General features: G+C 48.0%; 2 protein-coding genes across 8 annotated transcripts in view; both read left to right on the top strand.

Annotated features, from left to right (window-relative positions):
- The window catches only part of LOC116955708 (high affinity cationic amino acid transporter 1-like), a 194,916-nt gene extending 188,646 nt beyond the window's left edge, over nt 1–6,270 (top strand). For all 4 annotated transcript variants that reach the window (XM_076053479.1, XM_076053481.1, XM_076053482.1 and 1 more), the window contains one exon: nt 1–6,270. This exon is cut by the window's left edge and continues 93 nt beyond it. In XM_076053479.1, coding sequence (XP_075909594.1) covers nt 1–53 — 53 coding nt within the window. In that variant the 3' untranslated portion in view covers nt 54–6,270.
- Nucleotides 6,271–36,691: 30,421 nt separating this feature from the next.
- LOC116955670 (glycine receptor subunit alpha-2-like) lies at nt 36,692–260,995 on the top strand. 4 transcript variants are annotated; one of them, XM_032976897.2, is made up of 11 exons: nt 36,692–37,760; nt 138,018–138,148; nt 172,517–172,584; nt 179,837–180,060; nt 190,059–190,141; nt 191,402–191,539; nt 194,601–194,815; nt 205,040–205,186; nt 220,735–221,009; nt 235,209–258,458; nt 258,531–260,995. In XM_032976897.2, exons 1-10 carry the CDS (start codon nt 37,690–37,692, stop codon nt 235,222–235,224), a joined length of 1,368 nt encoding a protein of 455 aa, XP_032832788.2. In that variant the 5' UTR covers nt 36,692–37,689; the 3' UTR covers nt 235,225–258,458; nt 258,531–260,995. The 4 variants fall into 4 exon arrangements, with proteins under 4 accessions (XP_032832788.2, XP_075909599.1, XP_032832791.2 ...); XM_076053484.1 differs by lacking the exon at nt 36,692–37,760 and adding an exon at nt 75,173–75,850 and having other exon boundaries at nt 220,861–221,009; XM_032976900.2 differs by lacking the exon at nt 36,692–37,760 and adding an exon at nt 75,176–75,850.
- The last annotated feature ends 9,947 nt before the right edge of the window (nt 260,996–270,942 follow it).

Raw genomic sequence — 270,942 nt, 5'->3', positions numbered from 1 at the left:
GGTCGATGCAGCCGCTCAACGCGGCCAAGGCCGAGGAGGACAGCTCGGGCTGACCCCGCCGCCAGCCCCCGCTGGCGGGTCGCTCGCTCGCTCGCTGGCTCGCTGGCTAGCTAGTTGGCTGCTTAGTTCGCCGGTTAGCGAGTTAGTTGGCTGGTCGGCGAGTTGGCTCGCCCGCCCCCCCCCCACCCCCCCCCGCCCCCGCCCCCCCCAACCGATGGCTCGCCCGTCGGTGCGTTCGAAATGACCAGAGAGGAGCGGGGGGGACGGGGGGACGGGGGACCTTTCACACGCTCGTGCCACTTCCGCCGGTCGCCGGCCTTACGAGCCCAGGGTTTTCCTAGCGCGCAAGTCTTTCGTTTTCGTTTAGCGTCGCGCGCTTTTGCGCGTCCGTTCCGTTTGTCTGACGCACGCGTTTTGAATGGTTCACTACGCTTCGTACCGCGGCGAACACGGCTTGTGCCCCTTTCACGACACCGTCGTCCCGTTACCGTGAGTTTTTTGTGTTTTTTTTGGGGGGGGGGGGGGCGGGGGGGGCCGGGGGGGGGCCGGGGGAGTTTGGATGGCCCAACCCACGTACACCCAACGCACGCATTGGGGGGACGCCTCAACTTAACCGGGCCTCGGCGACGTTGCAAGACGGTCGCCGAGTAAAAATTGTGTCCGCGCTTCCGTGCACATTTCGAGAGCTGTCCCGGCACCTGACGACGATGTTGAATCTCCCGTGCTAAAAAAAAATAACAACGGAAACCAAATTCTTGGTCTTTCTTTCGGTGAGTTCACGTCGGTAGAAAATTTAATTAAAATAAAAAAATGTAATGAAATGAAAAATAAATCGAAATTTTTTACATTTATTTTTTATCTTAATTATTTTTTTATTTTAATTCATTTTTAAAATTTTATTTTTTATTTTCTATCTACGTGACTTTACCGAGTGAACCAAGAATATGAATTCCTGCAGTCACGAAAGTTCTTAAGTCAAAACCAAGCGGGGAACAGTGCTGCACCACTCTCGCCAACGCAACATTTCCTTCCCGGGGCCAGTTTGACCCGACCCTCCATTCGACGTCCGTCTCTCTCGCTTCTCAATACTTCACATTCCCACTTGCCGCGCGTAGCCTGCCTGCCTGCCTACCTACACCTCCTCGCCGCCGCAATGAGGGGGGGAGGCGGCGAGGGGGGCGGAGGGGGGATAGCCCCGACCCTGACGATTACAAAGGGGATCTCACACACAAGACATCACACAGGAGGATGCTGGGTTCGATCCCGACCCCGTGACGCCTGTGGTATATTTAGAGTTTGCGTGTCTCTCTCCCCGTGGCCGCGCGTATTTTTCTCCGAGTCCTCTGGTTTTTTGTTTTTCTTCCTTCCCCCTCCACATTTAGAATCGACGTCACACGTTTACAGTATTTGGTGTTTCGCTGATACGCTTTTCCACGTGAATAAGCCACTTGTGGTCGAGCTGTCGCTTGTGGCCAGGCCGCTTCTGAAAAAAAGAGCTACATCGCTCGGTGGTAAAATAAAAACAAAAATTTGTTTAGTCGTTTTTGTAGTCTTCATCCTAGGATTATGGTGGTGGCGAAGCGGGGGGGGGGGGTGGTGGTGGGTGGGGACAGCAGTGGCGAAGGGGAAAAAACAAATACCTTGCACGAAGTTCAGGGTTAGTGTGCGACGTGTCGGAACAGAAACCGAATTAACGGTTGGCTCCGGCCGAACTGTTTGTTGACTCATCGGTGAATGAAAACGCAGCGACCGGTATTTCGTCCGTCCGTCCGTCCGCTTGCCCCGTCGTCTTTTTCGCCGCCGAGATAAAATCCGCGCGGATTTCTCCTCCTCCTCCTCCTCCGTTGGCACTCTGATCCTCCCCCTCCTCTCGAGTCGCACCGGCCTGGGGTTGCCCTCTGCCGCCCGTCTGCCCCCTAGCAGGCAGGCGGGCCTCTCCATGGCTCCTCCGGATTGCCTCTTTATTATCCCCGGCCTCGACAAAAACGCTCACACGCTCTCTCTCTCTCTGTCTCGTCACTTGGAGCGCAAGTAGTCGCGTTGTGCACGCAAGCGCACGCACGCACGCGGAGGCAGAATACGCACGTGCTTTTAGGCACCCAAAGGCAGAGATCCACCGTGTAGCCTCGGCAGACTGTTGGGGCAAGGTGGTGTTGTTAGCGAGCACCTGCTCTGCAGACGAGGTGGAGATGGTGACACGGGCATTCCAAGCGACACAAAAATGCGTGGCACCAAACTCGCACCCTACCCTCCAGTATCTCGACAATCGGCAGTGGGGGGAGAGGGGGGGAGGCGTACTTTATATCTGCTACAGACAATCCATGATGGGGGGGGGGGTTCTGGATTGGTTCGTAGACATTGCTGAACCTTTGTGATGGCATTGAACGCATTTTTTTTTAAATGTGACCTGCGCATGAGCCCAAAATGCGTTCCTTTCTCGAACAACCTTAATACAATCCTTACCCAGCGTCAGAATATATTATAACTTCGGTGAACGGTCCCCTTGCTGAATGCTTGCTTTTTTGTTTTACATCTACCAACTGCATACGATGTGTGTGCGTTTTGCTTTCGTTTTAATCACTCGAGTGCCAACTCATGCCGGACTTCGTGTGCGGTATGAATGTTACAAAAACGAATTAAGAAATAGACAGGGTCCTACCCAAGGTCGGATCAAGGCGCGGGGGGGGGGGGGGCTTTAGGTGCTTCAGCCCAGTAGCCCTCCGCCACCTGGAGGGCCTCCAGAGATTTAAGTGAAAAGTTGCTTCATTTTGTGAATTGCTGAATTTTATTTGTTGTTAGCCTTGTAAAAAATAAATTTTCTTTGGTTTTCCTCTTTTAAAGATTACTGGGGGGGGTGGGGGGGGGCGGTGTCCTCACAGCACCTGGAGCCCAGGGGCCTATGCAACCTTAATCCAGGCCCTGGGTCTACCACTGCCAGACTAGCCGACACGTTTGCGCTTTTAGGCTAAAAACCCAGGGGGAAAAAAAAAAATGTTGGCTTTCGGATTTTTCCCAAAAGTATGACGTCCCAAGGAATGACGTCGCTTAACCATGTCTCATCCCGATGACGTACATTCATGTACGTCATCGGAATGTGTGTACGTCATGGGAATGTGCACTACATCGGAATGGAATCGAAAGTAGAAGGCCATGCAGGGGAGGACGTGTGGCGCAGATTGGCGCCAGCTATCGTAGCATGCAGCGGTCGTGTTTTTGCGGTCCTCTGCGGTTGCGTAAACAATGTCTTTAAAAAAAAAAACCAACGGCGACACACTTCGCCTCTCCAAATAAAAGTACGGGGACAACCGCCCATATCCACCCAACCCTGCAACTTGCAGCGACGTCTCGGAAGGTGAAAGGGTTACACTGTTGCCCCGCCAGGTCTCGCGACAGTGCGAGCACGATGGGCGAACACTTTCATGATCACGTGACGTAGGTAGTCCGTAACCTCTCCCCCCCCCCCTGCCCCCCCGCCCCCCCACCAAATATCTTAAATTGTTCTTAAAACGTTGTCCTTAAAGCGTACAAAATCCAAATCTAATCTCGGGCCCTTTACGATTTAGAGAAGCCAAACAAATGGCGCATCGGTCACGCTGGTTATACTCGGCGCTTTCTGATCGTCTTATTTAAAAAAAGTACATCGCGCTCGGAACCGTAGCCACACCATCGGTGCCCTTTCAAATCTGGCGACGATTTCCAGGGTGGGTGACAACTCCCGGCGCCCTCTGGTCATGTTCGAAGCGACGAGGGTAAAAAGTAAAAAATGTGTGTTACCCCCTAGGGCGATCTCGCTCACTCACACACACACATCTGTCGCGCCTTACGAACCCGGCGAGTTTTCACCGCGTGAGTTGAGTGAATCGTTTCACGGTCGTCGCCACTTTTTGAAGTACCACTTCCGCTAGAGGGCGATAATTGAAAAAAAAACAATTTGCCCTCTTCACGAACGACTCGCACTTACAATTGAGCCATCTTAGGTAAGCAATTGTTTGAAGGAGAGATTTGTTGTTGTTTACATACCGCGGAAATGTGTGAGCCTGGATGCTTTAATTTATTTTCCAAATTCGGAAACTGCCTTCGGGACACGGACAATGTTCGTAAGTCGAATGATTGTGGCTGTCCGGCGGTAATGCAGCTATTTAAAGGCTCTGCGTAAACATATTTCATCTCATTGTCGGCAGTGTGTACGCAAGGTGATGATGGGTTTTTTGGTTGGCGGTGGTGCCTTGCTAATTTTTTTTTCTTCCAAACAGTTTGTCACATTTTATTTTATTTTTAACTTGCTTGGGGACGTTTGTGGCGGTTGATGATTAAATGTTTTTGTTTGTTTGTTAGGTTCGTGCGTCGAAGTAGAAAATTCTACCCGTGTTGTTTTGCCTCTCCAGCCTCGTGTTACTGGGGCCACAGAGGAAATACCTCCCCCCCCCCCCCCTGATCTTCAAAGATCGCCCACAGCCTTCCCCCCGCTACACACGTGGTTCTTAACCTTCCATACGTAAACAAAATGTATGTTAATAAATACATAGGCGTTTGATGAAACGAAATTGAGGTGTCACTCGCGTGTGTCCCCCCCCCCCCCCCCCCCGTGCTTAATGTGCGTTTCGACGATTTACCGTCTTGAAACGGAAAGAAAATGTGGCCATGTCTCGCACCGGACGAGGGAGGAAGAACCACTGCTGTACAACAACAACAACAATCCACAACCACACTCCGCCAGCCCGGTCCACGGGTGGCCAATCCGCGGACCGCGAAAGATACTCTGTGGTTTTTTTTCGGTAAAGTCACGTTGGTAAAAAAATAAATAAAGGAAAACGAAAACAACTAAATGTAGTTGTTTTCATTTATTTGACCTAAATTTGGTTATTTTAATTTATTTTATTTTTTTGATTTTTTTTACCTACGTGACTTTACCGAAAAAAACAAAGAGTACGAATCGTCGTGATTTTTTTGTTGTTTTATTTTTTACCTACGTGACTTTACCGAATAGAACCAAAGAGTATGGATCCTCGCAGTCACGAAAACTTCAAATCTAGAAGTAGGAATCCTTGCAGTCACGAAAGCTTCAAGTCCTAGGACGGCAAAAGATGTTTTTTTTTTTGCGGATATCTCGGGAGAAGAGCGGGGGAGGGGGGGGAAACACATCGTAGCGACTAAAAACTAAAAAAAAAATCCCTGACCGACAATTCGTCGTTTAAAAAAAAATCTTAATAGATTGCGCCAATAGATGGCTGATGGTGCTTGGTACGTCTGTCGCCTATTTGTTAGGGGGTTTTAATGCCATCCGTGTTTAACCGTTCGGTCCATGGCGTTCTGGCAGATGGCGGTGCCGCAGAATTGCGTCGCTTATCGTGGGATTGGCCACCGGCCCCCGGTTTGGGATGGAAACTTTGGCGAAAATTTCGTGGCGACAATTTTACAGGAAAGAGTCACGCGCGTTATAAATACAAACCACCTCGTTTCCATGACTTGGGGGTGGTGGTGGTGGTGGTTGTGGTGAATTGTTGGTGTCCACTTGGAAGGAGTTGAAAGGTCATCCAGGTCAACTCTGCACGTCGGCATTCGGTGTGGCAACAAAAGTTTAAGTAGTGCCTCCGCTAGTGCTGAGAGGGTAGTTTCCGGGGGGGGGGGGAGGGGGGGTGAGTAGCTTGGCAAGCAAACGATGTTTTTTTTATTGCGCTCAAGCTGAAATAAAATAATGAGTTTAAAAAAAAATGCCCATGAAGTAGATTTCGTAATTTTGATTTTATTAAACGAGTAAAATGGTGTAGTTTTTGACAGACGGTCTGTCTGTGCGTGGGGGAGGGTGGGGTGGTGGTGTGGGTGGTGTAGCCCCCGCCGTGGTACGCCCCCCCCCCACTGAGCCTACAACTCCGACGACCCGAGTTCGATGCCCGGCCGTGGCTAACGTCTGGCGCCCCCACCCGGACCAAGACGGCGCAGGGAGGAGAATACGGGGGGTGGGTGGGGGAGCTTGTTCCAAGTCGTGGTTTGGCTCATGGTTGTTATAATTGTTCTTAACAAAAATATTTTATTGGTGTCAATATTGAAAACCCATTTTTTTTGTTTAATTTGACAACAACAACAACAACCAATGCCTCTGTAATAAGCTCGACCCTTGCCACAACATGCCTTACGGATGGGGGCGAGACCACTTCTGAGCCCACCTTTCCATGGGTGATGATGTTTGTGATGTCAGCTGCTGGGCTGGCATAGCGGCCCTCTTATTTCAAATTTGTTTTTAAAAAATTGCCAATAAAGTACCCAAGTGCAGGTTCTGCCCCCCTCCCCCCCTTGCTCTGTGCGATAAATGTGGTAGACGTGGTATAAGTGATAGTGGTAGATGTGGTAGTAGTGGTAGTTAGTTGTAGATGTTGTAGTTAGTGGTAGTAGTGGTAGTAGATGTAGTAGTGGTAGTCGTGGTAGATGTTGGGAGTCGTGGTAGTCGTGGTATATGTGGTAGTCGTAGTAGTTAGTGGTCGTATTGGTAGTTAGTGATAGTAATGGTAGTCGTGGTAGTAGATGTAGTAGTGGTAGTCGTGGTAGATGTTGGTAGTAGTGGTAGTTGTAGATGTAGTAGTGGTAGTCGTGGTAGATGTGGTAGTCGTAGTAGTAGTTAGTGATAGTAATGGTAGTCGTGGTAATAGATGTAGTAGTGGTAGTGAGTGGTAGATGTTGTAGTGGTAGTTAGTGGTAGATGTTGGTAGTCGTGGTAGTTAGTGGTAGTCGTGGTAGATCTATAAGAGATAGTGTTAGTAGTGGTATTTAGTGGTAGTCGTGGTAGTTAGTGGTAGTAGATGTAGTAGTGGTAGTTAGTGGTAGATGTAGTGGTAGTTAGTGGTAGTAATGGTAGTGGTAGTAGTAGTTAGTTGTAGTAGATGTAGTGGTGGTAGTCGTGGTAGTAGTGGTAGTTGTAGTAGATGTAGTGGTAGTCGTGGTAGTAGTGGTAGTTAGTGGTAGTTAGTTGTAGTCTTGGTAGTCGTGGTAGTTGTAGTAGATGTAGTAGTGGTAGTTAGTGGTAGATGTTGGTAGTCGTGGTAGTAGTGGTAGTTAGTTGTAGTAGATGTAGTAGTGGTAGTCGTGGTAGATGTTGGTAGTAGTGGTAGTTAGTTGTAGTAGATGTAGTAGTGGTAGTTAGTGGTAGTTGTAGTAGTGGTAGTCGTGGAAGATGTAGTAGTGGTAGTTGTAGTAGATGTAGTAGTGGTAGATGTTGGTAGTCGTGGTAGTAGTGGTAGTTAGTTGTAGTAGTTGGAGTAGTGGTAGTCGTGGTAGATGTAGTAGTGGTAGTTGTAGATGTAGTAGTGATAGTGGTAGATGTTGATATGGTAGATGTTGGTAGTCGTGGTAGTAGTGGTAGTTAGTTGTAGTTAATGTAGTAGTCGAGGTAGATGTAGTAGTGGTAGTCGTGGTGGATGTTGGTAGTCGTGGTAGATGTTGGTAGTCGTGGTAGTTAGTTGTAGTAGATGTAGTAGTGGTAGTTAGTGGCAGATGTTGTAGTTGTAGTAGTGGTAGTCGTGGTAGATGTAGTGGTAGTTAGTTGTAGTAAATGTAGTCGTGGTAGTAGTAGTTAGTTGTAGTAGTGGTAGTCGTGGTAGATGTTGGTAGTCGTGGTAGTAGTGGTAGCTAGTGGTAGTAGTGGTAGTCGTGGTAGATGTAGTAGTGGTAGTTAGTTGTAGTAGATGTAGTAGTGGTAGTAGTAGTGGTAGTTGTAGTAGTTGTAGTGGTAGTAGTGGTAGTTAGTAGTAGTGGTAGTTGTAGTAGAAGTAGTAGTGGTAGTTGTAGTAGTGGTAGTTAGTTGTAGATGTGGTAGTGGTAGTCGTGGTAGATGTAGTAGTGGTAGTTGTAGTAGATGTAGTAGTGGTAGTTAGTAGTAGCGGTAGTCGTGGTAGTTAGTTGTAGTAGATGTAGTAGTGGTAGTAGTGGTAGTAAGTAGTAGTGGTAGTCGTGGTAGATGTTGTGGTAGTCGTGGTAGATGTTGTAGTAGTGGTAGATGTAGTAGTGGTAGTTGTAGTAGTGGTAGTTAGTTGTAGTAGATGTAGTAGTGGTAGATGTAGTAGTGGTAGTTGTAGTAGTGGTAGTTAGTAGTAGTGGTAGTCGTGGTAGATGTTGGTAGTTAGTGGTAGTAGTTGTAGTAGGTGTAGTAGTGGTAGTAGTGGTAGTCGTGGTAGATGTAGTAGTGGTAGTTAGTTGTAGTAGATGTAGTAGTGGTAGTTGGTAGTGGTAGTCGTGGTAGATGTAGTAGTGGTAGTTAGTTGTAGTAGATGTAGTAGTAGTAGTTAGTAGTAATAGATGTGGTAGTGGTAGTCGTGGTAGATGTTGGTAGTTAGTGGTAGTAGTTGTAGGTGTAGTAGTGGTAGTAGTGGTAGTTAGTAGTAGTGGTAGTCGTGCTAGATGTTGGTAGTTAGTGGTAGTAGTTGTAGTAGGTGTAGTAGTGGTAGTAGTGGTAGTTAGTAGTAGTGGTAGTCGTGGTAGATGTTGGTAGTCGTGGCACTTGTAGTTGATGTAGTAGTGGTAGTTAGTAGTAGTAGTAGATGTGGTAGTGGTAGTCGTGGTAGATGTTGGTAGTCGTGGCACTTGTAGTAGATGTAGTAGTGGTAGTTAGTAGTAGTGGTAGTCGTGGTAGATGTTGGTAGTCGTGGTAGATGTTGGTAGTCGTGGCACTTGTAGTTGATGTAGTAGTGGTAGTTAGTAGTAGTAGTAGATGTGGTAGTGGTAGTCGTGGTAGATGTTGGTAGTCGTGGCACTTGTAGTTGATGTAGTAGTGGTAGTTAGTAGTAGTAGTAGATGTGGTAGTGGTAGTCGTGGTAGATGTTGGTAGTCGTGGTAGATGTTGGTAGTCGTGGCACTTGTAGTAGATGTAGTAGTGGTAGTTAGTTGTAGTTGATGTAGTAGTGGTAGTTAGTAGTAGTAGTAGATGTGGTAGTGGTAGTCGTGGTAGATGTTGTAGTGGTAGTTAGTTGTAGTGGTAGTAGTAGTAGATGTGGTAGTGGTAGTCGTGGTAGATGTTGGTAGTCGTGGCACTTGTAGTAGATGTAGTAGTGGTAGTTAGTAGTAGTAGTAGATGTGGTAGTGGTAGTCGTGGTAGATGTTGGTAGTCGTGGCACTTGTAGTAGATGTAGTAGTGGTAGATGTTGTAGTGGTAGTTAGTTGTAGTTGATGTAGTAGTGGTAGTTAGTAGTAGTAGATGTGGTAGTCGTGGTAGATGTTGTAGTGGTAGTTAGTTGTAGTGGTAGTAGTAGTAGTAGATGTGGTAGTGGTGGTCGTGGTAGATGTTGGTAGTCGTGGCACTTGTAGTTGATGTAGTAGTGGTAGATGTTGTAGTGGTAGTTAGTTGTAGTAGATGTAGTAGTGGTAGTTAGTAGTAGTAGTAGTAGATGTGGTAGTGGTAGTCGTGGCACTTGTAGTTGATGTAGTAGTGGTAGTTAGTAGTAGTAGTAGATGTGGTAGTGGTAGTCGTGGTAGATGTTGGTAGTCGTGGCACTTGTAGTTGATGTAGTAGTGGTAGTTAGTAGTAGATGTGGTAGTGGTAGTCGTGGTAGATGTTGGTAGTCGTGGCACTTGTAGTAGATGTAGTAGTGGTAGTTAGTAGTAGTAGTAGATGTGGTAGTGGTAGTCGTGGTAGATGTTGGTAGTCGTGGTAGATGTTGGTAGTCGTGGCACTTGTAGTAGATGTAGTAGTGGTAGTTAGTTGTAGTTGATGTAGTAGTGGTAGTTAGTAGTAGTAGTAGTAGATGTGGTAGTGGTAGTCGTGGTAGATGTTGTAGTGGTAGTTAGTTGTAGTGGTAGTAGTAGTAGATGTAGTAGTGGTAGTCCTGGTAGATGTTGGTAGTCGTGGCACTTGTAGTAGATGTAGTAGTGGTAGTTAGTAGTAGTGGTAGTCGTGGTATATGTTGGTAGTCGTGTTAGATGTTGGTAGTCGTGGCACTTGTAGTTGATGTAGTAGTGGTAGTTAGTAGTAGTAGTAGATGTGGTAGTGGTAGTCGTGGTAGATGTTGGTAGTCGTGGTAGATGTTGGTAGTCGTGGCACTTGTAGTAGATGTAGTAGTGGTAGTTAGTTGTAGTTGATGTAGTGGTAGTTATTTGTAGTAGATGTGGTAGTGGTAGTCGTGGTAGATGTTGTAGTGGTAGTAGTAGTAGTAGTAGATGTGGTAGTGGTAGTCGTGGAAGATGTTGGTAGTCGTGGCACTTGTAGATGATGTAGTAGTGGTAGTTAGTAGTAGTAGTAGATGTGGTAGTGGTAGTCGTGGTAGATGTTGGTAGTCGTGGCACTTGTAGTTGATGTAGTAGTAGTTGATGTTGTAGTGGTCGTTAGTTGTAGTAGATGTCGTAGTGGTAGTTAGTAGTAGTAGTAGATGTGGTAGTGGTAGTCGTGGCACTTGTAGTTGATGTAGTAGTGGTAGTTAGTAGTAGTAGATGTGGTAGTGGTAGTCGTGGTAGATGTTGGTAGTCGTGGCACTTGTAGTTGATGTAGTAGTGGTAGTTAGTAGTAGTAGTAGATGTGGTAGTGGTAGTCGTGGTAGATGTTGGTAGTCGTGGTAGTAGTGGTAGTTAGTGGTAGTAGTGGTAGTCGTGGTAGATGTAGTAGTGGTAGTTAGTTGTAGTAGATGTAGTAGTGGTAGTAGTAGTGGTAGTTGTAGTAGTTGTAGTAGATGTAGTGGTAGTAGTGGTAGTTAGTAGTAGTGGTAGTTGTAGTAGAAGTAGTAGTGGTAGTTGTAGTAGTGGTAGTTAGTTGTAGATGTGGTAGTGGTAGTCGTGGTAGATGTAGTAGTGGTAGTTGTAGTAGATGTAGTAGTGGTAGTTAGTAGTAGCGGTAGTCGTGGTAGTTAGTTGTAGTAGATGTAGTAGTGGTAGTAGTGGTAGTAAGTAGTAGTGGTAGTCGTGGTAGATGTTGTGGTAGTCGTGGTAGATGTTGTAGTAGTGGTAGATGTAGTAGTGGTAGTTGTAGTAGTGGTAGTTAGTTGTAGTAGATGTAGTAGTGGTAGATGTAGTAGTGGTAGTTGTAGTAGTGGTAGTTAGTAGTAGTGGTAGTCGTGGTAGATGTTGGTAGTTAGTGGTAGTAGTTGTAGTAGGTGTAGTAGTGGTAGTAGTGGTAGTCGTGGTAGATGTAGTAGTGGTAGTTAGTTGTAGTAGATGTAGTAGTGGTAGTTGGTAGTGGTAGTCGTGGTAGATGTAGTAGTGGTAGTTAGTTGTAGTAGATGTAGTAGTAGTTAGTAGTAGTAGATGTGGTAGTGGTAGTCGTGGTAGATGTTGGTAGTTAGTGGTAGTAGTTGTAGGTGTAGTAGTGGTAGTAGTGGTAGTTAGTAGTAGTGGTAGTCGTGGTAGATGTTGGTAGTTAGTGGTAGTAGTTGTAGTAGGTGTAGTAGTGGTAGTAGTGGTAGTTAGTAGTAGTGGTAGTCGTGGTAGATGTTGGTAGTCGTGGCACTTGTAGTTGATGTAGTAGTGGTAGTTAGTAGTAGTAGTAGATGTGGTAGTGGTAGTCGTGGTAGATGTTGGTAGTCGTGGCACTTGTAGTAGATGTAGTAGTGGTAGTTAGTAGTAGTGGTAGTCGTGGTAGATGTTGGTAGTCGTGGTAGATGTTGGTAGTCGTGGCACTTGTAGTTGATGTAGTAGTGGTAGTTAGTAGTAGTAGTAGATGTGGTAGTGGTAGTCGTGGTAGATGTTGGTAGTCGTGGCACTTGTAGTTGATGTAGTAGTGGTAGTTAGTAGTAGTAGTAGATGTGGTAGTGGTAGTCGTGGTAGATGTTGGTAGTCGTGGTAGATGTTGGTAGTCGTGGCACTTGTAGTAGATGTAGTAGTGGTAGTTAGTTGTAGTTGATGTAGTAGTGGTAGTTAGTAGTAGTAGTAGATGTGGTAGTGGTAGTCGTGGTAGATGTTGTAGTGGTAGTTAGTTGTAGTGGTAGTAGTAGTAGATGTGGTAGTGGTAGTCGTGGTAGATGTTGGTAGTCGTGGCACTTGTAGTAGATGTAGTAGTGGTAGTTAGTAGTAGTAGTAGATGTGGTAGTGGTAGTCGTGGTAGATGTTGGTAGTCGTGGCACTTGTAGTAGATGTAGTAGTGGTAGATGTTGTAGTGGTAGTTAGTTGTAGTTGATGTAGTAGTGGTAGTTAGTAGTAGTAGATGTGGTAGTGGTAGTCGTGGTAGATGTTGTAGTGGTAGTTAGTTGTAGTGGTAGTAGTAGTAGTAGATGTGGTAGTGGTGGTCGTGGTAGATGTTGGTAGTCGTGGCACTTGTAGTTGATGTAGTAGTGGTAGATGTTGTAGTGGTAGTTAGTTGTAGTAGATGTAGTAGTGGTAGTTAGTAGTAGTAGTAGATGTGGTAGTGGTAGTCGTGGCACTTGTAGTTGATGTAGTAGTGGTAGTTAGTAGTAGTAGATGTGGTAGTGGTAGTCGTGGTAGATGTTGGTAGTCGTGGCACTTGTAGTTGATGTAGTAGTGGTAGTTAGTAGTAGATGTGGTAGTGGTAGTCGTGGTAGATGTTGGTAGTCGTGGCACTTGTAGTAGATGTAGTAGTGGTAGTTAGTAGTAGTAGTAGATGTGGTAGTGGTAGTCGTGGTAGATGTTGGTAGTCGTGGTAGATGTTGGTAGTCGTGGCACTTGTAGTAGATGTAGTAGTGGTAGTTAGTTGTAGTTGATGTAGTAGTGGTAGTTAGTAGTAGTAGTAGTAGATGTGGTAGTGGTAGTCGTGGTAGATGTTGTAGTGGTAGTTAGTTGTAGTGGTAGTAGTAGTAGTAGATGTAGTAGTGGTAGTCCTGGTAGATGTTGGTAGTCGTGGCACTTGTAGTAGATGTAGTAGTGGTAGTTAGTAGTAGTGGTAGTCGTGGTATATGTTGGTAGTCGTGTTAGATGTTGGTAGTCGTGGCACTTGTAGTTGATGTAGTAGTGGTAGTGAGTAGTAGTAGTAGATGTGGTAGTGGTAGTCGTGGTAGATGTTGGTAGTCGTGGTAGATGTTGGTAGTCGTGGCACTTGTAGTAGATGTAGTAGTGGTAGTTAGTTGTAGTTGATGTAGTGGTAGTTAGTTGTAGTAGATGTGGTAGTGGTAGTCGTGGTAGATGTTGTAGTGGTAGTTAGTTGTAGTGGTAGTAGTAGTAGTAGATGTGGTAGTGGTAGTCGTGGAAGATGTTGGTAGTCGTGGCACTTGTAGATGATGTAGTAGTGGTAGTTAGTAGTAGTAGTAGATGTGGTAGTGGTAGTCGTGGTAGATGTTGGTAGTCGTGGCACTTGTAGTTGATGTAGTAGTAGTTGATGTTGTAGTGGTCGTTAGTTGTAGTAGATGTCGTAGTGGTAGTTAGTAGTAGTAGTAGATGTGGTAGTGGTAGTCGTGGCACTTGTAGTTGATGTAGTAGTGGTAGTTAGTAGTAGTAGATGTGGTAGTGGTAGTCGTGGTAGATGTTGGTAGTCGTGGCACTTGTAGTTGATGTAGTAGTGGTAGTTAGTAGTAGTAGTAGATGTGGTAGTGGTAGTCGTGGTAGATGTTGGTAGTCGTGGCACTTGTAGTTGATGTAGTAGTGGTAGTTAGTAGTAGTGGTAGTCGTGGTAGATGTTGGTAGTCGTGGTAGATGTTGGTAGTCGTGGCACTTGTAGTTGATGTAGTAGTGGTAGTTAGTAGTAGTAGTAGATGTGGTAGTGGTAGTCGTGGTAGATGTTGGTAGTCGTGGTAGATGTTGGTAGTCGTGGCACTTGTAGTAGATGTAGTAGTGGTAGTTAGTTGTAGTTGATGTGGTAGTTAGTAGTAGTAGATGTGGTAGTGGTAGTCGTGGTAGATGTTGTAGTGGTAGTTAGTTTTAGTGGTAGTAGTAGTAGTAGATGTGGTAGTGGTAGTCGTGGTAGATGTTGGTAGTCGTGGCACTTGTAGTTGATGTAGTAGTGGTAGTTAGTAGTAGTAATAGATGTGGTAGTGGTAGTCGTGGTAGATGTTGGTAGTCGTGGCACTTGTAGTTGATGTAGTAGTGGTAGTTAGTAGTAGTAGTAGATGTGGTAGTGGTAGTCGTGGTAGATGTTGTAGTGGTAGTTAGTTGTAGTAGTAGTAGATGTGGTAGTGGCAGTCGTGGTAGATGTTGGTAGTCGTGGCACTTGTAGTTGATGTAGTAGTAGTTGATGTAGTGGTCGTTAGTTGTAGTAGATGTCGTAGTGGTAGTTAGTAGTAGTAGTAGTAGATGTGGTAGTGGTAGTCGTGGCACTTGTAGTTGATGTAGTAGTGGTAGTTAGTAGTAGTAGTAGATGTGGTAGTGGTAGTCGTGGTAGATGTTGGTAGTCGTGGCACTTGTAGTTGATGTAGTAGTGGTAGTTAGTAGTAGTAGTAGATGTGTTAGTGGTAGTCGTGGTAGATGTTGGTAGCCGTGGCACTTGTAGTTGATGTAGTAGTGGTAGTTAGTAGTAGTAGTAGATGTGGTAGTGGTAGTCGTGGTAGATGTTGGTAGTCGTGGCACTTGTAGTAGATGTAGTAGTGGTAGTTAGTTGTAGTTGATGTGGTAGTTAGTAGTAGTAGATGTGGTAGTGGTAGTCGTGGTAGATGTTGTAGTGGTAGTTAGTTGTAGTAGTAGTAGTAGATGTGGTAGTGGTAGTCGTGGTAGATGTTGGTAGTCGTGGCACTTGTAGTTGATGTAGTAGTGGTAGTAGTAGTAGATGTGGTAGTGGTAGTCGTGGTAGATGTTGGTAGTCGTGGCACTTGTAGTTGATGTAGTAGTGGTAGTTAGTAGTAGTAGTAAATGTGGTAGTGGTAGTCGTGGTAGATGTTGTAGTGGTAGTTAGTTGTAGTAGTAGTAGATGTGGTAGTGGTAGTCGTGGTAGATGTTGGTAGTCGTGGCACTTGTAGTTGATGTAGTAGTAGTTGATGTTGTAGTGGTCGTTAGTTGTAGTAGATGTCGTAGTGGTAGTTAGTAGTAGTAGTAGATGTGGTAGTGGTAGTCGTGGCACTTGTAGTTGATGTAGTAGTGGTAGTTAGTAGTAGTAGATGTAGTAGTGGTAGTCGTGGTAGATGTTGGTAGTCGTGGCACTTGTAGTAGATGTAGTAGTGGTAGTTAGTAGTAGTAGTAGATGTGGTAGTGGTAGTCGTGGTAGATGTTGGTAGCCGTGGCACTTGTAGTTGATGTAGTAGTGGTAGTTAGTAGTAGTAGTAGATGTGGTAGTGGTAGTCGTGGTAGATGTTGGTAGTCGTGGCACTTGTAGTAGATGTAGTAGTAGTAGATGTGGTAGTTAGTAGTAGATGTGGTAGTGGTAGTCGTGGCACTTGTAGTTGATGTAGTGGTAGTCGTGGTAGATGTAGTAGTAGTTGATGTAGTAGTAGTAGATGTAGTAGTGGTAGTTAGTGGTAGTTAGTAGTAGTGGTAGTTAGTAGTAGTAGATGTAGTAGTGGTAGTTAGTAGTAGTGGTAGTAGTGGTAGTAGTTGTAGTTGATGTAGTAGTGGTAGTTAGTGGTAGTTAGTAGTAGTGGTAGTTAGTAGTAGTAGATGTAGTAGTGGTAGTTAGTAGTAGTGGTAGTAGTGGTAGTAGTTGTAGTAGATGTAGTAGTGGTAGTTAGTAGTAGTTGATGTAGTAGTGGTAGTTAGTAGTAGTGGTAGATGTAGTTAGTGGTAGTAGTTGTAGTTGATGCATTACCCAAAACAAGTTGGGCGCACAAAGCGAAACTGCACGAGAGAACTGCCTGTTGAGAAGCGCACACAGTACATACAGTACACATACAGTACACACACAGTACACACACAGTACACACACAGTACACACATTACACACACAGTACACACAGTACACACACAGTACACACACACAGTACACACACAGTACACACACACAGTACACACACAGTACACACACACAGTACACACACAGTACACACACACAGTACACACACAGTACACACACAGTACACACACAGTACATACACACAGTACACACACAGTATACACAGTACATACACAGTACACACACACAGTACACACACACAGTACACACACAGTACACACACACAGTACACACACAGTACACACAGTACACACACACAGTACACACACACACACAGTACACACACACACAGTACACACACACACACAGTACACACACACACAGTACACACACACAGTACACACACACACAGTACACACACAGTACACACACAGTACACACGGTACACACACAGTACACACACAGTACACACACACAGTACACACACACAGTACACACAGTACACACACACAGTACACACACAGTACACACAGTACACACACACAGTACACACACAGTACACACACACACACAGTACACACAGTACTCACACACAGTACACACACACAGTACACACACACAGTAAACACAGTACACACACACACAGTACACACACACAGTACACACACAGTGCACACAGTACACACACACAGTACACACACAGTACACACAGTACACACACACACAGTACACACAGTACACACAGTAAACACACACAGTACACACTGTACACACACACAGTACACACAGTACACAGTACACACACAGTACACACACAGTACACACTACACACGTGCACACAGTACACACTACACACGTGCACACAGTACACACGCACACAGTACACACGCACACAGTACACACGCACACAGTACACACACGTACACAGTACACACACACAGTACATACACACACAGTACACACACACAGTACATACACACAGTACACACAGTACACACACAGTACACACACACAGTACACACACACAGTACACAGTACACACACAGTAGACACGTGCACACAGTACACACGCACACAGTACACACGCACACAGTACACACGCACACAGTACACACACAGACAGTACACACAGTACACACACACACACAGTACATACACACACAGTACACACACACACACACAGTACATACACACAGTACACACGTACACAGTACACATACACAGTACACACACAGTACACACACACAGTACACACACAGTACACACACAGTACACACAGTACACACACAGTACACACAGTACACACAGTAAACACACAGTACACACTGTACACACACACACAATACACAGTACACACAGTACACACACAGTACACACTACACACGTGCACACACAGTACACACAGTACACACACAGTACACACGTGCACACAGTACACACGCACACAGTACACACACAGACAGTACACACAGTACACACACACACACAGTACATACACACACAGTACACACACACACAGTACACACACAGACAGTACACACAGTACACACACACACAGTACATACACACAGTACACACACACACAGTACACACACACACACAGTACATACACACAGTACACACGTACACAGTACACATACACAGTACACACGCAGTACACACACACAGTACACACACAGTACACACACAGTACACACAGTACACACACAGTACACACAGTACACACAGTAAACACACAGTACACACTGTACACACACACACAGTACACACAGTACACAGTACACACACAGTACACACACAGTACACACTACACACGTGCACACACAGTACACACAGTACACACACACAGTACACACAGTACACACTACACACGTGCACACAGTACACACGCACACAGTACACACGCACACAGTACACACGCACACAGTACATACACACACAGTACACACACACAGTACACACACACAGTACACAGTACACACACACAGTACACAGTACACACACAGTACACACGTGCACACAGTACACACACACAGTACACACGCACACAGTACACACACACACAGTACACACAGTACACACAGTACATACACACAGTACACACACACACAGTACACACACACAGTACATACACACAGTACACACGTACACAGCACACATACACAGTACACACACAGAGTACACACACAGTACACAGTACACGCACAGCACACACGTACACAGTACACGTGCACACAGTACACACGCGCGCACAGTACACACACAGTACACACACAGTACACATACACACACAGTACACACACACAGTACACACACTGCACACAGTACACACACAGTACACACAGTAAACCCACTGCACACACAGTAAACCCACTGCACACAGTACATACAGTACACACATTGCAAACACACAATACACACACAGTACACACACATTGCAAACACACAAATCACACACAGTACACACACACTGCAAACACACAAATCACACACACAGTCACACACATACTGCACACACAGTACACACACATACTACACACAGTACACACATACTACACACACAGTCACACACACACTGCACCCAGTACACACACACTGCACACAGTACACACACATACTGCACACAGTACACACACATACTGCACACAGTACACACACTACACACACAGTACACACACACAGTAAACCCACTGCACACACAGTACACGTACTGCGCACACAGTCCACAAACAACGTTGTCCGACGTCCAATCGCATAGCCCCATGTCGAGTGACTTTTTGGTTTGTTTTAAACGCATAGCGGAGCGAATATTTTGGGGTAGATATAGGTTAGCCCCCCCCTCCCTCCCCCCATATACAGCGTGGCGAACCCGCACAAAACGAACCCGCACAAAGCGAACCCGCACAAAGCGAGGGAGGGACCCGGACAGAACCAGGCCCAGCAGGTGGCCTGGGCTCTTGTACCGCTGTGGACTGAAGGCGACGGGGTTTTGTCGATGAATGGTCACCAGAAGAGTTGTTACAAAAATCTGTATTGGATTTTTATTTGATTTTTTTCAATTTAAACAATTTGGTTCTCCCGTGAGCTGCAGTAACCCCCCACCACCCCCACCCACTGCAAGGTCATGTTTAGCACAACCAGAGCCCGGGCTAAGTGAACAAAGCCGAGCGATGGTTGGGTAGTAGTAGTGGTGGTGGTGGCTACGCTGCTGCTGATGCTGCACGTGGCTGCATCATTAATCCCAGCACTGTGGAGGCGGCAGCAGTAGCAGCTGCTGGGGGTTGGTGGATCACCCGCACGAATGTTGTGGTGAGATTCTCTTCCCGTGGGGCGTCCAGGAGAGGAACCCTCCGGAAAGTCGTACCCCCGTTTGCTCGCCAGGAGAGGGCGGTCAGAGGAAAATATGTACTGCAAACTGGCTCGCTGAGCATGTCCCCCTCCTCCTCCTCCTCGTGTGTGTGTGTGGGAGTTTCTCTGGGCGTGCTCCGGTTTCCTCCCGGTACGTAACCACCAATTGTCTGGAAAACATCTTCATACACAGGGGAATGCAGAGCTTGGCTGCTGCTGCTGCCTGTACGTGGTGCTCTCCCGAGGCGCCCCATCACCATCACCACCACTCTCTCGTTTGAGAGCGAGCGGGTGAATTACTAAGGTGGGTGGTAGATATTGGTAGTCGTGGCAGTAGTGGTAGTCGTGGTACATGTAGTAGTGGTAGTCGTGGTAGATGTTGGTAGTCGTGGCAGTAGTGGTAGTCGTGGTACATGTAGTAGTGGTAGTCGTGGTAGATGTTGGTAGTCGTGGTAGTAGTGGTAGTTGTAGATCTAGTAGTGGTAGTTAGTGGTAGATGTTGTAGTGGTAGTTAGTTGTAGTAGTTGTAGTAGTGGTAGTCGTGGTAGATGTAGTAGTGGTAGTTAGTTGTAGTAGTGGTTGTAGTGGTAGTAAGTTGTAGTGGTAGTTAGTGGTAGATGTTGTCGTGGTAGTTAGTTGTAGTAGTGGTAGTCGTGGTAGATGTAGTAGTGGTAGTTAGTTGTAGTAGATGTAGTAGTGGTAGATGTTGGTAGTAGTGGTAGTTAGTTGTAGTAGTGGTAGTCGTGGTATATGTTGGTAGTCATGGTAGTAGTGGTAGTTGTAGTAGATGTAATGGTAGCTAGTGGTAGATGTTGTAGTGGTAGTTAGTTGTAGTAGTGGTAGTCGTGGTAGATGTAGTAGTGGTAGTTAGTTGTAGTAGATGTAGTAGTGGTAGTTAGTGGTAGATGTTGTAGTGGTAGTTGTAGTAGTGGTAGTAGTGGTAGATGTAGTAGTGGTAGTTAGTTGTAGTAGATGTAGTAGTGGTAGTCGTGGTAGATGTTGGTAGTCGTGGTAGTAGTGGTAGTTAGTTGTAGTAAATGTAGTAGTGGTAGTCGTGGTAGATGTAGTGGTAGTCGTGGTAGATGTTGGTAGTCGTGGTAGTAGTGGTAGTTAGTTGTAGTAGTTGTAGTAGTGGTAGATGTAGTAGTGGTAGTTAGTTGTAGTAGATGTAGTAGTGGTAATTAGTTGTAGTAGATGTAGTAGTGGTAGTCGTGGTAGATGTTGGTAGTCGTGGTAGTAGTGGTAGTTAGTTGTAGTGGTAGTAGTGGTAGATGTAGTAGTGGTAGTTAGTTGTAGTAGATGTAGTAGTGGTAATTAGTTGTAGTAGATGTAGTAGTGGTAGTCGTGGTAGATGTTGGTAGTCGTGGTAGTAGCTTGTCTCCTCCTCGTGTGTGTGTGTGGGGGAGTTTCTCTGAGCGTGCTCCGGTTTCCTCCCGGTACGTAACCACCAATTGTCTGGAAAACATCTTCATACACAGGGGACTGCAGAGCTTGGCTGCTGCTGCTGCCTGTACGTGGTGCTCTCCCGAGGCGCCCCCTCCCCATCACCATCACCACTCTCTCGTTTGAGAGCGAGCGGGTGAATTACTAAGGTGGGTGGTGGTGCGTTACAAAGTAGATTTTTATTTATTTAAAAACAAGTGTCAATTATTGTTAGGAGCAAACAGCGTTGCACCAGCTCGGGCAGGGAGTGGGGGGCCTTAGAGGCCAACTTAAATGTTGAGCAGCGGGGGGGGGGGGAGGGCAAAGAGGAGCCGAGCGGCTTATGGTTGTGTTTTTATGGCTGTTGTGTAGCTGGTAGGGAGTTTGTTTTCTCTCTCCTCTCTCTCTCCCCTCTCGTGTCGCGTCTCAATTGATGTCCGGTGTGCGTTCGATTTCTCAACTCGGGGAAAAATAAAATTCTCTCGACATTCACGCAGTGTTGGTGGATTGTGGTGGGTCGGGGGTGGGTCGGTGGTAGGTCGGGGGTGGGTTGGTGGTGGGTCGGGGGTGGGTCAGGGGTGGGTCGGGGGTGGATTGTGGTGGGTCGGGGGTGGGTCGGTGGTGGGTCGGTGGTGGGTCGGGGGTGGGTCGGTGGTGGGTTGGTGGTGGCTTTGGGTTTTTACGCGACGCTCTTCGTCGGCTCGTGCAGCTAAGGGTCTGCGTGAGGTTCCCTCGGGATGCTCGGCGATGGAGGATGAGGAGGAGGGGAGACGTCTCTTATCGCCTGCCAAATCGTTACTTGCGAGGAAACGAATAAAATCGTACAGGGGGTTTCGACTTCAAACTTTCGTGACTGCAGGCATTGACATTCATTTGTTCTTTCGGTAAAGTCGCGTCGATATAATTAGTATTTTATTATCTATCTACCTGACTTTACCGAAAGAATTTGTACAGGGGGTGCTTAAAAATGCGAACACTTTTATATGGGACTGTCGTTTTTCACGTAGAAAGGAACGGACAATATACACTGTAACATGATGACGAATGTAATGTTTAATAGCTTCAATAAGTCAAGAGTCTCCAGGTGTTCGCCATCGTCAACGCAGGTTGCCTGGAATCCACTCCAGGTGGTCTCGTGAGCCACGGGAGGCACATTTCTCGTGGAATTTTTGCAAATTATCCGAAGTGTTAACATTTTTTTGAAGCACCATGTATAACTCGGGGGGCGGGGGGGCATCACAGTGGCACCCCTCCCCCCCAGCTCACAATGTCACAACGCGTTGAGTTTTCACAACGCGTGGTGCAGCGCGCGAGAGCCCTCCTGTCTGAACCATTGCGAGCCCACATACCTACGATTATAATACACACTAGCTTGTGTGTATAATAATCACACACTAGCTTGTGTGTATAATAATCACACACTAGCTTGTGTGTATAATAATCACACCAGCTTGTGTGTATAATAATCACACACTAGCTTGTGTGTATAATAATCACACACTAGCTTGTGTGTATAATAATCACACTAGCTTGTGTGTATAATAATCACACACTAACTTGTGTATAATAACCACACTAGCTTGTGTGTATAATAATCACACACAAGCTTGTGTGTATAATAATCACACACTAGCTTCTGTGTATAATAATCACACACTAGCTTGTGTGTATAATGATCACACACTAGCTTGTGTATAATAACCACACTAGCTTGTGTATATAATAATCACACACTAGCTTGTGTGTATTATAATCACACACTAGCTTGTGTGTATAATAATCACACACTAGCTTGTGTGTATAATGATCACACACTAGCTTGTGTGTATAATGATCACACACTAGCTTGTGTGTATAATAATCACACACTAGCTTGTGTGTATAATAATCACACACTAGCTTGTGTGTATAATAATCACACACTAGCTTGTGTGTATAATAATCACACACTAGCTTGTGTGTATAATAATCACGCAATAGCTTGTGTGTATAATAATCACACACTAGCTTGTGTGTATAATAATCACACACTAGCTTGTGTGTATAATAATCACACACTAGCTTGTGTGTATAATAATCACACACTAGCTTGTGTGTATAATAATCACACACTAGCTTGTGTGTATAATAATCACACACTAGCTTGTGTGTATAATAATCACACACTAGCTTGTGTGTATAATAATCACACACTAGATTGTGTGTATAATAATCACACACTAGCTTGTGTGTATAATAATCACCCACTAGCTTGAGTGTATAATAATCACACACTAGCTTGTGTGTATAATAATCACACACTAGCTTGTGTGTATAATAATCACACTAGCTTGTGTGTATAATAATCACACACTAGCTTGTGTGTATAATAATCGCACATGAGCTAGTGTGTATAATGATCACACACTAGCTTGTGTGTATAATAATCACACACTAGCTTGTGTGTATAATAATCACACACTAGCTTGTGTGTATAATAATCACACACTAGCTTGTGTGTATAATAATCACACACTAGCTTGTGTGTATAATAATCACACACTAGCTTGTGTGTATAATAATCACACACTAGCTTGTGTGTATAATAATCACGCAATAGCTTGTGTGTATAATAATCACACACTAGCTTGTGTGTATAATAATCACACACTAGCTTGTGTGTATAATAATCACACACTAGCTTGTGTGTATAATAATCACACACTAGCTTGTGTGTATAATAATCACACACTAGCTTGTGTGTATAATAATCACACACTAGCTTGTGTGTATAATAATCACACACTAGCTTGTGTGTATAATAATCACACACTAGCTTGTGTGTATAATAATCACACACTAGCTTGTGTGTATAATAATCACACACTAGCTTGTGTGTATAATAATCACACACTAGCTTGTGTGTATAATAATCACGCAATAGCTTGTGTGTATAATAATCACACACTAGCTTGTGTGTATAATAATCACACACTAGCTTGTGTGTATAATAATCACACACTAGCTTGTGTGTATAATAATCACACACTAGCTTGTGTGTATAATAATCACACACTAGCTTGTGTGTATAATAATCACACACTAGCTTGTGTGTATAATAATCACACACTAGCTTGTGTGTATAATAATCACACACTAGATTGTGTGTATAATAATCACACACTAGCTTGTGTGTATAATAATCACCCACTAGCTTGAGTGTATAATAATCACACACTAGCTTGTGTGTATAATAATCACACACTAGCTTGTGTGTATAATAATCACACTAGCTTGTGTGTATAATAATCACACACTAGCTTGTGTGTATAATAATCGCACATGAGCTAGTGTGTATAATGATCACACACTAGCTTGTGTGTATAATAATCACACACTAGCTTGTGTGTATAATAATCACACACTAGCTTGTGTGTATAATAATCACACACTAGCTTGTGTGTATAATAATCACACACTAGCTTGTGTGTATAATAATCACACACTAGCTTGTGTGTATAATAATCACACACTAGCTTGTGTGTATAATAATCACGCAATAGCTTGTGTGTATAATAATCACACACTAGCTTGTGTGTATAATAATCACACACTAGCTTGTGTGTATAATAATCACACACTAGCTTGTGTGTATAATAATCACACACTAGCTTGTGTGTATAATAATCACACACTAGCTTGTGTGTATAATAATCACACACTAGCTTGTGTGTATAATAATCACACACTAGATTGTGTGTATAATAATCACACACTAGCTTGTGTGTATAATAATCACCCACTAGCTTGAGTGTATAATAATCACACACTAGCTTGTGTGTATAATAATCACACACTAGCTTGTGTGTATAATAATCACACTAGCTTGTGTGTATAATAATCACACACTAGCTTGTGTGTATAATAATCGCACATGAGCTAGTGTGTATAATAATCACACACTAGCTTGTGTGTATAATAATCACACATGAGCTAGTGTGTATAATAATCACACACTAGCTTGTGTGTATAATAATACTCACACTAGCTTGAGTGTATAATAATCACACACTAGCTTGTGTGTATAATAATCACACACTAGCTTGAGTGTATAATAATCACACACTAGCTTGTGTGTATAATAATCACACACTAGCTTGTGTGTATAATAATACTCACACTAACTTGTGTGTATAATAATCACACACTAGCTTGTGTATAATAATCACACACTAGCTTGTTTGTATAATAATCACACACTAGCTTGTGTGTATAATAATCACACACTAGCTTGTTTGTATAATAATCACACACTATCTTGTGTGTTTAATTATCACACACTAGCTTGTGTGTATAATAATCACACACTAGCTTGTGTGTATAATAATCACACACTAGCTTGTTTGTATAATAATCACACACTAGCTTGTGTGTATAATAATCACACACTAGCTTGTGTGTATAATAATCACACACTAGCTTGCGTGTATAATAATCACACACTAGGTTGTGTGTATCATAATCACACACTACCACACTAGATTGTGTGTATCATAATCACACACTAGATTGTGTGTATAATGATCACACACTAGCTTGTGTATAATAATCACACACTAGCTTGTGTGTATAATAATCACACACTAGCTTGTGTGTATAATAATCACACACTAGCTTATGTGTATAATAATCACACACTAGGTTGTGTGTATAATAATCACACACTAGCCTGTGTGTATAATAATAACACACTAGCTTGTGTGTATAATAATCACACACTACCTTGTGTGTATAATAATCACACACTAGCTTGTGTGCATAATAATCACATACTAGCTTGTGTGTATAATAATCACACACTAGCTTGTGTGTATAATAATCACACACTAGCTTGTGTGTATGATAATCACACACTAGCTTGTGTGTATCATAATCACACACTAACTTGTGTGTATAATAATCACACACTAGCTTGTGTGTATAATAATCACACACTAGCTTGTGTGTATAATAATGACACACTATCTTGTGTGTATAATAATCACACACTAGCTTGTGTGTATAATAATCACACATTAGCTTGTGTGTATAATAATCACACACTAGCTTGTGTGTATAATAATCACACACTAGCTTGTGTGTATAATAATCACACACTAGCTTGTGTGTATAATAATCACACACTAGCTTGTGTGTATAATAATCACGCACTAGCTTGTGTGTATAATAATCACACACTAGCTTGTGTATATAATAATCACACACTAGCTTGTGTGTATAATAATAACTGAAATATTAAATAGAAAAATTGTTCAGCTCGTGATTATTAATGAGGGAGGAGTTGCCACATGTGGAGTGACGTCACCCAATAATTGTTATTGGGGAGGGGTGCGGCATGTGGATTGACGTCACCTGCTTATTAATGAGGTGGGGAGGGGCTCATGTGGAGTGACGTCACGCGCGGGACACAATCTTGGCTTATTATATTAGTAATGATTGATTATTATTAATTGTTATCGAACGACGTCAACTGTTGTAAGCGGAGTCTTTGGTTCTTTAGGTAACGTCAAGTAGAGAAAAATAATAAAAATAAAGTGAATAAAAAATATAATATAAAAAAAAACCACTAGTGTAGACTGTAGCCTGGTTCTTAATCGGAGTGAGTGTACTGGCAGTCTATAATGTAGACTGTAGCCTGGTTCTTAATCGGAGTGAGCGTACTGGCAGTCTATAATGTAGACTGTAGCCTGGTTCTTAATCGGAGCGAGTGTACTGGCAATCTCTAATGTAGACTGTAGCCTGGTTCTTAATTGAAGTGAGTGTACTGGCAGTCTATAATGTAGACTGTAGCCTTGTTCTTAATCAGAGTGAGTGTACTGGCAGTCTATAATGTAGACTGTAGCCTGGTTCTTAATCGGAGTGAGTGTACTGGCAGTCTATAATGTAGACTGTAGCCTGGTTCTTGAACATATTGAGTGTACTGGCAGTCTATAATGTAGACTGTAGCCTGGTTCTTAATCGGAGTGAGTGTACTGGCAATCTCTAATGTAGACTGTAGCCTGGTTCTTAATTGAAGTGAGTGTACTGGCAGTCTATAATGTAGACTGTAGCCTGGTTCTTGAACAGAGTGAGTGTACTGGCAGTCTATAATGTAGACTTTTGCTTGATTATTACGCTGAGTGAGTGTACTGGCAGTCTATAATGTAGACTGTAGCCTGGTTCTTAATCAGAGTGAGTGTACTGGCAGTCTATAATGTAGACTGTAGCCTGGTTCTTGAACAGAGTGTACTGGCAGTCTATAATGTAGACTGTAGCCTGGTTCTTAATCAGAGTGTACTGGCAGTCTATAATGTAGACTGTAGCCTGGTTCTTAATCAGAGTGAGTGTATTGACAGTCTACAGTTTAGACTGTAGCTTGGTTCTTAATCGGAGTGAGTGTACTGGCAGTCTATAATGTAGACTGTAGCCTGGTTCTTAATCGGAGTGAGTGTACAGGCAGTCTATAATGTAGACTGTAGCCTGGTTCTTGAACAGAGTGTACTGGCAGTCTATAATGTAGACTGTAGCCTGGTTCTTGAACAGAGTGTACTGGCAGTCTATAATGTAGACTGTAGCCTGGTTCCTGAACAGAGTGAGTGTACTGGCAGTCTATATTGTAGACTGTAGCCTGGTTCTTGAACGGAGTGAGTGTACTGGCAGTCTATAATGTAGACTGTAGCCTGGTTCTTGAACAGAGTGAGTGTACTGGCAGTCTATAATGTAGACTGTAGCCTGGTTCTTGAAGAGAGTGTACTTGCAGTCTATAATGTAGACTGTAGCCTGGTTCTTGAACATAGTGAGTGTACTGGCAGTCTATAATGCATACTGTAGCCTGGTTCCTGAACAGAGTTAGTGTACTGGCAGTCTATATTGTAGACTGTAGCCTGGTTCTTGAACGCAGTGAGTGTACTGGCAGTCTATAATGTAGACTGTAGCCTGGTTCTTGAACAGAGTGAGTGTACTGGCAGTCTATAATGTAGACTGTAGCCTGGTTCCTGAACAGAGTGAGTGTACTGACAGTCTATAATGTAGACTGTAGCCTGGTTCCTGAACAGAGTGAGTGTACTGGCAGTCTATAATGTAGACTATAGCCGGGTTCTTGAACAAAGTGTACTGGCAGTCTGTAATGTAGACTGTCGCCTGGTTCTTGAACAAAGTGTACTGGCAGCCTATAATGTAGACTGTAGCCTGGTTCTTGAACAGAGTGAGTGTACTGGCAGTCTATAATGTAGACTGTCGCCTGGTTCTTGAACAGAGTGTACTGGCAGTCTATAATGTAGACTGTAGCCTGGATCTTGAACAGAGTGAGCGTACTGACAGTCTATAATGTAGACTGTCGCCTGGTTCTTGAACAGAGTGTACTGGCAGTCTATAATGTAGACTGTAGCCTGGATCTTGAACAGAGTGAGTGTACTGACAGTCTATAATGTAGACTGTAGCCTAGTTCTTGAACAAAGTGTACTGGCAGTCTATAATGTAGACTGTAGCTTGGATCTTGAACAGAGTGAGTGTACTGACAGTCTATAATGTAGACTGTAGCCTGGTTCCTGAACAGAGTGTACTGGCAGTCTATAATGTAGACTGTAGCTTGGATCTTGAACAGAGTGAGTGTACTGACAGTCTATAATGTAGACTGTAGCCTGGTTCCTGAACAGAGTGTACTGGCAGTCTATAATGTAGACTGTAGCTTGGATCTTGAACAGAGTGAGTGTACTGACAGTCTATAATGTAGACTGTAGCCTGGTTCCTGAACAGAGTGTACTGACAGTCTATAATGTAGACTGTAGCCTGGTTCCTGAACAGAGTGTACTGGCAGTCTATAATGTAGACTGTAGCCTGGTTCTTGAACAGAGTGAGTGTACTGGCAGTCTATAATGTAGACTGTAGCCTGGTTCTTAATCAGAGTGAGTGTATTGACAGTCTACAGTTCAGACTGTAGCTTGGTTCTTAATCAGAGTGAGTGTATTGACAGTCTACAATTTAGACTGTAGCCTGGTTCCTGAACAGAGTGAGTGTACTGACAGTCTATAATGTAGACTGTAGCCTGGTTCTTGAATAGAGTGAGTGTACTGACAGTCTATAATGTAGACTGTAGCCTGGTTCCTGAACAGAGTGAGTGTACTGACAGTCTATAATGTAGACTGTAGCCTGGTTCCTGAACAGAGTGAGTGTACTGGCAGTCTATAATGTAGACTGTAGCCTGGTTCCTGAACAGAGTGTACTGACAGTCTATAATGTAGACTGTAGCCTCGTTCTTGAACAAAGTGTACAGGGAGTCTATAATGTAGACTGTAGCCTGGTTCTTGAACAGAGTGTACTGGCAGTCTATAATGTAGACTGTAGCCTGGTTCCTGAACAGAGTGAGTGTACTGGCAGTCTATAATGTAGACTGTAGCCTGGTTCCTGAACAGTGTACTGACAGTCTATAATGTAGACTGTCGCCTGGTTCTTGAACAGAGTGAGTGTACTGACAGTCTATAATGTAGACTGTAGCCTGGTTCCTGAACAGAGTGTACTGACAGTCTATAATGTAGACTGTAGCCTGGATCTTGAACAGAGTGAGTGTACTGGTAGTCTATAATGTAGACTGTAGCCTGGTTCCTGAACAGAGTGAGTGTACTGACAGTCTATAATGTAGACTGTAGCCTGGTTCCTGAACAGAGTGAGTGTACTGACAGTCTATAATGTAGACTGTAGCCTGGTTCCTGAACAGAGTGAGTGTACTGACAGTCTATAATGTAGACTGTAGCCTGGTTCTTGAACAGAGTGAGTGTACTGGCAGTCTATAATGTAGACTGTAGCCTGGATCTTGAACAGAGTGAGTGTACTGACAGTCTATAATGTAGACTGTAGCCTGGTTCCTGAACAGAGTGAGTGTACTGACAGTCTATAATGTAGACTGTAGCCTGGTTCCTGAACAGAGTGAGTGTACTGACAGTCTATAATGTAGACTGTAGCCTGGTTCCTGAACAGAGTGTACTGACAGTCTATAATGTAGACTGTAGCCTGGATCTTGAACAGAGTGAGTGTACTGACAGTCTATAATGTAGACTGTAGCCTGGATCTTGAACAGAGTGAGTGTACTGACAGTCTATAATGTAGACTGTAGCCTGGTTCCTGAACAGAGTGAATGTACTGACAGTCTACAATGTAGACTGTAGCCTGGTTCCTGAACAGAGTGAGTGTACTGACAGTCTATAATGTAGACTGTAGCCTGGTTCCTGAACAGAGTGTACTGACAGTCTATAATGTAGACTGTAGCCTGGATCTTGAACAGAGTGAGTGTACTGACAGTCTATAATGTAGACTGTAGCCTGGATCTTGAACAGAGTGAGTGTACTGACAGTCTATAATGTAGACTGTAGCCTGGATCTTGAACAGAGTGAGTGTACTGACAGTCTATAATGTAGACTGTAGCCTGGATCTTGAACAGAGTGAGTGTACTGACAGTCTATAATGTAGACTGTAGCCTGGATCTTGAACAGAGTGAGTGTACTGACAGTCTATAATGTAGACTGTAGCCTGGATCTTGAACAGAGTGAGTGTACTGACAGTCTATAATGTAGACTATAATGTAGACTGTAGACTGTGGCCTGGTTCCTGAACAGAGTGTACTGGCAGTCTATAATGTAGACTGTAGCCTGGTTCCTGAACAGAGTGAGTGTACTGGCAGTCTATATTGTAGACTGTAGCCTGGTTCTTGAACGGAGTGAGTGTACTGGCAGTCTATAATGTAGACTGTAGCCTGGTTCTTGAACAGAGTGAGTGTACTGGCAGTCTATAATGTAGACTGTAGCCTGGTTCTTGAAGAGAGTGTACTTGCAGTCTATAATGTAGACTGTAGCCTGGTTCTTGAACATAGTGAGTGTACTGGCAGTCTATAATGCATACTGTAGCCTGGTTCCTGAACAGAGTTAGTGTACTGGCAGTCTATATTGTAGACTGTAGCCTGGTTCTTGAACGCAGTGAGTGTACTGGCAGTCTATAATGTAGACTGTAGCCTGGTTCTTGAACAGAGTGAGTGTACTGGCAGTCTATAATGTAGACTGTAGCCTGGTTCCTGAACAGAGTGAGTGTACTGACAGTCTATAATGTAGACTGTAGCCTGGTTCCTGAACAGAGTGAGTGTACTGGCAGTCTATAATGTAGACTATAGCCGGGTTCTTGAACAAAGTGTACTGGCAGTCTGTAATGTAGACTGTCGCCTGGTTCTTGAACAAAGTGTACTGGCAGCCTATAATGTAGACTGTAGCCTGGTTCTTGAACAGAGTGAGTGTACTGGCAGTCTATAATGTAGACTGTCGCCTGGTTCTTGAACAGAGTGTACTGGCAGTCTATAATGTAGACTGTAGCCTGGATCTTGAACAGAGTGAGCGTACTGACAGTCTATAATGTAGACTGTCGCCTGGTTCTTGAACAGAGTGTACTGGCAGTCTATAATGTAGACTGTAGCCTGGATCTTGAACAGAGTGAGTGTACTGACAGTCTATAATGTAGACTGTAGCCTAGTTCTTGAACAAAGTGTACTGGCAGTCTATAATGTAGACTGTAGCTTGGATCTTGAACAGAGTGAGTGTACTGACAGTCTATAATGTAGACTGTAGCCTGGTTCCTGAACAGAGTGTACTGGCAGTCTATAATGTAGACTGTAGCTTGGATCTTGAACAGAGTGAGTGTACTGACAGTCTATAATGTAGACTGTAGCCTGGTTCCTGAACAGAGTGTACTGGCAGTCTATAATGTAGACTGTAGCTTGGATCTTGAACAGAGTGAGTGTACTGACAGTCTATAATGTAGACTGTAGCCTGGTTCCTGAACAGAGTGTACTGACAGTCTATAATGTAGACTGTAGCCTGGTTCCTGAACAGAGTGTACTGGCAGTCTATAATGTAGACTGTAGCCTGGTTCTTGAACAGAGTGAGTGTACTGGCAGTCTATAATGTAGACTGTAGCCTGGTTCTTAATCAGAGTGAGTGTATTGACAGTCTACAGTTCAGACTGTAGCTTGGTTCTTAATCAGAGTGAGTGTATTGACAGTCTACAATTTAGACTGTAGCCTGGTTCCTGAACAGAGTGAGTGTACTGACAGTCTATAATGTAGACTGTAGCCTGGTTCTTGAATAGAGTGAGTGTACTGACAGTCTATAATGTAGACTGTAGCCTGGTTCCTGAACAGAGTGAGTGTACTGACAGTCTATAATGTAGACTGTAGCCTGGTTCCTGAACAGAGTGAGTGTACTGGCAGTCTATAATGTAGACTGTAGCCTGGTTCCTGAACAGAGTGTACTGACAGTCTATAATGTAGACTGTAGCCTCGTTCTTGAACAAAGTGTACAGGGAGTCTATAATGTAGACTGTAGCCTGGTTCTTGAACAGAGTGTACTGGCAGTCTATAATGTAGACTGTAGCCTGGTTCCTGAACAGAGTGAGTGTACTGGCAGTCTATAATGTAGACTGTAGCCTGGTTCCTGAACAGTGTACTGACAGTCTATAATGTAGACTGTCGCCTGGTTCTTGAACAGAGTGAGTGTACTGACAGTCTATAATGTAGACTGTAGCCTGGTTCCTGAACAGAGTGTACTGACAGTCTATAATGTAGACTGTAGCCTGGATCTTGAACAGAGTGAGTGTACTGGTAGTCTATAATGTAGACTGTAGCCTGGTTCCTGAACAGAGTGAGTGTACTGACAGTCTATAATGTAGACTGTAGCCTGGTTCCTGAACAGAGTGAGTGTACTGACAGTCTATAATGTAGACTGTAGCCTGGTTCCTGAACAGAGTGAGTGTACTGACAGTCTATAATGTAGACTGTAGCCTGGTTCTTGAACAGAGTGAGTGTACTGGCAGTCTATAATGTAGACTGTAGCCTGGATCTTGAACAGAGTGAGTGTACTGACAGTCTATAATGTAGACTGTAGCCTGGTTCCTGAACAGAGTGAGTGTACTGACAGTCTATAATGTAGACTGTAGCCTGGTTCCTGAACAGAGTGAGTGTACTGACAGTCTATAATGTAGACTGTAGCCTGGTTCCTGAACAGAGTGTACTGACAGTCTATAATGTAGACTGTAGCCTGGATCTTGAACAGAGTGAGTGTACTGACAGTCTATAATGTAGACTGTAGCCTGGATCTTGAACAGAGTGAGTGTACTGACAGTCTATAATGTAGACTGTAGCCTGGTTCCTGAACAGAGTGAATGTACTGACAGTCTACAATGTAGACTGTAGCCTGGTTCCTGAACAGAGTGAGTGTACTGACAGTCTATAATGTAGACTGTAGCCTGGTTCCTGAACAGAGTGTACTGACAGTCTATAATGTAGACTGTAGCCTGGATCTTGAACAGAGTGAGTGTACTGACAGTCTATAATGTAGACTGTAGCCTGGATCTTGAACAGAGTGAGTGTACTGACAGTCTATAATGTAGACTGTAGCCTGGATCTTGAACAGAGTGAGTGTACTGACAGTCTATAATGTAGACTGTAGCCTGGATCTTGAACAGAGTGAGTGTACTGACAGTCTATAATGTAGACTGTAGCCTGGATCTTGAACAGAGTGAGTGTACTGACAGTCTATAATGTAGACTGTAGCCTGGATCTTGAACAGAGTGAGTGTACTGACAGTCTATAATGTAGACTATAATGTAGACTGTAGACTGTGGCCTGGTTCCTGAACAGAGTGTACTGACAGTCTATAATGTAGACTGTAGCCTGGTTCCTGAACAGAGTGTACTGACAGTCTATAATGTAGACTGTAGCCTGGTTCCTGAACAGAGTGTACTGACAGTCTATAATGTAGACTGTAGCCTGGATCTTGAACAGAGTGAGTGTACTGACAGTCTATAATGTAGACTGTAGCCTGGTTCTTGAACAGAGTGAGTGTACTGGCAGTCTATAATATAGACTGTAGCCTGGTTCCTGAACAGAGTGAGTGTACTGACAGTCTATAATGTAGACTGTAGCCTGGATCTTGAACAGAGTGAGTGTACTGACAGTCTATAATGTAGACTGTAGCCTGGATCTTGAACAGAGTGAGTGTACTGACAGTCTATAATGTAGACTGTCTATAATGTAGACTGTAGCCTGGATCTTGAACAGAGTGAGTGTACTGACAGTCTATAATGTAGACTGTAGCCTGGTTCCTGAACAGAGTGAGTGTACTGACAGTCTATAATGTAGACTGTAGCCTGGTTCCTGAACAGAGTGAGTGTACTGACAGTCTATAATGTAGACTGTAGCCTGGATCTTGAACAGAGTGAGTGTACTGACAGTCTATAATGTAGACTGTAGCCTGGTTCCTGAACAGAGTGTACTGGCAGTCTATAATGTAGACTGTAGCCTGGTTCCTGAACAGAGTGAATGTACTAACAGTCTATAATGTAGACTGTAGCCTGGATCTTGAACAGAGTGAGTGTACTGACAGTCTATAATGTAGACTGTAGCCTGGTTCCTGAACAGAGTGAGTGTACTGACAGTCTATAATGTAGACTGTAGCCTGGATCTTGAACAGAGTGAGTGTACTGACAGTCTATAATGTAGACTGTAGCCTGGTTCCTGAACAGAGTGAATGTACTAACAGTCTATAATGTAGACTGTAGCCTGGATCTTGAACAGAGTGAGTGTACTGACAGTCTATAATGTAGACACGTTGTAAGCGTGTCGCTGTTTTTGTGCGCCACGGAATCCAATGGGGCCGCAAACGGCCGCACAGCAATGAGCGCTGCGCCGCCTTGCGGTCACGCGGCGCTGTTGCTCTGCAACATCAACAGCAGCAGCCAACCACGGCGCCTTGTGCCAGGCTAGGTGCACCTTAAGGCCACGTGAAGCGTCGAACGCCCGCTGGCAGGAGGTCACGGGGTTGGATCCAGGTGCCATGTGTTGACGTCGCCACGGTGCCTTGTGCCAGGCTAGGTGCACTTTAGGGCCACGTGAAGCGTGGAACGCCCGCTGGCGGGAGGTCACGGGGTTAGACCCAAGTGCCACGGGTTGACGTCACCACGGTGCCTTGTGACAGGCTAGGTGCACTTTAAGGCCACGTGAAGCGTGGGACGTCCGCTGGCAGGAGGTCGCGGGGTTGGACGCAGGTGCCACGGGCCGACTGACTGAGATGACTGGCCGATGCACCACCTGAGCCCCCCCCCCGCTATGCCAACTGTGCACTGCCACACACACGAACGCGCACAACCCACTCAACGCTGAACCTTCAACAATGCGAGTTCAACTCCGACGAAGTTTGGAGGGCTGAACGGGCGAGTTCAAAAACAACTCGCAAACACACGCCTTGTGTAAGACCCAACGCAGAAGATCCCCCTGGGGTTTGATCTTTCACGAAGCTCACAGTCCACCCCCCCCCCCCCCCCTAAACAGCATCCACTGCACACACCAAAACAGTAGATGCGGATGCACTGATGCGCAGATGGACTGCTCCTGAAGCGGATTTGATCTGGGCTTGACCACCCTAATGTGGCACTGCAGTCCGTTGCTCTGCATCTCACATCGGCAGCCGTACGACAGGAAAAAGATTGCTCTGCCACGGCCTGTGAGTGGTGCCGAGCGTGAATTGTCGAGTGGTGAGTGGCGTCTGGTGATTGGCAACAGGTAAGCGCTCAGTGTGAATTGTGAGTGGTGCCTGATGACTGGGTCCAGGTGAGTGATGCCCTGGTGATTGGGTCCAGGTGAGTGATGCCCTGGTGATTGGGTCCAGGTGAGTGATGCCCTGGTGATTGGCAACAGGTAAGCGCTCATTGTGAATTGTGAGTGGTGCCTGATGATTGGGTCCAGGTGAGTGATTCCCTGGTGATTGGGTCCAGGTGAGTGATGCCCTGGTGATTGGCAACAGGTAAGTGCTCAGTGTGAATTGTGAGTGGTGCCTGATGATTGGGTCCAGGTGAGTGATGCCCTGGTGATTGGGTCCAGGTGAGTGATGCCCTGGTGATTGGGTCCAGGTGAGTGATGCCCTGGTGATTGGCAACACGTAAGCGCTCGTTGTGAATTGTGAGTGGTGCCTGATGATTGGGTCCAGGTGAGCGGCGTCTGGCGTTCGGTGCCAGGTGAGCGTGTGAATTGTGAGCGGTACCAGGTGAGCAGTGAATGGCACCAGGTGAGTGTTGCGTGACACCAGGTGAGTGTGGTCAGCGGTGCAGGTCAGCTCCAGTGGGGCAAGGGACGACTTGTGGGTGGGTAGTCGATGGTAAAGATTCACCACGTCCGCGGTACGGAGTGCCCTCTGACAGTGTAACCCCTTTAACAAAACAATATCAAACAGCAGGTGGGGCAGTCGGTCTTCTGTAGTCACTGGATCGGGCTACGGCGCCCTGCCCCCGGTCCTCGTTCCATTGGGGCAGGCGGTAACGCTGTCCGTCACAGCTCCCGTGTCTCTCACTCTCCATTTCACTTGGCTCTCTCTCTCTCTCCGCGGTTCTCCCAAAAAATGTTTTTTTCCCCCACGTCCATTTCACGGGCTCTCTCCGTTTCACAGACCCTTGTCTCCAATTCGCTTTCTTGATGTATTCCTTGCACCATCACTCTCTCTCTCCCTCCGTGTCTCCATTTCGCTGTCCCTGTCCCCCTGTCCTCCGGAGGTCTTTTGCATGGATTTATTGAGTCGTTCGACACATTACCCACATTTGCGTCCAATGTTCGTATCTCTCCGCGTCTCCCCGCGTGTCCACCAGTTCAATCGTCCACGCATCTTCTCATCTCTCCGTGTCTACCACGGAGTTTTTACCCCTTCCTGCTGTCCGTGGCTATCGGCAAATCGTAGCTCGCGTTGTGAAGTCGCTGCCATTGCATTGATCAAAGGCGGAGGTTGGCGTGTGACTCGCGTGCTGATGGGGCCCCGAGCTTCCGAGGATTTGCATCTGGCGCACGTGATTTTGCATCTGGCGCACGTGATTTTAAGCGCCGACGCGTAAACGGGAATCTTCTCGTCCACTCGGAAGAGGCCAGACATTGCGTGGACTGGTCTCTCTGCCACGGTGGCGAGGAGATGGTGCAAATGCCACGGCTCTTGACGCTTTGGTTCTTTCGGTAAAGTCACGTCGGTATAAAATGAAATAAATCACGACGTTTCGGGCGCAGCAATACTGGTGTCCGTCATCAGGTGTGGGAAAAAGCCACTGCTCTTCATTGGACAACAACTGATGAATTTTCTAGTCCATTACAGATTTAAACGTAGCACTATTCTACAAACTACCGATCACTACTTTATGCTGAGTTCATGGAAATGTGCAGCGTATCGCTGCTTAAACAATAAGATAATTTTCCGAATTTAATGATAGTCCGTATACAGGACTGCTTTATTATAATCTGCGAAACCAGTTTTGTTTTGCGCGTTGCTTATATTATCAAGTTATCCTTTCACAAACGTCCGAAATATTTTCCTCCGCATTTAATTAACCCGCACGGCTAATAGTGCTTGTTGACACTTGTTGTCAAAGACTGAAATAAATCGAATAAAAACACGTGAACCATCGCAGTGGCTGGCTGCTGCTGCTGCTGCTGAGCGGTGACTCCTCGTGCGGTCTCTGCAGCAGGTTAATTAATTTCCTTACCCAACTATGTAAAAATGTAACACGCAAATAAAAAACAAACTATATATGTGTGTGTGCGTGTGCGCGTGTGAAAATAGCCAGGCGTTCTAACTCTTGCGGAAGACGGCGACTCGCGCGTGTCCACTCGCAGTGGCCTGCGCATTAGGGATGCGAGCCGTGTCCACTCGCTGCTGCTACTGCTGCTGCTGCTGCCTCCTCCTCTGTCATAAATCTCTGCGTGCACGCCGCAACTGCAGCTCCGTGGCGTCCCTGGCTCCTCCCACTGCCTCTGCCTCTCTCCTCCGCTTCATTCCTTCGCTCCACTCCTCCGCTTCACACTCCCAACTACCGCCTCTTCAGCCCGTCACCTCTTCACGACACCTCGTTCTTTCACTCCGCGGCCGACAGCTCCGTCGCGAAGGAGGAGGAGGAGGAGGAGACGTGCGGTGCCGTTGCTTCATCCGCTTCGCAGCAGCAGCAGCAGCAGCAGCGGCGGAATCAGCTGCATTATCATCATCAGCAGCAGCAGTAGAATCATCATCAGCAGCCGCTGCTGCTGCTGCTGCATCATCGTCATCAGCAGCAGCAGCGCTCACGCCGAAGAGGAGCCTCGCGTGTGCCCGAGCGGCGTGGAGGAGGACGAGGAGGGAGGAGGCGATCGCCTCGGTCGCTGTAGCCACCGCGCCGCTACCCGTGGAGCCATGCGGCGCCTCTCGCTGCTGCTGCCGCTATCGCTGCTCGCCCTGCAGGGACAGCTCGGTGACTGCCAGCGGTGAGTGGCGGGGCCCTCGCGTGCCAGTCGCGACTGCGGCGGGGGGGGCTCTGTGAGTGTGGGGGGGGGGGCCCTGCGAGTGTGTGGGGGGGGAGGTCACCCAGCGCTGATGGGTACCCGGACGTGAGTGTGGGGGGTACCCCTTGGGCCACCCAGGAAATCGGAGGCGTTGCTTGGTCCGAGATGAGGGCGCGAGTGACCGTGGCTGTTGTTGTTGTTGTTGATTGTTGCTGCTGCTGCCAGTCTCGTGATGCGTAGTCGTCATCTGCTGCGGTAATCCGCGCCGTGGTGGCATTTTGTGCGCTCGATATTGATTTGAAGCTTTCGTGAGTGCAGGAATCCCGTGCTCTTTGGTTTCCGTCGCTGAAGTCACGTGGGTAGAAAAATAATAGATCACGACGTTTCGATCGCAACACACGCAACCGTCATCAGGTGGGACAACTACGGTGTACGAGGTTGGGTCGCGTGGGAGGGGAGCAACTGCCGGTGTGACATCGACAGCGAGGCGCTCCGAATCTGGTCTCGACCAGGAGGCTGTTAGCAGCGAGGGGACGCACCGCCATCCACTTCGGTCCGTGCGAGGGGGGGGGGGGGATAGAGCGTTGCCCCCTCTCGCAAGGCGCGGGGTCTTTTTCCAGGTGTGCTCCGGGTTTTTTTTTTTAAATCTCCCCCAATCCCACCCCCACGTGTGTCAGTAAAATAAAATGTAAAAAAATAAATCCATTCGTTAATTGTCTGAAAACATCTTTAAATTAACACCTAACAATCTAACAACAGAGGGCCTTCCCTGCAAAAAAAACCAACCAGTCCCTGCGACTTTGGCCTGGCTCGCCTTAACAAAGGAGGAAAATTCCCATCATTGTAACAATAACAACACGATCGAGCCGTCGCTCTCACGGGAACTGCAGGCGGGGTTGCATGTCGGTAAGGACACCGTCCCGACGCTCCCACTCGCACCGTGTACAAATGGTACGCAACGAGGTCGCCCCTTGGGGTTCGATCCCGGACCCTGACCAATGCCTGTTGTCGATTTGGTATGTCGCGTGTTACCTCGCTCATCGCTGTCTCTCTGTCTCTCTCTCTCTTCCCGTGGTGGTCTTGTGGATTGTTCACCGGGTCCGTCCTGGGTTTGTCATCCTCCACATTTATAAGCAACGTTCGCGCATAGATTATTTGGCTGTCGTGTGATGATATAAGCCACTTCGAAGAGCCCAGCTGTCATCACGTATGGCCGGGTCGCCTCTGATAAAAGAGCTCGTGGCTCGGTGAGCTTCACATTTGGAAAATGAAATCGTTTAAAAAAAAAACGTCACGTAAGGTTTGTTAAATTTGTACTCGCGGGCTTTCACGAGCAATTCGTTTCCTGTTGGGTTACGATTTATACTTTTTTTGTTAGATCGTCACGTAGGTATCACCCCCCACCATCCGACAGAGGCAACTCGATTTGTAACGTCATGGGGACAGTATGCCCTCATTTAACGTGGTTTTTCACGTTTCAAAGCTGGCAAAACGTTGATAAACGTTTTTTTTTTAATGACGTGTCGCTGCGGTGGCTAAGGGATGTGAACTACCTCGCCCGTATTCTTGGTTCTTTCGGTAAAGTCACGTAGAAGGGAAACAATAAAATAACACAAGTATAAAACGATAAAATTCTCACGACGTTTCGACTGCAACACAAGCAATCATCATCAGGTGTGAAAACCACGGCAAGAACATTTTTAAAAAGTGGCGGTTTTATTTTTTTAACGTTAGCACCACGGACAGCGATTTGGCAGTTTGTTCAGATGGACGAGTCCATCTATGTTCGGAAAACAGGAGGGGGTTTTAATCTCGACCCTGCCCCATGTATACTTGGAGTTTGCATTTCTCTCCCAGTGGTCGCGTGCTTTTTTCTCTCCGGGTCCTCCGGTTTTTCCCCTCCGCATTAAAAAAAAAAAAACACGCGTCCAAGAGTATTTGGCTGCTATAAATGTCCACATTGATAGGCCACTTCCTCGAGCTATCATTTGTGGCCAGGTCGCTTCTGAACAAAAGAGCGAAAACAGCTCTCAGTGGGCCTTAACCTGGTAAAATAATAATAATAATAAAAAGATAGACATAGATGGCATCACCGGGGTCTTAGCAAGAACTCTGCGCTCGCATGAACAACAACATTCAGGTGTGTTCTCAGGAGGGTCCGCATTTGGTGTCTCCAATCACGAACGTGGCTAACCGCCGCTCCGATGCAATGGATATTTCTCTCATGCGTTTCATCGCGCACGTCGCTGGAGACGGGGCAAAGTTAGAACCTTGCACAGGCGAAGGTCTCTGGAATTGCCCCCTTACTTGAACACCCTCCGCTCGACGGGCACGTCCCAAAGCGGCTGAGGTTTCCACGGAGGGATCGCGCTGCAAGTCAAGTTCTCACCCTTGCCATTGTGAGCCATCATGGGTGATCGCTAACGACACTTGCCCCCAGCAGTCGGTTAAGGCTCTACGTGGGGGGACCTTTGTCTTCGTGTGTGACTCAAGTGTTGGGATTTATGAACGTGGAATGTTTAGATCATGTTGTGTTTCGGAGCTTTAGGGGGCTGTTGCACCCAGCGGGGAGAAAAAAATATATATTTTTTCTTTCGTCCGAATTGCATGCATGATATGTGCTGATTAAATATTGATATATACATCAAATCAATTTGCACAAAGTGGCCCATACATGTAAATGAGGTCCGTTATTATTTGGCGGTTTAAGACCGAATCACCTATGAGCGGTGTGTGCACAGGCCGTTTTGCAGTCTTGAATGCGACGTCAAGGTCAAGGGGTTATCTCGGCCAATGCCGTTGATGCCGCCGCACCTCACGATCGCTTCCTTCTCACCGAACTCCGCAGTGACTTGCAAAGTCGATGCCTGACCTCCAGGGTCCCCTTCCCTACAGTCTGATCATAATCATCATCATCTGATTGTAGTACATCCCCTTCGATGGTCGCTGACATCTGTGTGCCACTCCAAGCGTCCATCTCGGTGGCCTCAGAAATCAGAACCTTTCATTTCGACTGGAGGAATCCGATGCGCTATGAAGCTTCACGGGTTTCTCCTTTGCCAGTGCCAAAATATGATGATGGGTTTTTCCACCTTTTTTTTTGGCAACAAAACAGCTGTGGTTAAGATGTTAAAACACCAAACTGAAACCTTTTTTTTACAAGGAATCGCGTCTGCATTAACCACAATGCTTGTGGTCAGAATGCGAACAAAAACAAACCATACTCTCATGATATATGCATTGTCTTTGAAACTGATTGGTACGCACCAGAGACAGCTTTCTTTTGAGCCTCGTCTCAGGCGGTGTTAGACCAGAATGACGCCAGAAGGCGATGAAGCTCTTTATTTCCCACAGATGTCCCGTCGGGGGTGAGTCAGCGAGTTGCAACACGCACACCAGTGAAAGGGAGAAACGCACTCGGGAGTGGGGGGGGGGATGTAGAGAAACAGAGACGTTGAGTCCCAACCGGTGTTGAGGATCGTAATAGCAGTGTCTGCCTTCCTCCATCCTGCACGCTTCCCTCATCCATTGCAACCTCATCCTGTTCCCAATTACATCTGCAACAACATTGTTATCCGACGTTCGTGCGTGTGGTTTTCTATCTTCCTCTGTCTCTCTCTCTCTCTTTCTCTCCCGGGTTCCGTATGTATTTAAAATACTGACTGGCGTACGTGAAGTACTCTCGGACCTCTCTAGATCCTTACTTTGTGGCAGTGTGGCGCTGTCTGGCACCAAGCCCTATCGACGAGCAGCTGCTATTAAGCTGCTTGATGACAGAGTGCCACTTGACCGACCATGGCTGGAGTAACAGGTGAGGAGGTAAAGTCTTGATTTGAAGCTTTCGTGACTGCAGGAATCCATACTCTTTGGTTCTTTCGGTAGAGTCACGTGGGTAGAACAATAATAGATCACGACGTTTTTGATCGCAACACGAGCAATCGTCATCAGGTGGGACAACCACAGCAAGAAAACACTGCTGAAGTAGGCGAGAGATCTGCCGGGTGATTGATGACGATTCATAATAAAGGTTTTTGGGTTAGATCGCGTTTATTTATAAATGTGTCGTAACCCTCCACCACCCGACACGGCCAATCAGCAAAAAAAGTGTCACGTTGACAAAAGACAAATAATTCACTACTTCAGCCCACCGGTGTGTTGAAGAGTTAATCCACATTTACAGTTTGAGTACTGTGACGTTTCGCTGGTAAATACTTCCAGCATCATCGGGCAATTCGCCAGAATGGTAAAGCCCTCGCTTGCTCCCGGTTTTATATAGAGCAGCAGGGTGACGTCATCACTTAACTCATCAGGTGCAGTGATTAGAGGCGGAGGGGGGGTAATGTAATTATATAATCGATTAGTAATCAGTCATTGGTTATGATTAGTAATGAGTTGTAGATTAGTAATTCTTTAAATCAAAATGTAATGTGTATTATTTAATAATACGCTTCCAGGCCGCACTAAGCCGGTAGCTGTCAGAGCGATTAAAGTTATTCTTGTTCCTCTCAATTTCAATGGATTCTCTAATTAGTCTTTGATGACGATGTTGGTGATGTTGGTTTATAGCTTCGCGTTGATGGTGATGATGTGTGACAGTGATTTATGATGATGGTATGGTATGGATGATGATGATAATGCTGAAGATCATTGATGATTACTAAATGTGATGCTGATGGTGATGGCAGAAATGATGACGGTGGTAATGATGATTATGATGGTGACGCATTGTGGTTGTAATATTAATGTTAGCGGGGACGCTGATGATGATGATGGTGGATGGTGATTCTGGTTCTGGATGATAATGACAGCGATAGAGAATGATTGGTGATATGGTGACAGTGATGATGATGATGGTGATGATGATGGTGGTGGGGAAGATGATCGCGATTGATGACGTTGGTGCTGGAGGTTATTGATGACAATTTGCGGATAAACTTGACGTGATTTGATGACGATAATTTGCTGTGATGGGGATGGCGGTGATGGTGGTGGCGGTGGCTGCGCATGATGATGACTGTTGGTGATTGACAGCACTGGCCATGAACTTGGTTGACGGGAATACATTGTGATGATTATGATCCATAGTAAACGTTTTTGGGTTAGATCGCGCTATTTATAAATGTGTCGTAACCCTCCACCACCCGACACGGCCAATCAGCAAAAAAAAATGCGTCACGTTGACAAAAGACAAAATAGTTCACTGCTTTAGCCCACCGGTGTGTTGAAGAGTGAATCCACATTAACAGTTTTTTGAGTACGACGTTTCGCTGGTAATTACATCCAGCATCATCGGGCAATTCGCCGGAATGATGATGATGTCGGCATAGAGGTCGATGGCGAGAGACAGCGAAGCAACAGGTGTGGAAAGAGAGACACAAAATAAGACAGCGTGAATCGGAGAGAGACGGAACACGGGTGAGAGATACAGAGACGCACGGAGAGACGAAGGGAAAGACAATAACGGAGAACGGGAACAATTCTGACGAGTGTACGGACATTGGGCCCGTTCTTAAATCGGTGCGAATCTCATCCAGCATTGCCAGAATGCGATTCTGAAAAGCCCTCGTCAGCCAAAAAAGGAAATGAATGTTCACGCTTCGTCAATGATTCCGGTTTCAGCGTGCACCTCCTTAACTCACTGCCTCCCGGGCGACGAGAGAGTGCGCGAAGCCTTTTGGGTTTATTCTTGGCGCTGAGCTCTCAACTCGTCCATCTCGGCTGTCTCGGCTATTATCCGCTCCCCCCCCCCCCCCCACACACACATTTGTATGTATGTATGTATGCATGTGCGGTTGAACTTCTTCCGCAACGTACGTTAGCCAACCGCGCTGATCGGAGGTGCGGGAGAAAGGACAGGAAAACAAGACTCAACAACAACAAGCCCTAAAGGAATGAGCTTTCATTCTAGATTTAAAAGGTGCATACCTCCCGGTGGCTACCTAATTTTGGGACGTTAGTACCCCGAGAAGGCGCCTGTTTGAATCCGGGCTCGAGATATCCATCGTTTACCTGCGCCTGCGACTTTCAAACAAGCAAAGTTTATCTTTCTAAAATCAGCTGATGCCTTCCCGAGGGTCACGTGGCTTCCGGTGTAGCCACGCCCACTCGGAGCCCCTCCTCCCCCCCCCCCCCCCCAAATTCCGCCCGCTGCGAAAACAGACGCTGCACAAACAACCCTCCCTCTCCGTCTCTCTTTCCCCCTCCTCGTCGTTGTCTTCAAGAAATGTTACGTAGCGCCTCATCCCGAGGCGCTTTACACGGAACCAACAACGGTACTACCTGCGGATGTAACGGTGGAGATGCGGCGGATGAAACAGATGAGAGGTTTGCAATGGGCAAGTCTGTGACGATGTGTGGATTCGATGAAAGTGGAATTCATGGCAGTAAATGATGGTGAATGGAATTGAATGAATGTGGAATGAGTGAAAGCCATGCACTGAGACGATGAAGAGGGAAACATCACGGTGGCGAATTTTGATTTAAAGCTTTCGTGACCGCAGGGATTCATATTCTTGGTTCTTTCGGTAAAGTCACCACGTAGAAGGGAAACAATCAAATAATAAAAATATGAAACAATAAAATTCTCACGACGTTTCGACTGCAACACACGCAATCATCATCAGGTGATCATCATCAGGTGATGATTGCTTGTGTTACAGTCGAAACGTCGTGATAATTTTATTGTTTTATATTTTTATTATTTTATTGTTTCCCTTCTACGCGGTGACTTTACCGAAAGAACCAAGAATATAACGGTGGTGGTTACGAGGCCGAATTTAAGCGGTGGTGGTGGGGTGAGCCGGGGTACAATAAGTGCGTTTTGAGTTGCGGAGCAGGAACTAATAAGCCCTTCCAGCATCCCCGATATCATGGCCCGGTCATTCCCTCTCGACCATCGCACCCATTCGTTCTGCCCGCTCCTCATCTTGGGCCGTGCCCTCCTCCCTCCTTGCCCGTCGTTGGAGGCTTCCGTCCTGACATCCCCTTCCTTTTCCCCGTTGCTTTCTCCCTTTCCATTAATGGACGTCGTTGACTCTGCTCTCCTTGCCGTGGCGTGGCGTGGCGTGGGACGCATGTAACGGGGTTTAACGCCTTGTTGTAGAAGCGAATGAATCGCTGCGTAAGCAATTGTGAACGATGCGGAGCGGAGCGGGGGGTGGGGGGTAGGATTATCCGACGCAAAGTACGTGAGTGGATATCGCGCGGTTCAGAGCTGAATGGGAAGGAATGGACATGGTCGTTGACATATTTCAGAGAGGGACACGGCTCATAGAGCGAGAGAGAGAGTGAGAGAGACGCCTTATATAAGCCCCCCCCTTGTTCGCTCGCCATGGGAGGCGTGCCATTATATTGAACAGCGTTGCGAGACGCGGGTGCATTTTGGACGCATCATGGATCCAAAATGTTGTTGTTTTCATTGAGGAGCGGAGAAATACAGATACGTACGTGCGTATGCTGAACTTCTTTTGCGCCGTACGTAGCCACTCGTGATAATTTGAGGGCCTGCGAGGCACGTGGAGAGTTCTCGCCTGCTCAACGGCCACACGTTAGGACGGATCATTTGCATTCAATACGTGCGTGGGTGGATGAAGTGTTATTATTCTGACAAATAGGACACCGATAATGTATGTATTGCCGTGATTAACCACTTGAGCTACAACTATCAACTGCTGAACTAGTTCCAGAAAAAGAGGTTTTTGGGTTAGATCGCGTAAATATATAAATGTGTCGTGAAACCCGCCACCACCCGACACAGCCAATTAGTAAAGGTTTGTCCCGTAAACAGAACGTGCCAATTCGTTACTCGTACAGCACACCGGTGTGTTGGAGAATAAACCCACAACAACATTTACAAACCCACAACATTTGTGGGTTTTTACTCTCCAACACACCGATGTGATGAACTCGTAACGGATTGGCACGTTTTGTTTGAGTGACAACACTTACCAATTGGCCGTGTGGGGTCGTGGTGGATTAAACGACACATTTATAATCACGTGATCTAACCCAAAAACCTCTTACGGATAATTTTGGTCACGAATGCCGACTACTACGTGTTCAACTGATGACATAGGATTGGTAGTTTTTGTTACGTAGACTTTACGATTGATAATTGTCGGTATGATAAAAAAAGAAGTAAAATTATAACCTTCCACCACCCGCTTTACATGATTTTCCATCGAAACCGGTTAGGTTCAAAAACGAAAAAAATATTGCGACCGTGTGGCTATTGTTGCATTGATTAACCGAATTAACGAAACGTTGCATGCTATAACGTGTGTCATCTGCGTAAATGTTATGAAAATACATTTCACACCGGTCAAAAGCCAAACGCTTCGCGTGGCAACATACAAAGTCGCCGGTGTGGAGGCGTGCCAACTCTGGTGAGGTGGTGTTGGGTGGGAATTAACGAAATCACTGCTCATAATAATATTATTATTTCTAAATGCGTCGTAACCCTCCACCGCCCGACACTGCAAAACAGTAAAAAAATGTGTCATGTTGACAAAAGGCTAAATGGTTCACTACTTTAGCCCACCGGTGTGTTGAAGAATTAATCATCATCATTTACAATTTTGAGTACGACGTTTCGCTGGTAATTACATCCAGCACCATTCTGGCACATTTCCCGATGATGCTGGATGTAATTCCCAGCGAAACGTCGTACTCAAAATTGTAAATGATGTTGTTGATTCGCTCTTCAACACACCGGTGGGCTAAAGTAGTGAACTATTTAGCCTTTTGTCAACGTGACACTTTTTTTTTACTGTTTTGCAGTGTCGGGTGGTGGAGGGTTACGACGCATTTACAAATAACGCGATCTAACCCAAAAACCTTCATTATGAATAATATTGGTCGCGAAAGCATGCTACGTGTGAAATCACTGCTGTCATCATCATTATTATCATCGTCGTCGTCGTAAACGCTCCAGTAGTATTGTGCAACTGTGGTCATCTAGAACAGCACCGTGACGACACATAATGACGCAATGCCCCGTCCACAAATACGAAGGAGACATCACAGCAGCGGTGCGCTGCTTTGCTGCTCCTGCTGATGCGGTGGTTTGACTTGACCACCTGAATGTGAATTTGTAGTTGTTGTTGTTGTTGTCTCTGCAATCTACATCAGTAGGCGTTCGGAAGAAGAAGAAGAAGTAGAAGAAGAAGATCGTCGTCATCATTGTCATCATCATTGTCATCGTCGTTATCATTGTCATTGTCGTTATCATCATCATCATCGTCGTCGTTATCATCATCGTCATTATCGTTGTCATGGTCATCATCGTCATTATCGTCATCTTCATCATCGTCATCGTGGTCATCGTCATCATTACCGTCATCATCATCATCGTCATGGTGGACATCGTCATCATCGTCATGGTGGCCGTCATCGTCATCGTGGTCATCGTCATCATTGTCGTCATTAACGTCATCAACGTCATCATCGTCGTCATGGTGGTCATCATCATCGTCATCGTGGTCATCGTCATCATTGTCGTCATCATTGTCGTCATCATCGTCATCAACGTCATCAACGTCATCAGCGTCATCGCCATTGTCTCTTCTCCGTCGCCACGCGCGGTGACCGCGTCACACTGGGTGGGCGTTGCGTCGAGTTTCCCGCGCTGTGGATTGGAGGCCGGAATGCACGGCAGGCGCCATTTCACAATCACTGCTGCCCGATTAATCGACTACTAATCCACGAATTGTATTTGTGATTCTTAAGCGAGTCTTTGCGTTAATAGACGAATCGTGCGAACGCGACGAACCGTATGGATTATCCGCTAACTGTATAGATCATCTGAATATGCTTTGTGGTGATATTGTTATCAGTAAGGGAGGCTCTCTCTGTTGCTGTTCTTAAATTAGGATGATTTTTTTGTTGTTGTTGTTACGAGATAACATTCACCGTGATGTTTTCATAATTTGCTTTTACTGCTTTTAAGTATTTTTTTATTTCTCGAGTGTTTTCGCTTCTTACAGGGTTTTATACTCGCCCGGTGCAATTAGTTAAAATCCATGATTAGTTCATTATTATATTTAATTACATTTGGATGTTCATGCAAAGAGCTTTGAGGCCCGAACCCTTTTGTAAAACGTGCCTCGCACAAACGCGAATGCAGGTTGTTTGATTAGCGTCAAGGCCGTAATTATAATAAATATTGGGGGGGGGGGGACACACATCCCCCCCAATATTCAAATATGCTCAAAATGTCCCCCCCCCCCCAATATATTGCTATAAAATAGATGTATGTTTATATGATTGTGGTTATGGTTGTCCCTAATCTCTGCCATGACATACAATGAAACAAAAAAGGTAAAGAAAATAAAAAAACAGAGCAATGTAATACAATACCACTATTAGACATTATTGTAACAACAATAAATCAAAAGTCCATCCCATGTGTTAGTGAAATTTTTTTTATATTTTAGGCAGGAAATGGCAGGTGGAAGGTCTAGGAGGAGGAGCAGCAGCAGCACGGGAGGAAAGTTGCGTGAGCTCTGGCAGAGCTTGGAATCGGGGGGGGGGGGGGGGGCAGGGGTGGGGGGGGGCAGCGGTGGGGGTAAGAAGGGCAACGGCTCAGAATGGTGAGAATCCAACAAAACAAAGAATGAAAACGAAATGTTGCAGCGTCACGCGGTGGTCTGGCGCTGCCGCTGCGTTGGCGACGGTGGAACGGTCGACGGATCGGGATTTTTTGCACGCTGACATCGCCGAAATCGCCGAAATCGCCCTCAATAAAAGTGCGCATTGGTGCACGCCACCAGCAGAACGGCGGCGGTACACGGGAGGTGGGGGGAGGTGGGGGGAGGTGGGGGGGGGAGGTGGGGGGGAGGTGGGGGAGCAACAAGGGATGGACATTTTGATGTAAAGCTTTCGTGACTGCGGGGATTCATATTCTTGGTTCTTTCGGTAAAGTCACCACCACGTAGAAGGGAAACAATAAAAAAATAAAAAATATAAAGCAATACAATTCTCACGACGTTTCGACTGCAGCACAAGCAATCATCGCCTGATGACCTGATGATTGCTTGGTGTTGCAGTCGAAACGTCGTGAGAATTTTATTGTTTTATATTTTTATTATTTTATTGTTTCCCTTCTACGTGGTGGTGACTTTACCGAAAGAACCAAGAATAAGGGATGGGCAAACAAGAAACGCGTCACGACCACAGAGGCTAACAAGCAGGTTTAACAACAATAACAACAAAAACAACAACAACAACAAAAACAACAACAACAACAAAAACAACAACAACAACAACGCCCTTAACATTCGTCCACAACACTGTGGTCTTAAAAGAAGAAAAATGAATCGCACACAATCGGCAACGTTTGAGGAAATGGGCCTTCTCCAGAGTACATTGACGAATGTGAGTTGTTGTTTCTTCTTCTTCCTCTTCTTCATTATCTTCCTCTTCATCTTCTTCTTCATCTTCATCTTCTTCTTCCTCTTCATCTTCTTCCTCTTCATCTTCTTCTTCATCTTCTTCCTCTTCATCTTCTTCCTCTTCATCTTCTTCCTCTTCATCTTCTTCCTCTTCATCTTCTTCCTCTTCATCTTCTTCCTCTTCATCTTCTTCACCTTCTTCTTCCTCTTAATCTTCTTCCTCTTGTTCATCTTCTTTCTCTTCATCTTCTTCCTCTTCAATCTTCTTCCTGTTCATCTTCTTCCTCTTCATCTTCTTCTTCTTCCTCTTCATCTTCTTCCTCTTCATCTTCTTCATCTTCTTCTTACTCTTCATCTTCTTCCTCTTCATATTCTTCATCTTCTTCCTTTTCATCTTCTTCCTCTTCATCTTCTTCATCTTTTTCTTACTCTTCATCTTTGTGTCCCTCTCCTTCTTCCCCTTCTTCTTACTCTTCTTCCTCATCTTCTTATTCTACCTCTTCCTCCTCAAGACCGTAGAGCCACAAGGAGTCGTGAGTGACGGCTAAACGGGTGGAACCCTTCTAGATTTGAAGCTTTCGTGACTGCAAGGATCCATACTCTTTGGTTCTATTCGCTAAAGTCACCACGTAGGTAAAAAAATAAAACAACCCTGCCGAGGCATTCGGCGTTCGAGGCATCGCTGTCGAGACGGGTTCTTGTTCCTTGTGTTCGTTGCTGTATTCACACTGTCTAACAACAACAACAAGATAATTCGTGTTCCTGGGTAGGAAGTGTTATTTCCCAATTGCTTATGCCTCCAAAGTGCAGAAAATGCATATTATTGCACACGCAGACTTTACTTTCGTGACCAGGACGGTGATAATCCTGATTTGAAGCTTTCGTGACTGCAGGAATCCATACGCTTTGGTTCTTTCACGTGGGTAGTTAGAGATTAAAATAAAATAAATCACGACGTTTCGATCTCAACACAAGCGGTCGTCATCAGGCACAAAAAAAAGGAACGTCGTGATTTGTTTCATTTGATTTGATTTGATTTCGACCCACGTGACTTTACCGAAAGAACCAAAGAGTATGGATCGCTGCAGTCACGAAAGCTTCAAATCAAAATAATTTGTGTCCCTGGGTAGTAAAGTGTTATTTCCTAATTGCTTATGCCTCACAGGTACAGAACGTGGATATTATTCCCCACAAACTTTGCCTTTTGTGACCATGACAGTGATATTTTGAAATGTTCTTATTTTCAACGAGAACACGTGGTGTGCATTTGTGTCCATTCCTTCACGTAAGGTCCTGGTCACAAAAGCAAAGTTTGTGTGTGGAATAATAATAATAATGATAGCCACTTTCTATACTTTTGAGGCATGAGCAATTAGGAAATAACATTTAGTACCCAGGGACAATAATCATGTTACAGAGTGGTTTAATCAACACCCGCTGGTCGCAGCAAAACGCCAGTATCGTACACATCGCTAAACGTGATGCACTTTCACTAACTCAGAACCAGAATATGTCGTTGTGCCGGAGGAATCCGATGAGCTGTGAAGCTCTTTTATCTCAGTGCAAAGTACGAGAAAGGTCAAGAAATCGACCCAAACGCAAACAAAAAAAACCAACACGAATCCATCACCACCCCCCGCCTCTACCAGGCAAAGCCCACCGAGGTATTCACTTCTATTTCAAGAAGCGACATAGGACACAAATGATAGCTACACGTTGAAGGCAGGCTGGGGTGGGGGGGGAGCACAGAAGCACAGTACAACGACGGCGAACGATTGCGATTGACAAGAGCTGCATTGTGTTGTAGCGCTGCGGTTGTCTTTTGTTGTGGCGCTTGCCACGCTGCCATTAAAATATGGCTCTAGGGCAGGGGTGGGCACATTTTTTGACTCGCGGGCCACAATGGGTTCTAAAATTTGACAGAGGGGCCGGGCCAGGAACGGATGGACGGAGCGTTCGTGTGAACTAAATATAAATGACGTGTTAAAAACCATTCCGTGAAAGGATTTGGCCTTTAACAGGTAGCAAAGCATTTATTTGCAAGGCAATTTAACAAATTGCATGAACGTGAACGATACAAAAACGTGTCGTAACTCCCGGTCAAACTGCGCCATCTAATTGGGAAATGGGGGCATTACAGGAGAAAGGTAACATTTAATTTAATAATAATATTTGGACAAGTTCGTTGGGACGGATTAAAAAGCCCAACGGGCAGTATACGGCCCGGGGGCCATACTTTGCCCATGTCTGCACTAGGGTTTGGTGTTATAATTTATTTATGTAGTTTATTGTGAAAAATTCGGTCACAGTCCCTATGATCACTGTTACATTGCATTTATGGCTTTTATTTTGGTGATTTCGAAAAGTTTTTTTTTTGGTTTGGCCATGTTTTTGTTTATTGTAGTACGGAGTTAGACTGACGGCCTAAATCTAAGTTGTCTTGTGGATGATGTTGTTGTTGTTTGACTTGCATCCCACTGGGATTTTTGCACACAGCTTTGGTACCGGTACGGGGCTATTTCAGGAATATTTTGATGTTTTTTTTGTGGATTTTCTATTTGCACAGTCACGTAATCACTTTAAGATGTTTTCTTGTTCATGTTTGTTGCGGTTGCACCCGATTCAAGAGCCGAATGGCTCTCGGGGCTACACCAAATAAATGGAACTATGAATTAAAAGCGGGGAGGGAAAGTGTCCGTCCCCAGCAGTGGGTAGACGAAATGGCTCTCGGCTTGTCTAAGCTGGCTTCAAGAGATGCCCCCCATTGCAACGGCTGAAGGATATTGGTCATTCTTGTCGTGCGGCAGCTGGTGTGTGGGGATGCAGAGCAAAACAGCTGCGGATTTCACAATTCAGATGGTCGAGCCAGATAAGTGGCAGCGGAAGTCTCATTCGTAATTTGTGGATGGGGGGGGGCCCATTGAGTCCGTTACGCGTCCTGGTATGACCGCAGTCGCCGCACACCGGACTGTTTTGAATGTTCCATTTGTGCATGAGGTATCCGCATCCACTGGTGGAACCAGTGGGGGGGAGCGGGGGGGGGGGGGGGGGGTGGCACGTGCCACCCCAATGATCTGATTGAAATCCCTAATTTCGATCGGATCATTGGGGGGTTTATTAGTAATAAATCGGCATTTTGCGACCCCCACTGCCACTGTGTAGCATATTATTACGTGCCAGGGACTCTATGAGATGATAGGACATTAGTCTGAGTCCATAATTGGCAACAGAATTGTGTGCAGTTGCGTCTACAGAGTCCACGACTTCCCTGAAGGCATCGACACCTTCAGCGAGCGCGATGGCGATCACACAACGCGGTTCCAATTCAACCCTCGATCGATGGCTGCTCCATCGCCGCACACGCGTCGAATAAAAATCAAGGGACAAGTCTTTACTTACTAACAAGTCCTTACTAACAACTCCTTACTTACTAGCAACTCCTTACTTACTAACAACTCCTTACTCACTAACAACTCCTTACTAGCTAACAACTCCTTACTAACAACTCCTTACTTACTAACAACTCCTTACTTACTACTTACTACATAGTAGCTGCTACTACACAGTAGCATATGTAGTAGCTGCTACTACACATGTAGCTACTACACATGTAGCAGCTACAACACATGTAGCAGCTACTACATGTGTAGTAGCTACATGTGTAGTAGCAGCTACTACATAGTAGCTGCTACTACACAGATGTAGTAGCTACATGTGTAGTAGCTACATGTGTGTAGTAGCAGCTACTACATAGTAGCTGCTACTACACACATGTAGCTACATGTGTAGTAGCAGCTACTACATAGTAGCTGCTACTACACAGATGTAGTAGCTACTACATATGTAGTAGCTGTAGTAGCTGCTACATGTGTAGTAGCTACGGGCCCCGCACTTTCAAGGGCCCGCGTTAAACGCTTTCAAGCTATCAATTCCGGTTCAGTGATTCTGCACTTGCTCTATCACTATAGTACTATACCGCCTTCGACTTTTACGAACGACTGGGTGTTTAAGGTTAGCGATTTGTCGTATTATCTGGCTGTGTAGCAAATGAAACAAGTACAATTACTTTACTATGCAAGTAAAAAAAATATGTGTGTTTTAATATTTACGTGTTTTTTAAATTGTATTTAGGGCCCCTTTATAACATCCGCTACAGGGCTTAAGGTGCTGAGTGGGGTGTAATATGAAAAAAACACAAAATATACGGCTCCTAGATTTGAAGCTTTAGTGACTGCAAGGATTCATACTCTTTGTTTTTTTTCGGTAAAGTCACGTAGGTAAAATAAAATAAATGAAAACAACTAAATTAAATCACGACGTTTCGGAGGCAACACAAGCTTCCGTCTTCAGGTGGAACAGTCACAGCAGAATAGCTGTCTGTATCAAGTGAAGAGCTCTGAAGATGGAAGCTTGTGTTGCCTCCGAAACGTCGTGATTTAATTTAGTTGTTTTCATTTATTTTATTTTACCTACGTGACTTTACCGGAAAAAAAAAACAAAGAGTATACGGCTCCTCTCGCGCTTGCCGCTTTCCCGATTCAAAATATTCTCGCGTTTGTGACTTTTCCTTTTTTTATTTTTTATTAAAGTAGCGTTAAAGATGAGCGTTGGGGTCAAATCAACCCACACACACATACGCACAATTTGTATCACGTATTACATTTGAATAAAATAATACTGCCCAACTTGGCTGTCCTGCGTTCACTATTTGCTCCTGTGCGTCGTGTCCTCATTACGGCATTTACGTATTTCGCTATCGGTCAAAATAAAATGTAAAGTTGAAGTCGGTGGGGGTTGGATTTGCTTAGATTGCCTTGTTGTGTTTGTCCTTTGCTGGTATCCGTGTTTGTGTTTGGGTGGGGGAGCAGGGGGTGGGGAATGTTACCACAACGCAGTAGGCATAGAACGTTGGGTCAACGTTGGGTGAACGTTGGGTCCACGTGGGATTAACGTTGGGTCAACGTCCGCCTCAACGGTTCCGACCACATGCAAAACGTTGGCCCTAATGTTGCCCCCAACGTTGGCCCCAATGTTGGCCCCAACGTTAATCCAACGTTGGGGACAATGTTGGGACCAACGTTGGGTCGCCGTTAATCCCAACGTTGGGTCAACGTTGGGGCCAACGTCGAGGCCAACGTTTGGCATGTTTACGAAGGAGACTGCGTGAATGGACCGTGGACACTCTTACACACGGGGTCCGTCGGAAACAATTTAATCCACGAAATGGAAGTGGCGACCTGGAGGGACCGTTGCGAGGAGCAGTGGAGAACATAATTATGAAAGTGAGGCTGCTCCGTGTACATAATTTATGCCCCGGTGGCGGTTCCCCGCAGGCCGTTACGGGGGCGCAGATGATGAGATTGTGCGGTAGCACAGAACTGTGCGTAATCGTATGGAGGCGAATGAGTGCAAGCTCGCATCACTTTCCACTAATTTCATTGCCCATCATATATTTGGGATTTTTAATGTTTTCTACCACGGGGGATTTGCGCTACGTTGGCAACCCCCCCACCCCCCCCCCCCCTTCCTCTCCGGTCGTTCCCCTACCACACGCTGGTGCGCATTGCATGCGACAGGCGTGTAATTGGGGAGCGGCGGGGCAGCGGTTAGCGCGTTGCGCTGCGAGGCCCGGCGCGGCCAAGTCTGATTCCTCACGGCCGAGAACAGTGGTGAATATTTGAACCGGTCCTGGTTCTCCCCCTAGGTCGACTCGTCCTTCAACGAGTGCCTGCTACTGGGTAGACAAAGGCGGCTGAGGATGGTTTCTTGCCAGAACCACCCCCTTCGGGTGCCGTTCCGGCCCACTTAGCTACTCACTAACAGCAACTTGACCCAAGACGCCTGTTCAAGGTTATGCGGGGTCTTTGTCTTTGCGGTCACGTGGGTAGCTACACTTCTCGTGTGCCATCCAGAAGTGATTCTTGCCTACGTTACAGGTCACGACCGATTCCTACAATTTGAACGTTTTAGCGAAAACCCGTCAGGTGAAAACACGCGTGAGTGATTCACGCACGCGTAAGACAACGTGCCTGCATTAAAACATCCCCCCCACCCCTCCCACCCCTCCCTCCCACCCACCCCCGCCCCCCCCCAGCAAACCAAAATTCGGCGATGAGCTGTCCTTCGTAAAGTCGAAAACACAAAAATGATGCATCATCGCCCTTGGCGTTAATGTTGTGTGCGCGGCGTCTGTGCCAAGCCACAGCCTCCGGGCTCGACACAACTCACAGACGCACGTGCCCCTCTCTGCAACCGCCTCCGTTTTCACATTTTCCCATTGATATATTTTCACTGCGGGGGGGGGGGGGGGAGAGGTGGGTGAAAACTTAAATTATCATATTCTTGGGTCTTTTGGTAAAGTCACGAAGATAGGTTTTTTTCTTCCCTTCTGCTGATGCGATCGAAACGTAGTTTTTTGTTGTTATTTGTTGTTGTTGTTGTTATATATATGTTTCGATTTAAAGCTTTCGTGACTGCAAGGATTCATCTTCTTTGGTTCTTTCGGTAAAGTCACCACGTAGAATGAGAATAAAATAATAAATTGATGAAATAAAATAACACAATAATATTCTCACGACGTTTCGGCCACAACACAAGCGGCCTTCATCAGGTGAAGGGGACGAGACTGTGTTGTGGCCGGAACGTCGTGAGAATATTATTGTGTTATTTTATTTTATCAATTTATTATTTTATTCTCATTCTACGTGACTTTACCGAAAGAACCAAAGAAGGTTATATATATATTTTTTAACCTATCAACGTGACTTTACCGAAAGACCCAATAATTTGAATTGACTGCAGTCGCGAAATGCTTTAAGTCAACCAAAAAATTACCGTCGTACGAGCGAAAAAGAACTGGCATCGGGGCCCCCAAAAGTTCTCAACTTAGCCGGGCAGCGGTGGTTGGCTACCCGCAGTTGCGGCCTCTAAATCCAGGCAGCGGCCGAGATGGTGTGGTTGGATTTCCACCGCCACGCATGGATCGATGTCCGCGTGAAAACTCCCCCTTGCCGTTGGGTGGGCTTCGAGCATGTGCCGTGACCCCCTGGGTTGCCAGGAGAGGGCAGTACAGCAGCAGTGCGGTGTGGTGCTGCCCCTGCCATCACGCGCTCCGTTTTCCTCCCTGCCACGTGTCAAATGTTCATCGAATGGCCGATAACGCTTTAATGTGTGTGTATATATACATATATGCCAGGGTGCTTCAAAAAAATGTTAACGCTTCCGAGAATTTGCTACGATACCACGAGAAATGCCCCTCCCGGGGTTGTGGAGACAGCCCAGATAAGATTCCAGGCAACGTGCGTTGACAACGACGGCGGGCAAGTGGGAGATTCTTTGACTTTTTGAAGCTATTAAACGTCACATTCGTGATCACGTCTACAATGGAATTGTCCGTTATTTTTGCCTTTAAAAAAACGATTGTCCCGCCTAAGTGTTAACATTTATTTGAAGCGCCCTGCACAGAGGACCGCAGAGCTTTGGGGACTTTAACACGGCAGTAGGAGGATATCGCGACCAATATTATTAAGAGGTTTTTGGGTTACATCGCGTAAATATAAACGTGTTGTTTAACCCGCCACCACCCGACACAGCCAATTAGTAAGGTTTGTCACGTAAACAGAACGTGCCAATTCGTTACCAGTACAACACACCGGTGTGTTGGAGAGTAAACCCACAACATTTACAAAACCACAACATTTGTGCGTTTGTGGGAAGGAACCGGAGCAGCCGGAAAAAAAATACCCACACGTGCGAGGGAGCAACGCTGCATCCCATACAGAAGGGAACCGGGTGGAGTCCACATTTTCCCGTTCGCGGATTCTCCTGGCGAGCTCCAGGGTTAAGCCACCACCTCGATGCCCACGGGGAAGGGAAGTGTTGCAACGTGTGTGTGTGCGCATGAGTCTGTGTGTGTGTGCGCATGAGTCTGTGTGTGTGTGTGCGCATGAGTCTGTGTGTGTGTGCATGCGTCCGTGTGTGTGAGGAGCTCACAAATCCTTGAAAGATCTGGACAAAGTCCCATCGGTGAGCTCTTCCCGCAGGCAAGGCTGCGTTGGCTGGGTCATGTAGCCCGCATGCCCAGTCACCGCATGCCGAAACAGCTTTTGTTCGGCCGGATCGAGGGTGATAAATGGGCGCGGCACGGGCTAGAGAAGAGATGGAGTGATGTGGTACAGGAGGACGTGGAGCTGAGTGTGCTTGCCGATGACCGGTACCAGTGGTGTCAAGATCGGCCTCTGTGGAGGAGGCTCGTGAAGGACGCTATTGGGCAGTTGGAGGCAGTCGCCCTCCAACAACAACGGAGGTTCGGAGGAGCGACGCTCACAACAACGAGCGGAGCGCCGGGTGGCTAAAGCACAGCAGGTTGGCACAGTAGAGGGCACAGGTGGTGCATCGGCCAGTCGTCTCAGCCATCTCAGTCAGTCGACCCGTGGCACCTGGGTCTGCCTCGTGACCTCCTGCCAGCGGGCGTTCGACACTTCACGTGGCCTCAACGTGCACATGGCCTGGCACAAGCGTCGTGGTGGCGTCACCGCCACTTAGTGGTGAATGGCGGTTGTTGTTGTTGTTGAGGAGCGGTGGTGCAGCGGTTAGCGCTACGCTGCGCTACGAACCCGGCCGACCCGAGTCCGATTCCCGCTCACGGCCACCACCGGTGACGAATATCTGAACGGGTCCCGGGCCTCGCCTAGGTCGACTCAGCCTCAAATGAGTACCTCGTTGCGGTGTGTAGTAAACATCGCCACTGGGGGAGACAAAGGCGGTCGGGCGTGCTGCTGGCCACCCACCCCCTCGTGTGCCGTTCCCGGCCTTCATAGGCGCTCGCTGACAGCACTTGCCCCCAACAGTCTGTTGGAGGCTACGCGGGGGATCTCTGTGTGTGTGTGAGGTTTACCGAGCTGCGTTCACGATAAGCGGGGGAGAGATACAAAAGGTGAAATCCAGAAGATTGATGGCCCTGGCACTGTGCAGAGATTGAGGCGCGCTTCGTTATACTTGAGGGGAACCCGCGGTGGAATTGAACTCTCGGGCCGGCAAAGCTTTCGACAGCGGTCAAAAATGCTGATCACGCCCGTTAGTTTGTTCAATGAATGAGTCAATAAAAGCCCAAACGCTTGCAATCGATTATACATTTTAAATAATGCTCAAATGTCGATCTCTAAACTGTACGTTGTTTGAAAGTCGTTAATAGTCGCCCACAATAGTTGCAGTTGCGACTGACCATCGCGCGCTACCGTGGCTAGGAGATGTTAACTACCTCGCCTGGTTTGCAGGAGGTCGTGGGTTCGATCCCGACCCTGACGATGCCTGCTGTATATTTAGAGTTTGCGTCTCTTTCTCTCTCTGTCTCATCATCACGGTGGCTATGAAATGTTAACTACCTCGCTTGGTATACAGGAGGTCGTGGGTTCGATCCAGACCCTGACGATGCCTGCTGTATATTTAGAGTTTGCGTCTCTCTCTCTGTCTCATCATCACGGTGGCTAGGAGATGTTAACTACCTCGCCTGGTATACAGGAGGTCGTGGGTTCGATCCAAACCCTGATGATGCCTACTGTATATTTAGAGTTTGCGTCTCTCTCTCTCTCTCATCATCACGGTGGCTATGAGATGTTAACTACCTCGCCTGGTATACAGGAAGTCGTGGGTGAGATCCCCACCCTGACGATGCCTGCTGCTGTATATTTGGACTTTGCGTGTCTCTCGCTTTGGCTGCTTATAAACTTTACCACGTGGTGAGCCGCTTTGTCGATCTATCATCTGTGATAGCCAGGTCGCTTCTGAAAAAGAGCTACATATCTTTTACCTGATGAAATAAAAAGTATACAGTTTAGTTTATGGTTTAGTTCATACCTTGGGCTAAATGTTGCAAAACATGGGCCATACTGTGCCTTGCACCTTGAAGAATGGCAATTGCCCGAAACGTCACCTATTACAGTGTATGCATGTATCCTTTCAATATCGTGTGGTGGTGTTATTTTCGAATGTGTTGTTATTGTTGTTATACTGTGGTAGTTTGAGCAGCAACTGCCTCCAGACCTCCGAAGCCAAAACGTTTTCCGCTCCCCCCTTTCTCGAAGTGGTGACCTCTGTCGGAAGTTTCGCTGCACGTAATGACCATGTCGAGTCACGGCCGACGGCAGTTATCGCATCATCATCATCATCATCAGCTTCTTCTTCTTCTTCCTCTTCTTCTTCTTCTTCCCCTTCCCCTTCCTCTTCTTCTTCTTCTGATTCTTCTTCTGATTCTTCTTCTTCTTCTTCCTCCTCTTCTTCTTCTTATATTTGTCGAGCGCCTTAGACTCGAGAGAGAGGCGTACCCTTTAAAGAAAGCGGTAGCGACCAAAAAAAAAACCCCACACACATCGAGATCGATTCGGATGTCACCTCCGATCCAGCGCGGGTCGGCCACGTTGGGGCGCTAAAGAAGTTCAACACACCGCGCGCACGTTACGAGCGTTGAGGAATTAGTGACCGTCACAAGAGGGCGCGTGCCCGTGTGGCGAATGAGCTGCGGGGGGTGGGACGGGAAGAAGCGGAGGGGCCGATGGTAGGGGGGGAATAGGAAGAGGCGAGGCTGTGAGAGAGGAACTAGTGTGTGTGTGTGATTGTGCAGTTTGGTGGAAACGAGGTCGCGCACCGGGTCACGTCGGCGCACGGCGCGGCTGATCCCGACGTTCCCGAGTTCCTCTGCTGGCCTAAAGGGATTGGGGGGTGGATGAGGACTGTGGGATTTCGTGGAAAGTGAAGTTTCCCTTTTTTTGGTAGGAATCCGCCTCTCCCGGGAAGTGTTCGCGACGGAGAGGCGAGCGCTCGTTTAAATGGGCCCAGGGTCACATGGTTACGCGGTTCGAAACAAGTGGCCGCCTCCTCCTTGGTTATCACTGCAGGTGTCCATAATGAAGTGGGGAGTTTTTGTTTTGTGGGGGGGGGGGGGGGGGTTAGATCGCGTAAATATAAATGTGTCGTGAAACCCGCCACCACCCGACATAGCCAATTAGTGAGGGTTGTCACGTCCGCAAAAACGTGCCATATTCGTTACGAGTTCAGCACACACCGGTTGTGTGTTGGGAGAGTAAACCGACTGCAACGTTTACAATTGTAGTGTAGCGTATAGTGTAGTGTATAATGTAGTGTATAGTGTAGTGTATAGTGTAGTATACTAGTTCAGCACACACCAGTCGTGTGTTGGAGAGTAAACCCACTGCAACATTTACAATTATAGTGTAGTGTATAGTGTAGTGTATAGTGTAGTGTGTAGTGTATAGTGTAGTGTATAGTAGTGTATAGTGTAGTGTATAGTGTAGTATACTAGTTCAGCACACAACGGGTGTGTGTTGGGGAGTAAACCCACTGCAACATTTACAATTATAGTGTAGTGTATAGTGTAGTCTATAGTGTAGTGTGTAGTGTATAGTGTAGTGTATAGTAGTGTATAGTGTAGTGTATAGTGTAGTATACTAGTTCAGCACACAACGGGTGTGTGTTGGAGAGTAAACCCACTGCAACATTTACAATTATAGTGTAGTGTATAGTGTAGTCTATAGTGTAGTGTGTAGTGTATAGTGTAGTGTATAGTAGTGTATAGTGTAGTGTATAGTGTAGTATCTTAGTTCAGCACACACCAGTCGTGTGTTGGAGAGTAAACCCACTGCAACATTTACAATTATAGTGTAGTGTATAGTGTAGTGTATAGTGTAGTGTGTAGTGTATAGTGTAGTGTATAGTAGTGTATAGTGTAGTGTATAGTGTAGTATACTAGTTCAGCACACAACGGGTGTGTGTTGGGGAGTAAACCCACTGCAACATTTACAATTATAGTGTAGTGTATAGTGTAGTCTATAGTGTAGTGTGTAGTGTATAGTGTAGTGTATAGTAGTGTATAGTGTAGTGTATAGTGTAGTATACTAGTTCAGCACACAACGGGTGTGTGTTGGAGAGTAAACCCACTGCAACATTTACAATTATAGTGTAGTGTATAGTGTAGTCTATAGTGTAGTGTGTAGTGTATAGTGTAGTGTATAGTAGTGTATAGTGTAGTGTATAGTAGTGTATAGTGTAGTGTATAGTGTAGTATCTTAGTTCAGCACACACCGGTCGTGTGTTGGAGAGTAAACCCACTGTAACATTTACAATTTGGGTACCGTGATGTTTCGCCGGGTGATTACAACAACAACAACAACAACGACAATAAACAGCTTCGTTAGGCGATTTGCCCAGAATCGGATAACATTTGGTGGCGAAAGTCTACTGCAGGTGGGTTAACAAAAAAAACAACCAAAAAAGCCCACACGTGTGGACTAAGCACCACTGTCCGCTTGATTCGCAGTGGACGTTCGAGATCACGTTGGCGTCAGTCGCTTCGTGGTCCAAATAAAAAAAAAATACAATAAAAATGTACCCGCAAATGACTCGGTTTTTTTATTGCACGCACAGCAGTAAATAATTTGCCCTCCCTCCACCCTCCCGCCCTCTGCTGCGACAACTTGCCAGGACCCTTCCTGAGTCTCAGTGACTTAGTGAGGCTCTCCTCGGTTAACAAGCGTAATAAGGGGCCATCCATTTAGTGCGTACGCATGGAGGGGGGAGTGGGGGTGGGTTAACCCAAATGCATACGCTTGCGTACTGACAATGTGCGTATAGGAAACGGGGGGGGGGGGGGTGTGGGGGGGGTGAAGCCTCGATAATAATTTGTCTACATTGGCCTTCAAATGAGTTCGTCCGGCGGTGGACTGTCCGTTTGCTTAAACACGTTAATATTATCGATCCTCGATCGATTCTGCGTGGATTAAATATCGGACGTTCTATAGGATTCTGGGGGCGGGGGGTCAAGCTTTGACAGATTCTTGCGTACCTTCTCAATGGATGGCCCATCATAATACTTTCATAGAGCTTCGGCACGAATGTCGGGTTTTTGTTGTTGTTTGTGACATCTGTCCCCATCACTGCAGTGACGAAAAGCGGCAGCTAGGCTCCCCCCCCCCCCCCCACTCACCTTGGGCTTGGTGTACGTGAATAGCCACGAGACCCACCCAGTCACCATTGGGCCAACGTTGGTCCGACGTTGGGCCATCGTTGGGCCAAACCGCATGCCCAACGTTGGGCCATCGAAATGGACAAACCACATGTCAACATTGAGCCATCGTTGGGCCAACGTTGGTCCAAACCACATGCCAACGTTTGGCCAACGTTGGGCTAAAACACATGCCAACGTTGGGTCAAACCACATGTCAACGTTGGGCCAATGTTGGGCCAACGTTGGGCCAAACCACATGCTAACATTGGGCCAACATTGGACCAACGTTGGGCTAAACCACATGTCAACGTTGGGCCAAAGTTGGGCCAAACTAAATGCCAACGTTGGGCCAACGTTGGGCCGAACCACTCGCCAACGTTGGGTCAACGTTGGCCAGTTTACTGGGTACACACTTCACACAGTAAGACAAAAAAAACAGAAAACATGCATTCACAATTTTTACGTGAAAATCGAAATTGGACCGCTTATAAATAACATGCCTGATGTTATTGGTCCATGTTATTGACAAACGTGTTCAGTTGTTTTTTCCCTAATGTATTTTGCTTCATGTATGTTTTGCCTTATGTTTTCGCCTCATGCACTGCACGATTAACGCTTCCCGTTAGATTCAGATGTAATGAAATTTCATATTTTTTACCCCAATGGTGAAATAAACAATATTTGTGTGAAATAAACAACTCTTAAACGTTAGAGTTTTTTTTTTATTTGAAGACGTTTCCACGATTGATATTTCACCGATGAAAAGCAAAAATAAGCGATGCGTGACGAAGTTTATTTTCTTGGGCTTAGATTGCGTAAATATAAATGTGTCATTATTTAGGAAGGTCTGTCATGTAAACAAAACGTGCCAATTAGTTGCAACTTCGGCACACACCGGTGCGTTGGAGAGTAAACCCACAGCAACTTTTTTTTTGGTATAATTCGAGTACCGTGGCATTCCGCTGGCGATCACAACCAGCTTCATCAGGCGATTTGTCAGAATTGTGAAGAAGTCTTCCCGCTTCCGGGGTTAAAGGCGACGTCATAACTGTGATCCAATCAGGTGCGAAGACCAGAGAGAGGGGGTGTGGTCGTATAAATTACAAAGGACGCAAGCCAATCATTTTCAGGGGAGGGCCACTTTCCCCGATGAGACATCATCGGTGCGAGGGCAGCCACGCCATTTGAAACCATTTGGAGGGGGGGGATGGGGAGGGGGGGTTTGGACAGCAGCACGATGATGATGGGTGGGTGGGGTGGTTTCACTGTTCGCGTATCGTCGGCCGCACGTCAGGGGGCCACGCTAAAGGCCCCCGGGGGCCGCGCTAAAGGCCCCCGGGGGCCGCACTAAAGGCCCCCGGGGGCCGCGCTAAAGGCCCCCGGGGGCCGCGTTAAAGGCCCCCGGGGGCCGCGCTAAAGGCCCCCAGAGGCCGCGCTAAAGGCCCCCAGGGGCCGCGCTAAAGGCCCCCAGGGGCCGCACTAAAGGCCCCCAGAGGCCGCGCTAAAGGCCCTCAGAGGCCGCACTAAAGGCCACCGGTGGCCACACTAAAGGCCCCCGGGGGCCACACTAAAGGCCCCCAGAGGCCGCGCTAAAGGCCCTCAGAGGCCGCACTAAAGGCCACCGGTGGCCACACTAAAGGCCCCCAGGGGCCGCACTAAAGGCCTGCAGGGGCCGCACTAAAGACCACCGGGGCCCTGCTAAAGGCCTCCGGGGGCCGCACTAAAGGCCCCTGGGGGCCGCACTAAAGGCCCCCAGAGGCCGCGCTAAAGGCCCCCGGGGGCCGCGCTAAAGGCCACCGGGGGCCGCCAGTGGCCCACGGGCCTTGCAAGGGAGAATGCTTCCGTAAGCGATGCGCAACTCCGCCGCCACGCATTGCATCGCGGTACGTGGGCGATGCTGGTTGGTGTCGCAGTTCCACGTTGAGCGAGGGGGGAGGGAGGGAAGATGGAGGGGAGGGAGAGAGGAGGGAGAGGGGAGTGAGGGAGGGAGGGGGGGGAGAGACGGAAGGGAGAGGGGATCGAGGGAGGGAGGGGAGGGAGGGAGGGGAGGAAGAGAGGGGGAGGAGAGAGGGAGGGAGAGGGGGAGGAGGGGGAGGGGGCGAAGGGAAAGGGAGGGAGAGGGAGGGAGAGGGGGAGGGAGGGAGGGATAGGGGGAGGGAGGGAGAGGGGGAGGAGGGGGCGAAGGGAAAGGGGGAGGGAGGGAGAGGGAGGGAGAGGGGGAGGGAGGGAAAGGGGGAGGGAGGGAGAGGGGGAGGAGGGGGCGAAGGGAAAGGGGGAGGGAGGGAGAGGGGGAGGGAGAGGGGGAGGGAGGGAGGGGGAGGGGTACCCCCGGCACTCTCCACCTCTCCGTGCACGAGCGGCGGGGTGGGGTGGGTGGGGTGGGTGGGGTGGGTGGGGTGGGTGGGGGGTGGTGGGTGGGGGGGGTGGGTGGGGGGTGGTGGGTGGGGGGGGTGGTGCTCGGGGACGACGTGGCGAGTGATATATTGAAAATCATTTTTAACCCCCGCGGTGAACAAAATGCGTTGAGGTATGTCCAGGTCGCGGGGAGGCTAGCTAAAACCTTCACCCCTGTGGGCAGCGGTGTCGCGGTGGTCAGCCCGCTGCGCTACGAACCCCGGAGGTCCGGGTTCGAGTCCCGATCGTGGCCAAACAACACCAGTTGGCAAATATCTGAATTCGTTCCCGGGGCTTCGCTTGGGTCGGCTCGGCCTCAAACGAATAACCCGGTAACAATATGCAAACGTCGCTACCCGGGGTGAGACAAAGGCGGCTGGTCCCTGATGCCTGGCCTCAACCCCTACCCGCACGTGTGCCGTACCGTGCCGGCCTTCATAGGGTGCTGCTACTCGCTAACAACTCTTGCCCCAAAAACAGCCTGTTAAAGGCTTACGCGGGCGATCTTTGTACGAATTCGCGTGCAGTGAATAGACGTGCAAGTTCGCACGCGCGTACGTGATTAAGGGGTTGGACGTGCAACGCATCTGCTGGGCAGCGGTGAACGAGGAGCATGGCGAATCGACGAAAAAAAACCACGAGCACCACGCGCGTGGCCTTAACAGGCGACTTTTCGGGGTCTAAGGCCCCCCCCTCCCCCCCCCCACACTTCTTCGTAAGCACAGAGTTGCGGCGGAAAGCGGTGAATGTAGTTGATGACCTTCAAGCGGACGAAGGCACGCGAGGCCGTTGTTGGCCACAAGCGGGGAGGAGTTGCCGCCGTGGTCGGGAACCGGAAAGTTTGAGAAGAGGCCAATTTTTGACGTAAAGCTTTCGTGACTGCAGCGATTCATATTCTTGGTGCTTTCGGTTAAAAGTCACGTTGAAGGGAAACAGTAAAATAATAATAAAAAAAATATATGAAACAATAAAATTCTCACGACGTTTCGATTTTTTCTTTGGTTCTTTCGGTAAAGTCACGTAGAATGAGAATAAAATAATAAATTGATAAAATAAAATAACACAATAATGTTCTCACGACGTTTCGGCCACAACACAAGCGGCCTTCATCAGGTGGAGGGGACGAGACTGTCTGGAGGACAGCGCTGGAGTGCTGTAACAGTCGAAACGTCGTGAGAATTTTTTTATTGTTGTATATATATTTTATTATTTTATTGTTTTCCTTCAACGTGACTTTACCGAAAGAACCAAAAATAAGAGGCAAATTACTTTCGAATTCGGTTAAACTCCAGCTCTCCCCCGTCCCCTCTCCCCGCCCGACCGAATATTTCAACGCGAATACGAGGCGGTGGTGGTCCCTTAATATATAAAAAAAAAACGGTTCACGAAGCAGTTAATTTAAAGAGCCATTCCGCATGTGGTCCCAGAGCCTAGAGGCATAGCCGACCCGCCTGCGATAGCCCTCTGGGCCGAGCGATCCCGACGAGGCGCTGGTGGTAGCAAGTACCCTCCGTGAAGCGGTTGACGGAGGCGTCGGCGGATTTTTTTTCAACGGTTTTTTTTAATTTAACTTCACTTGTGTTTGTCGTGGTCAAATCTTGCAATCAAAAGTTAGTCCGCTTCCCGTTGTCCAATCGGTTCCACAATTTTTGCACACGTGCTCAGATCCGGTGACGATGCATGCCCGTATGAAAAAGCGGCAGCAATTAATCAATCAATTGCCTCCTTTCAAGCGATTACAATTTTTTTGTATGGACGGCTTATGAATGATATATTTTTTGTGTAAGGTCAAAAACGCCGCGGTACCTAAACTGTGAAATCGGCTCGCACAAAAAGCAGGCGCCGCGTGTCTCAGGCGTCATTGACGCACTTCTCAAAGACCGTGAGTTAAACGAAGTTGTTAATAAAACCGTTGTTTATTTTTTTTTAAAAAGGAGTTTATTGTTGTTGTTTTCCGTTTGTCCGTTTGTTTTCGTCGCAAAAACGAACGGCGACCTCGTGGTGTTAAGTCCGCCTGCCGAATTCGTTTAGTTCGGGGGTCCAGGATCGTTGGGAAAGTCGCCGGGTTGAGTCACAAGCGAAGACCGACCGAGTTCAATGTTCCCAATGATGCCCTAGTGCCTTAAGCACCGCGAGGGCTATGGACGAGGTTCAATGCCAGTTGAACACGCAAGCAAGGAGGCTTTCGGCGACCAATGTTATCCACAATAGAGGGGTTTTTTTGTGGGGGGGGGGAGTGTTAGATCGCGTACATATAAAATGTGTCGTTAAACCCGCGGCCACCCGAAACGGCCGGTTGGTAAGGGATTGTCACGTAAACGAAGCATGCCAATTCGTTACTAGTTCAGCACAACGGTGTGTTGGAGAGTAACTTCCACAACTTTTACTATTAACGGGCAGGCTTGTTTTTTTTTTTACGAGTCAAACCTTACTAATTGGCCGTGTCGGCTGGTGGCGGGTTTCACGACACATTTGCATTCACGCGATGTAACCCAACAAAATAACCTCTTACGGAAGGTTCAATGTATTCCGACCTCACTCAAGTCTGCAATGCATGTGTAATGAGCGACTTCCGCGACACGCCGTGTAGAGGGCACTCTTTATTCCACGCACGGGCACAGCACAGGCCAATGGTATCGGCTTCCTCTCTAAGTACACACTTACAGTGAGGGAAAAAAAGTATTTGATCCCCTGCTGATTTTATACGTTTGCCCACTGACAAAGAAATTATTAGTCTATAATTTTAATGGTAGATTTATTTGAACAGTGAGAGACAGAATAACAACAACAAAATCCAGAAAAACGCATGTCAAAAATGTTATAAATTGATTTGCATTTTAATGAGGGAAATACGTATTTGACCCCCTCTCAATCAGAAAGATTTCTGGCTCCCAGGTGTCTTTTATACAGGTAACGAGCTGAGATTAGGAGCACACTCTATAAAGGGAGTGCTCCTAATCTCAGCTTGTTACCTGTATAAAAGACACCTGTCCACAGAAGCAATCAATCAATCAGATTCAAAACTCTCCACCATGGCCAAGACCAAAGAGCTCTCCAAGGATGTCAGAGACAAGATTGTAGACCTACACAAGGCTGGAATGGGCTACAAAACCATTGCCAAGCAGCTTGGTGAGAAGGTGACAACAGTTGGTGCGATTATTCACAAATGGAAGAAACACAAAAGAACTGTCAATCTCCCTCGGCCTTGGGCTCCATGCAAGATGTCACCTCGTGGAGTTGCAATGATCATGAGAACAGTGAAGAATCAGCCCAGAACTACAAGGGAGGATCTTATCAATGATCTCAAGGCAGCTGGGACCATAGTCACCAAGAAAACAATTGGTAACATACTACGCCGTGAAGGACTGAAATCCTGCAGTGCCCGCAAGGTCCCCCTGCTCAAGAAAGAACGTATATATGCCCGTCTGAAGTTTGCCAATGAACATCTGAATAATTCAGAGGACAACTGGGTGAAAGTGTTGTGGTCAGATGAGACCAAAATGGAGCTCTTTGGCATCAACTCAACTCGCTGTGTTTGGAGGAGGAGGAATGCTGCTTATGACCCCAAGAACACCATCCCCACCGTCAAACATGGAGGTGGAAACATTATGCTTTGGGGGTGTTTTTCTGCTAAGGGGACAGGACAACTTCACCGCATCAAAGAGACGATGGATGGGGCAATGTACCGTCAAATCTTGGGTGAGAACCTCCTTCCCTCAGCCAGGGCATTGGAAATAGGTCATGAATGGGTATTCCAGCATGAAAATGACCCAAAAAACACGGCCAAGGCAACAAAGGAGTGGCTCAAGAAGAAGCACATTAAGGTCCTGGAGTGGCCTAGCCAGTCTCCAGACCTTAATCCCATAGAAAATCTGTGGAGGGAGCTGAAGGTTCGAGTTGCCAAACGTCAGCCTCGAAACCTTAATGACTTGGAGAAGATCTGCAAAGAGGAGTGGGACAAAATCCCTCCTGAGATGTGTGCAAACCTGGTGGCCAACTACAAGAAACCTCTGACCTCTGTGATTGCCAACAAGGGTTTTGCCACCAAGTACTAAGTCATGTTTTGCAGAGGGGTCAAATACTTATTTCCCTCATTAAAATGCAAATCAATTTATAACATTTTTGCCCTGCGTTTTTTCTGGATTTTGTTGTTGTTATTCTGTCTCTCACTGTTTAAACAAACCTACCATTAAAATTATAGACTGATCATTTCTTTGTCAGTGGGCAAACGTACAAAATCAGCAGGGTATCAAATACTTTTTCCCCCCACTGTAGCTATTACGTTCGACAGACTACACACACGGTTGATCACACGGCAGGTTCCGCCCGTCCGCTCCCAGTCGCGCCGCTGGCTGGCGGCGTGCCGGGGAGGGCGGTGAAACTCCGCAGGAGATCCGCCACGAGGCCGCACGACGGAGAGAGATGACGGCGAGCAGCGACGCAGTCCAGACCCAAGACTCCCCCACCGACCCCCCCCCCCCGAGTCCTCCTCCGCTTGTTTTGCCCCAGGCGCAGCTAGGCTCCGCCTCCGCTTGTATTGCCATAGGCGTGGCTAGGCTCCGCCTCCGCTTGTATTGCCACAGGCGCAGCTAGGCTCCGCCTCCGCTTGTATTGCCATAGGCGTGGCTAGGCTCCGCCTCCGCTTGTATTGCCACAGGCGTGGCTAGGCTCCGCCTCCGCCTGTATTGCCACAGGCGTGGCTAGGCTCTGCCTCCGCTTGTATTGCCACAGGCGCGGCTAGGCTCCGCCTCCGCTTGTACTGCCACAGGCGTGGCTAGGCTCCGCCTCCGCTTGTATTGCCACAGGCGTGGCTAGGCTCCGCCTCCGCTTGTATTGCCACAGGCGTGGCTAGGCTCCGCCTCCGCCTGTATTGCCACAGGCGTGGCTAGGCTCTGCCTCCGCTTGTATTGCCACAGGCGTGGCTAGGCTCCGCCTCCGCCTGTATTGCCACAGGCGCGGCTAGGCTCCGCCTCCGCTTGTACTGCCACAGGCGTGGCTAGGCTCCGCCTCCGCTTGTATTGCCACAGGCGTGGCTAGGCTCCGCCTCCGCTTGTATTGCCACAGGCGTGGCTAGGCTCCGCCTCCGCTTGTATCGCCACAGGCGCGGCTAGGCTCCGCCTCCAGCCACGCCCTCTCGTGGAACTTTCTCGCCGGTTCTCGGAGTTTCTCGGCTGGCCCCATCCTTCACCTATGGTCCAGATACCTCTCCCTTTGGGGATTGGATAATGTTTATAGTGGTGCCTGTACCCGTGCAACCCTTTTCCAAGCAGTAGATGTCACTATCTCATTACACATGTAACTACGTTCCCGCTGTAGAGGTAACCAGGGGCGGAGCCAGGGGGGGGGGGGGGGTGACAGGGGTGACATTCTGCGTGTAAGTGTACGACACTCGGTCTGGTGGACTCCGTGCAACTGCATTGTCAGAGCGTGTCCGCCAACCGATGGTTGTCTAGCTCAACAGCCTGACTCTCTCTAAATCATTCTAGAAATTAACATTTGTTGAATGTCACCCCGGGCTGAAAATCCTGGCTCCGCCCCTGGAATTAACGGTACGTGGAGTAACTCGCACTGCCCAGGCATTGAGAACAGGAGCAAGGTGGTAATATCTGGCATTCGTAGCAATTAACACGTCGGTGCTGACCGTGTGTGTACATCAATGCAGTCGTGGAGTATATATATACGCACACGGTACAATGTACGCCCCAGCAGTGTTCAACTTTGAAACTAAAACCATTTTTTTTATTTTACCAGGTAAGGCCCCATTGAGCTACCGTATAGCTCTTTTTCAGAAGCGACTTGGCTAATCACAAATGATCGCTCAACGAAGTGGTTTATTATCATCACGTGGACATTTATAGCAGCAACTCTTAAACGCGTGATTCTAAATGTAGATGAAAAAAAAACCGGAGGATCCGGAGAAAAATCCACGTAACCACGGGGAGAGAGACACACAAACTCCAAATATACATGAGTCAGGGTTGGGATCGAACTCACAACCTCCTGCACACCAGGCGAGGTAGTTAACATCTCCTAGCCACCGTGATGATGATGAGAGAGAGAGACACACAAACTCCAAATATACAGGAGTCAGGTTTGGGATCGAACCCACAACCTCCTGTATACCAGGCGACGTAGTTAACATCTCCTAGCCACCGTGGCACCCAACGACGCGAACCGCGAACTTTACGTGACGTTCACGCAGTCGCCTTATTACTAATAATCAACAATAACGGTGGCAACTTATAGCCCGCCACCATTCGCTCTCGTCGAGACAGAGAGCGGGAGACGACTGAGAGGCGCCAGGTGGAGGAAACAACAGACGAAGGCGGTGAGCAGCAAGCCACGTGGAGGTCCGGCGCGACGAGCGATTGCCCAAGTTCTGGGGTCCTCTCTATATGTTGTCATCCTCGCGGCACTCGCGGCGTTTGGCTCGGCCATCGAACAAGTGCGGTGGTCGCCGTATCGCGCGCTTTCAGATGCGGTTGTGCGGCCGTCTGGAACGTCCCGCCCTTCCGATATTAGGAAGCCACTGGAGCTGTGTACTTTTAAATCATCATCAGCTAGATTGACGAATCGTGGTCCCGTATAAACTGCTCATTTGTGTTTAGTTTGCGGACCTTTCTCCGATTGGCGCCGTTGGCCACGTACGGTGCGCGATAAGTTCAACGTACATATACATACAATGTGTTATCGGCCGACGAATGAGTGCTTTGCATGTGGGAAGAAACCAAAGCACTCGGAGAAACCCACGCGTGGCGAGGGGGAAACGCTCGATTCCCATGCATGCGAACGGTGCGAAATAAGTTCAACGTACAGACGGAACAGGTGGAGTCCATATTGTTGTATAGTATTGTACTGCCTTTTTGGCGAGCCAGGGTACGGCTCCTCCTATACGACCACGGGAGTTTCGCGACATCTGTCCGGTGATCCACTAACCCTTGCTGCTGCCTCCACAGCGCTGGGTTACAGCTGAGCATAGACACCACCGTCCGCCTGGGTTTAAATGGTCTTAATTGATTGTTCACGCTTACAGTGGCTTTCAGACAGCATACATTATAAAAAAATTTCGTCTCCCCCCTCCTCTTTTCAGAATATAGATGAACTAGTCCTGGGTAAACTGCCAAATCGTTGCACGTGGCGCTAACGTTTTTTTTAATAAATAAATAAATGTGCCGTTTAAAAATAAATTTAAGCGAACCAACACACCTGAAGACGACCGTTTGAGTTATGGTCGAAACGTCGTGAGAATTTTTTATTGTTTTATATATATTTTATTATTTTGTTGTTTCTCTTCAACGTGACTTTACCGAAAAAACTAAGAATATGAATTACTGCAGTCACGAAAGCTTTAAATCAAAATGGCTGAAGCTGTTAACTTAATCACAAGTCTTGCATTCAAGTTCAATGTGACAAAGCGAAATGCAATTTAACGTGACTTCAAGTTTTCGTGACTGCAGGAAATCATATTCTTTGGGTCTTTCGGTAAAGTCACGTAGATAGGTTAAAAGAAAATAAACACAATTTAACATCCGGAGTATCACTCTGTGCTACCTTTCCGGTAAAGATCTAAAACTAAACTATTTTGTATTCTTAGCTCTTTCGGTAAGGTCACGTTGAAGGGAAACAATAAAATAATAAAAAATATATAAAACAATACAAATTATCACGACGTTTCGACCATAACGCAAACGGTCATCATCAGGTGATGACCGTTTTTCACACCTCATGATGACCGTTTGCGTTATGGCCGAAACGTCGTGAGAATTTTTATTGTTTTATATATATTTTATTATTTTATTGTTTCCCTTCAACGTGACTTTACCGAAAGAGCTAAGAATATGAATTACTGCAGTCGCGAAAGCTTTAAATCAAAATTTAAACTATTTTGTATTTTATTTTACAAGGTACGGCCTACTGAGCTAAGTAGCTTTTTTTCAGGAGCGACCTGGCCACAAATGATAGCTCAACAAAGTGGCTTATCTCGTGGACATTCACAGCAGTCAAATACTCTAAACGCCCGTCATGTTGATTCTAAATATGGAGGGGAAAAACCGGAGGACCTGGAGAAAAATTCACGAGATACGCAGACTCCAAATAGACAGCAGGCGTCAGGGTCGGGATCGAACCCACGACCTCCTGTACACCAGGCGAGGTAGTTAACATTTCCTAGCCACCGTGATAATGATGAGAGAGAGAGAGAGACACCGCAAACTCCAAATATACAGCAGGCGTCAGGGTCGGGATCGAACCCACGACCTCCTGTACACCAGGCGAGGTAGTTAACATTTCCTAGCGACCGTGATAATGATGAGAGAGAGAGAGAGACACCGCAAACTCCAAATATACAGCAGGCGTCATGGTCGGGATCAAACCCACGACCTCCTGTACACCAGGCGAGGTAGTTAACATCTCATAGCCACCGTGATGATGATGAGAGAGAGAGAGAGACACCGCAAACTCCAAATATACAGCAGCAGGCGTCAGGCTCGGGATCGAACCCACGTCCTCCCGTACACCTGGCGAGGTAGTTAACATCTCCAAGCCACCGTGATGATGATGAGAGAGAGAGACTCAAACTCCAAATATACAGCAGCAGGCGTCAGGCTCGGGATCGAACCCACGACCTCCTGTACACCTGGCGAGGTAGTTAACATCTCCTAGCCACCGTGATGATGATGAGAGAGAGAGACTCAAACTCCAAATATACAGCAGCAGGCGTCAGGCTCGGGATCGAACCCACGACCTCCTGCATACCAGAGGAAGTAGCTCACATATCGCCACCTTCCGTACTCTGTTTCACTGTGCTGGGCAGTTGTGCGTCGGCGAATGAAGATGCCTGCCCCGCGAGAATTCCCTACTACTACTACGCATCCATAACAGAGGCTTTTTGTTTGGGGTTATATCGCGTAAATATATAAATGTGTCGGTAAAACCCGCCACCACCCGACACAGCCAATTAGTAAGGGTTGTCACGTAAACAGAACGCGGCCAATTCGTCACTAGTACAGCACTAGTGTATCGTGCAGTGTATAGTGTATAACCATGTATAGTGTAGTGTATAGTAGTGTATATAGTAGTGTGTAGTGTATAGTGTAGTGTATCGTGTAGTGTATAGTGTATAGCCGTGTATAGTGTAGTGTATAGTAGTGTATATAGTAGTGTATAGTGTAGTGTATAGTGTAGTGTGTAGCAGTGTATATTGTAGTGTATAGTGTAGTGTACTAGTACAGCAACACCGGTGTGTTGGAGAGCCAGGCCACGAGATTTACAATCTGAGTACGACGTTTCGGGTTTTTACGGCACATCTATATACTTACGCGATCTAACCCCCCCCAAAAAAGCCCTCTGTTATGGATGATATCGGTCGCGAAAGCCTCTGACGTGTTAAACTTCCCCTACGCAGTCATGCAGCTCGGCCCTCTTGCGGCTTGGAGGGGAGCAGAGCGATCTGCGTGGTAGATTGTGGGGACAGGAGGCCTCTTATCCCGCAATGGATTGATGATGATGATGTTGATAATGATTTGGTTATCACTCGCCGCTCGTGTTAGACGCAGTGGCGGGTCCGGGGGATATTTGGGTGGGTGGGAGTTGGGGCTTGAGACCCAGAATATTGGAGCGGATATTTTCACCACAAGTATCTGTGGCGAATGCGGACACGATTTCTTGCAAAAGGTTTCAGTTTGGTGTTTTAGCATCTTAACACCACGTGTTTTATTGCCAGAAAAAAGGTAAAAAACCTATTTTATTTTGTGTTCATACAAAGTAATACGTTTTTTTTTCTATTTTATTTCTGGCATATTTTATTTAGGTGCCATATTTTTCTTATTTATTACCATATTTATTTAGTTTAGGATCATATTTGATTTAGGGCCATACAGTATATATATTTTTTTTCTAAAGCGTTGCAATTTCGGAATCGCCACACCGCAATCCACCCCCGCCCCCCTCCCCAACGCCTCCTTTGGAAATTTCTAGAACACTCCGTGGGCTTGTGGCTTAGACCGTGGCCCTGGGATCGAACTCACGTGTGGAGGTCGGGTTCGTAGTGAGTGCAACGAGGTGGGGGGGGGGGGGGTGCATTATCCGGCCACCACAGTGAGCAGTAACTCCATCCATCCATCTGGCGTCTCGACTATGACCCACACACAACACAGCAGTATTCGTGGCCATAGAATGTACGTGTTGTAGTCTACAGGACCCGTAAATATTTGACAACAAAAAAAAAAACACCCTGACTCTTTCAAGAGCGGATGCGCGTTCAAGAGCAAAGTTAATTTGGGGGAATCTGGACATCGATCTATTTATTTAAAAAAAAAACCACGAGCCAGGACAAACAAAAAATACAAAGATCCCCCGTATAGCCTGCACAGACTGTAGGAGCAAGTGCTGTTCGCGAGCACCTATGAAGGCCAGCATAGCACACGAAGGGGGTAGGTGGTTGTTGGACAGCTCCACGCCCGGACGCCTTTGTCTCCCTAGTGGCTCACTACACACACACACACTCTCTCTCTGACGGACTCGCAGTGGCCTGCGCATTAGGGATGCGAGCCGTGTCCACTCGCTGCTGCTGCTGCTGCCTCCTCTGTCGTAAATCTCTGCGTGCGCGCCGCAACTGCAGCTCCGTGGTGTCGCTGGCTCCTCCCACTGCCTCTGCCTCTCTCCTCCGCTTCATTCCTCCTCCGCTTCACACTCCAACTACCACCCCTTCAGTCCAACACCACCACCACCACCACATTCTTCTTCGCTCCACCTTGCTCTTCCCACACCCGGCGGCGAGGCGCCAGCTCCATCGCGAGGAGGAGGCGGCGGCGGCGGCGACCTTCCTCCCGCTCCTCCCGCCTTGCAGCAGCAGCAGTAGAATCAGCTGCATCATCATCATCAGCAGCAGCAGTAGTAGAATCAGCAGCAGCAGCTGCTGCATCATCATCAGCAGCAGCAGCGGCGGCGGCGCTCACGCCGAGGAGCGGCCCTCGGCAGCATCGGCGTCGCTACTCGCAGCGCTCCAGCGCCAACACCGCAGAGTCGCGCCGCGTCCAGCCGCAGCAGCAGCCTCCCACCCCGCGTCTCTGGCGTGAGCGCCCCGCGTGTGCCCGAGCGGCGTGGAGGAGGAGGACGAGGAGGGAGGAGGACGAGGAGGGAGGAGGAGGAGGCGATCGCCTCGGTCGCTGTAGCCACCGCGCCGCTACCCGTGGAGCCATGCGGCGCCTCTCGCTGCTGCTGCTGCCGCTATCGCTGCTCGCCCTGCAGGGACAGCTCGGTGCTTGCCAGCGGTGAGTGGCGGGGCCCTCGTGTGCCAGTCGCAGGAACAGCAGTAGTAGCAGTAGCAGCAGCAGTAGTAGCAGTAGCACCAGCAGCAGCAGCTGTAGCAGCAGCAGTAGCATCAGCAGTAGCTGCTGCAGCTGCTGCTGCTGCGTTTTGCTTGACGGGGCTCACCCCGTGCCCCAGATTTGCGCGTCGCGCGCTGCTCTGAAGATCCTCCTCGTGAGTCTCCGCGCACCTCCCCGACGTGGCCGCGTACGGTGCGAAAGAAGTCCCGCGGCGACGCTGGCGTATTGAGAGCGAGCGGCGGCTGTGAGTGTTGCGTTGTTTTGTTTTACATCGTAGGCGATTTTGCCGAGCCAGATGATTGCGTCCGGGGTCTTCTGCACAGATCGTGATGCGGTGGGTCTCTTACGGCTGTTCTCCATCTGAATGGCCTGCATAGATATTCGCGGCAAAGCCTCCTGGGTCTCCACGTGGGTCCTGTGACTTCTGTGTCCGAATCTAATACAGAACGCCGTCACGAGTCGTCGGGGGTCTCGGTGTGACTCTGTGGGACCTCTCTGTTGCATACCGAACGCGCGTCTCGCTCCATCGCACGGCTGATGTCGATGTACATCGGTGGCTCTGAACCTGGGGGTGCGAGATGCCCTTGGGGGGGGGGTGGGGTTGCGAGACGCGGCCAGATTTTTGTTTTGAAGGTTAAGCATCGAAGCACAAATTGCGCACGGGGCAAACAAGTCTACTGCTTTGTTTCCATCAAACCGATGTCTTTATTTAATGAACATCGGACACGTCTTGCTGTTGCGGCGATCGAGAACCAAAGGGGTTTGGCAAGGCTGCAGGAAAGGTTTAAAGAACCACCGATGCGTAGAGCATCGTTGTTGTTGTTGTCTTTAGTTGTTGTTGTTGTTGTCATCGATGTGGTTGAACCAGATAATTGCATCGGGAGTGATGCGCGCGTCACCCCCCCCCCCCCCCCACTCCTTCTGTGTGTTCGTGACGATGCCCCCCCCCCCTTCCTCCGCCCCCCCCCAAAAAAAAAACTTCCCCTTCTGTGCGTTCGTGCATCGAGCACCGAGTCCACGTTGCGCGCCTTCCCACGGCTCAGCTGTTCTCTCTCGTTCATCGGGTCGCGACCGACCGCATTTGCCGCACACCGCGGGCGGGATTCCGAGTTCGCGATTTGTGTATCGCAAATGGATCTATGCAATGACACGGCACTTAGGGATTGACCGTGCCAGAGTGCCAAAGTGACGCGTGGTGGTGGTGGTGGGTGGTGGGTTACAGATTTGCCGAACGCGGAATAACGCTCCGAGCTTGTACGGCCTTCGTCAAAAACGTTTTAACTCTTCGTCCTCTGTCCAATCCCACAACCTCTGTCGGGTCTTTTCCTCGATTTTGCTGCACAGGCCCACCGCTTGTGGCGTTGGCATTGCCAACATCCTGAGAGAGCAGTGCATCACGGGTGCTGCAGGGCATTTCAGGAGATGGTCCGTGTAGTTTGCTTCTCCCGACCAAACACATTGTTCGGTTGTGCAGGAGAAGCACCCACCCACCCCCCATCCCACGATTTAATGAGAGAGTCGCAGCCTGTCGAGACCCCACGTGGAGCCATTTGGGACTGGGAGCCATACGTGAGCTCCTCGCCTTGGGGGGGCGGAGGGGGGGGCAATGGCAGAGCCAAGATATTCAGGTAGAGGGGGGAAACCCCTCCAGCAATGGAAAATGATAGAGGAGTTGTTAGTAAGTAAGGAGTTGTTAGTAAGGAGTTGTTAGTAAGTAAGGAGTTGTTAGTAAGTAAGGAGTTGTTAGTAAGTAAGGAGTTGTTAGTAAGGAGTTGTTAGTAAGTAATGAGTTGTTAGTAAGTAAGGAGTTGTTAGTAAGGAGTTGTTAGTAAGGAGTTGTTAGTAAGGAGTTGCTAGTGAGTAAGGAGTTGTTTGTTAGTAAGGAGTTGCTAGTGAGTAAGTACTTGTTAGTAAGTAAGGAGTTGCTAGTGAGTAAGGAGGTGTTAGTGAGTAAGGAGTTGTTGGTAAGTAAGGAGTTGTTAGTGAGTAAGGAGTTGTTAGTAAGTAAGGAGTTGTTAGTAATAAGTAAGGACTTGTCCCTTGCTTTTTATCCGACGCGTGTGCGGCGATGGAGCAGCCATCGATCGAGGGTCGAATTCGAACCGCGTTGTGTGATCGCCATCGCGCTCGCTGAAGGTGTTGATGCCTTCAGGGAAGTCGTGGACTCTGTAGACGCAACTGCGCACAATTCTGTGAGTCACTTATAACCGCTTTGCCGTTACTTATTGCCAATTTTGGACTCAGACTAATGTCCTATCATCTCATAAAGTCCCTGGCACGTAATAATAATATGCTACACAGTGGCGGTCGCAAAATGCCGATTGATTACTAATAAACCCCAATGATCCGATCGAAATGAGAGATTTCGATCGGATCATTGGGGGGGGGGGCACGTGCCACCCCCCCCCCCCCCCACTGGGGGGGGGGGCGATTCCTCGCCGGGCTCCATTCAGCATCTTTAACTGATGCCGTTACATTTGTTTCCGTATGATTTTGTGTTCTTATTTTAGTTTACGGACGATTGTGGTTTTTTTTTGTACTGCATCTGTCTAACTTTAAAACTCCCTCTGTACATTTTTCACCAATGCCGGACTCCCAGCCTGGGACCAGACACCTCTGAATAAGAGACATCAATAGCTCATCGGGTCCTTCCAGCTGAAATCAAATGTCTGCGTTAGTCTCTATGCATCTGCGTAACGTCTATCGGTCTCTGGGTGAGTCTATGAATCTCGGTGAGAGCCGTATGGGTCTCTGTGTGAGTCCATGAATGTGTAAGCCTACGGATATCGGCGAGAGTCTATGGGTCTCTGTGTGAGTCCATGAATGTGTAAGCATATGAATATCGGTGAGAGTCTATGGGTCTCTGTGAGTCCATTAATGTGTAAGTCTATGAATCTCTATGAGAGTCTATGGGTCTCTGGGTGAGTCCATGAATGTGTAAGTCTATGAATCTCGGTGAGAGTCTATGGGTCTCTGTGTGAGTCCATGAATGTGTAAGCCTATGAATCTCGGTGAGAGTCTATGGGTTTCTGTTTGAGCCCATGAATGTGTAACCCTATGAATCTCGGTGAGAGTCTATCAGTCTTTGTGTGAGCCTATGAATCTCGGCGAGTACTGAGTACTGTTGCAGAGACAGATTGTAAATGTTGTGGCTTAGCTCTCCAACATACCGCTGTGCTGTACTAGTATACTACACTATACACTACTACACTATACACTACTATACAATACACTATACACTACTATACACTACACTATACACTACACTATACACTACTATACACTACACTATACACTACACTATACACTATACTATACACTCCACTATACACTACACAATAGACTATTATACACTACACTATACACGACACTACACTTTACACTACTATACATTACACTATACACTACTATACACTACACTATACACTACTATACACTACACTAAACACTACTATACACTACTATACACTATACTATACACTACTATACACTACACTATATACTACTATACACTACACTAAACACTACTATACACTACACTATACACTAGTGCTGTACTAGTGACGAATTGGCCACGTTCTGTTTACGTGACAACCCTAACTAGTTGGCTGTGTCGGGTAGTGGCGGGTTGGACGACACATTTATATATTAACGCGATCTAACCCAAAACATCCTCTATTATGGAGATGTAATAGCTCGTCAAGACTCTTCCGGCGTTAATGAAACGATCGTGCCCCTGTCCCGTTGCGTCTCAATGTCAGCAATAAGCGATTTCTGCCGAACTCAAGCAGTCCGTAGAATGTGCTGTTGTTTTTATATTCTTGGGTCTCTCGGTAAAGTCACGTAGGTAGGTTCATAGGAAATAACAAAAAACTTAAAAAAAAAACTACGACTTGGTCGTCTTCCTGAAGACATTAGCTTATGTCATCATTTGACCTCTTTTGCCAGTACCAAAATGTAATAATAGGGGTTTTTTCCTTTTTTTCTGGCAACAAAACTGAAACCTTTTTACAAGGATTCATGTTACTGCATTAACCACAATACCTGCAGTCAAAATGCAAACAAAAACATACTATGATGATGCATTGTCCTTGAAACTGATTGGTCCACACCAAGGGACGGCTTTCTTTTGAGCCTCGACCCAATTGGTGCCTTTTGGCGTCATCTGGTCGAGCACCAATTGGGTCGAGGCTCAAAAGAAAGCCGTCCCTTGGTGTGGACCAATCAGTTTCAAGGACAATGGGACATATATATTATCATAGTATGTTTTTTGTTTGCATTTTGACTGCAGGCATTGTAGTTAATGCAGTAAACATGAATCCTCGTAAAGAAAGGTTTCAGTTTTGTTGGCAGAAAAAAAAGGGGAAAAACCCCTATTCATATTCTTAGCTCTTTCGCTAAAGTCACGTTGAAGGGAAACAATAAAATAATAAAACAGAAATAATTATTAAAAAACAACCTATTATTACGTGAGCTTATGTTGCGATCGAAACGTCGTAGTTTTTGTTTGTTTGTTATTTTTTTTCTTTGAACCCATCTCCGTGACTTTACCGAAAGACCCAAAGAATATGAAAGCGTGCAGTCGCGAAAAGCTTGCAAGTCGAGATTTGTTGTTGTTGTTGTTGTTGTTGTTTTATTCTGCTTCAGGGCAACAGACAACGGGACCCGGAGCAAAAGCGAATGCAGCAACAATCGAACGGCCATTTGCAGTTTGGCAACATCGCAGGCAGTGAAAACTCGGGGAGCATTCGCGCCGAGACGTCTAAGGGGCCGTCCATAAATGACGTCACGCACCTGGGGGGGGGGGAGAGGAGGAGGAGGGGGGGGGTCAGACATTTGTGACGATGTGTGACGTAGAGGGGGATGGGGGGGGGTTTGAGGAATAATTGTAGACAGCTCTGTCGTCCCGACAGGTTTGTTCCTTTCACCTGAAGAAGGCCACTCGTGTTGTGGCCGAAACGTTGTGAGAATTTTATTGTTTTATTTTATTATTTTATTCTCATTCTATGTGACTTTACCGAAAGAACCAAAGAAGATGAATACTTGCAACACGTTCTAGTTAGTTAGATAGACTTTTTAATAAATGTTTTCTCTTACAGCATCAGAGTGCAGCGGCACGTTAAATACGCACTACTACAATGACAATATTCTTAGCTCTTTCGGTAAAGTCACGTTGAAGGGAAACAATAAAATAATACAAATTCTCACGACGTTTCGACCATAACACAAACGGTCATCTTCAATAAATTAATGCAAACCGACACACCTGATGACGACCGTTTGTGTTATGGTCGAAACGTCGTGAGAATTTTTATTGTTTTATATATATTTTATTATTTTATTGTTTCCCTTCAACGTGACTTTACCGAAAGAGCTAAGAATATGAATTACTGCAGTCACGAAAGCTTTAAATCAAAATTTTTACAATGACAATAGTTTAAAGCGATTTGAAGCATGTTTTATATATATATATTTTTTGGGGATGGGGTGGGTGGGCAGAGCTTTGTGACGTCATATTTGAGGGAAAAGTGTGGGGGGGGGGGTCAAAAATCGTCCAAAATCGCGTGACGTCATTTATGGACGGCCCCTTACGGCGCCGAGTCGACGCGAGATTCATCCAGAGGGCCGTAGCGTTCCGAGGGGGCCCTTATTCTCTTGACCTGGCGCTCGCATCGACGGGGACGTTGCCACGTCACAGGACAATCGTGACGTCCACAGTTTCCGACGGAGGCCTTGTCTTCCGCGGCCGCGTTTCTTCCACCGTCGCAACAACAACCACAACAACAAACAAAAATAAAATGAATTGCTATCCTGCACGGCCGTGTACGACAATGCATCACGACAAAATTAACTCCGGCCTGCCCAGCTCAACGATATACGATGTTGCGATGTTGGATGGTTGGTGGCAAGTCGGTGTGGAATCCACGAGGCTTAACAGAGGCTCGGCTCGCAGTAGGCATATGTGTACACCCGTGTGGATCACTGTCACTCGGCCAGACATGCGTACCGTGCGCGTGCGTCCTCCTATCCAGGGAGCGAGTTAGCGGGGGACACGCAAATCACAGAATGTTCCAAGTACGTGCCACCTATTTTACAATGAGCTGCGTCCAAAATCGATGAGGCTGAGAAGGCGAATTGATAAATCCATATGTCACATTTTATAATTAGAATCGTTAGAATAATTATAATTCCCAAGATTCATCAAATCGTGTTGGCCACAAATTCCGCCTATCGCCTCGTATTCATTCTTGGTTCTCCTGCGCTAACGCAACTGCGCTTGAGCGAGATAGCAGGAGACCGTCAGAGCATTATCGCTCGTCCGCGTGAACGGTCCGCTTGAACGGTCCACGTGTGAACCGTGCGCGTGTGAAACGCGCGTGTGAATCGTGCGTGTGAACCTTCCGTGTGAATCGTCCGTGTGAACTATCTGTGTGAACCGTCCGCATGAACCACACGTGTGAACCGTGCGCGTGAACCGTCCGTGTGAACCGTGCGTGTGAATCGTGCGCGTGAATCGTGCGTGTGAATCGTGCGTGTGAATCGTGCGTGTGAACCGTGCGTGTGAACCGTGCGCGTGAACCGTGCGCGTGAACCGTGCGTGTGAACCGTCCATGTGAACCGTGCGTGTGAACCGTGCGTGTGAACCTTCCGTGTGAATCGTCCGTGTGAACTATCTGTGTGAACCGTCCGCGTCAACCGTGCGTGCGAACCGTCCGCATGAACCACACGTGTGAACCGTGCGTGTGAACCGTGCGCGTGAACCGTCCGCGTGTGAAACGCGCGTGTGAATCGTGCGTGTGAACCTTCCGTGTGAATCGTCCGTGTGAACCTTCCGTGTGAACCTTCCGTGTGAACCGTCCGCGTGAACCGTGCGTGTGAACCTTCCGTGTGAATCGTCCGTGTGAACCTTCCGTGTGAACCTTCCGTGTGAACCGTCCGCGTGAACCGTGCGTGTGAACCGTGCGCGTGAACCGTCCGTTCAAGCGAGGGCACGCGACAGGGTCCCTGGGAAACAGCGGGAGGGCCGTTCACCTCCCCCTCCCCTCGTCTCCCCGCCCCCCCCCCCCCCCCCCCCCCCCGTGGCGCAGTCTCGGTCTCGTGAAATATTTTGTACGGCTTAAACAATTTTGAACGGATGTCAGCGGCAACGTGAAAGCTAATTTATTTCGACGCTCCTGGCCCACGGTGGGAATCTAATGTTTGAATGAATCGCTTGTCGTATAATCGATCGCTCTCCTCCCCGCAAAAAAGCGACGTGTCTCTGTTGCCTCTCTACCTGCCCGGCTGTAGCAAAATTAAAAATTCACAAACAGCCGCAAACGCAATAACGGGGCTCAGAGTACGGATACAGATGAGCGCGTGCTGCGGTGGATGTGTTTGTGCTCCTCTGTTGGGTTTATTTAACAAAAATGTTGGACTAACAGCGCAGCTGGATATTCCTCTAAGCACTGGCGGTGGTTTTGGTCACAGGTAGTGTGGGTCGCAGAGAGGACAGTAGCACTTGGCAAAAAAAAAAATATATATAAAAAAAATGTGGATCTGCATTGAAAAATAAGGAATTATAAACGGCTAAACTAAACTATTTCATACTCTTTGGTTCTTTCGGTAAAGTCACGTAGATGGAAAAATAAAACAAAAATCACGACCTTTCCATCGCAACACAAGCAGTCGTCTTCAGGTGCCGGTGGTGTGGATAGAATCAACATGTGTTTCGAATATTTCGCTGCTATAAATGTCCACATCATGACCAGCCACTTCGTTGAGCTGTCCTTTGTGACAGCCAGGCTTCTTTTGAAAAAGGGCTATATAACTCATTTGGCCTCACCCGGTGAAATTAAAATTGGTAAAATTTAAAGCAATCGCCTTCAGGTGTTTGTGTTGCGATCGAAACGTCGTGATTAAAATTGTTTTTTCTATCTACGTGACTTTACCGAAGGACCCAAAGGGTATGAATTCCTGCATTCAAGATGTAAACTATTTTAATTTTACCAGGTGAGGCCCACTGAGTTATGTCGCTCTTATTTTTAGAAGATGCTTGGCTATTGAAAATGACAGCTCAACGAAGTGGCTTATCACGATGTGGACATTTATAGCAGCGAAATATTCTAAACACATGTTGATTGTAAAAGTGTGGGAAATCCACACCACCATAGGGACAGAGAGAGAGAGAGACAAGAAAACTCAAAATATACAGCAGGCACCGTAAGGTTCAGGATCGAAACCCACGACTTCCTGTGTACCAGGCGAGGTGGTTAACATCTCCTAGCCACCGATAATTAGAATACTGCAGTGTTGCATGTGCACCCTGCGTGCATACGACAGCCGAACAATTACAAAGACCCTGCAGAGCGACAAGACATGTGTGTGGTTTTTTTTGTTCTTCAGAAGAACGATCGTTTTAAAAAAAATTCACTGACAGACCAAGGTGGATAACGTAAAATGCGTTAGGGTTATCAGCAGGGAGCACAACAAGAGCATTGATGAGAATCATTAGAGCAAGGCAAAGATAGATTTGTTGTACGTGTAATTAAAAACACGTGAGACTGCCTATGAACGCGTTTTTACTCGGAAAATTATAGACACTGTACAAGAAGCCAGGGCAAACAGCGAATTAAATTACTTAAGCAATTTGAACGATTGGATGCAACTGGGGAGGAGCATCCGATGCAAAGCTCTTGATTAAATGATCGTGGACGGAGATGAACGCAAAGGAAGGCCGTGTTCACCGAAACCGTTTGAGAAAAGGACACGGCACACATAAGGGACTTCGAGCATCTGTGAAAATCATTCGAGAATGTGTGGCGGCTTAGTCAAGCTGGTCTCGGATCCAAATGGCCTGTGGAGCTGCGTTTGTATCTTTTTCCTCCATTCTCCGCGCGAGAAAAGGTTTCAAACTGCAGTGACATCACAATTATTTGACGTTATTCTCCGGCACGGTAAAGCCCTTTGGAGGCCTTTTCCTGGTGATGGGTAGTTTTTATTTGATTCATTCGGGCCTACTGAAAATGATGAAGTTGTCTCAACCCTTCCCTTTTTTTCTCTTCCGTCAGTTGTCACACGGCAGCCGGCGATGATGATTCTGGGTGAACTCATTCCACGTGCATTCTCTGGTCATGCCGATCGAATTTCTCTCCGTTAACCCTTCCCCGTTCCGAGACGCGCACTGCAGGCTGTCCCGTTCACCTCCCAATCTCGGAATACGCGAGCGGTTCAACGTTTATTATTGTTTAGGCAGCCATAGCAGCGCCCGCTGTTTTTAAAGACGTTTTTACGCACGACGCGACCGCCGCACTCCACGATAGCCTGCGCCAACACTGTGCCACGCGCCCACCCGCACGGCCTTGCGGGGAGCCTCGGTGCCGGTGAAGTTACTTTGGTGTTTCTTCCCGTTCTGTTCCGATCACGTACACTTACGTCACTGGAGCAGAATCCGCATAAAAACGGATGACGTACACGTAATGATGATGTACACACATCATGGGGCCTCCTTTGCCATTTTGACTGCAAGTATTGTGGTTAATGTGGACGTGATTCTTTGCAAAAGGTTTCAGTTTTGTGGCCAGAAAAAAATGGGGGAAAACCCCTATTATTATGATGTACACATATTATATCGGAAGGGGTAAGGGTCAAGTTATCATCCTCCTCCCTCTCCCTCCTCCTTCTCCTTCTCCTCCTCCTCCTCCTCCTCCTCCTCCTCCTCCTCCTCCTCCTCCTCCTCCTCCTCCTCCTCCTCCTCCTCCTCCTTCCTTCTCCTTCCTCCTCCTTCCTTCTCCCTCCTCCTCCTCCTCCTTCATTCCTTCTCCCTCCTCCTCCTCCTCCTCCTCCTCCTCCTCCCTCCTCCCTCCTCCTTCCTTCTCCCTCCTTCCTTCTCCCTCCTCCTTCCTTCCTTCTCCCTCCCCCTCCTCCAATGGCAGCGCATCACCGCGGTTCGAATCCCGGGTCGCGTTGCCACCGCCGTGGAAGACTCATGAGATTTTTTCCGACGCCCTCAAATCGATTTGAAATATATCACGTGTCTCGTGAAGTATTTACAAAATGAACGCGCAAGGTCGAGAGAGAGGAGCAGCAGCAGCAGCAGCAGATCGCGAGGTCCACACGGGTACAATCGATGGACCCGTGCCGAATGACCGCGGAACGCCCCGTCCCTTACATGCGAAGATTAATCATCGTGCGAACCGTGCTCCAAATGGACTGAAACAAATGAATAATTTCACTTTTAAAATGTATTTATCCCCTGAATCCTGGCTTAGCCGGGTTCGGCTGAGAGATCTTTTTTTTTCTTGTCGACTCTAATCGTACTCCGAGGAGGGGGGGGGGGGGGGGGGCGGGCGGCCGAGACGCACGTGCTGTGCCCCGAACCTCGTGTTACCCGAGTTCAATTCCTCGTCGTCACGTGAACTGGCCCCGGGTCGGCCACTACCTTCACCAACCCGCGCTTGACTAGCGCGGCGATGTACGTCGAACCGTGCTCGTGCTCATCGGATGGTGCGGGGGGGAAGATAATGAACTAATCGCAACAAAAAAATCAGTTCCAATGAGTTTCGTTTTCAATTTAGCACAGTGGTGTAGTGTATAGTGTAGTGTATAGTGTAGTGTAGCGGTGAAGTATGCGTTAAATAAGCCCCACGACCAGCATGGCATGAGCAGGCCTCATTCTAACAGTGGGTTGACGAAAGGGATGTGTAAGTGATGGTTATTGATTTCAATATCGTCACCCCACTCATGTTTGAGGCGGCTGTCTGCCTCGCTCTCACAGGGCATCGCAGTCCCCCGTCGGCATCGTCACACAGCGGGAGGCTCGGGGAGAGAGAGGAGTGGGAGGATGGGAGGGGTGGAAGCAGCGGGGGAGGTGTGGGGAGGGAGGTGGAGCCGAGGGCACGCGCCTTCTGGTACCGCATTACGATGAATCGGTCACGGACTCTCAGTTGCATTCAACTTATTAGTTGGGTCTTTAGGAGAAAAAAGCCACGTAGGTAGGTTAAAATAAAATAATAAAAAACTACGACTTGACCGAATAACCCAAAGAATATGAATTCCTGCAATCACGGAAGCTTTAAGTTCAGATTTTTCATTCAACTTGTTCCACCGATTCTACTTCACATGGATGGACGAAAACGAGGGAGCCGCGCTTTGGGATTCAACGCAACATTTTTGTTGTCAATTCTAGATTTGAAGTTTTCGTGACTGCAAGGATCCATACTTTGTAGTTCTTTCGGTAAAGTCACGTAGGTAAAATAAAATAAATGAAAACAACTAAATTAAATCACGACGTTTCGGAGGCAACACAAGCTTCCGTCTTCAGGTGGAACAGTCACAGCAGAATAGCTGTCTGTATCAAGTGAAGAGCTCTGAAGATGGAAGCTTGTGTTGCCTCCGAAACGTCGTGATTTAATTTAGTTGTTTTCATTTATTTTATTTTACCTACGTGACTTTACCGGAAAAAAAACAAACAAAGAGTATACGGCTCCTCTCGTGCTTGCCGCTTTCCCGATTCAAAATATTCTCGCGTTTGTGACTTTTCCTTTTTTATTTTTTATTAAAGTAGCGTTAAAGATGAGCGTTGGGGTCAAATCAACCCACGATGCCACGTGGGTTGATTTTTATTGGTGGAAGTGTGGAAGTGTAAAAAAAAAACCTTTTTAAAACGGTCTGCATCAGCAGCAGACCAATGCTTTCCCACCTGATGACGGACGCTTGCGCTGCGCCCGAAACGTCGTGATTTAATTGAGTTGTTTTCATTTTGTTATTTTCATCATTATTATTTTTAATTTTTCATCTACGTGACTTTACCGAAAGAACCGAAGAGTATTTTTGTTGTCGTCGTTGTCGTCGTCGTTGTCGTGGGGGACATTGCAAGCGATGGAATAAAAGGCGCGCGGGTAAGGGACTCGACGGAGAGGAATTCACGAGGTTGGTGTGGGGGCGAGGGGGGGGGGGGCTGTGAGCTGCCGCTATCCTTGCCCAGACTCGTCCAGTGCCGGCAGAGTGTTTTGCTTTGGACCATTGAGCCATCGGGAGGTTTGAGAACATCTTGCGTTCCGTAAATCCCTCGCAGCGGTGGCTAGGAGGTGTTAACTACCTCGCCCGGTGTGCAGGAGGTCGTGGGTTGGATGCTGACCCTGACGATGCCTGCTGCTGTATATTTGGAGTCTGCGTGTCTCTCTCTCTCATCATCATCATGGTGGCTAGGAGATGTTAACTACCTCGCTCGGTGTGCAGGAGGTCGTGGGTTGGATCCTGACCCTGACGATGCCTGCTGCTGCTGTATATTTGGAGTCTGCGTGTCTCTCTCTCTCATCATCATGACGGTGGCTAGGAGATGTTAACTACCTCGCCCGGTATGCAGGAGGTCGTGGGTTGGAGCCTGACCCTGACGCCTGCTGCTGTAAATTTGGAGTTTGCGTGTCTCTCTCTCTTCATCATCATGGTGGCTAGGAGATGTTAACTACCTCGCCCGGTGTGCAGGAGGTTGTGGGTTGGATCCTGACCCTGACGCCTGCTGTATATTTGGAGTTTGCGTGTCTCTCTCTCTCTCCCCATGATCGCGTGGATTTTTCTCCAGGTCCTCTGGTCTTTCCCTCCACATTTTGAATCAACATCACGCGTTCAGACTATTTAGCTGGTATCCATTTCCACCTGGTAAGCCACTTCGTTGAGCCATCATTTGTAGGCGCCGGTTGCTTCTTTGCAGCTCAGTGGTGGCCTTAAGAGCCGTCCATAAATGACGTCACGCACCTAGCGGGGGTGGGCGGGTTAGACATTTGTGACGATGTGTGACGAAGGGGGGGGGGAGGGTTGAGAAATGTGACGTCACATCAAAATGCGCAACTTTAAATAAATATAGACAACACGTTCTACTTAATTAAATAGACTATTTAATAAATGTTTTCTCCTACAACATCAGAGTGCAGCGGCACATTAAATACGCACTACAATGACAATAGCTTAAAGCGATTTGAAGCATGTTTTATATATATATATTTTTTTTGGGGGGGGGGGGTGGGACAGAGCTTTGTGACGTCATGCACGGCCCCTTATCTGGTGAAATAAAAAATGTGTGTTTCAGTTTAATTTTACATTCGCCAAGGAATGCAAAATGTCGTGGCACGTCGTCACCAAGGTGGCCAGACTTCACTGCAGGCTTCCACTGTGAAGGGAATCGTTGCCTTGCTGATTTCGCAAAGCCCTCTCCTCTCTTACCCCGTTCCTCTCGCCATCTGGGTCTCCGCCGGGCAGTCCCGGCGTGGCTGTACAGGAGGACCGCGGCAGCCGAGATTTTGGAGAGATGGTCAACCATAACAGATGTTTATTTATTTATTTTGGGGGTTAGATCGCGTAAATGTATAAATGTTGTGTCGTCAAAACCCGCCACCACCCGACGCAGCCAACTGGTGAGGAGTTGTCACGTGAACAGAACGCGGACAATTCGTCACTAGTACAGCACTAGTGTGTAGTGTATAGTGTAGTAGTGTATAGTAGTGTTTAGTGTAGTGTATAGTAGTGTATAGTGTAGTGTATAGTAGTGTATAGTGTAGTGTATAGTGTAGTGTATAATATAGTGTAGTGTATAGTAGTGTATAGTAGTGTTTAGTGTAGTGTATAGTAGTGTATAGTGTAGTGTATAGTAGTGTATAGTGTAGTGTATAGTGTAGTAGTGTATAGTGTAGTGTATAGTTGTATATAGTGTAGTGTAGTGTGTATAGTGTAGTAGTGTATCGTATAGTGTATAGTAGTGTATAATGTAGTGTTTAGTAGTGTTTAGTAGTGTGTAGTGTATAGTGAAGTGTATAGTAGTGTATAGTAGTGTAGTGTATAGTAGTGTAGTGTATAGTAGTGTAGTGTATAGTGTAGTGTAGTGTATAGTAGTGTAGTGTATAGTGTAGTGTATAGTAGTGTAGTGTATAGTAGTGCAGTGTATAGTGTAGTGTATAGTAGTGTAGTGTATAGTGTAGTGTATAGTAGTGTAGTGTATAGTGTAGTATACTAGTGCAGCCCACCGGCGTGTTGGAGAACCGAGCAACAACATTTACAATCTGAGCACCGGCGTCTCGCCAGTAATTGCAACCAGCTTCATCAGGCGACAGCCAGACTTGTGGAGAAGTCCACCTGTTTAGTTCCTTACACAGAGGCGTCAACGTTGTACCGTGAGAGCGCTGCACTCTGGGACTGCGGCCAACGTGTGTGACGTCAGAGGGCAGGGCGGGGCGAGGGGCGGGGCGATTGCTGTGACGCGCACAAAGTATGATGGATGGAGGGCGATGACGCCGCCAGTAGCGGGCACCGCGAGAGGCAGCTTAGCGTGGGTCAGCAGGGTAAACACGCGGCAGGCGGCCTACGTAAGCCAATAGTGGCGGAGCAGTCGGGGTTAATCCCTTTGCAAATTCCACAAAGCTCATTTACGCTTTGGACTCGGGGAGGGGGTGGGTCCCTGGTTTTAGGTTCACGTGGTCGGCGCTGCAATTGCCCGGGCGTGGATGATTCGATTGCTATCCGCTCTGCACAAATTATTATCATCATCATCATCGTCGTCGTCGTTGTCGTCGGTAACACCCTCGTTTATTCAGAATGGAAAAAAAAAGATATGCTGCGTAAGCAGACCTCTGCGTTTGTGTATCCGCATGTGAATACAAAAAAAGGTTACTGACCGGATCGATCTTATCCAGCGGTATTTGTTTATGCAAGCAAACCCCGTGGACTGTTTTTTGACCTTTTGGGCCTAATTAGCGGAGTTTGGCGTGTTAAACGAATGCCGATGGGTTGCCAGATGTCTTTGGCAAGAGCACTCCATTCACTTGCTCAACGTAAAAATCTAGAATTGTGCGCACACTCATTTTGCATCGCTGTGGGGCATTGTGAGAACAACGTTTTTGCCGTACACTAACAGTTTTCCGTGATTATGCGTAGCAAAAAAAAAATGAATCTTTTAATGGCCCAAAAAATACGTTCACAATGGCGTGAGGTCAATGTGGTTATCGATAAGCTTATTTGGAAATGAAAACGATTTGAATCCTGTTATCCCAATTTTTTTTCCCGTTTGCTGTGCTTGTGATTGATTATTCACATTTACCAAGGCACTTTTAATATACATAAAACACTGAACCCATGCTGCCAATAGCACTCTGTCCTCAACAAAAACAAAAATCTAACAGGCAACGTTCAGGGTAATGGTCCCTCTGTTGTCCGAAATAAAGAGCTGTTGCCTGAAACGTTGCCTATAATATATATTTTTTTTACTTAGCGAATGCAATTTTTAGTGTCATTTGTCATTCTGAACCATTGCCAATGCATCAGCAGCAGCAGCAGCAGCCAGCAGCGTCACCGACACAAACGGGTTTAAAATTCGAAAAGAAGATCGATTGAGGTGGCAGTTCTACGATTGGCGTACTTTATTCACATCTAATAGACAGCTTCACGAATGTTTGTTCTCGCAGCCGGTCCCGTTTCTTGTTATCTCAGGTCCACAGTTATCTCACCTGCTTCAGGAAGCTCTTCTTCTTTTCACACTCAAGGGCGGTGGCGTTCATTTCTTCAAGTTGTGACATTTGATACTTTTCTCCCTTCAATCTGAAGGACGCATTCAGCATTGCGACTTGGTTGTAGATATGTTTGCATGAAATGTAATAATAATAATAAAAAACAATTTAACACGTAGCAGCAGGCTTTCGCGAACAATATTATTCATAATAAAGGTTTTTTGGGTTAGATCGCGTTATTTATAAGTGTGTCGTAACCCTCCACCACCCGACACGGCCAATCAGCAAAAAAAAAGTGTCACGTTGACAAAAGACAAAATAGTTCACTTACTTTGGCCCACCGGTGTGTTGAAGAGTGAATCCGCAACATTTACAGTTTTTGAGTACGACATTTCGCTGATAATTACATCCAGCATCATCGGGCAATTCGCCTGTATATCAGGAACGACACAGTTGGACTTCTCCACAAATCTCGCCTGATGAAGCTGGTTATAATTACCAGCGAAACGTCGTACTCAAAAACTGTAAATGTTGTGGATTCACTCATCAACACACCGGTGGGCTAAAGTAGCGAACTATTTTGTCTTTTGTCAACGTGACACTTTTTTTGCTGATTGGCCGTGTCGGGTGGTGGAGGGTTAGGACACACTTATAAATAACGAGTTCTAACCCAAAAACCTTTATTATGAAAAAAAAACCAAGACGGATTCTATTTCAAAATTCATCATGTGGGCTCTTCCATTGTCCATTTCCTATATTCCTTAGAGTTCACAAGCGTGTTTTGTAATCTTTATCATTTTGCCGAGTTCATTCCTCACTCCAATGGCAACTTACCAATTACATCCTCGTGTTTGGCCCTTTTCATTCGTCGTGGAGTTAAAGCCGGCATCTGCAAATATTGCAATAGTTGTTTTTCTTTTAATCCTCGCTTAGAATGTGGAGCTAAATATTGCGCCCATTCGCTTCGATTGGAGCTCGGCTCTGCCGGGCTGCCAATGACCAGAAGTGACCTGGCCGCAAAATGTGAGCTCGACGAAGTGGCTCATTGAGTGGGAATTTATAGCGGCCAAAATGCTCCGTAAACGCACGTTCACTCTAAATGTGGAGGGAAAAAAACTGGAGGATTCGGGGGAAAAAGTCCACGCGACCACAGGGAGAGAGAGAGAGAGAGAGCGAGACATGCAAACTCCAAATATACAGCGGGTGCTAGGATCGAGATTGAACCCACGACCTCATGTATAGCAGGCGAGCTAGTTAGCATCTCGCCATCGAAGCACCCCATGTGTACATTTTTCCCCCTCCTCAGCCGAAAATTCACTATGCCATGCAACTATGCAGTCCACGTAGGTATAGGCTCTGCAAAATCGATTGGGGGAAATGATTGCTCCGGCTGAATAGCAGTACATCCATGAAATCGAGACGAACGGGACTCCTCATTGAGCGCTCCGACCGAATCCCCGTTTGTCACCCCCGTCCATCCTCAGCGCACCGCGCGGCAAAGTTTGTGGTGGGAGTGAACGCTCGCCCACCGCCGGGCGCGTCGCAGCGGTTTGCCGAGGGAGCCTTTTGCGGACCGCACTTTGATGTCGCGCTGAAAAACTCTTCGAGAGCGGTGCGATTTGTTCCCGGTGGTTTTCATTGCCGAGGCGAGGCTTTCTCTTGTTAAGTTTTACACCGTTGTAAAACAACGGCAACAAATGTCCCCTTTGGTTTTTGACGAACTGCTTTTTTTATTTTTAAAGATGGAAATATTTCTCTAGTTTAAGTAGTGGTAGTGACACTGTTTATCAGCTCATTTAAATTAAGAGAGTAAAAGTAATGTTTGCTGTATAAACTCTTGAGATCCGCATACACAACATTGTTCTCCAGCGATGACGTTTATTTTTCTCCAGCGATGACGTTTTATTGTTCTCCAGTGATGACGTTTAATTGTTCTGCAGTGATGACGTCTTATTGTTCCCCAGTGATGACGTTTTATTGTTCTCCAGCGATGACGTTTTATTGTTCCCCAGTGATGAAGTTTAATTGTTCTCCAGTGATGAAGTTGTATTGTTCTCCAGTGATGACGTTTTATTGTTCTCCAGTGATGTTGTATTGTTCCCCAGTCATGACGTTTTATTGTTCTCCAGTGATGACGTTTTATTGTTCTCCAGTGATGACGTTTTATTGTTCTCCAGAGATGACGTTTTATTGTTCTACAGTGATAACGTTTAATTGTTCTACAGTGATGACGTCTTATTGTTCTACAGTGATGACGTTTTATTGTTCTCCAGTGATGACATTTCATTGTTCTTCAGTGATGACATTTCATTATTCTACAGTGATGATGTTTCATTGTTCTCCAGAGATGACGTTTTATTGTTCTACAGTGATGACATTTCATTGTTCTTCAGTGATGACATTTCATTATTCTACAGTGATGACGTTTCATTGTTCTCCAGTGATGACGTTTTATTGTTCTACAGTGATAACGTCTTATTGTTCTACAGTGATGACGTCTTATTCTTCTGCAGTGATGACGTTTTATTGTTTTACAGTGATGACGTCTTATTGTTCTACAGTGATGACGTTTTATTCTTCTACTGTGATGACGTCTTATTGTTCTACAGTGATGACGTTTCATTGTTCTCCAGTGATGACGTTTCATTGTTCTCCAGTGATGACGTTTCATTGTTCTCCAGTGATGACGTTTAATTGTTCTCCAGAGATGACGTTTTATTGTTCTCCAGAGATGACGTTTTATTGTTCTCCAGAGATGACGTTTTATTGTTCTCCAGTGATGACGTTTAATTGTTCTCCAGAGATGACGTCTTATTATTCTACAGTGATGACGTCTTATTGTTCTACAGTGATGACGTCTTATTGTTCTACAGTGATGACGTCTTATTGTTCTACAGTGATGACGTCTTATTGTTCGTGCTTCCAAGCGCAACAGCCCGCGTGGCTTTCGCTCGTGTCGCAAAGTGGCCCTCTCGGTGCGTGCGTGCGGCTCGTGTGGCCGTGATGAATACGCCGAGGTGGTTGAGCCAGATGACTTCTATTCTTGGTTCTTTCGGTAAAGTGACGTAGAAGGGAAATAATAAAAGAATGCAGCTAAAACAATTACGAAAGAGGCGTCGTAAAATTGTTTTGTATTTTTTATCGTTTCATTGTTTCCCTTCTACGCGGTGACTTTACCGAAAGAACCAAGAATATGAATCCCTGCAGTCACGAAAGCTTTAAATCGAAACCAGATGATTTCGTGAATTTGGTAGCAGATGACGCCTCTTTCGTAATGTTGTGAATCGGGCGTGGTGACATTTGCACGTGCTATCTTATTCTTCTTCATCCTTTACAACGCCTGCTGATGTAGACGCAGGGCAAACCAACTAATAAAAGATTCACATTCAGGTTGGTCAAGCTAGATAACCGCGTCAGCAGGAGCAGCCGAGTAATGTATCATCGCTGCAATCTGTGCGCTATTAAGAAGGGCCATTGCCCAAAACGTTGTTCATATATTTATTGTGTTTAAGACCACGGTGTTATTGATGAATGTGATCTTTTTTTTGGTGTCATTTGTACTGCTGGGACAGATGCTGTTGTTCGTATCGCCTATTGTGTATTGCTGGCACAGTAAATAAACTCATGGACTGTTATATTATTGGTTCTTTCGGTAAAGTCACGTAGAAGGGAAACAATAAAATAATACAAAAATAATAATAATATATTTTTATTATTTTATTGTATGGTAAAACATTATAATATATTTTTATTATTTAATTGTATAATAATAAAAATATATTATTATCTTTTTTTTATTTTATTGTTTCCCTTCTACGTGACTTTACCGAAAGAGCCAAGAATATGAATCCCTGCAGTCACGAAAGCTTTAAATCAAAATTTCGTGGACTGTTGTTGACACGTTGCCATTATTATTGTATGCTCATTTTGCCGAGTCGGAAGGCAGTGACATCAGCAGCAGTTTGCTTGTTGAACTCCTTTCGCACCGCACGTAGCCAACTGTGCAGTGCGGATGGAGGAACCTGAGTCCACCCGAGTCCACCAGAGTCTGATGAGGAGGCCACTCGCCGTTCTGTTACATTCTGACCCCGTGCCCCTGCTGGATATCTGTGGGAAAAAAAGAGCTTTGCAGCTCATCGGATTTCCTCCGGTATAAATCCATTATTCTGATTGATCCTGACTTGTCCACGATGTGCCGTGTGACACGGTCCGTCACCGACCACATCCGCAGAGTGCACCGTGGTCACGTTAGGCCCCGTGCCCCCCGAGGTCGGCTGCTCGCGGACCCTGGCCGGAGCGGAAACTGTTGGTTCAGGGCCCGTGACCAGCGTGGCAGCTCGAAGCAAGGAAGATGATCGGTGCTGAGATTGGCGATGAGAGATGGGGGTCCTCTCAATGTCTTGGGCGAGACCATGATGTACGCACGTATGCACGTGGAACTTCTTTCGCACCGTACGTGGCCAACCGTGCTAATCGGAGGTGTGGGGGAAGGGCAATAAACTTAACACGAAAAGATGTTAAGCTTTCGTGACTGCAAGGATCCATACCCTTCGGTTCTATTCGGTAAAGTCACGTAGGTAAAAAATAAAACAACAAAAAATCACGACGTTTCGGCCACAACACAAGCGGCCTTCATCAGGTGAAAAAATCACGACGTTTCGGCCACAACACAAGCGGCCTTCATCAGGTGAAGGCCGCTTCATCAGGTGAAGGCCGCTTGTGTTGTGGCCGAAACGTCGTGATTTTTTGTTGTTTTATTTTTTACCTACGTGACTTTACCGAATAGAACCAAAGAGTATTAACACGAAAAACTGTTCTAGATAAATGAGTTTTCTTATCCGCAGGTGTATCCGGCCAGGAGGACCAATTCGGCCCCGCACAGCTCCTCGTGACCGTGACAACCACACGGAGTAGAGGAGATATTTTGCACGGATCGGCAAAGTTGGATAGCGAGCTGCGTATAGCACGGGTGCAGCCGAGGCGAGTTTGACCGTAAGGCGCTTGTGCGTAAGGAAAGGCGAGGGGACGAGTGGCTCCGTGCAAGCTCGCGAATCGGGGTCGCCGTGTCCGCGCCGCTTTGTGGCACCGCTGTATCGGCCTCCGGTGGCTGGGGCGATCGCCGGGACGAAACGCGCGACATGGAGATGCACAAAATGATGCCACCTTAAAATGGACCAACTTTTTTTGTTTGTTTGTTTGTCCCGCGGTAACTTTTGGTTGTTGTTATTTGCGCTCTTTGTTTTGGGTGCCGTCTATTCATTTTGATTCGAAGCTTTCGTGACTGCAGGAACCCGTTGCTCTTTGCTTCTTTCGGCAATGTCACGTGGGTAGGAGATAAAATAAACCACGACGTTTCGGTCGCAACACACAAGCGGTCGTCCTCAGGCGGGGGAAAAAAATATATATAATCGAACAGTGGAAATGCTGAACCTCTCCCCCATTAACACAACACAACTGATGTGCTTGCGTCCGTGGATGGAATTCCTTTTCCAGCTCAGACCCCGCTTGCTTGCCCATCACCACGTATATAACCTCCTTGTTTTGATTTAAAGCTTTCGTGACTGCAGTAATTCATATTCTTAGTTCTTTCGGTAAAGTCACGTTGAAGAGAAACAATAAAATAATAAAATATATATAAAACAATAATTATTGTTTCCCTTCAACGTGACTTTACCGAAAGAACTAAGATTATAACCTCCTTGTTGTTGTAACAGCTGTCTCGCTGGTTCGGCAGTTTTCACTGCTGGATTATTATTTTTTTTTTCCGCCTGAGGACGGCCGCTTGTGCGTGGCACCCGAAACGTCGTGATTTATTTTATTTTATACCCACGTGACTTTACTTGAAAAAAAAAAGAGTGTTTATTAATTTGCTTATTCATTTTAGATTTTTTTGTTTGCTAGGTTTTTCACGTGCACGGCGTGTGTGCGTGTGTTGGGGCTTCTGTTGTGCCGTGCGTAGCCAAACGCGTGCATGGGATTTGGTCCCGATATATATACAAAATGAACGTACAGCATTGTGGGACGCTGCTGGCATGAATGACACCGCTATATAAAATTAAAGTGTTATTATAATTACTTTGATAATTATCAACGTGCGCGCGCATCGCCGCACGGAACCGTGAGATAATGAACCGGTATCGTTGGGTGCCTCGTCATGGCCCTGCGTCGTGTGTGTGTGTGTGATGATGGCGTGGAGGTGAGTCGTGCTATCAATTCAACTTTTTAATTGCCGGTTAAAGCCCGTTGAGCAATAGAGAGCTCTTTTTCAGAGGCGACCTGGCCACACGTGAAAGCGCATCGAAGTGGCTTATATATACGTATACAAGCTAAAACATTTTTATATTCTTGTTTTTTTCGGTAAAGTCACGTAGAAGGGAAACAAAATAAAAAAAATTATAATAATATATTTTTATTATTATACAATAAAATAATAAAATATATTGTTGTAATTTTTTATTATACAATAAAATAATACAAATATATTATTATAATTTTTGTTATAATAAAATAATAAAAAATATAAAATAATAAAATTCTCACGACGTTTCGACTGCAACACAAGCAATCATCATCAGGTGTGAAAACCACAGCAAGAAAATTTTCTTGCTGTGAAAACCACAGCAAGAACATTTAAAATTTTCATGCTGTGTTGCAGTCGAAACGTCGCGAGAATTTTATTGTTTTATATTTTTATTATTTTATTGTTTCCCTTCTACGTGGTGACTTTACCGAAAGAACCAAGAATATGAATCCCTACAGTCACGAAAGCTTTAAATCAAAATTTGAAACATTTTTTATTTTACCAGGTAATGCCCACTGAGCAATAGAGAGCTCTTTTTCAGAGTCGACCTGGCCACAAATGATAGCTCAACGAAGTGGCTTATTACGTCGAAATTCATAGCAGTTGAACTTCTTTCGCACAATACGTAGCTAGCCGTGCTAATCGGAGGTGCGGGCGGAAGAACAACAAACTAAACACAATACTTGAAACGCACGTTTCTCAACGTGGAGGGAGAAACGTTGAGGACCCCGAGAAAAATCAATTGCGACCTCGGAGAGAGAGAGTTGAGACACACCGCAAACTCCAAATGAACAGCAGGCATCGGTAGTCGGGATCGAACCCGCTACATCCCGTATACCAGGCGACGTAGTTAACATCTCGCCACCGTGACCCGTGTCACGTTAGGTCCTGCGGGGGGAGATATCCACGGTGAGCGGCTAAAATAAATTCCGTGTTGTCATCATACATGTGGGCCGCACGGCTTAAGACGAAATGCTGCTGTGCTGCTGCTGCTGCCTGCAGGGAGAACAACCACGGCGCTGCAGAATTCCCTCCCTCGCAAAACGTCACTTGGAACCGCAGAATTGGGATATCATTTGCAACAACAACAACAAAAAAAACAACCCGAGCGATGCGTTCCGCTGCAGATGAAAGTAATGGCCAGGACAATTGTGGCCGTTCAAACATTTACAAAGCCTTCATTATTCAGGACTCCACTGCTCATGCAAGCACTGCACAGGCTTCACAGGCTGTCACACGGTGCTGTTCACAATTTCCTTTTGATCGTTGGCGTGCCTATTCCTTGACACTAATCCACGTTCCCGTGTATATATATATGCATTCCTCCGCTGACAAGCTATTATTCCTCCACGAGACCGCGCACCTGCCGCATCTTAATCTGCTTCTCATTATAATATCGGTGGGTCACGTGGGGTCGGAGCGCTGAGATGGCACCGGCTATTGCCCCAGGTTCGAATCCCAGGCAGCTGCCCGTGGTGGATGTATGTTGGGCTTCTTTCGCACCATACGTAGCCAACCGTGGCAATCGGAGGCGCTGCGTATTAAAGGGTGAGTGGGTGACCCGGGTTCGATTCCCGCTCATGGCCAACTACCGCTGACGATTATCTGAAATGGTCATGCGCCTTCCCTAGGTCTACTCAGCCTCAAACGAGTAGCAGTGTGTAAACATTGCCACTGGGGAGACAAAGGCGGTCGGGCGTGGCGCTGGCCACCCACCCCCTCGTGTACCGTCCCGGCCTTCATAAGTGTGCTCGCTAACAGCACTTGCCCCTACAGTCTGTCAAGGCTACACGTGGGATCTTTGCCTTTGTGTGAGTGGACGAGTGAGTGGGATGTATGTATGCACTTCCTAATGTCGAGAGGAAGAGCGTTCCAGACGGCCGCAACAGCGCATCTGAAAGCGTGCAATGCAGTGACCATCTCTCTGTTCTATGGCTAGACAAAAGAAGCTGCGGCTTGCGAGGACGACAAGTGGATTGATGGACTGTAATCTATTATCGTTATGTATTTTTAAAGAATGTTACAATTTTGAAAGCTGCTTTTTCGTATGCTGAACTTCTTTGGCACCGTACGTAGCCAACCGTGCTTATTGGAGGTGCGGGGGAAGGACCACGAAACTAAACACAAAAATCAGTTCTCAAGAAATTCGATTTCAATGCAAATGATTTAAAAGTGCCTAGCTCCAGTTGCTGCCGAATATCGGAAGGAAGAGCGTTCCCGACGGCCGCAGACGCGCGTCTGAAAGTGCGCGACGACGCGGTGAACGCCGTCTTTGTCCGATGGCCGAGCCAAAAGCCGCCGCCGCTGCTGCGAGGGTGACGACCGGAGTTTGCGCGACGGTGGTTTATGCTTCTTGACGAGATCAGCGAGGTATTGTGGTTCATTTGTGGCGAGCGCTTTGTGTGTAGTGAGTGCGACCTCCCTACACACAAAGTGATGATACCGTAACTGCACGCACACAAAAAAAAAACGCCGATGCACTGAAATTGAGTTCTGCAGTTATTGTTTTTCTCAATGTAATCTCTGTGAATTAAATGTAATCCGGTTTGATTATTATGCAGGTGGAAGAATGCAGCACCCCCTGAGTGTTCGGACCAGAGGTCATTTGAAGGCATTTAAATTAAACTATGTTTTTTTATATTCTTGGTTCTTTCGGTAAAGTCACGTAGAAGGGGAACAATAAAATAATAAAAATATAAAACAATAAATTTATCGCGACGTTTCGACTGCAACACAAGCAATCATCATCAGGTGTGAAAACCACGGCAAGAAAATTTGAAAAAAAAAGTATTGCCGTGGTTTTCACACCTGATGATGATTGCTTGTGTTGCAGTCGAAACGTTTTATATTTTTTATTATTTATATATTTTATTATTTTATTGTTTCCCTTCTACGTGACTTTACCGAAAGAACCAAGAATATTAATCACTGCAGTCACGAAAGCTTTAAATCAAAATTTATGTTTTTTTTACTTTACCAGTTAAAAACCCACCGAGCTATATAGCTATTTTTAAGAAGCGACATGGTCACAAATGATAGCGCAATGAAGTGGCTTATCATCACGTGGAAATTCATTGCAGCCAAATTCTCTAGACGCACGTTTCTAATTGTGGAGGCAAAAACACGGAGGACCCGGAGAAAATTCTAAAGTACTAAACTTTAGTTCGGTGACATATGCTTCTGCGGACCATGACGTGACATATTCTTGGTTCTTTCGGTAAAGTCACGTAGATAGAAAATAAAAATAACAGATAATATAATTGAAATAAAATTAAATACAAAAAAGAAAAATAACAAATTGAAAATAATTAAAGCAAAAAAACCGACGACGTTTCGATCCATACTCTTTGGTTCTATTCGGTAAAGTCACGAAAAAAATTCATGACGTTTCGGCCACAACACAAGTGGCCTTCATCAGGTGAAGGGACCGTGCTGTCATGAGGACAGCGTTGGAGTGAAAACAGCCAAGTCCAGGTCGCGCCCTTTAAGCTGTGTGGGAGGAAGCAAAACGCTTGACAAAGGAATTAGTATAAAAATTAGCACGATGTACGTAGGAGGTGCATGGGCCATGATGGACCAGGAGCGGGTGGGGACCATAACGGACCAGCAGCGGGGGGGGGGGGGGGGGGGGAGTATAGTGAGTGAGTGGAGTGAGTGAGTGGAAGTTTTGATCGCAACACAAGCGGTCATAATCTCTCCGCCCGATGAAGACCACTTGTGTTGCGATCGAAACGTCGTGGGAAAACGAGGTGGCGGTGGTGACGTGTGGAACATACGAAGATGGAAACGAGTGGATTGCTGATCGGTGTGTGACCATGGGGAGTTGGGGACGGGGGAAGGATGCGGCTACGCGGCTATGATGTGTCTTGGGTGGAAGATCAAACGCTTTCACTTCCTGCAAATTCCGCTTTTCCCATCCACGCGGTTGTCAGTTTTTCCTCTGAGGCCCGATATATTTTTTTTAAATAATCGCGGACATCCTAAAACCTTCACCCCCTTTTTAATCCAGCCCCTCGTCGTTGCTTCGGTGTCACCGTCCGACACCGCAATTCGAGTCGATGAGCATTGCGCAAAAAAACTGTCCTTTGCGAGTGTAGCATTTCAGATATATTTACCATTGGACTTTTTAAATTTTTTATTTTCTACCTACGTGACTTTACCGAAAAAAGCAAAGAGTGTGAATTCCTGCAGTCACGAAAGCTTCAAATCAGGATTGGACTTTCTATACTGTTTGGTTCTATTGGGTAAAGTCACGTAGGTGATTTTTTGTTATTTTATTTTCACCTACGTGACTTTACCCAATAGAACCAAAGAGTATGGATCCTAGCAGTCACGAAAGCTTTAAATCTAGAATTGGACTTTCTGTTTGTTTTACAATGCGTTTTAGATTGTGTAAGTTACATGACGTCGGTCGTTTTAAAAACGATAACCCCTCCGGCCTGCCCGACAGAGCCAATCAAATCAATTCGCCGACTTGGGAAATTCATGCGGACTTTCGGAAAACCAAGCGGCAACGTTCGGACAATTTCCCGCGACGTTCCACTGCAGGTTGCGTCCGGCGGCACCGTCAGCTGTTCACGGCAGCTCGGCTCTCGGGCGCCTTTTGTTTGCGACGAAATTTGTTTCTCTGTATTCTGTTCTGTTCCAAACACCAATGTCGAGTTCTGTTTGCCACGAGCGGGCTTCAGGAGAGCGTTCGTGGAGTCGTCCCGTTGCTCCTCCTTCTCATCCGTTAAAAGTAGCGAAGGTCGACAAGTGTGCCCACGGTTTTGGTTTGGCATGGCCACAATCGCACTGTTGGCTTGTCTTTGATGCGTCTCCCTGTATCTCTGTGAGTTTCCATGCGTCTCTGTTGATCTACATCTCTATGGGTCTCTATATTTCTATGAGTCTATGTATCTCTGTGCATCTCTATTGGTCTACTGCATGGTCCATGGCTTGAGTTGCATGGCCACAATCACACTGTGGCTTGTCCTTGATGCATCTCCATTTATCTCTGTGAGTTTCCATGTGTCTCTGTTGATCTACATCTCTATGGGTCTCTATATTTCTATGAGTCTATGTATCTCTGTGCATCTTTATTGGTCTACTGCATGGTCCATGGCTTGAGTTGCATGGCCACAATCACACTGTGGCTTGTCCTTGATGCATCTCCATGCGTCTCTGTGAGTTTCCATGTGTCTCCATTGATCTACGTCTCCACGGGTATCCCTATTGGTCTACTGTCTACATTAAAAAAAAATCAAACATATCGTAAGGAAGCCACCCACTTTAATTCAGCACATCAAATTCGATTTATTCTGGGGTCAAGATAATTTATTTTATGCTTGAGTGCAAATTAAAGTATAATCGTTCGCTGCAGCTCAAACACTTGCGTGAAATGTTTCCGTATGAAGATTACGGTCACGAACATCTGGATAGATCTGTCAGAGGCAAGAGCCGACCACAGATCGGCAAGTAATTATAAACGGCGGTTGCATTTTGTTTTCTTTGCATGAGCCAAGAAAGCTCCAGATTTTGCACTTTTAGTCCCGTAAAGATAGTGTGCAACGCGGGTCAGGGAGAGGGAGCTCCGTTTTATATTCAGAAATAACCGGGGTGAATGAATTCCACACTTGATCGCCTTTATATCTGCAAAAAAATAGCAGATAAGGAAAAGTCGTGGCTAATGTATTCAGGAGTTTGTTTATACGCGAGCCCATGATTGATGGAGGTTCGTCCCTTGCTGCATGGCTGTAGAACGCTGATAAATAATCGTCCGCTGCATCGTTGCGCGGACGATATTAGGGGCCATCCATTGAGTAGGTACGAACAAATCTGTCAAAACTTGACCACCCCCCCTTCCCTGTACGCACGCGGACTTTTTACACCCCCCACCTCCCACGAATCCTATAGAACGGCTGATATTTAATCCATGCAGAAACGATCAAGGATTAATAATATTAACGTGTTTAAGCAAACGGACAAGTCCACCGCCGGACTATCTAACTCATTTGAAGGCCAATGTAGACAAATTATTATCGAGGCTTCACCCACCCCCCCCCCCCCCCCCCCAGTTTCCTATGCGTACATTGTTAGTAGACCCCACATACACAAGCGTACGCATTTGGGTTAACCCCCCCTCCCCCTACTCCTCCCTCCATGCGTACGCACTGAATGGATGGCCCCTGACCGGGCATCGCAAAGAGACCGCCAGCATCACGCAACGGCCCTGCAGTTCCCAACGAAAGCTCAGAGATGTGTGTGTGTGCGTGTATGTGTGTGTGTGTGTATGTGTGTATATGCGTCTATGACGTCTCCTGGCCAAACCCCAATTGGCGGAGCCAGGAAATTGCATCTCTACCCTCGGAGCTCCTCCAGAAACAACGAAAAGCCACTTCGTGTGGCCATATGGAATGTTCGAACGCTCACTGCGGAGGAGAGGCTGCCACTCCTCTGTCGGGAGCTGTACCGGTACCACCTGGATCTCTGTGGCATTCAGGAGGTCCGGTGGACCGGTTCTGGCTCCTGCCACCATGAGGGGTGGACAGTCCTCTACTCGGAGCAGCAGACTGCCAAACAACAGGGTGTGGCTTTTCTTTTGAACAAAAGAATGAAGGGTGCGTGGGAGCGTGGCGGTGAGGTGTGGGAAGCTGTAAGCCCCAGGCTACTTTGGGCTCGCCTTCCCATCAACCGGGGGCGAGGAGTGGTGGTCGTGGTTACTTATGCCCCCACCAAAGAGGAACATCCGTGGAGGGATGCAGGCAAAGCCGATGAGTCAGACGCCTTCTATGACCTCCTGTCACAGTTGCTGGCTAAAGTGGCCCCTCGGGATAGAGTCATCTTGTTGGGTGACTTCAATGCCCGAGTTGGTCATGATGCTGGCACCTGGTCTGGAGTGATTGGAGGGCATGGGCCAGATCAGCTCAATAACAACGGTAGGAGGCTGCTTGATTTTTAGTGCAGCCCATGGGCTTGTAATTACCAACACGCTGTTCCGGCATCGGCGCATCCACACAACATCATGGATGCATGCCGGGTCCAAGCAAGAACATCTGCTGGACTACATACGTAATGACGGACCAGCGGATGCGAGCCCATGTCCTTGACACCAGGACCTACCGTGGAGCTGATCTGCCCTCTGACCATCGACTAGTCATCTGTAAGATGCGCCTGCCATTCTTTCACTCCGGTGGTGGGTGAACACCCAGGACCCCATTCCAACCTAAAGTAGCCTGGTCTCAGTTAGCTGATGAAAGTTGCAAGCGAGAATTTCATCATCGCGTGCGGCTGGGGTTGGCATCGTCCCCCACTCCTGATGTTGAGGGTAAATGGGCGAGGATTAGGACTGTGACTCATGCAGCTGCAATGGCTGCTTTGGGTACGCGGTCCAGACCTCCCCAGAGACCCTGGCTGACAGAGGAGGTGTTCAGGATGGTTGAGAAAAAGCGACAGGCCCACTGTCATCGGCTGCAGAATCCCACGTCAGAGAATGAGGAGGCTTACCGCAGCCTTTGCTCGGAGGTTCGGAGAGCCGTGAGGCGCTGCAAGGAAGAGTGGTGGTCGCGGGTTGCTGAGGAAATGGAGTCTGCCTCAGTGGCCCGTGAACACAAATCTCTGTTTAACTCCATCAAAAAAGTAACCTGCAGTGCCACACCTATTACCATCATTAGGGGAAAAAACGGTGATCCAGTCTCCGACCCCCAGGAACAGGCTTGCAGATTTGCTGAGCATTTCTGTGAGGTCCTGGGGGATGAAAAATCCCTCAGCCAGGAAAACATCGTGGCACGAAGTGAGGATGACCTTGCTGAGGCTGCGGTGCCTCAAATATTGGAAGAAGTCACCCCTTGTGAGTGGCTGGCTGAAGTACCATCTGTTGAGGAAGTACTGAAGGCGATCCGGAGTCTGAGACCAGGAAAGGCACCGGGCAGAGATAATCTCCCAAGCGAAATGCTGAGGGAGGGTGGCGTTTGTGCACAGACTGCCCTATATGACATAACAACAGTCTGGACAACTGGACGGGTTCTGCAGGATTGGAAGGATGCCCTGGTGGTCCCCCTCTTTTAGAAGGGGGACCGCACAGACTGTATCAACTGCAGGGGCATCTCAATACTCAGTGTGCCGGGAAAGGTCCTGGCAAGAATTTTCAACATCGCCTTGCCAGGCACGCTGAGGAGAGGCTTGCGGAGCCCCAATGCGGTTTCAGGAAAGGGCGGTCCTGCACAGATGCCCTATTTTCTGTCTGCTACAGCAGAGGTGTAGGGAATTCCAACAAGACCTACATCTCTGCTTTGTTGACCTGGTCAAGGCCTATGATACCATCAGTAGGCCTGGGCTCTGGGTTGTTCTTCGTGCTTTTGGAGTCCCTGACCCTCTGCTCACGATCATTAAGGACCTTCATAATGGTGAGCGGGCCCGGGTAAAACTACGTGGCCGGGAGTCATAGCCATTCCCTGTACACCTTGGGGTGCGACAGGGATGTCATCTGGCTCCCACATTATTTAACATCTATTTTGACCACGTAGTTCGTGAACCCTTCAATAGCTGTACCGGGGGAATCTCCATTTGGTACAGATATAATGGGAGGCTGATTGATGCCCGGGTGCGGTCAAGGGATGGCTCCCTATTGCTCAACCACGTTATGTATGCCGATGATTTGGTAATAGCTGCTCATTCAGAGGAGGAGTTGGAGACGCTGCTGCTGAGACTGGAGCGTGCCACTAAGAGATGGGGCCTTACCATCAGCCCCACCAAAACTAAGCACCTGCCTGGGTATTTTGTACCATCGGACACTCCACCCCCACAACTCCCAATCGGTGATGAGCCAGTTGTGGAGAGAGTGGAGAGTTTCCCATACCTGGGCAGTGTGCTTATGACTGGCTCCAGTTTAACAGCAGAGGTCTCACTCCGAATCAGTCGAGCGACAATATCTTTTCATCGGTTGCATAACGCTGTGTGGAAACTACCTGGTCTGTCGCTCCGTACTAAGCTTCAGGTCTTCTTGGCCACGGTCATTCCCTCCCTTCTCTACGCTTGCGAAACGTGGACCCCCCTAATGGAACATCTTCGCCGGTTAGAAACATTTAGGCTAGCCTGCCTACGATCCATCCTGGGTTTAACCAGGCTAGATTGTGTGAGGAGCTCACAAATTTTTGAAAGATCTGGGCAAGGTTCCATCGGTGAGCTCCTCCGGCAGGCAAGGCTGCGTTGGCTGGGTCATGTAGCCCGCATGCCCAGCTACCGCATGCCGAAACAGCTTTTGTTCGGCCGGATCGAGGGGGCTAAACGGGCGCGACACGGGCTAGAGAGGAGATGGAGTGGTGTGGTACAGGAGGACGTGGAGCTGAGTGGACTTGCCGATGACTGGTACCAGCGGTGTCAAGATCGGCCTCTGTGGAGGAGGCTCGTGAAGGACGCTACTGGGCAGTTGGAGGCAGTCGCCCTCCAACAACAACGGAGGGCAGAGGAGCGACGCTCACAACAACGAGCGGAGCGCCGGGTGGCTAAAGCACAGCAGGTTGGCACAGTAGGGGGCACAGGTAGTGCATCAGCCAGTCATCTCAGTCATCTTAGTCAGTCGACCCGTGGCACCTGGGTCTGCCCCGTGACCTCCTGCCAGCGGGCGTTCGACACTTCACATGGCCTCAAGGTGCACATGGCCTGGCACAAGCGTCGTGGTGACGTCACCGCCACTTGGTGGCGAATGGCGGTTGTTGTTGTGTATATGTGTGTATATGTTGATGTGTGTGTGTGTATTGTGTATGTGTGTGTATGTGTGTGTATGTGTGCGCGTTGTGTTTCTGTGCACCGTGCAACTAGAGGGGACGATGCACTTCGAGCACGCACGATCCCGCTGTGTGTGTCCGTGTGTGTGTGTCTGTGTGAGTGTCTCTCTGTGCGTCTCTGTGTGAGTGTCTCTGTGTGTGTGTCTCTGTATGTGTGTCTCTCTGTGCGTCTCTGTGTGAGTGTCTCTGTGTGTGTGTCTCTGTATGTGTGTCTCTCTGTGTGTGTCTCTCTGTGTGTCTGTGTGTGTGTGTCTGTGTGAGTGTCTCTCTGTGCCTCTCTGTGTGAGTGTCTCTGTGTGTGTGTCTCTGTGTGTGTGTCTCTGTGTGTGTGTGTCTGTGTGAGTGTCTCTCTGTGTGTGTCTCTCTGTGTGTCTCTCTGTGTGTGCGTCTCTGTGTGAGTGTCTCTCTGTGTGTCTCTGTGTCTGTGTGTCTCTGTATGTGTGTCTGTGTGTGTGTCTCTGTGTGAGTGTCTCTCTGTGTGTCTCTCTGTGCGTCTCTGTGTGAGTGTCTCTCTGTGTCTCTGTGTGTGTGTCTCTGTATGTGTGTCTCTCTGTGTGTGTGTGCGTCTGCGCCATTGTGGGGAGCGGTGGTGCAGTGGTTAGCGCGCTGCGCTACGAACCCGGCGACCCGAGTTGGATTCCCGGTGACGATTATCTGAACCAGTCCTGGGCCTCTCCCCCTAGGTCGACTCAGACTCAAATGATTACCTGTGGTGCGGTGATGTGTAAACATCGCCACTAGGGAGACAAAGGCGGCCGGGCGTGGTCCTGGCCACCCACCTCCTCGCGTGCCAATGCCGGCCTTCATAGACGCTCGCTAACAGCACTTGCCCCAACAGTCTGTTCAGTCTATACGGGAGATCTTTGTCTTTTTGTGCAATTGTGAATCGTGTGGTGTGTGTGTAGTGGCAGTGGAGCGGTTTAGGGTCCGTCCATAAATGACGTCACGCACCTGGGGGGGGGGGTCAGGCGAGGGGGGGGGGTGTTTGAGAAATGTGACGTCACATCAAAATGCGCAACTTTAAATAAATATAGACAACACGTTCTACTTAATTCAATAGACTTTTTAATAAAAAAAATGTCTCCTGCAACATCAGAGTACAGCGCCACATTAAATACGCACTACTACAATGACAATAGTTTAAAGCGATTTGAAGCATGTTTTATTTTTTTTGTGGGGGGGGGCAGACCTTTGTGACGTCATATTTGAGGGGGGGGTCTGACTTTTCGTGACGTCGTGTGGCGATGGGGGGGGGTTAAAATCGTCCAAAATCGCGTGACGTCATTTATGGACGCCCCCTTATAGCACGTCGCGAGCTAAGTTCGATTCCCGCTCATGGCCACCAACTCCAGTGACGATTATCTCAACCGGTACTGGGCCTCCCCTAGGTCGACTCAGCCTCGAGTGGCTACCTGTGGTGGGGCGTTGTGTAAACATCGCCAAATGGGGAGACAAAGGCGGCCGGGCGTGGGGTTGTCACCACCCCCCCCCCACCCCGTCTCTCCGCACCTGATTGGCTCACAGGCGATGACATTACATTTATCCCCTCGATTTAAGGGGCCGTCCATAAATGACGTCACGCGATTTTGGACGACTTTTGACCCCCCCCCCCCTCATAGCCACACGACGTGACAAAAAGTCAGACCCGCCCTCCCCCTCAAATATGACGGCACAAAGCTCTGCCCCCCCCAAAATAAAACATGCTTCAAATCGCTTTAAAATATTGTCATTGTAGTAGTGCTTATTTAATGTGGCGCTGCACTCTGATGTTGTAGGAGAAAACATTTATTAAACAGTCTATTTAATTAAGTAAAACGTGTTGTCTATATATATTTAAAGTTGCGCATTTTGATGTGACGTCATATTTCTCAACCCCCCCCCTCCCCCCTCGTCACACATCGTCACAAATGTCTGACCCCCCCCCCCCCCCCCCGGTGCGTGACGTCATTTATGGACGGCTCCTTAAACGTCACGGTACTCGAATGGTAAATGTTGTCGTGGGTTTACTTTCCAACACGCCGGTGGTGCTGAACTAGCAGACGAATTGGCTGTGGAGGGTTTAGGTACGAGCTAAGTTCAACATACGTACGCGTGAACAGTGGGTGTGTGCGCAGTGTGTGTGTGGTGTGTGCACAGTATGTGTGTGGTGTGTACACTGTGTGTGTGTGGTGTGTGTACACAGTGGGTGTGTGGCGTGTACACAGTGTGTGTGTGTGGTGTGTGTACACAGTGGGTGTGTGGCGCGTACACAGTGTGTGTGTGTGGTGTGTGTACACAGTGGGTGTGTGGTGTGTACACTGTGTGTGTGTGGTGTGTGTACACAGTGGGTGTGTGGTGTGTACACTGTGTGTGTGGTGTGTGCACAGTATGTGTGTGGTGTGTACACTGTGTGTGTGTGGTGTGTGTACACAGTGGGTGTGTGGCGTGTACACAGTGTGTGTGTGTGGTGTGTGTACAGAGTGGGTGTGTGGCGTGTACACAGTGTGTGTGATGTGTGTACACTGTGTGTGTGGGGTATGAGTGTGGTGTGTACACTGTGTGTGTGTGGCGTGTGTACACAGTGTGTGTGGGGAGTGTATACTGTGTGTGTGTGTGTACACTGTGTGTGTGTGGGGTGTGTTCGCAGTGTGTGTGTGGTGTGTGCACTGTGTGTGTGTGGTGTGTACACAGTGTGTGTGTGTGGGGTGTGTACACTGTGTGAGTGTGTACACTGTGTGCGGGGTGTGTACACTGTGTGTGTGGGGTGTGTACACAGTCTGTGTGTGTACAAAGTGTGTGTGTGGGGTGTGTACACAGTGTGTGTGTACACAGTGTGTGTGTGGTGTGTGTACACAGTGTGGTGTGTGTACACAGTGTGTGTGTACACTGTATGTGTGTGTGTACACTGTGTGTGGTGTGTGTACACAGTGTGGTGTGTGTACACAGTGTGTGTACACTGTGTGTGTACACTGTGTGTGTGTAGGGTGTGTACACAATGTGGGTGTGTATACAATGTGTGTGTGTACACAGTGTGTGTGTGGTGTGTGTACACAGTGTGGTGTGTGTACACAGTGTGGTGTGTGTACACAGTGTGGTGTGTGTACACTGTGTGTGTGCACTGTGTGTGTGTACACTGTGTGTGTGTGGTGTGTGTGTACACTGTGTGTACACTGTGTGTGTGTGGTGTGTGTGTACACTGTGTGTACACTGTGTGTGTGTGGTGTGTGTACACTGTGTGTGTGTGTATACACTGTGTGTACACTGTGTGTGTGTGTGGGGTGTGTACACTGTGTGTGTGTGTACACTGTGTGTGTGTACACTGTGTGTGTGTACACTGTGTGTGTGTGGGGGGTGTGTACACTGTGTGTGGGGGGGGTGTCCACTGTGTGTGTGTGTACACTGTGTGTGTGTAGTGTGTGTGTGTGTACACACTGTGTGTGTGTGCACACACACACACACTGTGTGTGTGTGTGTACACACACACACACAGTGTGAGGCAGTCTCCAGCACTCTGTGGGTTTCATGGCGCCTGCCTCTTGCATTTTACCGCTGCTAATGGGACGACTCAAACGCACCAAATATAATTTAACCCCCCGGTGAATTTTGTGTGTGCGGGTGGGGGAGTTTGAATAAATCCTGAATTAAATACTGAATTAAATCCCGACAAAGAGAGGGCCCCCCCCCCAAAAAAAACCCCACATATATAGAATTAGCGTGACAATTTGAAATTGTTACAAAAAACATGTGCATTGTGTGTGTGTGTTACATGCTTCCACAATACTCTTCAATGCATGGATAGTGTTCGTATGCAATTCCCGATGCAGTACAGTGATGAACAGACAATACAGTATTATATATTAAAATATATATAAGCGATAGCTTGAGCTTACGAGGATTTAATGCTTTGAATTTAAATGCAAATTCCAGACAACTGTGCAGGACCGGTTTACTGTCAGGACCCAATGGGTTTCGCATCTTCGGAGTTGATTGCAACAAAGCTCGAGGCCTGCTGATGAGGCCCTGTGGGGTCGAAACCTCCGTTGCGAGGAACTTGCCCACTCCCACCATCCCAATCGCCTTGAAATCAACGCTGCCGAATCGACGGCCTCACGATTGTGTGTGTGGTGTGTGTACACACTGTGTGTGTGTACACTGTGTGTGTGTGTACACTGTGTGTGTGTACACTGTGTGTGTGTGTACACTGTGTGTACTGTGTGTGTGGTGTGTGTGTACACTGTGTGTGTGTGGGGTGTGTACACTGTGTGTGTGTGGGGTGTGTACACTGTGTGTGTGTGGGGTGTGTACACTGTGTGGTGTGTGTACACACTGTGTGTGTGGGGTGTCTACAATGTGTGTGTGTACACTGTGTGTGTGTTTGTACACTTTGTGTGGGGTGTGTGGACACTGTGTGTGTGTACACACTGTGTGTGTGAGTGTGCACACTGTGTGTATACACTGTGTGTGTGTACACTGTGTGTGTGTACACTGTGTGTGTGTGTACACTGTGTGGTGTGTGTACACTGTGTGGTGTGTGTACACTGTGTGTGAGTGTGTACACTGTGTGTGTATACACTGTGTGTGTGTTTGTACACTTTTTGTGGGGTGTGTGGACACTGTGTGTGTACACTGTGTGTGGTGTGTGTACACTGTGTGCATACACTGTGTGTGTGTGTACACTGTGTGTGTATACACTGTGTGTGTACACTGTGTGTGTGTGTACACTGTGTGGTGTGTGTACACTGTGTGTGTGTACACTGTGTGTGAGTGTGTATACTGTGTGTGAGTGTGTACACTGTGTGTGTGTATATACACTGTGTGTGTGGTGTGTACACTTTGTGTGGGGTGTGTGGACACTGTGTGTGTACACACTGTGTGTGTACACTGTGTGTGTGTGGTGTGTGTACACTGTGTGTATACACTGTGTGTGTACACTGTGTGTATACACTGTGTGTGTACACTGTGTGGTGTGTGTACACTGTGTGTGTGTACACTGTGTGGTGTGTGTACACTGTGTGTGAGTGTGTACACTGTGTGTATACACTGTGTGTGTGGTGTGTACACTTTGTGTGGGGTGTGTGGACACTGTGTGTGTACACACTGTGTGTGTACACTGTGTGTGTGTGGTGTGTGTACACTGTGTGTATACACTGTGTGTGTACACTGTGTGTGTGTGTACACTGTGTGGTGTGTGTACACTGTGTGTGTGTGTACACTGTGTGGTGTGTGTACACTGTGTGTGAGTGTGTACACTGTGTGTGTATACACTGTGTGTGTAGTGTGTGTACACTGTGTATACGGTGTGTGTACACTGTGTATACACTGTGTGTGTATACACTGTGTGTGTGTACACTGTGTGTGTGTATGTACACTGTGTGTGTATGTACACTTTGTGTGGGGTGTGTGGACACTGTGTGTGGGGTGTGTGGACACTGTGTGTACACTATGTGTGTGGTGTGTGTACACTGTCTGTGTACACTGTGTGTGTGTGGTGTTTACAATGTGTGTGTGTACACTGTGTGTGTGGGTGTTTACAATGTGTGTGTGTGTGTGTACACTGTGTGTGTGTACACTGTGTGTGTACTGTGTGTGTGGTGTGTGTACACTGTGTGTACACTGTGTGTGGTGTGTGTACACTGTGTGTGTGTACACTGTGTGTGTGGGGTGTTTACACTGTGTGTGTGTGTGTGTACACTGTGTGTGTGGTGTGTGTACACTGTGTGTGTACACTGTGTGGTGTGTGTGTGTACACTGTGTGTGTGGTGTGTGTACACTGTGTGTATGTGTACACTGCGTGTGTGGTGTGTGTACACTGTGTGTGTGGTGTGTATACACAGTGTGTGTGTGGGGTGTGTACACTGTGTGTGTGTGGGGTGTGTACACTGTGTGTGTGTGGGGTGTGTACACTGTGTGTATGTGTGTACACTGTGTGTGTGTGTGTGGAGTGTGTACACTGTGTGTGTGTGTGTGAGGTGTGTACACTGTGTGTGTGTGGGGTGTGTACACTGTGTGTGTGTGGGGTGTGTACACTGTGTGTATGTGGGGTGTGTACACTGTGTGTGTGTGAGGTGTGTACACTGTGTGTGTGTGTGGGGTGTGTACACTGTCTGTATGTGTGTACACTGTGTGTGTGTGTGGGGTGTGTACACTGTGTGTGTGTGTGTGAGAGGTGTGTACACTGTGTGCGTGTGTGTGGGGTGTGTACACTGTGTATGTGTGTACACTGTGTGTGTGTGTGGGGTGTGTAAACTGTGTGTGTGTACACTGTGTGTGTGTGGTGTGTGTACACTGTGTGTGTGGTGTGTGTACACTGTGTGTGTACACTGTGTGGTGTGTGTGTGTACACTGTGTGTGTGGTGTGTGTACACTGTGTGTATGTGTACACTGCGTGTGTGGTGTGTGTACACTGTGTGTGTGGTGTGTATACACAGTGTGTGTGTGGGGTGTGTACACTGTGTGTGTGTGGGGTGTGTACACTGTGTGTGTGTGGGGTGTGTACACTGTGTGTATGTGTGTACACTGTGTGTGTGTGGAGTGTGTACACTGTCTGTGTGTGTGAGGTGTGTACACTGTGTGTGTGTGTGGGGTGTGTACACTGTGTGTGTGTGGGGTGTGTACACTGTGTGTGTGTGAGGTGTGTACACTGTGTGTGTGTGTGGGGTGTGTACACTGTGTGTATGTGGGGTGTGTACACTGTGTGTGTGTGAGGTGTGTACACTGTGTGTGTGGGGTGTGTACACTGTGTGTATGTGTGTACACTGTGTGTGTGTGTGGGGTGTGTACACTGTGTGTGTGTGAGAGGTGTGTACACTGTGTGTGTGTGTGTGGGGTGTGTACACTGTGTATGTGTGTACACTGTGTGTGTGTGTGGGGTGTGTCAACTGTGTGTGTGTGTGTGTACACTGTGTGTGTGTGGTGTGTGTACACTGTGTGTGTGTGTACACTGTCTACACACTGTGTGTGTGTACACTGTGTGTGTGTGTGTACACTGTGTGTGTACATTGGGTGTGTGTACATTGTGTGTGTGTGTACACTGTGTGTGTGTTGTGTGTACACTGTGTGTGTGGTGTGTGTACACTGTACGTGTGTACACTGTGTGTGTACACTGTGTGTGTACACTGTGTGTGGGGTGTTTACAATGTGTGTATGTACACTGTGTGTGATGTGTGTGTGGTGTGTGTGTACACTGTGTGTGTGTGGTGTGTACACACTGTGTGTGGTGTGTGTACACTGTGTGTGTGGTGTGTACACACTGTGTATGTGTACACACTGTGTGTGTGTACACTGTATGTGGTGTGTGTACACTGTGTGTGTGTGGTGTGTACACACTGTGTATGTGTACACACTGTGTGTGTACACTGTGTGTGGGGTGTGTGGACACTGTGTGTGTACACTGTGTATGTATGTGTACACAATGTGTGTGTGCTTATCTTTTGTTACAGCCGTGTGACGCACTTGCCCGTACAGCAATGTCTCCCGTGAATGTGTATGTTTTATATATAATATTTTACATATAATATTTTATATATCATATTTTACATATAATATTTTATATATATCTGTGTCAGCTCCGATGAGGGTCTTTTGATGATGTCCTGACCCCTGGCTAAAAAAAACAATTCGGTACAGTGCCGTGTGTTTGTGTGTCTGTCTGTGTGTTTGTGCGTGTGTGTGTCTGTGTGTCTGTGTTTGTGTGTGTGTGTATGTGTGTGTTTGTGTGGTTGTGGGTGCGTGTGTGTTTGTGCGTGTGTGTTTGTGTCTGTGTGTGTTTTTGTGCCAAACAACAGGGTGTGGCTCTTCTTTTGAATAAAATAATTAAGGGGGCGTGGGAGCTTGGCGGTGAGGTGTGGGAAGCTAGAAGCCCCAGGCTACTTTGGGCTCGCCTTCCCATCAACCGGAGGCGAAGAGTGGTGGTCGTGGTTACTTATGCCCCCACCGAAGACGAACATCCGTGGAGGGATGCAGGCAAAGCCGATGAGTCAGACGCCTTCTATGACCTGTCACAGGTGCTGGCTAAAATGGCCCCTCGGCATAGAGTCATCTTGTTTGGTGACTTCAATACCCGAGTTGGTCATGATACTGGCACCTGGTCTGGAGCGATTGGAGGGCATGGGCCAGATCAGCTCAATAACAACGTTAGGAGGCTGCTAGATTTTTGTGCAGCCCATGGGCTTGTAATTACCAACACGCTGTTCCGGCATCGGCGCATCCACACAACATCATGGATGCATACCGGGTCCAAGCAAGAACATCTGCTGGACTACATAGTGACAGACCAATGGATGCGAGCCCATGTCCTTGACACCAGGACCTACCATGGAGCTGATCTGCCCTCTGACTATCGACTAGTAATCTGTAAGATGCGCCTGCCATTCTTCCACTCCGGTGGTGGGTGTACACCCAGGACCCCATTCCAACCTAAAGTGGCCTGGTCTCAGTTATCTGATGAAAGTTGCAAGCGAGACTTTCATCATTGCTTGCGGCTGGGGTTGGCATCGTCCCCCACTCCTGATGTCGAGGGTAAATGGGCAATGTTTAGGACTGTGACTCATGCAGCTGCAATGGCTGCTTTTGGTACGCGGTCCAGACCTCCCCAGAGACCCTGGCTGACAGAGGAGGTGTTCAGGATAGTTGAGAAAAAGCGACAGGCCCACTGTCATCGGCTGCAGAATCCCACGTCAGAGAATGAGGAGGCTTACCGCAGCCTTCGCTGGGAGGTTCGGAGAGCCGTGAGGCGCTGCAAGGATGGGTGGTGGTCGCGGGTTGCTGAGGAGATGGAGTCTGTCTCAGTGGCCCGCGATCACAAATCTCTATTTAACTCCATCAAAAAAGTAACCTGCAGCGCCACACCTATTACCATCATTAGGGGAAAAAACGGAGATCCAATCTCCGACCCCCAGGAACAGGTTTGCAGATTTGCTGAGCATTTCTGTGAGCTCCTGGGGGAGGGAAAATCCCTCAGCCAGGAAAACATTGTGGCACAAAGTGAGGATGACCCTGCTGAGGCTGCGATGCCTCAAATATTGGAAGAAGTCACCCCCTGTGAGTGGCTGGCTGAGGTGCCATCTGTTGAGGAAGTACTGAAGGCGATCCGGAGTCTGAGACCAGGAAAGGCACCGGGCAGAGATGATCTCCCAAGCGAAATCCTGAGGGAGGGTGGCGTTTGTGCACAGACTGCCCTATATGAGATCATAACAACAGTCTGGACCACTGGAAGGGTTCCGTAAGATTGGAAGGATGCCCTGGTGGTCTCCCTCTTTAAGAAGGGGGACCGCACAGACTCTACCAACTACAGGGGCATCTAACTCCTCAGTGTGCCGGGAAAGGTCCCGGCAAGGATTATTCAACATCGCCTTGCCAGGCACGCTGAGGAGAGGTTTGCGGAGCCCCAATGCGGTTTCAGGAAAGGGCGGTCCTGCACAGATGCCATATTTTCTGTCCGTCTGCTACAGCAGAGATGTAGGGAATTCCAGCAAGACCTACATCTCTGCTTTATTAACCTGGTCAAGGCCTATGATACCATCAGTAGGCCTGGGCTCTGGGTTGTTCTTCGTTCTTTTTGAGTCCCTGACCCCCTGCTCACGATCATTAAGGACCTTCATGATGGTGAGCGGGCCCGGGTAAAACTACGTGGCCGGGAGTCAGAGCCATTCGCTGGTTGTCTGTATGTGTTTGTGTTTGTCTGTGTGTGTCTGTGTGTATGTCTGTGTGTGTGTCTCTGTGTGTGTGCGCGCATCATGCCTGCTCCTAGCTGACCTTGGTCGACCTATAAGAGGATTCGAGTTCGAAAGTCGTCCTGGACGATTAAAACCGTGAGCGTCGTCATGTCCGGGACCCGTTCCCCGCACGGTGACGACGGTGAACGTTGAAGCGACGTTGATACATCGAAGCGATTTGCAGGGGCTGTTGACGGTGGTTGTATGGCAAAGACTGAGAGGCGATGTGAGTTTGTGTGGGGGGGTTGAGGCGACGTGAGAGTGGTGGGGGGTTGAGGCGACGTGAGAGTGGTGGGGGGTTGAGGCGACATGAGAGTGTGTGGGGGGTTGAGGCGACGTGAGAGTGAGTGGGGGGTTGAGGCAACGTGAGTTTGTGTGGGGGGTTGAGGCGACGTGAGAGTGTGGGGGGTTGAGGCGACGTGAGAGTGGTGGGGGGTTGAGGCGACGTGAGAGTGTGGGGGGTTGAGGCGACGTGAGAGTGGTGGGGGGTTGAGGCGACGTGAGAATGTGGGGGGTTGAGGCGACGTGAGAGTGTGTGGGGGGTTGAGGTGACGTGAGAGTGGTGGGGGGTTGAGGCGACGTGAGAGTGGTGGGGGGTTGAGGCGACGTGAGAATGTGGGGGGTTGAGGCGACGTGAGAGTGTGTGGGGGGTTGAGGTGACGTGAGAGTGGTGGGGGGTTGAGGCGACGTGAGAGTGGTGGGGGGTTGAAGCGACGTGAGAGTGGTGGGGGGTTGAGGCGACGTGAGAGTGGTGGGGGGTTGAGGTGACGTGAGAGTGTGTGGGGGGTTGAGGTGACGTGAGAGTGGTGGGGGGTTGAGGCGACGTGAGAGTGGTGGGGGGTTGAGGCGACGTGAGAGTGGTGGGGGGTTGAGGCGACGTGAGAGTGGTGGGGGGTTGAGGTGACGTGAGAGTGTGGGGGGGGGGGGGTTGAGGCGACGTGAGAGTGAGTGGGGGGTTGAGGCGACGTGAGAGTGGTGGGGGGGTTGAGGCGACGTGAGAGTGTGGGGGGGTTGAGGCGACGTGAGAGTGGTGGGGGGTTGAGGCGACGTGAGAGTGGTGGGGGGGTTGAGGCGACGTGAGAGTGGTGGGGGGTTGAGGCGACGTGAGAGTGGTGGGGGGGTTGAGGCGACGTGAGAGTGGTGGGGGGTTGAGGCGACGTGAGAGTGGTGGGGGGGTTGAGGCGACGTGAGAATGTGGGGGGTTGAGACGACGTGAGAGTGTGGGGGGTTGAGGCGACATGAGAGTGGTGGGGGGTTGAGGCGACGTGAGAGTGGTGGGGGGTTGAGGCGACGTGAGAGTGGTGGGGGGGTTGAGGCGACGTGAGAATGTGGGGGGTTGAGACGACGTGAGAGTGTGGGGGGTTGAGGCGACATGAGAGTGGTGGGGGGTTGAGGCGACGTGAGAGTGGTGGGGGGTTGAGGCAACGTGAGAGTGGGGGGGGGTTGAGGCGACGTGAGAGTGGTGGGGGGGTTGAGGCGACGTGAGAGTGGTGGGGGGTTGAGGTGACGTGAGAGTGGTGGGGGGGGGTTGAGGCGACATGAGAGTGAGTGGGGGGGTTGAGGCGACGTGAGAGTGGTGGGGGGTTGAGGCGACGTGAGAGTGTGGGGGGGGTTGAGGCGACGTGAGAGTGAGTGGGGGGTTGAGGCGACGTGAGAGTGTGGGGGGGGGGGGTTGAGGCGACGTGAGAGTGGTGGGGGGTTGAGGCGACGTGAGAGTGTGGTAGGCGATGAGGCGACGTTCCTCGTGTAGCGGTGTTATTATTAATAACAACAAGAACGTGACGTTGTATTTTTTGCGGAAACGACGTAAAACGGGGGGGGAGAGACGTAAATGTGGGGGGTGGGATTGTGACCGTACTTGGAACTTCGTTCACACCGTACGTAGGCCTAACCGTGCTGATCGGCACTTACAGCTACCCAGTGAACGACGTTGCATGTGAACGATTACAACCCGCCAATGCATCACTGCTTCGGCACATCGCCACGTTTATTTAGCACGCGGCGACTTCGTGAATTGGCTGTGGTCGGGTGGAGGAGGGCCGTACGACACACGCAGTGAACTCGCACGGCGATCCGACCCAAAAACATATTTTTGATTCGAAACGTTGGGTGGCGACAGCCTGCGAGTTGTTTGAACCATCTTGGGGTTTTATGTTTGTTTGTAAACTGGTCCACGACAATCAGTTGTTGGGTCGGCCGTGATCCGCCACGGTGGCTAGGAGATGTTAACTGCGTCGCCTGGTATACAGGAGGTCGTGGGTTCGAACCCGACCCTGACGCCTGCTGTATATTTGGAGTTTCCGTCTCTCTCATCATCATCACGGTGGCTAGGATATGTTAACTACATCGCCTGGTATACAGGAGGTCGTGGGTTCCATCTCGACCCTGATGCCTTCTGTATATTTGGAGTTTGCGTCTTTCTCTCTCTCATCATCATCGTGGCTAGGAGATGTTAACTACATCGCCAGGTATACAGGAGGTCGTGAGTTCCATCCCGACCCTGATGCCTGCTGTATATTTGGAGTTTGCGTGTCTCTCTCTCTCCCCGTGGTCGCGTGTATTTTTCCCCGGGTCCTCCGGTTTTCCCCCTCCACATTCAGAATCAACATCACGCGTTTCGAGTATTTGGCTGCTAGACATTTCCGCATGATAAGCCACTTCGTTGAGCTATCGCTTGTGGCCAGGTGGCTTCTGAATAATAGCTATACAGTAGCTCAGTGGACTTTACCTGTTGAAATATGAAAAAAATACTTTATAGTTAAAAAAAAGCTACTGAGCCACCGTGCACCGTATGATGTGGTTCTTTCGGTAAAGTCACGTAGGTATAAAATAAAATAAATCACGACGTTTCGGGCGCAACACAAGCAATCATCAGGTATTTGATACCCACGTGACTTTACCCAAAGAACCAAAGAGTATGGATTCCTGCAGTCAAGAAAGCTTCAAATCAAGATTGAAATGAGAATTGTCCTCCCATCGGTTGATGATTTTATATTTTATACATGCTATATCTCCCCCAAGATTGCTGTAACATTCATAATAAAGGTTTTTGGGTTAGATCGCGTTTATTTATAAATGTGTCGTAACCCTCCACCACCCGACACGGCCATTCAGCAAAAAAGGTGTCACGTTGACAAAAGACAAATAATTCACTACTTTAGCCTACCGGTGTGTTGAAGAGTGAATCCACATTTACAGTTTGAGTACTGTGACGTTTCGCTGGTAAATACATCCAGCATCATCGGGCAATTCGCCAGAATGGTAAAGCCTTCGCTTGCTCCCGGTTTTATATAGAGCAGCAGGGTGACGTCATCACTTAACTCATATCAGGTGCAGTGATTAGAGGCGGAGTGGGGGGTATTGTAATTATATAATCGATTAGTAATCAGTCATTGGTTATGATTAGTAATGAGTTGTAGATTAGTAATTCTTTAAATCAAAATGTAACGTGTATTATTTAATAATACGCTTCCAGGCACACGGCGTCACAAAAAGTCAGCCCCCACCCCTCAAATATGACGTCACAAAACTCTGCCCCCCCCCAAAAATAAAACATGCTTCAAATCGCTTTAAACTATTGTCATTGTAGTACGCATTTAATGCGGCGCTGCACTCTGATGTTGTAGGAGAAAACATTTATTAAAAAAGTCTATTTAATTAACTAGAACGTGTTGTCTATATTTATTTAAAGTTGCGCATTTTGATGTGACGTCACATTTCTTAAACCCCCCCCCCCCCCTCGTCACACATCGTCACAGATGTCTGACCCCCCCCCCTCCTCCCCACCTCTAGGTGCCTGACGTCATTTATGGACGGCCCCTAATCCCATCGAGTTACACAGCGGGCTTCCCGTACTTTGTTGGTTCACGCGCCGCCAGTTCGTGTTTTCAAAGCGGATTAACCCAGTAATCTGCAAACTTTACCGCTCGGAGTGCTGCTGATGTTGAAGGGGAGCGAGCAGGCTCGGCAAGCACCCAGAATAATCTGTTTCAGAGTTCCAAATGAAGATGCCTGGCTGACGGCATTGAAACAAAAGATGCCCCCCGGTGTAGCCTCTAACAGACTGTAGGGGGGGGCAAGTGCTGTTAGCGTTGCAAGCACCTATGAAGGCCGGAACGGCACACGGGGGGTGATGGGTGACCAGCAACCACGGCCGGCCTCCTTTGTCTCCTTGGTGGCGATGTTTACACACCGCTACAGCAGGTACCACTGCACTACGGCTGGCGGCAGACGTACGTTCGGGAAGCAAGCATGAGGATACGCTGGCAAAACGGTGCTGTCCCTTTTTTTTAAGAAATATGCCTCGCCGCTGAGCAACTGATTTGAATAATGACAAGCTGAATTCAATGAATTGGTCACTGCGAGATGTTTATACGGGCACTCCGGCTAATTGCAGGCGCTATTTTTGCTATGATTTCTCAACAAACCTATTTAATATTTGAAATATATTGTTTCGTGGGGCACTCCTTTTAATGCCACCACTGATTGCCCAGTTAAACGTCCAATGACGTTGGGCCAATGTTTGGCACGTGGTTGGAAACGATGTACCAACATTGTGCTGCAACGTTGGTCCCAACGGTCCATGTTTGCTGGGTAATCTCGTTGTTTAGTAACAGAGATGAGAGGAACTAGCACGTCGCTGAAGTTTCTTGTCACGAAACTTTAGCCACGAGATTGTTGTTGTATTTTGGGGCCGTTCATAAATGACGTCACGCGATTTGGGACGATTTTTTTTACCCCCCACCCCCCCCCCCCTCGTCACACGGCGTCACAAAAAGTCAGACCCCCCCCCCCTCAAATATGACGTCACAAAGCTCTGCCCACCCCCCCCCCCCCCAAAACCATATTTCCATTTTGAAAATAAAAGATGCTTCAAATCGCTTTAAACTATTGTCATTGTAGTGCGCATTTAATGTGGCGCTGCACTCTGATGTTGTAGGAGAAAACATTTATTAAACAGTCTATTTAATTAAGTAGAACGTGTTGTGTCTATATTTATTTAAAGTTGCGCATCTTGATGTGACGTCACATTTCTCACCCCCCCCCCCCTCTCTCGTCACACATCGTCACAAATATCTGACCCCCTCCTAGGTGCGTGACGTCATTAATGGACGTCCCCTAAGAGGCTATTTTAAGGAAGGCTTTGTCATGTCGTTGCACGTGTGTATGTACGTTGAACTTCTTTCGCCTCGTTACGTAGCCAACTGGAATAATTGGAGGTGTGTGTGTGTGTGGTGGGGGTGGGGACGGGGAACGGACGGACAGCAAACTTAACGCAACAAAAAAACCCCAGCTCTATACAAATGAGTTTGTCGATCTAGACGATTTAACATTGCCTAGCACCAGCGGGTTTCCTAATATCGGAAGGAGGAGCGTTCCAGACGGCCGCGGGAGCGGCCGTGCGCATGACCACCGCGTTTGTTCGATGACCCGAGCGAAAAGCCGCCGTTTGTCGCTGCTCGATTCAAACGCAAGTTGATCCGCAAATAACCACAACGTTTATTGCCCCTGTTGTTTCGGACATTGATTGATGATAATAATAATTAAATTTTGATTTAAAGCTTTCGTGACTGCAGTAATTCATATTCTTAGTTTTTTTGGTAAAGTCACGTTGAAGAGAAACAACAAAATATATATATATATATTTTAGGTGTGAAGATGACCGTTTGAGTTATGGTCGAAACGTCGTGAGAATTTTTTTTATTGTTTTATATATATATTTTATTATTTTGTTGTTTCTCTTCAACGTGACTTTACCGAAAAAACTAAGAAGAAGAATAATTAATTTAGTGATTCACAATAATCATTTACGCTTATGAAGCACGCTTCACCCAAACACAGGTAATATTTGACTTGATGATGGCGCAGATTTCTTTTCAACCGTTTTAGTTTCTGTTTCGGCAAGCGCCCGCTGTAGAACGCGAGCACATTAGCACAGAGGATTTCCTGCGGGCAGGAGAAGTCTTGAAACACGGAGGAGCTCACGGGCGTGGTCGGGGGTGGTGGGTGGGTGGGGGAGAAATGGGAATTGGCGAGCGGGGCAAGCCGATGATCATTTTTGGTTTTCATGCGGGGAACGTTGGAAGGGACAGGGTCAAGGGAAAAATGGGTTTGGGTGGGGGCGTCTTATGATATTTCATTTAAAAAAAAACAGAAGTTAGGTAAACTCTAAACCTGCGCTTAAGTTTAACATTTGTGTTCGCCGGTGATGTGCGTCAATTTGTACGAGTGGTATTTTGGAGAGAGAGAGAGAGAGGGGGGATGAGTGAATGGGCGTTGTAACCTGTGGTGCGGGCGGGGGGAGGGGGGAGCTGGGTGGCCCACGGAAGTTTTTGCATCGGCCGAGCGGTCCGTGGTGGCTACAAAAACCCCCCCCCCCAAAAAAAAATGGCCTTGGGGGCGGTCCATAAATGACGTCACGCACCTGGGGGAGGGGTCAGACAATTGTGACGATGTGTGACGACCGGGGGGGGGGAGGTTGAGAAATATGACGTCACATCAAAATGCGCAACTTTAAATAAACGTAGACACAACACGTTCTACTTAATTAAATATAATTTATTTAAAATAAATGTTTTCTCCTACAACATCAGAGTGCAGCGCCACGTTAAATACGCACTACTGCAATGACAATAGTTTAAAGCGAATTTGAAGCATCTTTTATTTTCAAAATAGAAATATGGTTTTGAGGGGTGGGTGGGGGGGGGTGGGTGGAGGGGGGGGGGCGGCAAAGCTTCGTGACGTCATATTTAAGAGGGGGAGGGGTGGGTCTGACTTTTTGTGACGCCGTGCGACGAGGGGAGGGCAGAGGAGGAGGAGGAGGGGGTCAAAAATCGTCCAAAATCGCGTGACGTCATTTATGGACGGCCCCTTGAGAAGCAACCGCGCGGGCAGAGTGTCCCACCCCGATACTTGGGGGACTCGGAGCGTCGTTCTCCGGCTCGCCCCGCGCGTTGTTGTCGCTACGCCAAGCGGGAAAGATAACCGCGCGGGCAGAAAGCATCAGCGGTCAGCGGCCTGCGAACCCAGTGGACCCAGTGGACCCAGTGGACCCTGCGAACCCAGTGGACCGGGTTCGCATCGGGGCGTAAGGGGCCGAGGTTCTGGGGAGGAGGTTGCATTGCAAGCGAGGAGGCAGGGAGCTACCCCGTCGGAGGCCGTTTTGACTGTGGGGAAGGGCTGCGTGCAGGTGCAGCACTTGTCGTAGTTATGGAGAGAGAGAGAGAGAGCGAGCGAGAGAGAGAGAGAGAGCGAAATGGGGTAGGAAGAGAGGGGGCAGAGAGAGAGAGAGAGGGGGGGGGCAGAGAGGGGGGTAGAGAGAGAGGGAAGAGGTAAGGAGAGCAGAAAAAAATATATTTTGTTGGGTCTTTCATTTAAAAGATGGGGGGTGTTTACATAAAGCAAAGCATAAAAAAAACAAAAAAAAACCGAAATGATGAACGGAGCAAAGTGCCGACTACACCGAGCATCTTCTCGTTTCCTCTGATCGTTAAAAAAGAGAGACAGGGATGGAGTGAGGGAGTGAGCGAGAGAGAGAGAGAGGGAGAAGCCAGGGGGTTTATGGCGATGATTGGGGGGCTTGGGGGGGGGGGGGTGGGTGCTCTGCTTTGGAGACTGCACCGAGCAGAGGAGGTGAGGAGTGGGTTGGAGAGAGGCGCGGGAGGCTGGAGAATGTCCCTGAGAATGCGTCAATCACCCCCCAGTGATGCCCGCACGCTGGTAGAGATGCCGGCGGATGTCCTCGGTCGCTTGAGCGAGAAGGTACGGTGATCATACTCTTTGGTTCCATTCGGCAAGGTCACGTGGGTAAAACATAAAACAACAAAAATCACGACGTTTCGGCCATAACACAAGCGGCCTTCATCAGGTGAAGGGAGCAGACTGTCCCGAGGACAGCGCTGGAGTGATCATGTCTGCTGAAACCGAGAATGACAATAAGCACGCTTCGTGATACGGTGGTTTTTTTGGAGGGGGAGATTAGATCACGTAAATATGAATGTGTCGTTAAACCCGCCGCCACACGACACAGCCAGTCAGTAAGGTTTGTCACGTAAGCAAAAGAACACATTAATATTCTTTGGTTCTTTCGGTAAAGTCACGTAGAATGAGAATAAAATAATAAATTGATAAAATAAAATAACACAATAATATTCTCACGACGTTTCGGCCACAACACAAGCGGCCTTCATCAGGTGACGGGACGAGACTGTCTGGTGGGACAGCGCTGGAGTGAAAAAAGCCACGTTCAGATCACGACCTTTAAGCTGTGTCAGAAGAAACAAAGCGCCTTGACAAAGGAATTAGCATATAATTTAGCATTGAAATGGCCGAGTGATTAGCTTGTGACTGGTCACAGAAATGGCTATGTTAAAGTTAAAGCATACACATCCGCAGAGGCACCCCTTGACAAAGGAATTAACATAGAATTTAGCATTGAAATAGCTAAGTTAAAGCATACACATCCGCAGAGGCACCCCTTGACAAAGGAATTAGCATAGAATTTAGCAATGAAATAGCTGAGTGATTAGCTTGTAACTGGTCACAGAAATAGCTATGTTTAAAGTCAGAGCATACACATTCACCGAGGCACCTAGTACAAATCAAACAGGATAATTTAGCATTAAAATAACTAGGCGAATTTAGCATTGAAATAACTGAGTGATTAGCTAGTGACTGGTCACAGAAATGACTATGTTGAAGTCAAGGTCTACACATCTGAGCTATTCACAGTAACTGGGTATACAATACAATGTATAATGAATACTATATAGTGAACCAATAAAAATACTAAAATATAAATTACCTTAATGTTATCAATAAACTCTATATTCTCCAATCAGCTAAGCTACCAACAATAAGTCGTTATATATCACAATGCAATATGGCGAAAAAATGGGTGGATTCTTACCCTCACCTTTAGCAACACGGATAGCTACGGGCCCCGTTCAGACGGACGAGTTCATCCAAGGTCGGAACAGAGGAGGGGGAGAGAGACAGCTGCGAGGCGCTATTATACTCCATGTTGTAAACCATACCATTAACCGTGGTGTGAGAGGTATTAAGAGTCAATGCTGGTGAAAGAGCTGCGGTCTGAAGGTCATCGTAAAATACAATTAATTAAGAACGGAAATGGTCTAAAACATCTTTCCAATGGTTACTAAGCCAGAATCCATCTTCTCGGTTGAAATTGTCTCTGTGCTTGTATATGTGAATGGCCTCATGAACGAATCTCTCATGGTAGCCGGTTGGTTTGCAAAGAACCTCCGTCTTGGAGCAGTCAATGTCATGTGAGCCCACTGAATTATAACAGTGATCCGCCACGGCAGAGGAGTTCGTCCTACCGTGTTTCAAGTCTGCTTTATGTTCACGGATGCGGTCCGAGATATGTCTTTTGGTTTCTCCAATGTAGCTACTACCACAGAGGCACTTTAGTTTGTAAACGCCCGGGTACTGTATGTCTGGAACAGCATCTTTTACAGATGGAACTAAATCACGGATTTTGTGTACTGTGTTGAATCGGACCTGGATCTTGTGTTTATTCAGGATTTTGGAGATCTTTTTAGTGACCCCTGCAATGTAGGGTAAGGTGATGGTTTTGAGTGGCTCCACAAGAGAATCCTTCTTCATGACTGGAGTGATGGCTTTGCGGATGCGTAGTCGGAGTAACCATTAGCCCTGAGACCCTGGTGTACGTGCTTGAGTTCACTGGTAATGTGTTCCTGGTCGGAAATGCATTGGGCTCTATGGTATAGAGTCTTGATGAGGGAGTCCTTCTGGGATGGATGGTGGTGGGAATCCGGTTTCAAGTAAGCATCTGTATGGGTGGCTTTCCTGTAGACAGAGTGGCTCATTGAACCATCATGTCTCCTTTTAATTAAGACATCCAAAAAGGGTAGTTTGCCATCTTTTTCGACCTCCATGGTAAATCTGATGGCTGGGTGTATGGAATTGATGTGGTCGCGGAATTGGTCTAGAGCAGGTTGGCCATGTGGCCAGATGACAAAGGTGTCATCCACGTACCTCTTACTGAAAGAACCAAAGAAGATGAATCCTTGCAGTCACGAAAGCTTCAAATCGAAATTTAACACATTAATATTTACGCGTTCTCACCCATCAAACCTCTCATGGATAATATCGGCCGCGAAAGCGTACGTGTTCAAAAGCACACTGTTTGATACCTACTCTGCATTGCGTATTGTCTGTGCGTGTGTGTTTTTGTTGTTTACGGCAGTTTTATTACATCCTGCTGTACGTTGTAGACCGAGGCAAGCGAATGGGGGCATCCTGGTTACGCGGCTGCGTAGAAAACCAAACTAAACTTTTGTTTTTTCTCATTTGACCAGGTAAGGGCCCACTTAGCTACGTCACTCTTTCTCAGCAGCGACCATGGCCGCCACAAATGATAGCTTGACCACGTGGCTTATCGTCGTCACGTCGTAATCTGACGCATTCGGGGAAGGTGCTTACGGACGTATTCGTGTAAAGGAAAGGCAAGTGCTGAAAACTCCCAGTGACCCACCAAAAATTACTCACCAGGTGCCACAGTGGCTAGGAGATGGTAACTACCTCGCCCGGTACGCAGGAGGTCGTGGGTTCAATCCTGACCCTGACGCATGCTGCTGTATATTTGGAGTTTGCGTGTCTCTCTCTCTCATCACCATCATCACGGTGGCTAGGAGATGTTAACTACCTGGCCTGGTATGCAGGAGGTCGTGGGTTTGATCTTGACCCTGACGATGCCTGCTGCTGCTGTATATTTGGAGTTTGCGTGTCTCTCTCTCTCTCATCATCATCACGGTGGCTAAGAGATGTTAACTACCTCGCCTGGTACGCAGGAGGTCGTGGGTTCAATCCTGACCCTGACGCATGCTGCTGTATATTTGGAGTTTACGTGTCTCTCTCTCTCATCACCATCATCACGGTGGCTAGGAGATGTTAACTACCTCGCCTGGTATGCAGGAGGTCGTGGGTTTGATCTTGACCCTGACGCCTGCTGCTGCTGTATATTTAGAGTTTGCTTGTCTCTCTCTCTCATCACCATCATCACGGTGGCTAGGAGATGTTAACTACCTCGCCTGATACGCAGGAGGTCGTGGGTTCAATCCTGACCCTGACGCATGCTGCTGTATATTTGGAGTTTGCGTGTCTCTCTCTCTCATCACCATCATCACGGTGGCTATGAGATGTTAACTACCTCGCCTGGTATGCAGGAGGTCGTGGGTTTGATCTTGACCCTGACGCCTGCTGCTGCTGTATATTTGGAGTTTGCGTGTCTCTCTCTCTCATCATCATCACGGTGGCTAGGAGATGTTAACTACCTCGCCTGGTATGCAGGAGGTCGTGGGTTTGATCTTGACCCTGACGATGCCTGCTGCTGTATATTTGGAGTTTGCGTGTCTCTCTCTCTCATCATCATCACGGTGGCTAGGAGATGGTAACTACCTCGCCTGATACGCAGGAGGTCGTGGGTTTGATCTTGACCCTGACGATGCCTGCTGCTGCTGCTGCTGTATATTTGGAATTTGCGTGTCTCTCTCTCTCATCATCATCACGGTGGCTAGGAGATATTAACTACCTCGCCTGGTATGCAGGAGGTCGTGGGTTTGATCTTGACCCTGACGATGCCTGCTGCTGCTGTATATTTGGAGTTTGCGTGTCTCTCTCTCTCATCATCACGGTGGCTAGGAGATGGTAACTACCTCGCCTGATACGCAGGAGGTCGTGGGTTTGATCTTGACCCTGACGATGCCTGCTGCTGCTGCTGTATATTTGGAGTTTGCGTGTCTCTCTCTCTCATCATCATCACGGTGGCTAGGAGATATTAACTACCTCGCCTGGTATACAGGAGGTCGTGGGTTGATCTTGACCCTGACGCCTGCTGCTGCTGTATATTTGAAGTTTACGTGTCTCTCTCTCTCTCTCTCATCATCATCACGGTGGCTAGGAGATGTTAACTACCTCGCCTGGTATGCAGGAGGTCGTGGGTTTGATCTTGACCCTGACGATGCCTGCTGCTGCTGTATATTTGGAGTTTGCGTGTCTCTCTCTCTTATCATCATCACGGTGGCTAGGAGATGTTAACTACCTCGCCTGGTATGCAGGAGGTCGTGGGTTTGATCTTGACCCTGACGATGCCTGCTGCTGCTGTATATTTTGAGTTTGCGGTGTCTCTCTCTTTCTCCACCCGCGGTCGCGTGGATTTTTCGCCGGTTCCTCCGGTTTTCCCCCTCCACATTTACAAACAACATCAGGCGTTTAGAGTGTTTGGCTGCTATGAATGTCCACGTGATGAGCCGCTTCTCGCTGGGCTATCATTCGCGGTGGCCAGGTCTCCAGCACAAAGCGCCGTGCTGCTATTGCGGGTCGAACCGGGGAGCGCCGTCAGAGGTTGTGGCTCGCAATGTTGACGGGTCGATCATCGGCATCTGCGTTTTCATTTCACGCCCCGATGATGCCAGTGCTCTGCCCGCTTCCAGGCACTCGCACGTGAGGAAACAAATCAGGAAAAGTGACACATCACGTCGCTGCTGATGTCCGATGCCCCTTGGCTCGCGTACAAACCCGGTGGGACAAATCGTAGCGAATCGCCGACTGTCAAACGGGAAATGTTTTTTTTTCTCATTTGCATTTTTTTGGCAGGTTCCCCCCCCCCCACCGACCCCCTCCCCCCCTTCTACTAATTCTACTGTAATATAAATACGGTATATAGGTGTCTGCCAGCCAGCAGGCTTTATATTTGTGCGGTATTTTTGGCGTCCCACTGACAAAGGAGGGGATTACTTGGGTCAGGGGGCGAGCACAAATCGGAGACATCGTGTTGACTGTGCACCAAAGCACACGGGCCTGGGCACGACATCGCAATGTGTACGTTAAAATGTTTACTTTGCAACGTGCGGCGCAGTATTGCTTCGAACTCGTAGAGAAAGAACGACTCGGACTCGCAATGGGAAACCAGAGACAAGCCAAGGTTTGCTCTAGATCTGCAGTGTTCCACAAACCATCGTCACACGAGCTCCGGTCATCCTCGCAGCGGCTTTTGGCTCAGCCATCGAGCGAAGACTCTGGTCACCGCATCGCGCTCTTTCGGAAGGCGCTTCTGCGGCCCGTCTGGAACGCTCTTCCGACATCAATAAGCCGCTGGAGCTACGCGCTTTTGAATGATCCAGATTGAAAACTCATTTCTTTACAACTGCTTTTTGGATCTGGTTTGTTGTCCTTACCAACGCACCTCACTACGTGTACGGTACGAAAGAAGTTCACCATACAGACATACGTGCGAAACAGCGTGCGTGGGATGTGTACACAGTGTGTGGGGTGTAACATTGTACGTGCAATTTTATTGAGGGGCTGCTTGTTGCTTTGGTGTGGTCTCGGACTGTTTTTTTATATTTTGGCAGGTATTGATGCACTCGTGCAATGCGTGCTTATGTCTTTTATTTATTTTCATTAATATTTATATTTAGTGACTCGCTTCGCTTTACTGCACGTTGCACTCCTATCGTGCTTTTCGTATTGTTTGTTGGTGTAACGTTCATGACCCCGTGACCCGGCTGGACATCTGTGAAAAATAGCTTAATAGCTCATCGGATTCTCCCCAGTCTAGTTAAAGATCCTGACTCTGAACCCATTTCTTCCCACACAGATCGGCGACCCTGATTAGAGTGGAACCCCCTCTCAACGATGGTGATTAGTTCCACGAAACCGGTCGTTGAGTGATTTGGGCGTTAAGCGAGTATAGAAAATAAACGTTAAAGGCTTCATTCGTTCCCATACCATCGAAAGTTACCGTTTGTCACCCACAAAACGTACCTTATAATATTTAAACAATGGATATTAATACATAAAGATACTAATAACATTATAAACACGTAATATATATTAAAAAAACAAGGTTAATGAATGCATTAATTCATATTTACTGTACCCACATAACCCTGTTGTTAGCAGGGGAATGGTTGGTAAGCGTACACATTGGGCTCTATGGAGGCACTACACTACTATACACTACTATACACTACACTACTATACTACCATACACTACTATACATTATACACTACTATACACTATACGCTACTGTATACCACTACTATACACTATACTATACACTGCACTATACACTACTATACACTATACTATACACTGCACTATACACTACTGTACACCACAGCTATACACTACACTATACACTACACACTGGGCGCTATTGAGACCCATCGTTAAGTGATTAGTTCTTAACAGGGGTGGTCGTTAAGAGGGATTCTATTGCTCTCAATCAGATTGTAGTTTCGATTTAAAGCTTTCGTGACTGCAAGGATTCATCTTCTTTGGTTCTTTCGGTAAAGTCACCACGTAGAATGAGAATAAAATAATAAAATAAAACAATAACATTCTCACGACGTTTCGGCCACAACACAAGTAGCCATCCTCAGGTGAAGAAACAGGACTGTCCAGAAGACAGCGCTTGAGTGAACCCTGTCAAGCTTGACACCTTAAGATCTTTCAACAGACTCCGGGACAAGAAAGCTCAACTAATCGAGTCTCTCACCTTTCTGAAGAGATGCCGCGATTCTAAGCTTAAAAGACGCTGTCAAGCTTGACAGGGTTCACTCAAGCGCTGTCTTCTGGGACAGTCCTGTTTCTTCACCTGAGGACGGCTACTTGTGTTGTGGCCGAAACGTCGTGAGAATTTTATTGTTTTATTTTATTATTTTATTCTCATTCTACGTGACTTTACCGAAAGAGCCAAAGAAGACAGATTGTATTCTTAGCTCTTTCGGTAAAGTCACGTTTGTGTTATGGTCGAAACGTCGTGAGAATTTTTTATTGTTTTATATATATTTTATTATTTTATTGTTTCCCTTCAACGTGATTTCACCGAAAGAGCTAAGAATATGAATTACTGCAGTCACGAAAGCTTTAAATCAAAATTCAAGACAGATTGTAGTTGTTTGTTGGTAAAACAGTAATCGTAGTAATAGCGGTGAAAATAATGAAATAGCAGCTTTCATTTCTTCTTGAATAATTCAGCCTGTCTTCATGATGAAATGTCAAAACCCACCCACAGCGACGTGACAACGCGAAGAGACGCTCTGTCAGCCGCCTTGCAGACGCCTCCGCGTGCTATCTGTTGGGACGTAGCTTCGCTGCCTCGTGCGTTTTGTTTGTGCGTCGGCTGCCAGACGTAACGACGGGGTACGAGCGGCCGAGGAGGGATACGCGGCTGGGGAAGGTTTAGAATTGGGATGCGGTCCAGACGTTGGATCGGATAAATGGGACCGACCCAGGTAATTTTGGACTGACCATGCAAGCTTTAGAATGTGACCAGATGAAGATCCAGGTCGCATTCTGATTAGCAGTATGACATATGTGAGGGTATTTATGCACACACGCGCTTGTTGTTTGTCGAGCTATATTTCGACTTTCCTATTAAGAGTAATTTATAATCAGAAGATTAGCATGGTATCCCTGGCGCAGGAATGGCACGAACATTTGTGAAGCGTTCCGTGATGAAAAAGACTCAAAAGAAAAGAGTAATTTATAATCGCACTTTGATTTAACTTATACTAATTATTAAGGTGATGCTGCTGCTGCGTTGGCAGTGGTGCACAGACAATAACAACAACAGAACTCAACACATTCGTCAATAACACGGTATCCTTCAAAGTAAAATAAACAATAGGTGACGTTCCAGGCAACAACACATACATTAGCTTTGGCCATTACCCGATACGTTGCCTACGACTGTACATAGTTTCCTTTCAAGGCAACAGTGCTGTTGACTAATGTGTTGCGTATTTGCACATTTAAAATGTTGCAAATAAATTACAATTGTACACATTTTATCTGGAAATGCACGAATTTGTTATTGTGATTGCCTACTGGTGCCTCTATAGGCAGTATGAGATATCACCGTGATTGGCTACGGCACCTCTATAGGCAGTGTGAGATATAACTGTGATTGGCCATCGGTGCCTCGATAGGCACTGTGAGATATCGCTGTGATTGGCTACTGGTGCCTCTATAGGCAGTGTGAGAGATCGCTGTGATTGGCTCCTCTATAGGCAGTGCCTGTGTATAGAATAGGAGTTAAAGAATGATGCCCTCGTGAAGGTCACGCTGTGTTGAACAGCTGCAGCTGAAACGCCCCCCAATACACGCGGACCGTTGGGGTCAACGTTAGTCGAAGAGTTCCAACCACATGCCAACGTTGACCCAACGTTGGCCCCAACGTTGGTATATTTGCTGGGATGTCGGGACTGAAACAACTCCAGCCCGAGGCTGCCAAATATCCCCGTCTGTTGACTTTGGGAACGTGTGGTAATTTGAACATGCGTACGTGTCAATGTCAGCATCGGCATGGCTGCGTGCATTTGAAAGCACAAAATATATGGTACACTTCCTATTGTGGTACAGATTTATGTTATATAGAAAAGCTGCGTTTCTTAGCCAATGGGGTATAAGCACAAAACGTGCTGCGATGATGAGTGGAATTGAGGCATCGGCCCGCACGCTTTGCTCTGCCGACGCGCACGTCGCTTGAGTGTCGTGTGCGTGCAACACAAGACACCACCTGCGTTTGATTTCAAACCGGCACAAGGTTCGCGCTTTGGTCGCCGCTTGCAAACATTTTCCTTGTGAACGCTCGCCGTCGTCACCTTCTCTCGCTGCGAGACGTCTCTCGGGCGTGCGGGGCGATGGCACGTATGAACGTATGTATGTATGTGCGTGTGAACTTCTTTCGCACCGTACTTAGCCATCGGTGCTCATCGGAGGAGGCGGGGAAGGACAACAAACCAAGCACAAAAAGCACTGTTTCACTTCATCACAGTGACAAAACTCTCTAAAATACCGGGTTGGTAAACTGAAACCCATATCATCATCATCAGCAACAGCCATGGTCAATCCACTGCTGGATGAAGGCCTCCCTAAGTTGCCGCCATTCAGCAATTTAATCATCCACCCAGCATTGGCACGTGGGCTCATCTCACAACTCCAAATGAAGCGGGCCACAAAATATCGAAATAATATGTAACAAGTATTTCATATTAAATTAGTATTTAATTTTGGAGAATAGTTGGAAAGTGCTGCACTCATTTTCAGTTTTTCACAAAGTAAATCGTGTGGTAATTTGAACATGCGCACGTGTCAATGTCAGCATCGGCATGGCTGCGTGCATTTGAAAGCACAAAATATATGGTACACTTCCTATTGTGGTACAGATTTATGTTATAAAGAAAAGCTGCGTTTCTTAGCCAATGGGGTATAAGCACAAAACGTGCTGCGATGATGAGTGGAATTGAGGCATCGGCCCGCACGCTTTGCTCTGCCGACGCGCACGTCGCTTGAGTGTCGTGTGCGTGCAACACAAGACACCACCTGCGTTTGATGTCAAACCGGCGCAAGGTTCGCGCTTTGGTCGCCGCTTGCAAACATTTTCCTTGTGAACGCTCGCCGTCGTCACCTTCTCTCGCTGCGAGACGTCTCTCGGGCGTGCGGGGCGATGGCACGTATGAATGTATGTATGTATGTGCATGTGAACTTCTTTCGCACCGTACTTAGCCATCGGTGCTCATCGGAGGAGGCGGGGAAGGACAACAAACCAAGCACAAAAAGCAGATCTAAAGAAATTAGTTTTAAAATCGAGATTTAAAAGTGCATAGCTCCAGTGCACTTCCTAATGTCGAGAGGAAGAGCGTTCCAGACGGCCGCAACAGCGCATCTGAAAGCGCGCAATGCAGTGACCGTCTTTGTTCTATGGCTAGCCAAAAGCTGCTGCTGCGAGGATGACCAGTGGATTGAAAAAAAAAGGCTATCCACATATGCAAACACAGAGACAATTTCAACCGAGAAGATGGATTCTGGCTTAGCAATCATTGGAAGGATTTGATAAACCATTTCGGGTCTTAATTGATTGTTCACGCTTACGGTGGCTTTTAAGACAGCATACATTAATTTTTCGTCTCCCCCCTCCTCTTTTCCGAACATGGATGGACTCGTCCATCTAAACAAACTGTCAAATCGCTATCCGTGGTGCTAACGTTTAAAAATAAATAAATACAAACCGCCACTTCTTTCAAATGTTTCTTGCCGTTGGTTTTCACACCTGATGATGACTGTTTGTGTTACAGTCGAAACGTCGTGAGAATTTAATTGTTTTATATATATTTTATTATTTTATTGTTTCCCTTCAACGTGACTTTACCGAAAGAGCCAAGAATATGAATCACTGCAGTCACGAAAGCTTTAAATCAAAAGTAATCTATTATCGTCATGTATTTTTAAATCCTAACCAGCCAGGACGCACTGTAGTTAGAGCGCTCAACTCACAATTCTAAAAAGCTGCTTGTACGCATGTTGAACTTCTTTCGCACCGTATGTAGCCAACCTTTGCTAATCAGAGGCGCGGTGGAAGAACAACAAACTAAAAGACGAAGCATTTCTCAAGAAATGAGTTTGTCAATCCAGATGATTTAGTGGCTTGCTAATATCAGAAGGAAGAGCTTTCCAGACGGTCGCAGAAGCGATGGTGCTGTGCGGGGTTTGTTCGTCGGGCGAGAGAGTCACTGTGTTGCAGGCGATGCGGGACTTGCCATTTCTCAAAGAAGGAGCATTTTTGTGACAGTGTGATAATAACAAGCAATCGGTTTTTATGTAGTTTAACACGTAGGCTTTCGCGAACAATATCATCCATAATACAGGTTTTTTTTTGGGTTAGATCGCGTAAATATCAATGCGTCGTTAAACCCACCACCACTCGACACAGCCAATTCGTAAGGGTTGTCACGTAAACAAAACATGACAATTCGTTACGAGTCCAGCACCATGGTGTGTTGGAGAGCCAAGCCACAACAGTTACAATCTGAGCATGTAGCAACTGCATCACATGAGTACGTGTCAATGAAAAAACATTATGGATTTCTACCGACCGTGTACCTCGTATTTTTCATTCTATCTATGCTGGTATGTGCAATCCAAAGGTTGAACACGAAATTTAACACTCCTCTGAAATTCGTGGTCCGCCAGGAAGTGTCTAACTGTGTTGTTGGCCTGACTGGATGTGCTTCACATAATGTTTTTTCAGGTTTGTTGAATTCTCGTCTCTCATCTTTGTGTTGTATCTACCTCCGCGATTTGTACCTTGACACCTGATGAAGATCGCTTGCGTTGTGATCGAAACTTCGTGATTGTTTTTTTTAATCTAATTTTATTGTATTTCTTCATAGGTGACTTTACCGAAAAAAAACCAATGAGTAATTTTATGCAGTCACGAAAGCTTTAACACTTTATTAGCAACTGCATCACTCAGCGGTCGGCAAATCCACGCAAACATTCAAGTGCTTATACATTGAGGTGTTTTCGGCAAAATTCACGAGGTTTTGTTGTTCGATCTCGACCCTGACTGCCTGTACATTCGAAGTTTGCAACGTATCTCTCCCTGTGGGTCACGTGGATTTTTCTCCGAGTCCTCACGTTTTTTTTTCCTCTCTCCACATTCAGAAACGTGCGTTTCGAGTATTTGGCTGCTATACATTTCCACGTGATGTACACCACTGAGATCGGGCTATCGTTTCTGGCCAGGCCGTTTCTGAAAAAGAGCCGTTTAGCTCAAGTGGGCCTTACCTGGTTAAATACAAATACAAATTTGTCGAATAGTAGTTGTAGTGTAAACACGTTGGAGGAAATTCTAGATTTGAAGCTTTTGTGACTGCAAGGATCCACACTCTTTGGTTCTATTCGGTAAAGTCACGTAGGTAAAAAAAAAACAACAACAACAAAAATCACGACGTTTCGGCCACAACACAAGCGGCCTTCAGGAGGAAACCAGAGCACCTAGAGAAAGGAGAGCAAGGGGGGCAACACACTATCCCCATACAGATGGGACAGATTATATCAGCTGGCACTTTGCGGTAACCGCCACCTCCTGGCGAGCCAGGGGTATGGCACCACCTCGACACCCCCGTGAGCAGGACGTCTCGCAACGTCTGTGCCGTGATCCACTAACCCTCGGTTGCCACCTCAGCAGCGCTGGAATACAGGCGGCCACGTGCACTAGCAATTTTGAGTGCCTAGTGCGATGTGTAAGAGCATCGCCACGAGGGAGACAAAGGCGGCTGGGCGTGGTGCTGTGGCCACCCACTCACCCCTCTCGTGCCTCGTGTGCCGTCTCCAGCCTTCACAGGTGCTCGCTAAGAGCGCTTGTCTCAACAATCTGCGAAAGACTGCATGGGAGAGGCTTTCGCACCGTACGTAGCCAAACCGTGCTGATCGGAGGTGCGTAGCCACCACCGCCCGGCTAAAAATAAAATTCTTGAAAAAATGCGTGCGTTTTCTTTGGTTCTTTCGGTAAAGTCACGTAGAATGAGAATAAAATAATAAATTGATAAAATAAAATAACACAATAATATTCTCACGACGTTTCGGCCACAACACAAGCGGCCTTCATCAGGTGAAGGGACGAGACTGTCTGGTAGTTTGAGTACTCAAACTGTAAATGTGGATTCACTCTTCAACACACCGGTGGGCTAAAGTAGTGAATTATTTGTCTTTTGTCAACGTGACACTTTTTTTGCTGATTGGCCGTGTCGGGTGGTGGAGGGTTACGACACATTTATAAATAAACGCGATCTAACCCAAAAACCTTTATTATGAATAATATTGGTCGCGAAAGCCTACGTGTTAAATTTATTATTTTATTCTCATTCTACCTGACTTTACCGAAAGAACCAAAGAAGATGAATCATTGCAGTCACGAAAGCTTTAAATCGAAATTTAAATGCGTGCGTTGTTTATTTGTATTCTCTCTGCGTTTAAAGCTCGCAGGAGAACGCAATGTTCTCAAGATTAACAATTGTGCTCGTCCCTCCCGGTCCGCGTGACAGCCGGTCGCCGTCTCGGGACACGGAGGAGCAGAATGTGAACAACAACAACAACGTCTCTCCGTCCGACTTCCTCGACAAGCTCATGGGTCGGAGTTCGGGCTACGATGCACGAATACGGCCGAACTTCAAACGTGAGTCTGCCAAAAGGGCAATTGCCCTCGCGTCACCGGTCCCTCCGGCCCCCGACCAACGGCGACTCGCGTCTGAGGACGCTTCGGTGTTTCAGTCGAATGACCGCGCTGCAGTGTTTGCCTCCCTGGGAGTTTCTGAGCACCGGGGGCGGCTGTGCAGGGGCAGGATTGCGACGTTCACGCGGGCCATCGTTGTCGACGGGGCAGCTGCTGCTGCTGCTGCTACTGCTGCACGATTGCTGTCTTGGCGGCGTGGCCCCGGGACCGTTTGGGTGTGATGTCTTTTGCTGCCTTGCCCAAGAAGGGGTATCCCCCCCCCCCGTCGCTCCACACGGACGTTCGGTTTCACGAAATGTGGCGTCGACGCGAATCGACGAGTCGCGGACACGCGTCGGGTGACGAGAATAGGATTTCTGCATTGCGACGAAATTTCACTCACGGCCACGCGCTCTCTCGCGCGCGCGTCTCGTGAGATCGACGAACGAGAAGCCACCCGGGAGGATGAGTCGTCAGCCATCTAGCCGCAGCGTCACGGGGTCCCTGCAGTCAGTAGAGTAACGAGCGTGGGGCAGGCAGGGGGGGGCCTTCACCCCCCCCCCCCGGTGGGCAAAGCTACGAGTTGGGCCCCCCACCCCACCTTGACAACCACCGTGAGATTTGTTTTCAATGCCACTGATGATGTAGTTGCTACGCCACTGATAATGTAGTTACTACACCACTGATAATGTAGTTACTACACCACTGATAATGTAGTTACTACACCACTGATAATGTAGTTACTACGTCACTGATAATGTAGTTACTACGCCACTGATAATGTAGTCACTACGCCATTGATAATATAGTTGCTACGCCACTGATAATGTAGTTATTACACCACTGATAATGTAGTTACTACACCACTGATACTGTAGTTACTACACTCACTGATAATGTAGTTACTACACCACTGATAATGTAGTTACTACGCCACTGATGATGTAGTTACTACACCACTGATAATATAGTTACTACACCACTGATAATGTAGTTACTACGCCACTGATGATGTAGTTACTACACCACTGATAATATAGTTACTACACCACTGATAATGTAGTTGCTACGCCACTGATAATGTAGCTACTACACCACTGATAATGTAGTTACTACACCACTGATAATGTAGTTACTACACCACTGATAATGTAGTTACTACACCACTGATGATGTAGTTGCTACGCCACTGATAGTGTAGTTACTACATCACTGATAATGTAGTTACTACACCACTGATAATGTAGTTACTACACCACTGATAATGTAGTTACTACACCACTGATAATGTAGTTACTACACCACTGATAATGTAGTTACTACGTCACTGATAATGTAGTTACTACACCACTGATAATGTAGTCACTACAACACTGATAATGTAGTTACTACTCCACTGATAATGTAGTTACTACACCACTGATAATGTAGTTACTACATCACTGATAATGTAGTTACTACACCACTGATAATGTAGTTACTACACCACTGATAATGTAGTTACTACGCCACTGATAATGTAGTCACTGCACCACTGATAATGTAGTTACTACACCACTGATAATGTAGTTACTACACCACTGATAATGTAGTCACTACAACACTGATGATGTAGTTGCTACGCCACTGATAGTGTAGTTACTACATCACTGATAATGTAGTTACTACACCACTGATAATGTAGTTACTACACCACTGATAATGTAGTTACTACACCACTGATAATGTAGTTACTACACCACTGATAATGTAGTGACTACACCACTGATAATGTAGTTACTACACCACTGATAATGTAGTCACTACAACACTGATAATGTAGTTACTACTCCACTGATAATGTAGTTACTACACCACTGATAATGTAGTTACTACATCACTGATAATGTAGTTACTACACCACTGATAATGTAGTTACTACGCCACTGATAATGTAGCTACTACACCACTGATAATGTAGTTACTACACCACTGATAATGTAGTTACTACACCACTGATAATGTAGTTACTACACCACTGATGATGTAGTTGCTACGCCACTGATAGTGTAGTTACTACATCACTGATAATGTAGTTACTACACCACTGATAATGTAGTTACTACACCACTGATAATGTAGTTACTACACCACTGATAATGTAGTTACTACACCACTGATAATGTAGTTACTACGTCACTGATAATGTAGTTACTACACCACTGATAATGTAGTCACTACAACACTGATAATGTAGTTACTACTCCACTGATAATGTAGTTACTACACCACTGATAATGTAGTTACTACATCACTGATAATGTAGTTACTACACCACTGATAATGTAGTTACTACACCACTGATAATGTAGTTACTACGCCACTGATAATGTAGTCACTGCACCACTGATAATGTAGTTACTACACCACTGATAATGTAGTTACTACACCACTGATAATGTAGTCACTACAACACTGATGATGTAGTTGCTACGCCACTGATAGTGTAGTTACTACATCACTGATAATGTAGTTACTACACCACTGATAATGTAGTTACTACACCACTGATAATGTAGTTACTACACCACTGATAATGTAGTTACTACACCACTGATAATGTAGTGACTACACCACTGATAATGTAGTTACTACACCACTGATAATGTAGTCACTACAACACTGATAATGTAGTCACTGCACCACTGATAATGTAGTTACTACACCACTGATAATGTAGTTACTACACCACTGATAATGTAGTCACTACAACACTGATAATGTAGTTACTACTCCACTGATAATGTAGTTACTACACCACTGTTAATGTAGTCACTACACCACTGATAATGTAGTTACTACACCACTGATAATGTAGTTACTACACTCACTGATAATGTAGTTGCTACGCCACTGATGATGTAGTGACTACACCACTAATAATGTAGTGACTACACCACTGATAATGTAGTTACTACACTCACTGATAATGTAGTTGATACGCCACTGATGATGTAGTGACTACACCACTGATAATGTAGTGACTACACCACTGATAATGTAGTCACTACACCACTGATAATGTAGTTACTACACCACTGATAATGTAGTCACTACACCACTGATAATGTAGTTACTACACCACTGATAATGTAGTTACTACACTCACTGATAATGTAGTTGCTACGCCACTGATGATGTAGTGACTACACCACTGATAATGTAGTTACTACACCACTGTTAATGTAGTCACTACACCACTGATAATGTAGTCACTACACCACTGATAATGTAGTTACTACACCACTGATAATGTAGTTACTACACCACTGATAATGTAGTCACTACGCCACTGATAATGTAGTGGCTACGCCACTGATAATGTGGTTACTACACCACTGATAATGTAGTTACTACACCACTGATAATGTAGTTACTACACCACTGATAATGTAGTTACTACGTCACTGATACTGTAGTCACTACACCACTGACAATGTAGTTACTACGCTACTGATATTGTAGTTACTACGTCACTGATAATGTAGTTACTATGCCACTGATAATGTAGTTGCTACGCCACTGATAATGTAGTTGCCACACCACTGCTAATGTAGTTACTACACCACTGATACTGTAGTTACTACACCACTGATAATGTAGTTACTACGTCACTGATAATGTAGTTACTACACCACCGATAATGTAGTTACTACATCACTGTTAATGTAGTCACTACCCCACTGATAATGTAGTCACTACACCACTGGTAATGTAGTCACTACCCCACTGATAATGTAGTTACTACACCACTGGTAATGTAGTCACTACACCACTGATAATGTAGTTACTACACCACTGATAATGTAGTTACTACACCACTGATAATGTAGTTACTACACCACTGATAATGTAGTTACTACACCACTGATAATGTAGTTACTACACAACTGATAATGTAGTTACTACACCACTGATAATGTAGTTACTACACCACTGATAATGTAGTTACTACACCACTGATAATGTAGTTACTACACCACTGATAATGTATTTACTACACCACTGATAATGTAGTTACTACACAACTGATAATGTAGTCACTACGCCACTGATAATGTAGTTACTACACCACTGATAATGTAGTTACTACACAACTGATAATGTAGTTACTACACCACTGATAATGTAGTTACTACACCACTGATAATGTAGTTACTACACCACTGATAATGTAGTTACTACACCACTGATAATGTAGTTACTACACCACTGATAATGTATTTACTACACCACTGATAATGTAGTTACTACACAACTGATAATGTAGTCACTACGCCACTGATAATGTAGTCACTACACCACTAGTAATGTAGTTACTACACAACTGATAATGTAGTTACTACACCACTGATAATGTAGTTACTACACCACTGATAATGTATTTACTACACAACTGATAATGTAGTTACTACACAACTGATAATGTAGTTACTATGCTACTGCCGACAGTGCCACAGCAATGCCTCCACGTCACCTCGCCAGTCATTCCAACATGCAGCAGATCTTTCTCTGATTTCCTTGAAAAAAGGTTCAATTACTTTAGTTCAGAATATCTATCCATTCAATCGTTTAAATGATTTATGTTCTTTATTATACCCTAAGGTTAGGAGTCGAGTTCGAATGACTCTCCGAAACGCATCCCTCATGTTTATTATGATGAAATCAATGCGTACGAAAGCCGTTCCGATTTACGAAACTTTAAATTTAAGAACCGCAGCATCCCTTTTGTAAATCGAGGTGTAACCTCTGTACTTGTGCTCTCACGCCCCGATATATTTTGTATTCATTATTACTTTCTTTTTGAATTAGATCGTCAAGATATTGATGTAAGTTTTTTTTTTTACAATAACCCTTCACCACCTAACATCCAATAAAATCAATGTATGCTGAACTTCTTTAGCCCCGTACGTCGCTGACCTTGCTAAATAAATTCGTCACATCGCGGGCAAACGCGCCCAAATCGATATGCTTTCCCCTCGCAAAACCGGAGCAACGTTTTAAAACGCAAGCCAAATTCAGCAAACATTTGTGCTTTTTGTACGACATTTTTTCCTGGAGGTTGCATCCGGCGTTGTCGGGCATGTTAACAAAAGCCAATCTCTCACGTGGAGAGAGAGAGAGAGAGAGCTCCGCTGGATGTAATCTCCCTGGCTGGATGTGTAACCTAATTACGAATCGGAAAGCGCTATGCCTTTGCAAGGTGAGCACGATGTAAACGCGTGAAAATAGCCACCGATCTGATGGGGTGAGGGAGGGGGGGGGGTCACACGCACCGTGGTGTTGAGGTGGGAGCAGGGTGTGCGTGTCATCACGCCCCCCGGATTCGCTCCATCGATTTGGACGGACCCAGGGGGGGGTTTTTTTTCGTGCGAAACGACGTTGCCGCTTTAAATTTCGATTTAAAGCTTTCGTGACTGCAAGGATTCATCTTCTTTGGTTCTTTCGGTAAAGTCACCAGTCACTTAGCTAATCACTCAGCTATTTCAATGCTAAATTCTACGCTAATTCCTTTGTCAAGGCGCTCTGTTTCTTCTCACACAGCTTAAAGGTCGCGGTCTGAGCTTGGCTGTGTTCGCTCCAGCGCTGTCCTCCAGACAGTCTCGTCCCTTCACCTGACGAAGGCCGCTTGTGTCGTGGCCGAAACGTCGTGATAATTTTTATTGCGTTATTTAATTTTATCAATTTATTATTTTATTCTCATTCTACGTGGTGGTGACTTTACCGAAAGAACCAAAGAAGACGTTGCCGCTTTAATTTTTCATAGCGGATTCAAAAATGCCGCGCGACGCTTTCGTCCATCCCGGCGGCCGGGTTGAAGGTCAACTCCACGCCGCCTTGGCGGTCGTGAGGTTTTGACCGGTTGCTTCACTGCGTCGGTCACTGCGGGGTTTGGCGGGATGGGGTTAAGAATGAGGGGTCGGGCGACCCTGCCGCTCCGAACCTGCTTCGTAACGTCATTTGTTAACGGGCTTAACCCGTCTCTCGTTTTCACATTGCTGCATTGTGCGGCCCTTGAAGTTATTGCGTTTTTGTTGTTTGTTGTTGATGTTTTGCCGATTTCAAACTAAAAAATGTGGCTCCTCTTGTTGTTTCGTTTGCCGAACCCCACCGGGTTAAGATATCACTCGCCCACTGTTGCTAGCCCCGCCTGGGAATCGAACTCACTTCACCGGGTCCAAGAGTGCAGCGTGCCCAACCACCGCTACTACAGAATCTCCTTGGGTCATGCGGTTGCTGATTGATGGCTTCTGCCCGCAATATTGGGCTGCTCCAACACTGGCTTAAGGGGCTGTACCATGCTAATGAGACAATGTGTTGAGTTGTTTTTTTTTCCATACACAGCATGTGTTAAATGTGTTTTTGGAGTAGATGTGTGACCAATGAATTTGTATGCAGTGTGTGCACTTCAGTGTGCGTGTGAAAATGGGGGAGCGGTGGTGCAGCGGTTAGCGCACCCCACTCCGTACCTGGACACCCGAGTTCGACTCCCGCTCTCACCTGTCACCCAACGCCAGGTGACGGTTATCTGAACCGATCGTGGGCCTCTCCTAGGTCGACTCGGCCTCAAATGAGTGCCTGGCGCTATGTGTAAACATTGCCTTTGGGGAGACAAAGGTGGCCGAGTGTGGTTTCTTGCCACACCGCCACCCCCTTGCGCATTGTACCGTCCTTAATAGGTGCTCGCTAACAAGTCTTGCCCCAACAGTCTGTTAAAGACTACACGGGGGGGGGGGGGGATCCTTGTCTTTGTACGCGCCTGCAAGCGTGAAAAAGGTGTGTAAGTGCTCCCCGAGATTTGGACTCTTCTTCTATTTAGATTTCAATCGCGTAGACTCCTAAGTGGCTGCGGGAGGCATAGCTGAATTCACAAATGGATTATTCCCTTGCCATAGTCGAGCGCGAGGATCAATACGAGGCTGCAGGGGTCATGATTCTATTCATGGAGCACTTATATTTTTTTTATTAGCACCGTGGACCGTGCGGAATATAAAATTGTTGCCATGGTCACCATTTTTATTCACGACTATAATCCTCTGTCTCTGCGCAACTGCGGGACCAAAGTAGAAGGGATTTCGATGGCCAGTGACCGACCGTGATTGCCATTCCCAAATCGATTCTTGCCCTTACCATTGTGGGGCCCCCATTGTAAGACTTCGTCGTGACTGCGAGCGACCACAATTTGATTTCCAAAAAAATGTATATATATTTCCCTTCACGAGCGGATGGAGCGTCGGCAGTGACCCCAGGGTTGGTGGCTCACACGCAGAGGGTTGTTGGGATTTCCAAACACGCTCGGCTGGCGAGCGAGGGTGGAGGCGCCTGGATCAGCTGGTTCTGAAACCCATCCTGCGTGCTGCACCGATCTTCGCCAAAAAGGCGAAACGCTCGCTGATGGAAATTGCCAAAAATACCTTCAGACTCGGTGAAGCTTCCTCGCGTGGATTGACCCTCTCCCGTTCCGAGACGTCTGCTACTGATTGGCCTACGCCAGGGACAGCCTTCCTTATGGCCCAGTCTCACCAGTGTCAGACCAGAGAACGCCTACCGTACACTTTTCGCATTCTCTGCTCTGACACTGGTGAGACTGGGCCATGAAGAAGGCTGTCTCTGGTGTAGGGCAATCAGTTTTAAAGACAATGCCCATGTGTTATCAGAGCCACGTGTTTGTTTGCATGTTCACCGCAAGCACCAATGGTCAAAGCGGATTTGATTACTTGAAAAAGGCATTTATTTTAGGTGTTTTAACATCTTAACACCTGTTTATATTTGAAGTTTTCGTGACTGCAGGCATACCATACTCTTTGGTTCTTTCGGTAAAGTCACGTGGGTATAAAATAAAATGAATTAAATCACGACGTTTCGGGCGCAACACAAGCGTCCGTCATCAGGTGGGGACAACCGCGGCAAGAGACAATAACTGAAGTGGGCAAAAAGGGCACGTCTCCTAATCCCTGTAGCAGCACTCCACTTCCCCTACCCCACACCCCCGTCCCTACCTCTCCTCCCTGGCTCCTCCCCCCTCTCTTTCTCTCCTCCCTGGCTCCTCCCCCCTCTCTATCTTTCCTCCCTGGCTCCTCCCCCCCACTCTATCTCCCCTCCCTGGCTCCTCCCCCCCACTCTATCTCTCCTCCCTGGCTCCTCCCCCCCCACTCAATCTCTCCTCCCTGGCTCCTCCCTCCTCTCTATCTCTCCTCGCTGGCTCCTCCCCCCTCTCTATCTCTCCTCCCGGGCTCCTCCCCCCTCTCTATCTCTCCTCCCTGGCTCCACCCCCTCTCTATCTCTCCTCCCTGGCTCCACCCCCCTTTCTATCTCTCCTCCCTGGCTCCACCCCCCGTTCTATCTCTTCTCCCTGGCTCCTCCCCGCTCTCTATCTCTCCTCCCTGGCTCCTCCCCCCTCTCCATCTCTCCTCCCTGGCTCCTCCCCCCAGTCTATCTCTCCTCCCTGGCTCCTCCCCCCTCTCTATCTCTCCTCCCTGGCTCCTCTCCCCTCTCTATCTCTCCTCCCTGGCTCCTCCCCCCTCTCTATCTCTCCTCCCTGGCTCCTCCTCCCTCTCTATCTCTCCTCCCTGGCTCCTCCCCCCCACTCTATCTCTCCTCCCTGGCAACCCCCCCCCCACTCAATCTCTCCTCCCTGGCTCCTCCCCCCCACTCAATCTCTCCTCCCTGGCTCCTCCCCCCCTCTCTATCTCTCCTCCCTGGCTCCTCCCCCCTCTCTATCTCTCCTCCTTGGCTCCTCCCCCCTCTCTATCTCTCCTCCCTGGCTCCTCCCCCCCAGTCTATCTCTCCTCCCTGGCTCCCCCCCCCCACTCTATCTCTCCTCCCTGGCTCCTCCCCCCCAATCTATCTCTCCTCCCTGGCTCCTCCCCCCTCTCTATCTCTCCTCCCTGGCTCCTCCCCCCTCTCCATCTCTCCTCCCTGGCTCCTCCCCCCAGTCTATCTCTCCTCCCTGGCTCCGTCCCCCTCTCTATCTCTCCTCCCTGGTTCCTCTCCCCTCTCTATCTCTCCTCCCTGGCTCCTCCCCCCTCTCTATCTCTCCTCCCTGGCTCCTCCCCCCCACTCTATTTCTCCTCCCTGGCTCCTCCCCCCCAGTCTATCTCTCCTCCCTGGCTCCCCCCCCCCCACTCAATCTCTCCTCCCTGGCTCCTCCCCCCCACTCTATCTCTCCTCCCTGGCTCCTCCCCCCCACTCTATCTCTCCTCCCTGGCTCCTCCTCCCTCTCTATCTCTCCTCCCTGGCTCCTCTCCCCTCTCTATCTCTCCTCCCTGGCTCCTCCCCCCCACTCTATCTCTCCTCCTTGGCTCCTCCCTCCTCTCTATCTCTCCTCCCTGGCTCCTCCTCCCTCTCTATCTCTCCTCCCTGGCTCCTCTCCCCTCTCTATCTCTCCTCCCTGGCTCCTCCCCCCTCTCTATCTCTCCTCCCTGGCTCCTCCCCCCTCTCTATCTCTCCTCCCTGGCTCCTCCCCCCCAGTCTATCTCTCCTCCCTGGCTCCCCCCCCCACTCAATCTCTCCTCCCTGGCTCCTCCCCCCCACTCAATCTCTCCTCCCTGGCTCCTCCCCCCCTCTCTATCTCTCCTCCCTGGCTCCTCCCCCCTCTCTATCTCTCCTCCCTGGCTCCTCCCCCCTCTCTATCTCTCCTCCCTGGCTCCTCCCCCCCAGTCTATCTCTCCTCCCTGGCTCCCCCCCCCACTCTATCTCTCCTCCCTGGCTCCTCCCCCCCAATCTATCTCTCCTCCCTGGCTCCTCCCTCCTCTCTATCTCTCCTCCCTGGCTCCTCCCCCCTCTCTATCTCTCCTCCCTGGCTCCTCCCCCCTCTCTATATCTCCTCCCGGGCTCCTCCCCCCTCTCTATCTCTCCTCCCTGGCTCCTCCCCCCTCTCTATCTCTCCTCCCGTGCTCCTCCTCCCTCTCTATCTCTCCTCCCTGGCTCCTCCCCCCTCTCTATCTCTCCTCCCTGGCTCCACCCCCTCTCTATCTCTCCTCCCTGGCTCCACCCCCCTTTCTATCTCTCCTCCCTGGCTCCACCCCCCTTTCTATCTCTCCTCCCTGGCTCCTCCCCGCTCTCTATCTCTCCTCCCTGGCTCCACCCCCCTCGCTATCTCTCCTCTCTGGCTGCTCCCCCTCTCTATCTCTCCTCCCTAGCTCCTCCCCCCTCTCTATCTCTCCTCCCTGGCTCCACCCCCCTCTCTATCTCTCCTCCCTGGCTCCACCCCCCTCTCTATCTCTCCTTTGTGGCTACTCCCCCCTCTCTATCTCTCCTCCCTGGCTCCTCCCCCCTGTCTATCTCTCCTTCCTGGCTCCTCCCCCCTCTCTATCTCTCCTCCCTGGCTCCTCCCCGACTCTCTATCTCTCCTCCCTGGCTCCTCCCCCCTCTCTATCTCTCCTCCCTGGCTCCTCCGCCCCCTCTCTATCTCTCCTCCCTGGCTCCTCCCCCCTCTCTATCTCTCCTTCCTGGCTCCTCCCCCCCACTCTATCTCTCCTCCCTGGCTCCTCCCCCCTCTCTATCTCTCCTCCCTGGCTCCTCCCCCCTCTCTATCTCTCCTCCCTGGCTCCTCCCCCCCACTCTATCTCTCCTCCCTGGCTCCTCCCCCCCCACTCTATCTCTCCTCCCTGGCTCCTCCCCCCTCTCTATGTCTCCTCCCTGGCTCCTCCCCCCTCCTGTCTCTCCTTCCTGGCTCCTCCCTCCTCTCTATCTCTCCTCCCTGGCTCCTGCCCCCCTCTCTATCTCTTCTCCCTGGCTCCTCCCCCCTCTCTATCTCTCCTCCCGGGCTCCTCTCTCCTCTCTATCTCTCCTCCCTGGCTCCTCCCCCCTCTCTATCTCTCCTCCCGGGCTCCTCCTCCCTCTCTATCTCTCCTCCCTGGCTCCTCCCCCCTCTCTATCTCTCCTCCCTGGCTCCTCCCCGCTCTCTATCTCTCCTCGCTGGCTCCTCCCCCCTCTCTATCTCTCCTCCCTGGCTCCTCCCCCCTCTCTATCTTTCCTCCCTGGCTCCACCCCCCTCTCTATCTCTCCTCTCTGGCTCCTCCCCCCTCTCTATCTCTCCTTCCTTGCTCCTCCCTCCTGTCTATCTCTCCTCCCTGGCTCCTCCCCCCTCTCTATCTCTCCTCCCTGGCTCCACCCCCTCTCTATCTCTCCTCCCTGGCTCCTCCCCCCTCTCTATCTCTCCTCCCTGGCTCCTCCCCCTTCTCTATCGCTCCTCCCTGGCTCCACCCCCTCTCTATCTCTCCTCCCTGGCTCGTCCCCCTCTCTGTCTCTCCTCCCTGGCTCCTCCCCCCTCTCTATCTCTCCTCCCTGGCTCCTCCCCGCCTCTCTATCTCTCCTTCTTGGCTCCTCCGCCCTCTCTGTCATTCCTCCCTGGCTCCTTCCCCCCACTCTATCTCTCCTCTCTGGCTCCTCCTCCCTCTCTTTTCTCCTCCTTGGCTCCATCCCCCTCTCTATCTCTACTCCCTGGCTCCTCCCCGCTCTCTATCTCTCCTCACTGGCTCCTCCTCCCTCTCTTTCTCTCCTCCCTGGCTCCACCCCCCTCTCTATCTCTTCTCCCTGGCTCCACCCCCCTCTCTATCTCTCCTCCCTGGCTCCTCCCCCCTCTCTATCTCTTTTCCCTGGCTCCAACCCCCTCTCTATCTCTCCTGCCTGGCTCCTCCGCCCCCTCTCTATCTCTCCTCCCTGGCTCCTCCCCCCTCTCTATCTCTCCTCCCTGGCTCCTCCCCCCTCTCTATCTCTCCTTCCTGGCTCCTCCCCCCCACTCTACCTCTCCTCCCTGGCTCCTCCCCCCTCTCTATCTCTCCTCCCTGGCTCCTCCCCCCTCTCTATCTCTCCTCCCTGGCTCCTCCCCCCCACTCTATCTCTCCTCCCTGGCTCCTCCCCCCCACTCTATCTCTCCTCACTGGCTCCTCCCCCCCAATCTATCTCTCCTCCCTGGTTCCTCCCCCCTCTCTATCTCTCCTCCCTAGCTCCTCCCCCCTCTCTATCTCTCCTCCCTGGCTCCACCCCCCTCTCTATCTCTCCTCCCTGGCTCCACCCCCCTCTCTATCTCTCCTCCGTGGCTCCTCCCCCCTCTCTATCTCTCCTCCCTGGCTCCTCCCCCCTCTCTATCTCTCCTCCCTGGCTCCACCCCCCTCTCTATCTCTCCTCTCTGACTCCTCCTCCCTCTCTTTCTCTCCTCCCTGGCTCCACCCCCTCTCTATCTATCCTCCCTGGCTCCTCCCCGCTCTCTATCTCTCCTCCCTGGCTCCTCCCCCCTCTCTTTCTCTCCTCCCTGGCTCCACCCCCTTCTCTATCTCTCCTCCCTGGCTCCACCCCCCTCTCTATCTCTCCTCCCTGACTCCTCCGCCCTGTCTATCTCTCCTCCCTGGCTCCTCCCCCCTCTCTATCTCTCCTCCCTGGCTCCAACCCCCTCTCTATCTCTCCTCCCTGGCTCCACCCCCCTCTCTATCTCTCCTCCCTGGCTCCTCCGCCCCCTCTCTATCTCTCCTCCCTGGCTCCTCCCCCCTCTCTATCTCTCCTTCCTGGCTCCTCCCCCCCACTCTATCTCTCCTCCCTGGCTCCTCCCCCCTCTCTATCTCTCCTCCCTGGCTCCTCCCCCCTCTCTATCTCTCCTCCCTGGCTCCTCCCCCCCACTCTATCTCTCCTCCCTGGCTCCTCCCCCCCCACTCTATCTCTCCTCCCTGGCTCCTCCCCCCTCTCTATGTCTCCTCCCTTGCTCCTCCCCCCTCCTGTCTCTCCTTCCTGGCTCCTCCCTCCTCTCTATCTCTCCTCCCTGGCTCCTCCCCCCCTCTCTATCTCTCCTCCCTGGCTCCTCCCCCCTCTCTATCTCTCCTCCCGGGCTCCTCCCTCCTCTCTATCTCTCCTCCCTGGCTCCTCCCCCCTCTCTATCTCTCCTCCCGGGATCCTCCTCCCTCTCTATCTCTCCTCCCTGGCTCCTCCCCCCTCTCTATCTCTCCTCCCTGGCTCCACCCCCTCCCTATCTCTCCTCCCTGGCTCCTCCCCCCTGTCTATCTCTCCTCCCTGGCTCCACCCCCCTCTCTATCTCTCCTCCCTGGCTCCTCCCCGCTCTCTATCTCTCCTCGCTGGCTCCTCCCCCCTCTCTATCTCTCCTCCCTGGCTCCTCCCCCCTCTCTATCTTTCCTCCCTGGCTCCAACCCCCTCTCTATCTCTCCTCTCTGGCTCCTCCCCCCTCTCTATCTCTCCTCCCTTGCTCCTCCCTCCTGTCTATCTCTCCTCCCTGGCTCCTCCCCCCTCTCTATCTCTCCTCCCTGGCTCCACCCCCTCTCTATCTCTCCTCCCTGGCTCCTCCCCCCTCTCTATCTCTCCTCCCTGGCTCCTCCCCCTTCTCTATCTCTCCTCCCTGGCTCCACCCCCCTCTCTATCTCTCCTCTCTGGCTCGTCCCCCTCTCTATCTCTCCTCCCTGGCTCCTCCCCCCTCTCTATCTCTCCTCCCTGGCTCCTCCCCGCCTCTCTATCTCTCCTTCTTGGCTCCTCCGCCCTCTCTGTCATTCCTCCCTGGCTCCTCCCCCCCACTCTATCTCTCCTCTCTGGCTCCTCCTCCCTCTCTTTCTCTCCTCCTTGGCTCCATCCCCCTCTCTATCTCTCCTCCCTGGCTCCTCCCCGCTCTCTATCTCTCCTCCCTGGCTCCTCCTCCCTCTCTTTCTCTCCTCCCTGGCTCCACCCCCCTCTCTATCTCTCCTCCCTGGCTCCACCCCCCTATCTATCTCTCCTCCCTGGCTCCTCCCCCCTCTCTTTCTCTCCTCCCTGGCTCCTCCCCCCTCTCTATCTCTCCTTCCTGGCTCCTCCCCCCCACTCTATCTCTCCTCCCTGGCTCCTCCCCCCTCTCTATCTCTCCTCCCTGGCTCCTCCCCCCCACTCTATCTCTCCTCCCTGGCTCCTCCCCCCCACTCTATCTCTCCTCACTGGCTCCTCCCCCCCACTCTATCTCTCCTCCCTGGTTCCTCCCCCCTCTCTATCTCTCCTCCCTGGCTCCTCCCCCCTCCTGTCTCTCCTTCCTGGCTCCTCCCTCCTCTCTATCTCTCCTCTCTGGCTCCTCCCCCCTCTCTATCTCTCCTCCCGGGCCCCTCCCTCCTCTCTATCTCTCCTCCCTGGCTCCTCCCCCCTCGCTATCTCTCCTCCCGGGCTCCTCCTCCCTCTCTATCTCTCCTCCCTGGCTCCTCCCCCCTCTCTATCTCTCCTCCCTGGCTCCACCCCCTCCCTATCTCTCCTCCCTGGCTCCTCCCCCCTGTCTATCTCTCCTCCCTGGCTCCACCCCCCTATCTATCTCTCCGCCCTGGCTCCTCCCCGCTCTCTATCTCTCCTCGCTGGCTCCTCCCCCCTCTCTATCTCTCCTCCCTGGCTCCTCCCCCATCTCTTTCTCTCCTCCCTGGCTCCACCCCCCTCTCTATCTCTCCTCTCTGGCTCCTCCCCCCTCTCTATCTCTCCTCCCTGGCTCCTCTTCCCTGTCTATCTCTCCTCCCTGGCTCCTCCCCCTCTCTATCTCTCCTCCCTGGCTCCACCCCCTCTCTATCTCTCCTCCCTGGCTCCTCCCCCCTCTCTATCTCTCCTCCCTGGCTCCTCCCCCCTCTCTATCTCTCCTCCCTGGCTCCACCCCCCTCTCTATCTCTCCTCCCTGGCTCCTCCCCCCTGTCTATCTCTCCTCCCTGGCTCCACCCCCCTATCTATCTATCCTCCCTGGCTCCTCACTGCTCTCTATCTCTCCTTCCTGGCTCCTCCCCCTCTCTATCTCTCCTCCCTGGCTCCTCCCCCCTCTCTGTCTCTCCTCCCTGGCTCCACCCCCCTCTCTGTCTCTCCTCCCTGGCTCCTCCCCCTCTCTATCTCTCCTCCCTGGCTCCTCCGCCCTGTCTATCTCTCCTCCCTGGCTCCTCCCCCCTCTCTATCTCTCTTCCCTGGCTCCTCCCCCCTCTCTATCTCTCCTCCCTGGCTCCTCCCCCCTCTCTGTCTCTCCTCACTGGCTCCTCCCCCCTCTCTGTCTCTCCTCCCTGGCTCCTCTCCCTCTCTATCTCTCCTCCCTGGCTCCTCCACCCTCTCTATCTCTCCTTCCTGGCTCCTCCCCACTTTATCTCTCCTCACTGGCTCCTCCCCCCCACTCTATCTCTCCTCCCTGGTTCCTCCCCCCTCTCTATCTCTCCTCCCTGGCTCCTCCCCCCTCCTGTCTCTCCTTCCTGGCTCCTCCCTCCTCTCTATCTCTCCTCTCTGGCTCCTCCCCCCTCTCTATCTCTCCTCCCGGGCCCCTCCCTCCTCTCTATCTCTCCTCCCTGGCTCCTCCCCCCTCGCTATCTCTCCTCCCGGGCTCCTCCTCCCTCTCTATCTCTCCTCCCTGGCTCCTCCCCCCTCTCTATCTCTCCTCCCTGGCTCCACCCCCTCCCTATCTCTCCTCCCTGGCTCCTCCCCCCTGTCTATCTCTCCTCCCTGGCTCCACCCCCCTATCTATCTCTCCGCCCTGGCTCCTCCCCGCTCTCTATCTCTCCTCGCTGGCTCCTCCCCCCTCTCTATCTCTCCTCCCTGGCTCCTCCCCCATCTCTTTCTCTCCTCCCTGGCTCCACCCCCCTCTCTATCTCTCCTCTCTGGCTCCTCCCCCCTCTCTATCTCTCCTCCCTGGCTCCTCTTCCCTGTCTATCTCTCCTCCCTGGCTCCTCCCCCTCTCTATCTCTCCTCCCTGGCTCCACCCCCTCTCTATCTCTCCTCCCTGGCTCCTCCCCCCTCTCTATCTCTCCTCCCTGGCTCCTCCCCCCTCTCTATCTCTCCTCCCTGGCTCCACCCCCCTCTCTATCTCTCCTCCCTGGCTCCTCCCCCCTGTCTATCTCTCCTCCCTGGCTCCACCCCCCTATCTATCTATCCTCCCTGGCTCCTCACTGCTCTCTATCTCTCCTTCCTGGCTCCTCCCCCTCTCTATCTCTCCTCCCTGGCTCCTCCCCCCTCTCTGTCTCTCCTCCCTGGCTCCACCCCCCTCTCTGTCTCTCCTCCCTGGCTCCTCCCCCTCTCTATCTCTCCTCCCTGGCTCCTCCGCCCTGTCTATCTCTCCTCCCTGGCTCCTCCCCCCTCTCTATCTCTCTTCCCTGGCTCCTCCCCCCTCTCTATCTCTCCTCCCTGGCTCCTCCCCCCTCTCTGTCTCTCCTCACTGGCTCCTCCCCCCTCTCTGTCTCTCCTCCCTGGCTCCTCTCCCTCTCTATCTCTCCTCCCTGGCTCCTCCACCCTCTCTATCTCTCCTTCCTGGCTCCTCCCCCCTCTATCTCTCCTCCCTGGCTCCTCCCTCTATCTCTCCTCCCTGGCTCCTCCTCCCTCCTGTCTCTCCTTCATGGCTCCTCCCCCCTCTATCTCTCCTCCCTTGCTCCTCCCCCCTCTCTGTCTCTCCTTACTGGCTCCTCCCCCCTCTCTCTCCTCCCTGGCTCCTCCCCCCTCTCTATCTCTCCTCCCTGGCTCCTCCCCCCTCTCTATCTCTCCTCCCTGGCTCCTCCCCCCTCTCTGTCTCTCCTCCCTGGCTCCTCCCCCCTCTCTGTCTCTCCTCCCTGGCTCCTCCCCCCTCTCTCTCCTCCCTGGCTCCTCCCCCCTCTCTATCTCTCCTCCTTGACTCCTCCCCCCTCTCTGTCTCTCTTCACTGGCTCCTCCCCGCTCTCTCTCCTCCCTGGCTCCTCCCCCTTCTTTATCTCTCCTCCCTGGCTCCTCCCCCCTCTCTATCTCTCCTCCCTGGCTCCTCCCCCCTCTCTATCTCTCCTCCCTAGCTCCTCCCCCCTCTTTGTCTCTCCTCACTGGCTCTTCCCCCCTCTCTCTCCTCCCTGGCTGCTCCTCCCTCTCTATCTCTCCTCGCTGGCTCCTCCCCCTCTCTATCTCTCCTCCCTGGCTCCTCCCCCCTCTCTATCTCTCCTCCCTTGCTCCTCCCCCCTCCCTTACCCTATACAGCCTCTTGTCACGGCAGCCCTCTCGCCCACTTCAGCAATTGTCTCTTGCTCTGGTTGTCCCACCTGACGACGGACGCTTGTGTTGCGCCCGAAACGTCGTGATTTAATTCATTTTATTTTATTTTACACCTACGTTACTTTACTCAAAGAACCACAGAGTATTAACACCTGACTAGATTCGGCGCTTTCGTGACTGCAGGGATTACTCTTTGGTTCTTTCGGAGAAGTCACGTAGAAAGAGAAAATAATGATGATAATTTAATAATAGCATACGACGTTTCGATTGCAACACAAGCAATCATCATCAGGTACAAATGGGAGAGAAAACAAACCTAGTGAACTTAGAAATATCGTGCAATACAACACAGTATTAACGCCTATTATTCGGGTCTTTCGGTAAAGTCACGTAGAGCAAACAATTTACAAAAAAACTACGATGGTGATGATGATTGCTTGTGTTGCGATCGAAACTTCATAGTTTTTTAGTACATTTTTTGTTCTAAGTGAAGAAGAATATGAATTCCTGCAGTCACGAAAGCTTTAAGTCCAGACCTTAAAACCGGTTGTATTGCCATAAAGGGTCAAATCTATTGTAATATTTTTTTAAACAATAATGTATTTAAGACTCACACCAAAGAGACAAAACAAGATTCACGCTCAGTTTAACACGTCGGAGGCTTTCGCGACCAATATCATCCATCATAGAGTTTTTGTTGTGTTAGATGGCGTAAATATTACTCGATCTAACCCCAAAAACCTCGTGTTACGGAAGATACACGCTGATACAAAAAAATAAAATAATTTAAATAATGTTTTTAAAGCATAACATTTTTACGGATTTTTATCGCTGAACAAAACGACAAACAGCTCACACATGTGTGTTGTTGTACGATATATGAACACACTGTGAGCAAGATCCCATAAAATTAAGTTAATTTTATTTGTATTTCATCAACCGATCTGATCCAGAATGAAAATTTCCATTTTCAAATCGGCGTGGAATACGAATTTGGATATTATCCACATCGCATTATCCGGTGTTATTAGCCCTAAATATGTCACTTAGCCCTAGCCTGCTGGGAAATTCTTGGCACGCTTTGCATATAGGTACATTCCAAGGACACTGCAATTTTAGTAGCTCTGTTGAAGTCCATGGGTCCAATTGATGAGGGATCATTCGTTTTGGAGACGACTTCCAGGCGAGACATTTGTACGTGTGTGTGTGTGTGTGTTGAACTTATTTCGCACCGTACGTACCCAAACGCGCTAATCAAACGCGTGGGGGAAGGACAATAAATTAAACGCAAAAAGCAGACATTTGCTTCAAACGGCCATTTGTGCATTAGGCAAGCAAAAAAAAACAATCATCAGCAGTTCCTGAAGAAGTGCATTGTGGTCCTCTTGTCTAAGGTCACCATCAAATTAATTCGAGCAAACGTGACCGACTTGGCAGAAGCAGCCGCAGCGATGGGAAACTTTGGACTGGTTTCGCCCTAAATTGGACTCATCGGCACACTACAGCCACGAATGCTCACTGCTGGCAACCATATGCTGCGAGTCCCAAAATCCGCACGACTGCACATCCTGCTGCTATCAGTTGGCCACATGGGCTCATTCATTTTTGATGGTGATCTAAGACAACAGGACCACAATGCATTTCTTCAGGAAATGCTGGCGGTTTAACAAGTCGGCCACGTGCTCTTTACACATGCGTGCGTGTGGATTGCGAATCGGGGGTTTTTTCCAGCCCGAGCTGTTATTCTGTCATGATGGGGTGTTTTCCCGCCATTTGTAGACTTGATGATTGACCGTTGGACGTTCGACATTTAAAAAAATATATATATTCTGCCCAGATTCGTGAACAAAATTGTTGTTTGGCAGTTTTCCGGAAGGAATGGCTTCGTACGTCAGAGCACTCTGAAACCAGCCACCGACCTTTACAGACAGGGCCCGGGGGTTCCACTATCGCATCGTGTGCTCATTATTGACCCGGAGGTCAATTATAATGACCATTACAGCAGCGTTGTTAGCTGAAATTACAGCTGCAAAACAGCGACGCTTTCTTTGGTACGTGTGCATGGATGTTGAACTTCTTCCGCACCGTACGTAGCCAACCATGCTAATCGGAGGTGCGTAGGGAAGGACAAGCAACTGAACACAAAACGGCAGTTCTAAAGAAATTAGTTTTCAACCTAATAGCTCCAGCGGCTTCCGTTTCTCATTACAATTAGAATTGCAATTGTAGAAAAAAATATATATATAATCACGGCTACGTGCGCATTTAAACATTCATGCTCGTCGACTTCCAAATTATTGTCCAAGGTTGTTCAGGTCCATGGCCTCTCGGGCTTCTCATAGGACGACGACACGCCTCGAGTCACGAGCCACTTTCAGCCAGCACAGCGTCCCGTGGGGGCGCGACGCCGACCCAACGACCTTGTGGCAGCGATGACGACCCCCGGGTGACCTTTTCCCAGTGACCTTTAAATTTTGCACCTATATATATATTTTTGTACCAGGTAAGGCCCACTGAGCTGTATAGCTCTTTTTCAGAGGCAGCGTGGTTACAAATGACAGCGCAACGAGGTGGCCCGTCGTTTGGAAATCTACGGCAGACAAGTTCTCGAAACGCGTGACGTTGATCCTGAATGTGGAGGTGAAAAGCTCGATGACCCGGAGAGTAATCCACACGCCACCACGGGGAGAGACACACGCAAACTCCAAATGTTCAGCAGGCGTCAGTCGGGAACGAACACACGACCTCCTGCATATCAGGCGAGGTAGTTAACATCTCATTGCCACCACGACACCCACATACTTCGGATGGCGCCGTGTTGACCCGAAATAATTTGAGAGAATTCTGCTTCACGTGCGCAAACGTTTTTCAGAGATGACACTGTGCCTAAAAGCCCTGTGGACTATCCGCAATACTTGCGTGCGCTATGCGCATTTGTTTCGGGCCCAATATACCGAGGCAGGATTTCCTGTCCTGATACGGGCCGAAGAGTTTGATCGAAAGTACATTTGGGTAATGCTCCACAGGGACTTTAAACGCTTCCCTGATCTGTGCTTCGTTACATGCGGGCAGTGCAAACACACAGATGTCAATCCCCCCCTCCCCTTCCGCCGCATCTATTAGGGATGCATTCCTCTTGACTAATCGCCGTCATAAATCACACGCATCACTGTGTCATTAAAAATCGAGCTCTAAACGCCCCTGCTACCGCATTCATTATTCTATTTGTGTTGAGTTCACAACTGTTGATGGCAGCGTTGCATCACATTGCAAAAGATCAAATTTGCTGGCGGGTAAAACGACCGTCCGTCCAACGGGGTGGACCCGACTGTCAGTGCTGGACTCGTATGCGGGTGAGGCTTTTGTGTGTTTTCAATGTATCCAATACATTCACGCGTTTTAAGCGAAAATGATTCATTTTCCATTTCGCTCGCCGTCGACGTGAACCCGGCATCCCACTTTGCCGACACGCGCGAGCACGTTGAACTCACCGCGTGCGTGAAATAGACGCACGCGGTGTTTAATGCGTTACCCTGCGCCGCATGATTCCACTTAAACGTTCACATGCGCTTAAATTGTTTTTCTCTTTCGGCACGGCTTCATGAAACGTCTGAGAGGATGATCGCGTTCGGTCGAACGACGAACGAGCAACGCGCACATGCGTGAGCATTTCCAACCCCCCTCTACCCCCCTTGTCCCCCCTGTCCCCCCCCCCCTTAAACTCACCCGATGACCTCCTCCTCCTGTACCTTTCTCCCACATGCGATGTTCCGAGCAGATGTGATTGTGTCTCTTGTCTCCCATTCAGATGGTCGTCGCTTTCAAAGCGGGATGACCCTTTTGTTGTGTTCCCCCATCTTCACCGCGCGCCATTCCTCCATCCCTCCATGCCGCGAGAGTTCATCTTGTCAGTGGCTCCCATCCCACGTGACGGTAAGCATCAACGCCGGAGTGTTCTGGGTCCTTGCTGGGCTCTCGGTGGGGTTAACCCCGCAGCGTCCGCAGTGACTGATTCGTGTTCATATCCTTGGTTCTTTCGGTGAAGTCACGCAGAAGGGAAACTATACAAATGATACAAATATGAAACGATAAAAAAGAGACCGCGGGACAAATGAGTCCTAAGTTACCACTTGTTTCAGCTCCATTAGGCCAGGGACACATGACATACATCAGTGTCCTTCCCCGAAAAAGTTTTGCCATATTTTTTTCCTAGCGCCGATTAAAACCTCGGCTCCCATGGGCATTGCCCGTCAGTGCTGATGGCATTACCTGGTCTGCTTATTCTACTCGTCTTCTTTAATTCGTTATAGCTCAATCCAGATGGAGTGGGTGTGCACTTTCAGGCTCGTTCTTCCAAGCGTAGGTTGAATTTACACGGCCCACTGTCCCTGCTGTATAGTTTAAATGAGTGTCCAATTTTGACCCTGCCATAGCAATATGTAAATGTTACCGCTCATGGAGGGCTATGGAGATGAGCTCTCGTTGACATGTCTCCGCAGGATCACATGCAATCGTCGTCATCGGGTGTGACAACCACAGCAAACATTTTCTTGCTGTGGTTTTCACACCTGAGAATTTAAATATTTTTAAATTATTTTATTATTTCCACTTCTACGTGACTTTAGCGACAGAACCAACAATATGAATTCCTGCAGTCACGAAAGCTTTAAATCTAAATTTGATTCGTGTTTACTCTCCAACGAAAGGGCCCTGAAAATCTTTGGACCCCTCTTCCCTTGAGGAGTCCTGAGGGCAAGGCTCTGTTGCTGGGGCGATGGCGCTTTTGCCAGTGCGGGCTTCTGGGACGACGCTTCGTGGCTACAGAGACAGACGGAGTCGTTAGAGAGAGCTGTTTTAAGTTCTGCCTTGAACACTCGCCTCTTTTAAATTAAAAAAGTGTTTTTTTTTATTGAACAAACGATTCGGGTAAGCACATGAAGGGCGGTGTGTGCATGGAAATTGACACCAGTACAGGCACAATGCCAAGTACAATGATTAATCCAAACAACAAAAAACTCACCTCTTTAAACCGGCCTTCACCCCCACGAGTTGTGGCCATTTACCCAGCTGGTTATTTTTATTTCCTGCTTGCCATACACGGTGGCGCATTGGGATGTACAGATGCAATGCCCGTACAAAATGTAAATAATAATTTGTCGATGCATATGTGTGTGTGTGTATAATCCCAAAACTTAAGTGGTTTAAAATGTCCCTTTTTCCACCTGAGCAATATTGCCAGAATGCATGACTTCCTGTCACCTGCCACTTGGAGAGACTGGCCCATGCTTTTGTGTTATCCCAACTCGACTACTGCACCGGCTTACTGGTTGGGATACCAGTAAGGCGTTGCAGCAAATGGGCAGACTCCAGCTTGTTCATAATTAAGCTGCTAAGAGTGCTCACACCAAGTACACCATTCCGTGAGCAGATTACACCAGGTCCTCCTCAGGGGTGGAGCCAGGGGGGGTGACAGGGGTGGTGACATTCTGTGTGTAAGTGTACGACACTCGGTCTGGCGGAACTCCGTGCAAGTGCATTGTCAGAGCGTGTCCGCCAACCGATGGTTGTCTAGCTCAACAGCCTGACTCTCTCTAAATCATTCTTGACATTAACATTTGTTGAATGTCACCCGGGCCTGAAATCCTGGCTCCGCCCCTGATGAGCAGTGTTAGTCTATGGGTAGTGTTAGTCTATGGATAGTGTTGAGTCTATGGGCAGTGTTGAGTCAATGGGTAGTGTTGAGTCTATGGGCAGTGTTGAGTCTATGGGTAGTGTTAGTCTATGGGTAGTGTTAGTCTATGAGCAGTGTTGAGTCTATGGGTAGTGTTGAGTCTATGGGTAGTGTTGAGTCTATGGGTAGTGTTGAGTCTATGAGCAGTGTTGAGTCTATGGGTAGTGTTGAGTCTATGGGCAGTGTTGAATCTATGGGCAGTGTTAGTCTATGAGCAGTGTTAGTCTATGGGTAGTGTTAGTCTATGGACAGTGTTAGTCCATGGGTAGTGTTAGTCTATGGACAGTGCTGAGTCTATGGGTAGTGTTAGTCTATGGGCAGTGTTAGTCTATGGGTAGTGTTAGTCTATGGGCAGTGTTAGTCTATGGGTAGTGTTAGTCTATGGGCAGTGTTGAGTCTATGGGTAGTGTTAGTCTATGAGCAGTGTTAGTCTATGGGTAGTGTTAGTCTATGGGTAGTGTTAGTCTATGAGCAGTGTTAGTCTATGGGCAGTGTTGAGTCTATGGGTAGTGTTAGTCTATGGGCATTGTTAGTCTATGGACAGTGTTAGTCTATGGGCAGTGTTAGTCTATGGGTAGTGTTAGTCTATGGGCAGTGTTAGTCTATGGGCAGTGTTAGTCTATGGGTAGTGTTAGTCTATGAGCAGTGTTAGTCTATGAGCAGTATTAGTCTATGGGCAGTGTTAGTCTATGGGTAGTGTTAGTCTATGGGCAGTATTAGTCTATGGGTAGTGTTAGTATATGGGCAGTGTTAGTCTATGGGTAGTGTTGAGTCTATGGGCAGTGTTAGTCCATGGGTAGTGTTAGTCTATGAGCAGCAGGGGCAGAGCCAGGGGGGTGACAGGGGTGACATTCTGCGTGTAAATGTACGACACTCGGTCTGCATTGTCAGAGCGTGTCCGCCAACCGATGGTTGTCTAGCTCAACAGCCTGACTCTCTCTAAATCATTCTTGAAATTAACATTTGTTGAATGTCACCCCGGCCTGAAAATCCTGGCTCCGCCCCTGGTCCTCCTTATCTCTTCATTGGCTACCGGTCAAATTCCGAGTGAATTTATACGATGCTGCTTTTAACCTCTAGGGCTTAAAAAGGGCTCGCCCAACATTGCTTGCAGGAACTAATACATTGATGATGTATTCCATCAAGGTCCTTAAGATCTTCTGATCTGCAGCTGCTCAGCACTCCCACGTCTAGGTTAGCGCTCTCTTGGTGGTCGCGGCTTTTGTTCTCGCGGCACCCAAGCTATGGAACGCCTTGCCACTTTGAATCAGGCGATCAAAGTCGGTAGATACGTTCAAGTCTGCTTTTAAAACCCCACCTCTTTAAATTGGCCTTCCCTCTTTAGTTTTGTCGGTTGCCCCTGGTTCTGTATTTGCTTCCTGCTGTTCATGCGTCGCGCGTTGGAATCCTCGGATGGAATGGCGCGTTGCACATTTGAATTATTTAGCTGTGCATTTTGTCGGTCAAATGGCAGGCGAATTGTTTATTCCAGAAGCAGCCGAAGCAGGACGGGTTAGAGCTGCACGTGACCTCCTTTGTGCAGAGCACAGGTCTTTGAAAGCAGCCGAGCTTCATCTTGGAGAGAAATAAAGCGCGTGGCGGTGGTCGTGGCCACGCTGCTGCTGCTGCTGCCTGTGACCCAGCACTGTGTGGAGGCAGCGGCGAAGGGGGTTGGTGGATCACCCACGCGCACACACCGATGTTGCTGCGAAACTCCCTTCCCGTGGGTGGGTGCCGAGCAGGTGCCGTGCCCTTTAGCTCGCCAGGTAGAAGGGAACACGCAGGCTAATTGCCGACTGTGTCCATCTGTATGGCGTAGCGGAGTGCTTCCACCCTCACATGCGTGTGTTTTTTTCTTCCGGTTTCTCCGGCTTCTGCCCGCGCGTATGAAATGCTCATTAGCCGGCTGATAACACCTTAATACGCAGAGGGCCGCAGAGCTTGAACGAATGTGGGGTGGGGGGGGGAGGGGGTGGGGGGGAGATAAACTACCGACGTTGTCTGTCGAGAACATGTCGCTTGAGGAGAATCTCAGGAAATAGTTCGGAGATGTAAACTTCCACGGGCCGTTGCCATTGAACGTTGTGGCGGTGCACTTCTTGTCTGCGACAGGCGGTTAGTTGGGCATGCGGGGGTGGGTGGGTGGTGGTGGTTGGGGGGGGGGTTGGGTTACGAAACGTAGCCAACACGTCGGCAGCTGCCGGAGGAGCTCGCTCGTGGGACAATGCCCTGGTCGGGCGGGACAATGGTAACTGCCGCTCGGAGTGAGCAGCAGTTACCAGGTCATCGGCGTACGTTTGCGCAGTCTACAAAGCCATTCCCTGGTCTTAGCCCCACCGCATCTTGCCACGCTTGTGTCGTTCTGCGTGTCGCCTTCTCGCCCTCTGCGTTCTCAATCTTTGCTGCTGTTCCTCCTCCTCCTCCTCCTGCGACTTGTGCTCAATCCACGCTTTGCCTCTCGCTACACTCTCGGCCCCCACTTCGCTGGAGCAAACGTCCCCCTCCACATTGAGCAGTCACCTTCGCCCATGAGCCTCCGCTCCTCACTCAAAACTCAATTGCTGTTACCCCGGGGTCACCGCACGACCCCTTAATCTCCCCCCTCATAACCGCCACCTGTTTCTCTTCCCTCTTCGTATTCTCAGCGCGTGGCTCTCGCTCATTCCCCAGTCATTCCCGTTCCGTTCGTCATCATTTACTGCCATCAATTTCACTTTCACCGAATGAACGCGTCATCGCAGACTTGCCCCCAGCACCCCCTCCCCCACTCCGCGTCGCACCCTCTCATCTATTTCACTCGCCTCATCTCCACCGTCACATCCGCACGTCGTGCCGTTGTTAATCCCCGCGCTATATAAGATTCCTTGATGACAACGGCGAGGAGGGAGGAGGGGGGAAGAGAGACGGAGAGGGAGGGTTGTTTGGGCAGCGTCTGTTTTCGCAGCGGGCGGAATTGGGGGGGAGGGAGGAGGGAGGAGGGACGCGGAGTGGGCGTGGCCACACCGGAAGCCACGTGACCCTCGGGAGGTTTCACGTCGTTACCTGCTCTTGTTGATTCTGCATGAAGCGCCTTTGGGCAAGGGGCCGTTTAAATTATTTGGCGGAGTGGGCGTGGCTACACCGGAAGCCACGTGACCCTCGGGAGGTTTCACGTCGTTACCTGCTCTTGTTGATTCTGCATGAAGCGCCTTTGGGCAAGGCGCCGTTTAAATTATTTGAAGACGATGAGATGTCGAACTTCTTCCGCAAACCGTTCCGTAGCCTTGACCAGGAGGGAGCAATCCACAGGCCCTCGCCAGCCCATCGATCTGCCTCTCGAATGGAAATGCGACTGCTGCATACATGCAAGGGGTTTTAAAAAACGCGGCGGTCAATGAGAGATGTTCAACGGGGCTTCCCTTGTCGCCTCCCAAGGTGAGCGGGGCATAACGCCCTCCGCCGACTCCAGGGAAGGCAGATTTTTGCCCCGCACCGGCTGCGAAAGGTCCCTTTTTAGATCGTGACCGGAGGCTGAGAGGGTGGCTGAAAGCGCCAAGGCGCAAACGCAGAGGCCCCGCTCCTCGATGGTGACGTAGCAGGCCTCGACGAGGGCAATGGAACGGCGATGTAGGAAAATTCCCTACGCACGTGCTCGAGCGAAGCTGGCAGTGCACGAGCACGGATGAACACACGCGCGCACGCGCGTTCGCCCGTGCATGTTTCAGCCCACTTGATGCACGTGGCCAGAGTCGTTTAATTTGATCGATGATTTTGGCTGCATCCAACCGCCCCTACACCCCCCCCCCCCCCCGCCGGTGCCCTGAAATGTAGTCAGGTATTGTCTGCCCTTTTGTGAACAGAAATACAAAAGAGTCCCTCCAGTGAGTAGGATGCCTTTCCAAAGCTTCTCAATTCACAAAGCCAGTGTGTGTTTTGTTCACTTTTGACGTCCTGCATGCTTGTATGTCAACGCACGAATGGGCTCTGTTTTAAATATTCTCATTTGTAGCATCGCTCCCATGCATTATTCATAACAACCAACGCTGCACGCAAAGTGTGCGGGGTAACGACAACAACAACAACAACAACAGATAGCGTGTGCATGCGTGCGTGCGCATCTGCAGAGGGCTCCGCGCGCTTTCTTAAGAGATGCAGCCGCGTACAGATAGGTAACACCCCTGGCTGATAATATCGGAGCATCAGGTCAGAATCCTGAACAACAACAACAACAAAGACGCGTGGACCAAAAAAAAAAAGCCGGCTATAAAACACGAGCAGAAAGGGCACATCGAGCAATCTGTCTTCCTGAGCTCTCCGGAAATTAAAATGCTAATTCCGCAGCACCGACGATGGAACGTGCGTGCGTTCGTGTGTGCGTGCGTGCGTGCAGAGAGCGGTGGTGCGGCGGTTAGCGCCACGAACCTCGGCGACCCGAGTTCGATTCCCGCTCAGGGCCGCCAAACACCGGCGACGATTTACTCGAATTGGTCCTGGGGCCTCGCCTCTAGGGTCGACTCGGCCTCAAACGAGTACCTGGTGCGCTGTGTGATGCCAGCCAATAGGGTGACAGAGGAGGCCGGGCGTGGTGATGGCCACCCACCTCCTCGTGTTGCCGTGCCGGCCTTCATAGGTTGCTGCTCGCTAACAGCACTTGCCCAACAGTCTGTTAAGGCTACACGGGGGGGGGGGGGGGATCTTTATCTTTGTGTGTGCGTGCGTTGCTGCATGTGACCCCGCGACTTCTACTTAAATCCTCTGCTCACACACTCGCCACCGGTGGCAAATGTGGTGTGGAATTACACGTGTTGGACGTGGTAATGACTGCGTAGCGAATCGTGACGACCGAATATCGTGCTCAATAGTAGCGTGAACTCTTGCCGTGCAATTTGCTTAACTCTTAAATAACATGGTCGTGAATCCTTCGAACTAGAATGTGATTCTTGTTGTTGTTATTCATGAAGGAGTGTTCCCAGATATCCGTGCTGTCCACTATAAGTGCTTGGCTCTCCATTGTAGCGCAAAGCCCGATACCGATAGCCAAGGAGAGAGAGAGTCATGCGGTTTGGTTTGGCTGATAATTGCTCTTGCTTGGGCCCTGTGTCGCTGGTGGCAATGGCCCAATGGGTTCCGCACTGCTGATGAGACCCGGTGAAATCGAAGACAGTCCGAGGTTGCTTTGATTGAGCCACTAAAGCCGGGATACTCGAATCTGGGAAGCACGCGGGCTCTAGGATTAAATGCCACTTGCATTGATATCAAAATTTTTGTAGGATTTGTCCATTGAACACTTGCGCTGGCACGTACTTGCCCTGGTATGCAGGAGGTCGTCGGTTCGATCCCGACCCCGACGCACCCTGGTCCACGACAATCAACTGAGGGGTCGTCGGTGGTCTGCCATTGTGGCAAGAGTTAGCTACCTTACCTGGGATACAGGAGGTCCCTTCTGTATGTTCTCCACGTGGTTGAGTGGATTGTTATCCAGGCCCTCCGGTTTTTCTCTCCACATTGAGAATCACCACGCTTTTAGAGCATTTGGCTGCTATAAATGTCCGCATGACGAGCCACTTCGTTGGGCTATCATTTGTTGCCAGGTCGCTTCTGAAAAAGAGCTATACAGTTTATCCTTTAGGATATAGGTCAGTCAAGGTAATGGACCATTTTTCTAATTCATGTAAACACCGTGCATCAGTACATTGTGCAGCACGCATTAAACCGACAACTTCAAAACGAGCTTGAAGTCCCAAGCAATTGGTGAATACTGCTGTTATATGTGGGGTGGTGAAGCCAGCTCCTGACTCTCACTGGCCCTCGTTGAATTCAGAGTTAGGGCAACAGTCAGGTTGATTTATCCAGCACTCACTCATTCTCTCACTCACTCGCTCTCTCTCTCACTCACTGCAATCACTCACTCACCGCAATCACTCACTCACCGCAATCACTCACTCGCTCTCTCTCTCACTCACTCACTCGCTCTCTCTCACTCACTGCAATCACTCACTCACTCACCGCAATCACTCACTCACTCACTCACCGCAATCACTCACTCACCGCAATCACTCACTCACTCACCGCAATCACTCACTCATTCTCTCACTCACTCGCTCTCTCTCTCACTCACCGCAATCACTCACTCACCGCAATCACTCACTCACTCACTCACCGCAATCACTCACTCACACTCTCACTCACTCACCGCAATCACTCACTCACTCACCGCAATCACTCACTCACTCTCTCACTCACTCACTGCAATCACTCACTCACCGCAATCACTCACCGCAATCACTCACTCACCGCAATCACTCACTCACTCACTCACCGCAATCACTCACTCACTCTCTCACTCACTCGCTCTCTCTCTCACTCACTGCAATCACTCACTCACCGCAATCACTCACTCACCGCAATCACTCACTCACTCACCGCAATCACTCACTCACTCTTTCACTCACTCACCGCAATCACTCACTCACCGCAATCACTCACTCACTCACCGCAATCACTTACTCACTCTCTCACTCACCGCAATCACTCACCGCAATCACTCACTCACTCACCGCAATCACTCACTCACTCTCTCACTCACTCACCTCCTGGTGACCCTTTTATAGCTACTACCATGGTTAATGTTACCCATGAACTTTGATTCATCTACCCATGTTGCCAGACGATTTCATCTCATCTTTGGCGCGTTCAACAACTACACTGCAGGTTGCTCCAACACTCGAAGACAAAGACCCCCCCCCCGTGTAGCCTCAACAGACTGTTGGGGCAAGTGCTGTTAGCGAGCAGCACCTATGAAGCCCGGCACGGCACACGAGGGGGTGGGTGACCAGCAACCACGCCCGGCCACCTTTGCCTCCCTAGTGGCGATGTTTACACACCACACCAGACACACATTTGAGGCTGAGTCGACCTTGGACGAGGCCCCACGACCGGTTCAGATAATCGTCGCTGGTTTTGGCCGTGAGTGGGAATGGAACTCGGTTCGCTGGGTTTGTAGCGCAGTGCGCTAACCGCTACACCACCGCTCATCCCCACTCGCCCACTCGCTCACCCACCAACTCGCCCACTCGCCAAACTGCAGGTCACTTCACTTTTTACTGCTTGTTCCCCAGCACTGCTTGGCTTTGGAAGCCACTCTCAACGTGTTCTCACAACCTTACTCAATTTCAAGAAATGCATTAACTCTTAATCTATTTCACTGTCAGTAGATTAACACGTAGCAGTGAACGGCTTTCCTGACCAACATTATCTATAATAGAGGTTTTTTTTTAGGTTAGATCGAGTAAAATATAAATGCGTCGTTAACCCTGCCACCACCCGACACAGCCAATTAGTAAGGTTTATCATGTGAACAAAACGCGCCAATTAGTTACTAGTGCAGCGACACACCTGGTGTGCTGGAGAATAAAACCCCGAAACGTTTACAGTTTGAGTACCGTGACGCTTCGCCCGGGTTAAACGACACATTTATACTGAACGCGATTTAACCCAACAAAAAAAAAACTTTACTGTGGACTGCAGGCCGTGTTGCCTGTTGCGAGCCACTTTGGGCATTTTTGGGCCTTATGCTTAGCAAACCGAGATGTCAAAAAACAATTGGGCCACCAAAAAGGGTTTAATCTTGATTTGAAGCTTTCGTGACTGCAGGAATTCATACTCTTTGGTTCTTTCGGTAAAGTCACGTGGGTAGGGAAATTAATAATAGATCACGATGTATTGATCGCAACAACAAGCAATCGTCTTCAGGTGAGAGAGAGAAGCATGCCGTTGTGACGAGGCGTTATATAGATCCGAGAGGGGGGACGGAGGGGAGGCCGAGACGGGCGAGAGGGTGGGGGTGATATTCAAAGAGGGCTTTGGGTGAGAGAGATAAAAAAAAAAGGAATGGAAGCTTAGATATCAAACTGAACAAAATGTAAAACTGTAATGCAACCCAGAGAGGGTCGGCTAACACAACAGTTAACACTTTACCTGGCTGATCAACGGACTTCCAAATATTGGAAAAACATTTGCATCCATCTTCTTGGTTGAAGTTACGTCTGAGTTGTGCGGAAATCCTCCCCCGTAGAGGCGGCATGCTTCTCTCTCTCTCTCTCACCTGAAGACGATTGCTTGTTGTTGCGATCGAAACGTCGTGATCTATTATATTAATGCTCCCATCTACGTGACTTTACCGAAAGAACCAGAGTACCAATAAGGGGAATAAGCATTTGCCCCATTGGATGTTTGACCAGGCGGACGTTTGTGACCTGGCTTTAGTCCCAGTCGAGTCGTGGGACGATTTGGTGGAACCAGAACCGGGTGAGAACTCAGGGCAGCAGGATAGGGTCTCCCATTTGCCAGATTTGACCCGGGGGGGGGGGGGGGGTCACCGATACAACGACGAAAAGGCAAAAAAAGCGAACAAAATGTACAAGTGCGGTGAATGACGGCAAAGAGGAATCGGCACAAAAGCAACTGGCGGTTCGAGTGAGAAATCTAAAATTCTGCGCAAGCACAAACCCGCGCCAAATGAACTCCCTGCAGCAGCGAGTCTGCTCGGTGCAGATTATATCACTAAAACCCGATCACAATGCAATTACTAACTATGTGCGAGAGCAACACCGAACAGACCATTGTACAAACGTGTCAACGGACAAGGGCATTTATCAAACGTAATCCGACAACACTATCCTGTGAGCTGATATCTTCATCGTCGTTTCCCCCCCCCCCCCCTATCGTTGGCCTGTTCATTGTCGAAGTGCCCGCAACGGCGCAGTTACCTTGCTTCTGTTTGCCGTGGTCGGGACAATTTGGACGAATGTCCCCTTCAGAGGACAAAGCGATGGAGCGGCCAGATGGCATGACGGTGGTTTAACTTTCACCAGAAAAAATAAATCTACTTTCCCCCACCCCCTAATTAAATTACAGCACTAGCTGCTGATGGACTGCTCCTTCACAATTCGAAAGAGTGGGGTGCCACTGTGGCGAGCAGATGTTAACTCCCTCGCTTGGTATGCGGGAAGTCGTGGATTTGATCCCAACCCTGGCGTCCGCTCTATATTTGGAGTTTGCGTGTCTCTCTCTCCTCTCTCTCTCTCTCTCCCCGTGGTTCACGTGGATTTTTTGGTCCCGGTCCTCCGTTTTTGTTTTTTTGTCCCCTTCCACATTTAGAAGTCAGCATCGCGCGTGAAGATCTTTTGTTTGGCCCGCGGTACGTTTCCACGTGACGATAAGCCACTTTGTTGAAGCTATCATTTGCGATAGCCAGGTCGCTTCTGAAAAATAGCTACACATGGCGCGGTGTGGGCCTTACGTGGCAAAAATAAAAAAATAAAATAGTTTATTAGTTTTTAGTTGTTTAATTCAATGGTGGTAGTCAATGTCACGGTAAGGGCATGGGCGATTGAAGTGGGGGCATTTAAACAATAGTGAGAGAAGTAAAAATTGGATTAACCCGAGCGGACTTCCCAGATTTGAAGGTGTGACCTCTATGGAGGTCGTGCAGTTTATCAAACGTTTAATGTGGTGCACGCGCACCTTGCCGATGACGTCACTGCACATTGACGTGAATATCTAATTTAATTGAACCCTCCGACCTGTAATATTCAAGATTGCTCATTCTCCTATTTCGGGCAATTAACCGGCGTGGGTTTCAATATCGCTTTACCGAAAGGGGAAATCCTCTTAAATTAAATCGTCTGGATTTGCTTCCAGTGGCGAGGGGTTGGGGGAAACCACCCGATCCAATCCCGATTGCGGTGTTTCATAAACTCGGCCCACAATGCAGTTCTTTGCGCAGCTTGGACAGCGCGATGGAGGCTTGCGCACGGCACGCACCCTGGAGCCAGTTGCGACACGCGCATGGCTCAGCCGCAGAACCCGTCCGTCGCAGAGTCGGAGGGAGTCTGCCGTCGCGTAAACTATGAACAGTTTTTTTTTAATATTTTGATTTTTAAGCTTTCGTGACTGCAGTAATTCATATTCTTAGCTCTTTCGGTGAAGTCACGTCGAAGGGAAACAATAATTAATAATATATATAAAAATGAGGCTATCCACATATACAAGCACGGAGACAATTTCAACCGAGAAGATGGATTCTGGCTTAGCAATCATTGGAAGGATTTGATCAACCATTTCGGGTCTTAATTGATTGTTCACGTTTTACGGTGGCTTTCAGACAGCATACATTAATTTTTCGTTTTCCCCCCTCCTCTTTTCAGAACATAGATGGACTAGTCCTTCTAAATAAACTGCCAAATCGCTGTCCGTGGTGCTAAAGTTTTTTTAAATAAATAAAAACAACGTTTAAAAATAAATAAATACAAACCGCCACTTCTTTCAAATGTTTCTTGCCGTTGGTTTTTCACACCTGATGACGACCGTTTGTGTTACGGTCGAAACGTCGTGAGAATTTGTATTGTTTTATATATATTTTATTATTTTATTGTTTCCCTTCAACGTGACTTTACCGAAAGAGCTAAGATTATAGTTTTTTTAAAATTAATTTTACAAGGTGAGGCCCCACTGAGCTGTACAGCTCCTTCGCAGAAGCGACCTGGCCAACGAATGACAGCTCAACGAAGCGGCTCATTGCGCGGAAATGAATAGCAAGCAGTCAAATACTCCAAACGCCTCTCTATAAAACTGTGGGAGAAAACCAAAAAATCGGAGGATCCGGAGAAAATGCCACGCGATCACGGGGAGAGAAACACGCAAACTCCAAATGAAGCAATTGGCGGGACCCCGGGGTCCAGTCACTGTCCCCGGGGGTGGGAAACACCGCGTAGCGACACGAGTCTTGTAGCCTTACCGACAACAACAACAAAACTAGCGGTCAATCGATTGGCCTCGTCGAGAGCTACTCGGGGCAACTAGGTTTCGTAAAAAGTTGAAAAATTACACAAACACGTTCAATTCACCGCCTGGCGGGGCGGCGGTGGGGCTCGCCTTGGCAAAGAGGCCGAGGGTCGACGGCTGACCGGAGGGCCTCGTTGTCGTCGCCGCCGTGCGACCGCGGCGGACGCCCCCCCGGGGCTCGCGTTTGGCCGGTGGGGGTGGCGCCCGTCGTGTCGATCGCCGCCGCCTGCTGCTGCTGCTGCTGGCGCTTGTTGTTGGCGCGAGTCTGGGCGGGCGGCGCGTTGCTGTCGGGGGTCACGAGCGGGGCGGACTGAAGAAAAATAATAATTATTATTAGTTACCTGATTTTTGCGGGACCCCCGTCGGTTACCGCCAAATGATTCAAATGTACGCAGCAGGCGTTGTCAGGGTCGGGTGGTCGAAGCCACGACCTCCTGCATGCCAGGCGACGTAGTTAACATCTCGCCACTGCAGGCGCCTTGATTGCCTTTGAGTGTCGGCGCACGTGGAGGACGAGCTAATATTATCCAGTCGGCCTTTGCGAGTCTGGGGCTCCCAGGCCGCAGTCAAGCAGCAGGGGTGTAGCACACGGTCGTGTCAGTCTCTCTCGCACGCACACACGCACGCACGCGCAAACTAAAAATGCATCCGTCGTCCGCGGGACGCTCAAGGATCGATGCGAAGTAATTTTGTAAAAGCGGTGACTCGCTGTTGATTAATTTTGCCACTCGCTCGTGATGGAACGTTACGGCGAAGTTATTCCGTCAAAAGATATATTTTCCCGTGACCGTGCGTCTCTATTTTTCCTTTCTCCGCAGGCGATCCTGTCAACGTGACGTGCAATATTTTCATCAACAGCTTCGGCTCCATTGCTGAGACCACGATGGTAAGAAAACGTTGATTTTAATTTGTATTCCCCATTCTACGCTCGTTTGTAAATGGCGAGCAAACGTACGGTAGACAAGCAGAGAACACGTGACATTTTGATATTCTTTGGTTCTTTCGGTAAAGTCACGTAGATAGAAAATAAAGTTAATAAAAAAAATCTAATCGCAAAAAACTAAAACGACGTTTCGATCGCTTGTGTTGCGATCGAATCGTCGGGAGTTTATATTTTTTTATTTTAATTTTTTAACTTTTAGTTTCATAATAAAGGTTTTTGGGTTAGATCGCGTTTATTTATAAATGTGTCGTAACCTTCCACCACCCGACACGGCCAATCAGCAAAAAAAGTGTCACGTTGACAAAAGACAAAATAGTTCGCTACTTTAGCCCACCGGTGTGTTGAAGAGTGAATCCACAACATTTACAGTTTGAGTACTGTGACGTTTCGCTGGTAATTACATCCAGCATCATCGGGCAATTCGCCAGAATGGTGAAGCCCTCTCCACTTGCTCTCGGTCTTAAATAGAGCAGCAGGGTGACGTCATCACTTAACTCATTCAGGTGCAGTGATTTGAGGCAAAGGGTGGGGGGGGGGATATTGTAATTATATAATCGATTGGTAATCAGCCAATGGTTATGATTAGTAATGAGTTGTAGATTAGTAATTAGTTGTAATGTGTGTTATTGTGATTATATGCTACGTTAGTAATCCGTTAATTAGTATGTGTTCCCCTATAAGGAATTGTAATTTGTATGATTTAATAATATGCTTCCAAGCCGCACTAAGCCTGTAGCTGTCAGAGCGATTAAAGTTATTTCTATTTCTCTCGATTTCAATGGATTCTCTAATTAGTCTTTGTCAGTAATAATTAGTTTTACACAACACTTCAACGTTATCAAAATCAATTAAGTGTCCTTGTTGAAAAGTATGTTCTGCCACTGCTGACAGTTGTGTTTGAGATAATTTAATATTTCTTTGGTGTTTTTTTTAATTATAATCTGATGTTACATCCTGTCTGTCCAATATAGCATCTGCCACAAAAACAATTCATCCGATATACACCTTCTGTTGATAATTTAGGTAATTCGTCTTTAGTGCAAGATACTAGTTTTTGAATTTTGTGTACTGTACCAAATCTCACTGTAATGTTTTGCTTTTGCAAAACAGGGGCTAATTTGTCAGTTACTCCTGCGATATATGGAATTTTAATTGTTTTAACAATCTGATCGCTTTCAGCAGTGTTTGATTATATTTTTTCTTTTATTTTTTAAAAATAAATTTTATTTACTATCTACGTGACTTTTACCGAAAGAGCCGAAGAATACGAATTCCCGCAGTCACGAAAGTTTTAAGTGACATCATGATGTTAGCCGGGCAGACGGTGGCATTGCTACTGCGCGTGGCCTATAACCCAGCACTGTGGAGGCGGCAGCGGGGGTCGGTGGGTTGCGAAAACTCCTTGCGGGCATTGACGAGGTACCAATACCATGACTCGCCAGAAGTCTATACGGAAAAGTGTGGATTCATATCTCCAGCTGTCCCTTCTGTATGGGATAGAGCGTTGTCCCTTCGCACATGTAATTGGCTGAAAACATCTTCTTACACAGAGGACTGCAGAGCTTGGACAATCGTTGGTGGGGCCGGCTCACCGCCTGGCTGCCGCCTTCCCCACTCGTCTGTAATTCCTCAATGATTGTGAGAGATGCAGTTTGCATAAAGGACCCTATGTATGTATTTATATCATACTACAAAACAAAGGAAAAGTGCAGCTGCCTTAAAAGAGAACGGATTTCCGGATATCACTCGGCAAGCGTTGAACTATTTTCTTTGTTCCAAAGAAAATGACAAATAAAACTACGGCGTTTTGATCACAACACAAGCGATCGCCATTTCCTCTGAACCCATCTACGTGACTTTACCGAGAGGCCCAAAGACTATGAATTCCTGCAGTCACGAAAGCTCTGAGTCAAGGTTTAAGCGTTGAACTGTAACGATAATCATTTGTCGGGCAATGTCACGGTCATTAACAACGTGGTGACAGCAAATCAAAAGGGGCACCACGCTAGCAAGATGTTGTCTCCCTCGCCTGGTATGCAGGAAGTCGTGGGTTTGATCCTGACCCTGACGCCTGCCGTATATTTGGAGTTTGCGTGTCTCTCTCTCTCTCTCTATCATCATCATCACGGTGGCTAGGAGATGTTAACTACCTCGCCTGGTATACAGGAGGTCGTGGGTTGGGTCCCGACCCTGACGACGCCTGCTGTGTACATTTGGAGTTTGCGTGTCACTCTCTCTCTCTCTCACAGTGGTGAGATGTTAACTACCTCACCTGGTATACAGGAGGTTCGTGGGTTCGGTCCCGACCCTGACGATGCCTGCTGTATATTTGGAGTTTGCGTGCGTCTCTCTCTCTCTCTCTCACCGTGGTCGCGTGGATTTTTCCCGCTCTACATTCCCACGTGATGATTGACAAGCCACTGCGCTGAGCTGTCATTCGTGATGGCCGGGTCGCTTCTGAAAAGGAGCTGCGTGAGCTTATTACGTGGGACCTTACACCTGGTCAAAAAAATAATAATATGGTTTTTGTCAACCCCCCTATTCAGGACGCGAGCTCGCAAGCCTTCCGCTTGCGCGGCCGCTCACTCCGCGGCTGAGCCACGCGGCCGTGTACGGTAACGGCAAGCTGCCGTGAATAATAATAATAATAATAATAAAATAATACGATAAAAAAATTAAGCGAGCGAGGAAGCAGCTGGCCTTTTCACCGAGTTGCAGAAAAATTAAATGCGTAATTTGAAGAAGAGTGGGTATTGACTTGCAGAATGGCAATTCAGTCCAGGTAAATGGATTTATGGGAAATTCCCGAATGACAAACAGCAGCATCTGTGAACAATTGGGGGCCTGGGAAAAGGATTTGTGTCATTGATCAGCGAATATATTCTCATCCACAGCACGGGAAACGGCCGATGTTCACATCACCTCGAGTGTGTCACAATAAAACACCTTTATTCAATACGAACTGCATAATTATCCCATCTGCACGCATCGATGGATCGGCATGGCCGATGGTCACGTCTCCTTCCTGAATGGAAAATTAAAGGCACAGGCCACAGTAGTAGTGGTGCAGTTGTAGCCATGCGACACAAACTGTGAACCATAGAGTAAACCCGCAGAGACATGTGGAGACGCATAGAGACTCGTAGGAATACAGAGACGCATAGAGACTCAGAGATACAAATTGAGACCCATAGAGATCCATTTTAACTGTGGCCAAACTACGGACCACAGTAAATCCGCTGAGGTCCGCACTCCTTAAAAGGAGGAGGAACATCTTTCTTGAAGCGTCCTCGTTGTGGCCAGCAGTAGACCTGGGCATTGGCATCGAGAGACACCTTTGGAGATTCATTAACGACGAACCCCAGCGGTGCGATTATGACCATCCAACCTAAACTATGGACCACAGCACTCCTTCAACGGAGGATGAATAGCCCTCTCGTCGTGGCCAGCAGACCTCCACTTTGCCATTCAGCTCTTGAACGTATCGCTGCCATTGGCAATAAATAAAACAGAATGCCTAGGCTTAAAGATTAAAATCAATATCTATAAAAACAAAACAAATCGGCAGGCAGAGCATTGGCATTGGACGTCACGCTGCACTACTGTATGAGCCTGAAGACCCAATTTTGATTCTTGGCCACGGTTAATATCAGCGAGCGACCGATAGCCTTCGCCAACAGGCATCGACAAACGCGGCGACGTGGATTGGCGCGTGGCTGACACTCGCATAGATTTGTTGTGATGACGATCAAAGATCGGCATCAAGCAGTCGCGATTATATTTCGTGCTGTGCGTGCAGAATCTCTCGGCGTGCATGACACGTGAGCGAGGGGTAGAGCAGCCGAACCTGAAGACGTACCGATGAAGTTATTGTTTATTTTTTATTTTTTTCTTCAGGCAACGTAAACTATTGGCACCTCAACTGCAACGCTGCTAATCTTTGGTTCTTTTGGTAAAGTCACGTATAAATAAGAAATAATAAAATAACAACATAATAGCGTACGACGTTTCGGTTGCAACACAAGCAGCCATCGTCAGGTACAGAAGAGCTAAATTTACGAGAGAGAGAGGAAACACATAACCCCAGATGTATATACAGACACACAAGTAGGGGGGACTAACACAGATACAACAGGGGACACAGAGAGAGAAGCATACCAGACAAACAGGGTTTAGCAGAATTTGGAAACCATATAAAGCAACATAGACGGTCGGTTTCCAAATTCTGCTAAACCCTGTCTGTCTGGAATGCTTCTCTCTCTGTGTCCCCTGTTGTGTCTGTGTCCCCCCCTACTTGGGTGTCTGTATATACATCTGGGGTTATGTGTTTCCTCTCTCTCTCGTAAATTTAGCTCTTCTGTACCTGACGATGGTTGCTTGTGTTGCAACCGAAACGTCGTACGCTATTATGTTATGTTATTATTTCTTATTTATACGTGACTTTACCGAAAGAACCAAAGATTCATTCCTGCAGTCACGAAAGCTTCGAACCAAGTTTGCAACGCTGCTGTCTGCTATCGACTTCCTTTGAAAGGAGCCTCATTCTCACCTGATGTTAACTCTTTATATCTTTCTCAAAGTCTACGCTCGCCGCAAATGAACCGCCACAATTCCTCGCTGATCCTCGTGAACTCCGGCAGCAGCGGGGGGCTTTTGGCTCAGCCCTCGAACAAAGGCGGCGTTCATCGCTTATCAGATGCACGCTTCTGCGGCCGTCTGGAACGCCCCTCCTTCACGGTATCATGAAGCCACCGGGGTGATGCACTTTAAAGTAATCTAGGTGGGCAAACTCATTTCTTTTAGAGCTGCTTTTTTTTTGCGTTTTGGTTTGTTGGGGAAGGGTTAAGAAGGACGACAAAGGGGGCGTGCGTGCGACTAAACGGTATGCAGCGATAATGCGCTTGATAAGCCCTTGAAGAGAATGGCCCCGTTGTAGAAAGTGCTCGTCGGATAAAAATGAACACATGTAATGCGTCATTTAATTTATCTTGGACACAGCAGTTCAGTCCTCTCGTACATCTCAACACTTTGTCCCTCCCTCCCTCCCATCCCCTCCCCTCCCCTCCCTCCCTCCCTCCCTCCCTCCCTCCCTCCCTCCCTCCCTCCCTTCCTTCCTTCCTTCCTCCCTCCCTCCCTCCCCTCCCCCGTCCCTCTCCCCCCCTCTCCTCCCCTCCCATCCCATCCCCTCCCCTCCCTCCATCCCTCCCTCTCTCCCTCCCTCCCTCCCTCCCTCCTCTCCCCTCCCTCCCTCCATCCCTCCCTCCCTCCCTCCCTCCCTCCCCTCCCCTCCCTCCCTCCCTCCCTCCCTCCCTCCCTCCCTCCCTCCCCTCCCCTCCCTCCCTCCCTCCCTCCCTCCCCTCTCCTCCCTCCCTCCCCTCCCCTCCCTCCCTCCCTCCCTCCCTCCCCTCCCTCCCCCCCTCCCGCCCCTCCCTCCCCTCCCCTCCCCTCCCCTCCCTCCCTCCCTCCCTCCCTCCCTCCCTCCCTCCCTCCCTCCCCTCCCCTCCCTCCCTCCCTCCCTCCCTCCCCCCTCTCTCCCTCCCTCCTTCCCCTCCCTCCCTCCCTCCCCTCCCCTCCCCTCCCCTCCCTCCCTCCCTCCCTCCCTCCCTCCCTCCCTCCCTCTCTCCCTCCCTCTCTCCCTCCCCTCTCCTCCTTCCCTCCCCCCTCCCTCCCTCCCTCCCTCTCCTCCCTCCCTCCCCTCCCTCCCTCCCTCTCTCCCTCCCCCCCTCCCTCCCTCCCTCCCCTCCCCTACCTCTTCTTCTTATAATGAAACGTTCACGCACGGTTGATTGATGGGCACCCCGAGCTCATCGGACAGTCAGAGGTATCGGGAGGCCATCCAATTGGGACTTTGTTTTTTTCTTCCTCTGTTCTTCCTTGCAGGTAAATTTAAGTAATTTATGCTTCCCTCTGCGTTTCGTTTTTAATTGCCGTCTGTGCACGGTTTGAGGTCATCCCGCCCCGCCATACACGCTCGCCGCCTGGCCCGCTATAAAACAGACGTCAAAAGGCGTCTCTGTTGTTTTACGAAATTGGAGGGACTTCGATGTGGAATTGACCTTGAGGCATTTTTTTTCTTTGGTTTTACTCTCAAAACACCTCCGAAAGGCAACCTTTGCGACCTACGACAGACAGGCATCCACTCCTTGATGCGGTTAAGGCGCGAGCTCAATCCGAGTGATGTGTCAACCGTAAAAATAACAGACGAGCATATTGTACGACGTTTTTTTTTTATTTTTGCCTCGGCGCATTGCATTTAAAAACGCACGCATGGAACAGACGTCTGTCGGTCGTGCATGATGATAGTGTTCTTCAGCAAGCATCCAATTAATCCCGAGTGTGAGTAATCATTGATAGCCCTTGAGGACATATGCGAGGCAAGTGCTGCGATCTGAATTCTTCAGCAGCGACAAAAAAGTGGAAATTAAAACTGCAGCGAAATGTCTCAGGAGCCCGTTACCCTGACCCCCCCCACCCCCAGCCGTACTGAACGTTTGTGCGAAAGAGCTTAGTGGCTCATCGGATTCCTCTTGCAGCCTGAGTAAAGATTGCGATTCTGATTCTTCGTCCCGACTCAGCTCGGGCGTGGTTCTGGCTCGAAGCGCGTCATTCGAGTCAGCTGCTCAGCGTCCACGGCGGCGTAGATGTTAACGACCTTGCCAGGTATTCAGGAGTGCGTGTGTTCCCGTCCCGACCTTGACTCCTGTATATTTGAAGTTTGCGTGTCTTCTCTCTCCCCGTGGTCGCATTGATTATTTTTTGTGTTCCGGGTCCTCCGCACCCCTTCCCTCCGCGCTCAGAATCAACGTCCGCGCGTTCAAGAGCCTTTGGGCCATAGGAATAGGTTTTACCCCTTTTAACTGGCAGTTAAAAGGGTTAAAACCTATTCCCATATCTTGTTGCTGTCAAAGGAGGTCTCATAATGTAAAGCCTTTGGGCCGCTGTGAATTTCCACGTGATGGGCCACCTTGGTCGAGTTATCGTTGGCGGCCAGGTCGCCAATTACACCGTGTATCTCTGTGCCCTCTGTGCACCTTGTGAGCCAACGCTCAGGATTTTCCGTGAGCCAAGCCAAGCCTTGGCTGGTTCGCGAGCGAGCGAAAGGGGGGGGGGCGACGACAAGACCAAGCTTAAACTGCGACCCGCGTGCCTATCAGGGTTAATCGCGCGTGTTCCCGACCCCCGTGTCTTCCGTCAGGACTACCGACTGAACATCTTCCTGAGGCAGCAGTGGAATGATCCGCGGCTCGCCTACTCCGAGTACCCGGACGACTCCCTTGACCTCGACCCGTCCATGTTGGACTCCATCTGGAAGCCCGATTTGTTCTTTGCCAATGAGAAGGGGGCGAACTTCCACGAGGTGACCACTGACAACAAGCTCCTGAGGATCTTCAAGAACGGAAACGTGCTCTATTCCATCAGGTAACCGACCGGTGGCGGGCCGCTGTGTTCTTGAACGTTGCGGGTTGCTGTCCAGAGGCTGAATCTTGATTCGAGGCTTTTTCTCGACGGCAGGAATCCACGCAAATTTGGTTCGTCCGGTGACGTCGCGTAGCGAGAAATATGGACGAAATGAAAAAAAAAGAGACACAAATCACGACGTTGCGAGCGCTTTGTGTTGCGAGCGAAGCGTCGTGTATCGTTTTAGTTTTATTTACAACTACGTGACTTTACCGACAGACCCAAAGAGGCTGCTGTTTCTCTCCACGGTTTGTGCAATGCGTGTCCCCTCCCCCCCCTCCACCGGGTTCCCTGGTTTCCGCTCATCGATGAAAAGAAATAAACAAACGTACAGCATGAACTCAAAACCTACCCTTGCCTTGACATTGATGATTGTCTTTTACTTTTGGATGAAAACCAAAAAATACTTATACTCTATTAACATTTTTTTCTTTTGGTATTTTACCGGTTAACAAGTGCCACCGAGCCATACAGATCTTTCTCAGAGGCCACCTTTACGCTGACAAATTATAGCCCATCGGAATGTGGCTTATCGCGTGCAAATTTGTAGCACCAGCCAAATGCTGTGAACGCGCGATGTTGATTGTAAATGTGGAGGGGAAAACCGGAGGACCCGGAGAAAAATCTACGTGACCACGGACGGGGAGAACATGGAAACTCCAAATATATACTGCAGGTGTCAGTCGGAGTTGAACCCACAACCTCTTGTGTACCAGGGGAGGTAGTTAACATCTCGCTACCGTGGCGAGATGTTCACTCGTTTAACATTAGTTACAATGTAACTGGCGTCAGTTACAATGTAACTGGCGTTAGTTACAATGTAACTGGTGTTAGTTACAGTATAACTGGCGTTAGTTACAATGTAATTGGCGTTAGTTACAATGTAATTGGCGTTAGTTACATTGTAACTGCCGTTAGTTACAATGTAATTGGCGTTAGTTACAATGTAACTGGCGTTAGTTACATTGTAACTGGCGTTAGTTACAACGTAACTGGCGTTAGTTACAATTTAATTGGCGTTAGTTACGATGTAACTGGCGTTAGTTACATTGTAACTGGCGTTAGTTACATTGTAACTGGCGTTAATTACAATGTACTTGGCGTTAGTTACAATGTAACTGGCGTTAGTTACATTGTAACTGGCGTTAGTTACAACGTAACTGGCGTTAGTTACAATTTAATTGGCGTTAGTTACGATGTAACTGGCGTTAGTTACATTGTAACTGGCGTTAGTTACATTGTAACTGGCGTTAATTACAATGTAATTGGCGTTAGTTACAATGTAACTGGCGTTAGTTACATTGTAACTGGCGTTAGTTACAACGTAACTGGCGTTAGTTACAATGTAATTGGCGTTAGTTACAATTTAACTGGCGTTAGTTACATTTTAACTGGCGTTAGTTACAATGTAACTGGCGTTAGTTACAATGTAACTGGTGTTAGTTACAATGTAACTGGCGTTAGTTACATTGTAACTGGCGTTAGTTACAATGTAACTGGCGTTAGTTACAATGTAACTGGTGTCAGTTACAATGTAACTGGCGTTAGTTACAATGTAACTGGCGTTAGTTACTGTCAGTTACAATGTAACTGGTGTTAGTTACTGTTAGTTACAATGTAACTGGTGTTAGTTACAATGTAACTGGTGTTAGTTACAATGTAACTGGTGTCAGTTACAATGTAACTGGTGTTAGTTACAATGTAACTGGTGTTAGTTACAATGTAACTGGCGTTAGTTACAATATAAATAGTGTTAGTTACAATATAACTGGTGTTAGTTACAATGTAACTGGCGTTATTTACAATGTAACTGACGTTAGTTACAATGTAACTGGCGTTAGTTACAATGTAACTGGCGTTAGTTACAATGTAACTGGCGTTAGTTACAATATAAATAGTGTTAGTTACAATGTAACTGGCGTTAGTTACAACGTGACTGCCGTTAGTTACAACGTAACTGGCGTTATTTACAATGTAACTGGCGTTAGTTACAATATAAATAGTGTTAGTTACAATATAACTGGCGTTAGTTACAACGTAACTAGCGTTAGTTACAACGTGACTGGCGTTAGTTACAACGTAACTGGCGTTAGTTATATCAGTACACATTTTGCGCTAAGTTTATTTACATTATCACATGTGCTTTGATTGAAACAAAAATCTCAACATTGTTGCAAAGCACACGCATACACCACAACCAATATGTTTTGCTCCCCCCCCCCCCCCCCCCGAGAACGAATGCGTCGTCAAAAAATGTAATGTTTCTCTGCAATTGCATTGCGAACGTAGCCGAAGCGTGGCTAAGCATCGGCTACTCTGGCTGCTCAAGAACGCCCCCCCCCCCCCCCATTCACGTAAGGGTGACTTCCACGTGGCCAGAGTCGCCACAGAAATAAATGCATTGTCCGATGCCGGGTGCACGGCATCGCGGCCCCCACATTCTCACCCCGATTCTCAGCGATGGCATTTAGGCAAGAAGGGAGCCAGGGTGGTGGTGGGGGGCAGTGCCGGATGACCCCAGCAGCACGAGTAGCTACATAATGCTACGGGCCCCGCACTTTTAAGGCCCCACCCCCTGCGCTAAATACTTTCAAGCTATCAATTCCGGTTCAGTGATTCTGCACTTGCTCTATTACTATAGTACTATACTGCCTTCAACTTTTATATGAACGAGCGGGTGTTTGAGGTTAGCGATTTGTCGTGTTATCTGGTCCGTATCGCAGATGAAAACAGCACGATGACTCTACTATGCAAGTGAAAAAGAAATGTACGTGTTTTAATATTAACGTGTTTTTTTTATTTCGATTTAAAGCTTTCGTGACTGCAAAGATTCATCTTCTTTGGTTCTTTCGGTAAAGTCACGTAGAATGAGAATAAAATAATAAATTGGTAAAATAAAATAACACAATAATATTCTCACGACGTTTCGGCCACAACACAAGCGGCCTTCATCAGGTGAAGGGACGAGACTGTCTGGAGGACAGCGCTGGAGCGAACAAAGCCACGCTCAGACCGCGACCTTTAAGCTGTGTGAGAAGAAACAAAGCGCCTTGACAAAGGAATTAGCATAGCATTTAAATGGCTGAGTGATTAGCTTGTGACTGGTCACAGAAATGGCTATGTTAAAGTCAAAGCCTACACATCCACAGAGGCACCTAGTACAAATCAAACAGGAGAATTTAGCATTGAAATAACTGAGGTAGTAGCTTGTGACTGGTCACAGAAATAGCTATGTTAAAGTCAAAGCCTACACATCCACAGAGGCACCTAGTACAAATCAAACAGGATAATTTAGCATTAAAATGGCTGAGTGATTAGCTTGTGACTGGTCACAGAAATGGCTATGTTAAAGTTAAAGCATACGCATCAGCAGAGGCACCCCTTGACAAAGGAATTAGCATAGAATTTAATGCATGGAATTTAATGCTAAGAATTAAAGAAGGTGTTTCTATATATTTATTTATTTAAGGCCCCTTTATAGCATACGCTACAGGCCCCGCACTTAGCTTCATCCGGCACTGTTGGGGCATAGGCTTGATGACAGTCTTTACCCCTTTCCCGTGCGCGGCTGGCTGGGGAATTGTGCAGCACCTCGACGTGCAGCCACGTGTGCAACGAGCGGTCTGGTGGAGAAGCGTGCCGTGCGAGATTGCTGGTGGCTGTGTTCCCCCAGGTGGAATCGCAGCCGATGACAGACAGCGTTCCATGGTTATTACTTTCCCGGAGATGCCCGCAAGCAGCACATTTCACCGACAATGATATTGGGCCGACGAAACCCCGTCCTTCTTGAATGAATTACCGTGACTAAGTACGTAAATAAGCTATTAAATACGTGAAAATCATCATGATAACACAGTAAATAATTACAAATATTAAATAATAGTTGATAAATTAACTTACTTTCATCTCGTCACTTGATCTCTCGTCGCTTTATCTCTCATCACTTTATCTCTCTTCACTTTATCTCTCATCACTTTATCTCTCGTCACTTTATCTCTCATCACTTTATCTCTCATCACTTTTTCTCTCGTCACTTTATCTCTCGTCACATTATCTCTCTCGTCACTTTATCTCTCATCACTTTATCTCTCATCACTTTATCTCTCACCACTTTATCTCTCGTCACTTTATCTCTCATCACTTTATCTCTCATCACTTTATCTCTCACCACTTTATCTCTCGTCACTTTATCTCTCATCACTTTATCTCTCGTCACTTTATCTCTCATCACTTTATCTCTCGTCACTTTATCTCTCATCACTTTATCTCTCATCACTTTATCTCTCATCACTTTATCTCTCGTCACTTTATCTCTCGTCACTTTATCTCTCGTCACTTTATCTCTCGTCACTTTATCTCTCATCACTTTATCTCTCGTCACTTTATCTCTCGTCACTTTATCTCTCTCGTCACTTTATCTCTCTTGTCACTTTATCTCTCATCACTTTATCTCTCACCACTTTATCTCTCATCACTTTATCTCTCATCACTTTATCTCTCATCACTTTATCTCTCGTCACTTTATCTCTCATCACTTTATCTCTCGTCACTTTATCTCTCGTCGCTTTATCTCTCATCACTTTATCTCTCATCACTTTATCTCTCGTCACTTTATCTCTCGTCGCTTTATCTCTCATCACTTTATCTCTCGTCACTTTATCTCTCGTCACTTTATCTCTCGTCACTTTATCTCTCTCGTCACTTTATCTCTCTTGTCACTTTATCTCTCATCACTTTATCTCTCACCACTTTATCTCTCATCACTTTATCTCTCATCACTTTATCTCTCGTCACTTTATCTCTCATCACTTTATCTCTCATCACTTTATCTCTCGTCACTTTATCTCTCGTCGCTTTATCTCTCGTCACTTTATCTCTCATCACTTTACCAGTGTAGAGTTCCGGATGTGAACATAGCAAGTTCGTGAATAACGAGGCAATACCGTCTTGCCAGCTGGCATCTACCAGAAGTGTCAATCCCTCGGGGGCCTTCCCCTCTTCCTCTAAGTGCCATGCACGCTGGGATCCACTCCCCCCCCTTGCCCCCTCCCCAAAGTTTCCATGATTCTATGAACCATGTGTATTGATGTTGTGTGTATGCTGTGTCTATTGCTGCTGTGTGTATGCTGTGTGTATTGCTGCTGTGTGTATTGCTGCTGTGTATATACTGTGTGTATGCTGTGTGTATTGCTGCTGTGTGTATGCTGTGTGTATTGATGCTGTGTGTATTGCTGCTGTGTGTATGCTGTGTGTATTGCTGCTGCGTGTATGCAGTGTGTATTGATGATGTGTGTATGCTCTGTGTATGCTGTGTGTATGTTGTGTGTATTACTGCTGTGTGTATGCTGTGTGTATGCTGTGTGTATGCTGTGTGTATGCTGTGTGTATGCTGTGTGTATTGCTGCTGTGTGTATGCTGTGTGTATTGCTGCTGTGTGTATGCTGTGTGTATTGATGCTGTGTGTATGCTGTGTGTATTGATGCTGTGTGTATGCTGTGTGTATTGATGCTGTGTGTATGCTGTGTCTATTGCTGCTGTGTGTATGCTGTGTGTATTGCTGCTGTGTGTATGCTGTGTGTATTGCTGCTGTGTGTATTGCTGCTGTGTGTATGCTGTGTGTATTGCTGCTGTGTGTATGCTGTGTGTATTGCTGCTGTGTGTCTGCTGTGTATTGCTGCTGTGTATGCTGTGTGCATTGCTGCTGTGTGTATGCTGTGTGTATGCTGTGTGTATTGCTGCTGTGTGTATGCTGTGTGTATGCTGTGTGTATGCAGTGTTTATTGCTGCTGTGTGTATGCTGTGTGTATGCTGTGTGTATTGCTGCTGTGTGTATGCTGTGTGTATGCAGTGTTTATTGCTGCTGTGTGTATGCTGTGTGTATTGCTGCTGTGTGTATGCTGTGTGTGTTGCTGCTGTGTGTATGCTATGTGTATGCTGTGTGTATTAATGCTGTGTGTATTGCTGCTGTGTGTATGCTGTGTGTATTGCTGCTGTGTGTATGCTATGTGTATGCTGTGTGTATTGCTGCTGTGTGTATGCTGTGTGTATGCTGTGTGTATTGCTGCTGTGTGTATGCTGTGTGTATTGATGCTGTGTGTATGCTGTGTGTATGCTGTGTGTATGCTGTGTGTATGTTGTGTGTATTGCTGCTGTGTGTATTGCTGCTGTGTGTATGCTGTGTGTATTGCTGCTGTGTCTATGTTGTGTGTATTGCTGCTGTGTGTATTGCTGCTGTGTGTATGATGTGTGTATGCTGTGTGTATTGCTGCTGTGTGTATGCTGTGTGTATTGCTGCTGTGTGTATGCTGTGTGTATTGCTGCTGTGTGTATGCTGTGTGTATTTATGCTGTGTGTATGCTGTGTGTATTGCTGCTGTGTGTATGCTGTGTGTATTGCTGCTGTGTGTATGCTGTGTGTATGCTGTGTGTATTGCTGCTGTGTGTATTGCTGCTGTGTCTATGCTGTGTGTATGCTGTGTGTATTTATGCTGTGTGTATGCTGTGTGTATTTATGCTGTGTGTCTGCTGTGTGTATTGCTGCTGTGTGTATGCTGTGTATTGCTGCTGTGTGTATGCTGTGTGTATTGATGCTGTGTGTATGCTGTGTGTATTTATGCTGTGTGTATGCTGTGTGTATTGCTGCTGTGTGTATGCTGTGTGTATTGCTGCTGTGTTTATGCTGTGTGTATTGATGCTGTGTGTATGCTGTGTGTATTTATGCTGTGTGTATGCTGTGTGTATTGCTGCTGTGTGTATGCTGTGTGTATTGCTGCTGTTTGTATTGCTGCTGTATATACTGTGTGTATGCTGTGTGTATTGCTGCTGTGTGTATGCTGTGTGTATTGCTGCTGTGTGTATTGCTGCTGTGTGTATGCTGTGTGTATTGCTGCTGCGTGTATGCAGTGTGTATTGATGATGTGTGTATGCTCTGTGTATGCTGTGTGTATGTTGTGTGTATTACTGCTGTGTGTATTCTGTGTGTATGCTGTGTGTATTCCTGCTGTGTGTATGCTGTGTGTATTGATGCTGTGTGTATGCTGTGTCTATGCTGTGTGTATTGCTGCTGTGTGTATGCTGTGTGTATTACTGCTGTGTGTATGCTGTGTGTATTGCTGCTGTGTGTATTGCTCCTGTGTGTATGCTGTATGTATGCTGTGTGTATGCTGTGTGTATTGCTGCTGTGTCTATGTTGTGTGTATTGCTGCTGTGTGTATGCCGTGTGTATGCTGTGTGTATGCTGTGTGTATTGCTGATGTGTGTATGTTGTGTGTATTGCTGCTGTGTGTATGCTGTGTGTATTACTGCTGTGTGTATGCTGTGTGTATTACTGCTATGTGTATGCTGTGTGTATTGCTGCTGTGTGTATTGCTGCTGTGTGTATGCTGTGTGTATGCTGTGTGTATTGCTGCTGTGTCTATGTTGTGTGTATGCTGTGTGTATTGCTGCTGTGTCTATGTTGTGTGTATTGCTGCTGTGTGTATGCTGTGTGTATGCTGTGTGTATTGCTGCTGTGTGTATGTTGTGTGTATTGCTGCTGTGTGTATTCTGTGTGTATTGCTGCTGTGTCTATGTTGTGTGTATTGCTGCTGTGTGTATTGCTGCTGTGTGTATGCTGCTGTGTGTACGCTGTGTGTATGCTGTGTGTATTGCTGCTGTGTGTATGCTGTGTGCATGCCGTGTGTATTGCTGCTGTGTGCGTGCCGGGAATCACTCAACAATTTGAGAGGAAGTGAACGGCGGCATATTGACGAGCCCTTCACAATTCCGGCAAATTGCCTGACGAAGCTGGTTGCTGTAATCGCCAGCGGAAGCGTCGTGCCTTTCCATTCCGTTGCACTCATGGCCGTGTTTCTGTATTGTTGTTGTCCCGTGCTCACCATGTGCCCCTCATTAGACATCCGTGAGAAGGATATGTGTAGCTCGTTGGACAAATAAAGGTCCTGAGTTTAAATCGGTGCAACGTTCACAATTCGAGGACTCAATTAAATGTTCGTGGGTTCTACGCTCCAACACACGGCACGTCAGTAACTAATTGAACACGTTTTGTTTTACGTGACACAAGTTTCACTGATTGGCTGCGTCGGGCGGCGGTGTGCGCGGGTTACCAACACGTTTGCATTCACGCGATATAACCCAACCAAAAATAAAAAAAAGCACCTTTATTTTTTTTTTTAAAAACAATTGCTTACCGTATCGACCATTAAAGCCCGGCGAGTGGGGGCTTTGCGACGGGCCCACGACACACCCCTGGTGGGGATGATGACCCGATGGTCGAGACTAGCGGAGGAGCGGTAGCCGAAGGAGGGAAAAACCGCGCCCCCCCCCCCCCGCGCCCCCCCCCCCCCCCCCGGATGAGACGGACGTCTGTCGCGGAGATTGAGCGATGGAATCTTCCGGTGTGTGCAGGAGGAGCGAGCAGGATTTGTGGCATCGCAAGACTCTGGGAGGTGGTGGGCGGGGGGGGGCGATGATGGAGGGAGAGTTTTCATCCTGCAGTATACAGATCATGGCTGTTGTTGATGATGATGAATGCTGGAATTTTAGCTCTTCGGGTGTAGCTGTTGGTGGGGCGGTTGAGAGAAAACGCTGCGCTGCAGTCAGAGCTGCCTCGTGGGCAACGTTTATTAGTTCGCCGTTGCTGCAAGGGGCTGTCTGGGCTGGGGGTGCTGGTTTCTAATGGGCTGTGGCGATTTTTTTTTTTGGTATAATTCCACAGGCGCTGGTCCAGATTGACTTGTTGATGAAGCAGCCAAAACGCATCACCGTCATGTTAAACCCACCCCCTTCCCCCCGCCCCCACTGTCAGTGAAGGGAAAGGGGGGGGGGGAGCCTTTTTCAAATCAAATCGAATCAAATGCAGGCCCCTTCCAGCAGCAGTGGCATGCGAGAAAGCCAAGTCAGGCCTGGATCGTAAGCGTGGAACGGTTGTAACGTTTGGCCAAAGCTGTTCGAATGATTTTTATTTCAAGGATTTTGTCCTTAGCTCTTTCGGTAAATCCACGTTGAAGGGAAACATCATCACACTTGATGATGACCGTTTGTGTTATGGTCGAAACGTCGTGAGAATTGTTTTTATTGTTTTATATATATTTTATTATTTAATTGTTTCCCTTCAACGTGGCTTTACCGAAAGAGCTAAGAATATGAATTACTGCAGTCACGAAAGCTTTAAATCAATTATTTAAGGATTTCGTATTTTTTCTTTTCTGACCCCTTGGCCTCTGCGTTGGTTGTAATGAACGGCAATGCAATGCGCGGGTGGCCTCGGGTTTAACGAAGGCTCCTTAACGAAGCATGTTTTGATTGACGGCCGTCACACGAATTGAGTACGTAGTGAGATGAACGCGAACGAAAACTCCGCCGTGCCGTGAATTTTACCGTAGGCCGCAGCTTGCCTGCGGTCCGATTTTTTTCGGTTGAAAATCAAGGCCCGCCGGGTGATGCCCGGCGTGTCTTTCCCGGTCGCCCTCGCCGCACCGGCGGCTTTTGGGGGTCCGGGGGGCCCGGCCATCGAACCGAGACGGATGTCACCGCATTGTCGCTGCGGCGCTCTCAGAGGAGCGTTTCTGCGGCCGTCTGGAGGCCCTCCTCCTTCCGATGTTAGGAACCTCGCTGGAGCTACAATAGTGCACTTTTAAATCATCTCGATTGAAAACGCATTTCTTCAGAACTGCTGTCACGTGTTTAGTTTGTTGTTACATACGGCGCGGAGGAAGTGGGGAGCGGCGGTGCAGCGGTTAGCGCTATGCTGCGCTCCGAACCCGGCGGACCGAATTCGATTCTCGCTCGTCGCCGACACCGGTGACGATGATCTGAATCGGCCCCGGGCCCTCCCCTAGGTCGACTCGGCCTCGAGTGATTGCCCGGTGCGGTGTGTTGTCGACGTACAACGCGAAAGAATTTCACCGTGCCCGTGCTCACGCGTTGTCTCTTGGGATGCGCGTTTGTGTGGACACGCAGACTCACCCTGACTCTCTCCTGCCCCATGGACCTGAAGAACTTCCCCATGGACGTGCAGACGTGCGCCATGCAGCTGGAGAGCTGTGAGTTTCCCCTCGTCGCGGGACGTCCGTGTCCGCGCGCGTGTGTGTGCGTGTACGCGGCACATCTTAAGTCGGTCAACCCGTGGCACCTGGAGCTGTCCCGTGACCTCCTGCCAGCGGGCGTTCGACACTGCACGTGGCCTTAAAGTGAAACACGGCGTGGCACAAAGCGCCGCGGTGACGGCACCGTCACTCGGTGGCGAGTGGCAGGCTTTGGTATTTGGTGTGCTTGCACGGGAGGCCCTTGAATATCGCGGTGGGTCACGTTCGTGGAAAGTGCCGCGAAAGCCAAAACCGTGATATTGAAAACTCGGGGCCTTGACCTAAACAATGCGGTTGGGTACACGTCAACCAAAGATAGACACATCGCAATTAAAAGAAGGCCTGTGCTGTATGCAAAATAAACGAAATAGCTACGTGATTGAAATAAACTTTGTAAAAACCCGAAACAAACAAAAAAAACATTCCTGGACAATAAGTCGCGTTATGAATGCTGAATAAATACTGTACTTATGATGACCCAAAGCAGGCGTGTGGTGTGTGTGCGGGCGAGTGGGGAGCGGCGGTGCAGCGGTTAGCGCTCAGCGCCACGAACCCGACGACCCGAGTTCGATTCCCGCTCACGCCCAACGCCAGTGACGATTGTCTGAGTCGGTCCTGTGCCTCCACTAGGTCGGCTCGGCCTCAAATGAGTACCCGGTGCGGTGTGTGTAGTAAACATCGCCAATGGGGAGACAAAGGCGGTCGCGCCTGGTGCTGGCCACCCACCCCCTCGTGTTCCGTGTCAGTCTTCATAGGTGCTAATCGTTAACGGCGCATGCCCCAACGGTCACTTAAGCCTACACGGGGGATCTTTGTTGCATATGTGTGTACCTTGAACTCCTTTTGCACCGTGCCTAGCCAACCGTGCAAATCGGAGGCGCTGGTGCAGTGGTTAGCAGGCTGCGCTACCAACCCGGTGACCCCGAGTTCCAGTACCCGACCAATGACATCGGCTAATATCTGAACCGCCCCCTGGGGCTCCGCCCCCCAAGGTTTACTCAGCCTTAAATGATTACCCGTGTGCGGTGTGTAAGCAAGAGCGGCGCCGAGATGAAGGCGGTCGGGCCCTCTCGCGCCCCGTGCCGGCCTTCGTAGGTGCAACTCGCCCGCCAACATTCTGTTGAAGGCTACTCGGGGCTGGCTGGAGGGGTGGGGGGGGGCGGACTTTTGTATCTGGCATCAGCCGTGCGTTGTCGTGCGTTGCGTGCGTCCCCGCAGTTGGATACACGATGAACGACTTGATCTTCGAGTGGAAATCGGAGGGTGCCGTCCAGGTGGCCGAGGGGCTGACCCTGCCCCAGTTCGCCCTCAAGGACGAGCAGGACTTGCTCTACTGCACCAAGCACTACAACACCGGTATTCGCGCTGCCATTGTTCGCGATTCATCAGACACTAATCGATCGAGCTGCCGGACGAAGGGCCCCGCCTCCCTAAGCTGTCGTCACCCCCTTTCACTGTCGTGCACCGCAACAATCCATGTTGTTACGCATATATTTTTTCCCTTCTCTCTCGGTTCTGAGGTGCATGGCAGTCTACGTTTGTTTGATGCGAGTTTGACTTTGGAAGGAAACCGGGGGTTGAAAATGGGGGCCGAAGAATTCCCGGCGACAAAATTAAAATCTTGCCATTTCACATTCTCGGGCGCGCGATTTATATGCCTGTATTTCGTAGAATAATTTCAACTGCATGATGCGCTGTCTCAGAGCGTTCGCTCGATCTCGCAGAGAGAGAGAGGGAGAGAGGCGAGGAGGAATCGCAGACAAGTTGGAAAGCGTGCTCTTTGTTTTTTTCGGTAAAGTCACGTAGGTAAAATAAAATAAATGATAACAACTAAATTAAATCACGACGTTTTAGGAGGCAACGCAAGCTTCCGTCTTCAGGTGGAACAGTCACAGCAAAAAAAGCTGCGTCAAGTGAGGAGCTCTGAGACACCCGAGATTATATAGGCAGGTTAAGGTGGGGGGGGGGGGAGGAGCCAGGAAGTGACGTAGGTGGAGAGGGGGAGGGGCTAAATTAAGCCGCCTTTTGTTATGCTGCACGGGGTTCGGGGGGAGCGGTGGTGCACTGCACGAGAGCGAGTACAGTCCACTGGAAGAAATGGAAATGGCCGTACAATTACAAGGCAGCTAAAGTTTGACTTGGTTTGATGACATCTTTCCAATGGTTGCGTCAATTTAAAACCATCCTCTCGGTCGAAGTTGTGTCTATGTTTGTACATCTGGATGTTGGAAAGCAGCCACGTGGTCATTCAGTTGCCAAAATTTACCACCCCATGCCCTGCGGCCCTCTATACACGTGACGGCGTTGTCGGCCAGCGGACGAGTTCCTCCATGTGGTAAAAACAAAAAAAACGGAGCACCCAGAGAAAACACCCCCCGCCCCACCCCTCCTCACGCGCGTGCGAGGGGGCAACACTCGATCCCACGGAGATGAAGTAAGTGGGGTCCACACTTCGCTGTCGCGAGTTCTCCCGGTGAGCCAGGCCACGGCTCCCCTTCGACACGCGCGGGGAAGGGAGTGCCACGCGAACACCATTGTTACCTCGGCAGTGCTGAATCACGCGTGGCCGCCGCTGCGCGGCTGAACAGGCCTCTGGGTAAAATGTAGCTGGCTGCAGCCGTACATTTATCTTTCAAATTCCAACCGGGGATCTTTGATATTTGTAAGTGTGTGTGTGTGAGACCAACCAAGTCAGAAAATGGCTGCCCTTGCGCAGCCACGGGGAGAACGTTCAAACGCCAAATATACAGGACACATAGAGACACATAGAGACACATAGAGACCGAGAGAGACCAATAGCGACGTGTTAAAGACAAACCGCAGTGCGATTGCGGTGTTGCCACACAGACTATGGACCACCTATAGCAGTCCCAGGCAGCAATTTCATCTCCGGCAGTTAACCCATACCATTTGGGACTGTCCCGTGACCTCCTGTCAGCAAGCATTCAACACTTCAAGTGGCCTCAATGCACGCCTTCCTTGGCGCAAGGCACTTTATAAATCTGAAGTAGAATAGAATGGAATCACCTTCAGCCGCGGCTGCTGCCGTTCTTAATGTGCGGTATTTCTAGTCGCGAGGTATATTGTCTTCCGGGTGCAGCGCTCTCAATGCTGCGCCTGAACTTTTGACGTCTCGCCGGTGGCCTGCTAAGGAGGTTGGGGGAATTAAAGGAGCGCCACGGTGGCGAGGAGATGTTAACTACCTCGCCCGGTATCCACGAAGTCGTGGGTTCGATCCCAGTCCTGACGTCTGTAAGTTTGGAGTTTGCGTGTCTCTCTCTCCCCGTGGTCGTGTGGATTTTTCTCCCGGTCCTCCGGTCTTTTTCCCCCTCCACGTTTAGAACGAACGTCGCGGTTTTAAGAGTATTTTGGGCTGCTATAAATTTCCATACGATGATGACAAACCACTTCGTAATAATAGGGTTTTTCCCCTTTTTTCTGGCAACAAAACTGAAACCTTTTTATAAGGATTCATGTTACTGCATTAACCACAATACCTGCAGTCTTTCTTTGAAGAAAGCGGTCCCTTGGTGTGAACCAATCAGTTTCAAGGACAATGCCAATATATTATCATAGTATGTTTTTTTGCATTTTGACTGCAGGTATTGTAGTTAATGCAGTAACATGAATGCTTGTAAAAAAGGTTTCATTTTTGTTGCCAGAAAAAAAAGGGGAAAAACCCTATTATTACATTTTTGGTACTGGCAAAGGAGGTCCAATGAATAAACCACTTCGTTGAGCTGTCCTTTGTGATAGCCAGGTCGCTTCTGAAAAAAGAGTTATATTGTAGCTCGGTGGGGCCTTACCTGGTAAAAAAAACAAACCATTGTTGACATCGTTTTATACTTATTCTTAGCTCTTTCGGTAAAGTCACGTTGAAGGGAAACAATAAAATAATAAAATATATATAAAACAATAAAAATTCTCACGACGTTTCGACCATAACACAAACGGTCGTCATCAGGTGTGGCGGTTTGCATTAAGTTATTTATTTTTAAACGGCACATTTATTTATTTATTTAAAACGTCAGCGCCACGCGCAGCTATTTGTCAGTTTATTTAGAAGGACGAGTCCATCTATGTTCTGAAAAGAGGAGGGGGGAGACGAAAAATTAATGTATGCTGTCTGAAAGCCACCGTAAGCGTGAACAATCAATTAAGACCTGAAATGGTTTATCAAATCCTTCCAATGATTGCTAAGCCAGAATTCATCTTCTCGGTTGAAATTGTCTCTGTGCTTGTGTATGCGGATAGCCTCATGAACGAATTTTTGTTTTATATATATTTTATTATTTTATTGTTTCCCTTCAACGTGACTTTACCGAAAGAGCTAAGAATATGAATTACTGCAGTCACGAAAGCTTTTGGTTTAAAACCAAGAATGTTTCCGTGGGAACCTTTTCCCCTCTCTCTCCAGGGAAGTTCACCTGCATCGAAGCGAAGTTTCACCTGGAGCGGCAGATGGGCTACTACCTGATCCAGATGTACATCCCGAGCCTGCTCATCGTCATCCTCTCCTGGGTCTCCTTCTGGATCAACATGGACGCGGCTCCTGCGCGCGTGGCGCTGGGCATCACCACGGTGCTCACCATGACGACACAGAGCTCAGGCTCGCGAGCCTCCCTGCCCAAGGTACGACACAGCGATCGCTCGCAAGGACACGGACAGACGTGTTGTGTGTGTGGTGTGTGTGTGATGTGTGTGTGTGGTGTGTGTGTGTGGTGTGTGTAGTGTGTGGTGTGTGTGGTGTGTGTGGTGTGGTGTGTGTGTGGTGTGTGTGGTGTGTGTGGTGTGTGTGTGTGGTGTGTGTGGTGTGTGGTGTGTGTGTGTGTGGTGTGTGTGGTGTGTGGTGTGTGTAGTGTGTGTGTGGTGTGTGTGTGGGGTGTGGTGTGTGTGGTGTGTGTGTGGTGTGTGTGTTTGTGGTGTGTGTGGTGTGTGTGTGTAGTGTGTGTAGTGTGTGTGTGTGTGGTGTGTGTGGTGTGTGTGTGGTGTGTGTGTGTGTGGTGTGTGTGTGTGGTGTGTGTGTGGTGTATGTGTGTGTGGTGTTTGTGTGTGTGTCCCTCCGCGGAGCGGCGGTGCAGCGGTTAGCGCGCTGCGCTACGAACCCGGCGACCCGGGTTCGATTCCCGCTCACGCCCCAACATCGGCGACGATTATCAGAACCGGTCCTGGGCCTCCCCTAGGTCGACTCAGCCTCAAATTACTTCCTGCTGCGGTGTGCAAAAACATCGACACTGGGGGAGACAAAGGCGGCCGGGCGTGGTTGCTGGCCACCCACCCCCTCGTGTGCCGTTCCGGCCTTCATAGGTGCTGCTCGCTAACGGCACTTGCCCCAACAAGTCTGTTGAGGCTACACGGGGGATCTTTATCTTTGTTTTGTCCCTCCCCCCCCCCCCCACGTGTAGCCCACACAGACTCCTGCGGCAAATGCTATGAGCGAGCACCGGCGCGGCGCACCCGGACACTCGTTTAACTCCTTTCCCGTTCCGAGACCGTTGCTGGTGGAGGGCTGTCCCCGTTCACCGCTGAATCTCGGATCGGCGTTGATTGTATTGAGATTGGTGGCGTAGCGGCGCCGTTGTGCCGCGCGCCCTCCCGCCATCGCCTTGCGGGAGCCGCGCTACCGATGAAGTTACGCGATTTTGGTTTTTCTTCCGATTCCATTCCGGTGGCCTGTGTGTACGTGCGTGTACGTCATCGGAATGGGAACGGGTCAAGGCTGACTCGACCTAGGGGGAGGCCCAGCACCGGTTCAGATATTCACCGCTGTGTGTGTTTGGCCATGAGCGGTAATCGAACTCGGGTGGAGGCGTCTGTAGTGCCGTGCGTTTGCCGCTACGCTACCGCTACCCCCCACCCCACAAAGACAAAGGTCCCCCGTATAGCCTATACCTATGAAGGTCGGCTCAGCACACGAGGGGGTGGGTGGGCCAGCAACCACGCCCGGCCGCCTTTGTATCCCTACTAGCGATGCGTATACACCGCACCAAGTACTCTTTCGAGGCTGAGTCAACCTAGGAGAGGCCCAGGATCGGTTCAGATAAACGTCACCGGTGTTGGCCGTGAGCAGGAGTCGAACTCGGGTTGCCGGGTTGGTAGCGCGGCGTGGCGCTAACCGCTGCACGACCGCTCCCACGCGCAAACTAACACACGCACACGCACACACACACACACACGCGCACACACACATACGCGCGCACACACGCGCACACGCGTGTACACACGCACACACGCGCACGCTCACTCCCAAGGGCCGACCAGGCCTCGTCGCAGCTAACTGGGGGTTTTTTTTTTCCCCCCCTTCATAATCTTCTCACGACTTTTGACGTGGAGAGAAAACATCTCTCCCCGAGACGGCAATCGGCGGCGTCGTCCGGGGAGAACATTGGCGACAAAAAAAAATGAGCGGAACAACGGCACGCCTTTCGAACTCGCATCAGGAATAATGGTATTTTGTTTGCGACCAAAAAAAAACATTCAGCCGCCGCAGCCTCCCTTCTGGGAGCGCATTAAAGTGGCATGTGCGTGACACTTGGAAAACTCTGGACTGGCTTTGACCATATATTGTCTCATCAGCACAGTCTCAAACAATGTTGCTTATTTTCTTTTTTTAAACTATAAACCACGTTTTTTTTTCTACCAGGTAAGGCCCATTGACCTCATACAGCTGTTCTTCAGAAGCGACCTGGCCACAATTGATAGCTCAATGAAGTGACTTATCACGTGGAAATGTTGAGCAGGCCTCCTTGAACCGATGCTACTGACTTGCCGGATGTTCGTAGGCAAAGGACGCTCTATATTATATATATCCTAATCATTGGCATCGTTGTATGTATGTATGTAAATGTTGAACTTCTTTCGCACCGTGCTTAGCCCACAATGTTGATTGGATGGCGCTGGTGATGATCTCGTGTTGCGTAGTATTGAGTTTTGTGTCAAACTGGGACCCATATCTTTCAGTTTTTTTCAGTTTTCAGTTCAATTTATTTTGGTATAGCCCTGTGAGCCATTCGGCTCTTGATTCGGGTGCAAACGCAACAAACAAAAACATGGACAAGAAAACATCTTAAAGTGACCACGCGCAAACAGAAAAATCCAGGAAAAAAGAGCAAAGTCTTCCAGAAAAAGCACCGTATATCAACGCTGTGGGCCAAAAATCCCAGTGGGATGCAAGTCAAACAATAACAACCATAAGACAATTTAGATTAAAGTTATCAGTCTAACTCTGTACTACAACAAACAAACATGGCTAAACCAAAACGTTTTCGAAATCACCAAAATAAAGCTATAAAAGCAATGTGACAGTGATCATAGGAACTGTGACCAGATGACGCCAAATTTAATCGCAAAAGGCGTCATCTGGTCGAGCACCAATTGGGTCGAGGCTCAAAAGAAAGCCGTCCATTGGTGTGGACCAATCAGTTTCAAGGACAATGCATATATTATCATAGTATGTTTTTTTGTTTGCATTTTGACTGCAGGTATTGTGGTTAATGCAGTAAACATGAATCCTTGTAGAAAGGTTTCAGTTTTGTTGCCAGAAAAAGTGGAAAAACCCCTATTATTACTACCCATAGACTCAACACTACCCATAGACTCAACACTACCCATCGACTCAACACTACCAATAGACTCAATACTACCCATAGACTCAACACTACCCATCGACTCAACACTACCCATAGACTCAACACTGCCCATAGACTCAATACTACCCATAGACTCAACACTGCACATAGACTCAACACTGCCCATAGACTCAATACTGCCCATAGACTCAGCACTACCCATAGACTCAACACTACCCATAGACTCAACACTACCCATAGACTCAACACTACCCATAGACTCAACACTGCCCATAGACTATATCGTATCTTTTACATCTTTTCTTACGGGGGAATTGTTCTTGCCTAACGCGTTTTCGCTCAACGCGGCACTATTAATCACAGTTAAACGAGGAATCGCTCGACATACGGTAGATCATCGCTGTGCAGCAGCAATAATGACAGCAATAACCCTGCAAGTTCAAAGGACTCGGCCGTGTAGTCGTACACATGTATGCTGATCTTCTTTCGCACCGTACGTAGCCAACCATGGCTTCTTAAACCTTCCAGACCGAATATTTCCCTTCAACCGGTCAATCCCTCCCTCCATCCACAAATGTGTCTCCTATGTCCCTCCCCACCCCTCCATTTCCCGGGCCTGAGTCTTTCATCCCATTCAGCCAATCGTCGCGTTCCACTCACGCCCCACCAATCCAACGAGCCCCAGGCAGGCAGCCAATCGCGCGTCGAGGTCGCCGTCTGAACTTGACAGCAATTAACCCCCTTTGGTAGCTGACCAATGGATGACCGCGGCTAACGGCAGGGATGTCGGCTTCCGCTGAACGCGACGGCAGATGTCATCAATTAATGCGGTTCGCTCGCATGCACCCTTATGCAAGTCACATTTAGACTTCAAACTTTCGTGACTGCAGGGATTCATGTTCTCTGGTTCTTTCGGTAATGTCACGCAGGTCGAAAATAAAATAAAAAATAATGAAAAGGAGGTCATCGTCTCCACGTAGGTAGAAAATAAAATTTATAAAAAATTAAAATAATTAAGAGGCAATCGTCTCCGCCTGATGTTGTGACCGAAACGTCGTGAGTTTTTGGTTTTTAATTTTAATTATTTTTGTTATTAATTTTTATTTTCTATCCACGTGACTTTACTGAAAGAACCAAAGATTATGTACAGTCACTTGAACTCTTGATAATTATGGTTCGCCAGTTACGAGCGCACGCGTTAACATTTAAAGAGCGTCAGACTTTGGAAACATTCCGCTAAGGCGACCGGTGTCGTTCGCGCGCACCCTCCATCTCGGATGTGTGTGTGGGGGGGGGGGGGTAGAGTAATCTGTGCCGTGGATGGTCATCATTAGCCAATTGAGTGTTCACAACTCCACCCTCGGTGGGTTAGTGCTTGTACTAGTGGCGGGGGTTAACTAGAGCTGCACTTGGGAGCAATTAGATGCCAGGTCATTTGGAAGCTGTGTCTGGTGATGACGGCAATTAATTTTTGCTGCCGTCCCAGGTCGAGTTTAATTAGCATCCCCGCAGACTCAGCTATTTTGCGCCTTTCATCCGAGAATTTTATACGTCCGTCATCGCCCGGTGTTAATTGCGAGCACGTGACGTAGGGGGATTGCATGCTGTTACAAAACAAACGTAGCGAGGCTGTTTTCGCAAATGCCAGTGTTGTGTTGATGATGATGGTGGCAATTGTTGACGCGATTTGTTGACGTTGCTGAAGGTTTGGTTGGTATGGATTACATTTCGGATGATCGGTAGCTTGTGTGTCTTTCCTGACGTGTTGGGCGTATGAGAAATTTTTATCTGAGTGTTTCACTGAGGTTTTATTGAAAATGTGATGTTGAAAAAAATGGCAGTTAAATAATTGCAAGCTTATAACAAAACGGAAATTGATTTTCTTAAAATGAAAACGTTCACGTTTTCCGACACACGGCACACTTCAAACAAGAAACCTCCTGGCCGGCGTAACAGCTCGTAACAGGTCCTTAATTACAAAGCCTATCCTTGGAATTGGCCATTCTCCTCTTGTATGGTAGGTTCAGTGTTAAGTCTATGGGCAGTGTTAAGTCTATGGGCAGTATGTAAGTCTATGGGTAGTGTTAAGTCTGTGGGCAGTATGTAAGTCTATGGGTAGTTTTGAGTCTATGGACAGTGTTGAGTCTATGGGTAGTGTTGAGTCTATGGGTAGTGTTGAGTCTATGGGTAGTGTTGAGTCTATGGGTAGTGTTGAGTGTATGGGTAGTGTTGAGTCTATGGGCAGTATGTAAGTCTATGGGCAGTGTTGAGTCTATGGGTAGTGTTGAGTCTATGGGTAGTGTTGAGTCTATGGGTAGTGTTGAGTGTATGGGTAGTGTTGAGTCTATGGGCAGTATGTAAGTCTATGGGCAGTGTTGAGTCTATGGGTAGTGTTGAGTCTATGGGTAGTGTTGAGTCTATGGGTAGTGTTGAGTCTATGGGCAGTGTTGAGTCTATGGGTAGTATTGAGTCTATGGGTAGTGTTGAGTCTATGGGCAGTGTTGAGTCTATGGGTAGTGTTGAGTCTATGGGCAGTGTTGAGTCTATGGGCAGTGTTGAGTCTATGGGCAGTATGTAAGCATGTTGAACTTCTTTCGCGCCGCACGTAGGATAACAAAAACAAAAAGCAGTGGTAAAGAAATCGGTTTGCCTTTTTTCTGCCAAGGGCCATTTAGATATTTATAACATCATTCGCGGGCCATACAAAATTAAATTAATGTTGCCATGAAAAAAGCGCCTAGATTTATTGCATTTCGAGTCGCGCGGTTGCACTTGGCAGGGACAGACCAAATGATTTTTCCGGGCCTCATACGGCCCGCGGGCCGGACATTCCCCACCCCTAGATGATTATTTAAGAGCGCGTATCTCCAATGGCTTCCCCATATCGGCATGAGGGCGTCTGAAAGCGCCGCGATGCGGTGACCACCATCTTTGTTCGATGGCTGAGCCAACAGCCGCTGCTACTGCGAGGCTGATCGGAGTTCGCGTGACGATGGCTTATCATGTGACGATGGCTTATGATCGGAGTTCGTGTGACGATGGCCCTTGACGAGACTACAAAGAGGGGTGGAAGAACAGGTTGGGTGGCAGTGGCTAAGGTCTGCACTTGTTAGTTCAGAGGCGTCTCATGCAATTAACAAGATGGTTGTCCCAGAGCCTCTGGGCCCCTGTATTTATATTTTTTTAAAACTTTGTTGAATATGTACTATTGTTCAGCACCACAGCCATCGTCGATTCTGTCACTGCCCGGGCTTCTTCCATGTACCCTTCTTCCGATGGGCGCCACGGTGGCGAGATGTTATCTCCCTCGCCTGCCACGCAGGAGGTCGTGGGTTTGACACCCGATCCTGACGCATGCTGTATATTTGGAGTTGGCACGTTGCCCCCGTGGTCGCGTGGATATTTTTTCTCCGGGCCCTCGAGTTTTTCCGTCCACATTTCGATTCGACGTGCGTTTAGGGCATTTGGCAGCAATGAATGAACCTCATGGCGGGACCCCGGGGCCCCGAATAAACGGAAGTCAAAATCGTCATTAACTAGTTGATTTTTTGGCGACTCCGTCCCACCGCGCTCATGACAACAGAACTAATCCGCCTGGCGCGGATTAGTTCTGTTGTCATGCCGTGTCCAAGCGCAGGAGCGAGGACGAATGCGCAGAAGAAACGCAACTTTGTCACTTTGATTAGCGCACCGCGTAGAGCCCGTCGAGAGGAAACAGATCGCCGTATCGTTCGACCTTCAACAGACATGACATGACGTCGCAACGCAGTTTATGCGAGAGCCGGCGGCTTATGGGACCCCGGGGTCCCGCCATGAGGTTCAAATGTCCACACGGCGAGGATGAGCCCCTTCGTTGAGCTGTCAGTTTGTGGCCAGGTCGCTTCTGCAACAAAAAAAAAATAAGCCAATAGCTCAGTGGGCCCTGCCTGGTAAATGAAATGAATATACAGGTAGGGACAGGCGCACAGGTGATGACATCGCCTTGCCGCTGTTTGCGTTTATTTTTTTGTGCTTCCACCGCACCTCCGATTAGCACGGATGGCTAAGTTCAACGTGCGCGCGTTGACACGAGGAAACGTCGCCGTTCTGTCGGTCGCCCGTCGACTGACAGAACGCTTGCCGTAGTCGCCAGCCACAACGCGAAGCACCTTTTAGGGGCCGTCCGTAAATGACGTCACGCACCTGTTGGGGGGAGGGGGGCGGAGTCAGACATTGTTGTGACGATGCGTGACGAGGGGAGGAGGGGGGGGTGTGTGTTTGAGAAATGTGACGTCACATCAAAATGCGCAGCTTTAGATAAATATAAACACAACACGTTCTACTTAATTAAATTGACTTTTTAGTAAATGTTTTCTCCTACAACATCAGAGGTGCAGCGCCACGTTAAATACGCACTACTACAATGACAATAGTTTAAAGCGATTTGAAGCATGTGGTTTTTTTTTTTTGGGGGGGGGGTGGGTGGGCAGAGCTTTGTGACGTCATATTTAAGGGGGGGGGGTCTGACTTTTTGTGACGCCGTGTGACGAGAGGGGGGGGTGGGGGGGGGGAGTCAAAAATCGTCCAAAATCGCGTGACGTCATTTATGGACGGCCCCTTAGCTGTGAATGTCGTGGGGTTTGCTCTCTGAACACAACCAGGAGTGCGGAAGCGGAAGCGACATTCGCGACGGCGGATGCGTTGCGGAGACGCTCGTGCTCGGCAAATTTAGCGTATGATGATGTTGCCCTACGACTACCTTAATTTTTAATGAATTACGTGAAATGAATACGTAAACAAGCTATTAAATAGATGGAAATTGTCATAAGAAACCAAGTTCTCGCATCACTTTATCGCGCGTCACTTTATCTCTCGCCACTTTATCTCTCGTCACTTTATCTCTCGTCACTTTATCTCTCGTCAATTTATCTCTCATCACTTTATCTCTCATCACTTTATCTCACTCATCACTTTATCTCTCATCACTTTATCTCTCATCACTTTATCTTTCATCACTTTATCTCTCGTCACTTTATCTCTCGTCACTATCTCTCGTCACTTTATCTCTCGTCACTTTATCTCTCGTCACTTTATCTCTCGTCACTTTATCTCTCGTCACTTTATCTCTCGTCACTTTATCTCTCATCACTTTATCTCTCGTCACTTTATCTCTCGTCACTTTATCTCTCGTCACTTTATCTCTCGCCACTTTATCTCTCATCACTTTATCTCTCATCACTTTATCTCTCTCGTCACTTTATCTCTCTCGTCACTTTATCTCTCATAACTTTATCTCTCGTCACTTTATCTCTCGTCACTTTATCTCTCGTCACTTTATCTCTCTCGTCACTTTATCTCTCGTCACTTTATCTCTCATCACTTTATCTCTCATCACTTTATCTCTCGTCACTTTATCTCTCTCGTCACTTTATCTCTCGTCTCTTTATCTCTCGTCACTTTATCTCTCGTCACTTTATCTCTCGTCACTTTATCTCTCACCACTTTATCTCTCGTCACTTTATCTCTCGTCACTTTATCTCTCGTCACTTTATCTCTCATCACTTTATCTCTCATCACTTTATCTCTCGTCACTTTGTCTCTCGTCACTTTATCTCTCGTCACTTTATCTCTCGCCACTTTATCTCTCGCCACTTCATCTCTCGTCACTTTATCTCTCATCACTTTGTCTCTCATCACTTTATCTCTCGTCACTTTATCTCTCGTCACTTTATCGCTCGTCACTTTATCTCTCGTCACTTTATCTCTCGTCACTTTATCTCTCGTCACTTTATCTCTCGTCACTTTATCTCTCGTAACTTTATCTCTCATCACTTTATCTCTCGTCACTTTATCTCTCGTCACTTTATCTCTCGTCACTTTATCTCTCGTCACTTATCTCTCGTCACTTTATCTCTCGTCACTTTATCTCTCTCGTCACTTTATCTCTCGTCACTTTATCTCTCGTCGCTTTATCTCTCGTCGCTTTATCTCTCGTCACTTTATCTCTCGTCACTTTATCTCTCGTCACTTTATCTCTCATCACTTTATCTCTCGTCACTTTATCTCTCTCGTCACTTTATCTCTCGTCACTTTATCTCTCGTCACTTGATCTCTCGTCACTTGATCTCTCATCGCTTTATCTCTCATCACTTTATCTCTCATCACTTTATCTCTCGCCACTTTATCTCTTGCCACTTTATCTCTCTCGTCACTTTATCTCTCATCACTTTATCTCTCGTCACTTTATCTCTCGTCACTTTATCTCTCGTCACATTATCTCTCGTCACTTTATCTCTCATCACTTTATCTCTCATCACTTTATCTCTCGTCACTTTATCTCTCGTCACTTTATCTCTCGTCACTTTATCTCTCATCACTTTATCTCTCGTCACTTTATCTCTCATCACTTTATCTCTCATCACTTTATCTCTCGTCACTTTATCTCTCTCATCACTTTATCTCTCATCACTTTATCTCTCGTCACTTTATCTCTCATCACTTTATCTCTCATCACTTTATCTCTCGTCACTTTATCTCCCGTCACTTTATCTCTCGTCACTTTATCTCTCATCACTTTATCTCTCGTCACTTTATCTCTCATCACTTTATCTTTCGTCACTTTATCTCTCATCACTTTATCTCTCGTCACTTTATCTCCCGTCACTTTATCTCTCGTCACTTTATCTCTCATCACTTTATCTCTCGTCACTTTATCTCTCATCACTTTATATCTCTCGTCACTTTATCTCTCGTCACTTTATCTCTCATCACTTTATCTCTCATCACTTTATCTCTCGTCACTTTATCTCTCGTCACTTTATCTCTCGTCACTTTATCTCTCGTCACTTTATCTCTCGTCACTTTATCTCTCGTCACTTTATCTCTCGTCACTTTCTTGCCCTCTGTCTCTCTCGATGCAGCAGTCGTCGTGCCGAGTTCCAGATGCGATTCGCCGGATGGCCTCAATCACAGATATCAAGTTCGCGAATATCAAGGGTAATATCGTCGTAACGAATTGGCACGTCTCGTTCGCGCGACAAACCCTTACTTGATTGGCCGTGTCGGGTAGCGGTACGGGCAGTAGCCCTCGCGTACGCTCGCTCGACGCGATCCGACACCACAAAAAAAACCCCGACCGTGAATGATACATGTCAGCGAAAGCCTACTCGTTCAACCGTGCGTTGCGTAGTTCCGAGCGGCGGATGAGGTATCGCGCGTTTATTGCAAGACGCCCTTCCCCTGTCCCCACCACCACCACCACCTCCCCCCCCACATCGCGCGTGCACAGGTGTCGTACGTGAAGGCCATCGACATCTGGATGGCCGTGTGCCTGCTGTTTGTGTTCTCGGCGCTCCTCGAGTACGCCGCCGTCAACTTTGTGTCTCGCCAGCACAAGGAGATGCTGCGCATCCGCCGCCGCAAGAGGAGGAATCCGGTGAGCGGGGCGGTGGTGGGGGGACGCGGGACGCGGGGACGGTGTGGACGGGGTGGACATGGGACGGTGGACATGGGATGGTGGATGGGGAACGGTGGACGGGGGACGGTGGACATGGGATGGTGGATGGGGAACGGTGGACGGGGGACGGGGGACATGGGATGGTGGATGGGGAACGGTGGACAGGGAACGGTGGACATGGGATGGTGGATGGGGAACGGTGGACAGGGGACGGTGGACGGGGGACGGGGGACATGGGATGGTGGATGGGGGACGGTGGACGGGGGACGGGGGACATGGGATGGTGGATGGGGAACGGTGGACGGGGGACGGGGGGCATGGGATGGTGGATGGGGGACGGTGGACAGGGAACGGTGGACATGGGATGGTGGATGGGGAACGGTGGACATGGGACGGTGGACATGGGATGGTGGATGGGGAACGGTGGACAGGGGACGGTGGACGGGGGACGGGGGACATGGGATGGTGGATGGGGGACGGTGGACGGGGGACGGTGGACATGGGATGGTGGACGGTGGACAGGGGACGGTGGACGGGGGACGGGGGACATGGGATGGTGGATGGGGGACGGTGGACGGGGGACGGTGGACATGGGATGGTGGACGGTGGACATGGGATGGTGGATGGGGAACGGTGGACAGGGGACGGTGGACAGACGCTGGACGGGGGATGGTGGACGCTGGATGGTGGACGCTGGATGGTGGACGCTGGACGGTGGACGCTGGACGGTGGATGCGAAAAGCCGAACTGCGCCGGGATGGCGCTTTTGGGTGGCAGATTTTTGTGCCAGAAAAGGCGCTCCTCCTCCCCGCCCCCCCCCCCCCCCCACGTCTTTAAGCAAAAAATAAAGCGGCTTGTTGACTTCACCGGCGTCCCGAGAAGGGGACGGTTCTATCTCGACCCTGACGGCAATATATATTTGGACTTTGCTTGTCTCTCTTCCCGTGATGGTGTGGATTTTTCTCCGGGTCCTCCTGTTTTCCCCTCCAAATTTAGAATCAACGTCGCGCGTTTAGAGTTATTTGCCGCGATACATTTCCGCGATTTTGACAAGCGACTTCGTTGAGTTATCATTTGTGGCCAGGTCGTATTGTGAAAAATTGAATATTCAGCAGCTCAGTGGGCCTTACCCGGGTAAAATTAAAAATGCGTTTGCTTCCTAGTTTAAAGAATGGAGTACCGCCGAAGGAGCTGCAGAAGAATCGTGGGGAACACGGACGTACAGTGTCGGGCAGGAACAATCGTGCCGTACGCTTGCGTGAATATTGAAAGCAAAACGTGGGGGAAAACTGCGGAGAATGAAGTCGTTGAATGACAGTTTAACACGTAGGAGGCTTTTGCCACCATTATTATTCGTGATAAGGTTTTTTTTTTCTTTTGGGGGATTAGATGGCTGAACTATCAATGTGTTGTTAAACCCGCCACCATCCGTCACGTAAACAAAACTTGCAAATTAGTGACTCCTTCAGCGTGTGTTTGGGAGAGTAAATCCACGACAAATGAATAAGAGTGCTCAAGTTCTTAGTTTTTTCGGTAAAGTCACGTTGAAGAGAAACAACAAAATAATAAAATATATATAAAACAATAAAAAATTATCACGACGTTTCGACCATAACTCAAACGGTCGTCTTCAGGTGTGTTGGTTCGTATAAATTTATTTTTAAACGGCGCATTTATTTATTTATAAAAAAAATTATACGAACCAACACACCTGAAGACGACCGTTTGTGTTATGGTCGAAACGTCGTGAGAATTTTTATTGTTTTATATATATTTTATTATTTTGTTGTTTCTCTTCAACGTGACTTTACCGAAAAAACTAAGAATATGAATTGCTGCAGTCACAAAAGCTTTAAATCAAAATTTAGTGCTCAAATTGTAAATGTTGTTTTTTTTTGCTCCGATGTAAAATCAGAATCTTTATTTACACTCGAGGAATCCGATGAGCTATGAAGCTCTTTTTCAGAGACGTCCAATGGGGGCGGTTAAGAACGCTGCAGCGACCGCCGGTGTAAACATCACAACGCGGAGTGCAAAGCAGAGGAAAGGGAAACGCAAATCACCGGCAAAAACAATTATGCAAATAAAAACTACAATTATTTCTACCTTATTCATGTTCTTGGTTCTTTCGGTGAAGTCACGTAGAAGGGAAATAATAAAAATTAAACAATAAAATTCTCACGACGTTTCGATTGCAACACAAGCAATCGTTATCAGGTGTGAAACCTACAGCAAGAAAATGTTCTTGCTGTGAAAACCACAGCAAGAACATTTTCTTTTAAAAAATTTCTTGCTGTGCTTTTCACACCTGATAACGATTGCTTGTGTTGCAATCGAAACGTCGTGAGAATATTATTGTTTTATTATTTTATTATTTCCTTTCTACGTGACCTCACCGAAAGATCCAAGAATATGAATCCCTTCTAGATTTAAAGCTTTCGTGACTGCAAGGATCCATTCTCTTTGGTTCTATTGGGTAAAGTCACGTAGGTAAAAAAATAAAACAACAAAAATCACGACGTTTCGGCCACAACACAAGCGGCCTTCATCAGGTGAAGGGACGAGGCTGTCTGGAGAACAGCGCTGGAGTGAAAAAAGCCACGCTCAGAGCTTAAAGGTCGTGATCTGAGCGTGGCTGTGTGTGTGTTGGACTGTTGTGTGTGTGTGTTGGACTGTTGTGTGTGTGTGTGTTGGACTGCTGTGTGTGTGTGTGTTGAACTGCTGTGTGTGTGTTGGACTGTTGTGTGTGTGTGTTGGACTGCTGTGTGTGTGTTGGACTGTTGTGTGTGTGTTGGACTGCTGTGCGTGTGTGTTGAACTGCTGTGTGTGTGTTGAACTGCTGTGTGTGTGTGTTGGACTGCTGTGTGTGTGTTGAACTGTTGTGTGTGTGTGTTGGACTGCTGTGTGTGTGTGTTGGACTGCTGTGTGTGTGTGTTGGACTGTTGTGTGTGTGTGTTGGACTGCTGTGTGTGTGTGTGTTGGACTGCTGTGTGTGTGTGTTGAACTGCTGTGTGTGTGTTGGACTGCTGTGTGTGTGTTGGACTGTTGTGTGTGTGTGTTGGACTGCTGTGTGTGTGTGTGTTGAACTGCTGTGTGTGTGTTGGACTGTTGTGTGTGTGTGTTGGACTGCTGTGTGTGTGTGTTGAACTGCTGTGTGTGTGTCTGTTGGACTGTTGTGTGTGTGTTGGACTGTTGTGTGTGTGTTGGACTGCTGTGTGTGTGTGTTGAACTGCTGTGTGTGTGTTAAACTGTTGTGTGTGTGTTAAACTACTGTGTGTGTTAAACTACTGTGTGTGTGTGTGTGTTGAACACGCTGTGTGTGTTTGTGTTGAACTGCTCTACTGCTGTGCTGCTGAGCGATGCGGGTGACCGTTGTTCTCGTCGAACGGATTTCGTACTGGCAGCGTGGAACGAGTCTAAAAGTGTTCGTTTGAAACGACGAATTCTGATGTCATCTGTCGTGTTTTTAGTCTCCCCCCACCACCCGCCTACCTTTTGAAATCCACGTTGCACTCCGAGTTCTTTCAGTGACGATTTCCCGCACCTCCGATTGGCACGGTTGACTTCGTACGGTGCAAAATAAGTTAAACGTACGCACAGACGTACATCCTGACGAGTATTTTTTTTTTTTAATTAAATTTAATCCAGCGTGAAATATTTTTATCGATGAAATAATAATCCACTCCGCTCGGCTATCAGTTGTGAAAGTCCGGTTGCTTCTGAAAAAGAGAGCCATGCGGTTCAGTAGTGGGTCCTAGCTGGTAAAGTAAAAAATTAAATTGGTTGATTGTTTAGTTTTTAATAATAAGCCTCGGGGGGGGGGGGGGGGCTTATCCAGGTGAAATGTTTTAATAAAAAAAATATAAATATTTTTGTCCACGCGTAAAACACATCGTGCGAGTTAAAACAATCGCCTCTTGATTCTAGATTTGAAGCTTTCGTGACTGCAAGGATCCATGCTCTTTGGTTCTATTCGGTAAAGTCACGTAGGTAAAAAAAAACAACAAAAAATTTAATAAAAAAATTCACGACGTTTCGGCCACAACACAAGTGGCCTTCATCAGGTGAAGGGAGCAGACTGTCTAGAGGACAGCGCTGGACAGTCTGCTCCCTTCACCTGATGAAGGCCACTTGTGTTGTGGCCGAAACGTCGTGAATTTTTTTTATTTTTATTTTACTTTTTGTTTTTTTTACGTGACTTTACCGAATAGGACCAAAGGGTATGATCGCCTCTTGCTTTTTACTCCCAAGGATCCGTTGCTGCTTTGGCTCCTGGGCGCGTCAATGTCAGTCGGGGGGCGTTTTGTTTCGTCAACGAAGCTGCGGCGCTGCGTGGAGGTACGCGGGTCGACTGGCTCACAAGCCGCGACTCTGCGTCCCATTTCATTTGCAGCCACCGATCATTTTGACGGTGCCAGGTTTTTTTATTTTTTGAATATACAATGTTTCGTTTGTTTCGCCGAATGTCCCGCCACGTGTTTTTTTTTTGTTTCGTCGCAAAGGACAAACTCTCTCGTAATGGGATTACACGCGCACACGCGCGCGCACGAATTGAACAACCCCCCCCTCCCCCCGCCATGAACATTCAGATGAAATCCTCTTTGTCCAGAAAATGTTGCGAGCGTGGCGAAGGAGTGGAAGGATTGCCAACGGGAAAATCAGCGAGCCGCGCCGTGCCCTGCCGTGTGAACGCGCCGCTCGTATATTTCTCCCGCCGACGTGGCCCCTGCAAAAATCTCGAGGGGCGGCGGCCGAGTGGTTTACCTTTAATTACCCATTTTTTTAAATTAAAGGGCTGCAGAGTGGGCGGTCGGCCGGGAGGAACGGGGGGATGGATGATGATTGATCGGGTCTCCGTCCGCCCTGCCAGATCGGCGGCTGACCGCGCTCAACTCCGGGCGGCCCGTGTGAATTGATGCGGCTAATGGGACCAAAAGGGGCGCGGGAGAACGGCGTCCAATGTTGTTGTTGTTGTTGTTGTCTGCTGCGGGTAATCCCGCGGTGTTTGCGTGCACGCCGGGCCCGTATATTTTTTTTGTGCTGCATTGCGAAAAGTTTAATTTACGCCGTTGCTTTTTTCGTGGTTTTTTTCCCCTTCCCCCTCCCCCGTCCCCCCATTATTTGTCGTCTGTTGTTTTGTTTTCATTGAGTAATGGGGTTTTACGGATCGTCGCCACGCCAGCTCATTAGCGGAGCGTGCGACGCTCGATAGGGAGAGGAGAGAGCGGGGAAGGGGGTGCCGGCTGCTAGCGTCGCCGCTGAAATTCTGGATTTATCCCTTTTTTTTATCCGTACGATTTTTGTCTATGTATTAAGGTATCCCCATACGTTTATTGACACGCGGAGGTGGTTCGCAGATGTTAACTACCTCGCCACTGGTGTGCAGGAGGTCGTTGGTTCGATCTGGATCCTGACGCCTGTATGTGCAATTTTAGATTGATATATATTTTTTTGTTCGTATACATTTTATATGTTTTCCTATCCTGTACGTGTATTGATACACGTACAGGATATGTAAGAGAGTCCGCCACGGTGGCTAGGAGATGTTAGCTACCTCGCCTGGTATACAGGAGGTCGGGGACTCGATCCCGTCCCCTGACACCTGCTGTGTATTTGGATTTGCATGTTCTCCCTGTGGTCGCGTGGATTTTTATCCGGTCACCTCTGGTTATTTCCCTCCACATTTAGAATCAACGTGTTGTGTTCAGAGTAATTTGTGGCCAGGTAGCTTCTGAAAAAGAGCTATATAGCCCAGTGGGGCTTAAGTGATTAAAACAAATCCCAAATAGGGTTAGCCTCTCAGCATCCCGTACATATGTATGACACATGAAGATGGGTCGACCCATTGTTTTCCTTCATCATTAGACCTCCTTTGCCAGTACCAAAATATAATAATAAGGGTTTTCCCCTTTTTTTCTGGCAAACAAAACTGAAATCTTTTTTTACAAGGAATCATGTTACTGCATTAACCACAATACTTACGGTCAAAATGCAAACAAAAAACACACTCTGATAATATGATGCATTGTCCTTGAAACTCATTGGTCCACGCCAGGGACGGCTTTCTTTTGAGCCTCGTCTCAATTGGTGCTAGACCAGAGGACGCCTTTTGGTGTAGTGTGTTTTTTGTTTGCATTTTGACCGCAAGTATTGTGGTTAATGCACACGTGATTCCTTGTAAAAAGGTTTCAGTTTTGTTGCCAGAAAAAAAGGGGGAAAACCCTATTATTACATTTTGGTATTGGCGAAGGAGGTCTAATGATGTAGATGCTCACCCCGAGCCCTCATTACTTTGATAGCGGCATTGTCTTTGAGCTGTATGACGCCTTCTGGCGTCATCTGGTCGAGCACCAATTGGGTCGAGGCTCAAAAGAAAGCCGTCCCTTGGTGTGGACCAATCAGTTTCAAGGACAATGCATCATATATTATCATAGTATGTTTTTTTGTTTGCATTTTGACTACAGGTATTGTGGTTAATGCAGACATGAATCCTCGTAAAAAGGTTTCAGTTTTGTTGCCAGAAAAAAGGGGAAAAACCCCTATTATTATCATTGTTTTCCTTTTCACTAGGGATCGGTGCTTGCGCTTTAAGGATGTACTTCACTCGAATTTGAGAAGATTTGGAATTCCTGTAGATTCATGGGAAAACATCGCCAGAGACAGACAGCAGTGGTGCACAACCTTGGCTGGAGCTACTCGGTTGCGTGAGAGACAGCGTCTTGATGACACGGAGGAAACAACTGGCCAAGCGATGCAGGTTATAGAAGTGAATCTTGATTGGAAGCTTTCGTGACCGCAGGAATCCATACTCTTTGGTTCTTTCGGTAAAGTCAAATAAAATAAATCGCGACGTTTCGGGCGCAACACAAGCGCCCATCATCAAGCATGGTCTGCCGCTGAGGCAGACTGTTTTGAAAGGTTATAGAAGTGGTCTCAGTGTCACATGCACAGCTCACTGTGCATGTGACCTCTGCAGCAAGGTGCGCCGTTCAAACGCCGCTGGTCTCGCGAGTCACAAAAGCGAACTCACAGGAATCAAACACAACAGCCAACGTGAGGTGACGAAGGATTTCTGACTCCCTTTGGGACGGACTGCACGATGACGACACTAGGGGCTGAACGATTCATCGATTTCAAATTCCAATCGCAATTTGAAAGAATGCGATTAACACATCGCAAAGGCTACGATTTTTTTCGATTTGAAAAGTCCGATTACTTTATTGGAATTTGTTTCATTATTATTTATTACTATTACTTTGTTTGTTTAACTTAACAATTGTTCTATGTTTGATTGTTATATTTCATTTAAACCATTTTAATAAATACATGTTGGAAGCAGTTCGTAGCTTGTAAGTTCTCATCCTCGCATTAGAATATATAGAGAACAGTTCACATTGTGATGGTATCACGTGGTAATGCTCCATCACGTGTTCAAAATCTATTACACATTGAATATTGAACTGAAGCTTGACTTTAAAATATGTCATCGCGAATCAAATCACAATCGCAATGTCTGTCAGAAAAGTCGCAAATTAGATATTTTCTCAAAACCGTTCGGTCCCTAGGCTACACCGGCGGTGTCGGCAAACCTCCGACTCCGGAGCCGCTTGCTCCGGGGTCGGAGGTTTGCCTCTTCGCGTGACACGTTAACGATCGAGGACCCACCGTCTCGTATTCTTTTGTTGTCCTTGTTGTCGTACCGAATTCGAAAGAAAATTTGTCTTCTTGTTACCTTCGGTTGCTGACCCCTGGGCCTTACGTTTCACACACTAGGCCCAGTGCCGGATTACCCTAGTAGCAAAAGTAGCCACAGATGCTGTGGACCCCGCACTTTCAGGGGCCCCGCACTTTCAAGGGCCCCGCGCGGTTCAGCAATTCTGCACTTGCTCTATTACTCTAGTACTATACCGCCTTCGGCTTTTATGGACGCCTGGGTGTTTAAGGCTAGCGATTTGCCGTATTATCCGGCTATATAGCAAATGAAAAAATACAATAACTTTACTGTGCGAGTTAAAGGTTTGTGTTTTTAAATTGTATTCAGGGTCCCTTTATAACATATGCTACAGGTCCCACACTAGCTTAATCCGGCACTGACACCAGGCTCTCGTCCTTACTGACACCTTCGATCAAGGTCTCTTTGGAGCCTGACTTCCAATCGCTGCCATCGACAGCGGGTCGTGAAAACTCAAGCTTAAAGACCCCCTTGTCCAGCCTCAGTACATTGCATCCACCACGGGTTGCAAGACCTAACCAAACTCCCGGCTGACAAAAAAAATGGCATCATCCCATTGGTCAGTGTAACACGTAGGCTTTTGCGACCAATGTTATCCATAATGAGGTTTTTTTGGGTTAGAAATTATAATAGCAACCCAGTGAATTGTTGTCATTTGTTAGTTTCAATGTGTCGTTAACCCACCACCACCTAAAGTAATTATAGTAAGGTTTGTAACGTAAACAAGACGTGCCAATTCGTTACTAGTACAGCACACCGGTGTGTCGGAGAGGAAACCCACACAATTTACAATTCGATTGCTGCTGTGTGTACAATCCCAATTTAGTCATTTGTGGGCAATATTGGCAATTTTGCAAAAGTTGTAGCCTGCTTGGCGGTGCGCACGATGGCCTGCCTCTCGCGAACGACGTACCGGGATCTTTAACGTCCGGCGTGAAGCAGGCCAACGTGTAGTATATCGGTTGTTGCACTCGCAGTAGTAACTCGTGCGGCCGTTGGATTTGAACCCGTAAATCTCTGCCACAAGAGGCGAACGCGCGATTAATTACTTTAATTAGTTGTAATTGACGGCATTTTGAGATAATAATAATAATAATGGATGTATCGAGCGATGTCTGGGCGACTCTATAAACGAATCTTTACTTATTCATGATATAGTTCCGAGCGGTCATTAATTTTTTTTAGTTGTCAGCTATGGAATTGGAACGCAGTGATGGCCGAACTCTGATCGATAATCTTGACCCGGCCTTTTGCGTCCGCTTCGCAAGAAGCGGTGTAAGCCGGGCGGGAAGGTGGCTTACTAAAGTTGTCAAATCCCACGCATACCGGATCGGTCATCTGGGATCCCTCTGAGTCGAGGATGATGATCCTCCACGGACAGCGATGACGGTCAGGGTTTGTGGGTACCAAGGTGGGTGACGAGGCCAATCCTAGAACCGCATATGAACTATAAACACATTTTTTTTAACAATTTTTTTTTTATCATGTAAGGCCCACTGAACTATGTAGCTCTTTGTCAGAAGCGACCCGATCACAAACGATAGCTCAACGAAGTGGCTTATCATCATGTGGACATTTATCGCAGCTTAATACTCTGGACGCACATTGATTCTCAATGCGGACGGAAAAACGGGAGGGACCCGGAGAAAGATCCGCACGGCCACGGGGAGAACACGCAATCTACAAAATATGTAGCAGGCGCCAGGGATGGGATCAAACCCACTACCTCCTGTATATCGGGAGATGACGCTGACATCTCCCAGCCACCATAACGCTTGGTGAGGTTGATCCTGTGGACATGCCCTGCAACGATTCTTCTGCTGCACCTCCATAGCGCGTCCCGATCAATAGCGACAAGCGGGAAACCACCGGAGCTGCCCGGCCATTTAGCGTCGAGCCCTTTGCGTGCGCGCTCGTATAGAACGTACGCACGGTAGATCTTATTTTGATTGAAAACAAATCTTTTTTTAAATTTGATTTCAACTCACCGCGAGCCCGGTACAATGCACCGATCACAGAACAAGAGGGGTGGGTGGGGTGGGGTGGGTGGGGTGGGGGGGGGGCATCAAATCGGCAAGCAAAAGCCCCGAGATCGACATTTAAACCGTGACTATTCACATCGGAAATTTTGATTTTCACGCACGCCCAAGCGCCGACCGCGACGCCCGGCGCGTTTTACGACGACGCAGTGCAGTTTCCTCCGCGAATAATAAAAACACCAAAAAAAAGAATAATCTCAGGCCGTTTTATTTATTTTTATATATATTTTTTTCATTTCCCCCAGTTCCGATTGGGCCCGCCGCGTTGGAACGGCGCGGGAGGCTCCTGGTTAGGTTTCGATGCACGTACCTCCGCACGCTTTCACGCTTTCTGGCACTCTGAGTAATGGACACCGCGGCCATTTCAATACTTCTTTGGTTCTTTCGGTAAAGTCACCACCACGTAGAATGAGAATAAAATGATAAATTGATAAAATAAAATAACGCGATGAAATTCTCGCGACGTTTCGGCCACAACAACAAGCGGCCTTCTTCAGGTGGAAAGGAACAAACCTGTCGGGACGACACCTGAAGAATGGCCACTTGTGCTGTGGCCGAAACGTCGTGAGAATTTTATCGTGTTATTTTATTTTATCAGTTTATTATTTTATTCTCATTCTACGTGGTGACTTTACCGAAATATACTCTTTGGTTCCATTGGGTAAAGTCACGTAGTAGGTAAAAAATAAAATAACAAAAATCACGACGTTTCGGCCACAACACAAGCGGCCTTCATCAGGTGAAGGGTATGGATCCTTGCAGTCACGAAAGCTTTAAATCTAGAATTTACCGAAAGAATCAAAGAAGATGAATCCTTGCAGTGACGAAAGCTTTAAATCCATTTCAATACCCTCTCCCACCCCCGTATCAAGTTTCCCCTGCGCGCACGATTTTTCATCCTGCACGTCCACTCCGTAAATCGTCGCAGTGACGTCACGTTTGTTTTACGGAATTTTTTTTTAAATTGTGAACGGCGGGACTCCCCCCCCGTTTTCATTTTCTTTTCTTTTGTATTCATCTCAAGTAAATAAACGCTTCGGCTTGTGGTCGGACATTTATTTTTTCTGGAAGAATTAAGCCAGCCGGTCGGCGTTCGGCTTTTGGGCGGGGATGCCGACGTGTTTTCAATTTCGAATTTTGATATGACCTAAAGCTGTTGTAATTGCCGCAAATCAATCGGAGCTGTTGAACCGAACGTTTAGGAAAACCCCACCGTGGGATCAGTATAAAATTGCTGAATGTTCAGTGTGAGCTGCGTTGCCTTATTTTATTCAGGGGCGATTTATAGCCACGTGTCCGTATACGTTAGAGTTCACCTCTTGTATAATAATGGTGTTCATGAACATTTATATGCCCTACATCGGTTTCAATTCGCTCATCGCAAAACAAGACGGATGTCGATCGGGCTCTGTGGCCTCCATCGGTGCTGCGGGTAGCCTCTCGTGTCGGATCTTATTCGCCGGGGAGGTCATTCGCTGGCAGGTCTCATCACTGCTCAATGCCCAAGTTTTGGCTTTCAAATGTCGAGAGGTTCACCGTGGCTCATGCCATCGACGGCCACCACACACCTTGAAGCAACTTCCTTCCGCCTGCCGGATCCCACAGCCACCTCATTACCATCCACGGTCCGCTCTCGGGGGCCATCCCATCGTCTCCGGAGTCTTCCCCGTGGTTTTCCGACTCAAAAGAGTTTGTCCACTCTTGAGGCCTGCCAATCAACCTGCCACCCTCCATCCCACACCCATTTAACCCCGCCAAAATCCCTCCACTCCTCTCCCCACGCTCATTACCTTCGCCGGCCTTGTTTTCATTTCAACCTTCTGAGCTTGCTTACGGCCATCCCGCTCGAGACATTCGGCGCGCATCCGCGGAATGAATTGTGCCGGTGTGCGCAAAGTGTGGTGGTTGTTACCTTTCTCGTCGTTGGTGAGAGTCTTGATCTCGCGACACGTACGGCAGGGCCAAAAAAAAACAATTAAAGCTTCCCGCCTCAAACAGTCCGCACGGCGATTGGCTCAACATCCGCGCGAGGTTTTTTGGGTTTTCTTGAAAAGCTGCGTGAAGTTAGAATTTGCGAATCTGGTTAGGCTGTTTTAACGCGTAGGCTCTCGCGACCAATATTCTCCATAGTAAAGGTTTTGTTTTTTTTAGTTAGTTAGTTAGGTCGCGTAAAATATAAACGTGCCGTGAAGGCCGTCACCGCTCGACACAGCCGATTGGTAAAGGTTTCCAACGTGCTCTTTGTTTTTTTTTTTAGGTAAAGTCACGTAGGTAAAAAAAAATTAAATGAAAAACGACTAAATTAAATCACGACGTTTCGGAGGCAACACAAGCATCCGTCTTCAGGTGGAACCGTCACAGCAAAATTAGTAAAATTACTGTACGATACAGTAAAATTACTGCACGATACAGTAAAATTACTGTATCGTACAGTAAAATTACTGCATGATACAGTAAAATTACTGTGACTGTTCTACCTGAAGACGGAAGCTTGTGTTGCCTCCGAAACGTCATGATTTAATTTAGTTGATTTTTCATTTATTTTATTTTACCTACGTGACTTTACCGAAAAAAAACAAAGAGTATGAATCCTTGCAGTCACGAAAACTTAAAATCTAGAATTAGTTTGTAACGTAAACAAAACGTGCCATTTCAGCACACCGGCGTGCTGGAGAGTAAACCCACGACATTTACAATTTGAGTTCGACGTTTCGCCGGTGATTGTTTTTAAGTGACAAACCTTACTATTTGGCTGTGTCGGGTGGTGGCGGGATTAACGACACACATTTATATTTATGCGATCTAACCCCCCAAAAAATCCCTGGATTACGTAGATGGGATGTTTATATTCGGTTCCTGTGCCCAACTTAACATACAGGAGGAGAATGTGAAAATATTTCGTAACATTAATCCTGTACTGTATAAAAAAATAACGTTCGTACACTTACATAATTTGTGCAATAATGCAAATCGATAATAACACAAACGGTACACCAAAATAGAATAAATATTATAAAACATCCGTAAATTATACTGTCAATTTTTATTTTACCTTGGATGATGATGGTGATGGTGATGACGGTCTATCCAACTGCTCTACTATTTGAGCCAAACTCATCACTTTTTTTCCCGTACGTACGTACGTACGTTGAACTTCCTTCGCACCGTACGTAGTCAACCGTGATAATCGGTGGTGCGGGGGGGGGGGGGGGAAGGACAACAAACAGCTCCGTCGGCTTCCTAATATCGGAAGGAAGAACGTTCCAGACGACCACAGAAGCGCATCAGAAGGCGCGCGATGCGGTGACCCACCGCCTTCGCTTGATTGCGGGAGTTTTTGCGCGATGACGTTTCCACGTTCCTTGACGAGATCAGCGAGGTATTGTGGCTCATTTGTTGGCAAGCGCTCTCCGTGTGTGTGTGTGTAGTGTAAATGAGCGCGACCCGGTTAACGCGTTCGTTCGGCAAACGCACGCCAATGTGGGCTCTGCGAGGTTTTACGCGGTCGGATCTTGCGGCGCCCCGTCCACTTGCAACGCGCCGAAGAATTACGGACACACTGCAGCTTTTGCTCTCGCTGCCACTTCCTCCACTCGCTTGAGGGCTTAGATCCCACCACCACCACCACCAACCCACCACCACCCCCCCCCTGAATGATCGAAGGAATAAAAAAAGAGACACCGCGAACGCATTGGCAAGTACCGCTGCCCCCTACGACGGCGCGTTGCCAAATCGCGGGCAGTCGAGGGGTTAAAACCCAAAGAGCTTGCGGGGGAAGTCGAAGCGGCATGCGATTGTGACATCGGCCACGATAGAATTTTCACGGCAAAAAAATGAACGTGAAGAGTGTGTTTTTGTGACAATATCTTAACACTGAATGACGTCGATTGTCATTCAGAGGTGGTGGTGGTGGTGGAGGAGGGGGGGGGTTTTCTTCGTGCTCCTAAAAAAAAACCTCTCGTGCTGCCACTGCCCTGCCAATGCCGGCCTCCCTCATTCAACATCCTCTGAGGCGAGCACCATCTGCCTCTCTGCTCGGCCGTGGATTCTTTAACTTAACCCTACTTTCGCGTTACCGAGACGTCGCCGCAGGTTTTGCCGGGGCGTGGGTGGGTGCCCCGTTCGCCGCTGAGTCTCGGGAACGCGCGAGCGTTTCGACGTTAATCGTATTTTTGTTAGAGAAGCACAGCGTCGTTATTTTTTGTTTTTAAGTACCGTGTTTGCTCGCCCGCAGAGAACCGTAGCGACACGGATCCGCACTCTACGATAGCTGGCGCCGAACTGCGCCGCACGCCCTCGGTACGTCTTGAGGTCACAAGACGTTTCCGATACAGTTATTTTATTTTAGCTTTTCTTCCGATTGCGTTCTGATGACGCACGTTCCGATTACGTCCACTTACGTCATCGGAAACGGAATCTGAAGAGTAACTAAAATGACGTACGTCCATCGGGATGGGAAAGGGTTAACGTGATTGCAAATCCCCATCCAAAGCTTATCACATCTGCTAGTCCAGCGGTTCCCAACGTGCGTTTGGTCAGGATATTTTTAGTTGTGCCCCGTCTCCCTGACAAACGGGACGGAGATGGGCACAAACAGTTGCAGGCTACCGAGGGGTGCACGACCGCAAGTGATGACGAAACCCTGTGCTCAGTGTACATGCTGTAGAACACGTTTGGGATCGACAGGAGTAACGTTGGACTTACGGACAAATCGACTTACGAACAGACCTCTGGAACCTAACTCGTTCGTAAGTAGAGGCGTCCGTGTATCGGCTCCGCGCGGAGTAACGACCGTTCAAAGCTGGTGCATATGAAGAACTGCACGGAATGTTGGGAAAAATTGTGCCGTCATCTTGACGGGCAAAAGATATGGTCACTCCCTGTCGTGCCTTTGCTGCCTAAAGTATTTTTTTTGCCCGTATACCATCATGTGTTTTTGCGACGTGAATTATACTTAACGATCGCTGTGTGGCGTAAATTCCCTCATCCATTCATTTGCCGGATAAATGTTTCGGAATTTTTTTTGGCGAATTCAGACCGCAACGACGGCTCGAGGTGGATCGCGACAGCACCCCCCAGCTCTTGCGTACTACGCCACGGGGATCTTTAACGTCACGTGCCAATCTGGGTGGGGGGGGGGGGGGGGATGAGGGGCAGCAGATGTTCCGCCGGGCCATATCACGGGCCCTAACCGTGTATGTCTGTGGCTCTCCGTGTGTGATGCTGTGTGTTTACGTATGTTGAACTTCACTCGCACCGTACCGTGGTGCTAATCGGAGGTGTAAATGTCATGACAACATAATAAACGTTTTTTTGTTGTTGGAGTCACATCGCGCAGATCTGAACGATGTCGTTAAACCCGCCGCCACCCCACACACAGCCCTCGCCAGTAAGGTTTGTCACGTAAACAAAAGCGTGCCCAATCGGTCACCAGTTGAGCACCACCGGTGTGTTTGGAGAGCGAAGGCACAGCATTTGCAATTCGAGTACGACTTGTCGCTGGTGATTACAACCAGCCTCATCAGGCGATTTTGCCAGATCTTTCCCCCTCCTCCCCCACCCAAAAAAAAATCCTTTATTATTGATGATCGGGAAAGCCAACGTGGTAATTATGACCGCGCTAATGGATGATATTACAGCCATGTCTTCAAATCTCCCTCCTTCGCCGTGGCTACCACCACCCCCCCCCCCCCCTTTGTGTACAGTGCAAAGCAGCGAAGGGTTAATTCCCCCTCACTGTGTGCCGTGTGTTCCAGGATGAGGATGGAAGGGGCTTCAACATGTACGGCATGGGCCAGTGCCTTCAGGCGGGCGACGGCATGTCCGTCAAGGGAATCAACGCAGCCAACTCAGCCCCTCCCCCCTCTTCCATCCCACCCAAGGACCCAGACGCCATCAAGAAGAAGTATGTCGACCGGGCCAAGAAAATTGACACAATATCTCGAGCAGCCTTCCCTCTTTCCTTCCTCCTCTTCAATATCTTCTATTGGATTATCTACAAAATATTGCGCCACGAAGACATTCACAAGAGGTAAGGGCCTGCGGCGCGATGCTCGTGACGTTGCGGGGCGCTCTCTCTCTCTCGCTCTCTCTCTCTCGCTCTCACTTTCTCTCTCTCTCTCGTTCTCTCTCTCTCGCTCTCTCTCGTTCTCTCTCTCGCTCTCACTTTCTCTCTCTCTCTCGTTCTCTCTCTCTCTCTCACTTTCTCTCTCTCTCGTTCTCTCTCTCTCGCTCTCTCTCGTTCTCTCTCTCGCTCTCTCTCTCTCGTTCTGTCTCTCGCTCTCTCTCTCTCGCTCTCACTTTCTCTCTCTCTCTCGTTCTCTCTCTCGCTCTCACTTTCTCTCTCTCTCTCTCGTACTCTCTCTCGTTCTGTCTCTCGTTCTCACTTTCTCTTTCTCTCACTCTCGTTCTCTCTCACTCTCGTTCTCTCTCTCACTCTCGTTCTCTCTCTTTCTCTCGTTCTCTCTCTCTCTCTCTCGTTCTCGCACTCTCTCTCGCTCTCTCTCTCGCTCTCTCGTTCTCGTTCTCTCTCTCTCTCTCTCGTTCTCTCTCTCTCGTTCTGTCTCTCGTTCTCTCTCTCGTTCTCTCTCTCGCTCTCGCTCTCCCTCTCATTCTCTCTCGCTCTCGTTCTCTCTCTCGCTCTCGCTCTCTCTCTCGCTCTCGCTCTCTCTCACGTTCTCTCTCGCTCTCGTTCTCTCTCTCGCTCTGTCTCGCTCTCTCTCTCGTTCTCTCTCTCGCTCTCGCTCTCTCTCTCGTTCTCTCTCTCGTTCTCTCTCTCGTTCTCTCTCTCTCGTTCTCTCTCTCGTTCTCTCTCGTTCTCTCTCTCGTTCTCTCTCTCGCTCTCGTTCTCCCTCTTTCTCTCGTTCTCTCTCTCTCTCTCGTGCTCGCACTCTCTCTCGCTCTCTCTCTCGTTCTCTCTCTCTCTCGTTCTCTCTCTCGTTCTCTCTCTCGCTCTCGTTCTCTCTCTCTCTCTCGTTCTCGCACTCTCTCTCGCTCTCTCTCTCGTTCTCTCTCTCGCTCTCGCTCTCTCTCTCGTTCTCTCTCTCTCGTTCTCTCTCTCGTTCTCTCTCTCTCTCGTTCTCTCTCTCGTTCTCTCTCTCGCTCTCGTTCTCTCTCTCGTTCTCTCTCTCTCTCGTTCTCTCTCTCTCGCTCTCGTTCTCTCTCTCGCTCTCTCTTTCTCTCGCTCTCTCTCTCTCGTTCTCTCTCTCGCTCTCTCTCACTCTCATTCTCTCTCTCTCTCGTTCTCTCTCGCTCTCTCTCTCACTCTCATTCTCTCTCTCACTCTCTCTCTCTCGTTCTCGTTCTCTCACTCTCATTCTCTCTCTCGCTCCCGTTCTCTCTCTCGCTCTCGTTCTCTCCCTCGCTGTCTTTTTTTTGTTACGATCAGAGTAAACAAGAAGATAATCGGTGAAGTCGGCACTTTGCTTCGTTCATCATTTCGTTTTTTGTGTTTTTTTATGCTTTGCTTTATGTAACCCCCCCCCTTTAAATGAAAGACCCAACAAAATATATATTTTTTTAAACTACGACAAGTGCTGCATCTGCAACCCGCCCTTCCCACAGTCAAACGGCCTCCTACGGATAGCTTATTTCTGCATGGAGAGCTCTCCGTTATCTGCCACCGAGCACACGGCCTTTTCCAGCGCCCACTGCTCCTTGAAGGCCAGCAAGACGTGGGTCAGCCACACACGGCGGAACTCCAGCCACACCCTGGCTCCGACCAGAGCGCGGAAGATGCCCAGGCTGCTGGCCGGACGTTGCCCCTCCAGGACCACCTTCCTCACCCTGTATATGGCGAGCTTGGCGTAGCCGAAGAGCACGTTCACCAGCCCCTGAAGAAGTTGGGGTCCATCGCCCTTCGGGTGTCCAAAGATGAGGACCATCGGGGAGAAGTGGAAGCTGAACCCTAGGAGGATGTTTCTCAGGACCTTGAACAGCGAGTCCAGGCTCTTGCACTCCACGTATTGGTGCGCCACCGTCTCCACTTTACCGCAGAACCGACACTCCAGGGATGTGTCGGTGAAGCACGTCAGGGCATTGGTGGTGACGGTGCCATGGGCGATGCTCCAGCTGAGGTCACCGATGCGGTTGTACGTCGGGCTGGAGTAGAGTTGCCTCCAGCGAGGCCTCTCCGGAGAGATTCAGGGCAGGGCAGGTCCTTGTGGCTCCTCAGGGTGTCCTGTTGGTGGAACCGCACCATGTAAGAGTAGAGCACCTTCCTCTTTACATTTGCGAAGGCCACCTCCGGCAGGTCTTCCAGCCGGCACAGGTTGTGATCCGCCTTCATTTGTCGGCATTGGCGATGCAGTGGCACGACTGAGAGCTCCGGTGGAGGGGGACCGAGAGGGGCCTCGTCATCCCCAACGCCGATGGGGGGCGTTCTCCCCGCTGCCGCTGAGAAGGCCCCCTTGGCTTCGGCCAGGATCCGGGCAGCCATCCGGAGTGACTGCAGCCCTGTCTTTGCGGCCATGTCTGCTGGTCCGAGCCACCGGCCCCGGGTTTCAGGCTCCACCAGATCTCCCATCCTGGTGAGCCGCGCGTTGGTGAGGCGCCTGGGGTGGCAGTGGTGGATGGCAGCTTTGTCTGTGGGTTCCTGAGGATCGGTTCGAAGACCAGATCCTCGGCCGATCGCGGCTGGTTCAGCCTCCTGACGGCGAGGGAGCTCCATGTCTGCAGGACACTCCTGTAGAAAGGTGGCAGCTGTCCCAGTGGGAGGCCCTGCAGGTCCATGTATAATAGTTGTTTGGAGCACTGCAGACCCCCCAGCTGTTTCAGGAGCAAGGAGGCCATGACGCTCCAGGCCGGTGCAGGGGCGGCGTGCAGGAACTTTTGCGCGGCCTGTAGTCGGAAAGTGGCCAGCTGACTCCGCACGCACACCAGCCCGTGACCGCCCTCGTCCAGTGGCAGGGCCAGGACCCCAGCCGCGACCCGGTGTCCTCCACCCGACCAGAAGAAGTCGAGGACTCGCTTCTGAAGTGCGTTGATGAGGCTCATGGGGGGGGGGGGGGTGCAGGGAGAAAAGCCGGTGCCACGGCATGGACGTCACCAGCTTTGTGCTGAAGGTGAGAAACTTGCACAGGCGACTCCAGGTGCCCAGCCGCTCCTTCACCTTCTCCTCCAGCTCGACCCAGTTCCTCTGCGGTGGTTCTTCATCTGGTCCGAGGAACACACCCAGGTAGTGCAGCGATGTTGTGCCCCAATTGATGGCTTTTGCCTTCTCGGGACACTCGGTCATGTCCCACGCTCCAACCAGCAGACCGCTGCACTTTTTCCAGATCATTTTTGATGAGGAGGATTTCGAATAGACCTCCTGGCACTCATGCAGCAGGGCGACATCATCCAGAGAGCGCAGGATGAGGAGGACGTCGTTGGCGTATGCTGTCAGGACCAACTTGACGCTTGGTTCGCTGAGCACCAGGCCGCTGAGTCTCCGCCTTATGAGACTCAGGAAAGGCTCTAATGCCAGGGCATAAAGTTGGCCCAACAATGGGCATCCCTGTCTCACTCCTTGCTCGAATTTGACCGGGGCAGTGAGGGTGCCGTTGATCTTGATCATGCACTCTGCCTTGGTGTAGTGTAGGTGGATCGTTCGGACAAAGGCATCCCCATAACCCAAGGTCTTGAGGGTTGCCAGCAGGTATTTGTTGTCCACTCTGTCAAAAGCCTTTCCTGGTCAAGGGCCAGAAATGCGATTGGGATGCCCAACCTCTGGGACACCGCAATGAGGTCCCTGACCAGGAAGATGCCGTTGTAGATAGTTCGTCCGGGGATGGTGTAGGACTGGTCCCTGTTTACGACTTGTGCAATCACCTCTTTCAGTCGCAGGGAGAGAGCCTTCGTCAATATTTTGTAGTCTGTGTTCAGGAGGGACACCGGACGCCAGTTTTGTAGGTGCCTCAGGTCTCCGTTCTTGGGAAGCAGAGTGAGCAGCACCCTCCTCCAAGACTGAGGCATCACCCTGGTGACAGAAGCTTCCTCCAGCACCTCTCTGTAGTCCTCCTGTAGGGATGGCCAAAAAGCAGCGTAAAACTCCTCTGTTAGGCCGTCTAACCCTGGGGATTTATTTGGGGCCAGTCCTCTTACAGCTGCGTCAAGGTCATGCCTGGTGAGCTTTTGCTCTAGCAGCTCTTTCCCGTCTTCCTCCAGGGTGGGTAGACCATTCCATGCCTCCGCCTGGGCTGCTTCCGATGTTTCTTCAGGGGAGAACAGGCTGCCGTAGAAGTCTCTGATGATGGTCGACTTCTGCTGGAGTTTGTGCACCAGGACACCGTCACCATCAAAGAGGCACTCTATGGATTTACGTCTCCCGTTCTGCCTCCCGAGGGAGTAGAAAAGCGGGGAGCCCGTGTCGAGGTTCGTGATGAGTTTCACCCGGGATCGCACAAACACTCCCCTTGTCTGCTCCTCCTGTAGCTCTTTGAGATGCTTCCTATTCTCCTCGTATCCTCGGAGAAGAGCAGGGTCACTGTCCTCGGCGAGGCGACCCTCCAAATTGAGGACTCGGGCTTCCATGTTGGTGATGTCCGCGTTTTTCAGTCTGGTTCTCCCCCAGGTGTATTGTTGGCACAACAGCCTGGTGTGCACTTTGCCCATATCCCACCACTGGGCCAGAGAGTCGAACTGCGTTTTGGTTTTTTGCCACTCTTCCCAGAAGCCCTCGAACATTTCTATGAAGGCGCCATCCTCCAGCAGCGAGTTGTTAAAGTGCCAGTGGGACGCGCCCTCACGGGCCCTCTCCAGCCTGACACGGAGCACGATGAGGTTGTGGTCCGTGAAGGGTGCCGCCCTGATGCCAGACGTTATGGCGCACGTCACAAAGCTCTTAGAGATGTAAAATATGTCGAGCCTGGACTGCGTCACCGAGCCATCGCGCCTCGTCCTCGTGTACGTGAACTGGCGTGGGCCCAGGTGATGTATGCGCCACACATCCACCAAGGCGGCGTCCTCCAGGAGTCCCTGCATTTCCCTCTTCGGCCCAACTCCCCCCGGCTGTCCCCCCGAACAATCCAGGGCGCCGAGTGTGCAGTTGTGGTCGCCACCCACAATCACGCACTCGTCGTCCGGGATCCCGGCCAGGTGCCTCCTCAGGAGGTGCAGATAGGGGATTTTCTCCTTGTTGGTCACCGCTGCGTACACGTTCAGCAGGTGGGTGGTGACATCGCCCACCCTGACCGTTACCGCGAGCAGCCTTCCCTTCACCACTTTTGTCTGGGTTACGAGATCGGGATGAAACCCTTTAGCAAACAGGGTCGCGACTCCACAGGAGGTGTTGTCAAGGTGGCTGTAGAAGGAGTCCCCTCCCCACTCCTTCCTCCAGTCATCCTCGTCCTCGACCGTGAGATTCGTCTCCTGAATGAAGAAGACAGAGGCAGTGTGTTTGCTCGCAAGGGACATTGCGGAAAACCTCCGCACTGCCTTCCTGCACCCGTTCACGTTCAGGGAGCCGATGTACATAGGCACTGCTTGTTCCTTGCCTCCGTGGCCTCCCACCTTGTAATTTGTTTGTGGAAATATCTCAGCTTTGCCTTCTCCTTGCCCCGGGACTCGAGTCCCTGCTTGGCGAGGAGTCTCTCTGCTTGAGTCACAGAGGCCTTTATTGCCTTGCTGTCCTTTCATGGAGCCAAGGCAATGTCCCCTCTGTCCTTTCTCACATTGGTCTCGTCGAGGAAGTGCCAGAGATCTTCCGAGGAGATCAGGGGAGTATGAGAGTCAAGGAGAGTAGACCTCTGGCTGCTCTCGCTCCCCACGCTGAAGAAGTCCCGATATGAGTCGATTTCCACGGCGTCCGGCTCCGCTGGAAGAGCTGCAGCAGCTGGGCTGGCGCATGGCCCAGCGGCGTCCTCTCCCCCAGTGTCAGGGATGGCCTGAGATGGCTCCTGCTCAGGCTCTTCGGGTGGATGGCCAGGTGTCTCTTCCACTGGTTTTGGGTCAGCAGTGTGACGGGGACCTTCCTCCTCATTCCCATCCATTTCGTCGTCGCCTTGGTGAGTGTGCTCGATGTCTTCCCGCCGACTTCTTCCTCTTGGTCAAGGGCGGAGCAAATAGTATTTGTCCTTGCTTTATGTATAGCTGGTGGGGAGTGAGTCTCTATGACCACAGTAGACGGGTCGATTTCCGTGGCGATGTCACCTTCATCGTCCACGGTCTCCTGCTGTGGAAACCCTTCCCCAGACGCACGCCGCCTCTTCCTCTTGGCGGGTTTCTTCCTCGCCGCCCGCGCGTCACTTGGCATGGTGTCTGGGAAGGCGAAAACCACGTCTTCAGTGTCTGGCAGCTGTTCTGCTTCCTCCCCTGGCGTGGGGGGTTTCACCGCTTCTTCCTGTTCGAGGTATAGGAGGGGTTCCTCCTCTGAATTTGACCCTTGAGATCCGGGTCCTTCTGTATTTTTCCTCTTGCGATTTGTCGCTTGAGGCGGCGAAGTTGGGGCCACGGCCTCAGGTGTAGGAGGCTGCGTGGCTGGCGGGTCCGGTGTGGGCTGTTGGGGGCCTCGTTGCAATGGGGGCTCTTGCTGCTTTGCCCCCTTTGCTCTGCCTCCCTCCTCCCCGCTCTTTTCTCCGACCCTCGCCATTGTCACTTTAGGGCAATCCCTTCGGAAGTGCCCCTCTTCTTTACAAAGATTGCATCTGATGCAATCCTTGGCATAAAACAGTCTATGGGCAATGCCTGCATTGAAAATGACAAACGAGCCCTCTTCCTGCTGTCCGGGAGTCAGCAGGACGTGCACCTGCCTCTTGAAAGATAAAATGTGATTGAGAGCAGGGTCTCTGCAGCCCAGTGACAGGGCTCGTACTGGCACCACGACGGTGCCCAGCTTGGACACGTGCTCCAACACGGCCTTGTCGGGGATGTAGGGCGGCACATTCGAAACGGCTATTCGTACCGCCACCGAAGCGACGGGTTCCAGCTGGACGTGGAGTCCCCCCCACGGTCATCCCCCTTCTCGACGGCCGCATCGGCCACCTTTTTCGTCGTCAGGAAGAAGACGGCTTTCCCGCTGATCTTCGAGGCGTGGGTGATGGTGGCTGGTGGGACGATGGCGGCCAGGGCCTCGACGTACGCCTCGATCGTGACGGAGCGCGAGGCGTAGCGGCGGATGCCGTTCTCGCGCAGCGGCAGTGGTCGCTGCGCGCTTGGGGGGGTTGGCCTTGGAGCAGAGGCCCTAGTGGGGGGCCTCGTGACTCCAGGCAGATTGGCAGCTGCGACCTTTGCGTAGGTGGCCATTTTGTTCTTCCTACCTTCAAATTCTGCCTGACTGTGGTGTTGCGCTTCTATACAGAGCTCCCCTTGAGAGAACGTAAACTGAGGATGAATAAAGAATCCTCGTTTAAGAAAATAATGAAAGAAAAAAAACGAAAAGAAAGAGATATATTTATTCAATAAACATTTTTATTGAATAAATTAACCTAGTGATAAAAATATATATGAACCTGTAAATAATTAAATAAGTAGTGAGATCTAATTATAAATTTACGTGTTAAATAAATGAATGTATTTTGCAAAAAATCTACTTTTTAGAATGTTTTTTTTATTAAATACATTCACTCATCGTTAAATAAATATAACTTAGAGCCCTTGCACACACGTGGAGGGAAAAAAACGCAGTGTGTTAAGGAATCATTAACTATTAGGTTGCTTAAGCCGCAAAGTCAACAATTGCTTGTGTGGCCTTGAAGCCCCTAAGAAACACCACTTTGTTTCAAAAGGCTATGGCCTCACCCTTAACTGTTAAGCTTAAAAAAGTAAAGAAAAATAGATCAACACACAAATTGTACGACTTGTGTGTGCAAGAGGCAGAATACTTACTCCTGCTGAGTAAAATCTTGAAAGAAAGAAATTAATTAGAAGTGGGTATGTTAGATTTATAAAGTTAACACGGGGAGCTCAAACGAAGCGCGTTCTCTCTCGCTCTCATTCTCTCTCTCGCTCCCGTTCTCGTTTCTCTCTCTTTTTTTACGATCAGAGGAAACAAGAAGAAGATGCTCGGTGTAGTCGGCACTTTGCTTCGTTCATCATTTCGTTTTTTTTAATGCTTTGCTTTATGTAACCGCCCCCCCCCCCCCTTTTAAATGAAAGACCCAACAAAATATATATTTTTTTAAACTATGTCAAGTGCTGCATCTGCACGCAGCCCTTCCCACAGTCAAACGGCCTCTGACGGGTAGCTTAGATCTGCATGCAGAGCTCTCCACTCTCGTTCTCTCTCTCGCTCCCGTTATCTCTCTCGCTCTTGTTCTCTCTCTCGTTCTCATTCTCTCTCTCGTTCTCGTTCTCTCTCTCGCTCTTGTTCTCTCTCTCTCTCGTTCTCTCTCTCTCTCGCTCTTGTTCTCTCTCTCGTTCTCATTCTCTCCCTCGCTCTTGTTCTCTCTCTCTCGTTCTCGTTCTCTCTCTCGCTCTCGTTCTCTCCCTCACTCTTGTTCTCTCTCTCGCTCCCGTTCTCTCTCTCTCGCTCTTGTTCTCTCTCTCTCTCGTTCTCTCTCTCTCTCGCTCTTGTTCTCTCTCTCGTTCTCATTCTCTCCCTCACTCTTGTTCTCGTTCTCTCTCTCGCTCTCGTTCTCTCCCTCACTCTTGTTCTCTCTCTCGCTCCCGTTCTCTCTCTCTCGCTCTCGTTCTCTCTCTCTCTCTCGTTCTCTCTCTCTCTCGCTCTTGTTCTCTCTCTCGCTCTCGTTCTCTCCCTCACTCTCGTTCTCTCCCTCGCTCTTGTTCTCTCTCTCTCGCTCTTGTTCTCTCTCTCTCTCGTTCTTGTTCTCTCTCTCGTTCTCTCTCTCGTTCTCTCTCTCGTTCTTATTCTCTCCCTCACTCCCGTTCTCTCTCTCACTCTCGTTCTCTCTCGCTCTTGTTCTCTCTCTCTCGTTCTCTCCCTAACTCCCGTTCTCTCTCTCGCTCTCGTTCTCTCTCTCACTCTCGTTCTCTCTCTCTTGCTCTCGTTCTTTCTCTTGCTCCCGTTCTCTCTCTCTCTCAAACGTCGAACCGTTAACCCGAACGACGCGACTCGATCGGCGCGTGGCTTCGCAGCCGCGTAAAAAAAAAAAAGACGACGCCGCCTTTGGATAAAGTCTTGCTCCTTTTAATTTTCATCGCATGTGAAGCCATTTTTGTCGCCGTGCTCGCCCATGCGGGGAAATCGTCAATGTTAACGGGCAGCAGTCGCCAACGGCTCATCGGCTGTCCACGGGTCTTGTTGTTTAGTTTGGCGGCTCTGGAATTTGGACAGAGTTTCTGTCGAGAGTGCAACCCTTCTGACTGTTAAAAGTCGTTTGTCCACAATGGAGGTTTTTTTTTTCCTTCTTGGGTGAGATCACGCAAGTATTAATGTGTCATCAAACCCGCCGGCACCCGACACACCCAGTTAGTAAGGTTTGTCACGTAAACAAAACGTGCCAAATAGTTACTACTTCAGCACCACCAGTGTGTTGGAGAGCAACATTTACAATTCGCGTCCCGTGACGTTTCGCCTGTACTTGAGCGATCTAACAAAACAAAAAAAAACCTCCGTTGTGGATACCATTGGTCGCGAAGGCCTACTAGTACTATAAGCAAAAGCCACTTGACATATCGTGCTCGACGTTTTGTTCAAGTAGATGGGAACACTTGCAATCTGTCTAACAATACCCCTGGCACGTCTTCCGCTATGCTATCCCATTCACCTGTCCACCGCACGAAACTTTCAGCCGTTGCGCATGTGTTCGCCGCGCGAGTTCACCCACGGGTAAAGACGACCCCCCCCCCCCACATCCCCACCCCCTGCACGGATTTCACGGTATAAAAATTGCCGTACATACTGTACGCATGCACAAGCCCGGGCAAAACAAATTCCGCTCGCCCAACGAAACAAATGTGTGGGCCTGGTTCGACAGACGTACACTCGAATGAGCAGGGTGAGAGAAACCAAACACAGGAGGAGAAGGATTTCTCCACAACTCTGGCTGTTGCCTGATGATGCTGGTTGTTGTTCTTGTTGTAATTACCGGTGAAACATCACGGTACTCGAATTGTAAATGCTGTAGTGGGTTTCCTCTCCAACACACAACCGGTTAGTGCTGGACTAGTAACGAATTGGGCACGTTTTGTTTACGTGACAAACCTTACTCATTGGCTGCGTCGGTTGATGGTGGCGGGTTTAATGACGCGTTCATATTTACACGATCTAACCCAAAAAAAAACAAACTCCGATGGCTATTATTGGTCGCCAAAGCCTACGACTACTACGACTACTACGTGTTAAACCGACTACGTGTTAAACCGACTACGTGTTAAACCGACTACTTGTTAAACCGAAGACGTGTTAAACCGAGGATGAGAGAGATGGCGAGCTTCTCGCTGGCAAGCGAGACCCACGCTCCGGTATTGCATTTCACCGGCTCGTTTCCGGCGCCATTTTTCGTATTGTTTCGCTTCCTTCGATAATTTTGTGCCCCCCCGCCCCTTTCTTTCTTTCTTGAACTGCAACGTATTCGCCGAGGCCGGTGGCTTTCACGCTTTGCTCTTCTCCCCCTCTCACGCTCTCGCCCTCCGCATTTTTTGACGCGTACGGCGCACGCTGCCTGTGACGTTGCGCGTGCGTTGGCGGTGGGCGGTGGTGTAGGGGGGGCGTCGGCGTTGGAGGCGTTAGGAAGGTGATGGGCGTGATACCGCCGGTCCCTCGGTGGGCAGCCGTGCCCCCCGATGGCATCCGATGACGTTTCTCGCGGGTCCTCGAGCGCGGCTACCTGCCGGGTCGTGATTGGCTGATGGCACAAGGCCTCTGGGCGCGCGCGGTTGCTGACCATCACTGACCATTGATGGCCATTTTCGCGGCCGTTTATTTACTGGTGTGATTGCAATTGTACCGGATGTTGAACCTCTTTCGCACCGTACGTAGCCAACCGCTGCTAATTGGAGGGTGCGGAGGAAGGACGACAAACTGAACATGCAAAATGTGTTCGAAATTTTTTTTGCTTTCAATGCATATTTAAAAGTGCATAGCTCTAGTGGCTTCCTAATGTCGCCTGTGTAAGCTACGTGAACCATCCACCAGTAGAAAATCCTTCAGATTACATACGCCGTGTCCCCTCGATTCCGTTCCGTGAAAACCACGATGCCCCCGTACGTTACGTCGCCGTGCAACGAGAGTGTATTGCTACGACAAAGTGAAAATTAGCGGTCACATTTCTAAAAGTGAAGCCGCTTCTTTGATGTCGCTCTTGTCGGACGCGGGCAAGATGGTCGCAGGACTCAGGATTAATTTTTTACGTCTTGGGCCAGCACCCGCCCAGAATCTCCGGGGGTTTCAGTTCCACATCCCCACTGCAATTGCAAAAACTGGGTCTCGAAGAGTGGTAATGTGCATTGAATGTGGCGGATTGAGTGAGTGCAGTCTCTGCGTATGCGCGAGTAGAACTTAGCACGGATTTGTGGAGGGTCTCAAAAGTGGCGACCACATTTTACAATGCCAATTCTCGCTGGGTGCGGGGGGGGAGTTATCGTGTGAAAGCTTAGACTATCACTGCTGGGTTTCCTGCAAATTTGACAGATGCATCCGCTGTAAAAATAATAATATTATTTAGCTATTATCTTGATCTCGCGTTACTGGAGCGGGGCAATAGCAGCCTCATCGGCAGTGCGGAGTGACAGCCCCGAGTCGTCCCCGAGTCCGCCCCGAGCTCCCGAGTCCGCCCCGAGTTCCCGAGTCTGTCCTGAGTCCACCCTGAGTCCTCCCCGAGTCCGCCCTGAGTCTGCCCAGAGTCCACCCCAGCTGCAATCGCGCACTGTGGAGGCAGCAGTGAGAGTTGGTGGATCAACGCACGGGTGTTTCGAAACTCTCTTCTCATGGGCGTCGAGGAGGTGACATACACCCTGGCTCGCTACGAGAAGGCAGTACAGCAAGTGGACTAATCGCCACCTGTTTCCGTCTGTACGGGGAATAGAGCGTTGCCCCCTCGCCCCGGGCGTGCGTTTTCCCTGGATGCTCCGGATTCCTCCCCACACGTTTAATAAATACGACTCGTCCTTAATTGGCTGCAAATATTTTTAAAATAAAAAAAAATCCAATGTAGTAGCAGGACCCATCCTGAAAATTGATTCCCGCGACTCAGTGTGCCAATGCGCAGCCTAACGGTTATTCAAAAGTAGGCCAAGGCCTCCGATTGGCAGAGAGAGGCCTCCACGGTGATTGGTCGGGAGGCAGGGCTTTTGATGTGATTGGAGGAGAAGGATTTGAACGAGAATAGGCGGGAAACAGAGTGGAACCCAGGGGCGACGGTTGGAAACCGTCAGAGGGGAATGACAGGGATTGGCTAGGGGATAAAACAGCGAGGGAACATTCGAGAAAGGGGGCTCGAGTGTTAAAAAAGGGCAGAGCACAAGGAGAGGGGACGTTCAAGGGGAGGGACGAGCTTCAAGACCAAGCCCAGACCCAGTGTTGTTACTGTGCTATAATAAAATAGGCTCCTAGTAGTTCGTCGTTTGAGTAATTTCACCAGGATCAAAAAGTGAATTATTTTAATTACCGAAGTCCCGAGACCACTTTTGAGCCCATCCACCTGAGACGACCCGAGTCCTCCGTCGATGCGCGATGACATGGACTGCCGCTGACCACTTCCGCGGTGGCTAGGAGATGTTAACTGCCTCGCCTGGTATACAGGAGGTTGTGGGTTCAATCCAGTCCCTGACGCCTGCTGTATACTTGGAGTTCTCCCCCGTGGTCGCGTGGATTTTTCTCCGGGACCTCCCGTTCTTCATTCCACATTTAGAATCAACGTGCGTTTAAAGTATTTGCCGACTGCTATAAATGTCCACGTGATGATAAGCCACTTCGTTGAGCTGTCATTTGTGGCCAGGTAGCTGCTGAAAAAGAAGCTATAATATAGCTCAGTGGACCTTACCTGGCAAAATACAAATAGCATTTTAATCGTTTATAGTTTACTTTAGCCACAGAGGGGGTTGCGGCCACGGTGGACATGGGTGTGCAGGTTCATGAATCTAAATTAAAAGAAACAATCAAACATGTAAAAGATTAATCTAAATAGAGACTATCCCTTAATCCATACTCGATTTTTAAAGGAACGAAGAACGCAATTTACTCTGGAAATGTGACTGGTTAACTTATTTGCACAATTTACACTTCATCACTGTGGTAAATGTAGCCATTCACTACTTGTGTCGTCAGCATTGAGATCTGTTTCCAATGTACGACATTCGCGACATACATTTCATTTCATACAAGCATTTGCCCATTTGGATATCAATGTAACGTGTCGCGTAACACATGACATGACCGTGCTCATCGCTCTTCATCTGATGCTACGTAACGCGGGCCCAAGTTAAAAGGCCTGCATTTAAACGTTTGCTTGTGAAGCAGATCTTCTCTTGAACAATTAGCGGCGCAGATCGTATTAAAACCCGGAGTCACTCGGGGTTTCTGGAAAACTCCATTCGACTCAATTAGACCGCGGGCAATAATAGGTGTCAGTGCCATAATGCAGAAAGGGCAATAAACTGTAACGTCACCTGCGGGTTATTCATTGTGAAGTAGAAATGACTAATTGAGTCTCTATTTTACAATTATCCGTAGCGTGAGGGTTACAAGGTGATTTAATTCTCACACCGTCCATAAAGGTTAACAAACGGCATATATATTTCATTTCTGTCATCAATATTATCATTGTTACAGAGTGCTTTAATTATTCAAAGTGTTTACTTTTATAATAATTCATTACACATCCCCCTCTCTCCCCGCTCGCCCCCCACTCACTCGGCTGTGAGTATCCTCTCCTCTCTTCATAGTAAAGGGTTTTGGGTTAGATCGCGTTATTTCTAAATGTGTTGCAACCCTACACCACCCGACACGGCCAATCAGTAAAAAAAAGTGTCACGTTGACAAAAGACAAAATAATTCACTACTTTAGTCCACCGTTGTGTTGGAGAGTGAATCCACAATATTTACAATTTGAGTAGGTCGACGTGGAGGGCTGCGACACATTTATAAACAACGCGACCTAACCCCCGAAACCTTTATTATGAATAATACTGGTCGCGAAAGCCTACGCGTTAATTCCTCCTCTCTGTACATTCGCGTGATGTAACAAGTGAAAGGAGTTGAACGTGCTCTTCAAGGCAAGTGTGAGTCTCTGTCTGTGGTGAATGCCTTCGGGGTGATTGTCTGAGGCGGCTGTGTAAGGACATCGTCTCTCTCTCTGACGTTGTGGCTTTCAACCGGCAAGGGCCTAAAGTTGATGCCTTTGCTTACCCACAGAGATGCCGGCAAGTGACCCCGGGCTATCCCGTGGCTCGTTACCAACGTCCGTGGCTCATTTACTCAATTTCACACACACACACACACGAAAAACGATTGCAGCAAAAAGATTAGTTATTTTTTTTTCGGAGGTTTTTTTAAAATTTTCTTTTCATTTCCTTGATTGTAGGGAGACAGAGAGAGAGAGAGAGCGGTACAAACTTTTAACATCAAAGGCCACTATTTTTGGTGGTCACATGTTCACATGGTGCAAAAATGAAGACCTGGTACAGACACACCGATCTCCCACCACCTGCCCCCCCCCCCATTAAAACCACAAAGCCCCCCCCCTCCTCCTCCTATCCCAGCACCTCACCCCGACACCGCTCCTGCCAGGAAAGCAAAGGCAATACATGTTCCCTGTGACATCTGCCACTGCTAGCCTTACGCGTGTGCAGTTAGTAAGCGAGCGTGATTCTGACCGCTTTAACTCGCGCTGCCGTTCCGAACCCTTCCCGGGGCCGACTACTGCTTCTGTTTAAACGTCCAAATAACCGTAACACTTTTACAGCGCTTCCAGACCACGTCCAGTTGTACATAATCGATTACTGTGAAAAGTGTGCCGTCCCAAGGCAGGGGCGGGGGGGTGGGGTGGAATATATAAAACTATCAACCGTGTTTATTTTTGTGTTTCTGTAATAAGATTTTGCGAAACAAAGTGCAAGTGCTTTGATCAATGAATGGATATGTGCTGTTATGATCGCGGAAATTGGATGATAGGCACGGTTAACAGGAACAACATTTGGTCGGCATATACGTGGCTGTATAAAAAGTGATCTTCAATGGGCTTTCCAAACTTTCCCAAGATGCAGTGCTTCTCGTTGGCATTTGCTCCACATCGAAACCTTGGTCTGTATTTTGACTTGTTCTTAATTTTTAGTCGAGTGATTTAAAGAAACAACAAAAAAAACAAATCAATGCCTCCCAATAATACGGGCAGCCACGCTTCACAAATACCGCGAGACTCAAAGGCTCAACGACGATGTTGAGCTTTCGCGATTTCGCCAAATGAAGCTGACATAGCGCAAACTGTAAATGCAACAAAACGATTGTTTAATTATTCTTGGTTCTTTCGGTAAAGTCACCACGTAGAAGGGAAACAATAAAATAATAAAAATATAAAACAATACAATTCTCACGACGTTTCGACTGCAACACAAGCAATCATCATCAGGTGTGGAAACCACAACAAGAAACTGCTTTTCACACCTGATGATGATTGCTTGTGTTTGCAGTAGAAACGTCGTGAGAATTTAATTGTTTTATGTTTTTATTGTTTCCCTTCTACGTGGTGACTTTACGGAAAGAACCAAGAATATGAATCCCTGCAGTCACGAAAGCTTTAAATCAAAAGATTGTTTAATTGCCCGATAGTCGCAAAATAATTCGGATGCAAAGATAAATGCCCGCCCCCCCCCCCCTAAACTTTGCAATACATCCGTTTCATCACGGCACCGCTCAGGACTATCGTAGATTTCAGCTCTCCAGCAATGTGCAGCTCTGTTACGTTGTTTGGCTGGGTGGTGGTGGGGGGGGGGGCGGTGACCAGCCGCATTCGTTATTCGACTGCTGCCCTTTCATTCATCGGCCGTGGGGCTTTGCTCCTCGCTAAGAGAATGCCCCCTTCGCTGCAGAGCCAACCGATGTCATGACCAGTCACGGTAATCACGTTTGGAACAAATGCCACCTGGGAATTGCCGACGCCCATCGGGCAATGGGATGGAATGTGTTTTTTTTTCGTTGCTTCTTCTTCTTCTTCCGAGTGATTGAAAAAGGCTTTTTATTTTTAATGTATACGAATTAGCCACTACCCCGCCCCCCCCCCCCCCGAGCGGAAAACGATAGTTGGACGGCTGCGCGCATACATGTTAAATTCGCGTGAACATCGGCAATAGACGTGTTTGCATATGGTCTGTACAGTATATACATGCATAAATGCTGTGCGATACGGACTGCCGATGAACCAATGGAAAGGAATACAAGTTCTGTGATACGCTGAAACGTATAGCCTGTGCGGCAAAATTACCCTGTGTTTGATGTTTTGTAATCTCAAAAGAGTGTAATTGTCCCTAAAAGTTGTTGTCTTGTCACGTCACGGCAGAGCACTTTATGAACGCACGACACGCGACCCCGAGTGCTTTTGAGGCCGAGCGCTCGGCAATGCAACGAGACCCCATCTCCAGGCTTGCAGAGTTTGGCTGGCACCTCGTAGATGGGCAGTATCCGAAAGCAAGTCGGTCGCTTGCTGACTTTACCTGTGGACTTTCGTTGCGTTCATTTCTAGGTTTTTTTTTTTCTGGGCATTTTAGATGCAAAAAAAATAAAATAAAATTCGTTTAAAAGCTGACTCAACGCGGGGGCAGTTTTGACGAATCTCGGACGTGCGTTTCCCCGACGCTTTAAAACACGCCGGGCGAGTCATTTATATTCTTGGTTCCCTTCAACGTGACTTTACCGAAAGAACCGAGAATATGAATCCCTGCAAGTCACGAAAGCTTTGAATCAAAATATTTGAGTCATTTATAGTTTAAGCTCGATGAAGGGACATTTTTGTAAAATTTTTTTTTTACTTGGGCATGGTTCGACGGGCAAAGAAAAATGAGGAGGGCGATTCGGGCAGAAGCGAATTGTCCACATTTATATCTCGGTTTAAGGGAAACCGCATGGTAAAATTACTACGGGGCCTGGGACGCGCTGTAGACGCGGAACCGACCGACTATTTTCCCCCACCGCCACGTTGCGATGGTGACGGAACGCCTTCTTTGGTTCTTTCGGTAAAGTCACGTAGAATGAGAATCAAATAATAAATTGATAAAATAAAATAACACAATGAAATTCTCACGACGTTTCGGCCACAACACAAGCGGCATTTTGTATGTGTTTCAAAGTCACGTAGAATGAGAATAAAATAATAAATTGATAAAATAAAATAACACAATAATATTCTCACGACGTTTCGGCCACAACACAAGCGGCTTGTGTTGTGGCCGAAAGCCGCTTGTGTTGTGGCCGAAACGTCGTGAGAATATTATTGTGTTATTTTATTTTATCAATTTATTATTTTATTCTCATTCTACGTGGTGACTTTACCGAAAGAACCAAAGAAGATGAATCATTGCGGTGACGGAACGGTTCGGTTCTCGCCTAAAACTCTGCACGAGTCAAACGATTAGCTTTTCTCCACCCCCCACCCACCCCCCCCCCCCCCGTAAATAAGCCATATATTTTTTTTTTTAAACTTGCAACGATTAACTTTTCTTTGAGACTTCTTGGACTCTTTGACGTGCCTCGTTTCGTGCAGCGGCGCCCCACGCGTGCGACGAGAGAGAAACTGGCCAAACGTTTTGAAGGGAACCCTCCTGAAAACAAAATCTATATTATATTGGCTCCGTGAGGCTCATATCCCCGATATAAAAGGGAGGATTGTTGTTCCCTTTGAATGCACTTTTTAAGCAAAGTTGTTTTTTTCGTTTTGTTCGTGTAATTGTTAAAAAAGAAAATGTAGATGTATTTTAAAACAAGAGACGGCTATTGATTTAAGTTTCTGTCGTTAGGAATGTATTCAAAGTCTATGTGTCTATACCATATCAATGTGGCATTGTAATTTACTGTATATTGCACAGCTCACGTATGTATATACCAGATTTGAAGTTTTCGTGACTGCAAGGATCCATACTCTTGGTTCTTTCGGTAAAGTCGCGTATGGTAAAGAAAATAAAAATTAAATAAAAAATAAATTAAATCACGTGATTTAAATCACATGAATTAAATCAAATGGATGAAATCACGTGATTTAATTTATTCTTGATTTATTTTCTTTTCGTTTCTTGCTGTGGTTTGTCCCCCGCCTGATGACGGACGCTTGTGTTGCGCCCGAAACGTCGTGATTTAATTTATTTTAATTTAAATTTTGTTTACCTACGTGAGTTTACCGAAAGAACCAAGAGTGTGTATAGACCGTTAAGATTATTCACAGCCCTTTTATCAATCCACTGCCGGATGAAAGCCTTCCTGCGCCGTGTGGGGTTTCGTGGGGTGTATTTTGACCTCGCACACAGCGACAGTAAAATTGATGCGCTATTTAAGGATTTCCCCATCGGCAAGTTACTCGGCATGGCATTTTGTACTTTGTTTCAAGCGCGTTCTGGAATCATCGGCGAGCCGTAGCCAATCCAAAATCGATTCTAACCCTTCGAAATATACCTCGCGTGAGCACTTCGCCTCTCTCTCTCTCTCAGTGACAGCTCCCGTCATCCACTTTTACCTCCCTGCTGTTCAGAGACCGGATGACGGTACGTGACAGTTTGAGTTCATGCCATCAGACTTGACGCTCCGCTCTGTAACCGAGGACTGGCCGCCGTGATTTCACGTGTCGTAACCGCGGCTGCTTATGCCGCATTCCTCGTCCAGACTTCACGCCCGTCGTGGACTGTCGCGACATGGACACGCTTTCTGGATTCATGCTATGCAACGCCAAATTTTATTGTTTAACGCTGCAGTTGCAAACAGAGTTCGTATATCTTCTTTGGGTTTCTTTCGGTAAAGTCACGCAGAATGGGAATAAAATGATAAATTAATAAAATTAAAATAGCACGATAAAATTGTCACGACGTTTCGGCCACAACACAAGCGGCCTTCTTGTGTTGCGGCCGAAACGTCGTGAGAGTTTTATCGCGTTATTTTATTTTATCAATTTATTATTTTATTCTCATTCTACGTGGTGGTGACTTTACCGAAAGAACCAAAGAAGATGAATCCTTGCAGTCACGAAAGCTTTAAATCGAAAAGAGTTCGTATGGCCAGGTGTTGTGGGGCACAAGCCAACACAACCGCGGAGTCTTCTTTAAAAATTCAGGCACTTATACGCATGCACAATGCGCGCGCGCATGTAATGGCCGCTCCGTTAAATCAATTGCAGTCGGGATATATGAAACAAATATATAACAATAATACGTGGAATGTATTGTGAGAAAGGGATATGGTGTTTCAGTTCAAGAGGCCTTTACTGAGATCAATTCCACCGTCCGTGACAACCACCGGCCACTTGCAGGCAGTCCGGCCAATGCTTATCTCGTCAGAGTACATGGCAATTTCATTTTTATTTTTACCATTCCAGTGGGCTGATTGCACTCAATTGATGGCAACTGACTTTAATTTCCCCGTGCAATCCCGCCGTGATTTAACATCGATTATAAAAAACTCTCCCTCCGTTGTTGTTGTTGTTGTCTACACGATTGGACGATATGTAACTGGGTGCTGTGCAGTGACTGATGGGGACACGCCGAGTGTCGACTATAGATGGCAGGCGCGCATTTGTGTCCCAAACAGTCGCCAAAATGTAAGGCGTCGTTTGCGAAGACCTCTTTGGCTGAAAGATCGATCATTTCTCAGCGAGGTTTCCCTATGGAAAAAAAAATGACAAACCAGACGGCTCACTTTTCTACATTTGTATAACACGCAGCACGCGTGGACACGTGCACACGTGCGCGCCATTCAACCGACTAAAATTAAAAAACCGTGATCTTGAACGATAAGCCTGTGAAGTTGCATGAAGATAGCAGCAAAGGACACGGATATGTTAAAAGAACCTCTGGCGTTTTCCTTCCCCCCCCCCCCACTCCTCCTCCTCCTATAAAAATCTGCTCATAGACCCCAGCTGAACTGAACGGTGGTAGTGGAAATATATCTCGTGTGAATATGCATAGGGTTACTTCAAATTTACTCTGTCACTATCCAATAACCCTGAAATGTGTTACATAAGCAGGTTGTACATGCCGTTGTCGATGACTGCTGATGTATTTGCTTGTTATGTTCAGTTAAAGCGGTACATCCATTAGCGCCCTTGATACCAATACGACGAGCAAGCATGCGTGGGTCGGCTAGAGATGGTTGTTCGTAAAGCAGTGTGCATTACTTAAGTGCATTATGTAGAATATTGTTTTTGTTGATTTATCCTCGGTTCCAAACGTGTGATACAGAATGTAATGAGTTGGAGGTGGCTCATTGACTGCTGTGAGACAAATGTTCTTCGTGCAGGTACTTGTTCACCGATTTATTTTCGCCTTGCAAAAAGGAACTTAATAAAGTATATCTATAATACTGTCAAGGAAGTGTAGCTCCAGATGTAGCATCTTCCTGCCAAGATTCTCGACCACTTCACGTCGCCTTTCAAGTCAACAATTTCTCATTACAAAAAAAAATATATATATGTTGCAACGACGAACTAAAACATATACTTGTAAAAAAAATTACTGTATCTGTACATAAACAAAAATAGGAGAACTTGCATGAACGTGATATAAAAATTGTTTCACGTGACAACAAAAAAAACATTAAAATAAACTACTAGCTTTTTAAAAAAAAATATATACACGTAAAAAATTAAAATCACGTTTGTTAGGCATGCGAGGGTCTAATGCAGGCGGGGTGGTTATAGGGGAGGGGGGGGGGCAGCGGGGGGTGCTTTGCCTCTGTGGAGTTCCTGCTTTAAGTGAGCCTTTACGGTGTGAGAACAGCAGCAGCAGCGGCGGCGGTCCGTCTTCTCCTCCTCCTTCTTTGTGTAGCTCCGTGGGCATGCAACAACAGAAAAGGTCCAAAAGTGTTTTGCTGCGCTGCAAGGGGGAAGGTCACACAGCGCGACAATTTGCACGGGGGGGGGGGGGGGTTGGGGGGGAAGGTGTCCACTGATTTAACAAAAAAGTGCCGTACGTGTACAGACGAACCGATTTTGCATTGTGTGTGTGTGTCGTATCCGACTTGTAAAGAAAAAAAAAGACTTAAGATCTAAAGTGCGTGAATTCCGAAGCTCATTCGTGGAAACACCACCATCGATGATGTGATTTGAAAATAAGTGAATAGATGCATGTGCGCAGGCATGTGCTTTAAATAGTGTCACTTGAAATTTAAACAATAAATATGGAAGGCCCCGCTTGATGGGATTGATTGGCTTGCTTCAACGTTTTAACTTTTCGCCATTCAACGCTTCTTTTGTTCCGGTGTCGTTGATCGCCCCCCACCCCCTCCCCACTCCCCACACGTTTTACTTTTGCTGTACAGGTCTGCCCGAAGTAGATTGTTCATAGCAGGTCTGGAGAGCTCACGTGTCCAAAGGCCCAGTCTTTATAACAACAGCAGCAGAAGCAGCAACAACAACAACAACAACTCAAACAGTAACACTGCTCTACTGCTAATTAATTTGCCTCCCAAATGTGCGTGGTTTATTTTTTAAAATCCTTCAATTTTCTCGTCGCCCAACGCCAAAAAAAACCACACGAACCAACTTTGCATTCTGTGTGAAGAACACGACAACAAAAAAAGATCGAGTTAGGCCACTGCGTTGCCAGTGGCTGGGTCTCGAACGCACGAATAAACCAAACTTAAAAAAAAAAACCTCTCGCGACGTTACGAGACACGTGGCGAGTTTTTTTTCAATCGCGCCTATGAAGCCTCTTATCATCGCTGTGCAGAATCGCAAAATAGAAAAATTGTCCAGCGTATCCATCCCAGTATCGTGTGTTAGACATTACTACGGTACTCGTAAATTAGGGGTTCGTCAACGTCTCTTTTTTTTCTTGTCATCTTCCCAAAGTCACCGTAAAAGAGGGCCCAGCCCTTGGCTTTCAAAGTCGTCTCGAGTGGCTAACGTCCTCCTCCTTCGCATGGTGATCATCAGACGCAGCAGTCAACGGGAGGGGAGGGGGGGGTGGGGGGAGGCTTTGGTTTTCTACCGTTTCACGGTTGTTCATCGGTTCCACGGAGGGCATTCGGCGGTGGTAGCCGTGTGGACTAACGACCTCGTGTTTAGAGTTAATTGGCGACTGCTTTTACATTTCTACGTGATGATGATGATGACGATGAGAAGGCACTTCGTTGAGCTATAGCTATCATATGTGGTGGCCAGGTGGCTTCTGAAAAAAAAAAACAAGTTTCAACAGCCCAGTGGGCCTTACCTGCTAAACTAAAATAAAGAGTTTAGTTTAGGGTGGAGCGATTAGTCAGTCCTCTTGTTCCACCAGAGCAACAGCATATGTTGGGTTGCATCAAACCATGCTCAGAACAGGGAGTGAGCCGGTGAAGCGTGGTCAGACGTCGATGAAGCCAAAGCGCCTTGAAGGCATAGACGGAGGAAATGCTGAATGGGTGCAGTACACGATCCTTTGTGAATGACGCGCGCGTTCACAACGGGCGCATTGAACAAGGTGAAGCCGCTTGCAGGCACACTCGGTCCCCTAATGAAGTTGGGTTTTGTACGGAGCTTCTAACAACAAAAAAAGGGGTGGGGTGGGAGCAGCTATCGTGACGGATACCCTAAGGCATGGTTTTTCTTAAGGGCCCATTACGACGCATTAGTGGCTCAATAAATAGCTTCTAAGAGAACCGTAGCGGGAACAGTGGTTCCATTCTTATTTCCCCTTCGCTCCCTGCATGTGCGCTTGCTACACGCACGCGCGGGCCGACGAGCCGGGGCCATACGAGCGTGCTCAATCTTGTTCAGCCAGGTGTCCATTGATCGCCTTAAGTGGTGAAACATTTTGTTTTGCCTTCTTCTTTTTCTCCTCTCGACCCGACCGAGCAGATTTCGTGCCACAGGGAGAGTTGCCGGCATCGCGAGGGCTCGGGGGAAGGGTTTCGCTCCCCTTACCCCCCCCCCCCCCCATCGCACGGTCGTGGAATCAGGACGCCTTGAATGCAGGAGGTCGTGGGTTCTACCCTGACCTTGATACTGCCTGCTGTATATTTGGAGTTTGCGTGTCTCTCTCTCTCTCCCTGTGGTCACGTGGATTTTTCTCCGGGTCCTCCGGTTCCCCCCCCCCCCACACACATTTAGAATCAACATAGCGCTGCTATAAATGTCCACCTGACGATAAGCCACTTCGTTGAGCCATAATTAGTGGTCAAGTTACTTCTGAAAAAGAGCTATATCGCTCGGTTAGCCTTTACCTGGTAAAATAAAGAATAGATTTCATTGTAAATTTAAATGAAAGGTGTACTGCTATCAAGTCGGTAACTCTCCGTGAGGTGTGATGTTTGGGATTAGCCTCACGATATCGTGTCGTGCAACTAGAATACGTGCAGTGGTGACATCGATGTAGGTTGATTTCACTCCACGAAGCCGGTGATTTTCTTGTCCATTTATGACTTGTGATCAACCTCTCCGTGTGTCGTGAAGAAGTAGTTTTCCCGGGTCGCGTGACGAGGTCACCGCTGCCAATGCTGAGCGCATCTCCCCTCGGCACCACCACCACCATCGGCTAGATGCCACGGCCGCGACAAAGCTCTTCCGTCCTCATCGTTGACCTCTGAGTTGTCGTTACGACGACGACGCCTTTCTCTCGGTACCCTTCCCCTCTGCTGCCATTCTCGTTCGCCTCCGTGACATTTTCCTGCCACGTTTCCCGATCCTGACTTTCCGAGCGGCGTTCCGTCTCGTCGCGAATCGCCGAAGCGTCCTTCGTGCGCACCTGTGGAAGACGAGGCGCTCGTCTCAAGCTCTCTGCCCCCATGCAGTAATGCATTTACTTCTGCACCAAACGCTTCTCTCTTCATACTTAAGTTCACCTTCCTATGCTCACTCTGGGCACGAGATTGAGTCACTCTGTGATCCCATTCTGGGCATGAGATTGAGTCACTCTGTGATCTCATTCTGACCACGACATTGAGCCACTCTGTGATCTCACTCTGAGCACGACATTGAGTCACTCTGTGGTCTCGTTCTGGGGACGGCATTGAGTCACTCTGTGATCCCATTCTGGACATGAGATTGAGTCACTCTGTGGTCTCAATCTGACAAGACATTGAACCACTCTGTGATCTCACTCTGAGCACGACATTGAGCCACTCTGTGATATCACTCTGAGTACGACATTGAGTCACTCTGTAATCTCATTCTGACCACGACATTGAGCCACTCTGTGATCTCATTCTGGGCACGACATTGAGTCACTCTGTGATCTCACTCTGAGCACGATATTGAGTCACTCTGTGGTCTCGTTCTGGGCACGACATTGAGCCACTCTGTGATCTCACTCTGGGCACGATATTGAGCCACTCTGTGATCTCACTCTGGGCACGACATTGAGCCACTCTGAGATCTCATTCTGAGCACGACATTGAGTCACCCTGTGATCTCACTCTGAGCACGACATTGAGTCACTCTGTGATCTCACTCTGACAAGACATTGAACCACTCTGTGATCTCAATCTGAGCACGACATTGAGTCACTCTGTGATCTCACTCTGAGCACGACATTGAGTCACTCTGTGATCTCATTCTGGGCACGACATTGAGTCACTCTCTGATCTCACTCTCTAGCACGACATTGAGTCACTCTGTGATCTCACTCTGACAAGACATTGAACCACTCTGTGATCTCACTCTGAGCACGACATTGAGTCACTCTGTGATCTCATTCTGGGCACGACATTGAGTCACTCTGTGATCTCATTCTGGGCACGACATTGAGTCACTCTGTGGTCTCACTCTGGGCACGACATTGAGTCACTGTGTGATCTCACTTTGGGCATGAGATTGAGTCACTCTGTGATCTCATTCTGACCACGACATTGAGCCACTCTGTGATCTCACTCTGAGCACGACAATGAGTCACTCTGTGATCTCATTCTGGGCACGACATTGAGTCACTCTGTGGTCTCACTCTGAGCACGACATTGAGTCACTCTGTGGTCTCATTCTGGGCACGACATTGAGTCACTCTGTGGTCTCATTCTGGGCACGGCATTGAGTCACTCTGTGATCTCATTCTGGGCACGACATTGAGTCACTCTGTGATCTCATTCTGGGCACGACATTGAGCCACTCTGTGATCTCATTCTGGGCACGACATTGAGTCACTCTGTGATCTCATTCTGGGCACGACATTGAGCCACTCTGTGATCTCACTCTGGGCACGACATTGAGTCACTCTGTGATCTCATTCTGGGCACGACATTGAGCCACTCTGTGATCTCATTCTGGGCACGACATTGAGTCACTCTGTGATCTCACTCTGGGCACGACATTGAGTCACTCTGTGATCTGATTCTGGGCACGACATTGAGTCACTCTGTGATCTCACTCTGGGCACGACATTGAGCCACTCTGTGATCTCACTCTGGGCACGACATTGAGTCACTCTGTGATCTCATTCTGAGCACGGACATTGAGTCACTCTGTGATCTCATTCTGGGCACGACATTGAGTCACTCTGTGGTCTCGTTCTGGGCACGGCATTGAGTCACTCTGTGATCTCATTCTGACCACGACATTGAGTCACTCTGTGATCTCACTCTGGGCACGACATTGAGTCACTCTGTGGTCTTGTTCTGGGCACGACATTGAGTCACTCTGTGATCTCACTCTGGGCATGAGATTGAGTCACTCTGTGGTCTCGTTCTGGGCACGACATTGAGTCACTCTGTGATCTCACTCTGGGCATGAGATTGAGTCACTCTGTGATCTCATTCTGGCCACGACATTGAGTCACTCTGTGATCTCATTCTGACTACGACATTGAGCCACTCTGTGATCTCACTCTGACCACGACATTGAGTCACCCTGTGATCTCATTCTGGGCACGACATTGAGTCACTCTGTGATCTCATTCTGACCACGACATTGAGCCACTCTGTGATCTCATTCTGACCACGACATTGAGTCACCCTGTGATCTCATTCTGACCACGACGTTGAGCCACTCTGTGATCTCATTCTGGGCACGACATTGAGTCACCCTGTGATCTCATTCTGGGCACGACATTGAGTCACTCTGTGATCTCATCCTCGGTACAAGCGCCGTGAGTTTCGTCCCGGACGAGGTTTTTGAGGTGGCCTCTTTATCTCGCCTGGAGCCCCACGACAGCCTTCAAATCCCCCACAATGCTTCTCCAAAACTGCCATCGAGTGTTTGTTTGAGGCATACACTATACAATTCAATGATAATCCTCAAATTCCCAGCTGGGATGGTTTTGTAAACATTTGCTCAGTACAAACCCTTCCCCCCCTTCTACTCACACACACACACACATGCCACTGTGTTTCCCTTGAGCACACATATATCCGGTTCATTAACTTGTTCAGCAACAGAGCTGTTCTATTTAACAAAACTGTGGTGCACACCTTCCGTGGATATAACCTCTGACCTTCGAGAGCAGAGGCGTCGCACACGGTGCGACTCCTCGGCGCCGTTTAATTTTTTGTTTGTTTTTAAACCTTAAAACACAATTTAACGTAAAGATGATTGATTAAATGTGGCAGGATAAATTGGGGTCACTATGGAATGTATTGGCAAAATGTACAAGAGTCACAAACTGCATTGTTAAAGAAAAACTAAGGGTATGAGGAAACCTAAATAGATGCAGTTTATTCCATCAACTACTTAGTTCGTATTAGTCATCATTTGTTTGCTATCTGCAGTATAGCAGCTGCTGTGTTTGTGTCCAAGTAGCTCTGCGCGTGTTGCGGCTCTTCTTCTTCCTCCTCTTCTTCTTCCCCTTCTTCTTCTTCCTTTTCTTCTTCTTCTTCTTCTTCTTCCTCTTTTTCTTCTTCTTCTTCCTCTTCGTCTTCTTCTTCTTTTTCTTCTTCTTCTTTTTTTTTTCTTCTTCTTCTTCTTCTTCTTCTTCTTCTTCTTCTTCTTCTTCTTCTTCTTCTTCTTCTTCTTCTTCTTCCTTTTCTTCTTCTTCTTCTTCTTCTTCTTCTTCTTCCTCTTCTTCTTCTTCCTCTTCCTTTTCTTCTTCTTCCTCTTCTTCTTCTTCGGAAGGTTGCCGGCTGCTGCTCTAGAATGACACGTTTTCTATCCTACGTCGTATGACATAGTGGAATGATAATGATATTCATTCCAGCTCTGTAGCAACTGATTCCTTCTCCATGCGGATGCATCTTAAGCAGTTCCTCCCGGCATTTGTCGTCCGCCTCGTTCAAAGAAGGTCAGCAACACATCTCGGGCAGCAATGCTGCACACTCACTCCCACTGGCACGTCATCTCTCGGCTGTGTGCTGTTTCGCTGGCGTTTCCTCTACGTCTCTCAAGGTGCTTACTGAATTCTCCAGCTCCTTGGTCGTTTAAAAAGAAAAAAAACATCATTATGTATTTATTTTATTATTCCATAACCCCCCCCCCGCTCCCATAAAAAAAAAAAACACAACGCAGGCACCCGAGAGGGAGAACGCGGCTCCCGATCGCGCAACAACCCGCAGCGATTTGCCCTCGGGTAGGGCACCTACTGGAAGCACTTTGGGCTCAAAGCCCTCCTTACCACCCTCGGAGGAACGGGCCGGGGCGGCAGTTTTCCCGGGGAGAGGTCAAGTTGAATGTTACGGAAGATGCACCTTCCTAAGCCACCGCCTGGAGTCTCTCCGGTGATTCCGATGAGACTCGTTCCCTCCTTGAGCAACCGGCCAGAGTTCCTTCTCGGAACATTCTCGATTTATTTGCATGTGTACAGCACGTTGAATCTCTTTCGCACCCTACGCAGCCAAACCGTGCTAATCGGAGTTGCGGGGGAAAGGGCAATAATGTGTCCGAAAAAAAAGCCGTTCTGAAGGTGCGATTTTGTCAATCTAGATGATGATTTAAAAGTGCACAGCTGCAGTGGGGGTCCTAATATTGGGAAGGAAGAGGCGTTCCCCAGACGGCCACAGAAGCGCATCTGAAAGCGCCGCACGAATTAGGTGAGCGTGTTTGTTCGATGGTTAACCAAAATAATGATATGCCGCTGCAGTTGCTGCACTGTTTTGTAACGGTTATAACCTTCACCGAATTAGCCCCCCGTTTTGAGTACATAGTGTTGTCACGAATACATAAATATCTGGGCTCTGCTAAAACTTTACAATATCGACTACTTATTTGAACAATATTTACATTTGTATGTGGAGATGTAGTCATAGTCAACGCTCATTACGGTAAAAAAAAACAATGTATTATTCAAATGTACTACACAAATAATTTTAGTCAACACCTATCATCTAATGTACTATTTTTCGAATTGCTCTGAAGCACCTTGGAAGGCTCAAGGCACTATTTAAATCCATAAAGTATTTACCTATTTAAAATTGGTGGTTGAATGACAGTATTACATGTATGTGGATTATTCATGGTGGATTAATTCAGTTCTGCGTCCAATTGTCAATTTTCCCATGAAAATAATGTAGGACTAGTTCACTCATTTGGGAGGAAGGGGTGATAATTTGTGGCTTCCAGTCAATCTCTTGGCAAAATATATAGAATAGTACACGTGTGTGTGTCTGTGCATAGGGTGAACGGTAGGGTAGCTCATATTCTTAGTTTTTTCGGTAAAGTCACGCTGCGCTATGTAATCGGTGACGATTACATGAACCGGTCCTGGGCCTCCCCTAGGTCGACTCATCCTCAAATGAGTACCTGGTGCGGTGTGTAAACAGCGTCACCGGGGAGACAAAGGCGGCCGGACGTGGTGTTGGCCACCCACCCCCTCATGTACCGGGCTCGCCTCGATAAGTTATCGCGAAAAGCACTTTCCACCAACAGTCTGTTTAAGGCTACACGGGCGATCTTTGTCTTTGCAAAGGCAAGTTATCTGTGTTGTATATGGAAATATGAAATCAAACGTGCAACGTCTCCAATCGCGAGGTTTTAACTGTGGAATAAGCCACGGAAAAATGTCACAATTTCAAGCATATTTTGTTCAGCGTCTGTTTTATCATTTCCAGGGACGTCCTTTGGACCTTTGAGCTCGCGCGTAAACTATTCGCGAGGAAAAACAAAACGCAATTTCGCGCGTCCATTTCTTCACCGGCAGAGAGTTGGCATTCATTCAGAAAAAAAAAGACCTGGGCAAAAAATGTGTCGAGTGTAGCTTCAGCAACGCCTAACGAAACGTTGAGTCAGGTTGAGTACAGGTCAAGTTGAGCACAGGACGGACTCACGAACAATACCATACACACTTGCGGCCCTGCCATCTCGCTGCTAGATGAGGGTCTCATGCCGTGTGGGTGATGAGCTATTTTCAGACCATACTTCACCACTCTGGTCAATTTGCGGTTTGATGAGCTCGAGGAGCCATAGAAGTGGAATGCAGTGAATGTTGCTGCGCTTCCCTCTAGCCGCCCACGACAGAGCTCCACAGCAGCCTATAACACCTCTTATGTACGGTGCTGGCCCCATCAATCGGGACGCCAGAGTGGCTAGGAGATGTTAACTACCTGGCCTGGTATGCAGGAGGTCGTGGGTTCGATCCCGACCCTGACGATGCCTGCTGCTGTATATTTGGAGTTTGCGTGTCTCTCTCTCTCATCATCATCGTCACGGTCGCTAGGAGATGTTAATTACCATGCCTGGTATGCAGGAGGTCGTGGGTTCGATCCCGACCCTGACGCCTGCTGTATATTTGGAGTTTGCGTGTCTCTCTCGCTCTCGCCGTGGTGGCGTGGATTTTTCCGCAGGTCTGCCCGTTTTTCCTCTCCACATTTCGAATCAACGTCACTGGTTCGGAGTATTTGTGTCTGCTATAAATGTCTACGTGATAAGCCACTTCGTTGAGGTATCATTTGAGCTGGCCAGGTCGCTCCTAAAAAAGAGCTATATACCTGGTAAAAAATCATCTTTTTTACATACTGTAATTTATATTTGATGCAGTATCCATGTTCAATTCAACCCTGGTTAGCTTTCACGATGTGGCATAATCCAGCACACTCTGGGTGATATGGCCATGGGCATGAAAATTGAATTAAACAAAATGTGTAAAACATTAAATTGGGCGATTTATAGACCAGGATTTATTTGATTTGAAGTTTTCGTGACTGCAGACTGTCTGCCTCAGCAGCAAGCCATGCTTTTGCACCTGATGATGGACGCTTGTGTTGCGCCCGAAACGTCGTGATTCGTTTGATTTTATACCTACCACGTGACTTTACTGAAAGAACCAAAAAGTACAGGATTTATTTATTGATTGCCTAAACTCGATGCATTTTTTGTTCACAGTAGCTAAAGAATCCGGGGCATATTTTTTGCCCACCAGGTCGCACGCACGTATGCTGAACTTCTTTCGCACCGTATGTAGCCAACCGTGCTAATCGGAGGTGCGGGGGAGAGGGCACAGCCACCTTGCGATGAGTAATTTTCACGCGCCGATGATAACCCTTACTGGAATCGCGTACATGTCGTGAATCGCGTACATCAAATGACTCACGTGCGTGAGACATTTGATGTACTGCAGGAATTCATATTCTTTGGGTCTTTCGGTAAAGTCACGTAGGTAGAAAAATGAAACAAAGCATGAAATAATAGATCACGACGTTTCGATCGCAGCACAAGCGGTCGTCCTCGGGCAGAAAAAAATAATCCAGCAGTGGAAACTGCTGAACCAGCGAGAAAGCTATCAAGTAGATAGGTTCAAATTAATAAAAAAATTAAACGAGCAAACAATTACGTTTCGATCGCAACACAAGCGGCCGTCCCCATCCTCCGTAATTTTTGGGTTTATTTTATGTTTTTATTCATTTGAACCTATCGACGTGACTTTTACCCGAAAGACCCAAAGAATATCTGGAGCGCCATCATCATCCTGTTGATGATGCTCTCTGGTGCTTTCGGTAAAGTCACGTAGGTGAAAAAAATAAAAATGAATAAGTAATGAATATAAAAAAATAGAAATAAAGAAATCAAGCACGACGTTTCGATTGCAACACAAGCAATCATCATCAGGTGTGATAACCACACCTGATGATGATTAAAGTGGTAGAGAGTCCGGGGTTAGGGCAGTTAAATAAGTCAGAGAGGGGGGAGGGTAGGGGGGGGTGAATGGTGCAACAGAGACACTGAAAGTAAATCCTGTTGATTCTTTACATAAGAGGATACTCAGTTTTGTACGCCGGCAATTGTTTATTTTACGGGAGTAATCAAAGTGACCTGTGGTTTCGGTGATTCGTTGCTTCGACCCAGATGTAAAAAAAAGAACACGAAAGACCCCTGGTGAACGAAAATTGATGATGGCATTAGACCACCGGTAGAGGGCAGCATGACTATCCACACTGCTTTACATATTTATATTCTTGGTTCTTTCGGTAAAGTCACCGCGTAGAAGGGAAACAATAAAATAATAAAAATATAAAACAATACAATTCTCACGACGTTTCGACTGCAACACAAGCAATCATCATCAGGTGATGATGAAACTGAGTTTCCTCTTATGTAAAGAATCAACAACCAGGTGGTTTTCACACCTGATGATGATTGCTTGTGTGGTTTTCACACCTGATGATGATTGCTTGTGTTGCAGTCGAAACGTCGTGAGAATTTTTTTGTTTTATATTTTTATTATTTTATTGTTTCCCTTCTACGTGGTGGTGACTTTACCGAAAGAACCAAGAAAATGAATCCCTGCGGTCACGAATGCTTTACATCTGTCGAGAACGAGACCGCGCCACACGCGTGCGGCTGGCATGATGTGCCGCAGTCTATCTCAGCAGAGAAGAACATGTTAGGATTAGTTAAATATATAAATATAAAGATCCCCCCCCCATATAGCCTTAACAGACTGTAGGGACAAGTGCTGTTAGCGAGCAGCACCTATGAAGGCCGGAACGGTACACGAAGGGGTGGGTTGCCAGCACCACGCCCGGCCGCCTTTGTCTCCCCAGTGGCGATGTTTACACACGGCACCAGGTACTTATTTGAGGCTGAGTCGACCTAGGAGAGGCCCAGGACCGGTTCAGATAATCGTCACTGGGTGTTGGCCGTGAGCGGGAATCGAACCCGGGTCGCCAGGTTCATTGCGCTACACCACCGCTCCCCACATGTGTATATATATAAATATATACACATGTATGCACAGACCTATACTAGAGTCATATATAATACCGTATAATTACACAACTATATACACAGGCAACGCACGCGCATACCTAAATATGCAGAACATGTGGAAATACACGTAGAGTATACACGCAAACGTCCAGTACAAAAAAAAGTGAAAACTCAATACATTTGGAAGGTTTATAGCCTGAAACGTCACATGCTATAATAGTTGTGCTTGTGCAGCACTGCCAATGCAGAATCACTACGAGAGTTTGTTTTATCAGTTGAGTTGTTGCTATGGAGACCGGGAGGTCGTTAATCGTTGATAATGGAATTTGTCGTGATTTCTCACTCAAACAGAGTGGGTCTTGTGAAGGCTGTTGCCATCTTCCACTCTGTTGGATGGGTGAGGAGTGGTTGAGTGAGGGTGGGTGAGCAGCGAGGGTGGATTGTTTGAGCCGTTATTGCTCTGAAGGCCGGGAGATTGTTGGTCGATGGCCACTGGGTTGATGGTGGCCAGATTCGTGATTTCTCACTCAACAGAGTGGGCGTGATCCTTTGGGTCTTTTCGGTAAAGTCACGTAGATCGGTTCAAAGAAGATAACATCAAGATGACGAGCGCGTGTATTGCGATCGAAACGTCGTAGTTTTTGTTATTTTCTTTGAACCTATCTACATGACTTTGCCGAAAGACACAAAGAATATGAATTCCTGCAGTCATGAAAGCTTTAAGTCGGAGTGGGTCTTGTGAAGGCTGTTGCCATCTTCAATTCTGTTGGATGGGTGAGGAGTGATTGGGTGAGGGTTGGTGTGAGGCGTGAGGATGGATGGGTGAGTCGTTATTGCTCTGGAGACCGGGAGATCACTGATTGTTGATTGACGGTCGCCCGGTCGATGATGATGATGATGGTGGTGGTGGCCTTAGTCGTTATTTCTCACTCAGCACGGTCATTTCGACCAGAAGGAACCGGGGAGACGTGGCACTGAGATATGTACGGCTCATAATCTATAGCCCAGGACACGAAAACGAAATATCAACATGCTAATCCTGTGGGAGGAGGGAGTGCTTTGCAAAACACCTCAGTGCACTCATGCAAGATCTGCTTTGCAGAGGGTGGTCCAAAAGTCAGGACACATTCGGGCGCTTTGAGAGCCGGATTTGTGGCAGAAAAGCAAAAAATAAAATCGACTTGACTTAAATTGGGTGATTTCATTTATTCTAACACTGGCATGAAAACATTTTAATGGCTTATTCTTTCAGCTAATATTTTATTCCTTGTTATTACTATCGATGTTTCTTCTTCCTGTGGTGTCACCTCAAATCCGTTGTTTAAAGAAAGTACTCGACCATGAGCCCCGAATGCATATAGACAAACACAATCGATGAACGTATCAAAGATGACACCTGTAACCCTTAAAACAAAGTCCTCAATTCGTTTCAAAAGAGAATTCGTGCGTGCATTAATGAGAATTGATGAACATTTAAAAAAAAAAACATTAAATTAAATGACCCACGTGATTTGTTAAATGAACTATAATAACCCTATGGTGTAGAGAAAATAGGCTTACGCCAATACTAGGGTTTTTCCCCTTTTTTTGGCTACAAAAATGAAACCTTTTACAAGGAATCATGTTACTGCATTAACCACAATACTTGTGGTCAAAATGCAAACAAAAAAACACACTCTGATAATATATGCGTTGTCCTTGAAACTGATTGGTCCACACCAGGGAGAGCTTTCTTTTGTAGACTTAACCCCTTTCCTGTTAAGATATTCAAACACTAAATAGACACCTTTCACATCATCATCTTGATATTTGCAAAACAAGGGGTCCCATAATCCCGATGTGTCCTGACTTTTGGGACACCCCCTGTATAAAACAATGATCCCCATTGATAAGTATGGCCTGATCCACAATTGTAAAATACATTTAATTATCTGGTGTGTGCAACAGTACAACAATGCGTCATGAATTAAACACACAAACATGGGTTTCATTGCTGCATGTATATGTTTGTCACTGGCGTTTAAGATTTAATTCCAGGTCTGGTAAATGCCACATGTTGCTAATCGTATAAATTATGCTTTGTCCTCGCAATATCTTATCCATTTGAAATGTGACGTATAAAAATTACGTTCTAAAATCCCAAAAGTCTGAAGGAGGAAAAAAACCCCCACATTTCTCCAGAAATGTGGAATATTACATTTCTCCAGAAATGTAATATTCCACCAGAAATGTAATATTCCACCCTGGCTGCTGATACGAGTGAAAGGGGGCTATGTGAGCATAGCGAATTAATCATAAATGTAGGTGATTCAACTCTTAATCTGGCCTGAAAATGGAAGATTCTATTAAAAAAACATGAATTTTATTTAACCGGTGCCTCATTTGGTTTCATTTACAATTAATAATACATAATTTTCAGTTATCTTGAACTAACAACTAATTTCACTGTCATCGGCATATTTATATTTGTCCACGTCGATCACGCATTATCTACCTCATATCTGGGCAAAACTGTACTTTGTAAATATCGAATACTGTACCGATACAACCAATCTAAACGTATAATATCGTATCTGGATTTGAAGCTTTCGTGACCGCTGGAATCCATACTCTTTGGTTCTTTCGGTAAAAGTCACGTGGGTAGATCACGACGTTTCGATCGCAACACGAGCAATCGTCATCAGGTGGGACAACCACAGCAAGAAAAAAAATTCACCACCAACCACCGGGGCAGCAGCAGCAACAGCAGCGGGCTACTCCACAGGGCAACGAGTCGCCGTGACGTCACATCCTCATCATCCTCACCACCACCACCAACCACCGGGGCAGCAGCAGCAACAGCAGCGGGCTACTCCACAGGGCAACGAGTCGCCGTGACGTCACATCCTCGTCATCCTCACCACCACCACCACCACCAACCACCGGGGCAGCAGCAGCAACAGCAGCGGGCTACTCCACAGGGCAACGAGTCGCCGTGACGTCACATCCTCGTCATCCTCACCGCCACCGGCCAACTTCAGCAGGTTTTTGTTTTTCCCTTGCTGTGGTTGTCCCACCCAATGACGATTGCTCGCGTTGCGATCGAAACGTCGTGGCCTGTCATCGTTATACCCACGTGACTTGACCGAAAGAACCCAAGGAGCGCAATGTTATCGTGCCATTTTAGCATCTGCCGCGGGACAGCGTTTGGTTTGAATCTTGGTTTAAAGCTTTCGCGATGACGGCCGTTTGCGTTGTGGTCGAAACTGTCGTGATAATTTTTTGTTACTGTTTTTTATACGCGTATTTTATTATTTTATTGCTTCCCTTCAACGTGACTTTACCGAAAGAGCTAAGCGTATAGGATTTGGTTTTGCTCCGCGAGCAAACGTTCTGGGACGACGCACCCTCCGTTTCGCTCGGAGAATGGCACCGCCCATCCTCTACCCCTACGGCGCCAAGCATGGAATGTCAGCGGCATCTTCACGCCTGCCTTGTGACACCCTTCTGTTTTAAACAAACAAATAAAATAAAAAAAGCGTTACGCCTTTCCCCCACTGGCACCGAAGTGTTAAACGCTGACGCGGATAGGGCCGCGGTGCGGCCAAAGCGGTAACGATGCTCTTTCCCGTTTGTCCGTCGAGCGACAACTTTCGATGTCATTGTCGGGGTGGAGGAGGGTTTTGCAACACACAAATGATCTACTCGCGTGGCGATCTGGCCCAACACACTTTTAAATTGTGACTCCCGATTGTTGGTCACGGAAGAAGAATCACGCGTGTTAAATTTAACTTTTTGCCAATTTGCTAACGCTGACCACGACCAATTATTATTTTTTTTATATTTCTGTCGCCAAATACGAATTGATTTTTTTTTTGGTATGTTGCCCCGCATTATCAAACGACTATTCTGTCCATTACCATCTCTTACCATACACCGTAGTGCCAATGCATTCCTCATTGATTTACAACTCTTGTTCAGACACACGACGCAAAGATTTGACCACATTACTGCACATGGTACCATATAGAGTAAGATACATATGGGTATATCGTGAGTCAATCCGTGTCACACAGGTCGTGAGCATCATCTGACCATACTTCACCGTGATGGTGCAGTGCGGGGTAAGTGAAGGCGTGGAGGGTAACGGAACAACAGTCGGTTTTGTCCATTAAAAGAGTTATATTTTTTGGGTTAGATCACGTAAATATATAAATGTTGTGTCGTTAAAACCCACCAACACCCGACACAGCCAACCAGTAAGGGTTGCCACATCAACAGAACGTGGCCAATTTCGTCACGAATACAGCACTAGTGTATAGTGTAGTGTATAGTGTAGTATATAGTAGTGTATAGTGTAGTATATAGTAGTGTATAGTGTAGTGTATAGTAGTGTATAGTGTAGTGTATAGTAGTGTATAGTGTAGTGTATAGTGTAGTATACTAGTACAGCACTAGTGTGTAGTGTAGTGTATAGTAGTCTATACTGTAGTATAGTGTATAGTAGTGTATAGTGTAGTGTATAGTAGTGTATAGTAGTGTATAGTGTAGTATAGTGTATAGTGTAGTGTATAGTGTAGTGTATAGTGTAGTATACTAGTACAGCACTAGTGTGTAGTGTAGTGTATAGTGTAGTGTATAGTAGTGTATAGTGTAGTGTATAGTAGTGTATAGTGTAGTATACAGTAGTGTATAGTGTAGTGTATAGTAGTGTATAGTGTAGTGTATAGTAGTGTATAGTGTAGTATAGTGTAGTGTATAGTAGTGTATAGTGTAGTGTATAGTAGTGTATAGTGTAGTATACAGTAGTGTATAGTAGTGTATAGTGTAGTGTATAGTGTAGTGTATAGTGTAGTATACTAGTACAGCACTAGTGTGTAGTGTAGTGTATAGTGTAGTGTATAGTAGTGTATACTGTAGTATAGTGTGGTATAGTGTATAGTAGTGTATAGTGTAGTGTATAGTGTAGTGTATAGTAGTGTATAGTGTAATATAGTGTATAGTGTAGTGTATAGTAGTGTATAGTGTAGTATACAGTAGTGTATAGTGTAGTGTATAGTAGTGTATAGTGTAGTGTATAGTGTAGTGTATAGTGTAGTGTATAGTGTAGTGTATAGTGTAGTGTATAGTGTAGTGTATAGTAGTGTATAGTGTAGTATACACTAGTGTATAGTGTAGTGTATAGTAGTGTATAGTAGTGTATAGTGTAGTGTATAGTAGTGTATAGTGTAGTGTATAGTGTAGTGTATAGTAGTGTATAATAGTGTATAGTGTAGTGTATAGTAGTGTAGTGTATAGTGTAGTGTATAGTGTAGTGTATAGTAGTGTATAGTGTAGTGTATAGTAGTGTATAGTGTAGTGTATAGTGTAGTGTATAGTAGTGTATAGTGTAGTGTATAGTGTAGTGTATAGTAGTGTATAGTAGTGTATAGTGTAGTGTATAGTAGTGTATAGTAGTGTATAGTAGTGTATTGTAGTGTATAGTGTAGTGTATAGTAGTGTATAGTAGTGTATAGTGTAGTGTATAGTAGTGTATAGTGTAGTATACTAGTACAGCACACCGGTTGCGTGTTGGAGAGCCAAGCCACAACATTTACAATCTGAGTGTACGACGTTTCGCCAGTAATTACAACCAGCTCCTTCAGGCGACAGCCAGATATGAGTGGGTTTTTCCTCCAATGACCTCTGCTCTGCACCGTACCCACTGCACCGATATTCTGTGCATGGGTGGGGGATCGGAGGGGGTTACCCATCCCAAGCACTTATCCAGGCTCAACTCTCACTTGAGCTCTCTGACTGATAGGATTTCTTTTCAGCGAATGCAAAGTCCCCAAGCTGAGCGGTTCCTTCTCGGTCCTGCTGCTGTTGAGGGCGAGTAGGGCCCACCTCGTTGAGTTTTGTGGTGTGGGCAGACTTCTAGGATGTGGTGCGTGGGTTTGCTCCACCCCATAGGCATATGGGGGGGGGGGGGGTGCTTGCTCTTATGCTTCATCGGTGGAGGTTGGCGGGATGTGGACCTGATAGGATTGTCTCATGCCGTGCGATTGCGGGTCACGGGTCTTTTGCGAAACTTCTCGGTGTGACATGTTTTTTTGTTTTGCCCGTTAAATAATCATGCTCAGTGGCAGGTAATATCGGATGGTTCCCCGTGAACTCTGAAGCTTTGCCATGTCTGTTTCGATCTGCATTGTGAAAACCCGATCACCGGCTGGGCCTCACTTTGCAGACAACAGAAGAAGAGGTCTCCGATGTGTTCTCGTTTTGGTTGAAAGGTGACTCTGTCTTGTGGTTTTTATTTTATTTTTGATTGTTATTAATGTTATTCATGGCGTGAAGGCCTTTGCTCTCAAATCTGCGCGTGGTCTTATGTGACATTGAAAAGGGGATATCGGACGGAGATCGTTTGTTAATTCACCGCGGATAAGCCAACGCTCAAGTGGATATGGACGGTGATTTTGAAGTTTAAGTTGGAAACAGCTCCACTCTACACAATAACTTTCAGCTGTTAGTTGAAAATGCAACGCTGGATGAAGGCCCACCCCCACCCCCCGAATGCCATGTCTGGTCGTGGGGGGTTAAAATGACCATCCTTCATCGTCTGATCAGTGCCCGGTTGGGACTCATTCACACGGTGCATACGCAATTGTAACGTAACGATGTAATAAACACGTTGTGTGGTTTTCGAAGGTTAGTTTTTTTTTTAACGAGCTCTTTATTTATCATGGCACTGTGGAACAACAACAACAACATAACAAACCCCCCCGCAACTTTTCATCTCACGTGATCTTGGCGTCGATTGCTCTCTACGAATGAGCTAGGGTAAGCACAAGAACGCCTTCAAGTACACGTTTATTAGTATTGTTACAGTGCACGTGCAATGACGTAAAAACAATAAGAGTATTTGGTAGTGATCTTTGAAGTGACGTGAAGAAACATCAAAGCAGAGGGTACCGAATGTCAATATCGTTTTGCCTCGGTGCGCCGTGGCGTATGTAAATGCATCAGTGTTGAAACACCAATTGCGAACGGATATAAATGCCCGTTGCCAATAAACCTTGGGTCGACGCGAGAAGAAACATTTGAATGATCAAAAGTCCATCATATTTAATATCCCCACTTGTAAGAAAAAAATATAGTAGAGCAGATAGAGGTCACATATATATACTTGATAAAAAATAAACATTTAGCACTTAGTACAACAAAGAAAGCTCTCCAGACCTGCTGTTTTGTCTCGCTTTAATTGTTTCCAGCCGTGTGTGGTTTTACCAGAGCTTCCAAAAACCTAATAATAATATTAATAATCTAGCATCGCTATATATCACGAACGATTAAGAGAAACCCCGCCCCCCCCCCCCAATGCCCATTAAACTCCTAATCCACATTATGGACGTCTGTGACACAAATAAAATCGTTTGTGTTGTTGTTAGCTGGGCACAACCTCGTTTTGAGCAAGCGTCGTCGGTAAAGATGCCTCTGGTGGAAACGCATCTGCTGTGAATTGTGCTTTTGTTTTTTTAATTCTCGGTTTGCAGCCATTTGTTACCTTATTGTACAGTCATACTGCAGTTATGCAAATGCTATGACTTAGCTTAACCGTATGATAAATGCCTATGCAGCAACACCTTATCGATGCAATGCGTCTAGTTTCAAAGCGGTGTCGATTTTTTTTCCCCTCTCATTTCTAATTGAACGTTAAAAAAAAGTGAATATTCAGTGGGACTAAAAAAAAACAACAGCAACACATATACTGTAAAAGTAATCAAATTGACTTGTTATTAACATGTATCTGTAAATATTATTAAACAACTGATATACGGTAATTAAAAAAAATATATAAGCAATAGAAAAATGATGACCTTATGCATGTTAACGTGTTTGGGGGGGGGGGGGGAGGGGGGTGGTGCAAGTTACGCAACGTAACGTAACATTGAATGTTTAATCGATGCTTGTTTTTACTCTGACTGGGCTGTAATAAACTGACAATGCCTCCAAACCAATGTTGCTCCACCGCTGTATGTATTCGCGCGTTCGTTTCTTCCATTCTCGAACACCGCCCCCTCCTTCTCCCAACCCCGTGCCTTCTGTCGTCGGGCGAAGTAAAATTTCCCTTCCTTTGCTTGGGATCGCCGAAATGTTAACGGAGGGGAAACGGAAATCCTCGGGCTGGGGGAGGGGGGGGGGGTTCAAAGGCAAGCGCGCGAGACGTCTCCGCAAAAACGCGAAGGAGGGCGGGGGGGAGGGAGAAGGGAGGAGGGGGAGGAGGGAGGGAGGGAGGAGGGGGAGGGAGGAGGGAGGGAGGAGGAGGAGGGAGGAGGGAGGAGGGAGGGAGGAGGAGGGAGGGAGGAGGGGGAGAAGGGAGAAGGGAGGAGGGGGAGGGAGGAGAAGGGAGGAGGGGGAGGGAGGAGAAGGGAGGAGGGGGAGGGAGGAGAAGGGAGGAGGGGGAGGAAGGGGAGGGAGGAGGGAAGGAGGGAGGGATGGAGGAGGGAGGCAGGAGGGGGAGGGAGGGGAAGGGTGGAGGGAGGGAGGAGGGGGAGAAGGGAGGAGGGGGAGGGAGAAGGGAGGAGGGGGAGGGAGAAGGGAGGAGGAGGAGGGGGAGGGAGGAGGGGGAGGAGGGAGGGAGGGAGGGATGGAGGAGGGAGAGGGAGGGAGGAGGGAGAAGTGAGAAGGGAGGAGGAGGAGGAAGGAGGAGGATGGAGAAGGAGGGCAACAACAACTGTCGCCGTTTCTTGGCGAAGACAATCGGTTTGTATGGGCTTCATTCTGGTCTTAGGGCCACCGTGGAAATAACAAAACAAAAAATTGAGCTCAAAGTGAAACACGGGAGGGGTTTTTTTTTTGTAACGACATTTGACGTTTTTTTTAAATTAATCATCGGCTATAGAATTCGCTGAAATAGTGACGGTGGTGGTGCAAGCGATGCTCATGCACCTCACGATGCTTTGCTGTTGTGTTTTTATAATACCATCATAATGCATCCGGTATCGGGAAGCCAAAAATGTTGGTACCGAAGTCAAGTGCTTTTTACGGTGCAGAATCAATCAATCGATCGCTGCCACCCTTTTTTATTTATTGATATAATTTGCAACAAGATTCTAAAATTTTGATTTAAAGCTTTCGTGACTGCAGGGATTCATATTCTTGGTTCTTTCGGTGAAGTCACCACGTAGAAGGGAAACAATAAAATGATAAAAATATATATTTTTTAAAATATATTTTAAAATAATAAAAAAATATATAAAAATATATATTTTAAAAAATATATATTAAAAAATAATAAAAAAATACATATTTGAAAAAAATGTATTTAAAAATATAAAAATATATTTAAAATATATTTGTAAAAATATATTTTTATTATTTTATTGTTTCCCTTCTACGTGACTTTACCGAAAGAACTAAGAATAAGATTCTAAAAACTAAACTTTCTATTTTATTTGAAAAAGGCAAGGCCCACTGAGCTATATAGCTCCTTTTCAGAAGCGACCGAGCCAAGAAACGAAATCCCAAACGAAGTGGCTTATCACGTGGACATTTATAGCAGCCGAAATACTCCCTTTTAAAGCGCACTTTCATTCTAAACGTGGAGGGAAAAACCGGAGGACCCTGGAGAAAAATCCACGCGACCACGGAGAGAGAGACACGCAGACTCCAAATATACAACAGCAGGCGTCAGGATCGGGATCGACTCCACGACCTCCTGCATACCAGGCGAGGTAGTCAACATCTCCTAGCCACCGCGGCTTCAAAGAACGCGATCGCGAACCGTTTTTGGGAACCGCGAAATTGGGAGGGGAGGTGGGAGGTGGGAGTGGGGAGACGTCAGTCTTCAGCACGGGGTGCGTTTGGACAGCAGGAAGAACAACAAAAATAAGTAATATTTAAAAATACTTCCATGAAAACACTCTTTAACGAAATGTACCGTACGAGTAATGGAAGAACTCCACGACTCCAGGAAGTGGCCCCCGAAGCTCGCCACAACGTAAGGGGACCGTGGGCAATTACAGCCAACGTGAGTTGAGCGTGGACAATTAAACCCAAGCCGAAACATAACGTATCAAAAAGATTGTTAAAAAAGTGTATATTTTTTATTTTCAATGATAGAATATAGTCTTGTCATCAGCATGACATAAGTATACCCAGTTGCAGTCGATGCGACATTGGGAAGTGGGTTAAAATTCGAGTTACAAGATTTGAGGATGCGATAACAGACAGAGTGAGTTAAATAAAAGCGTGTAAAATAATGTTTTAAAAAATGTTTATTTTTTATTTTTAATGATAGAATCTAGTATTGTCATCAGCATGTCATAAGTATACCAAGTTTGCAGTCGATACCACATTGGGAATTGTGTTAAAATTTGAGTTACACGATTTGAGGATGCGACAACAGACAGAGTGAGTTAAATAATAAAAGCGTGTGAATTAATATTTAAAAAAAACAACCCACCCCCAACCACTTTTAGTTTCGGCGTGACTTTTTTGCCAGCTCTTCACAACTTGCTCACCAGATGGTCGACTCGGCCCAATTCGCCTTTGGAAGCGGCGTTTTACTGGTAGGAACGAAGTTGTAAACTGAGTGTACCAGCCTGCAATAGATTAATGTGTCCGTCCGTCCGTCCCCTTTCAATACTTTAACGAAGTGAAATCTCGTGCTGTTGGGTGTAAAATCAGCAATAGACAGCGCAGAGACTTGATACGTCTTATTGCACCCAACATTTGGAAGTCACATGATCTCATTTGCGAACTTCTACCAGCCCACCCTGCAGGGACCTGTTAAAGGTTTCCCTGTTTGCTGTCGCCACTGAGCAAAAGCAGCAGCAGCAGCAGCCACGCCACGTGACTCCCTCACAGCAGGAGAAGCAGTCTGAGGGCAGCGTGTGCTGTGACCTCTAAATAAGAAGACGGGCCTTTTCATCAACACTCGCATCACGAATGTTAGTAAAACTAAACATTTTTTTTTTACCACGTGGTCATTTCGCCGTGAGAGGTTACGAATTATTTTTAGTGGCATTTCCTGGGTTTTTAAAAGCATTTAAAAAAAAACGTGTTTAATCATCGTTAAGGAATAGTTATCGTGAATGTTATTACGCGTTTCAAACAGATGGACCCGATTTGGAAATCGCTATGTGTTTGAAATTGGGTCAATCGTTGTGAAACACCCTGTATATATTGACAAGAAAATCGTGCTCGAATCCGAAGTTTCTCTTGATGACATCTGCTTCTCACGTGGACGCCGACACCCGGGACCGCCCTGTGACTTGGTTCAACAGGTTGCGGTACGTCACGGAGCGGCGGTAAACATTGAAACTGACTGCTTCTGAATAGACATTTTCACGTACTCGGAGTTGTGAACGTTGTGGGATTTACTCTCCAACACACCGGTGTGCTGAACTAGCACCTAATTGAGCACGTTTTGGGTCTTTCGGTAAAGTCTCGTAGATAGATTCAAAGAAAAGAAAATAACAATTTTTTTTTATTGTAAACTATCTACGTGACTTTTCGAAACGTCGTGAGAATATTAATGTGTTATTTTATTTATCAATTTTATTTGATCAATTTATTATTTTATTCTCATTCTACGTGACTTTACCGAAAGAACCAAAGAAGATATCTACGTGACTTTTACCGAAAGACCCAAAGAATATGAATTCATGCAGTCACGGAAGCTTTAAGTCGAGATTTAAGCCTTTAATAATTGGCTGCGTCGGGTAGGTGGTGGGTTTCACGACACACTTATATTTACGCGATGTAACCCCCCCCCCCTCCACACAAAAAATAAAACCTATGGACAATATTGGTCGCGCAAGCCTACAGCGACTGCCTGTTACACTGACCGCTCCTGAAGGCAGCTCGCCACGGCGTGCGGCTGCCTCTTTAAGGGACTGCAGTGACGGCTCTGGAAATTGGAAAACAAAAACAAATAAAAAAACAAAAAAAATAAATCTAGAAAAACAAATGGCTCTTCTTGTTATTTTGGTTGCCGACCCACGACTGCGGAAGTCGTCCAGTTTACCATGGGAGTCCAGGTTACCATGGGAGTCCAGTTTACCATGGGAGTCCAGTTCACCTTGGGAGTCCAGTTTACCACGGGAGTCCAGTTTACCATGGAAGTCCAGTTTACCTTGGGAGTCCGGTTTACCATTGAAGTCCGGTTTACCATGGCAGTCCAGTTCACCATGGAAGTCCGGTTTACCACGGGAGTCCAGTTTACCATGGAAGTCTGGTCCACCATGGAAGTCCAGTTGACCATAGGAGTCCAGTTCACCATGAGAGTCCAGTTTACCATGGAAGTCCAGTTCACCATGGAAGTCCAGTTCACCATGGGAGTCCAGTTCACCATGGGAGTCCAGTTCACCATTGAAGTCCAGTTCACCATGGGAGTCCAGTTCACCATAGAAGTCCGGTCCACCATGGAAATCCAGTTTACTATGGGAGTCCAGTTCACCATGAGAGTCCAGTTTACCATGGAAGTCCAGTTCACCATGGAAGTCCAGTTCACCATGGGAGTCCAGTTCACCATTGAAGTCTAGTTCACCACGGGAGTCCAGTTCACCACGGGAGTCCAGTTCACCATTGAAGTCCAGTTCACCATGGGAGTCCAGTTCACCATAGAAGTCCGGTCCACCATGGAAATCCAGTTTACTATGGGAGTCCAGTTCACCATGAGAGTCCAGTTCACCATGGGAGTCGAGTTCACCATGGGAGTCCAGTTCACCATTGAAGTCCAGTTCACCATGGGAGTCCAGTTCACCATTGAAGTCTAGTTCACCACGGGAGTCCAGTTCACCACGGGAGTCGAGTTCACCACGGGAGTCGAGTTCACCACGGGAGTCCGGTTTACCATGGGCAGGAGTCGGCAACCTGCGGTTCCGGAGATCGTCAAGGACTGTTTCGTGACCGTCATTGATTAAGTACCACCTGTCTCGTATTCACCACAGTCCAGCAGCATCTCGACGGACCAATGTTAAGGAGTGACACAGGGTGGTGTATTATCATCTTGTGCTAATTCCAAGCTTCGTCAGTGGTGCGTCTCATGCTAATTTCCTTTGCCAGGGCGTTTGCTGTTTGCCCCCCTCACAGCTTAAAGGGAGGCGACCAGCAGCTTGGCTTTCTTCACTCCAACGCTGTCCGCTGAACAGCTTGGTCCCTTCACCTGATGAAGGCCGCTTGTGTTGTGGCCGAAACGTCGTGATTTTTGTTGTTTTAATTTTTTTTTTACCTACGTGACTTTACCGAATAGAACCAAAGAGTATGGACACTGGTTTTTGATGGCACGTCCATCAAGAAATGTGCAGGGTGGTCCCCGGTTGTCTTGTGACCACCCCCCCCCCCCCCCAATTTAATTATATAAAAACCGAATGGCTTTTTTTAAAAGTAAGTTTTATTTAAAGCAGAAATTTAACTGCAAAGGAAAAACAAAATATTCATGGTCAGTTATTCGGAGGTTACGAGACATCTGAACCATCTTGTACATTTTTTTTTATTTAAAGCTTTCGTGACTCCAGTGATTCATATTCTTGATTCTTTCGGTAAAGTCACGTTGAAGGGAAACAATAAAATAATTTAAAAAATAATAAAATATATTATCATCCTGTACATGTTTGAGATGAGAGGTTGCTTAAGCCAGTGAAAGGAATCTTTAATTGATTTTGGTATTGTAATTTCTAGATCATTATAATGGTTTCTAGTGAAATCTCAAACGTGGTTGAATTACCACTCTTCGAACTGTATATATATTTTTACGTTATGTGTTATATCTTAACTCGTTTAGATTATTTTGATTAGATCCTTTGGCCGCTGCTATAAATGTCCACGCGATGATGAGCCACTTGGTTGAGCTATCGTTTGTGGCCAGGCGGCTTCTGAAAAAGAAGCTAATAGCTCTCAGTGAGCTTTTACCTGGTTACAAAATAAAAAAAGTTTAGTTTTCGTTTTTTTTAGGATTTGCTTACCTTTCCTATATTTTGCATGCCCGTCATGTCTTTTTTTGGTATTATTATTATTTGTTGTCATAAGTTTCTGACTCCCCTGCCCCGACTGGATATTTGTGAAAAAGAGCTTCTCAGCTCATCGTAATCCTAAAAAAAAAACTGATTCTGAAAGCTCTCGTGCACGACCGGGCCTATGAAACCGTGGCTTACTTACGACAAGGCCGAGCAAGGGCTATCCGCGCGACAATAAAAAAAAGCACAGGGGCAGAACATATAATCACAGCTTTTTTTCAAAGAAGAGCCAATTACATGGGAAAATGCTGCGTAAATGTCCGAAATCTAAGGCACGAATCCCTGAGATTGTGTGTGTGGGTGTGGGTGAGTTTCCATGCCCTGCCGGTTATTACTAAAGAACTTACCCAATGAAGAAGTCGTGGCTCGTGTACTATCTTACGGGTAGCGAACGCAGCAATCGGATATTTTGTTACTGGTAGGAACCTCCTGGTTACTACACCAGCCCACAGGGGATTATTGTGTCCGTCCGTCCGTCGTGCATCCAAAAATGGGAGGGGTGGGGCTGGGTGGAGAGGGGAGGGTGGGGAGGGGCTGGGTGGGGAGGGTGGGGAGGGGCTGGGTAGGGAGGGTAGGGAGGGGCTGGGTGGGGAGGGTGGGGAGGGGCTGGGTGGGAAGGGTGGGGCTGGGTGGGGGGTGGGAGGAGTTGGGCTAAATGGAGAGGGGCTGGTCACCCCGTGGTGCCCTTATAAAACTCAACGTTTAACCTACTCACGCCGGCTTGTGCCCGCCCTCACAGTCGGGCATATTGTGCGGAACACACCACGTGGTGGTGCCGCTGTTGACCCTGGCCATTGACCGAGCAACCCAACGTTCCTACCAGCTCCCTCCGCGGTTGAATGTGTTCGTTCTCTCTTTACGCTCCTTCAAGGTAACCCTACCGGTGTTGTTGTGATGGATAAAGTTCACGCTGTTTGCGCATTGGCGCAAACGAACCGCTCCGGTAAGCGCGTGCACTGCGAACGAAAAGGCGTTCGGTAATTTGCGGTTTTCAGCAATCACACGGGCAGTTAAGAGTCGCTGCTTAATTAATGGGGCTAATAACCGATTGCTAAAGGAGCCACGCGCATTCTGCCCCGGGGGGCTTTCTCAACTCTTGGAAGGCGGCGAGGTGGCTGGGAGATGTTGACTCCCTCGCCTGGTGCGCAGGAGGTTCCCGGGTCGATCCCGACCCTGCCGCCTCCTGCGTATGTGGAGTCTGTTGCATGTCCTGGATTGTCCGCCGGTTTTTTTCCTCCGCGTTTGGAATCGGGAATGCGCGTCGAGAGTATTTGTGGCTGCCCTCTATGGCCACGTGATCGATGGGCTCACTTCGTTGAGCTCCGTCGAGCTGATCATCTGTGATAGCCAGGTCGATTCTGTAAAAAAAACGAGATAGGTAGCTCAGTGGGGCCTTACCTGGTAAAATAAATAAGGATTTTTTTTTTTTATTTAGAAGTGTGATTCACCACATCCGTCAGCCGCACTGATCAGGAGCCAGCCTAAAAGAGGAATCATTCGCCAGCCGTGTGGTTTTTACACGCTTACTCGGAGGTGCAGTGTTGAGCTTTTGGGCAGTGTTAGTATATGGGTAGTGTTGAGTCTATGGGTAGTGTTAGTCTATGGGTAGTGTTAGTCTATGGGCAGTGTTAGTCTATGGACAGTGTTAGTCTATGGGCAGTGTTGAGTCTATGGGTAGTGTTAGTCTATGGGTAGTGTTAGTCTATGGGTAGTGTTAGTCTATGGGTAGTGTTAGTCTATGGGCAGTGTTAGTCTATGAGCAGTGTTAGTCTATGGGTAGTGTTAGTCTATTGGTAGTGTTAGTCTATGGGCAGTGTTAGTCTATGGGCAGTGTTAGTCTATGGACAGTGTTAGTCTATGGGCAGTGTTAGTCTATGGGCAGTGTTAGTCTATGGTCAGTGTTGAGTCTATGGGCAGTGTTGAGTCTATGGGCAGTGTTAGTCTATGGGTAGTGTTAGTCTATGGGCAGTATTAGTCTATGGGTAGTGTTGAGTCTATGGGTAGTTTTAGTCTATGGGCAGTGTTAGTCTATGGGCAGTGTTAGTCTATGGGCAGTGTTAGTCTATGGGCAGTGTTGAGTCTATGGGTAGTGTTGAGTCAATGGGCAGTGTTAGTCTATGGGCAGTGTTGAGTCTATGGGTAGTTTTAGTCTATGGGCAGTGTTAGTCTATGGGCAGTGTTAGTCTATGGGCAGTGTTAGTCTATGGGCAGTGTTAGTCTATGAGCAGTATTAGTCTATGGGTAGTGTTAGTCTATGAGCAGTGTTAGTCTATGGGTAGTGTTAGTCTATGAGCAGTGTTAGTCTATGGGTAGTGTTAGTCTATGGGCAGTGTTGAGTCTATGGGCAGTGTTGAATCTATGGGCAGTGTTGAGTCTATGGGCAGTGTTGAGTCTATGGGCAGTGTTGAGTCTATGGGCAGTGGTAGTCTATGGGCAGTGTTATTCTATGGGCAGTGTTGAGTCTATTGGCAGTGTTAGTCTATGGGCAGTGTTGAGTCTATGGGCAGTGTTGAGTCTATGGGCAGTGGTAGTCTATGGGCAGTGTTATTCTATGGGCAGTGTTGAGTCTATTGGCAGTGTTAGTCTATGGGCAGTGTTGAGTCTATGGGCAGTGTTGAGTCTATGGGCAGTGTTAGTCTATGGGTAGTGTTAGTCTATGGGCAGTGTTGAGTCTATGGGCAGTGTTGAGTCTATGGGCAGTGTTGAGTCTATGGGTAGTGTTGAGTCTATGGGCAGTGTTAGTCTATGGGCAGTGTTAGTCTATGGGTAGTGTTAGTCTATGGGTAGTGTTAGTCTATGGGTAGTGTTAATCTATGGGCAGTGTTGAGTCTATGGGTAGTGTTGAGTCTATGGGCAGTGTTAGTCTATGAGCAGTGTTAGTCTCTGAGCAGTGTTAGTCTATGGGCAGTGTTGAGTCTCTGGGCAGTGTTGAGTCTCTGAGCAGTGTTAGTCTATGTGCAGTGTGTATGTATGCTGAACTTCTTTTGCACCGTGCGTAGCCAACCGAGCTCGTCGGGAGGTGCCGGCGGAAGGTGGGGTTGAGGGGGAAAGACAGCGACCTAAACGCACGGAAATAAGAATGTTCGCAGGGAGTTTGTGGCTCTCCTCCAGTGGTGCTGCGCCAGCTTCTCTCCGTCTGAAGTCGCCGGCTCTCGGCTTCCCCGGAGGCTGTCGTGGAACTGTTGGCCGATGAGGTGGGGACCCCCCTGAGGAGCGCGACGAAGACCACAAAGAGTGAGTTCCGATTTTTTTTTTGGCCGTCGACGTTGAAAACCTTGTTCGCATCGCACGTAGCCAACCGTGCTAATCGGAGGTGCCGTTGATATGCATCCCGCGGAAACAATAATAATAATAATAATGATGTCTGTAACAACATCATTGCCATGAGTGTTGCGAAGGTGATCGTCTTGTTTGTTTCGATTAATAACGATTATGCTTGTTTACGAAAGCCTCTTTGATTCTCAAGGTTACATTTTCAGGAGCGTCCTGCGAAGTTAGTTTCCTTGTTTGTTGAGCTGGCGGCAATGTTGCTGCTACTTACGTGCTATCTTATTCGAGTAACGAGCGCGTGTTGTTTCGCCGTTGGAACGTTTGTGTCCCCGCGCCAGGTACATATGCGCGTTCATTGTCTCTCGCCGTGGTAGGAAACTGCAGAACCCAGAGGAGAACGCTCAAAGTCAACCCGACGGCAAAGGCGGCCCGGTCGGGAATCGAACCCAGGGCCTTTCTCGGCCGTGCGGCGCCAACGGTGGCAACCCTGCTGACCGACGACAGCTAACGGCATCAAAACATCCGTGAGTCGCGAGTGGCAACGACGGTGATACGGGTAAAGCGACGACGACGATGACGACGGGGAAGTTACTCGTGAGCGTCGATGGTCACGGGGCGCGCAGGTGGCGCGTCGGCCGGTCATCTCAGTCGACCCATGGCACCTGCTGGG

Source organism: Petromyzon marinus, chromosome 61 (genome assembly GCF_048934315.1).
Source record: "Petromyzon marinus isolate PM22_M1 ecotype Great Lakes invasive population chromosome 61, UKy_Petmar_22M1.pri1.0, whole genome shotgun sequence".
NCBI lineage: Eukaryota > Metazoa > Chordata > Hyperoartia > Petromyzontiformes > Petromyzontidae > Petromyzon > Petromyzon marinus.
The sequence above is the reverse complement of the archived record's forward strand: the minus strand, read 5'-3'. Positions and strand labels throughout refer to the sequence as shown.

Coding starts and splice junctions, on each gene's coding strand:
- LOC116955670 (XM_032976900.2), top strand. CDS start 75,777: ATGCGGCGCCTCTCGCTGCTGCTGCTGCCGCTATCGCTGCTCGCCCTG. Junction 172,585..179,836: donor CCATTGCTGAGACCACGATG/GTAAGAAAACGT, acceptor GTCTTCCGTCAG/GACTACCGACTGAACATCTT. Junction 194,816..205,039: donor CGCGAGCCTCCCTGCCCAAG/GTACGACACAGC, acceptor GCGCGTGCACAG/GTGTCGTACGTGAAGGCCAT.